At 42.2% G+C, this 285,911-nt stretch overlaps 12 protein-coding genes and 1 non-coding gene across 15 annotated transcripts; 6 read left to right on the top strand and 7 right to left on the bottom strand.

The window, feature by feature from the left end:
- Positions 1 to 2,760: 2,760 nt before the first annotated feature.
- On the top strand, positions 2,761 to 28,515 carry LOC116487806 (plasminogen-like). The gene is made up of 19 exons (XM_032185007.1): positions 2,761 to 2,809; positions 5,523 to 5,658; positions 8,077 to 8,183; positions 13,582 to 13,696; positions 14,532 to 14,671; positions 15,258 to 15,378; positions 15,506 to 15,624; positions 16,385 to 16,547; positions 17,140 to 17,270; positions 18,031 to 18,196; positions 19,039 to 19,205; positions 20,090 to 20,238; positions 22,125 to 22,218; positions 23,724 to 23,844; positions 24,693 to 24,767; positions 25,137 to 25,277; positions 25,997 to 26,103; positions 27,059 to 27,204; positions 28,354 to 28,515. The coding sequence occupies exons 1-19, from the start codon at positions 2,761 to 2,763 to the stop codon at positions 28,513 to 28,515; spliced, it is 2,409 nt and encodes an 802-aa protein (XP_032040898.1).
- An 827-nt stretch (positions 28,516 to 29,342) lies between these two features.
- SLC22A3 (solute carrier family 22 member 3) lies at positions 29,343 to 59,566 on the bottom strand. Its single transcript, XM_032185200.1, has 11 exons — positions 59,053 to 59,566; positions 49,797 to 49,900; positions 47,638 to 47,792; positions 45,132 to 45,297; positions 43,938 to 44,055; positions 38,638 to 38,735; positions 38,287 to 38,501; positions 35,262 to 35,370; positions 34,923 to 35,035; positions 33,557 to 33,656; positions 29,343 to 32,782 (listed from the first exon to the last, which is right to left on the bottom strand). The coding sequence occupies exons 1-11, from the start codon at positions 59,464 to 59,466 to the stop codon at positions 32,725 to 32,727; spliced, it is 1,650 nt and encodes a 549-aa protein (XP_032041091.1). The 5' UTR covers positions 59,467 to 59,566; the 3' UTR covers positions 29,343 to 32,724.
- Positions 59,567 to 75,962: 16,396 nt separating this feature from the next.
- Positions 75,963 to 88,693, top strand: LOC116487933 (solute carrier family 22 member 2-like). Its single transcript, XM_032185182.1, has 11 exons — positions 75,963 to 76,373; positions 77,697 to 77,800; positions 81,832 to 81,986; positions 82,891 to 83,059; positions 83,880 to 83,994; positions 84,556 to 84,662; positions 84,826 to 85,040; positions 86,643 to 86,751; positions 87,017 to 87,129; positions 87,675 to 87,774; positions 88,493 to 88,693. The coding sequence occupies exons 1-11, from the start codon at positions 75,963 to 75,965 to the stop codon at positions 88,557 to 88,559; spliced, it is 1,665 nt and encodes a 554-aa protein (XP_032041073.1). The 3' UTR covers positions 88,560 to 88,693.
- Positions 88,694 to 90,490: 1,797 nt separating this feature from the next.
- On the bottom strand, positions 90,491 to 105,317 carry LOC116487932 (solute carrier family 22 member 2-like). The gene is made up of 11 exons (XM_032185181.1): positions 103,132 to 105,317; positions 100,952 to 101,055; positions 99,690 to 99,844; positions 97,394 to 97,562; positions 96,297 to 96,411; positions 95,745 to 95,854; positions 95,413 to 95,627; positions 94,887 to 94,995; positions 93,710 to 93,822; positions 92,670 to 92,769; positions 90,491 to 92,367 (listed from the first exon to the last, which is right to left on the bottom strand). The coding sequence occupies exons 1-11, from the start codon at positions 103,540 to 103,542 to the stop codon at positions 92,301 to 92,303; spliced, it is 1,668 nt and encodes a 555-aa protein (XP_032041072.1). The 5' UTR covers positions 103,543 to 105,317; the 3' UTR covers positions 90,491 to 92,300.
- Positions 105,318 to 105,494: 177 nt separating this feature from the next.
- On the bottom strand, positions 105,495 to 158,821 carry IGF2R (insulin like growth factor 2 receptor). Its single transcript, XM_032185180.1, has 48 exons — positions 158,620 to 158,821; positions 152,425 to 152,558; positions 147,543 to 147,667; positions 145,791 to 145,889; positions 145,270 to 145,402; positions 143,965 to 144,085; positions 142,925 to 143,039; positions 141,301 to 141,463; positions 140,952 to 141,132; positions 140,074 to 140,177; positions 139,519 to 139,683; positions 139,056 to 139,196; positions 138,578 to 138,724; positions 137,558 to 137,689; positions 136,962 to 137,109; positions 135,549 to 135,726; positions 134,850 to 134,965; positions 134,285 to 134,447; positions 133,474 to 133,653; positions 132,469 to 132,570; positions 131,763 to 131,864; positions 130,935 to 131,109; positions 129,966 to 130,133; positions 129,290 to 129,433; positions 128,278 to 128,456; positions 127,854 to 127,941; positions 126,222 to 126,428; positions 125,711 to 125,841; positions 124,900 to 124,997; positions 124,284 to 124,420; positions 123,506 to 123,696; positions 122,743 to 122,869; positions 122,259 to 122,381; positions 121,135 to 121,397; positions 119,252 to 119,464; positions 118,165 to 118,314; positions 116,922 to 117,083; positions 116,218 to 116,425; positions 115,678 to 115,824; positions 114,991 to 115,225; positions 113,845 to 113,981; positions 112,764 to 112,878; positions 111,700 to 111,846; positions 110,124 to 110,308; positions 109,194 to 109,380; positions 107,940 to 108,104; positions 107,496 to 107,565; positions 105,495 to 107,098 (listed from the first exon to the last, which is right to left on the bottom strand). Exons 1-48 carry the CDS (start codon positions 158,751 to 158,753, stop codon positions 106,694 to 106,696), a joined length of 7,440 nt encoding a protein of 2,479 aa, XP_032041071.1. The 5' UTR covers positions 158,754 to 158,821; the 3' UTR covers positions 105,495 to 106,693.
- Positions 158,822 to 171,123: 12,302 nt separating this feature from the next.
- Positions 171,124 to 172,113, bottom strand: MAS1 (MAS1 proto-oncogene, G protein-coupled receptor). The gene has a single exon (XM_032185833.1). It carries the CDS (start codon positions 172,111 to 172,113, stop codon positions 171,124 to 171,126), a length of 990 nt encoding a protein of 329 aa, XP_032041724.1.
- Positions 172,114 to 195,049: 22,936 nt separating this feature from the next.
- PNLDC1 (PARN like, ribonuclease domain containing 1) lies at positions 195,050 to 207,609 on the bottom strand. 2 transcript variants are annotated; one of them, XM_032184943.1, is made up of 19 exons: positions 207,534 to 207,609; positions 207,022 to 207,079; positions 206,817 to 206,890; positions 205,872 to 205,905; positions 205,601 to 205,724; positions 204,837 to 204,925; positions 204,258 to 204,358; positions 203,122 to 203,201; positions 201,937 to 202,074; positions 200,911 to 200,980; positions 200,590 to 200,675; positions 200,336 to 200,391; positions 199,049 to 199,116; positions 198,236 to 198,289; positions 197,978 to 198,020; positions 197,324 to 197,429; positions 195,989 to 196,164; positions 195,718 to 195,816; positions 195,050 to 195,143 (listed from the first exon to the last, which is right to left on the bottom strand). In XM_032184943.1, exons 1-19 carry the CDS (start codon positions 207,607 to 207,609, stop codon positions 195,071 to 195,073), a joined length of 1,605 nt encoding a protein of 534 aa, XP_032040834.1. In that variant the 3' UTR covers positions 195,050 to 195,070. The 2 variants fall into 2 exon arrangements, with proteins under 2 accessions (XP_032040834.1, XP_032040835.1); XM_032184944.1 differs by lacking the exons at positions 195,050 to 195,143; positions 195,718 to 195,816 and having other exon boundaries at positions 196,013 to 196,164; positions 197,307 to 197,429.
- A 571-nt stretch (positions 207,610 to 208,180) lies between these two features.
- Positions 208,181 to 210,762, bottom strand: MRPL18 (mitochondrial ribosomal protein L18). Its single transcript, XM_032184801.1, has 4 exons — positions 210,597 to 210,762; positions 210,197 to 210,377; positions 208,631 to 208,865; positions 208,181 to 208,381 (listed from the first exon to the last, which is right to left on the bottom strand). The coding sequence occupies exons 1-4, from the start codon at positions 210,658 to 210,660 to the stop codon at positions 208,310 to 208,312; spliced, it is 552 nt and encodes a 183-aa protein (XP_032040692.1). The 5' UTR covers positions 210,661 to 210,762; the 3' UTR covers positions 208,181 to 208,309.
- Positions 210,763 to 211,097: 335 nt separating this feature from the next.
- On the top strand, positions 211,098 to 217,900 carry TCP1 (t-complex 1). Its single transcript, XM_032184038.1, has 12 exons — positions 211,098 to 211,231; positions 212,041 to 212,126; positions 212,733 to 212,861; positions 213,237 to 213,334; positions 213,639 to 213,749; positions 213,884 to 214,065; positions 214,265 to 214,391; positions 214,591 to 214,766; positions 215,469 to 215,592; positions 216,724 to 216,916; positions 217,204 to 217,367; positions 217,602 to 217,900. The coding sequence occupies exons 1-12, from the start codon at positions 211,159 to 211,161 to the stop codon at positions 217,813 to 217,815; spliced, it is 1,677 nt and encodes a 558-aa protein (XP_032039929.1). The 5' UTR covers positions 211,098 to 211,158; the 3' UTR covers positions 217,816 to 217,900.
- LOC116488384 lies at positions 211,536 to 211,671 on the top strand. Its single transcript, XR_004253172.1, has one exon. It is a non-coding gene; the product is annotated as a small nucleolar RNA SNORA29 (small nucleolar RNA).
- Positions 217,901 to 218,041: 141 nt separating the features above from the next.
- Positions 218,042 to 225,236, bottom strand: ACAT2 (acetyl-CoA acetyltransferase 2). Its single transcript, XM_032184039.1, has 9 exons — positions 225,150 to 225,236; positions 224,906 to 225,040; positions 223,907 to 224,088; positions 222,823 to 222,940; positions 221,852 to 221,995; positions 221,087 to 221,209; positions 220,698 to 220,852; positions 218,821 to 218,931; positions 218,042 to 218,314 (listed from the first exon to the last, which is right to left on the bottom strand). Exons 1-9 carry the CDS (start codon positions 225,196 to 225,198, stop codon positions 218,147 to 218,149), a joined length of 1,185 nt encoding a protein of 394 aa, XP_032039930.1. The 5' UTR covers positions 225,199 to 225,236; the 3' UTR covers positions 218,042 to 218,146.
- Positions 225,237 to 231,473: 6,237 nt separating this feature from the next.
- WTAP (WT1 associated protein) lies at positions 231,474 to 255,168 on the top strand. 2 transcript variants are annotated; one of them, XM_032184389.1, is made up of 8 exons: positions 231,474 to 231,643; positions 235,086 to 235,123; positions 235,218 to 235,273; positions 239,979 to 240,037; positions 241,801 to 241,928; positions 247,085 to 247,263; positions 251,967 to 252,121; positions 253,944 to 255,168. In XM_032184389.1, exons 2-8 carry the CDS (start codon positions 235,094 to 235,096, stop codon positions 254,525 to 254,527), a joined length of 1,191 nt encoding a protein of 396 aa, XP_032040280.1. In that variant the 5' UTR covers positions 231,474 to 231,643; positions 235,086 to 235,093; the 3' UTR covers positions 254,528 to 255,168. The 2 variants fall into 2 exon arrangements, 1 of the variants encoding a protein (XP_032040280.1); XR_004253085.1 differs by lacking the exon at positions 253,944 to 255,168 and having other exon boundaries at positions 231,486 to 231,643; positions 247,085 to 247,820; positions 251,967 to 252,027.
- A 3,862-nt stretch (positions 255,169 to 259,030) lies between these two features.
- Positions 259,031 to 266,882, top strand: SOD2 (superoxide dismutase 2). The gene is made up of 5 exons (XM_032185305.1): positions 259,031 to 259,101; positions 259,601 to 259,803; positions 264,147 to 264,263; positions 265,172 to 265,351; positions 266,357 to 266,882. Exons 1-5 carry the CDS (start codon positions 259,073 to 259,075, stop codon positions 266,500 to 266,502), a joined length of 675 nt encoding a protein of 224 aa, XP_032041196.1. The 5' UTR covers positions 259,031 to 259,072; the 3' UTR covers positions 266,503 to 266,882.
- Positions 266,883 to 285,911: the final 19,029 nt, after the last annotated feature.

The raw sequence follows: 285,911 nt of genomic DNA on the forward strand, positions 1-285,911 counted from the left end.
GCTACAAACCCGCAGACAATATGTGGGCCTTTAACATGAAGAAGGCTTACAAGAGAGTGCTTGCTTGCATGGTGCCTGAAAATGTTCCCAAACATATGGACTCCTGGATGGAGTGATGGATGGAGCAACACATCTTTGGCTACACGGAGTAGATCTTTCGGTTTTGAAAACTTTTAGAAAAAGCTTTTCTGACTACAATTCCTAAAACATCATGTTTATCAATGTTCTACAAACTCAGTTTAAAAGATTTTCAAATCCTCCCCCTTCTCCCAAATAAATTGTTGTTGTTGTTTTTTTGTTTGTAACTCAAGCAAACTGAGCCATGGACAGTATAAACAGCTTGCTCATGAGAACCACTAGTGTCACCACCAGCAAAGGGCAGACTTGGATACTTGGAGGGGTTGTCCTCCACCTGCAGCCTCATGTCAGGCCCAGATGATATATAACATGGTGTGTCAGGTACGGCACTCATCCCACAGGCACTTGCAACTCCCTATCCCTAGCCTCCCAAACTCTGCCTGCTCACAGAGGCAGCTGATCAACCTGACACTGAATCAGCCCCTGGCAGGAAAATGGGGACTGAGGATGGTCCCAAGGCCCTGCTGGGAGGGCCAGAAAGGAGGGGATCAACTCCAGTGTGCATAGGAGAAACAGCCACATCTAAGCCAAATATATAGCTCTGTTCTTACACTTTAACCACCAGATGGGCGCCGTAATGTGGCAACCCAGAGAATACCTCTGGAAATGCAGAATGCAGAGGAGTGGGGAAGAAGGCAGAGGCACTGGAGAGGGCAGGGCTGTTCTGAGGAGGAAGGAGAAAAGTGCAGCCAGAGAGCAACCATATCCCACCAAGGCATTGGGCCCATGCAGCAGCTCCAAGTGGCCAAACCAGACTGCACCAAGGCTGTGGGGCAGCACTGTGTCCACCAAAGGTGCCAGCTGCCCCCTCTGTGTGTGGCAGTGCAAATTCAGGAAGGTCATAGGCAAGCTAACAAGACATGAGGATAGGTGAGCACACACTGACTGGGCTGGGCCAAGATGGTAGAAGGGGCACCAGAGGTATGGAATGGGTGAGAGGAAACCAGGATCTGGAGTGAAAACAGAAAATGGGGTTAAGATTGTGAATATCATGTGGGACTAAATGAGCCTTCAGTAGCTCTCCAAAGCCTGTTTGCCACAAAGCTTACTTTGTGATACGCTCCTTCATTTCATCCTTCTTTCCCAATGATTAATTGTTCCTAAAACTGGTAACCCCGATCCCACATAATTGCAAAGCATCTAATTCCTCTCTATCACTCTCCAAGGGTTTTCCTCAGCTAGTCCAGCTCCCATCAGCTACTCTCTTGGGCCCATCTGCTTTGGTTCCCTGCTGGTCTCCCAAGATTCTACAGATAGCCTATGCTTTGCTGTATTTCACAAGTCACATTAAAATAACATCAAACATAGAAAAATAGATAACACAGTATTACAGCACCCTACACAAAACTACAAGCAGGACCAGCTCTGGAGTTTTCATAGAATGTGTAAAATAGCAGCTAATCTGGTACCCATTTGTAAAATAGCAGCTAATCTGGTACCCACACTACAGTTCTGCTCTCATATACATTTACTCCTTCATCCCTAACCTTATCCCAGACTCTCACTACAATGTGGGTTAGACTTAAAGTAGGTGCAAAAAGGTCATGGATAGGCTTGCTATTTTTTAGATACAGCACATGATTCTACGAACTTTTTGCCTTCACTTGCAAAAGTCTGAACTTCTTGGCCCAGTGGTGCACATTCAAGCCTGTTTTCCTCATCCAGCATCCCATCCTGCCTCAGGTGAGTCACTAGCATATTTGATACCACAAATTGTTTTGAAGCTCCAGCAGTGACCTAACATGCAAGAGAAGCCATTAAACAGTTCTGCATTGTAACTTTTCCAAGGCAAAGACCACTTGGGAAATGCAGAGGAGAGCTGATGTTGAAATCAGTGTAATAATGAACAAAGTCTGACACCCTCACTGGATGAGTTTATGCGTACAATATGAGGTTAAATGTCTGGGAAGGAAGAACACCAAATAGCTATCTGTGGGTCTTAAACATAAAGTTATGACATGCTAGGCATTGAACCAAAACGACCTCTAAGTCTTACAAAATAATAATAAAAAAAAAAAAACAAACACCACCACCAAAAAAAAAAATCTAAGAAACATAGGAGAGAATGAATTATTTGATTAAAAATTAATTAATTAATTAATTAAAGTTATATTAAACCATCTTTCAAGTTAATATTGTCTCAGTCTGATAATACCCTGAGATTACCCTGAGTGCTTACCCTGAGATTAAAATGAAGTTGGTCCTTACACACCAGTATAAGTGTGCATGGCTGAAATTACCAGTGGGACCCTAGTGTTAAGAAAAAAAAACAAGTTCTGCCTGGACAAACCATTTCCCATGCTTCCCAGTAACATTGTTCTTGACTATTCTCTAGCAAAGTGATACCAAACAATTTGAGAACAAAAACATGTCTCACAAAACAGGAAAGTGCCTTCACATTTCCCAGCATCCAATAATACAAATGTCTGAGCCTGATTTGGTAATATATCCAATTCAAGGTTGTTTGAACGTCCACTCCACAGTAAAGGGGGTCACAGCATGGGAGAATGATTAACTTAATCTGCCTGCCCTGTTTGTTTGATGCCGCCTCACTCCAGTGCAAGTCAATAAAACTTTGTGCACCGACACACACAACTACCAGCACCTTCCAGCTGGGCCAAAATGGGAATTAGCAAAGCTGCCTTGCTCTTTCTTCTTGTGCTCAGCTCGGGTAAGAGTCCTTTGCCTTCCACTTGCAAGGGGGAGATGGGGGCCAAATGCTTTCAAGCTCCATGTTGTGAAGACGGGTCCCCAAATCCATGTGCCACCACTTACCTGGATGAGGGTGGGTTTGGGGCTTACTGGCCAGCAAGAATTGCTGTTGAACAGAGTGAGAGCTGTGGTTGCTCTGGTTAGAGACATGAGAAGAGCAACAGCCTTGGTGTGTGCATGGGAACAAATGGCAAGCATTTGCCAACATTCCAAATGGCCAGAAATGGTGGTACCTTTGGCAAGGACATGTGTTTTTCATGTGTAATTGGAAAATATAAAAGGGGTCACAATTAGAAAAGTGTATGAATAGGTTTTAGCAACTAGAAATATTAGAGGCAAGTCCCAGCATTAAAAATTCTAGGTAATGTTTAATATTAAGAATAATCATCTTTAAATTCTAGTTTCTAAACTGAGTTTTTCAAAAACACCCTAAATCAAATCAAATACACCTCACAAATAAGTAAGAATTATATAAGGAGGTGGAAAATATAGGATTTTTACTTTTGTCTACAATACTCTATTTCTGCTTGCAAGTCTTTCATTGAATAGCTATAAATATTTGCATTTCTGAAAAAGGCAGTAATATGTCTTTGTTACACTGAAAAAATCCATAGACTTTGAGAAAGTGGTAGCAAGAAAATGTATCACATTTTTACTGTAGTTGCATGTAGTTTCATTGTTTTCTTAAAGTGTTATGCCCTTCCTAGCAAGTTATGACCCAATCAATATTGTTAAAAAATCAAATGCTATAAATATTATGATAATGTTATGCCAAAGAGTCAACAGAACAGAATTAAGGTTGCAAGGAGGCTACACCATAGAGGGAATTCTTCGATTCTTCACTTGAATCTCTTGATGTTGTGGAAAGCATTACAGCACCACTGTGACATTTTATTTTTTTAATCCAGGTTAATGTTTTCATTCACAATTGACTTAATCTAAATGTCATTTTTGTTTTGAAATATCTAGTGGAATCTGTGAGCCCTGTGCCTGTCATGTGAATTTTTATTGTATCCTTTTCCACTTTATCTTCATTTTATTTTTAACTATGCTTTTCTTTCATGCACAAACTGTCACCACTTAGGGCCACTCTGTCCCATAGCATACACACAGAAAAAAACATCTAGTAACCTCTCTGGATTTGCAGTGGTATGAGAGGAAGTATAGTCTAGCTCTTATATCCATGTTATCAACTCTACATTGTAGATGCAAATTTATCAGAAAGAGCAATACTCAACTGCAGGCACTCAGTTGAAGGAAATTAACTGTACCAGGACTCATGCCAGCCTGTTTCACACTACAGAAGAACGTTCCTTAGGGAAGGGTGAAGTAGTTGCCTGAAAGAAATTTCCTCAGTATCAAAGACATAACTAAATAGCCCTGCAAAGTCTCTTGATCAGAGGCTATAGGTCTGAGCTGAAGGAGGCTTCCTTCTCCCCATCCTGCTGCCATTGGGCAATGGCTCAGAAGGAAAAGGGTTAGAAGATGAAGAAAGAAGTTCCTCTTTTGCATGTCTGTCACTTATGAGGGGGAAGCCATGATTCGTAGCCTGTATGCCTTTTGTTCTGCAACTGTGTAAATCAGAACGCAGAACAGTGGACAGAGCAGGACGGGGGTATGCTGCAAAGACCATGGGCCAAATGCCTGTTTGGGGTTGAAACCATGCAGAATGGATAACTGCCAGAGCCAAATGTTTGTCAGTAGAATCATAGAATCATATGCTCATCCAATAAAGAAACTGTAAAAAAATCACAAGACTCCTGCAACTCCATGTCCCTGCAGCTGTGAGTCATGAAAGTCATAGTCTGGTCAACTATATCTAAGCATTCAGAAATTGCATAGCTGCAATAGGAAACAAACAAACAAACAATAACAACAACAACAACAACAGAAGCACTAAATGGCAAACTCCTTTACAAGAGGATTTTATTTGAGCATTTTTGGTGTTCATTGGTTCACACAAGACTACCTTTTAGTGTCACATATATGGATCACGCAGCTGTAGCTCAGAAGCTGTAAGATTAATTTATTTACCGGTTTATTGTCCTGTGTTCTTTCATTGCAATAGAGGGCAACATCTGCTACCTTAATAATTAGGTAAGATCAAATACAGACTTATTTTTTAAAAAATGATAAACTGAACATGACTACAGTGATAACACCAAAATGATGGCTCATTTCTTGCAAGAGAATTTTAACAGATATAAATATGGTGTGACTAATAAAACTGAAATGGTCCCATATGGGTAGAGATCAGCAACGGACAACAGTTTTTTTGAGTCCCACTTCTACACTTTCTCCAAAGTATGGACAATCAATATATTCTTTATGTCTCTGAAAACACACTACTTTTTTTCATTTTTCTTTGTTCTCTTCACTTTATACATTAGGTTTGTATTACGTTTAATGAGTTTTAGAATGACACAAAGCACTGTTCAAGCCACATCTCTGTCTTGCTTTCCACTGGGTTTTCAGTGACACCACCCTTTACCACACCATGCAAGAAAAGCCTTTTTAAATTAATTAATCAGCTAATGTCACCATTAACTGATTTCTTACTGTAACTAAATGATGATGTTGCTCATCAAGGTGACAAAGAATTTAACATGGAGGTTTGAAATTAATAATTTCTGCACTCACATTCTTACCTCTTTCTCTCTTTTTCCTTTTAGTGCAAGGAAGCATACTAGACAGCTATGTGAAAACAGAGGGAGCTTGGCTGCTTAACCCAAAAAAGCAGATTTATAAGACAAATACTATAGAAGAATGTGCGGAGCAGTGTGAAACTGAAACTAAATTCACTTGCAGGTAATTTCTGCTGGTTCCTATATATATGTTTCAGATGGTGGAAACATGCACATGTACAGATGATGGAGTAGTCTACTTTATCTATTGACTAAACTTTAGAAAAATATCCCAGGAACATGTTCTTCTGAGGTTTGTTGGAAAACCAGAAAGCATATAGAAAGTTAATGCCTGAGAGACATGGATGAAGACAGAGAACAATTAAGAAAATTATGTCAGATTTTTACTGGAAAATATTATTATCTCTTAATGTCTAGCTTCACATGCTGAAAACCAGCTTGACATAGTTTCATTAGGACTCTTACACTCCTTTTGCAGTAGAGTCATAAGTAATTGCTTGGAAATCTATGGTAGCAATAATCACATTGCTCATGTTCATTGCCTTACGTATTATCTTGAGGACATGTCCATTATTCTGAATTTTACATTTTTTGGACTTGGGTAACTTCTATTTACTGTGAGAAGGAGACAGGCATCTAAATCTAAGTCATTTTTCTGGCCAAGCACTCTCTCTGTATTTGCATTTAACAAGGCCCAGGGGATTAGGAAGGATGAAAGATGTTAACCAGTCTATACAACCAGCTTTTGCCCAGGATCCTGTCTTAGCAGAGCCTCTTGCTTTGAGCCTAAGGCTTCTGAGCCTTCCAGACCTCAGCTTCAGGAGCCCATTCATTTTATCTCAGCTGTAAAGAAGGCAACTGGAGTATTGAGGAGAGAAAACCGTGACTGCAGTGAGAGGCTGTCCTCCCATTTGAGGCAGGGAGGTTTTCTCTTCTAATCATCATGAGTAGATCTACCACTTCTGCAGGATATCTTTTTGAACTCAGAATATTGACTGTCTGCAGCGCTCTTTCCAGCACTTGGTTCTTTTTCAGGTTTTTATCAGGCAGGGATACCCTGGTGCTGACTGCTTTATGTATTTTATAACTTTGTGTTTTGAATCTGAAAAAGGTGAGGACCTGACAGTAAAAGGGAAAATGATGCTTATTTTAAAGAGATATAATAACCCTAAAGGATGACAGAGGTTTGCTGACAGCATAAAGTATCACTTACTCCCTTTGATCTGACTCCCCTCTCTGAAAACTACACAGAGAAAGTAAATCTTCAGTAGTACTTAGCCCAGGCAGGTAGGAATGAAGGCAGAGAGGATGAGAGTCTATGTTAAGATTATATATTCACAATTTGTAAGGAGTTATTGCTACCTTTTGGGCTCAATATCATTCCTTATCTTCTACCTCAGGTCCTTAGCCTCTACCTCAGGTCCATCACATGACAGTGGAGTGACTTTAGGATGTTTTGTCCTTGCATCCCTGATTAACTGTGAGATCTCTTAAGACCAGTAGAGAACAGGCTCTATCTGGCAGGGAAGAATCTGGGGGACGAAAGGTAGATGTTAAGCAGAATTTCAAGACCAGGCCAGCACAGTCATCTCAGTGCTTCAGACCAATGAATGTAGGCCAATACTTCTGCCTTAGCTGACTGTTGGACCATGCTTGTAAGATCCAACCATAATGTAAATTTAGCGTTACTAAGAGCTTGGTTTGGATCAGGGGGAAGAACTGAGTTCACTTTTGACCTAGAACAACCAGTACTTCTCAGAGAACTCACGGACTCAGCAGGAAGTTCAGATGTGATCACTCCTCTGGGAAGAGGCTGTGCGAACTGAGAAGTACAGGCACACCTGGACCATGCCGGTTGATCTCGGGGCTACAGAGCAGTTTTGTCATTGTTTAATTTCCTAGAGTAGACCTGCCTGCTTAATGCTATGTTTCTATTGCTCTTCATTGGTTCAGAAAAGTCAACAATAGAAATTACTTAGCCTCCCAAGAGTTTTCCTTGGATACAGTTGTAAAGGTTACACCACTAGTTTTGCAGACTTAACAGCCTTGACACTTACTGAACAAATAGCTGTGTTTTCCAAAGTGCTTACATTGCTTCAAGTAATGATGACCTAAAACATTTATCACAAGGTAATTTATGGTGTTGGTTTGTTGTGTTTCACCTGTTCCTTGGTAACTGCTGAATACTGTAGAATATTCCGCTTCTTGAATGAACACGAATATTTTTGAAACAAGGTCAAGGTCCTTTGTGCATGTATCCTCTTTGACATGTTCTCTGGCATTTCTGGCACATTATAAATGTTGGTGGGATTTTTTGTTTTGTTTTGTTTTACCCTAGGCATGATTTCGTCATATAGCTCCTTTTCAACCTGACTTTGATATGGAGACTCAGAAGTCAAATCACCACTGAAAATGGGAGCTGGGATACTAAATGATTTGTGAAACAGTGGCTGGATCTTAAATGTTGCTGAAATGCCATGCTTCCAAAATGATAACTGAATACTAGAAAGGGTGTTCAGGAAAATAATGCACACATTCAATTACTGTTTCTTACTTTGCTCTCTCCTCTTAATTTCAATAGGGCCTTCTTATTCACCAGTAAAGACCAACAGTGTTTAACATTGGCTGAGAACACCAAAACATCAGTGATATTCAGAAGAACAAATGCAGTTCTTTATGAAAAAAGACGTAAGTTTACATTTTGAAATTATTTCTCTGAGATATCCTTTTGAGTTAGACTAACATAGTGTTATTGTAGCTAGGACCACATCCTCACTGGGTCACACAAAGTGGGTAGATCAGCACTCATCTAATACCAGGTTTCTGGAACGTTGCTGGAAAAGCAAATGCCAGCTTTTTTTTTCCTAGATTAGTGCTCCAGCAACTTCCCTCTTCCCTAAATTCTGGGGATCCACAGGACACAAAAAAACACTGTTGCTCTGAGAACACAGATAGCTCTAGAAGTAAAGGAGGTGCATAAGGGTCCCTTCTCTCCTTTTAAACCTGCCACTAACCCATCTTCTCTGCCATTACCATCTTCTCTGTCTCTGCCAAGGGTACTAGGAGGAGCTACTTTTGTTGGCAATGATTTCTAAGACAGACCTTTGTCCAGTGGAAAACTGGCAGAAACTACCGAATAATTTCATATGCATCTCTAAAGTAATCATAGTTTACCTCAGGGGTACTCAAATCAATTTTATTTTGGTTTCATTTGTTCTCAGAATTATTCATGTGTATGATATAATTAATTGATGTGGTGGTATTTTGGATTCTCCTTTTGTATGTGTTTTGTTTTTGTTTTTGTTTTTGTTTGGGGGGAGGCAGTTTAGTCATAGATTTTTTTTTTTTTTTGTCTAAAGTTAATTTGATTTCCTATTCTATCTGGCAAATAGTAAGTCTACCTTTAAGAAATGGAACCTATCCAATTTTTAATCATCTCTTTAAGAAATCTATCACCTTATGCCACAGGCAGACAAATGATTGGGTTCTAAGACTATTTTTGACTTACATAATCAAGCACTGATCTCTTGCTATATAGAGGGAAGAAGGAATGTATTTCATTTTTAATGTAATGTAAGTTTTATTGTATCATTCCCTGACTTAATAATGCACCAAAAATAACCTTACCGATCAACCAGACGTGAGATAATCAGCTAACCTTTTAATAGAATCAGTGATGCCCTCTGTTAAATGACTTTGTCATCATTGCATTTCACCATTTTTCAATTTGTAACTTTTAAGAAAATATATTAATACATTTGAGAATGTTCAGAAATTGGAAACTCTAGTAGGTAACATAGATATGGCCTCCTTCAACAAAGAAAGGAAATGAACTGGTCTCTCAGGTGGTACAAATCATCCAGTGGTCTCAGAAAGACAGTTTCTTAGCAAAAGTCAAGACTCCCAATAATTAGACTGTAAATACCAGTTCGCTCCACAAAACTGCATTCTTACTCCTCTGTTGACTTGCAAAGCTCAAAAAATAAAGTAATGTTATGTGATTAGCTCACATAAGATTTTACACACTCATTTAATAACTTTATCTGGGTTGCAACTGAGCATCCAAATGAAATTTAATTCAGATATGGTGGATATAAGTTTTCACAGGAGGGTGGGAAAGCATTGGACCACATTGCCCAGAGAGGCTGTGGAGCCTCCACCCCTACAGGTATTGACTGCACAAAGCTCTCAGCAGCCTCATCCAGCTAAGAAGCTGAATGGAGGTTTGAGCCAAAACCTATGAGGGTCCTTCTCAGGCTAATATTTTACATATAAAAATACGCATCTGTGTATTTTTTCTTGTTTTTATAATCTTTGAGGAGATGTTTGATTTTTTCTCTGACATTAAGGTCAACTCATAATTCAGTTTTTGCTCAGGGAGAACTCCCAGAACTAGTATATTTAGAATATTTAGTAGAACTACTATAATTAAAAAAAATAGCAAATGTAATACTAAATTGCCTTTATTAACTCACTGCCTGGCTTGAAAATCTTTGATGTTTTAAATGGTCAGATTAATATAGGAATTATTTTTTCTGGCAGAGATTTATTTTTATCCATCTAAAATAAGTACTGATAAAGCTCTGATGCCCATAGACAGTTTCCCTTTTTGTATATATAATTGATAGATAATTTAATGTTTTGAACATAAGATGTTTTTATTATAGCCATAAACTGGTGGGAATTTCCCTGAACCATGATTACTAAACAATCTGCTGTAGTTGCTATTGTAGAATGAAAACAGAATGGATCTATCAGCAAGTAAGAAAATTCAAAAATCTAAACAAATGTCTTACTTTGAGATATTCTGTAGTGATTTTGTTTCAGTACTGTGATCAGAAGACTGTTATTCTGGCTTACCCTATCATTTTTGAGACATCATTTGGATTCACTGGCATTAGAACCTGGATGACAGTCCTGCAATATTCAGAGATAATCTGTTATGGTATCTTTCTGTGATAATAGGCATGGATTTTAGTTTCTTGAAAAAGAGAACAACCGCAGCAGTAGATATGTAAAAAAAAAAATGTAGTTTTACTGACCTGGAATGTCAAAAAAGTTGTTCTCTTTTCTGGTTTACGAGTTTTTGGTTACTGTTGGGGACATCTCCAAGATTCATACAAAGCATAATAAAGTCCTGACTATGCATATATATATGCATGTCTGTGTATATACACATAAGTACAGTAAAGCTGTAGGAAAAGCTGTGAAACATTCTTCTTTGGATAGTTTTGAGATATCAGACAGTATGTTTATGTAGCCCTTAGTGTGTATGTGTCAGATGGTTTCTCTGTTGCTCATCTCTTCATTCCAGAGGGTCTTAATTATGTGTCCATTCTAATGATAACATCATTTTAATCGGCTGTGATGGAACACAAAGGAAAATGTAGTTTATACCTAGGCAGACCATATCACTGTCCCTAGGACCTGCTTCCATCCAGGTACTTCAAGGAAATTCCTATCACATGCCCAGATATTTTTGCAATACGACTGCTGAAGCCTTTATTATTATTATTATTATTATTACTATTGTTATTGTTATTGTTATTATTAACATGTTTATATTAATAATAAATATATTAATATTTATTATAATAATAATGATAGTAGTAATAATAATGATAATAATATAAAAATAATCACAGAATTTACAGAATCATTTTTGCTATGGCATGTGGTATAGAACAGGAATTTGACCTTCTCTGGGTTATAGAAAGAGTAATTAAAAAAACTAGAATAAAATCTAGTGTTTGGGGATTGCTATGCACATACCTGTTTGTAAATAGTTAACCCAAGGGAACATGGGTTGAGTTTGGGGATCAAAGTTAGTTATTTGTCATCAGACAGAAAGAAACTTAAAGGTTATATAAACGGTCAAAAGTTTATGCAAACAGAAAGAGTCAGTGTTTGACTGATTCAATGTTCAGTTATTCAGGTTTTTAATGTTAATTTATTGCAAAACTGTTTGAGGGTTCCAAATGGCTTCCAGCTACAGTTTCTAGAATAAACTTGCCCATATATATACATTGAAGTGAAGATAGGCCTAAAGGTAGCCTCATAAATCTAGTTCTAAACTACCTGTCAGCCCACAGAAGATCTGGAACTATTTTCAGATTCAAGTGTCAGTTCTTTTCACTTTTGTTAAGGAAGATCAGTGTAAAATGACAGTCTTTCTGTAGGTGTATGCTAATCTTGTGCTTGTACATCAGCTTTGGTGTAAGAAATGATGAGAAAAGCTGTTGCAAAACCGGATCTCCACAAATATCTGATTTGGATGTTGCTTAAAGACACTGAGACAAGCCAGGTCACAACCTAAAAGAGAAGTTGCTTTATTGCAGCTAGAAGGGAGGAACTGGCTGATGAAACATACCCTGTGCATAATAAAATGTTGAATGGGGGGGAGATGTAAAGAATGCTGAAATTCCTGGGTGGGGAGGGGAAGAAAATAAAATGAAAAAAAATAATAGGTTGTTGTTTCAATTCAATCTATATTTTTAAAGTAAAAATGCTTTATGAAGCTTGTCTTAACCAAACAAATAAGTGGCTAACAAAAATTATTCATTTCATCTGCTAATAAACACAAAAGGTAATTTCACTAAGAAAGATTTAGGAATCTCATGGCCAGCATGTTTGGACTTTGGGGAAGTTGAGGTGGGGGGGTGGAGGGGAGGAAGGGTTATTGATAGATTTTACCATTTAACCTTTACTGGCTGTTTGAGAAGAGAACAAGGTTGACATCATTCTCAGTTCAGAGACAGTGAATGTGCAAGCCCTGAGACTGCACGAGTCTGCACTGTAGACCAGGCTTGAAACAGATACTTTCTACGATGCATTTTTTAATGCATTAATTTTAATGATGGGTTCTGCACAGAACACAGTTTGGAAAAATGGTGCACTAATCAGTGTTACGGAAAATTAATGAGAGTTTGAAGTTCTGCTTTGTTATGGGTGTCTGATATTTCTCACCCACTGTTTTGCATTTTTTCCCCATACTGTCATTGAGGATATTTTTTCTCTATAGACTGTGAGGCTTTTTGGGAAGTTTTCTTTCACGTTAGGTCTTGTTAACAGCATGACCCTGTCAACAGTTGCACTAATGCAGCTGTGCAGGTGCTGTGACAAAGCCTTGGGAAAAAAAGATGCAGTTGGGAGCCAGGAATACCTGAATTCAGTATTGCTGCTGAACCATGTCATGTAACCCACTGCTTTGGGCAGAGAATCTATTGAGTTTCCTGCTTCATTCTCCAAGCTGGAGGGCGTACTGCCTGGCAGTGACTCTCCCTAAATTGCAGAGGCAGAAGCTCCAAGGGAACTTGCAGACATCTAAGTTTGTTCTGCTGTGGCAGAGCCACCACTTGCATGCCAACTCTCATGTCACAGCAATCAGCTCTTTGCTTGGAAAGATGGCTGTTCAGACCCCCCAGGGAGATCTAAAAGGCTGCAGTGGATTTGTGGTTGGTCCCTCCTCCTTCCAGGAAAAAAGTGACAACCTTGTGGTTTCAGGTCTAATTTTATGTAAAGGTTAATAATTTAAAAGAATTTAATGTTTTCAAGGATACCAATGCAAACATCAGGCTCATGTCAACATTAATACTCCCCTTGACTATTATAATGACAGGGTTTCATTACTAATCCTTTCTCTACTTTTTCTTTTTTCTTTTCTTTTCTTTTCTTTTCTTTTCTTTTCTTTTCTTTTCTTTTCTTTTCTTTTCTTTTCTTTTCTTTTCTTTTCTTTTCTTTTCTTTTCTTTTCTTTTCTTTTCCTTTCTTCTCTTCTCTTCTCTTCTCTTCTCTTCTCTTCTCTTCTCTTCTCTTCTCTTCTCTTCTCTTCTCTTCTCTTCTCTTCTCTTCTCTTTTCAAGTGACTACTAAGTTTTGAAAGCTAAGGGTACAAAAACATGTATAATTTGCACTTTCAACCAACTACCTGTTTTATCTTGTATTTTATCTTGAATTTGAGCATAATATAACAAATTAATTAAATCTCATTTGTGACATGGTGAACTTTAATGAAAAAATTGATTCTGTATATGCTGAATTCCAATGGACATGTGATGATACTGATTAATTATGCATGTGTCATTTCAGTTTATCTTCTAGAATGCAAGGAGGGAAAAGGGGTGAATTACAGAGGAACAGAAGCCAAAACTCAGAAGGGTGTGCTGTGCCAGAAGTGGGCTGATAGTATACCCCATAAACCTAAGTATGGCCTTTTCATATTTGTATTTTCATGTTTTTCTGAAATGTTGCTAAGCCATTTATGTATGCTGAGTAGTCTTATAAGCAATGCATTTGGTGTTCAAGTTTTTATAAAATAATTTCCTACAATAATTTCCTTCTTTAATCTGAATTGGAACACAGACACCTGCGTAATTGGGGCTGCATGATCAAAGGGGAGTTTTTCAGTCTTGTCAGTTGCGTTTAATTTTGTAGTCATTACATGAGCAAAATGATAGACAGGAAAGCTGTTGGTTCTTCTGAAATAAGAATTTTTCATTAATCTCAGCAGAGCAATTTCTTCTCCTGGCTGAAGGTATAAAAAGAAACAGAATACATCATTCTATCAGTGAATCCATAGACAATCAACAAGGCAGTATTTATTGTTTTTAATGAAAAACAACCAACCAACCAGGTTTACTTAGCAACCACCTAGTGACATAGCATAGCATTCAGGTCAGAGAGAGCTCTCACATTTCAGCAAAGTACTTCTCATAGTATCTCCTGGGAATGTGTGCCAAAGGAGACTTTTCTCTGTGTATTAAAAAGTACCTTGGCTGAGCAAAAATTATTGGAAACTGGATAGCTGGAGCGAATGCAAGTATTAAAGACTTTTCTGGCTTTAAAAACAACAGATTTCCTGAATTCTACAGCTATGGCACTGGTAACCCTTCAGCTAAGGCACTCAGTAGCTGTTAGGAGACTTCTAATGAATGACATCTTCATAATGGTCATCTGATACAGATTTCATGTCTAGAGTCCTCAGATAAACAGTTGGGATATTTGTCTTATTCTCTAATCCCATTTTAATTCTTTTTCAGTTACACACCTGAAAAATACCCTAATGCAGGCCTGGAAGAAAATTACTGCAGAAACCCTGATAATGATGAAAAGGGACCCTGGTGTTACACAACAGATCCTAATACCAGATTTGATTACTGTAACATCCCAGAGTGTGAAGGTCAGGATATGTATACAAATTTTTACCCCTTTTTGGAAGATGTGTTCAAGACTGTGAAGTTATTCTCATACTTTTAATTTTAATTGATGATTTGTTCCATATTTGAGGTTAGTTCAGTTTTTAGTAAAGTTAGTAAAGTTTTTCAACAGCAACCACAAAGATATCAAAAGACTCCCAAAACAGCTATACAAATGATTTTTACTTAGGCAAAAGAATGGTATAAAAATATGTTCTTATATCTTAATCCTAGAATTGAACCACATGATGGTTACTAATGCAAAAGTCAACAAAACATGATAGAAGCAAGGCACAGATTTTCAATTATATCTCAGTCATTCTAATAATTCATCTATTTTAAGAACTATAGTCTGTAATGTATTTTTAAACAGAATACTCTAAAAGTAATCAATTAATTGAATTCAACTCACCTAGAAAATGTAGCTTTTACTTTGCAAAAAAAGGCTGACTTTCAGCCATGGGTTCTGATTAGACTCTTGATTGTCAAGTGAGGTGAGTGTGAATGTTTATGGATCAGTTCACAGGAATTTTCTGTTTCTCTTGTCTTCGTTCTGCCTTGTTCCTACAGTGGAGTGCATGCACTGCAGTGGAGAAAACTATCAAGGAGTAGTTGCAACAACAGCATCTGGACTTGAGTGCCAGCGCTGGGACTCCCAGCAACCTCACTCTCACGGATACCTCCCTGAAAAGTTAGTCAGACTCTGTGATGAGAAGTTTATCATCAAGGTGGCCTGAAGACCACTCTGCCCCAGACAGGCTAATTGATACAGCTAGCCATTAGTGACTTTATTTTTTTGTTGTTGTTTTCCTGTTCAGTTTTCCAGAGAAAAATCTGAAGATGAATTATTGCCGTAATCCTGATGGTGAACCCCGGCCCTGGTGTTTCACTACCAGCCCGAATAAACGCTGGGAATTTTGTAACATTCCTCGTTGCAGTGAGTCTGACTTACAGAGTTCTAGACACAAATACATCTAGACACCTTCTGTTCAGGGTGGTGTAAAGAGCTAGAACAAACAGAAGAGCCACGCCCCACCCTACCCCACAAAAAAGAGGAAAGAATAAGAAATACTGACTTTTAACTCAAAAGAAACAGGAAAGTAAGAAATAATAATAATAATAGAAAGAAATTACCTTGAAATGAGCCTCTGATAGCTCTTTTGAGTGTAAAGATTTCTGTCACAGATATTCCTTCTGTGTTCCCTTTTTGATGGTAGTTTAATTCTTTCTGATAAACTTCTATGTTTATTATGTTTGTTTGTTTTTCACTTCTGGTTCAATTTCCTTTTCCCGTGAAGGCCTGGCCTTGCCACCATACTGGTGGCTTCTCACCAGACATCATCCTTGTCGCCCCTAACTCTCACCAGTTAGTGTACACCTCTTTTATGTTTGCACTAACACCTGTATCTGATGTGCCACTTTCACCCCAGTTTTCTTCACAATATTACCATTTGCTCACTTTCCAGTCGTGTTCTGATGGGGCTGCTAACACTTTGTTGTGTTGTTTCCTGACTGCAGCTAAGGGACCATGTGGCTGCTTGTGAAAATGTTAAAATTAAAGACAAAGAAGATAAGAAAATATTTGTAGATATTTTCTGTACATTTTGGACTTCCCAAACATTTTGCTCTTTAAACCTTATCTGCCAGGAAAGCTATAAATCTGACCCAGTAAAACTCTGTGTTTAACTCTGCAATAGCAACACCCCCACCAGAACCTGCACCAGGACGTCAGTGCCTATCAGGAAGAGGAGAAGACTATCGAGGCACGATATCTGTTACTGAATCAGGAAATACCTGTCAGCACTGGAGCGCTCAGTCTCCTCACAGACATGCTCGCACTCCTGAAAACTATCCCTGCAAGTAAGTGAAACCTCTCCTGTATTCGCTGCCCATGAGAAGTATCAAGGCGCAGAATGACTTCATTTTTCTTCAACTGTGTTGCAGTCTTCAAGCTACACCAGTGCCAATCATCTTTTCAGTTGTTTTTTTCACACATTTTCCTATTTTTATTAACTTCTTGGTTTTGGGTAATAGCATGTCCTCTTCTGACTTTAAAGCTCTGTTTAATTATCTTTTTCCCTCTTCAGTTCATCTTTTTACTGTATTGTTGCTTGAGCAAGACTATGTAAAATAAGAAAGTAATTATTATGATACTTGCTTATGACTAGATACTTTCACTCTATGTTTCTTCTGCACTGTTCTTGGCCTCAAAGTATTACATGAAGCACAATCCTCAAATCATCTACTCATCCAGTAGGTGTCTGATTTAGCACATCCAAAACATCAGTGCATTGCAATTATTCATCTAGTAAAGGGCATCAGTAAATGCCTATAGCAGTTACCCAGACATAAATACAGCAGTAAACTGGACAGCAATATACATTCCCTCCTTGTTCATACCCTTTATCAGGCTTCCATGAGCGGCTTTTCTTAGCCACGTTTTCTGTTTCAGGAATTTAGAGGAAAACTACTGTAGAAACCCTGATGGTGAGAAGATGCCATGGTGTTACACCACCGACAGAACTGCTCGGTGGGAATACTGCAACATTCCCTCCTGTGATGGAGTAGAGCAAGACGCTGCTGGTAAGAACAATGGGAGACATCTGAAGTAGGGAAGTGTTGTTGAGTTTTATTGCAAAAAACCTTAGGTGGCCCTCTGCTGAGTTGTATCATTGTTATAACTCTCAGTAATGTTATCTAGTAGTTGAATTCCTGAGCCCGGTGCGGAGCCTGGGCTAGTATGTTCAGTCTGATGGAGAAGTGCAGAGAAAGTACTAAGCCACCTACTGACCCAACTTGGGAAAAATTACAGTAACAGAGGTATTTGTCTTTTACCGGAGGGTGGTTCACTCCACTTCTAAATTTTAAATGTTCTATGGAAAAATTAATTAGCTTTACATGCAAGTTCATTACAAATTGAGTTCAAAGCAAAACCTAAGGTAATTTATAACCACTGTACCTAAGCTTCATTAGAAGTAATCAAAATGATATTCTCCTTACAGAAAGTAGGCTTATTTCATGTGCAAGTGTGTGGTAGTCACAGACATTCCCCTAGTCTGCAGAAATCTTGATCCACGTGTGAATATTTTGATTGTTAGCTGAAATAAACATGCATGCGTGACAGTATAATTGATGTACAAGTGCTTTAAATCTAGCATATCATGAAATTTCACAAACATTTTAGTCTTTTTGATCTACAGTTTGAGAAAGATTTTGTTACAAGGAGCATGCTGTGGCAGTCAGTGAAGTATTCTGGCTTGCTGTCTTCTGTTGGCTTTCTGTGTTCACATATAAATGTCCAAGTATAAAGATTCAAGGGAAGCGTTTCTGTTATTCACTACAGCTGTTGATGGGCCTGAGCAAGCTCAAGTTACTGAGGAGTGCTATCGAGGCAATGGTGTGAGTTATCGTGGCACAACATCTTTCACTGTCACAGGAAAGAAATGTCAGGCCTGGAACTCAATGTCACCACACCGTCACAATAAAACGTCAGACCGGTTCCCAAATGCGTATGTGTATTTCCCATTTCCATGTTTCCTTCACGAATGACCACTCGTAATCATATTTTTGTTTTTAGCACCTTTAAACAACAGTGATTTTAAAGTTGGCAAAGGAGCATACTTGATAAAAATTCCTTCCTTTTTTTCTTTTTTTTTTTTTTTTTTTAATATGGAAAGATTATCTTTTAATATCATCTTGAAACAAAACACAGTTGTTACTATTATGCTTTAGACTGTTAACTGTTTCTATATTGCTTTTAAACAAATTAAAAATTTTCATAAACTTTTCCTTATACTGAAACAAACCATTTCTATACAATAGTTTATTCCTGAATTTAAGTTTTTGCTTCCTAGTCTTCACAGATGAGTGAATTTCTTATTCTTAACACTTAGTATTTATTTATTTTGAAATTTAAAAAGATATGTCTTCCTAAAATCTATTACTATATTTAGAAAAGCAAAAAGAATTAGAACTTTAATATACATATCTGCATTTACTTATATGGATTTATAAACAGTATTACACAGAATCACAGAATCACAGAATTTCTAGGTTGGAAGAGACCTCAAGATCATCGAGTCCAACCTCTGACCTAACACTTAGTAGTATATGCCTTCAACAGTGAATAAGTACTTGTCATAATTAAATTTTCTTTCATAATTAAATTTTAATTTCAAAATTATTTTCTTTTTTCTTGATTTCCTTATGCTGGAAATAAGATATCTGTTTGACATTGTACATGATAAAAGATATGCACTATCTCTGTTCCAGTCCTGCTTTCTTAAATATAATTTCAAGTTCTTCTCAGACCTGTGGCATGGATGGGCATATGATATGCTTGCATTTGTAGGGACCTCAGGCAGAATTATTGCAGAAACCCAGATGCTGATAGCCGGCCGTGGTGCTACACCACTGACCCAGGTGTGAGATGGGAGTACTGCAATCTGAAGAAGTGTGATGACAATTTACAAATCACTCTACCGAAACCTCCTCAGACAACTCTGGAACCAGATCCTGGTGAGAATAATTTCTGCTCCTCTCAGGAATAACAGAAAAAAAAGAAGTTGCTTTTTATGCAAAAGTCATAGAATTTAGTGAGAATGAAAGAGAATTCTAAATAATTACAGAATTTAATATAATAACTCATCCACTCTCATCACTTAATGAACTTTCTTGTAGAATTTTATAGGATAGTTTCTGTATTCAATTTTAGATTAATATAGGATCTTTCATCTGTGATATCAGGCAATATTGAAAACACAAGGAAACAAATGGCTGATAGTCTATACACTCTGGTGGGAGGTCTGCTAGCAGTGACAACAAATACGGAGGTCATGGCATTTTGCTGGAAACTGTTCCAAGAATATATTTTCCTGTGCCATATCTCCAGGGCTCCATTTCCTACCAGACGACAGCTGGCCTTTTGAATTCAGTTCAGATACAATTTTGTTGTATCCAGCTTTCTTTTTTTATTCTGTCCTGTTTTTCAGGTTGAAAAGTAGTAATTTTGAATGACTATGTATTACTGCCTTTTACGTACTGTAAAACATGGTGATGAACAGGTAGCAGTGCCTATAAGGAAAAGACTTCATGAGTGCATGGCCTTTGTGGTCCTGGCTTCTGGAGTCAGAAGGGGTCACCTGAATCTAAGCTTCTTTGATTTATAGCTTTCATAATCATGAAGAAAGCTTTTCAAATGCAAGCAAATTAAAATGTGACTGCTAGAGACCATTGACACTACCTTTTCCTCCTTTCCATGTACACATATTAAGTAGGACATATAAGTCCTAATAACATTTCTTCAAATTTATTTCTGCTACACCACCATCAAGAATGGATGTGGCCCAATAGCTCACAGCTGACAATCATAACAGTCATTTCCTTTTCCTTTTTCTTCACAGAATGCATTAATGGAAATGGTAAAGATTATCGTGGCACGGTAGCGAAAACTGCAAGGGGCAGGACTTGTCAAGATTGGAGGTCTCAGAGACCACACAGCCATGACTATTTCACTCCCTTGACTCATCCAGAAGCAGGCCTGGATAACAATGTAAGCAGCTGCTCATTTAATATTTGCTGTCATTGATCTTTTCCTCCTTTTCATGGCCCCTGAGCAAGCATTTCATGCCAGGTCTTTGTAAATTGATTTGTTTTCCTCAGTTCAATCCAAGAACCTGATCACATTAATTCATGCTGACATGATCAGTCTGTTCTTCATCGGAACGCACAGAGATCCCAGCAGCAACACCAAATGCTTTTGAAGCATAGTCAAAGGGCTTCAGATCAGCATTTGCTTCTCGCCACTGCTGAGGACTATCTGGAGTTGGTCTGTGGGCAGTACCTCTGCCTCCTCTGCCAAAAATATACACCAGGGTCATAGGTTTCAGTGTCAAGAGTGACAGGTGAGATGTGGGGGGTTCAGTGTTCAGTCCAAGTTCCTTGAGATATATACATGATGGTTTGCAGCCCTAAGCCTTTACTAATTCCCTCCCCCTACAAAGCCCTCCAACTTCTGCTGCAGCCCATCATGCAAGGATATAAATGCTTCTGACCCATTCTGTAACTCATTCTCCATCTCTAAACTTTATCTCTAGTCTTAACATGTGTACCCATTAAAAGATTTTATGTTTCCAGCTGTATGTTTCCAGCTTGTAACATCCCACATACATGCTTGTCCAGTTTGTGGCTAGCTGTGAATGTGACATAAAGAGCTTGCTTGATGCTGCCAGCTTGATTTTTTTTCCCAGGTACATGACTTTAGAGCTTGTTTTAGCCGTTTCTCTGATAGTGTCACATAGACTTTATTGAATTCCAGCTCAGACTGGGGGAATGCTCTATGAAAATCTGCTCACCATAACCTTTTGGCACTTGCATACAGTAATTAGTAGGGACTCTTGTAGAAGGGAAGCAATTACCCTCTCCTTTTTTCTAAGGCATGGGTTATAATTCAAGAGTATAGTTTCTTCTATAACTAGAAAAGTACCTGGTAGAATTTCTTAAATAAAGAGGAGACTACAATGGGAAATCAGAGTCCAGGAGCTCAAACTGTTTTCTTTTCTTGTTTCTAACTTCTGTGGGCAATGTGGCAGTCTGTCTCTGTCTATACCCCATCTCCCCTCCTGTCTGCATTACTTACCGAATGCTAGCTCTGGGCAGGGCACAGAGGGTGAAGATGTTCTGGAAGACCAGGACTGTGTTAAGCCTGTAGGAGTGAGATGCTATCTCAGGGCTGAGTGGTCTTGCTTTCTGTCTTTTAGGGTGGTCAATAAAGGCATGTGCAGATGGTGGGATTTGATTTGAGATGACACTGCCTAAATTCACATGCTTCCATGTGAGAGCTTGCAACTGTATGATGTATCTGCTGATGGAGATTAGTCAGCACAGCCTGTGAACCCTACACAGTAGGGTTCATCACAACAAAATTCAGCTAACCCAAAACCCTACGTGTGTGGGTGAACACTACACCCCTGCCCCTGGGACTCATAGGCAACACTAAGTTGAGCAAGATCACCTTACACAATACCTACTTACCCCACAATCATGAAAACAGAGTGGGTGTGAAAAGACCTCAGAGCTGACACTGCTGTTCCTGCTAACTACAATGGAAGTAGGAGTTGACAATTCAGTGCTTCAGAAAACCTCTAGGTCAAGATCTCCTACATTTCTTGAGAGGTCAGAAATCCAAGCTTGCTCTAGAGAAGCTTGCTGCCAGGAGACAGTTGAAGAGATTTTGTTTTTACTATCTTTTTTTAAACTCACACAGAAAACAGAAAAATTACACTTTTTTTTTTTTTTTTTAATGAAATAGAAACAATTTATCAGGAAGGAATTGAAATTTATTTCCCAAATTTAATTTGATTTTATTCTGAAACATGCATTAGATTTTTTTTTCTTCCTCTTCTTATTAATAGCTGGTATCTTCATTCTTTGTTACAGTATTGCAGGAATCCTGATGGAGATGTGAATGGACCTTGGTGCTACACAACAGACCCAAGAAAAGCCTGGGAGTACTGTGACATTCCCAAGTGCCGTAATTATTCCTTTAAAGACTAGTGTCTCTCTTTCTTATATGACCATCTTTTATGACCTCTGGAGAGCATTCAGTGATTAATCTGAAAGACTATTCTAAGACAGTGAAATAGCTTTAGAAAGATTAAGGCTTTGGGGAAGTAATGCTTGAAACTAGTGTCTGAATTCTTAAGAGTAGTGCTTACTCCTCAGAAACCCCAAGTAGAACACAAGATTTTCCTGGAGCACACTGAAGCCCATGGGGGTTTTGCCAGGTATTTCAAAATGTGGCTGTCCTGCAGAAATTGTCCCTGCTCCTGCTTGGTCACCTGGCACAACTGAGTCATAAGATGCGTGTGGCCAGGCTGAACAAGGAATACTCTTACCTCAGCAAAATTTTTGCATCCCCTGCTCATGTGACTCTGGTTCTGACCTGGATGTAAAACAGATTGTCCCTCTTCTGGCCCCCAGTATTTAACCAAATTCCCTTGTCTTGTTCATTATTAATAACGCAGTTCAGAACTCTGAATGAGGTGGTGTAAAAATGTAGATAGTCATAATGTTTTACGGCATTTTGATTTCAAATCCTTTCGTGTCCATCACAACAAAAGCCAGGCCAGGAAATAGTTCCCACTCAAAACAAGGGTGACTTTCTTGATGCTTTATCCTCTCAGCTGCAAGCAACAGAAAATATGCTTATATGTTTATGTACCTCTGATCAAGACCCCAAAACAGAACAAACAAGAATAAGATGCTCTATAATTTGCACATAGCGTAACTATGAAAGTACTACTGCCTTGAAAGTGTTGGGCTGGGACTTGTAGGGGAAAAAATGCATTTTCAAGCGATTATTGTCTTCATTTGAGGATCCAGTTTCTTTTTAAAGTACTTTTTTTTTTGTTGTTCACTTAAAAAGCAGAGGAAATATGCTTTTGCCTTCAGCTTCGTTATTTAGTTCCTTTTGCTGACAAAAACAAATCTATATGCCATGTTGTTAAGAGTCAGTTTTCCATGGCTAAATAAAATCTGCCATTTTTGAATAGTTCTGAGACATCTGAAGCCTGGCATAAGAGTGGACAGATTTTTTTTTTTCCACAGAGACAGGGATTGAATTTCATGTGCTGTACCACTAAGATTAGTTTGAATACAGCTGGCTCTGCAGCTTTTGCATTGCTGTCATTTGTAAGAATACATTTAAAGATGTTGGGAGAATTTATTTCTTCTTTCTCTTTTCTTCTTCCCTCCACTCCTTTTTTTTTTTTTTCCACCTCATTGGAGTTTTAATCGTGTATTTTGCTAAAAACCAAGAAGCATATGAGAAAAAAAATTACCAGACATTTTTAAGCGTGGCAGGTGAAGGTAACCTAACGAAACATAGATGGTATGTAGTATATAACTGCCTGCAGATCAAAACGTGAAGAGATAAGTATAAGAGGTTCAACTTCTAGTTTTCTGAGTGCAGAGTGAATACATATAGCAAATACTCCAAAGTTCCTCATAGGGAATTTTTTTTTTCTTATTCTGTAGCTCCTGCTCAGTATGAGTGTGGGAAATCCAAGGTCAAACAAAAGTTGTGTGCTCAAAGGATTGTTGCTGGGTGTATTTCACATCCACACTCCTGGCCCTGGCAAATCAGTCTCCGAACAAGGTATAGCCATTCACCATTACGCTAGACTTCACAATCAAGAAACTTTTGCATCTCACAGGATGTTACTGTACATGGTTGCAACACTCTAAGGGAAAACTTAATTTGCATTTAAAAACTGTAGAAGGCTTAAATGCCTCTAAACTAAAAGTTGAAAATAAACTTTATTAGGCTATTCATTTATTCTAAATTAGGTTGTTTAATAATCTTTTAGAAGGTAATTTAGATAACCCAGAATACTCTTATTTTATGACAAATACCTATAGAATAGGCACAATTGCTAATTTGAAAAATGCTGTTATTTCACTAAAAGGAAGAAAGAAGTTAAATCTGTTATTATGTCCTGCTGTAGAGTCAGTATCCTACAAGGAGAGGAAACAATTTAAATTAATAGCTACTACAGATCTTGTTTAGGAATCAAGGCCAGTTCCAAAGCTTTCTGACTAGGATCAGAGCTGGATAAAAGCCATGATCTCTAAAAAAGTATACATAAGTGCATAAAAAGTATACAAAGTGTGCATAAGGCTTTCCACTAATAAAAACACTGGTTAATAATAATAATAATAATAATAATAATAATAATAATAATAATAATAATAATAATAATAATAATAATAATAATAATAATAATAATAACAACAACAATAAAGCTGTTTTTGTAAAAATGTCTACACAACACTACTGTCCTTGTAAGAAATATTGTTCAAGGAAAGTTAAGTGTTTGATTCCTAATAAAAATGCAGAATAAGAGCTTCAGTTTGTAAAGGCTGTGCTAGAAGGGTTAACTGATGAACTGCAGTGATGTGCAATTGACTTGCCCACCTTAAACCTTAATTTCTGCTGTATTACAGTTTTGGCCTGCATTTCTGTGGGGGAACTCTGATAGACCCACAGTGGGTTCTTACTGCTGCTCACTGCCTAGAAAAGTAAGTATCCATCATAATCTGCATCAGAATTCTTAAATATGAGATAGAAAATAAGAGGAGAAACAAAATGGGCCTAATAACCAACCTGAGCTGTCTCTCTACTCAGTTTGCACATACAAGAATTGAGCCAAGGCTATTTGTCATTCATTAAAGCAGAGTTTTGACTGAAAAACAAGGAGTGAGAAGTGATAAATTTATCCAGCAAGGTTTGATTTTGTAGGCCATAATAAAGGATTACAAAACTAAGCTTATGCCAAAGCTGGCTTTACTTTTCTTCTTTTGATAGCAGAAGGTGCCCAACAGTGTCATAAGAGTTCTACTTCCTGGGTGTGCATTCATCAGCTCATTGTGTGCAATCATTTCCAATAGGTCATCACGGCCATCTGCATATAAAGTATATCTTGGATTACACAGAGAAAGAGCATTGGAGTCATCAGTGCAGAAAATAGATGTTGAGAAATTGTTCAAGGAACCGCACAGAGTGGACATTGCTCTACTAAAACTGAAGAGGTATCATTTCACCTGAAGTGTTCCTTCATTCTGACAGGACAGTTTTGGTGTGCCTCTATTTTGACTAAATAGTGATTGGTTGGGGATGTCGTTGAAATGTATATTTCTTTACATGCTGTGGCCCTCTCTTTGTTCCCTTTCTGCAGAAACTCCAGTGGAAAGCAGGGTGATTCAGTTGCAGGGCTTCAGAAAGGGAAGGGGCTGCTTTGGGAGGGGAGGATGACTAGGGATGGTGACACAGGCTGGCAATGTGCTTGGTGCCAGCCATTGTGAGGCAAGGTGAAGGCAGCAGAGTAGATGGAGGTTGTGCCTAGAAGAGCTTTCACTGTGCATCTCTCCCTACACACTTCTACTTTGGTAAGGTAATGAGGATTGAAAGCTGCAATGTTAATATGTGTGAACCCATACTTTTTCCATGATAGAGTGAGGGGATTTTTTCCAGTAGTTGTCCTCTGTGCAGGCAAGTAGTATGAACTTTTGATACAATACCTTTGGTTGGCCCTGCTTGCATATGTTTCCATTGGTATGAAACTCTCTCCAACATGCTGTTGGAGACAACACCACCACCAACAACAAAAAACATTTACCTGAAGCTTAGGATTTCAAGGGAAAAAAAAAAAGGCTGACTGTATAAAATCTCTTTAGAAAACTGAAGGTACTATGAAGGATAAATGCTTTAATGATTGCTCCTGAATGAGTGTTTTGTTTGTTTCTTTCAGCCCAGCAATCATCAATAATCATGTAATCCCAGTTTGCTTGCCTAAAGAAAATTCTGTGTTAGGAGGAAGAGAGGAGTGCTATGTGACAGGTTGGGGAGATACAAGAGGTGAGACAGAATTAACACACCCAAAAGCTCCATTTTTGGAGCTGGGTATAGACTTGTGTCCAAAATACATTCACTGTGTGCCAAAAACACTCAAAAAAGAGCTTGTAAGTGTCCATATTTTCCAACCTAGATGATTCTATAATTTTATGATGCTTCATCACAATTCATCAGGTACTGCTTTTCTTTCCAATGTCTCCTGATTTAGATTGTCCAAAATCACTCAGACTGATGTAAATTGAAACTCCCTAAACAAGTACTAAAAGAGGAGAAACAGACCTAAGGACATCAATTCTGTGATTCTGTGATATTTACTCATTTCTCAGTCCACTGTGCTTTTCCTCAAAGTGGTCTTTTACACATTCAGAAGGAAAGTTTTTCTAGATTTAGGCTATTTCTTAATCACATGAAGTCAGTTTGCTCATTCTCTCCAGTGATTTTTCTCCCAACCAGCCTTGTTCACAAGGCCTCACTCAAATATAAACATGCTCACATTTTCACACCTCCTACTTTGTCTTGTCTGAGAAGAGCATCTTATCTTCTCTGCCTCCTTGCTTCTGCCCGTCATGCCATTTTCAATTGCCTACTTCCTACCTGCTTTCTTCCACAGAGAGAAATTCTCAGATACTGACAAATAAAATGGCTTGGGAATGACTCCCCCAAATATTGTGGGTACTGAATCCATATGGATTTACTGTTGGAACAGTAAGGGCAAGCAGTGCAATGTGGATTTTGGTGGGTGGTAGAGGATTATAAGTGCCATGATGCTGATAACACTTACTGATTTTGGAATCACTCTATGTTATACATGAAAAGTACATGCATAGTGCACAAATGCTACACTTATTTTACTGCTTATTCCTATCACAATGTTGTTTTGCAGAGATGCTCACTTACCTTTGTCATTCATTGTGCTGTTTTTTATTATTATTTTAATATATATTGTTCATTTGCAAAGGAACTGGTGGTGATGGCTACTTAAAAGAAACTGGTTTCCCTGTAATTGAGAATAAAATATGCAACCGCCCTGAATTTTTGAATGGGAAAGTCAAAAGTCATGAACTGTGTGCTGGGAATATTCATGGAGGTACAGATAGCTGCCAGGTAAGAAATTCTATGAGTATCAGTTTTTATTGTAAATGTTTTCCGATCAGATAGTACGTTGCCTTCTGTTCCTTAGAGGCTTAAAATTAGCCTCAGGATGTTGCCACACCACCTGGTTTAAGGGCTGAAAAATGCATGTGGATTCTATTCTTTTTTTGCTCCTTCATATGCTGCTAGGAAGCACGGCAGGTAATTTTTCAGATACTTCTGAACTACAAAGCAAATGGAAATACATGGCAGCCTGAGCCAGGTGTATGGGAACCAGCCTGGAATGACTAATGGTCTGATGTTTTTCCAGACCACTTTGTTTGTCTCAGTTAGACTAGCTCCAATACTATAGCTAAGTTAACAATCCAAGTCATCCCAGTTAGCATTAAAGGATCAGTAGAGTGGAGTTTGCCATTTAGGCATACCAAAGGCCAAAGGAACAACGAGTTACCAAGCATCAATGCCTGTGCAAGTCACTCCATATGAAGCAATCTTCATGCTGAACTTTCCTTTTGCTGAAAAGGAAGAATATAGTTGGCAATTGCTCGTAATATCTCACAAGCAAAGCATGAAGGCTTCTCCGGAATTCTGTTTTGAAATTTAGTTCTTTGGTTTATTTAAATGCATGAAAAGGCTTAGAAATGCTTAACATACTGAATAAAACTGGAGACTTTTCTTCCCTGAAAAGGTAGAGATGACTCTGGAAAGAAGTCCAAAACCAGCAGATTGCCTGCCTCAGTAGGCAAGTCAACACCACTGCCAACACAGCACAGCTACCCTATTCACAAATACGGTGATGGTCAAGCAAGCCATTGAGGGATGTGCATTCACGTCTTAATAACTATGTCTTGAATGCATGCACTCACTTGGTCTCTGACCATGAAGCTGTAAACACCTCAGAGAAGAGACTGAGGAAGGAAGCACAGATTAACAGTTACTAAGGGCAGTAAGATTCCTGATGTTGACATTTATTTGACTAGAAGAGTTGACAAGAAGAGAGAACTTTACAGTATGTGTTAGAAAGCTCCTTTCTGGTTAAAGCTCCAGTGCTTTCTTTTAACATATGAAGACCTCTCATGCAAGAGATATTTCTGTGCCTCCTGTAAGAGTGCCACGCTTTGCACACTGGTCTTTCATTCTGTTCTTTCTCACTCTGTTTAGGGGGACAGTGGAGGACCTCTAGTCTGTCTGGACCAAGATAAATTTGTCCAACATGGAGTCACTTCTTGGGGCCTTGGCTGTGCCCAACCCATGAAACCTGGAGTTTATGTTCGAGTTTCTAATTATATTCCTTGGATTAGGAGTGTAATGGAAAACAACTGATACTGGGTATGGACTGCCCTCTCCTGGAAAGCAGTATGCACATTAGAAATTACAAGATTCCAAGTGCAATATTAAAGCTACAATCATTCATTTAAAAAACAAAAAACAAACAAACAAACAAACAAAAAAGTAAAATAAATATGATCATCCATTTAAAATTGATATAAGTTAATGTTTATTGCCAAGAAACCCAACTGATGGTGTGTTACCCTCCTTCTGTATATTCTGTGGTTTGCTATGTCTGACAATAGACCTACCCACCTTTGAAATACTTGTCAGAAAAACAACATCAACTGGAACTGGACACCTGCATTTCAATCTTATATGAGACTCTACAATGACTTTTTCTTGTTGTATTTCCCAAGATATTGTGTCTCAAACAAAGGAAAAAAGGAGAATACTTCTCATTTTCTATGAGTTGTTTCATCCTTTTACCAATTCAGGGACACAAAACAAAGAAGAAACTCACTGTATTTGTCTTTTATGCCTGTGAAGTTTTATTAGATATTTCTGATAGCATTAAATACATAGAACAGAAGAAAAAGAAGCAAACACAATTGGTTTGTATTTTCATATTTTTTATTGACATATAAATATGTGTCAGCAGAAGTACAAATGTTCCATCAGAGATATAAAACAGTGAATAAAAAAAAAACCCTGACCACAAAGTTAGCCCATAGTGAAGACAAAGAAATAGCTGATGTCAATCACTACAGCAAGTAATGACAATGCATGTAACATATTACAAACTTTCATTGTCCACAGTACCAGTCTTGTTTCACTAACTTTGTTTTACTGTATAATCGTTACTTGTATTTTTTTTTCTCTAAAAGAAAAGGAAGTACACAGGCTTGTGGTTACAGGAAATGAAATCTGTTCCCCTAGACCAACATCTCTTAAAATACAGCTACTTCTATGTGGTGCTATAATGGCAAATTTCTTCTTGATGTTTGAAAGAAAAGACCAGAAAAGACCCCCAAAATTCAATGCTGATCTGCTGAATATACATGTGCAGTTATACACACTAGGGGAAAAAGCTCTCCTGGTCTCTCTGCCAAGTAATGACAAATTTCTGAACCATGAAGCATTTCAGAAGTTACCTCTCTTTCCATTATGGGGATTTTATGTTTCATTTTACATTTTTTATTTTTTCTTTGTTCTTCATCTATTGTCTGTTTTCTGTCGTCCAAAAAGAGATTTTCCTCCCAAAACACATCATAAAAATAACTGATTTCAGTTGTCCAATAAGTTCCTGCTGTTTGTGAATCATGTCACCCTCCCTAGAAATGCATTCACATTTTCCATGGCTTCCCCCAAGAACAAGTGCCCATGGAGGAGATGGGCTGCATTCTAGCAGTTTTTTGTTTTGTTTTGTTGTTTTTTGTTTGTTTGTTTTTCTCCCGTAGACTGTAATGGGAGATTATATTCTGGCTAGAAATGTCCAGACATGCCTGAGAGGCTATACACAGCCCACCTAAATGATAACTCTTTAAAGCATGTAAATTGTGTAAATTGTGATCTTTTCCTTCTATGAGAGTGTCAATGACAATATATCACATATATATCACAATAGATCACATCATTCATTGAGCTTCTAGAATGAGGTGTCTATCACATGCAAGACAACTAAAGCTGGCAATGTTTGCCACTCACCCAAGGCTGTGTAACCCCATCATCACCTGGCCGTGCTAACAGGTTACTTTTCACAGCCTTCAAGGGGCAGCCCAAATTCACACAGACACAGAAGGATTCTCCATCTTACAAAATCTACCTGTTATGGGTAAGAGTTAGCACAGGAGCCATTACTGAATATAAACTTGTCCTGAATTTAGACCTCCTGTTGGCATTCATTGTTATTGTATTAAAGTCAGAACACATACACAGCCTTTTTTCTGATGTTCTCTACATAATTAATTCTTATAACATAAATAAATTTAATCTTCTGACACTGCCTCTAGTTAGTTTACATACAAGAATATTTTACTTGTATCCTCTTCCAAGCAATGTATGGTGCTATGCAAAACAAAGCACAATCCAAAAGGCCAGAAACAAGCCTTCACCCCTCTCACTTCTCAAGCACCTTTCAGTCATCTACAAACAGCAACAGCTGGCAAATAATATTGACATTAGTTCGTCAATGAATTATAGCTTTGAATGACCTTCACCGTTCTTCCCAGACTGCTGCAATGTCTACGAAACTGTATAAAAAATAAAAATTCACGAAGGAGAAGCATTAAAGGGAAAATGGAGGCTTAGCTCATCCAGCATCACATCTGAGCACCTCCCCATGCCTCCCAAGGGCCAGTGGGGTCTGGCTGGCTGCCAAGAAGCCAGGGCTGAGTTCTGTGCTCCCACCCCACACTGAGACACAGCAGCGGGTTTGCCCAGGGTTTGCACCAGGGCAGTGCAAACCCATGGCTTCCAGTTCAGGGCTGGTCTCTGCCAGACAGCCCTGGGGAGCTTACAGCTGCCACAGGATGATCACATTGGTGTAGGAGGAGTGTCCCCCCCACACCAGTAACTCCAATTTCAGGTCATATGCTAATCACCAATTTGCCAGATGTTATGACATATGCATTTAGTTTCATACCTTCCAATCACTCCTGACTTTTGCTAAGCATCCTTTTGACCTCCAGCTATGCCTCAGAGGAAATTAAGAATAGCCTTGAAAGACAGACTTTCATTGCTAACTATTCAAAGCATGCAAACTTTAATTTGAGATTACTAACATAGACCCTGTTTTCCTCCAGCATGGTTGGTGGTGTGGGCAGTTGCTGGGAAAAGGGAGGGAGAGCCAGGAACTGTTGAAATGTCTGCTATACTCCTCACCACAGGAAATCCCCATGCACAGCAGTCTTTTTGCGCTCTTAAGATGATAAGACTGCAGCAGTAGTCATTCAGCTGCACTGACCTTAATGTTAGCATCACTCATTTGTGTTATGAAGCCTTAAAACCCATTCCTATATTTGCCTATGCCAAATATTTTGTTCTGAGCTAATAAAGCCCTCTACAACAGCTCAATGTCTTTCTTTGGTTTAATTCTCCATTGTTAACAGTATATCATTTGGATGCCACTCTCACATCCTTCACCGTAAGGACACTGTATTGACTGTCTGGCTCTGGCCAGGACCCAACTCTTGGTGGAGAAGCTCACAGGGACCAAAACAAAGGCAGGTTGTGCCAGCTGTCTGCTTGCAGAGCCACAGATCCAAACACTTGCTACAGGTCAGCTTCAAACAACTGGGTCCAGTTAATACTTCCCTCCATAACCAAACTTGTCTTGTCCCTGCTCATTTTCCCAAGACAGCTAAACATCTCTGTCAGCATCCCAGATAACTTATCCCCAAGGCAGAAAGATGGCCAATGGTGTGAATAAGAGCAGCTCTGGGAGTCAGCTTGGCCCTTGTCAGAGTGAGGTGATTTGGTTTGCAGGAATGGACAGAGACTGTAGCTTAGAACATAAAAAAAAATAAAAATAAAAAAATCAGCATATCTGGCACATGAACCCCAACAGGGCCTGGAAGGAGGCAGCGGTGGGCAGCTGTATGATCTGACCTGCAGAGCTAATGCCTTGTCACAGCCACATAACAGGAGAGGAGGAAGAGGAGTGCTGCCACATTCAAGAAAGACCGTTAATGGGCAGGGCTTTTGTCACAGAGTGTCACTGGGAGATAGGAGCAGGCTGGGGTGAGGATCTCCTGGTCTCATCCCTCCTGACCTCAGAAAGGTCTGCCCTGACCAGCACCCTCCCTCACAAGACGTCTTCTCTTCTCTTCTCTGTCCAGATTCTCCAAGGGCGAAGAAGAATGGGCTCAAATACTCATCCTCCCTTCCCCAAAGTCATCCAGTTCTTACCATTTCCAATTGTCCTCACCCAAGGGTATATGCTAACAATAGAAATAAACAAATGGCTCAAATATACAAATAAATAAATAAGAGCTCACTGAGCTAGATAGTGCATCTTTTTAAGCAGATCTGTTCTACCTAAACCAAAGAATATTCCCTTTCTGGAAACAGCACTTAGAAAAAAAACAAATTTATTCCATATTTACAGAAAAATACGCTGCTTGTTCTGAATGTCATTACACTTAGAAGAAGAACATGCATTTTCATCCACACTCTGCAGCAAACTTCAAAGTGGCAGCAAAGTGCCAGAATAAATTCCCAGTGTGGGAACGTGGTTCTTTGTTCAATGCCATCCTTCAAAGATCAAATATAAGAGTTGGTGTCCCGATGTTTCCTTTTCTTGCCGCATTTACCATAAGGACTGAAGAAATGGAAGAGGAGGGGCGTAAAGGTGGAAGAAAAGAGAAAAGAGAGTTATAGTTGAAGATACAGTACTGGCACGTTTATTATCAGTGTAGAAAGTTTCCTTATTCTTTTGTTTGTGTATCAAAGTGGGGAAAAGTTGCTGATGCAGGATCCAAAACCACACTGTGAAACACTAATCTATGGCACTACCTCCTCAAGAAATCTACTGCCAGGCAAGCCAGTGTGTTCCCTGAAAGCCTGCAGCACAATGAAGAATCTCACTTGCAGTTTCCTAGGAGTGGGGAAACTATGTTTATATCTCTTCAGCTACAAATTCATCTTGTAGGTGACTTTTCAGTGGCTTCACAAACTGTGGAAAAGCTCCCATTATCAAAAGCCCTTCCTCACTTGATGCTTTGACTGAGGTGAGGGCTGGTTTTCCTGACCAGAGAGCTGCAGGCTATGTTTTGCAGCCTCTCCCTTGTACACTATCACTTTCTGTTTCCAGAAGTGCACAGGACAACTTCGTGCCCTTATGAGAATTTTTTCTGTATTTACAGGACCTGTCTCCATAATTTTGTTGTTGTTGTTTCTTGTTTTTTAACAACCTGACTTAGTGGTACTGAAAAAGAAAATTGAGGAAAATATCACCTGCTCATAGTATCATCCTGATTAGGGAATTTACTTTGACACTCAAAATACATCAATCATTTATGACAGATGACAAGGTTAGAGGAGGACACCCTAAGGAAACCTCACATGGGTAAAAGTAAGAAAATACATATCATACCTTGATAGCTGCTCTACATCCTCCACTGTCTCTGGTAAGGAGATTCCCTTTGTCTCTGGTAAAAGCATTACTAGGATCCCGCAGACAACTGCAAGAATACCTACAGTGGACACGGAAGAAACAAAAAAAGCAATAAAAAAGTATTATAGCAATTGTGTTAAAGCAATAAAAAAGTGTAAAAGTGTTAAAGCGATAAAAAAATGTTACTTTTCTTATTTTCAGGGTTTATCAGCTGAGGAAGGCTTACTCAGATTAAGATTAAAGTGAGATGTTTAAAGCGCAACATGTATTTCTGATTAATCCTGCTTGTAAAAGCACCTTCATGATAAATTACTTTAACCTATTAAAAAACAAACAAACAAAACAAAACAAAAGAAAACACCTGAGGGCTATGGGTTCATTTGCAGCCTGAATTACCCCAAAAGGGATCATTTAAAGATCAAAATTTTACGTCCTTCAACAGGTGCAGATAGTGTGATTAGATAATGTGAACACAGTATTTCTATAAATGTCTATTATTGGAATAATGGTAATTTTTTAATGTCTTTTTTTTTAATGTCTTTTGTTTTTCCATTTTTGTTTTAAAGCTAAATTTGTCATTATTACCATTAGCACCATTTTCCCTTCTTACTTTATTCTATCCCTTTTGCTTTTTTCCCAGCCACATGTACTTCCTTTAAGATGGGTTTATTTGCGGACTTCAGCTTCCTTGTTGGAAAAAATCTAATTTTTTTTTTTTTTTTTTTTTTTTGTTCCCGCAGACTAATTTCATAGGGCTCATTTCTCCAAAATTAAACTGAGGAAAAGAGTTTTAGAGGAAGAAGTTGTGGCTAATATAACATCCGGTCTTAACCGTATATACAAAACAGAAAAGCAAACCAACTAACCAAATCACAGAATCACAGAATCACAGAATTTCTAGGTTGGAAGAGACCTCAAGATCATCGAGTCCAACCTCTGACCTAACGCTAGCAGTCCCCACTAAACCATATCCCTAAGGAACAAATAAACAAACAAAAAACAACAAATATTTATTAAAGGACATCAACCTCCATTATCCAGAGATTGAGCTTATTTCTCTGCAATTACAGGACTTAGCTGCAATATTTCTCAGTCTCGAAACACCTCACATAATTTCTATGGTTTTTCAACCAAGTTACTGAAAGGGCCTGAGATCTTCCATCGTGTGCTGTGAAACCACCCATACCTCACCTATTTGCTGGTTAGGCTCTTTTGCTAGACATGAAGGTTGAGAGGGGCTGGCTTGAGTGGGAGATGAGGCCCATGCTACAATTTTGCCCTAAGAAAAAAGCTCAGCTAGGAGGAAAATATATTAACAAAAAGTGTATTTAAAGTCAATTCTTACTGAAAATAATTAGAGGTAGCTCCAACCAAACAGCTGCTAGTCGGAAAAGCAGGAATGGGGCTATGATCCCACCTAGGTCACACAAACTCGAGCACAGGGAAACACCAAAGTTTCTGGAAAAAAAAAAAAATAGTGCCAGATATTTGAGAGATGCTTAACAAACAGATGAGCAGCAGTTTGAGAAGCAGCATGTAGGATTAACTCCAAAATTATCTTGTCAGTATATGCCATCCACACTGATGAGCAGCTTGCTGTTCAGTAAGGAAACTCTGGAGAAAAGTGAGTTTTACTCAAAAGCAGTGAAATAGGTGAAAAGCTGAGGGAAAAGTTTCAACTTACCTCAGTATTGTTGGGTACAACTCGGAGTTCACAAGGTAGACAATTTCAAAAGCGATTGTGATGCCCAGCCTTCCCAGCGTGGCCACCGTGGTTTTGAGCCATGGGATATCTGTCCGTTCAAAAAGAAACCCTGGTGAGCCGTGCTTTACCAAACCCTGCGGCCTGCTGCCAGCCAGCTCTCACTTATAGGGATTTTACTCCGGTACCTGCACTGGTTGCAGCAGAACATTTCTCAGATATAGGGGCACAAGGAAAGCCTCTGCCCTGTTGTCTATGAAGTGCAGATCACAGTAAAACACAAGCAAGGGTGAGAAAACTATATTTAAAAAAAAAAAACAACAAAAAAAAAAAACTGTGATAGGTGGTGGAACAACTCCTCTCTGCCTGAGTGACCACGCACCCTCCTTGTCAGAGGCTGGTTATGAAGCTGAATGGATCACGGGTCTCCCTCAGCCATGCCATTTCTATTCTCCGGCTCCTAAAAGAATAAGCCCCAAGCCCTGTCAGCGAAAACTACAATGCAGGAACACTGAATCAGTGCAAGTCAGACTGAAAAACCACTGCTGTAGATATCAATCTATATTGACATTTATTGCTTTCCGACATCATGAGAGACTGCTTTGGAGAATCAGAAATAAATTCCAACCTTATGATTCAAGGGGTATAACACTGTTCTCCTTAGAGCAGGCCAACTACAATTCACTATTTGTTTAGCCATTGCACATTAGACACACTCCTAACGATGTTAATTTTGAGTACCCTTGCCATGTACCTCGTGAAGGCACAGCCAGCTCTGGGTCGCTCTGACCAGCTCTCCCTGCTCTGCTCAGTCTCTGCAATAGTCACATCTGCACCACAGGGCAGAGTCATCCTGCCTCACTGTATGCAACACTTCAGCAGTCCTCGTGCCCTATCTGGAGAGCTGGTGGCCTCTGGAAGAGAGCCACAAGGAACATAATAAGGACTGCTGCAATGCCCTTGCAAGAGGACAGTCTGCCATATGAAACAACCATGACAGGGCAGGCTGGGAGGTTAGTGAAACAGCAAGCCTGAGCCTGTCACGAAGGGGAGCTCTGCCACTGGAGAGGGCTCTGGTAGTGGCTGTGTTTTCTCATGACTCAAATAGGAGGAACAAGAAAACATTTCAGTTTGCTCTGAAGTGGAAAATGGATGCTTGGATGTTTTTCCCTTCCAAAACAATCAAACAAACCCCCCAACAAATTTCATCCCATGCTGCGAAACTGCCTTTGCCCTGAAAAGCTCTATTTTCAAACACTTGCAAGAAAAGCAAAGGCTGGAAAGAACAAAACAAATTCACATTGTCACCCTGGCACCCCTTCAGTCTGTTGGGCCCCTGAGGTGAGGGTGACGCACGTGTGGCTCTTCCCTCTGCCATGGGACTTGAACTGTGTGAGCACCCCAGGGTGACCAAGCCCTCATAAGTTGCCGCTTCATTTCACATCTGTGCAAACACTTCTCTTGAAAGCAGGACTTGGGACTCAGGTGTTCCATCTGTGATCTCCAGGACTGGGCCCTCTGTTTCTGAATTGCAGTGCCCCATGGTGGAGAGCAGGCAGGCACCCACTCATGGCCTGATGGCTTGTCAAAGAGGCTTGCAGCAGTGGGGACATAAGCGATCATGGGCAAAATCCATCAGCAGAGCAGAGCCAGCCAGCATTCACAGACTTCAGTGGTCTAGCTGATGAACTCAAATAAGTGAGGACAACACTGCATCATCCCAGGGTGCAGTCTCACAGTCACCAGTGCCAGCACCACAACAGAGTACTGACCTTCCTGCTCCATATCCCTGTCACATCATTTCTACTTCTACTGAAGCAATGAAGCTCCTCAAACATGCAATACAATTTTAAGTATTTTTGGAGAAAACCCTCTGAAGGAAGCTTAACTGAGAGGGAGGTGAACTAACACCCCTCTCTGAAGTATTTCATTTTGCACTCACTGCAAACCTGCCTGGTCTTGTCAACACGTCTTACCTTGAAGCGGCTCCCTGTGGCTCTTCTCAAGAAAAACTATTGTCCCATGATAAAATCTGGAGCTAAAACCTTTAAGGCTAGCCGGGATTGTCACTCGCTTTGATAGGAACATCCCTGGGAGGAATCAGCCTCTCTAATGCCAGTTTGGCTGCCAGTTCCTAGCTATACTGAGGCAAAGCACACTGACATGGTAACACAGGGTGCAGAGCACCTTCAAATGCTTCCCTGGGGATACACACTTGGTGGTACAATAAAACAGCTGCACAGGAGGGAAAACAATTTAAAGAAAAGAATGGAGTGCTGGGAAACCTTCAAGCAATATCAGACCCTTTGGTCATTCTTGAAATCAGTTAAGAGTGATGTAATTGAAAGTCATAGCTTTTCTCTACCCACTTCAGCATTGTCCAAAGCCCTGGGAGGGTGAGGGCAGGGAAGCTGTCCTTGTTGCCTGCTGCAGACCCTACACCCTGTTGTGGTTTGGATGGGGATGGAAGGGCTGGGGAGAATAAGGGTGGGCAGAGCACATTGCAGCCTGGCATTGCTGGGCCGCTGGAATGACCTGACAGTGCCAGGAGAGCCATGACATCAGGGGAAGGTCTTGAGAGGTTAGGCCATATTTTATTTTTCTAGGCATCATTTTATTTTTGAATGAGGAGACTCCAACAGTGCCTCAGCTAAATCACTGATTTCTTCCATTTTTAAGTGTCTTCCAAGTCAGGGAATGTATCTTCCTCTCGTGTTAGTATATTCTTCCCTTGCACACATCTTCAAAACAATATAGGGCCTTTATATACATATTTTCCATGACTACACCCATATGCTGCTCACTGCCCATCAGAGATCTGACCATTACATGTCCCAGGACAGTCTATAAGTAAATAAGGAATTGTTTCATGACTGTGGTGTTGCTTGAATCACCAGCCAGCTTGTACTTCTATCTACCACTTTGTGTGGCCTCCTGTCCTTGCTTAAGGGGTCAGAAAGAAGATATTGACCTAAAGATCTTGATGTTGGGAAGGGTTGGAAATTACCTTCTGGCAAGAAGGCAGTAATGAGACATGCAATTCCTGCCACAAAGTTGCTTATTGCGAAGGGAAGGCGCCGGCCAAAGCGATCAATTGTCACTAAAATTAGGAGAGCGGCAGGCAGCTCAACAGCTCCTGAAATGAAGAAGTCCAGGTAGAGGTTTCCTCCAACAATTCCTAGGCGCATGACAAGCCCTTGGTAGATCAGGGCACTTGTGAACCTAGACAGCAAAGGGAAAAAATACTGAGAGGCAAACAAATGACTGCAGGCAGCCAGAAAGACCCTAAAATTCACGAGGGGGTTATTCTTGATAACACCTCACCCTTGTAACAAGTAGCACTGAGGTGGGCACTCACCAGGCATACATCAGGATAAGCGTGTTTCTCCTCATCTGAGGAGTCCTCACCAGGTCCAGAAAGGAGGGATTGCTGACCTCTGCGTTGCTAACAGTGATCTGAGGAGAAAGGCAAGCAGCAAAGTCAGCTGTCAGATGTCAGGCAGGCACTGGAGCAGGGTTTCTAAGTAAATGCCGTGCTCAGCAGTATTTCAGTCAAGCAAGCAAAGGTGCTGATGACCTGGTTTGCTGCTTTTAGCACTCCAGAGGAGTGTGAAGTTATGGGAAATAGCTTACAGCTGAATACAGCTGCTGGCTTTCCTTCACAGCGACCATGCAAAAATTGGAAAGAAATCCCAAATCTTGACTAGAGAGTAGAAAAATGATTTCCTCAGAGTAAACTGAGAGAGGTTGACCTGGAATGCCTTGAAAGACAATAAATGGCTTTTGCAACGTCACAGTCACTTGGAGTAGAGAATGTCACAGGATGGCCAAAGCTATCGGGTTGTCAGAAAGCTGCTGGTAATACACCTGGGCACCAGGAAGTAAAGAGAAGTGTGAGAAAAATCAGATCTGTGAAGGCGCTTGGGTGATGCAAAACTTAACTGGTGAAATTCAGAGGAACTTAAAATATAAAAGCACTATGATGAGCAAGGCTTTTGCCCTGAAACAACTAAAAATCCCACAAAGTATGAATTAACAGTTCTCATATGCCTGAGAGGTACCGTAAATCTGTTCACAATTTCTCCAGTACAGACACAATGAGGCAGTCGGTGAAGTTATTAGCTAGAAGGTTTAACACTAACAGAATGGGCAGGGTTTCATGCAGCCTGTGATTATGTTTTGTAATTCATTACCATAGGATTTTGTGGAGCCAGAACACATCCATGGAGGCTGGCTCATCCAGCAGGTTTTAACCATGATGGGTCAAAGGGACACCCTGACCAAGGGGTTCCCCAAGCTGGCCAGCAACTGGGGGAACATACAAGGGGAAGAATCAGTCTACTCCTGTCAAAGATGTTGCCCTTAATTTGTTTCCCAATCATCTACTGTAGGTATTTACAACACATAATAATACTAAGACACATGCTGGCAGCCCTTTGGTTTGTACGTTCACTTTGCAGATGAGGAAGACAAGGAAGAGAAGGCATAGGTGGTTTTAGGCAGGGACCAATATGGGTCTGCCCAAGAACTGGCAGCCACAGCTGAGGTTTCCATCAGCTCTCAGAGAAGCTGTGGAAGACATGGGGTTAAAACTGATGCACCATTTTGAGGAGAACTCCAGGCAGCCTGGCTGCTGGGACTCCCAGATGTTGCCCCCTCTTGCGAGGAGCCTTAAGAAAGCAGATGGAGGAGCAAGCCCTTCTCTGCAACCAAAGCACTCGCTGCCCTGCACCCACACAAGGAGCCCAAGGACACAATCCCAGCCCATGGGGAGACAAGGTGAGAAGACATAGAGGTATGTGGGATCTCACACATCCATGATGAGGCAAGAGGCAAAGCCCAAGGCATTTGCCAAGGGGCTCCTCAGCTATGCCCACAGTTCTTCTGTGTTGTTCACATCAGAAGATAGCACAGAGAGATTTGGCTGGCTGAATTTAAGCATGACTTTTTCGTTACTAAGTGCCACAAAACTCGGACAACAAGTGGACAGAGAAATGCCACATTTGTTTGAACTTCCTTTCTACTCTGTCTTGCTTTTCTTCTGCAGCCAGAGCCAGAAGTTTTCTTCAAAGCACTGCCACTACTGTTGCATGCCAGAGCACTTTTAGGACAGGCTGATGTTGCCAGGTTTCTACACTGCTCTTGGACTCTCTCATAATATGGTTATAAAGCTTCCGTGACTTGTTTATAAGAGCAGGCTGCCAGCCATCATCTGTGCCTTTGTGCAAATATGGTTTTAGTCCTCCAAAGGACCGAAGATAAACTCAACATGGCTGTTACCATATATTTTTATGTCTTAATAAAGTCATAATAACCCCAAGCATGACTGAGCATTTTTTATACATGAAGAAAAAAATCACTGTGGAGTCAATGATTTGTTGGGAAGAAAATCCTCTTTTTGTTCCTTGAAGTCAAGGAGAGCTTTGCTATTCACATCACTGCAGCCAGGAATTCTAAGACAGAGCCCATGTTTCCAAGATACACTACCTGGAGACTCTGTAGAAAGTTTTGTAAATAACTTCCATGACATTTTTATGTCCCATCAAATTACATCTCGTTCTTTTCTGCAATAATTTTTAAAGGTTCCTAAAACACAGCACAGACACATAATTCTGCACAGGAGAGTACATGCATGCATATGTATAATATTTATGCATGGTCATTAATATATACTAGAAATATCTATGTGTGAAGGGAGATGGGTTCTTGATCCACAACTCTCTCAAGGAGCAGTCTTTACTCAGCTGGCCACAGCTCAGTCTGCTTTTGGACAGAGACCAAGAGATAATTACAAGCAACTAGAAAAAAAAAAAAAAAAAAAAAAAAAAAAAAAGTTTATAAAACACACACACACAAATAAAAAAAAGTTAATGAGTTCTGTACAGAGCTGAACTGTACCAGTGTTGTAACTCAGACAGCAAAATAAGGAAATGTTTATCTGTTTTTATACAGAGGTCATTTGTGGCTTCTGCATGCCAATAAAAACACAAGGCTCTTATGTCCAGAGCCATGCAAGGGAGCCAGCCAATGAAACTGTTCTAGAGGTACTGGAAAATCATAACCGAAATGCACTGAAGGATAACGTTTTTCTCTTCTCCCTGCCCCTCCACACCTGCACCTCTCTGCCTGAAATTCTGGAGCTGCAACATGAAAGAGCACTCTGACGTGACTTAAGGCAAGAAATACACTCGATCCCCCACTGACATGCTTCCTGGAGATTCTCTCTCTTCTCTGGGCACAGCACCAAGGATGACAGACATTGTGTATTGAAAAGGTCCTGGGAAGAGATCCAGCATGAATCTGGGTGTGTGGAGGTTAATCTGCTGCAGCTGTGAGGGGCTTAGGGACATGAGGTGGAACTCTTCTAAAAGAAATTAAATATGACTTTAAGCAATAAGTAGTGAAAGACACACATCTCCATTCTGACGTGAGGCTCAGAAAATGCTCATGTCTTGCGAGAGGCAGCAGGTGCAGGAGTGCAGGGCTGAACATGAAGGGAGAGCTGCAGCAGCACAAATTTCCCACTGAATTTCTTTGGCACCGGGTAATGCTGACCAGGACAGGGGAACCTCAGTGAACCTCTAGCCATTTCTTTCTCTTTAGCCAGTCTTTTCAGTTGTTTTTTCTCTCACTGATTTCAATCTGCAGTCCTCCAGTTGTGCCAGAAGCTACTCCGACGTGCCTAGCACAGATCACTCTGTTTTGTGGGACAGCTGGGGGTGATTTCCTGACCTTGTCTGGTACCACAGCGATGCCCATGTTCATAGGAGAAATGGCTCACTAATTTCTGGCCCAGCCTATTACTCCTTATCAAAGCTCCCTCTATCACAATGCTTCAATAATGTACAACAGTCTTATTCTTTATATCCCATTTCTTGGCTAAAGAAGTAATATATAACTTTTTCACTGACAACCCCTCCTCCCTATCATTAATTTTTGCCTGCTACCCTGAACCACACAACATTCAAAAAAAATTTATTTTTGAAGTTTTTGAACAGATCTCTGCTGATCTATCTAGTTTTGACTTTTGACTTTACAAAATCATCAGTCCAGATTCACCTACCTTAGGAAGTATAGCATAGGTCAGGGCCCAGCTTCTCTACAGAGTTTACTCTATGAAGTTTAACTTGCCAGAGCTGTTATTATCTGTCATTAACATACGCTTCATGAAGTGAAAATGTGATCTTACATTGGTATAAATAATCTAGCTATTTCTATAACACTTCTGTTGTTGTATATCTCTTCCTGTGTGCACTTCATGCAAAGTCTGTATTTATACCAAGAATGTTCTTGAATAAGCAGAACTGCTTAGTCTGAGTGTCTGATTTATGAAGCATGCTTCTTACCAGATAAATAAAATCCTGTGCATTTGGAAACAGATATCTGGTGTTTCAGGAAGAGAGTTCCAAACCTTATTGCTTGGGGTTCATCCAGAATTATATTCTAGGATTTTGGTGAAGCATTTCCACTTTTATTTATTTATTTATTTATTTATTTATTTATTTATTTATTTATTTATTTTGATAAGCTGGTCTAAATTCTCATTTTCTCCCTTGCTAAAGAAGAGCAATGGGAAAGAGCTAGGTAAGATATGAAGCTGTGGGAACCCAGGCTGCCAACTACCTGCTACAAAGCATACACATCATGATGGCCCTTCCTGACAGGGTAGGACACACCAGTCCTCTCTGAACACTGCCAACCCAAAGTCTTTTCCTTTAGACTAAGTGACACTCTAATTAAAAGTCACACATGGTAATTTTGTATATGTGTGAGAATGAATGTATATGCATATGCAAATATGTAGGCTACATGCATATGCTACTACTGTGTACTCATAGATGGCCATTTTCTGTAACTAGTTTCTTTTCAATATGAAAACAATTTCTGAAAGTGTTTAGCTAGTCACCTTCAGGCTAGCAGTCTGCCAGTGTTTTCCCTGTGATTCAATAATGATTTCAAACATTACTGTTAATAGCATTTAATCTCAAAACCTGTTTTTCTGGAGCAAAACCCCCATTCACATCTGTTATCATTAGTCCATGGGAAATATGTTCTAAGAGCCAGGCTATGCTACCCAACAAAGCGAGGCAAATGTTATAATGCATAAAAGTGTTATGTGAAATGCATCAGTCCTTTCAGCTTTGTCAAGACCACTTTTCAAAGGACTCTAATTCTAACATATAATTTCCTATTTTTAAACAGTGACAGTGCTTCCCATATTTTGAAATTTTCTGCATGTTTTCCCTAATAGGGATGGAAGCAAATTGATATTTAGAGTCGTGTTTTCTACATGATCTTCTGTTTGGGTTGTAGAAGAAAGGTCTAGCAAAGGAGCCAGGGAAGTGGATCCTTCCATCTCCACTCACTCTGTCAGTTTAAACTGTAGCTGCTAGTTTCACATATTTCCCACAGGTTTTTAAAATTAGGAGTGTTGCAAATGAAAGACTCAACTAACTGTTTTGCAAACTCCCTTTTTTAGCCTGTATCTTTCCACCCAATTTTCTTTTAACCCTCTTGTACATAACAATGTAGGTATGGGACTGAAAATCTTGTTCTGGTATGACACTACAAGAGTTTTGCCCACCACACAAATCAAACTGAACCTTCAAAAGATTAGGAAAGCTTAGAGAAAACACTAGCTCAGACAGATGACAGTACCTCTGAGTAATGTGGTGAGAGATATTTCCCATTGTGTTTTGCAATGTCATGCATGATTTTTAATGCCTTCTCTCCCTTTTTGCGTGTCAGGAGCCAACGTGGAGATTCAGGAACAAACCTGTAGGAACACAGAAGCTATTAACAGGGATTTCATCCATTACTACCTTAAGTAAAGAATATCCTTTGCCTTTTTCCCACCTTTATACCCAACACACTGATTTTTCAGTCTTGTGGGTAAGAAAGGAGAAAATAGAATGTATCAGTGCTCTGCAAAGTTGGAAAAGGGAGAAAACTTCTCAGGTGTAAAAGACTTCCATCCCTTGCTGTGTTCTTTATTTAGATACACATGGCCAGTGGATCAGGCATTTAACCCCATCTCAATTTCCACAGTGTACATCAAAAGTACACCAAAAGATAACCAAGAAAATGACAGGCTGTCTGTAGAATGGCAAGGAACTAGTGGAAGTCAACATCACCTACATGTAGTAACAAGAACAAGCAGACCAGGAAGCTTCTAGCTGTATCACTATAAGATAAATGCACATGTGCTCAAATATATACATACATGTATATATAAACTGAACCCAAAGCAAGACTACAGATCAGTGTTTCAGTCTGTGCTAGCCCACTGTTAAGATGGCGCACAGTTTAAAAGTGCCACAGCAATGACAGACAATGTTTGAAGAAGCAGTACAACGTACAAGAAGAGAATATGGGGCTTAGTTTCTTTGCATTCAGCCCACAGGATTGCTGCAGTCCCCTGGGATGGGTGGTCACCTGGGCATAGTGCTCTGCTTTCTATTACCCCTACTGCCCAAATTATGGGACCTACAGGGCAAGTTTGGACTGAGTACATAATTAGAAGTTAAGGTGGAAATAATGTCTGAAGGGAAAGCAGACAAGTTAAACTGATCTGGGCAAGTTAACAGAAACAGCCAGTCCTGGGCTAAGAAGCAGCAGAGCAGGGTTCTGGGAAGGACTGGCTGTGGCTGATGGCAGAGACAGACCCTGAGCAGAAAAAGAAAAGTGTGTGTCTGTGATTCACTAAAAAAACGTTTAGAAAGACAGAATCAACAGGTGTCTTCTTCCTAATTTACACCATCTTGCACACTAGAGACTTTGGACCACTGTGGGGGTCTCAAGGTGCTCAGGTAGCAATAGTAATAGCAACAAGAGCAATGACTGTAATGTTACCAGTAGTAGACCAGGAAAAGGAAGTTGGGCAGTGAAATGGCCAGCTGGATCCCCTGCCAAGTGGGAAGCAAGTAGGCAATGCCAGGGAGAATCATAATTCCCAGGGTGAAAAATATTTGTATGACGATCCCAATGATCCGCTGGGAAGAACCAACGATCTCTGTCACTGAGGAGATAGAAAGCCAAAATAAACAACACAGAAACAAACCTAACTCAGAAGAAGAATATTAGTGGTGGAACATAAGAAAAGATAATACTGTATCAACTCACAAATCTGTCTAGCCTAGCATCTTACATTCAGTTGTTTAAGTGTGTCACTGAAGTTGTCTAGGGCAAGCATGGGTGATACTTCTCCATCAACTCACTCACAGGTCTTCAGACACAGAAGTCTCTGACTGCATGTTAACTAATTAATTAAAAAGGGCCAGGACAGGGCTTGAGACTGCATCACGATCATGCTCAGTGGCAAATTCTTAGCACTCTCCCTGGCACTATTTTGGCCCATGCCCCAGAGAAGAGGATCCTGTGGCAGGGGCTGCACCCAACAGTTAATACGGGCAAGACTTCTGTCAGAAAAAAGTTTAGCCCTACCATGCTTATTTGCTCTGAGGGCTGAGGTACCAGCCCAAAGGCTTGTTTTATTTATGGCTGAAACTTTCCCTAAAGTCTGATGGTCTAATCTGAGTACTGCAAAATGAAGAAAGAAATGTTCCTTTCTTGTAAAACTTGACCCTGTCCAGGAAGTCAATGTCATGAAACATTTTGCTGGTTAGAGCTCTTAATAACATTGTAGGATAGGATCTCACTTTAAAATTAGACAATGTTCTTGAAAATGAAGGGGAAAGCAAATTCTGGCCCTTTCACCAGACTTTGGACCTGAGCTGCTCAGCAGTGAAACTTTGGCCAGAAAACTTAGGTGTTTCTGTCAGGGGCTTGGTGGAAGCATGTTTGTACCCATGTCCCCATGATGTCCCCAGGTCTCACTGTAACCCTTTATGTCTGGTTGCAATTCTGCTCTTGCTCACTGACTACATACAGACATGTTAAAATACTATCCCAGGCCTCACAGAGTACAGTGATGGTACACATTTTTGTGCTATATGATGATGCTTCCACTGTGTTTTGGAATATCACAGCAGATTATTGAAGGGCTGATCTTCCTTTTAAGTAAATCTGATGCATCATCTCAAGTAGGATACTTTCCTTGGTGCCATCTTATTTCATGTTCTGCAAAGGAGCTGGAAAGTCTCCCTTTTTGAACCTGGCAGTCAATCAAAATGCCATAAAAATACCCTTTTCTCATGAACAGTAAGCTTGTTATGAAGGAGCTTCATTGCTAAGCCATGACTATAACCTACTAAACAGTCTGGATCCCTGCTGTTTTGATGCTATTTATAAAAAAGCTCCCCTTCCTTCTCCCTTTTCAGGAGGTAATAATTTTAATGTGTACCCTGGTAGACAGTATGTCCAGCCTGGCACTGAGCAAAGCTTCCCAGCTAAAGGATGATGAACAGCCACCTAAGTGTCTGCCCTCCAAGCGTGGAAGAACAGTTAACTCCTCTGAGCATCTGTGGAAGATGCCCAGACTCTGACAAAGTGTCTGCCCTCCAAGCGTGGAAGAACAGTTAACTCCTCTGAGCATCTGTGGAAGATGCCCAGACTCTGACAAAGTTAACCGTGTCTGTATTTGCACATCCTGTTTGAATCTGGGCTTACTTCATGTATTTTGATCATCTCGGTGATCTTCTATGTAATTATTAATAATAATAATAAACTTTATATACACACATTCCACTCCTCCACCTCTTAATTGTTTGTTAATACTCTACCCCTCCCCACTGTCCATAGATTAGATAGCCATAAAATCTCTCAGATAACGTCAACAGAAGCATTGTATGGCTGCTGAATTGCCTACTACCAGCTGCACACAGCCATATTCAGGAGAGCAGAACCAAGACAGATCTGAAGGACGTGGCACTCCTGCTGGGCTGCCCTTGTGCATTACTTCTTCCTCACTCTTCCCCATTGGAATTCATGAGATCAGGCAGGCAAGTACATTGCTGCTCATATCTATCTCATATCTGTACTCAGCACTGAAAAGAGTTGCAGTCATTCCCAGAGGGCACTTCTGTATTAGTAAATGAGAAGACATTGCCAGGCAAGAAAACTACCTTGTTAGCTGCTAGAGGGGTCCCTGGCATGGTTTGGACTCAGGCCAGTGGCTGTTTCCCCAAATATTGAGTTCTGGCTTGAGCCCAGACCAAGGATCATGCCAAGTTACATTTTGTATACAGTCACACCTTGTCTTGCAGGATAGTGCATTAGAAGAACGGACATGAGTTATTCATCATCTGCTCCCCCCAGGGCCAATGCTTTTTCCAAGGAAAAATTATTATTAAGGGCAGACATAACTGACTCTTTGTCCTCCATCCCAGCTGTTCCTAGCCAGGGGAAAAAAAAAAAAAAAAAAAAAAAAAAAAAATTAAATGAAGATAATAGCTCTCACCAATCACATAGCATGTCATCCAGGTTCCCTTGGCAAATACGCCTTGGAGAAAACGGAAGATCAGAAATACAGTGAAGTTTGGCGAGAATGCTACTATGATTCCACATATCCCATCCCCAAGGCATGAGAGCAGGTAGATGAGGATTCTGCCATATCTGTTGAAGAAAATGAGAAGAAAGTGAAAATCATGATAGACGTAGAGATTTTTTCTTGTCATCTCATTTTAATGTTAGATCCCAAGGTGCCTTTTTGAGACCTGCCTGGTTCCAAATGGAGGCTGCCTGAAATTTTGTACTGTTTGCCCCAGGATATGAAACTCTTTTCACTGTGGTAGTTATCCCTGTCTTGACATCACTGATTTTAAAACTCATGATGCCCCTTTTATTTTAGAAAACAGTTTATATTTTTGTAGCTAAACTTTGGCCTATACGTTTTAGTTCATAATTTTGATACCACTGAAATGAGGGAAAAATTTGTCAGGGATTTCTACTTTCATAAATTAGTCTCCTAATCTTAAATACAGCCAGCTCTGTGAAAACAAGTCATTTTTTCTTTAGTTACTTTATCTGATTTTCCAGTGTTTTGTTTCAGGTTAAGACCACCTGTTTTTCACGTCTGCCTAACATTTTCAGGAATCTCATCTTCTAACAAACAGTGTCATAAGCAGGTGAGCTGAAGGTAAGCCAGAATCCGGGAAGAAGAAAAAAAAAAAAAAAAAAAAAAAAAAAAAAGAAAAAGACTTCCTGTTTCCTGCAATTGTATAGCAACTGTGTCCTTGGAACACAACTAGAATTTCCATCTTGATCTCTTCTGCCATTGTTATTGTTGCCGTTTTAAGAAGAAATTGTGAAAAATTGTGAAAACTGGTGTAGCTGTTTATCATATCAAAAAGTGTTAATAAGAATATGTTTGTTCGTTTTGTTCTAAAGGTTTTATGAGAAGAATTGATATGGGACAAAGATCAGGATATTTTCCATCAGGCCAATTTTGTTGAGTGCTGTCAAGGAGTGTCTAATGGTCTGGCTGCAGCACATTCCCTGATTGCTATCAGGGTACAATGGTCGTATTTGTACTGTAATTACATTATCATTAATACACAGGTACTCCTAGACATAATATCTTATTTTAATAATTAGCCATAATATCTCTCCATTTACACAGTCTTAAGGTACCAGTAATATAACTGCACAGCCAGACACTGTGCAGCGTTATCTAAAGTTTGCCAGTGCCATGGCACCTCTTCCACCTTCCCATATTACTTATTCCTATATCCCTTGGAAAACTCAAGTTTTCCTTAAAAGTATTTTTGTTTGGTAGTTTAAAATTTGTTATCTGAGACGACATTCTGGGTAATCCTATAAGCATCCCTTCTTACAAAGAAATCATACTTTAAGTTAGTATTATCATTACCACAAGTACCAAGGAAAAATAGAACAGTCAGATGGAATGTATTTTACAAAGAAATATGCTCTGCCAGTGAAATCATCAGTGGTGCTCTCAACCAACACATCGTTTGCCTGTCAGTAATGACCAACACAAAGCAGAAGCCAGGCTCCTTCTTTCGCTTTAAGAACAAGGTAGGGCTAGTGGAGGCATGAAGGCTCCCAGCTCTGGGGTGGGTTGCTGCCCAAGCCTGATCATCATCCATATATTTTCCTCAGCACTCATCCAGCCCTGACACAGCTAAGGACCGCATGGAGCCATGAATTCAATGGTCACTGTATGATTCCATCATAGGAAAGGAGAGTTACTGTACTGAGTTCACTCTTCCTCTCCTCAGGTAGCTGCTTTCTTCATCAGTGGTGCCTTTAAATGTCCTCCCATAAACACCAGTCCAGAAATCTCTTCTGAATGCCTCCTTTTCATTTCTGTGTCCTTCTGCCCTTCCCGGGTCCAGATGTGAACAGAGCACATTAGAAACCACAAAAAAAGGCTCTTTTCAGGACATTTTAAAGTCCAAGCATGATCAGGCAGCACCACTGTGTGAAGTTTCCAGCCCAAAAGGAAGTGAAGATTACTGGCTGGGTCTTGTTAACTCAGAATGGGGATATTCACCCAAAGTGAACTAAATCTCCAAAATGGTTAAACATGCTTACTGCAGGTTGCTACAAGTGACTTCATCTCCCAAAAACTGAAGGACAGCAGTGCTTCTACTTTACCTGTCTGCCGCATAGCCGAGGGTGAATGCACCAGCCAGAAACCCCAGATTAAGGATAGCCTGTGAGAGATCTAGCATCCAGGAGTGGCCGCACACAAGGTTATACTGTGGGAACAAGGGAGAGGCGTAAGTACTCCAGGTGGTTTATTCATCATCCCCAGAACAAGGTGTATAGAAACTGCATAGGGCCAAGCAGGAAGGGAAAGGATGGAAGGATGGGGACGGGGTTCACTGGAACTGGAGTTTTGATCACTGTGGATTCGCATATAGGAACTGGGTGGTTTGGTGCAATGGAGGGTTTTTGTTGTTGTCTAAGCTCCCCGAAGAGGATGCTGAGGGTATCTGACAAACGTTTCTCCTTCCCAACTGTTACCTCCCTCCTGTCTCCCTTTCTGGTCATCTCTGCTGTTTCAAATGTGTTTGTTCAACAAGTGCCGGTGGACCAGGGAAGTGCAGCAGCCTGAGCAGCTTCAGCACTCTTCAAGCCATTGTTATGATTGAGGGAAAGCTCTTCTTCGCCAAACGGATGCTGTATTTCATACATCATTTGTCCAGATAGGGAAAAAAATATTAGGGGAAAAAAATAAGGCAAAGCCACAACTTTGTTTAGTGCAGAATAAGGGTGCACAGCTATAACTAACAAAACCTGCAGCTTAATGAAATTGTTTAATTATTTCTCTTAGTGCCTCTTGGATAAAAGCAAAAACATGTGGCTACTGAGAAAACTGAAAGCAGATCTCAAGCAATTTGGACATATTAAATATGTGGTTTTTTTTGGTGTAGCTTTGCCTGACTTTTATATTCATTATACTGCAGTAGACATAACTTCACACACTTCTTACTTTTTAACACCACATTAGATTGGTGCGTGTTTGAAGAATTCATTAGCAGGACACATCAGGCACTCAGATTTAGGTTTCATTGAGCCTGAATCTGGCTTAGTTGTGGTGCCAAATGTAGTGTTTGCACTGTCACTGACAGTAACTATAACAGATTTTTGTTGTTAGTTATGATGATTTTACTGGAAGTCCAGGACGTGGGTTTGCTTGTGGGATTCTACTTTTCTTGAAGTCACAGATCTGGGAAATTTGTGACTGAGAACTGCAGCTTCCAGCTGGCTCTCACAACTGGCAGCAACCTGGGCCAAGGGAACCCACAGGTCCCTAGCCCGATGGATATCCCAGCCCCACCTACTGTTCACAAAGTCATGGCTTTGATGTCAGCCTCAGTGCTCTGGTGAGCCTGACTAGCCGCCTCTCAGCAAGTGAGGCAGTTAGCATTTGGCTTCCACTTCTGTAAATCTCAACCAGGGGCTGCAGAAAGTTCAGCTTCCTCTGGAAGGAATGAAACCTCTTCTCAGTTATCGTATTCAAGACCTATTGCAGTGCTTTCCTAAAATAGCCTAGACATAGAGCAGCACATTCAGACTTCAAACGCTGCTTAACCTCTTGCTTTTTTGAAACTATGTCAGTCGTGGCAAATCACACTAAGTGATGTGGCTTTGGAAAGCAGTTTGTTGATAAGAATAACCACTAAATTAAAGCAGCAATGCAATTGACTGTGACAGCACATGTTGGGACTCTCAGAGGAGCATCTGAGGCCACTTGCAAAGGTTACCAGAGGGTTAAAAGTTAGCAACAAGAAAGTGCTGGCTTCAAAAGTGTGCTGCTGAAGTGTAACGGGGAAGGAAATGACCACATGAAGAAGTAGGCAGAGAGGGCAAACAGGAAGAGTGGCTTCAGATGAACTCTAGGAAACCTCTCTAACCTAGCTGTACCAAGCCAGAAACCTCACAGGATGTGTGCCCAGCGTGGGACCCCCAGCCAGGGCCCATGCTGGCACTGCCATGTACACACCATAGGGACCATCTGGACAGCTGCTGGACTTGTACATGTGAAGATGTGTGTATATTGCCAAATCAGCAGTGTGTTGGCACAGCTCCTCTGGCCAGCTAGGCCTGCATTTCAAGCACAGCAATGTGTTTGAGCTGGCAGCTGAATGCTGCTGCTCAGCTGAGCTTCAGCACAATGCAGCCACTGCTCTCACAGGACTTCAGTCTGCACCTGTGTTCCAGCTCTGAACATGATTTCACATGAAACTTCGCACCCCTTTATTCTCCTTCCAGCAGACACCTGTGGAGTCAGCCTGGACGTGCCATTCCCTGAGAGAGGCAGAGAGGAGTCCTCACACATCTCTCCTGAGAATCCTCGGGAAAAACAGAGATCAAGCTCACGTCCTGTGGAGCCTCTCCTGAAGGCTAAGATCACTCCAGCACCGCACAAAGATCTTGTCAGCTCCTTGTCAGATTGAGACCTTGGAGAGAAATATCAGGCTGGGAAATTAGCAAAGAGGGCTGCATACAGGACTAGGTGTTAGAACCCTCACAGACTTGCCTGAATCAGAGAGCAAAAAGTCCTCTGACACTTCTGATTGCTCCTACAGAAGATGGTCATGAGAGAAGATTCCCCCTCATAAATCAAAACAGTCAAAGAGAAAGCAGGGAACCAATTAAGAGCATTACTGCCTTGCCAGAAACACCCACAAATGAGTGTGAGAACAAAATTAAAAACTTATGTAATAACAGAACCACTTAAGCTATGTCAAAATGAGATGATGTTTACGTGAACATCAAAATCAACAAATAAAAACATTGTGAAGCACTTAAAGTCTGTTGTTAATTTCAAGCCCAAAACTTCTAACACGTAAAAGCTGCGTTGGAAGCATGTACTTTTGATCCTTTTTCAAGGTATATTTTTAGTCTTTAAATAATTTGATCCCTCTTCACTATAAACAGGCAGTGAATAAGCAGTCATGAAAGAGGGTTGGAGAACACGTGCCAGAAATATACAGGGAAAAATGTGCTTACTGGAGAACACTCTTTCATCTCAACATTAGTCTCAGATGACTTAGGCAACAGCTGAAACCAGCCCTTGTCTAGCAACATAGTCAATTTTTTGAATATTCTGGGAAATAAGAAAATACGGGAAACTTCTAGGAAGCTATTTGATCTTTCTGAAGGGATTAGTGATGACACACTAACCTGTACCACCTTATTCAAGCTCACTCAGGACAACGCAGCAGAAAGGGAATGTCACCATATACTGCATTCAGTCCCCTTAGCTCTGTAGACTTGAAATTTAATTGCAAAAACATTTACTGCAGTGGAAAGGCAAAGGCAAAGGCTTTAGGTTATTTTCCCCTGCTTTGAAGCCTACTTGTTGGCATGTACAGCACTGGTTATGTCTAGAGCCTGTAGAAGCCTTGCCATCTCCTCATGGCAATCGTCAAGAGGTGAGCTAGCTCAGCCGGCCAGCCCAGCAAAGGGCATGTCTCCTTCTTCAGCACTGTCCTGCTCTCAGCTAGGTGCCTCACTGCACAAGTGCTCTCACCCAGCTCAGCACTGCCCACAGCTTGTCTCAGCATCCAGTGCTCTGGAGGCCTGAGCATTAACATGAAATCCCAGGGCACACTGCCCTGCAGTGTGACTGGAAGGAGTAACGCTGGTGCACTTTGCTGATCTCCAAAGCAGCAGAAAGCCACCTGAACCAGACCTCTCTGCGAGAAGGAAGAGGTTTTGCACTGGGCCTCTCTATTTCATTAGTGGAGCAATATTTATAAAAGGAGTGGGAAGTGGTTAGGATGAAACAGAAGAAACGCTCATACATGACTAATGACCGGGAAACATAGCAGCTGTGGCAACCTCTCATTTCCCCATAGTTCTAGCAGGAAGCAAACATTTTCCATTTCACTTTGACGTAAAGACTAACAGCAGATTTGCAATTCCTTATCTTTGAGAGGACTTATGCACTGAGATACTCCCAGAATACTTCAACACACCTCTGCCTGCAGAAATTCATTGCCTTAAATGACAACACGTTATTAAAAGCTCCTCAAACATTGCACCTTTGAGTAGGAGTTTGGAAGAGCTTTTATTGTCTGTCACAATTAAATTGCAAAATGATGGGTAAAACTCTTTATTCAATAAAGAGATCTATGGGGTCCATCAGTCCAATTCCAACAGCATGGGGAAAATCCACACCTGTTGAGTGGCATCCATACAAGTGGCCAAACAGAGGCTAGTTTATCTTCCCACTCCCAGTGACAAAGATTTTAGGACAATGTTCATTGTTAAAGGAAAACTTGGGAGATGCACGCAGTAGTTCATTTGTTGCTGAGCAACTTTTCTCCCACCTCTTCCATCCTCTGGGCAGTCAAATTGTTATCTTTTGTTATCATTGAGACTCCTAGGACATAAAGCCTTCTGTGTCGTTCCCTTTTCTCTACCCATGGCCAAAGTAAGTGGAGGTGGAGAAATGTATCATCTCCTAAACAAACAGCAGCTCTCCAAAACGCAATGAGAAATCTCAAGGCTCAAACCCTCAAGCAGCCTCAGATGGCTCAACTGCAGTGACAGAAACATGACTCCATGACGTAGCCCGTGCAGGGAACTGCTCCAGCCCCTCTCATACAGGGAAGTTTAGAGTTTCATAAGGAATTTAGCAATTCCTTCTCTCTCTGCTCATCTGTCTGCCCTTTTCCCCTTCCCTTCACTGCTTAATAGTAATCCCTCCGTGACAGTAGAAATAAGACAGGGTCCTGCTCTGCCAATGACAATTATCATACCAGATCAGCATGTGGAGGGTGAATTGTGGTCTTTATTGTGTCAGAGGAGGAGAGCAAAAGGACCAGCTGTGCTTTATCCACCCTGAGCAGCACTGCCACAGTATCCCCTGCTCTGAGGGACTGCAAGAACTCAGAGACAATCATTACTGCTCTGCTTGCAGGTTCCTCTGCAAATGTTGGCTGACCATCATTTTCTGAGACAGCTGGCAAGCAGAGAAGTGAGAAGATTTATTCACAGCAGGTGCAACAGGATATGTTTGGATGATCATTTGCCCACCTCAGACCTCACACTTCAGCAATAAGTCATTGCCAGGTGTCCAAATGACATCATCTGCAGCGTGGAGACTTGCTGCAGACAGGGCACGTTGTAATCAGTCCCTTCTGCTGAGCTTCTGCCAGCCGAGCTGCTAATAAGCCCCAACTATGCCAGCTGTGCTGGAGCTGCTGATGAGCACATAGACTTTCCTCATCCTATCTATCACCCGCCCCGCCAGAGGATCCAGCCTGCAGGTGTGACTGTAATTCATGCACATGCCTGCAGGAGTCATCGTCGCCAAAAAGTGCCTGAGTAAAATACCTACCACTTTTCAGACTCTTACCTTTCATAGAGTGCTCAATATTCCCTGCTAGGACTAAGGTGCACAGTGCCAAAGCCCAGCAGTATTAAAGGTCAATGACTCAGCACAGTTTCCTGGGGGAATTAGGCTTATTGACTTCTGTGTGTCCTGTGTACATGCGGCCTTTCACTGCAAGTCTTGTAGTGACAGGCTGGTTTTGGTCAAATGAGCTGCACTGAATGCCAAACAGTATGGCAGCCCACAAAGGTAGTAGACCTCAAAGGCAGTAGGGATGCTCCTCATCAACCTCCGTAAGGCTCACCTGGCCGGGGGTGGCAGGAAGGACCCTTCAGGTGTTACAGGGTTGGGGGGAGGAGGAGCTGGGCCGCTTGCTCACTGTCCCCAGCAGGGATGGCAGAGAGAATCGGAAAGGTAAACGTGCAATAATTCATGGGTTGAGAGGAGGGCAGTTCACCAGGTGAAGCAATAGCCAGGAACACAAACAAACCAAGCAAGAGATCCCCTCGCTGCTTCCCATCAGCAGGCAGGGGTTTGGCTGCTCCCAGGCCAGCAGGGCTCAGCATGCTGAGCGGCTCCTTCAGGGGGACAAACACCATAGTCCCAGTGTCCCCCCTTCCTCCTCCTTTGCCCCAGCTGAGCACGGTGCTTCATAACATGGGACACCCCTCTGGCCAGCCCAGGCTGTCCTGGCTGTGTCCCCCCAGTCCCTGGTGCACCCCCAGCCTCCTCGCTGGCCGGGCAGTGCCAGGAGCAGAAGAGTCCTGGGCTCTGTGTGAGCACGGCTCTGCAACAACTGAAACGTCAGGGTGTTATCACCGCTATTTTCATCAAAACCCCAAAACGTTGCATCATACCAGCCTCTACAAAGAAAATTAACTCTATCCCAGCCAAAACCAGGACACTGATACATGCAGTGACATCTCCTATCTTCATGGGGAGCTGCACCAGACCCCACCAAGTTAAATGGGAGCAGAGGGCCGACTAGGCTCAGTCTTCTGCTCAGACCCACCATCAGCAACAGCACCATACTGAAGGGATCTCTGCCAAGTTTCACACATAGCGTAGCCTTTGCTCATGCCTCAAAACTGCTAAACCATCCAATTTCCAGTTTGCTCAACTCTACTTCAGGCACTGCAGTGCCAGCAGGTGACTCCCACCCTGATCTGGGTGCAGAAGGACCTACTCTCAGGTTCCATATGACATCAGAGGATTTTAAGAGGGACACCTTAGAATCACTCTCTCTCCTGTCACTAGACTTAGCTAACTGGCTTTGCCAAGCACTGATCTTATAATAACTTCTTAATAGATTTTACTCTTCTCAAATGAGGAAGATGGAAAACCTTGGCACGCTCCCAGCACCCCACTGTACCCCAGCACTAGGACTCGGGGCTCCCACAGCCACAGGTGTCTCAGGTACTGCTCACAAAGCAGCAGGGGCTTTTTAATCAGCCTGTGTTCCCCCTTTTTCCTCTACTTCCTTCTGCTGACGGTATTGTAAGCACCTGCTGAGCAGATAGCCATCTAAAATGAGATAGCTGCTAGTGAGCAGCATCCTCTGGTTACACAGAAATCAGAGCAGTGACATCAGGTACTGCAATATCATTCATTTCACATCTCCTTATAAGTCAGTCCCTGCAGCCATAAGATCTAGCTTCTTTGGGGAGCTCAGGACTGCAATAGCTTGTGCTTTGGCTGTGACATGTGAAAAGTGACATCTTTTTCCAGTGAAGGTTTCACATGCCTGCAATTGCCCTCTGCCTCCCCTGCCATGCTGCAAATCCACACCAGAGCTGTGCTGGCCACAAGCCTGGAAGATCTCCTTTGGTATCCCCTCTTCTTTTTTTTTTTTTTTTTCCTCTCTCCCTGAACATGTGCTCTTCATGTAACTCATCCTTTCCTCTAATTTTCTCTCCTTGGTCACTTGCACTGTTAATTTCGACAGACACAAAGTGCCAGAAACCTTGAGATAGTTGAAAGAAACAGAAACATTTCTGCACACACATGGACAAAGTAATGCACTTGCAAGCAGACACGTAGGGAAAGAGAAGTTTGGTGATCTGATTAAGCAGAGCGCAGATCTGCATTAATAACGCATTATTAGATATCCAGTTCCTTTTAATAACTGATTTCAAAGCAACTGAACTGGGATGTGCATGCCACAAGTTTCCTTTTTACATAAAAGAACAGAGCCTCATGGAATGGAATTTATCTGGCAAATGTTGCACAACTGTAAATGAACCCAAGTGCCACAGGATGAGATGTCCCTGCCACCCCTGTCAGCCAGAGCCCCTCCAGGAGCAGCGGTGACACTGATGGGGGACCTGCTGCCCTGGTGCAGGGGACAGGCAGTCCCAACCTCACAGTCCAGTCCTTTCTGGCTTTGCCAACATGTCCCTTTGGGAGCAGAGGTGGGGAGCACTTCCCTGAGCATCCCCACATCTCTCCTCCCCTCCACATGGCCCTGGAGCGTCTCCTGGGACAAGGAGAGGGAGGTGCAGCTGGACAAAAGCCAGTGAACACTCAGCTTTCACTCCCATTCACTACAGCAACACAAGCAGTGGTTTCATTTTCTTTAAGCCGTACCCAGAGGCTCAGTGCTGCTGGGAAATTACAGCGACTACTAGATGCACCAACAGCTGCCATAAATATGGTGAGCACAACCCTTTGGGTGCAACTTACATGCTTTCAGCAAGGCTGAAAGGGGAAAAAAAATGAAAGAAAAAATGGAAAAAAAAAAAAAAGTAATCTCCTTATTTTTTGGTTTTTTAAGCTGTGACGGGAATGTCTAGCGCAGCTCACCCAGGTAAAAGACACCAGGACCTAAAACTCTCCTGTCCCCCAGCAGAGTCTCTGGCAGGCAGCAGCACAACCTCCTCACCACGTCCCCACCAGCATTTGCCCTCCCAGGTGCCAAAGTTTGACACAGGCTCCCCACGAGTCTCTTACAGCCCTCATTGCAGCCCAGATTTCGGCAGTGGCACACAAAAACTAGTGCAAGCACTTTGCTCCAGGGCCAGCCAGTTGCTCTTATTTATGCAAAGTCTGCTGAAAGCTGCCCAGATCAGGTGCAGTGCTTAGGGCACGGAGTTCCTGCTCTGAAGACCCTGCAAGATGCCAGCAGGGCTGTCCTGGCTGGATGTCCTGGGGACAGGCACTGCTTTCGGCTTGTGTTTGCTCAGGGCTTCATCTGCTGTGCCCGGCTGTGTGTTGTGGAGGGCATGGCTCTGGTGCAAGCACTGAGTTAAAAGCTAATGTGGAAGGCTCGTGAGACAGGCAGGAGCCAGAGCCCATGGCTGTGCTGACACATTTTGCAGAGCACCTGGATTGTTCCCGACCCAGCCCTTCGAAACACACTTCTGGTTTTTCAGCACCACACCGGTGACACAGTTACTGTCAGGATGACCTTAAAGCACACGCTGCTGGCGAGCAGACCATGCTCTGGAGCCACACCACAGCACAGCCACCGCCTGATTACAGCCTGCACTGGTTACCTCTTAGGTCAGCATCTTAGTGGCCTTTCTGTGCCTTATAAAAAGCAACCACTTCTGCCAGCGCCTACCACCAGTGGTAACAGGCAGCCTGCAGTACTCCGGGTGAGACATTTCAGGATAAGCAGAGCAATGGCTTGGGGCACAAGTGTGTGCTTTTCTTCTTCATAAAGCACACCCATCTCCACTGGTTCCTGTCAAACCTCAGAAGGGCAGCCAGCCACCAGTTTTCATTATTAGCCTCAGCTGCAAGGGCATCACTCTCTGTTTTAACCTGACGTCCCCCCAGTGACAGGGCGATCTCTGCGTGGGGCGTTTGGCTGGCAGAGCCACTGAGAGAGGCACCATGCGGCTCAGCTCACCTTTCCCTAGAAGCCTGACACTGACACTTGATCTTACTCATTCTCCCCGTCTGTCTGCGGCTTGGACCAGAGCACACCCGCTAAGAAAAAGCAGCAGCACCCGAAGCAGCGACCCTTCCCCACACCCTGCAGCAGCAGCCCCGCTCCCCTGCCTCTATCCTGCCCCGGGACGGAGGCACTGACAGGAGGACAGGGCTTCTCCTTACCTCGCTGACGATGGACGAGTGGGGCTGGTGGTACACCCAGCTGCCCTGGCAGGCTGTGAGCCGCGGGCTGCCCACGCTGACATTGGGATGGTGGGCGAGGGGGCTGGCACAGCTGGTGGAGGCATCCCAGGAGATGTCCAGCCGCTCACAGTGCCCGCTGGCTGAGCCGTTCACCAGGCGCAGGGGCAGCAGGGTGAAGTTCTGCTCCTCTTGGAGCGACCAGTTGCATCTTTCGCTTAATTCGTCTGCCCCGGGGATTCTGCACCAGTAGCTGCCTGGCGCCTTCCCCAGGAAAACCACGCTGGCAAACAGGAAGGAAAAAGTGACGCCGGTCTGGCAAAGGAGGAAAAAGACCCTTTTCTGAAACCGGCCGAATTCCCCGGCTTCCTTCAACACTTCATCGAACGAGGGCATGGTGCGAGGTGGCCCGACGTGCCCGGAGGGGTGGCAGGGCTCTCTCCCACGCCTGACGGTGGCTGCCGGCGCTGGCTCCCCACGGCCGTGTGCGTGTCCTCGGCACTCATGTGCACAGCCCCAGCACCACAAGCGGGGCCGTGGCGGGGCGAGGCAGCACCCACGGGTGCGCCCACGTCCCCGAGCACGCCCAGCCGGCCACTCACGGCGTGGAGCTCACAGGCAGCCCGCGAGCAGCGCGATTTAAAGTGCACGAGCATATTGAAGGAGAGGAGGGGCGTGCGTTTCCTTTTTATCCAGAATGTTAAACGGATCGTGTAATAAAACCTGTTAACTCCTTAGGGGTGGGTGAGGCACTAATGCCTGCTGCCACCCCAGCTGTGGTAAGTACACGGGCATGAGGGCAAAGCAGAGAGCTGAGTGGGAAGGAGGCCAGGGGCTGCTGCTGAAAGCAGCAGTGAGGGATGCAGCTTCTCTGCGGGGCAGCAGGGGCAGAAGGAAAGTTATCTCAACGTGAGCCATAAAGCCTTCCCTTCGGCAAGGAGAAGTGAGTACTGCGGCGATGTTTATTTACTTTTCCAGAGCTCTACTTCACCCCTCACCTCCTGCACAGATTTAATTCGCAAGTCTTTCCTTTGTACAGTGGAATTAAAGTGAGGCTCACAAACTATTCTGTCCAAAATACAGTTTTTTGGTGGCTTTTTTTTTTTTTTTTAATTTGGCTCTACCTATTAATAAAGGGCTTCTATATGACCTTGTTCATTTTATTTTCACAAAGTCTCCCAAATATTTAAAAGATCAGTTATGAGTTTCTCCTTCTGTCCTTCAGAATGAATGGAAAACTAATCTTGTGCTTTTCTGTTCTGCTGTTCTTTTTGAGTGAGGGGAGAAGGGAAGGGAAAGCCAAGGCTGGGGTTCATTCTGTGTGCTCATGGGCATGTCTTGTTGCCCTGAGTGAGATCAGTGGCAACAGCAGGTATTTTGCACTTTGCTCAGGATTTTAAGGTCCACAGCCCTTCTCTTCCCTTGCAGGAAGAAACACAGGGCCAGCACTGATGAAGAATGTCTCCAGAAAACCCTTGTCTCCTGTTCCCTGTAGCTTTGACCATGGATGTCTATGGCTTTGGGTAGAACTCAAATTTCCAGAACAGCCAGATCCTGTCTAAGGAAGGCTCTGATCACTGTACAGACTATCTGACATGGATTTTGTAACTGCCATGAAGACCAGTGCTGTGGTGTGAGCCTGCAAAGATGTGTGTTGCAGGGAGACAAGCTGCTGTGCTTGCATCAGAAAATGCTTTCAAGGGAATTTCTTTTGGCTCCTGGTTATGCTGTTTTGCAGTAATTGAACTTAGGGGTGATGAACACGTCACCTTTGGGTCCAGGTCTGTGTCTAACCAAAAGGGGCACAGTCTGATGGCTGGTTTTGAAAAGGAGGAGCTATTTTATCCCAGCTGGGCTAACTGAGGGCTGATCATGCTGGGATGTCAAAGGTGAGGTGGCTTATCCTGACAGCTCGCAGTGGCCAAGAAGGTTGTCTCTTCAGGGACCTCCACAAAGACAAACAAATGGGGACAGAGCCTGATGCAGGCATCAGCTCAGCCTGTGCACTACCCTCACAGCTCCGCTTGAGGGTGTATCTAACATCCATGGCTCCTCAAGCCTTCCCCAACAAAAAATGTGGCTTTTAACCCTCTCAGGTATGGGCTCAGCTCTGAACCACAAGGGCTGGTCCCCTGTCAGCCATGTAACAGCACAGCCACACTCAGCTTTTTACCTATTTAAGAAACCATCAGTTTCCAGTTAACCAGTGGAGCTAGACCAGAGACAGTCGAGGGAGAATTTGGTCCAACATTTAAACATTGCTTCTGGAGCTTCTTTATTTCCCCAAAGTACATACGGTCTAGTAGCTGGATCTCGAAATTTCATGGATCTCACCCATTATGCTCCAGTTATGCATAGCATGTGCACCACAGCCTGCCAGAAAACCTAGCAGCTGAGAGAAATCAGCACTAATGTCACAGCAGTGGAAATCTGGGAATGTTCATAACATTCCCCACTGTAATTTCTCCTGGTAGATGTGAAGGTTCATTCAGCAAAGTCAGTTCAACTGTCTGGTATACACAGTTTCAAAGTGACCTTAAGTTTGTAGTGTTCACTAGTGTTTTCATTTCTTGCTCCAAAAACAGCTTATCAGTATTTGCCACCATATCAATGTGCTGCAAGACTCTGGTTTGTGAAAGAAATTTAAATATCCCAGTGAGAGGTGCATGAGATTATGTATTACGGTTACTCTGCAGCAAGCAATTCCCATTTTTGCTGAGGCTTTCCTGGAACTTGAACTTTGCATGCTGCGAGAGATGAACACGTCTGAGAATGGAAAGATGATGGTTTGTATACAAAGCCTGCAACTGTAGCCTCTTGAAAAAAATGTTTTTGAGGATGGATCTTGAGGTCAAACCATAATTCTAAGCATTTTATCCTACGCATACAGTTAAAAAATATTCTCTTTGATACTGGGAGATAAGCAAGGGAAGAAATAGCTCAGGAAAACCTTGACTGGTGAAGAAGACAGAAGCAGTAAAAATAGATGAAGAGAAGTGAATAGAAAGAGGGAAGGGGAAGAGTGGAAAGGCAGCAAGCCAGGGAAAGAGTAGAGGCAGAAGGAGCCATGAAAGGGGAGCAGAGGAGAAAGAGATATAAAAGAACAACTAGATTACAAACATAAACATCTTTAGAGCTGTCTTAAAACCCTAAATGTCACAACTATTTCAAAAACAGAATGAAAACTGTGTAGTCTAAAGGAGGAGACACATACGTTCCCCGTCTACTCATGGCACTAGACTACTGTTTATACTAGCCTGGAGAGCTACCCCAATCAAACAAACCCTGGAAAGTTCCAGTTTTAGTGCAACACCCTGTATAATTGTTACCAGTACTTCAGAGAAACACTTAAAAACTTCAGTGTTCTTGTTTTGGACAACATAAGCAGTGAGGCAGTGACATCAATCAATTTGCAGACACCACCCTAGATTATAGCATTATTTCCTTGATAAAATTACACAGCAAAGCACGACCTAAGTTTTAATGTCCTACGGACATATGCCTCTTGATATATGAAAGAAGGCCTGGGAGCGAGACTGGACAGTCATCTACCACCATTCATGTTATGCGACTGCTTATGTGACTGCTGCTTCGTTTTGCACCAAATTTTTATCTCCCAGACAAGTTTACTACAGGCTAGACAGTCCTAAGCAGCAGGGGTGCAAACCAGTCTGTGTCACATCATCCTAGGGCCAGGAGACTGCCTACACCAGCCTTTCTTCAGCCCTCCATGCCAGGAGAAGGGGCTGCCTGTCTACTGGACCACAACCCTGCATTTCAGGGTTGTCTGAACCTCCACTATCTGGTGACCCCACTGCAGAGACCACCACACCTAACTGGGCAGTAGTAGCTCAAGGCATGTTGAGAAGATCTTAATGGCAAAGCTTGGTTCAAAGCAGAAGATGGCAGGACCCTTTTGTGTTCTTGTCCACTCACTTCACCTCCAAGAACTATCTGCATCCCATGGGTCTGGCTGTCCTGTACAGAAAGCATTTTTATGCCATGCTGAAATGCAAACTTTTCATCTCCTTCTTTTATCTCCCCATTCTTTCCCTTCAAGATTTCCTTTTTCTTTCCAAGAGGTGCAAATCTATTCAACGGAGTATGTCCTTTCCCAGGCCTCCAGGATCAGCTTAGCTATCTGCAGGCTAACTGTGAGACATGGGAAAGGTCAGCTCCAAACAACAGGGTTTCCACCTTTTGGCAATCCATGAAAGCAGTGCACAATGCACTATACTCCCCTCCCTCACTATTTCCATGGCCTTTAGGCTATTTTTACCATCTTGGTTCCAAGAACAAATATAAATAAATGTAGTTCTAGGAACTGTAGAGTACAACAACCAGGGGGATCTGTACTCATCACTAGGACAGCAGCTGAAACAGCAGAGAAAAATGGGGACATGGGGAGAAAAGGGAAAGCCCAAACATGATAGAAAAAACAGTGTGAAGGGAAAAGCAAAACAGAAGCGATGAGGAACACACGGGGGGAGCAGTAGTGACCACTACAGTGACAGGCTGTATTCCTGTCACTTTGGGCAAGTATAGACCAAATTTACAGCAGGGGAAGAAGACATCTTCTACCCCCCAGCCAGCACTCACTCCTACACCTGTAGCTTTTCCTCCTGCCACCCTGGTGCAGAGGGTGGGAGGCTGAAGGGTTTAGGTACCAAAGCTCCAGGGGAGCTCGTCCCTGCTGCTGGCAGTGACAAGGGCTGCCTCTCTGCTGCACGAGGCATGCCAGGGCAGCTGCACACTGTCCCTCTTTGCCTGCCAGAGAAGATCAGGTGCTGGGCGTCTGTGTGCCCATGGATAGTGTGCACCCATATCCCACTGGCTTTAATCCTACTCTTGTGAGGGAACAAAAAGCATCACAGCTTCCCTGTGACCAACAGAAGGAAGGACAGCCAGAGGAAAAGGGATTCCTGTGCATGCATTTTTACAGTCGGTAAGTGGCTTCCCTTGTCCTTTTCCACTTCACCCGGTCACTCTAGAGATCCGCAGAGAGGCTGCACTACCTTCCTGTTCAGATAAATATGCCATGATCACAGAGTACATTTGTCAGGACTCTTGACAATGACTTTGAATAACCGAGCATTTTGGTCACAAGACAAGACAGCCCAAGTTCAACAAAGACTAGTTTACACAATGGAATGTACAAGGAATTCTCCAGAGATGGGTGTAAAGGCCTGCTTAAAAAAAAAAAAAAAAAAAAAGTATCCTCCTGTTGTCAGACAGCTGTCAATCACAAACTTTTGTTCTCTCTCAGCTATCCCTGCCTCATCTGCTGCCTAGAAAGACGGGAAAATTACGTCATTTTTGCTTGTGTTTTTTGTTGTTGTTGCATACCCCTCCCTTCTGATTCTGTTTGCATCCAGTTTGGAAGCAAGTGTTTCTCAATACTAAGAAAGGGGCTGTGCGTGAAAGTTTCCAGCCCAGATTTGTGACAATAAAGGTTAAATATTTACATTACATCAAGGATGGTGTCAGTGTAATTTGGATTTCCAGGGCTGCCACTCAATAGCTGCCTGCTTCTCTAGCTGTTTTGGATGTGTAACTTCACACACACAAAAGCACAAAAACCCTGCAGAGTTTCTAGCATTAGTATTTTTAATATACTTCTGTACCATTTCTCAGTTTGCTGTTTTATCAAAAATTGTCAATGAACTTTTTTTTGGTGATCTTTCTATTGCATAATCTCTCTTTCCGAGAACACTTATGAACTTTGAAAACCACTCAGCTGGTGAGTGTAACGAGAAAGCTGACAGTCATACATTTCAGGGAAGGTAATAGAGCACTTCTCTAGAGATCACCACTGTTCATCTTATGGACAGCTTTATGTAGAAGAAGCATGACTCAGTGTAGAGAGTAACTGAGGTTCAAAATAACCAACAAATCTGAATATCTAGCTGATCAAAATCAACATGGGAGAATTAATATACACCTCATACTTATGAAAACTAACAAAACAAACAAAACAAAACAAAAGGCAAAAATACAAAAAAAAAAAAAAAAGAAAAGAAAAAAACAAACAAAACAAACGAAAACCATAGTCTTTGTTTCTGCCTTTTTCAGATACCTTTTTTTTTTATTTTTTTTTTTTAAAGCCATCACTAAGAAAGACCCAAGGTACAGCCCTGCAGAAAATACAAAAGGCTGCCTGAGCAGGGTAAGTTCAGAGCAGCAGCAGGGAGTCAGCGCACTCCATCAGCAAAAGTTGGAGTCATCCTGGAAGGATAGATGGGAACAAGTAATTCTTCAACACCTTCCTCTAATCTCTGTGTAGTTGTTTTTGGAAGCTCTTAGTGGTAACAATCTATTTATAGTTGACTTTGTTTTTGTAGTTTATCTCTCCTGTAACACAGTGTCCTTTGTCCTAACTGCAAAATACTAACCAGAAAGAATTCTGTACAGCTGGGTTCTCACCCCTTGCTTGATGAGCATGCTTTATTAATAGGAAGAGGGACCAAGCCACTTCCATCAGGCTGTTTAGCTGGGCATACACCCTCGCTCTTCGTGATCCAACACCTCGTGTGCTACTCAAAATGGGCATCTTTAGATGTGTGGACCTACCACAGGGTATTCCAATTACTCTGTACTTTCAGCTGTTTTAACACGTATTTGCTTTTAAATGTCAGTACATTTATTACACAGGATTTGTTTTATTTCCTTTCCCTAGTAAATGTTCCTGAGCGTACTGAAGAAAAAATACAAAGATGTAAATGAATAGTGTGGAGACCCAAAGCAAGGCTGATTCAACAAACATTAAAATTCAAGGCAGAAAAGGAACTGATTACATTGGTCTGAGATTCTGAAAAAACGAGCAAGCAGATGAGCTGAAACAAAGGGAGTTCAAGCTGAGTGTTTCTTAAAAGCTGCAGAATTCCCATCCATTTTCCTGTGAAAAAACCCTGCAGTGACTGGATGGAAACCTTAACACCTACGTCTTTGGAAGCTGGACCAGACAAAATAATACAGCTGGCAGAGGGAGTCTAGGGCTACCAAATGGTGAAGGGATACCAACAGCCATGGGCAAGGGATGGGACCATAGCTCCAGCCCAGCTCCATGTTGGCCAGTTGCAGTGGAATAGGGAAGCAGGGAAGGGCCCCTGTGAGGTGATGGAAACCCTGGGGCAGTGCCATCAGGGCACGTGGCCTTCCCTGGAGACAGGCCTTGAAGCCTACAGGGCAGCCACTACTTCCAGTCCTAACCATCTGCTCCTCTGCACTGAGATGAGGAGACAGGGATGGACCGCCTCAGTGAACACGCAGTTACTGGACTAACAGCCAGATCCCTCAAACTCAGATTTAGGAGACTCGCCCAAACTTGAACTTTATTTAAATGCAATTTAGATGATTAATTCATACAGCATTTTTAGCAGAATGATAGCTGAAGAAAAGCAGAAGGGGCTTACTTCAGTTTTGTTTGATAAATGAAAACAGCAGTGTTAGCACGATTTCCACATATACATCAGCACAGCTGCTGGCACCACCTTGATGGTGCCTACACCAGCCGAGCACAGGGGCTGTCAGAGCTCCTGCAGGTGCTCCTCCTCATCAGCAGCAGGACAGCAGCAACTTGAAGGAGTCGCTGACCTGGGTGGAAAGCACTGAGGTGTGCATGCCTTTGGCTGAGGTTTGGTGAGGTTTGGTGGCACCACACTGGTGGCCAGCGGTGGCAGCCAGTGGTGGCCAGACCAGACCCTGGCAAGGTGGCACAGGTGGCTCCCAGGGGCAGCCGGGGTGCTGGGAGAGAGGGGAGCTGCTGCTCCACAGGTGGCTGTCACTCCCGGGGGGGTTGTCAGTGCTGAAAATCAGCACCTGTGACTGCTAATGCAGAAGTAATGCTATCACCACCTCAAATGTCCTTAGGGATGTGGTTTTTCTCTGCACTCACTCAGCCCACATCACCGGCCACCCCCAGTGCCTGCTTAGGAAGCTTAGCTCATTTCCTTAGAGCTCCTTTAGCCTTTTAGTCACCTACAGTCTTTCCAGATATTCTTCAGCTTCTCGCTTGCTATCCAGCGGTTTTATTTAGCAGCTCTAGATGCATTTTTTTAAGATTTTTTTTCATAGAGTTCACTTTGCCTGGAAACCCCAAGATAACCACAGCAAGGCAGAAGTTTAAACAAAGTTCTTGTGTGCTATCATCTGACTTAAAAGCTTTTCTCTGAACACTTGCCTCCTGCAGTTATCTAAGAGCACATACAACTGTTACAGTAAGTTCTTGATAAGATCAAAGTTTGGGAGTCTGCAATGTATTTTTTCCCTGCTTGGTAGCTGTCAGATTTGTTCTGAACCAGGTGCATCTCTGTGCTGAGGTTTGCATACCCAGCTGCATCTACCCTGCCCAAATTCACTGAAGAAGATGATGTCTCCTACTTGGTCTGGTCCTTGATAGATGTATTTCTATCTGCTATTCCTATTATGTCTATAGAGTTCAATACAACAATGTTTTTCATGAATTTAAGCCACATGTATCCCAGACACCAGACGTGTCTGATGAGTATTTATGCACTGTTGGAAGCAATGGCAAACATGGAGACTCTCATCAGTATGGCTGCAAGGCTCCTATCACCGAGTAAAAATGATGCCAAACACTAAGCTGGCATGGGGTTGCTCAGCTGATAATGGTTCTCCCAGAAAGTACTGAAGAGACCTTCTGGCTGAGGTCCCTCAAGTTATGCTGTCATCCTGGGGCTGGCATTGAGACCCGTGTAAAAGCAGAAAGTTGGCACAGACCCTACATCATGTGCACTAATTCAACAGAGGACAAATGCCAAATGCCCAGGAGCAAATCAAGTCAGCACCGTGTGCTGTGTGACCTGGGACCCAGCGCTGATGTTACTGGTGTGCTCAGTTCTGCTGCAGGCCCCAGTGGAGGCATACATACCCTGAGGTCGGGTAGAAAAGTTGAGATCGTGGCATCTGCTGCTGCCACCAAGGAACAGCTGTAGTAATATATCGACATCACTGCAAGGTAGCTATAGGCTGCCTCCCCACCCACCCACCATCCGCCCCACACCCTAAGGATGTAGTAACACATTTATTATCACATATATCACTGTGAACAGTCAGTCACATGGATGCTCCCCACACTGTGACTCATTGCCTTGGCCACCCACTGCCAGTCTTACAGGCTCATGGAGATACATTGAGTTCAGGCTCCTAATTTCCTGGTGCACTCACAGTCCACCTGCTTTTGCATTTAATCCCCATGGGAATAGCCCAATAATTCAGAAAGTCATTGGGAACCTCTTGTAACAGATGGATGGCTTGCTCAATAGGACTGTCAGGGCACACATTTTACAAGGTCACTCAGTCCGAAATACCTTTCTGCAGAACAGTCTGTGCTCTGTAAAACCGTCTGTGCTGCCGGTTTTACCACCTCCGCCTGGGAAAGCCACCGTGAGCCCAGAGGGAGGTGGTGTTCGGATGTCAGTGCCTGCTGGCCACGGGCTGCTGTTTGACCACCACCAGCTCGGTAACACAAGATCCTCCCTGTGCACACACTGCTCCCATGCACTCACAGTGACACACCGTTTTTGCCATACATGTACTTGAATCTTCTGTGGCTCCTTTTGTGAATGCTTCCTGCACTTTGTCCTTGTTTTTATCTCTATTTGACTTGGAGGCCAAGCTTCCGCAGTCACTCAGCTAATGTGCTTGACTCGGCACCTCGGCTCCAGGCCACCAAGAGACTCTTCCACTGGGACCTCCCCTGCCCTCAGCTACCCAGGTCCTCTGAGCCCAAGAGCAGACCCAGTCCAGCCCCAGAATGGCCCCACTCTGGATTTATGGTTCACCTGTACAAAACCCCGCAAAATAGTTGTGATTTCCTAAGCCCTATTCCAAACAGTATGTTTGGCTTCAGTGCCGCCTGCTAGCAAGTTTCCTTGCCCTTCAACCTGGACAACCCCCAGTTCTCCAACCAGCCTCTTTAGTCTAGTAAAGTCTCACTGCAGTTACAGGAGTCTGGGGATATACTGAAGGAGGACTGTCTGCATTCATAATGGATCCAGCCCCATGACTATTGTCCCTTCTGGAGTTAAGCTACTGGCCATTGCTCCTTGGCAGCTTTCTTTATTCTTGCAGACCCAGTGGGATTGCACTTACCTTATCTCATTTGTAGTTGCAACTGGCCTTATGTCATCGGTGTGTTTTATTATCTCCCAGAAGTGCAGATGGATGTCCAAATGTTCGTGAAACCAAACTACAGGATATCAAACCCCAAAATCTTACAACTCAAGCTAAGATATGTAAATAAAATTAAAGAGCGGGAGCTCTCGTGTTTCCAGAAGGGAAGGCATGAGAACACCTACCATGAGAGGCAGGGTTGGATAGCCCCTTCCACAGGGGCAGCAACTCACTTGTACCCATACTGTGCCAGAGGCAGCAGACCAGAGTCGAGCACTAAACCTCACCTATAAAAGTGCCTTTTCTCAGCTACAAGAAGGTGGGGTTTACAAGCAATTTGAACAGAAGCAATAGCTTCATCTGCTACTTTATGGAAAGCCCTTTTAGGAGGACAAATACCAGAGCTAATAGCATCTGTGTTTGTAAACAAACACTGGCAGGCTACATCACAGCTGTGTGCATCTGATATTTACTTCCCCAAAGATTCAAGCTAGCAGAATGTATCTGAACTGCTTTTGCATCCAGAAAAATAAAATAAAATAAAATAAAATAAAATAAAATAAAATAAAATAAAATAAAATAAAATAAAATAAAATAAAATAAAATAAAATAAAATAAAATAAAATAAAATAAAATAATTAAACTCAGAGGCTGAAAAGTCTTTCGATACAGTCTTTCAGCCACCTTAGCAGCTGCTTTGTGATATGTCAAGAGCAAGGCTGCCAGAAATTCAGAAAATTGGGTCTCATAGTGCTATACTTTTCACTCCACTAGGGCCTGCAACAGCCCAGCACTCCAGGTAGCTATATATTTCTGCCTTGTAAATCCCAAGGGATTTCAGCTGAATGCCAAGGACAAGGCTTGCAGGCGCAGCCAGCGGTTGAGGCAGGGCATAGAAGTGAGTTAGGGTCTCCAAAGAGAACCAACTGGTCTTGAAGGACAGCAGCAGTCTCTCCCCATGCCCTCGTGTTCCTCTCTGTGTTCCCTGGGTCAGGGCGTGTTGCTCCAGTGATGATGCTGAGGCTGGTGGGTATGTGCCAGAGCAGAGCTCCAGAAGCAGGGGATGGGGGCTCACTGCCACTGGGATGCACTGGGAGCAGAGCCCCACGGTGGGAAGGACGCATCCCCGCTCTGATCTCTATGGGCAGGGCAGCCTTCCCCCCCCCCAGTTTGCTCCTGAGCTGGTGTGAGGTGCCTGGGGCACGTCCACACTTCACGTCACATTCTACAGCTGTAATACCCTGTCTGAGCAGAGACAAGTACATGATTAATATATGTATTGTAGGAACTAATTAGGCACTCACACACCCAAGAACTTACTACAAAACTAAATGCTTGCAATTGACTGTGTATTTAAGTCTTGCTCAACAGGGCCAGTTCTCAGCCCTTGTAGAAATGTATCCTTTGGCTCTCCTGACAGCAAACCCATTTGCTACATTGCCGCTGTTTGCTTTCTCCTATGTTTTTTCTCTTCACTTACAAATTCACATGCTTCCTTTGGGCTATACTTTGTCTGAAACCTATTTAATCCTCCTCTTCCTTCTTACAGGAAGGAGAGAAGGAATAAATGTGTTTAAATTACCCAGCAGTAATGACGCCCAGGCTGAGAACTGTGAGAAAGGTGCTGCCTCAGCATGCTGTGGACCAAAGGGTGCAATTACCCAGCAGATTGCCTCTGACAGTGCAAGTGGTGCAAGCTACCTTTGCCACCAGCAAAAACGTATGTTACGTTGCAGTCTCCCCAGGTTCACTCTATCCTCACTTGTTTATCAAGTTTCTTGTGTAGGATCTATTTTTGTAATATTTCCTGTAGTGTTTGCACTGCTCGTCTCATGACAAGTCCTGCTCCCTTTAGAGCAGGTGCCAGCAGTTCTCATACACAAGGGAAATAAAACTGAGATTTAGACTGCAAGCCCTTTGGGGAAGGGACTTGTAATTTCCAGCCATAAATGGATGCTCACCATGAGGCTGAAGCTCCAGGACCTGTGTCCTGTGGATGACAGGATGGGTTGAAACATGAGGATAACTGCAGACAGCCCATGCTCCAGGCATGTGCAGAAATTGTGTGACTAGATAGGCAGGTAGTTGTGAGGAAAAAAAAACAATCACACCATCTAAAGAAAAAACATGTATTTTTCCTCCAGTGCTAAGCACTCCCTCCAGACTCTGTACCAGTAGTTGCAGCGCTGTCTGGGCTCCTTCGCTCCCCTCAGTAACCTGTTATCACTGCCCCTCTTGATAAGAGTGGCTGCACACACCCCAGGTGCATTGCAGGATGACCTTGCCATCTCCTTGGTGAGTCAGGGCAAAGCAACAGGACCCCATGGCATGGGTTCACAATGCCCTAGGGCTGCTTCCCTCTCCCTGGGCAGCACAAGCATCCCTCCACCCAACCACAGGTGGCCCATGCACCCTAGTGCTGGTGGCAGAGTAGCTCAGGAGCATTCCCAACCCTGGCAAAAGCCATGCCCTTGCACAAGTGCACAAGTGCTACGTGCAGAGAGCAAACTCCAGCAACACGTCATGCTCCATGCTGCAGCAGATGACAAAGAGTGAGTACTGGGTGCTGAGTTGTCTTTGTCACTGGCAGAGCTACTCCCATGTTGCACAATACTAGGTGGTAATTAGTGTTCAATGAGGAAATGAGCTCAAGCTGTGACTTTTGGATCTAAAGGCAAATAATGAAAAGCTAGAGGAGTTTGCCAGATATAGTGTGATTATCATCTAAGAAAAATATGTTGTTAGTGCATGAGCCAACCGTAAGGTACACTTTGTTTCTCCAAGTTATAAAATATATTCTCATGGTGTAAATAAATACCAAGTGCAAACACGTGTTGCTTCTAATAACTTAAGCAGCCTAAAACAAAGTGTGTAGGCTCCCTCTATAGCCAGCTCCTAGCTTTTAGATACGTAGCTCCCACTGCTGGGTCTGAAAAATCGAGATCCCATCATGCCAGGAACTGGTGGACTACAGACTCCTGGGCAGCCCAAACTTGCTAAACCATTTTTGACACGCACCTTTCTCCCAGCAGGAGTCAGGCCAGGGCAGGTGCTGCCTGGATGCCCACAGTCAGTGTAACAGTGCAGCCCCACTGGTGAGTTCAGTGCTTCATGCCCTGGTTAATTTGCCAGACATGCCTGCATGTGTCAGCACCTCATCTGGATTAAATACATGCTGCTTGGTGCTCCAGCTGCTACTGATAGCTGTGGGTGCTGACCTCTGCTGTCAGCCACCACTGAGCCTCCTGTTAGACATCTGGATATAGATGTCTGGAGATACCTGGAGCGTCCTGGGCAACAGGCATGGACATCTAGCTCAGACCAGATGCCCAGCATTTGCATGGCTGAAGTTAGCTGAGGTGAAGCCCTGCTGAAAGCTGAAGCTATTTCATCACAAGGAGGACATTCTGCTTCTCTCCTCCTGATCCCAGCCTCCCTCTCCTGGCAGCTCCCAGCCGTGTGGTCCTGACCCTTCCCTTGCACTGACTCTGCCCCTTCTCAGCCCTTTGCTGAGCCCTGCAGGGCAAAACTGCAAGGACAGCAAGGATCAGCCTATGCCTAGTTCACGAGTCGGCTCCACTCATAGAGCACAGGGACCACAAGTGCCAGAACTGGGCATGGAAAAGGGATGGGGAGTGTTGGGGACCTTCACACCAACAGCTCAGACTGGCTCTCCCTGCCTCGTGTATCCGCACCCTAGCGCTCAGGCCGTGAACCCCAGCAGGAGTACAGCTCACCATTTGTTTGGAGGCTTGCAGCAACTCTCCAAGGCTTTCCTATGAATGTGGGATTTCCTCCTTAGGTCTATGGCAGCGTGTGATTGTGACACGCAACTGGTACCATGCCTATAGCTCACTGTTAAATGCTTACATCCTTGGTATACTCACAGGAAAGAGAGTTGTGATAAGGCCTACACATACAGCAAAATGCCTCACCAAAATCATTACTACCTGATGTGGATGACAGAGTGACTCACGAGAAGGAATTCAGTGCAGCAATGATTACTCATGCAAGACTTTTAGAACACCTCAGGAGACACCTCAGCGGAAATGTCCAGCGCACGTCTAGTAAATCATTTTAGCCTTGAAGACCTGAAAACTAAGCTCTCAGAAGAGCTAGCCTGTTATATCTCTCTGCCTTAGTTTCTTGGTCTTCAGGAGTAAGAAGATGCTTTCAGATCTTTGAAAGTCAGGACTACTGTTTGGTAGCAAAGTGTTATTTATACATGTATATGCTGTAATTATCAGTATGCATTATTATTATGGATAAATTAGACCTGCCTTGCATTTGTATCCATATTTTTTTAGAACATAATTTTAGCCTTTGCTTCATTTCCATTTCACCCAGCCCTGTGAGCATACCTCTAAAGCTCAGGAAGGTCAGAGTACAGGAACACTTAACACATCTTTTGGAAGGCTGATTGTAAAGCAGGCAAGGTAATGTTTCACTGCTTAAACTGAAGAGATTACTGATTATACACAGTAAAGTTGTCACAGCTGATGGTTCGTTTCATGGACCTGCCACTGCAGGGCAACATGGTTCTTCTGCTGGAGGCTCAGCCAGCCTTTGCTAGCAGAGCAGCTTGGGCTTTGTTCACCTTGCTCCTCTTGCTGATGTTACACATTGTGCATCAATAGAGCCCATATACAATCCTGTTTAGGTTCTTGGAATAAAGATGTCACCCTGACAAGCTATCATGCTGCCTCTGTTTACATGCACTCGTATCCAGCAGCAGAACTGCATGCATGCTTGCTCCCTGCTCCGATCCCCTCAAAACTGAAAGAGTCTGTCTGCAAAACACCTTAAAGTGACCAGACAGACAGACTCGAGTATTCTCAGGTGATGAGAGTGACATGCCATTATGTTGGCAGGATGAACCACTGAGGGTGTACTGAGGGAAAGTGCCGTAGCCACAGCATGCCCGCTCCATCCCCTCAGCCCTTGTCATACCAGCACAGACACTGACGGGCACACTGAGCCCCGCTGAGCTGCTGGGTGAATCCCCTGCAGATAGACAAGTCCAGGAGGATGGAACCATCCAGACTGAGCTGTGCCCTTGGCCAGGAAGCAAAGCTGAACCAAATGGCCTTTCTTCACAGAAACTACTTTCCAAAGTGGTCACTGAGGAACCAGCACATGAGGAAGGGTTAACGCAATGTTTGTTAGGGAAAACTACTCAGTTCCCCTAAGACTGGTGTCACTGTACACAGGAGAGAGTCTTGCTATGACATTCAAGGGCAGCTCAGATATCGATAACAAAATCTTCTGGATCCCATTAAATATCCGCAGCTACTCAGTAGCTTACTGGCAATACAAGAGAATGCCTAAGACATTTTCCCAGAGAAGGAACATCAATGTACCTTAAAAGTGGAGACACAACCTTCTGGCAGAAAAACTGGCATTGGACCCTGTAATTGTATCAGTCTTGTATCCTCCACTGTGAAACTACACTGGACAGAATCAGGAAAGGGAGTAAAGTGCATATCCAGGATGCTTTATGCGCTTCTTGCTGCAATTAATTAAGCTTTGGCTGACCCAAATTTTAGCTAAGAATGAACACGCCAGATACATGCACTGCTGAGTCGTGTGTGTGCAGGTGGGAGTAAGGTCTGAAGGATGCTTGTGCAGTGAGGTCCTGTCACTGACCTGGATCATTCACAAAGGGAATAGCCTGTTCCCTGCTTCTGATGTAAAACAGACTTGAACAGAGATAGCTGAACAGTTTCGTTGTAAACGGTCAAAGGTCTGCTCCTTTCTTAACGGTAAAAGATGTTTATTGCAAAGCAGCAGTCACTTTCATGATTCACGACAGTTCCTAGGTATGACTGTCATAGCAATTCAGCAGGGCTTGTTATTAATAGTCCTTTAAAATATCATATTACTTATCACTTCTGTTTTCCTCCAAAGTTCGTTTAGTTTTGTGCCTCGTAAATCTCAGGGAGGTCACTGAGTGTCCCTGGGAGAGGCATTAACTCTGTGACACCCACCTGCCCAGGGATTCCCTTCAGAAGCACTGAGCAAGCTGCAAAGTCATTTCATTTTGGCTGGAAAAGAGCGACAATAAAAACTCTCTTCAGAACATTTACAGGAAGAATTATTCTTTAAAAAGCCAAAGCCTTTGCCCACAGATGTTTTTGTTCAAATCCACACCTCTGATGCACTGAATCTTTTCCAGTTCCCCATCACTTCTTACATTACTTGACAAAAGCTAATTTTTACAGGGGAAGCAAATGGGGAACAACATGAAAGGACCTTATGTAACCGCAGTTATGGGAACACAATAGAAATCATCCCACACAGCAAAACAGACCAAAGATGCCTCCATTCCTTAAGCGCATGCTCAGGTCTTTCAGTTGCTCATATACAGAGGAGAGAATGACATTGCTTTAGAAATATTTATGATCTCTGTTAAATGGAAAACGCTGGACAAAGGAATCATTGCCTGCCCCATACTGTGCACTGACAGACTGTCAATGACTTGAAATGGCCATAATGTAGGACACCAACTCTTGTATTTCAAGCCTGCCACATACAAAATAAAGCAACAAAAGAAGGCCAAAACATGAGAACCAAAGTTTGTTTAGAAGGGGCATTTGAGAGACAAAGGTTGCAATGCATGGCTTGACGATTGACCATGTTCTTTAATTATTGGTTTGTGGGTTTTGAACAAACACTTCAGCAGTGATTTAAGCTCACAGCAAAGGCAAAAGCTGTGAAAAGCCACAGTTAGGTATTTTAATGAGCTGCAGAAGAGAAAGATGCCAACCCTGGATGACATTTTAGAGGAGATCGGCGAATTTGGCAGGTTCCAAAAGCAAACCTTTTTCGTCCTGTGTTTGCTCTCCGCCGCCTTCACTCCCATCTACGTGGGTGTCGTCTTCTTCGGGTTCACCCCCGAGCACCGCTGCTTCAGCCCCGGCGTGGCAGAGCTGAGCCAGCGCTGCGGCTGGAGCCTGGCGGAGCAGCTGAACCACACCGTGCCTGAGTGGGGTGGCCACGGGACCGCTTTTGGCAGCCGCTGCAGGAGGTATGATGTGGACTGGAACGCGACGGGCCTCAGCTGCACCGACCCCCTGGGCAGCCTCGTGGGCAACCGGAGCTCTGTCCCCCTCAGCCCCTGCCGGGACGGGTGGCTCTACGACTACCCGGGGACCTCGCTCGTCACTGAGGTAAGGCACGGCTCATCTGACATGATCACTCTTGTCTGCCTACCTTAAACTCACTCAGGTTAGAAAGAGGATGTGAAATAAGGTTTCCAAGCTGAATTCTGGTTACGCGTGATTTAGTATTTCCATAAATCGTAAAAATAAAGTTTTACTTTTATCCCACCAAATGGTGCAGATTGCTTCTGCAGGTTAAGAGGTGCACAGCAGCTGTGAACTTTGCTTCTCCAGAGCATCCTACATGCTGAACCTTGTTTTAAAAACAGGTGATTGTCCTGGAGGCTGCAATGTCTGAGTTCCTCCTCTTTGGAGGAATCATTGAGGTAAAAAAAAAAAAAAAAAAAAGCAGTACGATTCCTGTCTCCCAAAAGAAACCACTGCTGTAGAGAAGTTCTTCCCCTCTCCCTTGGGTGCGGGTTGGCAGCCTGCCAGTTGTAAATCAGAAGGAGGTTACAGAGCTCCCTTTCAGTGCAGTGAGAGTCAGTCAAAGCCTGGGCTTTTTGCTGGTGCTAGTGAGGAGTGGGACAGACATATTCTTGGCTCGCCCCGGCAGGGCTCATGGCAGCGTGCTTCAAGGTGCTGCAAAGCCACAAAAGAAAGACTCCAGCTGGCAGATCTCAGCTATGCGGGGGCCTCTTCCCCTGCCACACACAAGCCTTGATGAAGGTTCCAAAAAGGAGCTCAGGGATTTACTAAAGACTTCTCTTTGACCTTTATGAAAATTACATCTGGCCAACTGCCTGGCTTCTCCCAGCTGCTGCAACTCATTCATTTTGGCCAGGGCTGAGAAAACATCTCCTCACCCACAAGCAGTGTCACGCAAGGGCAGAGCAGAGCCACAGATGGAGCCTATAGTCCCTGTATACACAGACCTCCACTGGTCCGGCGGCAGCCCCACCACCTCTCATGCCCTGCACCGCTTCCACACAGTGCGATGATGCATGATTAGGAGCAGGCTTTGACATCCATGAAGGAAATGGTGCTGCAAGTGTCCTCCAGATTTCAAGCAGATGTGGGGGAGGAGAGGGTGGGATTTTTCTGAGCTTTTTCATTTGTTCGTTCAAAGAGTCTCTGCCTTTCTCACTCCCTTTATGTGTCATTGCATAATCATTTTCCAGGGTGTAACTTTTCTGCAAGTCTGGGATAATCTCTACAAGCCTTGCAGATGTTATTTATAAGAGATTAGATAGTTTCTTTTTCAGTTTTTTTTTTTGTTGTTGTTGTTTTCTTTTCATTTTTTTCCCATTGGTTTCTTTCCATTACCCATCCTTGACAAGCCATGGTTTGTGTTGAATATTCCCATTCTTCTAACTGCGCTTGCCCTTGCAGTTTAACCTGGTGTGCGAGGACTCCTGGAAGCTTGACCTCTTTCAGTCATGTGTAAATGCTGGATTTTTTATTGGCTCCATGGTCATCGGCTACATGGCAGACAGGTAGGTAGCGTGCAGGCAGGTGTAAGATGAACTGCTGCCTCTGGTTTTGTTTTCTGCATGTCACTGAATTACATGTATGATTCAAGGAGGAAATGAGTGCACGCAAAACTTGGTTCAAAAAGCTCACGTGTCATGTACAAAGGGGTGGATCGTGGTTCCTAAGCCCTTGATTTCAAAGGCTGTTGTGATCCAGGAATTCATGGAAATGTCATGGCGTTCACTCACCCAGTGGTTTGTGTGGAATTTGCATACTTAGGAGTGAAGAGATTTTGTTTTCTTTTCCAGTGGCAAACTGCAATGGGAGCTCAGAGTTTGAAATGAAATTGTAACTCCCACACCAAGATTTATTTGCCTATCTTGTAATAAATTTTTTTCACGTTAGTTTTAACACCATCCAGCTGGCCATAAATCAGATTTAAAATAGAAGTGGTTTTGTCAAATGCAGAAATAGAAATAGTTGTTCCTTCCTAAATTTTCTTTGATCCATCCTTTTCTCAGCTGGCTGTATATAATTGGGTCTAGATTTTATTACCCCTCACATTCTCTTTTCCGAGATAAATGTCATTGTGCCATATATCTGCTCACTTTTTGTTTTGTTTTGTTTTTAGGTTATACTCAAAACAAATTTTATGGTTTGTCACTGACCTTCCTGTTCTTCTTTGATGCATTTTTTAGCACAACAGTAAGAGAGACTGGAATTTGGAGAGGTGAAGGTAATGCGGGCTGAACAATGAGACAAAGGCTTCCTTCTCTAGCATTGCCAGTCCATCTTGCAGAAATGTTTTTGTGTTTTCTTTTTTCTTGAATTCTCAGAATTTATGAGAGTGCTGATGTCTACAGCCTTTCCTTCCATGCTGAGCTGGCCCCAAAATCAACTTTGCTGAACAGATATTGCCACAGATCCCTTCTTTTCACTTTTCTTCCTTCTCCAAGCAGAGAGGAAAACAACAGGAAGTTGCACCACTCTCACTCATAGCAGTTCTGTAGAGTGTCTCACAACAAGGATGGGACTGTGTGTCTTGCTGGTCCCACATCATGTTTTGTTGTATGCAAACACATCTTTGGTTAGGCCGTGAGCACCATTTTTGTGGAAAAAGCTGCTACCCCCATGCTGTCCCCTGACAGGGATGAACATGGTTATGAAGAAGCACATCTATGCATAGGTAGGACAGACCACTTTTCAGTCTGCAGAAAACCATTATCTTACTGTCTGTGAACCAGAGCACATTGAAAGCTTTATGCTTAAATAGATTTTTCATCAGAAGATCCTAATTTATCAAAATAACTCTTTCTGGCCACCTCTTGTGTGCTGCTACCCCTGTGGCAGAAAGCTTTCTCAGGTGAAACACATCATATGGTTGCAGAATTACCATAAAGACCCAATGTCCAGTCTTCAGGCCTGGGCTAGAGTCCGTTGTCTGATTTGAAGGGTAAAGGTTCACATTCTCAGGCTATTTTTTTGCTTTTCTTCACACATTTTGAAAAATATTGTTTTCTTTTTGCACCAAAAATTTGCAGTAAAACTACAATCTTCTCTGAAATCAAAGCTCTTGTTCTCTGTCCAGTTTTCCAGGCTTTCATACTTGAAAGTAGTCCATCCTTTTTCCCAGAACTGATGCTTTGATAATAAGGCACAGCTTATGGGAGTAAAGGACAAGATATGTAGCAGCCATTCTTCCAGGAATGATAGGACATGAAACAGCAGTAAGCAGATCCTGTGGCCATCAGAGGAGCTACTCTTTAAATTCCCTTTCCAGGACAGAGATGGACTAAGCAATAACATTAACTAGCGAAGGTGTTTCTTGGCAGCGTATAGCTATGTGAACCAATGGAAACCAGAAACCTCAATCCCATTTATATTCAATTTTATCTGAAATGCTTTTCTGTGTCAAAATGCTGAAGACTCTTTTTACCATGTCTTATTATCAGGCAAAAGTATGAGAAGACGAGTAGGATATTGTTGATGTTAAGATAATGCAAGTGCTGAGGAGGTTTCTGCCACTCTACTCATTGGCACTCTCTCCCAGTTCTCTGGGGTCCTAAATCAATACAAGCACCCAAGAGCTCAACAAAATCTCATACCCATAGAAAGTTATGCTTAGGGCAAAAACAACTCCAGAAGATTCCATTTTATTAGATGGAATGGGAAAGAGGCCCAAGTTTTGTGTTTGAAATGTCCATTCTTTCCTCATCAGAAATCAGGCATGCATATGGAGTGCTGTTTTTCCTGTGCTTTAGGTTGCTGCAACATGATATACTCAGGACAACTCCTGACAACATTTTAGGTACTTCAAAGGGAGGTTTCATCAGCTCTTCTCAAATCTGAACTATGCTTCTCCCAAAGGGATTAGACCTTCTCATTTGCTTCATCAGTCTCTGGGCACGCTTCCAGGCATGGGTGTCTTGGAAAGGGCACCCCTGTTTCCTGAGGCAGCTGCTGAGGTCAGTGCTAAGATGCAGCGTTTGCACATCTGTCATTCATTGCCAGGGCTCTGGGAAAAGGTCTTCTCAGGAGAGGGTTCTCTCGTGGTCTGATAAGGCTCTCTTGAGCCGGCTTTTAAGACAGAGTCAAAAATGTCTGTATGTCAGACAAAAGGAGAGAAGGAAAGTATGAGAGATTTGATCTGCCCATGTTATTGCGGAGAACTAAAGACATTTATTTTGGCTGGTATTTATTATCACGCTATTTTTGTCAGTGGACATTGACAAATTTAATGTTTTTTATAAATCATACTTCTAAGTGAGTATTTGTCTCTGTCTGCTAGAGAACAAATGCCTTCCCAGTGCTCTAGCAAGCTTGTTTCTTTTGGAAACAATCTATTCCTGACTATCTGTGAGTCACTGTGACACAGGGAATGACAAATAACAGGGATGTACAAGACCCCCTTCAAGAAAAGCTCAGCATGTAGCAAAGGTTATTGAGAAAATAAGTAAAGATAACAGTTATCAAACAATATACACATGAAAACTATTGCAGCTTTGAAAGATGGGCTGAAGAGCTACATCAGAGCATTTCTTGAACTCATTAACTAAGTCATTAACCAGAAATAAGTTATGAGCTGAAAAAAAAAAAAAAAAAAAAAAAAAAAAGGATGGGAAAAGTTCCCTGAACTTCCATTTCCATCAAGATGAAAAATGCTGTAAAGGGAAGAGTATATCCAGACCACTACTCAAAAAAAGGCGGGGAGAAGGGGGACAGGGACCATCTCCAGCTTCTTCACACCATTTGTTTTTCCATCCAGCCCTGCCTGCGTGGTGGGTGAGCAGGGGAGCCTGGCCAAAGCAGGTTGCACTTGCTTTCTGCCCAAGCACCACATGGACTGCTGGCATCCATCACCAGCCTGTGCAAACTAGAAGACTACCAGAGCTCAGGAATAATACAAAGCAAACTAAAACAAAGATGGTGGCTCCTACATGCTCCCATTCCTCCCACTGATGAGCATCGTGCTGTCATGAATTCTCACTTTCCAGTGCCTAGAAATGGTCCTGAAGCCCTCATGTGGTTGCTCCCCTTTTCAACCATATCTCTGAAGAGATACGGTCCCTGTCCTTTCTACTAAGTCTTGCTTCTGGACTGGACCACTCTGCACACCATCAGCTAGATACCAGTGCTCAGACTGCTGTGGCAATGACATTTCTAAGCAAGCACGGTGGCTGCTTGGTTGAGTGCCTCGCACCTGGGCTGTCCTCCACAGGTCTGTTCCCTGGGAGGGCCCAGTCAGGGTAAGGTAAACGAGAGGAAAGGGACAGGGAAGTGCCTTGGGAAGGGAAGGTCAGCTCCTTAAAAACATCACTGAGTAGATGAGAAAACAATAAATTACTGCTCAGGTCAGGACTTCAGGTGCTAGTAAGCCTTTACTCTCCTTGTACCTAAGAAACCACCTGGAACAAGAGCTGCCAGAAGAAAGCACTTGTTATTCCAACAAGTAATGAGGAATGCCATGAGGAATGCCTCTGCCGTTCAGCTGGGGTTTTGTGCAGCCACAAGATGAGCCTTTTTTCCCTTTATTTCTTCTTCTTTCCTTCTGCAGGTTTGGCCGCAAGCTGTGCCTCCTGATCACAGTCCTCATCAATTCAGTCTCAGGGGTTCTCGTGGCCTTTGCACCCAGCTACACGTGGGCGGTGGTCTTCCGTCTGGTCCAGGGACTGGTCAGCAAGGGGGGCTGGCTGACCGGCTACGTCCTGAGTTAGTTACAGCACCTCACAACTGCACCCTCCGGCCACGACCTCCCAGTTTAGCAGCAGGGCTCACCTCACCTTGGGCCCCCAGTATTTTAGGGATCTGTGCATAGCAAGAGCAGACAGGGACCGTGTGTTATTTACTGCCAAAAGCGGGTGTCTATGAGCCAAGCTGTGTTTTGTTTTGTGAGATGTCTGTCTGAGGATTTACAGGCCTGCAGACTTTGTTATCGAGCCTACTCATATTCCTGGAAAGCTTGCTTCAGCTCGTACATATATGAGTAATAACTGGGAGGTGGCCATAGAAACTAGGGAGTGTTCGTACCTGAAGAGTCACATGTCAAAATGGAGAACAAAGTCTAGAGACAAGAACTGGAAATGCTGCAGAGATACCCACGTTTCCAGGAAAGGCAGCAGCAGCAGTGCTGTTGTTGAGAGACAACATTCATGTTTCACAGATGTTGTGCCAAAATGGCTTTTGCTGCAGCCCAGCGGGGTGAGGCGGGGGCACGGGGCTGCCAGCAGGCGTTCCCAGATAGTCCTCAGCCAGGAGGGGAGGGAGGGAGAAGGCTGTCTTTGGACATGTTATGGGTGAGCCCTGACACCCCTGGAGGCAGGGACAAAGTCCCCAGCTGGACGGTGGAGGCTTCATGGGCAGCCCCAGCTGTGGCAACCTCCAAACAGTGCAAACCATACTTCCTCAGACCATACTTACTCAGAGCAGTGGCAAAGACCAGCTCCTGTGCCAAACTCACAGCCCATACCACATCCTGCTGTGTTTTACCTTCCATATCCATACCCCCACACCAAGCCGCAGGGGCTCCTCATTGTGCAGCCAGTGGCAGCTCCATTTCCCCAGCTCCCCAGCCCCACGCATTTCCCCTGTGTTTCACGTAACATTATTTTTGCAGCTGCAGAATTTGTTGGCTTAAGCTTCCGGAAGACCGTGGGCGTTATCTACCAGCTGGCCTTCACCGTGGGGCTGCTCATCTTCACTGCTGTGGCCTACGTGCTCCAGCACTGGAGGTGGCTTCAGCTCGCCGTCACCCTGCCCAATTTCCTCTTCCTACTATACTATTGGTAAGTGTTGCAGCTCCCAGCAACCCCAAGCCAAGCAGATAAAAGATGGAGAATGCACCTGGAAGCTGAAGCTGCTTTGCAGAGGACCGTTGCCTTTGGTAGGACTTCCAAGACTAGATCTGGCATTTTTTGGTCGTTCTGTTCACCCTGCCCAGGGGTTTAGCATGAGCCACCTGAGAGCAAGGGACTACCTGCAACACACAGTAATGTGTCTGTGTTTGGAGGCCTTGCCACCCATCACAAAATAAGAATTCATCAGCTTTCGAAAAGTACTTCTAGGTACTGTGAAAAGTGGGATCTTTTAATCATTAATTAAATTTGCTTTGTCTTTAACACCATCTAGTTAATTATTTGTAAAAAAAAAAAAAAAAGTCAATTTTCCCTAGAAAGTATCAGAACCAGATTGAGGAACAGATTTGGTTTAATTATTTTTTCTAAAGTTTATTTTTAACATGGAAGAGCTTAAGGATCAGTTTTGCAGATGTTGTTTTAGCACCTACAGGCTGCGAGTCATTTCTAAAACATATCACACAATCTATCTTAGAGGAATGTTTCCAAACTGTCACAAACTGGTCTTAACATTAAAAAAATAATAATAATAATTAGAAAAAAAAAAAATCAGGCCATGTCATCATCCAAGTGGAGCCCAAATCAGAATACAATCACTGACAGCCACAAATACCATTGAATTCAAGACTGCTCACAGGTATTCAACATACCATAGGATCCTAGCATGAGAAATTCAGTTCCATTTTCATTTTACTTCTAACAGAAAAAATGCATTTTCCTGCCTCATGGATGTCATTCTTATGTGTTGCAGGTGTCTGTCTGAGTCCCCCAGGTGGCTGATAACTCAGAAGCAAAATGATAAAGCCATGGAAGTTATTAAGCGCATTGCCAAGGGAAATAAGAAGCAGCTACCTCTCTCGTTCCAGGTGACTGCACTGTGTTTGCTGAAAGCAAACATGTATGCAAAGCTCAGGACTAACAGTGTTCTGAGTTTAAGATTGCTTAGGGCTTAGAGCAGGGAGCAGCTCAGTGACCAGAAGGACAGCAGATCCCTAAAGTAAAACAAGTTCTTCTCTTTGACTGCCAAGGACCCTAACAGAGCATGTTTGAGAGAAGAGGCTTGCAAAAGTAGCCAGCAGGCAAGGAACGTTCTTCCTCTAATTAGTACCAATCAACACACTGTAAACTCTCCCAGTCTCATGACTGAACAGTACAAGACATCCTCATTCATTGTTGTTTAAATTCCTGCTTCATGCCATGCGACAGCCTCATACATGTGGCTGCACGGACATGAGGACTGTCTACATAAATATTCATGTTTCCTTTCCCTAAAACACTTTGGGGAAGTTAATTTCCCTTCAGTTTCATAACTGACAAATCAAACCCCTCATTTTCCCATTAATCTAGAGGAAAATATCCTTGCAGTGGTCACCACCCTCTCCCCTGCCCACTCTAATCTCTTATCCTTCTCTTGCTTGTGTTCCCAGTATCTCAAATCTGAGGATGACGATGGAGAAAAGCTGAAACCTTCATTTCTAGACCTGGTCAGGACACCTCAGATAAGAAAGCATACATGCATTTTGATGTACAGTTGGTAAGGAAATGGATTTGCAGCCCAGATGGAGGTATATTCAGTGCCTTAAATTGGCATCATTGATTTAAGCCTGTTTTGCTCCTGACCAGCTGCAAATCTGAGTTCTTTGCACAAACCCTCTCCCAAAGAGTTGGTCTTCAACCGTACCCTGTTCTCTGCCTAGGTTCATGAGCTCCGTCCTGTACCAGGGGCTCATCATGCACATGGGAATAGCCAGTGGGAACATCTACCTGGATTTCCTCTATTCTGCCCTTGTTGAGTTCCCAGCTGCCTTCATCCTCTTGCTGACAGTGGATCGCATCGGCCGTCGCTACCCGTGGGCTGTAGCAAATGTGCTGACGGGTGGTGCCTGCCTTGTTACAGCTTTAGTCCCAGACAGTGAGTCGTTCAGACCTCCTTGGTCAATGAGTTCTCTCCCTATCTCCTTATTATTTCTCTGGAAACAGAAAGCAATCTTTGTGAACCTACACCATGTCAGTGTTGTGATCCAGCGAAGACAAATACTGTAAAAGCTCATGTATGTCCCAGCACCACCATTTACACCAGCTAATGAGAGGCATGAGAAAAGAAATGAACGTTTCCAAAATGGCATCAAATCAGATAGCAAGTCTGCAGGTGCTAGACCCAAGGCATGCCATGTTAAGTCTACGATTTTTGTCTACCTTGCAAAAGCTAGACAAAAAAAGCTAATTTGGATTTAAATGCACAGTTCTGGGTGTTCAACCCCAAATCCCTGTTTTCTGCTTCTAACAAGGAAAAATGTAGGGGTGCACACACATACTTAGACACTATCTGGATACAGTAAGTGCTTTCTGCAGTGCTGCTGCCATCAGTGTAGGATGTTGAGCAACCACGGTGACAGGCACTTGGTGTGTATTCAGCTGGGCATTCTCTGCAAGGAGAATGTGTCCCTCGAGGGCAACTGAAAGAAACATCTTTTCTTTCTCTTTATGGAGTATAATTAGGCTGAAACCACAGAAGTTACAGTTCACGGAAGGACAAGGACAAAAACCACAAAGTGTTATGGAAAAATGTCACAGGCAAAAAAAAAGCAATGCATTCAGACAGTAGACACTTTAACAAGTGGCTAGGGACTGCGGAGGCACAGACGGGTCCGATGTGCTTGGCTGGGGTGGAAGCCCACAGCTGCTGCCCATAGCTGCAGTCAATGCCAATCACATGGAGCAGCAGCCAGTGGTATGGCTCTAGAGAGGGTCTGAGGAAGGGGTTAGCAGCAGCTATCAACTGGTTAAATGCTGCCCAGGGCTGGGTGCATCCCTCAGCTGGGTAGATGAGGGAGAAACTCAGTGCTGCATATGTACTATTTGCTGAAATGGCCGAAAACACAACCTAAGGTCAGGTTGGGATCAAAGAACCCGTGGAGAACACAGCAGTGTCCTGGACTGACACCCAGTGCAGGGCTGGGATACTCATTTGTTGGCAGCAGGCATTTGTATATCCAGGTGTGAAAGCAATTGAGAGCACACACCAAGAGAGGGGGACAGCACAAGCTTGTCCCTGTCTGAAAGCCATGAGAAGTCTCTGTGCAGAAGTACAGAGTATCTTGCAAATTAACCGATATCAATGTTAATTTCAAAGATTTCAATGTTTCAATTAAAAAAAAAAAAAAGAAAAAAAAAAAAAGAAAAGAAAAAGCAGCTGTGCTCTGTTTAGTTTTATTGCAAGCAGGAAAGGGTGGCTTTGTATAAGCTTTTGGTTAATACTCTGGACTAACCAAATTACTTTGTATTATTGACATCTCATCTCTTTGACAGTTTTAAATCCCAGTTATTTGCTTGAATCACAAGACAATCATGTTATTTCTTTAATGAATGAAACAGAACACAATCACGTGCTGTCTTCATGACATTTCATACCACTATAATTACTTTTTTCTAAAATTAAATCTTTAATGCTATTTTAAGTTAAGAAAGAATGCAGTTTTATATTCCAACGTAAATGTGCATAATATCTTTCCAGCTCTTTATTGGCTTAAAATGACCGCAGCTTGCCTGGGCAGGATGGGGATTACCATGTGCTATGAAATGGTTTGCTTGGTAAACCCTGAGCTGTATCCCACTTTTCTCAGGTAAGTGCACCATCTTCTGTTAGGGACTAAAAGCAGCAGGAGTTCCCATGTATCCACTTGAGTCTACTGTAAAGACCTCAGAAATGCCTACAGTGGAAAAAGAAGAATCCTGGGAGCTTAAGGATCAGCTTTACAGATCATCTGTCAAATGACAGAAGCATCATTTAAAATTAAAACTCACAAGAAAGCTGTGCAAAACCAGCCCTATACTAGGGGAGAGATGTTAATGAGCTTTAGCCCAAAGCCTTGTCTGCATCCTTTCCAGGAACCTGGGGGTGCTGGCCTGCTCGTCCATGTGCGACCTCGGTGGGATCATAACACCCTTCATCGTGTACAGATTTGCAGAGCTCTGGCACGAGCTGCCCCTGGTTGTCTTTGGTAAGAGCTACAAGGCCTGTTGGTTTGCCACAGCCTAGATCAGTGAGTCTGAAATCCTATTTCCCTCCTGTAAAACAAGCGTCGAGTAAAATGCACACACACCTGTGTGTATATAGATGCATATCAGACATGGCAGGGTCAAAAACTAAACAGAAGGCAAAATGGGCTGGGAGGGCTGGTAGTAACATTTCTTTCATGTCTGAATTAGCTAAAAGTAGGGATGGCAGCTAGCTAGTGTCACCCCCATCCCATGACAGCTGAACAAGCGGAGCCAAAAGCTGTTTCCTACACGCAAAGCGAGGGAGAAGGGAGGCAGACTGCCTGTGGACCTATGGGCCAGGGTGGCTTTCCAGGCCTCCAGTGCCCCTCAGAGGTGACTGCAATTACTCTGAAAAATAAGCATCACTTAAACAAAAATCAAGTGTTATTACCACTCTGAGGAGCCCTCGTTCAATCACTGGGGCAGCTGTGTCTAAATGAGAATTAATTAGCAACTTAGAAGTTGCACTGCCCTTGCAACTCCTGCCCTTGCTCTGTCTCTGCAGCTGTGATCGCTTTCATCGGAGGTGGCTTGGTTCTGCTCCTACCTGAGACCAAGGGAAAAACTCTGCCTGAGACCCTTGAAGATGCTGAAAACATGCACAGGTACGACATGGAGCACAGGCCCAATGGGGTAGGGCAGCTCTCTTTCGCATCAGCAAGGCCTGGGAAGAAAAACTGTCTTGTCACTATCTTCACCAGGCTGCCTTGGTGCTTCACTGCCAGTACAGAGAGACTGGGAGAGGGAAGGGAGCAAAGAGGATGGAGGCAGATGGATGGAGAAAAATATGCGGGGCAGGAATTGAAGAAGCTGGAAAGGGAGCAGCTAAAAGTGGTTCCTCCAAGCAGGGAAAGGCCACAGAGGGCCATGGAGATGCTAAATCCTGGGCAGAGCTCAGGAGCCCTGAGTTGGGGGGTCTATAGGACCTGGCCAGAAAGGGATGGCAATGCGGCACAGGGTAGGACAAGAAGAGGCTGTCTCTAGAAGAAGTTGGTAAGTCCACACATACAGCTATACAACCAGACATTACTTCAGAAAGCACCTAAAATAACAGCTCTTACAGTAGGAAATGCCAAAGTTACTAATGCAACCATTGATATGATTTTCAGACAGCCATGCAGCTGCAGCAAGGCCACAGAAGATCTCCAAATTACTTTTTTTTTCCTGCTCTCTTTGAAACAATCTGACCTCATCTGAAAAACTGCCCGTGATGAGATAACCATTACGTTTAGTTTTCAGCGAATGCGAGCATATGGATTGCTTAGTGGATCACACTCTTTGCCACCCAGAGCTTCACATGTCTTTTCCTTATTTCTTCTGCAGGCAAAAGAGAAGAAAAGAAAATACGATTTATCTCCAAGTTCTGACTTCAAAAGCCACTCCCAAGTAAAAAGGACCCACTTTGCCCCAGACCTGCCTTTGCCTGGGCAGAGGGGCAGCAGAACAGCCCTCACCTAGCACTGAGGGAAGAGCTGCACAAACACAGCCAGCTCTTCCCTGGCTTGCTCGTGCACTGCCAGCGGCCAGAGCTGCTCCCAAGCTGCACGTCAGCTCCTGGATTTCTACTTCAGCCCTTCATGGGCCATCCTTCCCTGAATTTCTCTGCCTTCTGAGTACTTTAATGTTTCTGGTGTTCCTGGTTATCCAGTAGCAGTGACTCTTACGACTTGGGCAGGACTATCATGAACTATTTTATTATTTTTAATTATAGCAAACAAAACAAAAAATCAGACCTTTGGGCTGCTCAATTGCCGCTCATTTCTGTAGCAAGCAGGAGTGTATTTGTTCTCCCAACCCCCCCAAACACATTTCATCTGATTTTACATGAAAGAAAGCATGCAGACAGTAGCTGATTTACTGCCACACTTCCCCTACACTCCTGAAAACCTTGGTACTACTTGTCTAAGTCTCCTGATGCTCAGCAGATTCAGCTCCAGCCACCCTGCAGCGAGCACCTCTGCAGAGCATGCTCATGGAGCCTGGGGGCATTCAGCAGCATCTCTTCCTGCCCATGTGATCCCTCCTCTTCTGGAGATCTAAATACAAAAATTATAAACACTTATAAGTCCAGACTGGCTTTTAAGTCCAGAACTTGACTGTTAGACAAGCTGGAAAATTAAAAGCAAGGCAAAGAGGAGCTGCAGGCAGCAGAGCCTTAGGACATGGCTCAGGCCTAAGGGGAAGATGAGCCACGAAGGGTCTGGCTTTCTAAGCAGATCTCCACGAATAACATGCTGGAAAATCACTGCTGTAGGGCTTAAAGTTGAAGATGCTCTCTGTAGTCCTTAGGATCCCCTTGCAATGTGGTTCACATTATGTTCAGCAGCTTGTGTATATTCTGTGGAGTTGGGTTTGTCTCCTAACCAGCCCCAGCTCTGGGAAGAGGTGTCATTTATTCACATTTTTTTACTAATACACTAAATGAAATGTGACAAGTGTATACAGTAGGGATTGGACTGGAGCAAGCTCAAGCACAATCTAGCACACTTACAGTTTTGATCACACTATAACAGGAGCTGGAAATGACATAAGCTTTTCATTGACCCATGAATTGGCAGAAAATCACAGGACACACACAAGACCACCTTGACGAAGCAACCACATTAAGATTATAGCTTGCAGACAATAACCCTTAATGAGTTTGATAGACTACAGAGGCTGTGGCCATGTTTGAAAGGATACAATTAGCAGTGAAGTCTCCAAATTGCAGCTATGCCAGCACTGGGATGTTTGGATGCTGGTGCTGAAAGCAAGAGCAGAGGACAAGAGGAGTGCTTAGGGACTGCTGCCCTAGACCACATCCGCAGTCAGGCTGTCTCTCAGACAATGCCAGGGAGAATACCAGCAACTTTTTGTCCAGCAGTTATGAATTAAACAGCAATTCTTTCCAAAACTCGGCTACTGTAGGCTCACGGGTAGCCTGAAAATGGAGACATTATGTTCTTCCCAGGCACAGTCTCCTTGTGCTGCAGTTTTTCAGTGGTTCCTAGGCTGCAGGTACAGCCGTGGCACAGAGCTGGGCCCAGCTGCTGCTACAGGGAACAGGAGCTGGCACAGTGCTGCTTTACCGATGATGCCACCAAGAGCAAAGGGCCCTTATAACTTTCAGGTGGCTGCAGAAGCGAAGGCACGCCAGCACCTGCCACCTCCGCAGCTCCTGCTGCAGCAGCAGGGTAGTGCTTATGGAGACACACACCTCTGTGATATGTCAGGGTTTTGAGACTCAGCTTCTGGAGTTCTCCATTTATTCATCCCAGCATTTGTTTTACTTCCTGCCTCTTCCTCCCTGCCCCCCATCCCACCCCACCCCCCTTTTTCTTTCTGTAAAGTTTTCATCAGGTTTCAAAGTGATGTACCACAACAAAAACAGATGTTCTGCCAGCTTTCTTCCAGGAAAGAGATAAGTCATCACAAAATCACAGCAGGGGAGCAGCTCCACGGGACACATACAATTGCATCCCCACGGGCCCTCTTGCCAGTCTCAGGACCAGATTTGTTTCTTGCTGACCCCAAAGCAAACATGAGTTTTGCAACAGCTTAGGCTGAAGTCATCTGAGGGCCCTGCTTCGCTGGACAACATGCTGCCCTGCCTTAGAGGCCCTCACAGCAAGGCTGAACATTAACTGATGCTAGGGCCAGAAAGCAACCCCAGGGCAACTGCACACTGCCCGTGGGAGTCCAGCAACATTTTGCTCAGCTGATCAGTGGCAGAAGTATTTTGTGGAACACATACAGCATCCTCACTGGCTTCCAGTTTTTCCCAACAGTGCTAGGGATCAGCCAAACAGTGAAGGGGAGCCACAGTACTTCATGCCCCTTCTCCTCTGCAACCACAGGACTGTTAGGGTTGCTCAGTAGTATGGAAAAGAAAAAGCAGAACATGAACAGGAAGGATGGGCAGGGGATACACTACTGCCACCAACAGCAGAGAGGAGCAGGAGGCACAGAAACAGGCAGACCCCATTTCTGGTGCAACTGCAAATCGTGAGAGGTGCTGGACAGGCCCTAGTAGATCTAACTTTGCCGCTAATGCTCCCTGTGGCACAGGAGCACTGGCCAAATCCCAGTTCAGAAGCCCTGCCCTAAGCCTGGGCCCCACTCACTCCAGAGATACAGCTCTGTGCTGGCACAAGCCAACCCTAATAAAATTATTAGGTGGAGCAGGACACTGTCAGGCCCTGAGCTCGCTGACAGCTATATCATTCCCAACTCCACACCCCCAGCTGGGCTCAACAGAATATTATTAATAAAGTTCCATATGTCTGTGTGCACACATTTACAATGACATGGAGATTTAAGAAAACAGCATCATACCAAGAAGTATAGAGCCTGTGGAGATACTAACAAGAAAATGTAGTGGCTACACTTAGTAATGAGAAAGACCCCTAGTTCTTTACAAGTGCAGTAGCCTTTCTTGCATGCACCTTCTTCATGCCCACACCCATTCTTGTAAGCTTCGGGATAGCCAGCAAAATCCACAGTCAGGACAACTGTACACTCACATGGGCGTGCATGAACACCATAACACATACGGGATAGCAGAAAGGTCTGTGCAAAGTGGTTGATTGTTCTAACAGGATTATATGAGATTTGTAGTCACCTCAGTTCCATGACAGAGGTAATGGTAACATAACTCTTATGCTGTCCCTGTATACAACAAAACAAAGTCAGATTTCATGGGGACTTACAGAGTTCTGTTGGGAAACCTCCATCCTCAAATTAAGACCTGCTCTCATGTTTAGGTCCCACTTGAGTGAACATTTTCCAGCCCTAAAACATTAATATTATAGCATACAGAGAGGGAAGCAGCTATGCAGTCATAGGGACAACCTGATCAGAAAACATTGTAAGCAAAGGATAGGCAGACCAAAAAAAAAGAGGGATGGGTGAGCAACCCCAGCACTGGAGGCTTTCAAGCTGCTCTTGGACGGGGTGCCAGATAATCTCATCTAGGCTCCCGTGAAATGTTGGACCTGATGATCTTTCGAGATCCCTTCCAGCCTGTGTTGTTCTGTGATTCTATGAAGAAAAGGAAAGGAGGCAAGACAAAAGGGTATTCATTCCAGTTTGCTTGTCCGTGCCAGCAAAAGTCCGTGCCCTAAAGCAGACTGCCCAGAAGGTTGTACCATCTTCAGTCACGTGCTACTTCTGATGTCTGGACATGGAGATAGATCTTTTTGTCCTTTGGAGCACTTTGCCTGCAAGAACAGCAAGATATAAGCAGCTAACCAGGAATTAATACTTTCAGCAAGCACCTGACTTCAAAATTCCTCTTTTGCCCTACCTCTTCCCCTGAGAAGATAAGCAGTTTGTCCTCAGATGCAGAGAAGAGTGGTAAAAGAGTCCAAAACCAGTCTAGTCTTAGTCTGGGAATTAGCAAGCAAATTCACGAAAGCATAGGAGACAACCAAGTAAGCCCCGTGCTTTCCCAAGGAGCTCTAGCTGGGGATTTTGTACAATTTCAAGTGAAAGTGGTCAATAGTCCACCACCATAACTCACCTGTGAAAGTTTTCAACATCTTCAACAGTCTCAGGCAAAACTCTTCCTTTAGTTTCAGGCAGGAGCAACACCAATCCACCCGCAATTAAACCAAGAACAGCTTCAAAGCAAAGATGCACAAAGAGCTTGTTAACATATACTAATTTATATGCATATAAATTAGCATATAACTCACTTTCCACTGCCTGGCACAAAGGACTCTTAAACAGCATTTTATTCCATTCTTTAGAGAGGTACTCATCAAGGCTTGATATGCAAGACAAGCATACCATCTCTGGAGGACCTGGCAGCCAAGCAGACATGGTAATGGACCAAAGTTTGGTTGTGAGTTATGCACTGACCTAGGGCACTGAAAACTGGACAGACAGCTGTAAAAAGGGAAGAACCCTTTTTAGTCTGAGCATAAGCCAGAAAATGTATGCTATTTACGTAATTAGATTTAGAAAATACTTATTAACTCCTGCACAATGTGTTTAATTTTCCTGTTTATTTTTTTTCACTGCTGATTTCATTTACCCACTTTGCACATTTGGTGTTCCTGTTTTGAACCTACTAAGCACCCTCCTAAATATGCTGTCAATTAAAAACTGCATACTGCCATTCAAGACATTTTTCTATAAATAGCACGCTGATCTAAAGATTCAGAGAAGAGTCACAGACCTCGACCTGAAAGTTCAGGTCTGAGAAAATACACCTCACAGAAGAGCAGTAATTTGTCAGATTTGAACCCATCAAAACAAAACCCCATTTAGGCTCATTAAAATGTTAGAACATTTCTCAGCTTTTCACCATCTGTCAAATCTGTATTCACCTCCAGGTTCTTTTAAAATGCAAGGAACAGTAATAAAAGCAAAGGAGATGTTGAATGCACTGACAAGTTCCAGGCTGCTACCAACAGAAGGTTACACCACACACGGATGGGGAAGGTGTTTCTGCTGAAACTGGAGCAAAATGCCTCAGCTGCTTTTCCCTCCCTCTGCAAGCTAGGCCCCACTGCTGCCCCCCAGGAGCAGCTGGCAAGGAGGTAAGGCAGCACTTACTGAAGACCACCAGAGGCAGCTCGTGCCAGATTTCCACCAGCCTGTAGACAATAAACGGGACGACAATTCCACCAACATCACACAAGGCGGAGCAGACCATCACCCCGAGATTCCTGGTTTGACAGCACAGGGATCAGGTTAGCAAGTACTGCAGGTGGAAGAGGACAGACCACGACTGCCTTTGCACAGAGCACATGGCTCTGCAAACCACTAAACATCAAGATACTTTGCAAAGTAGTTTTTAGTATCTAAAGTATCTAGTTTTCTATTGGTGGGCACATCCAAAAATTGTTTAGACCTAAACACCTAAAGAATAAAAAGCATAGCAAATAGGAACAGGAGAATATACCTGCATTTTCACAGAGGTGTGAGCAAATTCCGAAGGTTAAACAAAAGAGAATCAGGCCCAAAGTATCCAAGGAGAGTCTCCAGATACAGTAAAAAGAAAATCATAGCTTCAGTATCTCTTGGGAGACTTAGTACAAGGGGTATCAAATTATGCTTCTGTTTGTTACACACCATTAATAAAATCTTAAAATTTATCTTCCATTATGTTGATTATGGATAGAGAAATAAGATTTTCATATGTTGTGTAACTTCATGTAATGAGTTTCTCTCCAGTGAAAAAAGGATGTGTAAAAATCATCTGTTCAGTACTGACATCTTCCCTGCATGCTATGGTCTATGGTCATGGGCAAGAAGAAAACTTTGAAGGATTAGCATCCAAGCTTTAGTTACCTGCAGTGGATATATCTACATCTGAACTACGCACCCTGCAGCCCACTTACAAGTAAGGAAAATTCCAGTCTTTGGGTCAAGGGCTTGCGTGAATGTACATTCTCCATAGCAGCAGCCACTCTGGACAGATCCCTTTTCATGTTATTTTCATTCAAATGTGATACAAATCTCAGCACAACATGGGCCTTCAGATCCCCCACCCATCCTGGTTGTCCCCACTTTTACCTTTATTTCATCCACATGAGTTTCCACCTGCCTTGAAGCACATTTGTTTCTTCATCAGCTTACCTTTTAAAGCACCTTACTTGTGCTCCCACCTGCTTTGTGATCAGCACTACCTGCATAGTTCTGAGGATTATTTCATTTAGTATAACACAAAATACACATTGGCTTCAACATTTCCTGGCCATACGGCCCACTGGGAGAAGGATGCACCTACCTGATGTATGTTGGATATAGTTCAGTGTTTACAAAACAAACCATTTCAAAAGCCATTGTGATTCCCATTCTCCCAAGGCAAGCAGCAATCAGTTTTAGCCAATATATGTCTGCAGAGAAAATTCATTCATTTAATGTATTTAACTTATCCCAGTGATTTAGGATTCAGTTGACACAGCAGTGCTATTTTAGCTGGACCTCTGATCTCATATCACAATGTTTTTAAGGAGCCTTCTTTCACATGTAAATCAGGAAATGGAAAGTCATCACTGCATGAGCTGTACCACAGGGAAGCTTAGAAAGCAGCACAGGGGACCCAGGTGCTTTGAAATTTAGTATTAGCCGTGCTACAAAACTGTCTCATTTCACTTCTGCAGAGTGAGGAGCACTACTAAAAGTGAGGAGGCAGCACGCACTGATGGATGCATGTGTTTCAGGGCTGGAAGGGGAGGGAGAGGCAGGTGCTGTCCCCAGGAGGCAGTGCTGAGATGGGAAGCCACCACGTGGCTTCACCCAGGTGGACTTACCTGCTGGGATCAGTGCTGTGACAAGGCAGGCAGCCCCAGCCACCAGGTTTGCTGCAGCCCAGGGGTAACGCCGCCCAACACGGTCAATGGTGATGATGATGATGAAGGCAGCTGGGAACTCAACAAGAGCAGAATAGAGGAAATCCAGGTAGATGTTCCCACCAGCTAGACCCATGTGCATGATGAGCCCCTGGTAGAGGACGGAGCTCGTGAACCTAGGCAGAGGAGAGTGTCCCAGCTTTGTTAGTCAGTCAGAAAGACTACAGTCTATGTCCTGCTGGAGCATTCACGACCAGAGCTTCAAAAACAACTCACCAACATTATCTTCTTACCAGTTGTACATTAAAATTAGTGTGTTTTTTCTCATCTGTGGTGTCCTGACAAGGTCAATTAGTGAAGGACTCTGCTTTCCGCCCTCATCATCATCTTCAAATTTAATATCCTGCGGAAGAGCCAGCACAGTGTTCATAGGAGTTGAATGCTCCCTGCTCTCCTAGGAAAGTGCCTGGGACATGTCCTGACACTACAACTATTCACAGCATGCAACAGTCCCAGAAGGGTGTGCTGGTCACCTCTTCCCATGCAGCAGGCCGTGTCTGGGCAGGGTTCCCTCAAACTTCCCCAAAGGTTCTCTATGGGTCCATGCCTTCAAATGTTTCCCATCATACATGTATTTCCACAGGAAAACTCAGTTTGCTGCTTAAACAGTGTTAAGACAGTTGTGCCATCCCACCTCCACCATTAGTGTGAGAGAGCTTACCACCTCCCTGACCGCAGGGCCAGGTTTTCCAATATTCAAAGTACAATGAACTTCTACTGGAAGGAACAGATGGAAGGGACCATCATGGTTCTTGCTTACATGCATAAGCAGTCCCTGAACTTACCTCAAAATGGGAAGGCATCTTTTTCCGATTTTTTTTAGCTATATCGCTGATAATTTTCTTAGCTTCGTCATTTTTTCCTTGAGATATCATCCACCTGGGAGACTCTGGGAGGAACCTACAATGTGAGTGAGTGGATGCTATTACACCAAAACATAAAGCACCCACAGCATTCCCACAAATGGAGACTGTAGGGAGAATATTTTGGTTGATTAGAAAGAGTTGGTTTCCTCCCAGCCAGGAAAAACAGTATATCCCCCTGTTGAAATACACGTAGGAAGAGGAGCAGTTGTTGCAGTGTCTTTGATCAGAGATGTGGTTACTAAAGAGAAATTGCAGCAGGGCTTTGAGTGAGAGTATTGCCAAAATTTTATTCAGCCTTCTGACAGAAAACTGGCACCTTCTAAAGAGCCATTGTCCAGCTGGGCCATCACAGGATAAGAAAAAATGAACAAGCTAAAACTGGTCTACCAATTCACACACGCCAAAAAAAAAAAAAAAAAAAAAAAAAGAAAGGAATAGAAAAACAAGTCTTTTACTACTAAGCCTAATAACTCAACCCAGACAACCTATAACCAAAATTCTCAAAAACTGAAAAATATTACTCAAAAAGTTAGGAGATATACAAAATAAAGATGGACCCATGCTCCTTCCTTCAGTTGGACCACAAAAGCTGTTTTTTCTCATAAAAAAAAAAAAAGTAAATAACATGTTACAAATATGTACCTCTTTCAGTATAGGATCTTTATTACCACATTTTCAGTATAGGATCTACTTAATTGCCAAGGCATTTCTTTTCCTTTATGAAAAGGTTATCATACCAGACCATTCTCCTCCAGTGCATTTCACATTGGTGTTTAAAAAGAAACATTGGTGTGTAAAAAGACACAGAAACCAGGTGCAGCACACAGGTAAGATGCAGTGAAGTGCCAGCTGCTGAGGGATCCTATTCCCCACCCCTTGTTGCTGTGTGCCTCCTCTTTGCATTAGGAGACACACATCCAAAAAGCAGTGCCAAATCTCCCTCGATCTCAAATCCTGGGAGCTGAGAGAAACTGTTTTTTGAGTCACGGGCAGAGGTGCAAGGAAAGCAGGCTTACCAGTGGAAGAGCAGGAAGAAGCAGCTGGGCAGGGTGACCGTGAGCTGCAGCCACCGCCAGTGAGGGATGGCATAAGCAATGGCATCGAACACCAGGAGCCCAACGGAGAAGGCTGTCTGGTAGAGAATCCCCACCGTCCTCCTGTACTGTGGCCCGACGACTTCGGTCACTGAAAACAGACAGGGACTGACAGCTCCACCACCACGCAGAGCACGAGTTGCTTGCTCAGCAGCATCCACAGGAAACAAAAGCTTCCCCAGCACCTTGAAGACACCCTGAAGAAGTCCTCCTGGTAATCCTGGGCTTCCTGGCATGAAACCTCGGGACTAAAGTACCCCAGTGCTTGCTGAGGAAGGTGTGCTTTCCTGCCAGACTACCAGAAAACCCTGTTCCTGCTCTCACACTGACCTGAGGCATCCAAGCATTGTCCTCTGGCATGGAAATCCCTGAATAATTCATACAGCCCTCAAAATGCACTGAGGAATTTTGTTGCAAAACCCGGGGCTAATATACATAATGCCTCATAATGCCAATAATACCCAATAATGAAGCAGACTTCATTAGTTTCCCAAGTGCACCTTTTCAGCCTCCAAGCACATGAATGTCTGTGCACAGGATGGCATAGAGCTTCATCCATTTGCACTTTGCAACCACACATCACCAGGTAGGTTGAGTCTTGCTAATGCAAAGCTAAGAGTAATTATTCCAGCAGAAAGGCATAAACATACTCATTTTTGCATCCAGTCACATCATTTCAAGAAAGCAAACAAATTAGAGAAAGAACAAAGCAGTTATTCAGCAACTCAAGGAAGCCCTTGGTTTGGGGATGATGGATTAGCTAATTCTGCTTGGCCAAATGATGAGCAGAGAACGATTCCTCAGGCTCTGTAAAACTGAGCCATAAGCAGCTGCAGGGTAGACAAATATCAAATATCCCAGGAGAGCATGACAAGGAGGCTGTTCTGCTCTTGTACCCTTCTCTGGGCACTCAGAATCAGCCATCTTTACAGAGAGGAGACAAGTTTAGATGGGCTTTGGGGTTGATTCTACCATGCCTTCTCTCATGAGAGAATTTCAAGGAGAAACAGAAGCAGCAAGATATAATTGAGGGGGGAAATATCAAGATGGGGCATGTAGTCATCCTGAGAGGGATTTTACACTCTAAAATGGCATGAAGTTCCCCAGAGGTGATGAAGGTTTTATTTGTGCCAGGAAAGTATTTAAGACACCAGGTGAGTATCTAGAACACCCTCGGGAAGAAACAACCACATCTTGGCAGAGGATGGTCCAGACCGTGGGCTAGATGTTATTATTTCAAACATCCAGGTAACTGCATCAGCACAACACCTCTGCTAAAAAGAATTCACAGATGTTTTGGGTGTTGACATTTATGCTTTAGCTACAGTTAACCGAATCACTTGGAGATAGCCAGTATAGTCACTAGCCATAATAATCTAGATAAATCTCAACTGGCCAGCTTTTACAATGTTTAATCTGCTGCTTCAGTGATTGCTTGGTGTGGTTTTACGTCTTTTTGTTTGTTTCAGAGTTTTATTTTGACATGAGCCTGAACTCCACAACAGAGAAGCTCCAGGCAGCTCCACCATCATTGGGTGACATTGGTAGTAGGGCAATGGTTGGACCAGATGATCCTGAAGGTCTCTTCCAACCCTAATGATTCTGTGATTCTATGCTGTGAGGAACACCAGCGCAGCTTGGCTCTGACCATTGCTTTGAAATCCCCTGGTTTGGCTTCACTCAACCAAGTGCATAGATATCCAAACAGCTCATCTTTTCCTCAGCAAGTACATGCTGTTCTCCAGTTATTTTTAGGCTGTAAAGCCTGTTTGCCCTTTAATGTTCTTTGTGTCATAACAACGCCTCCAGACTTCCCTACCCTCCTGCCTACTTCTTCAATGTCCTCTTCTGTCCTTACCCCGTCTGAGACTGGGCTGCAGAGGGTTGGCTGCTGTCAGACCTGGGGCCAACTTCTTCCTCAGCCAGCACTCGCAGGAAGCAGGGTCTGATCTGCAACAGGGAGCTGACCCACAGGGAAAAGCCTACCTGGAGGTGACAGCCTTAATGTACCACCACTCGCTTAATCTTGGAATGCTACTGTCATATGGGAGAAGTAACACTGCTCTAAAGAATACCAAGAAGACAGAGGGGAAACACACCCATGATGCCTGCTTGCATATATGATTTCAAAAAGACACAAGAGGCATTTTTAAAAGGCTTTTTTTTTTTTCTTAATCTTTTGCAGCCCATCTATCTCAAGGAGAAGGTCCGAGCTCACCTAGGATGTATCCCGCAGTCCAGCAGCCCTTGCTGACCAGCCCTTGCAGGAAGCGGAAAATCACTATCCACAGGTAGGAGGGCACAAAGACCAGGAGGATGCCGCAGACCACGTTTGCAAGAATTGTAGTTAAGAGGCAAAATTTACGGCCAAACCTGGATTGGAAGATAGTACGTGTACAACAAAACACTAGTCATGAGAACAGACATAAGATACAAGCTTTGTGCATTTTTGAAATAAAAAAAAGATCAAACACTTTGCTATACAAGGGCTAGGCACATACCAACTTTTATTTTTAGGCCATTACTCACTTATTTGCTTTTTGAATCCCTGAAAAATTACTGTGCCAATTGTTCTGCAATTACACAAAAGCTTTCAGGCTTCTCAGAGGAAGAAAAATTTCCCAAATGAGAGCAGCAATAGTCCCATATTCACAGATGTTTGGATTGTGGGTGTTTTCTCTGAATTTCAGAGCAATCCATTTATTGGTCTGTTATATGTAATAGAGTGAAAAATATGCACAGATTTATGATTCTGGTTTGTCTGTATACACCAGGGTAGCAGATTTATGTACCAATAACTTGATCCCAAAAATTGAGTGTACAGACCTTGCTGTGAGTGGGCTGCATTTCACAGCTGGAGACACACACATCCTCCTCTACTAAGAGTCTCCAGGCAGGAGGGGAACAAGGGAGAAAAAAGGACCTTCAAATATTAGCGTTTGCTTCTTAACCCCAGCTGCCTGGGCAAGGACAATTCAATGACATCTCTGCTGGTTCTGAAGGGGCTGTTAAAGATGCCAGAACCCAGGGATTTCCAAAGCAGCTGTACCCATCTGGCGATCTCTGTGTCTACTATATCAAAGTCTCTCAAATGGAAACATGATGTTTCCAAGCTGTAGCCACACTGAGCATGACAGATGAAGGGATAGCTCCAAATCAGCATCTTCTGGCTTCTGTTAACATGCCCAGGACTCCCATGTGGCACAGCAGGGAGGTCTGGGGGCACCATCCTAGAAGAGCTTGCAAACTCTGCAGGACTCACAGAGCAGGAGAGATTTGTGCAAGCTACCCGGGATGATTTGTTCACCTAAGACAGAGTACTCGCTTCTGATAACGTGACTGAACACAGTGGTTGACCTTCCTTTGAAGAGAGAACAACAGGTGATACCAGTTGCACAACCTTTTTCTGCCTTTACCTAAGGTTAGCTGCTGAACCCTGATAAGGGAGGCCAGAGGGTTTTGCTGCTGTCCCACACATACCTGTCTGCTATGTAGCCAATGTTTACGGAGCCAATAAAGAAGCCAGCATTCACAGATGATTGAAAGAGGTCTAACTTCCAGGAGTCCTCGCACACCAGGTTAAACTGAAAGAACGACCACAGTTAGAAGCCAGACAGTGAAACTAGGTTGCTCACATTCACAAGCCTCGTTTGCTTCATTTAAAGATTTAAACTTGTTTCTGGATTGATGCTGATTTCATCAGCACCCAGGAACCCTACTGACTTAAGTTTCAACACTGAAAACAAGATCAAGCCCTTGGGCAATTCCCTGGTATTTACCTAGTCGCGGTTCATCTCTCAATACTGAAAAGAATGTAACCCAGTTATTGCCAAGTTGATCAAATATCAAGCTAATCAAATCAGCATGGACTTGTTGATCACCCTGGGCATTTTAAACAGATTTTTAGGGGCTGATGGTTAACACATACAAGCAGTTCCAGTTGCCTCATAACCTTGTATGCCATAGCAGCCCCTGGGTGAGGACTAAGGTAAAGGCTTCACAAAGAAGTATTGCAGGTGCTTGCAGAAGCCTGCCTTGGCCCACTTCCCATGGAGCCCCGGCAGCACTGCTCCAGAGGAACTCGGGATGAGGTACACCACATCTGTCCCCAAGGCCATGGCATTCTTGTTATGCTCTGGCCTTTTGCTCACCTAAACCCCCCTACAGCCTAACATGTCTGGAGATCAGGCACTCTGCATCCATGGTCAAGCTTTACCACATGGTTAACCTGAAAATATTTGCCATCTAACCTTCCCAGCCTACTAGTAGCTGGGTTTATTTAACCAATGCATTTTCAACCAATATATACTTCTTCCTGATACTCTGCGAGGGTGCCTGTGAGGATATTCTTCCATGGGGGGGTAATTTTATTTTTTTATTTTTTTTTTCCTTTGAGCAAAGTAACATGCTTTGCTCTGTGATATCTTCTTCCTTGCTTAGCTGCCAGGCAAGGGATAACACAGCCTGATAGCCTTAATGGAAGCTCTCAGACAGAAACAAGATACATTGCCAAAATGAACCCTGAGGCACACGACATCTGCCAGCTATCCTGTGAAGGAAGTGACCCAAGGCCTAGCCCTGCACCACCTTCAGAAGAAAAAGGAAGACAACTTTCACTGAGCACGACTGTACAAATCCAGTCAGGCTGTAAGTTCTTTGATGTTGGATAGTCTCAAAACATGACAGGCCATCCGGAGCAGAGGCTTTGCTCAAGCCTTTTGCTGTGAAGATGTTGAGGTGCTGCCTTGAAGGGTGACCAGGACTTTCCACAACAAAATCCATCTGGAAAGATTTGGTTACTTATCTTCTCACCTTAATGTCCTGCAATCCATACATTGTGGAAAGAAATATCCTTACATTACACCCTCTGTTACGGACTACAAATAGGGAATTTACTACAACAAAAATTACCTGCTCTTACATTTGTTAAGAAGTAACAACAAATTTAAGAGATAACAGAAGTCATTTTCTTTCCCTAAGATGAAATCAAATTCACCATCCCAGATTTTTATTTTCATTTTTTTAAAAGGCTAAAGTCCCTAAAAACCTAAAACACTCTAAATAGCTTAAATACCATTTTCACATCTGTTCTGAGAACACAAAACAGCCATTGGTTTTTCTGCGGTTTGTTCCAGAATTAAACTGTTTACTTGCGGGAGGCAGTTACTTTTCCCCACCCATAGTCAGTCATTTAATCATATTTGAAACAAACTAAGATTTGTTTGTTTTAAACAAAAGAAGTCAAAACCTTCAAATCTGGGCGGATATCGCAGAAAGCATGTGTGGTTTCTGGAAGGCACCGTCCCAGACGGACGGTTTTGTTTGGAGTGTTACAGGTTCTTGATTTCTAAAACAGTGTTTACACACTTCCACCAATAGGACTTCTCATGCAATGGGAGTTTCAATCCAGACTGGACTTTATCTACCTAGGGATTTATTTGCTCCACAGCTGGAGATATAAACCTCCTGAGCAGACCAAGGCAACACTTTGCAGCAAGGACAGAGCGAAGACTATTTGCAAAGCATTCAGAGTAAGTTCAGAGATGGAGACGATCCCCTCTTACAGGTAATTGCACTTTGATACAACATCGGCTACATCAACCATCTCCCACACCATAACATCTGTAATAGCACAAGGTAAGATGGACATAGGTTTTTACCTCAGTGACGAGCGAGGTCCCCGGGTAGTCGTAGAGCCACCCGTCCCGGCAGGGGCTGAGGGGGACAGAGCTCCGGTTGCCCGCGAGGCTGCCCAGGGGGTCGGTGCAGCTGAGGCCCGTCGCGTTCCAGTCCACATCATACCTCCTGCAGCGGCTGCCGAAAGCGGTCCCGTGGCCGCCCCACTCAGGCACGGTGTGGTTCAGCTGCTCCGCCAGGCTCCAGCCGCAGCGCTGGCTCAGCTCTGCCACGCCGGGGCTGAAGCAGCGGTGCTCGGGGGTGAACCCGAAGAAGACGACACCCACGTAGATGGGAGTGAAGGCGGCGGAGAGCAAACACAGGATGAAAAAGGTTTGCTTTTGGAACCTGTTAAATTCACCCACCTGCTCCAAAATATCATCAAATGTTGGCATTTTGGCATCAAAACCACCTCAAAACTTCATCTGTCCTCTCTGCAACACTGATATACTTAGTTGGCAGCGAAGCTATTTAAGTAACGAAAACATTTGACCAAAAGTCAAGACTAACTCCATAAATTATTAAACGACATGTTGCAAGCTTTATTTTTGAAGGTTTCATTTGAAATCAGACCTTAATTCACCCAGGCAGAACTTGCATTTAACTCCTCATCAGAGCATGTTTTTCCCCACCCCGAACAGCTAAATAAATACAGTACTCCAGCTGTTACATTGTGTGTATTTGCTGTGTTTTCTTTTACTTTTAAAATTAACCACTAATAGTTGTTTCAGTCTTCATTGAAGACTAATACCGCAAAAAACAAGCTTAGGCAGCTTTTCTGACAGAGGGGTAGAAAGAGAACCAGCTCCTCTCTGGCCCAGCAGGCCCACAGCAGCCACCCACCGACCCCCGGCACAATTACAGCCCAGCCAGCTGTGAGGAGGGCTCTGTGGCCCCGCACTCCCTGCTCACAGCTCTACCTTCTCTTGCCAGGCAGAAGCACTGAAGCAAGGAACAAGACCTCCGTTCCTGCAGTGACCTGCAGCAGCGCTACCCCACGCCCAGCACCCCGCGGCCACCACTAGCCCATGGTGGACTTTCACCTCCCCGGCTGCAGTGCTTCAGCGTGGAGCCAGAGCTGGGACAAGCGTGCAGCACCCAGCATGCTCATAGCAGGAGGTAGTCATGCTCACAGGGGCAGTCAGTGAGGCCAAGGAAACAGAAATCAAAGCCTGCCTGGAAAATGGGTGTAGTTGAAAACTGTTAGACCATTCCTTAAAAAAAACACACCCTAGAATACCTCACACTGCTTCTTTCCTAGCAGCTCTGTTTGAACAGTTGGTAGTGATGTACACTTGTTCCACATACAAAAACAGATCCCAACTGGTATTTTTCCCTTCTTCTGATCTCTCTCATCCTTCCCAGTGCAGGCAGGAGTCATGCAGCACTTGTCTTGTAAGCAGAGACACAGCAATAAAGAGCACTGCACCAGCAGGGGAGATGCTCCCCTTAGGGAGTCATGCTGTTGACCAGCAGAGTTCAGCCTCTAACCCACAGCCATTACTGCCGTAGACTTGTATGTTATGAAAATGGCAGGACCAGAGGAGTACACTTCCCTCTTTATGTATGAAAAGCATATTTTGCAGGAAAAATAGTTCAAGGGAGTTAGTCATGCGTACAGCAATGAACATGAGATTTAGTCTACTTACAACTGCTTAGATAAGAAGTGGGCAACAGCCCCAAGGCTCACCAGTTGTTGCTGTCAGCTTCGTATTAGAAAATGTCATCAATACACTACCTGGGATGCTTATCCAGCAGTACCTGTTCTACATAGGTTTTATTATGCACAGTAAACATGAAGCAACCATTTGGTTGTCATATACCAAGGCATTTCATGCAGCAGTTTGCAGACCGAACAACTGTAAAATGCAAGCCTTAAAGACTTGGGGAAGGGAAGCAATAATAGTCAATATCCATTCAGGGAACTCCTCCAGTGATAATTGGCAGTATTAAAAAATACACTTTGGCAAGCCTTATTTCCCCAGAGTATACTAATGCCAACTATGAAAAAGGCTGCATTTGTTTTAACAATGATGAGATGCAGCTTTAGCCAAACTGTTTTTAGACTTCACTGGGTGAAATGCAAGAGGAAAAATTATGAGTCTGAGAAAAACTGTACTGGGGAGTACCTATATATTTTTTTTGATCTTTATGATCAAACATTGAGTGATGTGATTATTAGCTATGACAGCAGAAAAGGATATCCCCAAGCTGATGACCAGTATTAGACCAGCATAAGAAAGATTCCAGACTTGAGATGTGGGGATTTGGAATACCCACGTCATATCTTTTATTGAAATTGCTGAATACTTCATATTACACTATTTTGATTCAAAATGGAGGTTTGTTTTTTTTTTATAAAAAGAAACCATTGCTGAAACTGAATAAGCCAGCCAGAATGAGCAATGAAGAGTTTCAAAAAAATTCAGACCAACACATGTATTTGTAAAATTTTTTGAAACCCTATCATTGCCCATAAATTAAACACCTGGAAAAGAGCAAAACTGCTAGAAGAAATTTGACTTCCATTAATTGCCAGCAACACTGCAAATCAATGACCACGGCCAGGACCTCAGCCTAAGATCTAGCTCTTACACTATCAGAAAAGACTAGCCCAATTCTTTTCTTGTAATGAATGCCAGAGAGGTATCATGCAGACCAGGGCTCCTCTGGTTGTTGGGCTTTTTGGGTGATGACAAACTGGGCAGTGCAAGCTGTATTCTAACAATTCTGCCTCTGACCTTGAAAACTCTTGTTCTGTGCAGTCAGTCTAGTTCAGCCATGATCTAGGAAAAAAAAAAATCTTTGGATGCTTGTCAGCTGCTGCTCTGGCAAATACTGATGAAGTCAGTCATATGACCAGTACCTAGAAAATATCATGCAAAGAACAGCAACCATTCCAGGCTAAAGCTATACAGAATTGTACCTTTCAGTCAATACCTTTGAACCAATGATCTGTTTAAATTAGAACGAATACTCAAATTTACAGGATAAATTAGACCAGTTCTAAAATTTACATCAAATCATCCCAACACAGAAAAGTTATATTTTTCCTTGTCTTACAATGGATGAACCCATAGAAGGGTGAACCCATAGAATAATACCCTGCCGGCAGGAAGAACACGTTGCTATAAGCAAACCTGAGTAGTGAGGATCAATAAATACAAGGAGTTAATAAAATGCTAGTAGTCAGATAACTTGAATCTCAGGAGCCAGGGACTTAATTCAGCTTTAATCTTGTCCTTTGAAAGGTTCCTTTTTAAGCAAGCATTTAATGTCTATGCTGAGGCTTAAAAAAGTTGTCCTGGCTAGAGAGAGTCAACATAACTCAGCTAACTGGATGCTAGACATCCAGTCATTACTGAACAGATCATTGTAAACAACCAAGACATCTTTCCATCTTTCTCTTCTTCCCTTTTCAATGGTTTCTTGTTAAAGGCAAAATTCAGAAAAATCTTTCAGGCTGAAGTCCTCATATTTGGTTGGAAGTGTTGTCCCATTTTATATATAATCTCTCTATATATATTTGATTAGGCACAAAAGGAATTAAACATTCAACAAGTCCTCATCACTATCATCATGAAATGATGCTGTATTTGTAGAGTTCTGTGCCTGCTGTTGACCTGACTTGGCTTTTGTTTTCCTTTCCCTTCCCCCATTCAGCAAGTAAGCTTTGTCATCACTGCCAAAGCTCGGTGGCTTCTTTTGTGGGTGCTTGCTTTTGTCTAGTCCTCTTCCTGTCTGAATCTTTACATCTGGAATGGTTAACACTTCATCCTCACTGTCCAAATCATCCACACGGAGAGATGTAAAAGCTTCAGATGTAACGGACTTGGTAGTAACATGACCGTTCTCCTGCACTCCTTTTGCTGTTCTTTGATTTGGTGCTGCGATTTCCTCCATAAGCCACTCTGTTTCATTCTCATTAGCTTCTTCTTCTTCACTGTTTATCTGCAGGAAAAAAGATGTCCATATAGCACTCTAGACTCTTCTACATACATTGATCTCCCCAGTTCTCATACCCACTCCACACATCCTTGGGTTTAATTTAGACTGAGATAGTTATCAGCACACTCTTGCAGTATTACTATTGCTTTACTGTGTCTGAGGCATACTCTCTTCTGGCAGATTTGTTATTCGGCTATTTACAGACTGTTCATTTCCTCAGCTGTTCTAAAATGGTAAAGGTTCCCATCTTACAATATAAATGTAGACAGTTTTCCTGAAGCCACATGCATTTGTTTCCATTCACTGAAGGAACTGGAAATTAAAGGTTTTTATCTATTTATTAGAGTTTCACATTAAAATTTGACAAGAAACAAAACCTTTGGTTTTGCTACTGTGTTACCTTTGTGTATTTGTAGGAAACGCCTGATGTTCTTCTGCAGCAGTTTGTTATCTTGTTCACAACAGTCTCCCTAAAGAGAAGGAAGAACACTGCATTAGGAAGACTATATTCTCCTCAATAGCCCTTGCATTTCAGTGGATTTCTATCAAAGCATTTTACCAAGCAAGCTGCAAGCTGTCGTGTAGCAACATTTGACCCTAAACCATTCTAATTACTACAGCATCATGGACTGAATATTACATCTTCCCCCCTTTAGCACAGCTTCAAGGTGGATATAGACCAGAGGTGTTTTAGTCTCAAAAAAAAAAAAAGTGGTCTTAAAAAAAGGAAGAGGTCTTAAAGTTTTTTTTAGTCTTAAAAAAAAAAAAAAAAAAACCTTCCCCTTCACTGAGGAAGCTAAATTGTCCTACCAAAAGTTTTCAGAGCCTCCCAACCATTTCTTACCTTCTTTCTTTTTTGTAGAACAGCAAGATTATCAGGCATGCAGTGAGAACAACCAGAAGGACACTCAGCACAGCACCAACAGCCTGACTTCTCCTTGAAAGACCTTTATGTACTTGGGCTTCCTGATCAGATTGGCCCTCACGGCTTCCTGGAACACTGTTTGACCTAATAACAAATTGGGAAGAAAAGGAAGACTAAGATCTACTGACAAATTGCATCAAACTAGATTAGGAACAGATTTAAATTAAAAAATACTATACTAGCCTGTCAGAATTCATAAAGAATGGAATTTAGGGGATTTTATTCTAGTTACTGAAAAAACAAAGATAGGTACTATGCCTACATTCTGGTGTGCTTTTAAGCAGTACATAAAACTAAGATAACAGTCAAGACTAAAGTGTGCAATTACTAAAGTGTGTGATTAGACACCAGATCTTAGACAGCAGCAGCTATCCACTCACATAATTAAACCTGCACCTGAGCAAGCTGTAGAAGCTACAGCAATTATTTGCTGCATCTGACAGTGGCACTGCACAGACAAACTGCCTTAACAGATAATCCCCTGCTTACACCAGAATGAACAGTTCCCCCGTGCTTTTAAGCTAGCACCTACAAAATTACAGTCCTAGAATTATTTCATTCTTTGCAGCAAGGCTGCCTGAAGAGTCAAGAATGCAGGTAAGCACTGAGATGCATCATTTTGCTTTTAAACCACTGCCTGTCACCTCATTACTCCTTTCTGGACCTGTAAAATGAAGAGTTCAATTCTGTAGAATAAGGAGATCAATTCACTGCAGAAATACATCATTATTTCTATGACATATGATTTTTTACTCTAGCCTGAAGAAGTAGGCAGATAGTTTTTGCTCTGGCTTTCAATTTTTCTAGGCAATAAGGCACGGAAAACAAAAATCCAAATACTCATTACTCCTCTCAGTAATGTGAAACAGCATGTTCTCAGCTACAGTAAGTTTTACTTAATGGGAAGAACAGTAATAAATCCTACCATACCTCTCCATTATTTCCACTGCAAACAGGAAGCTTGTAGATCCAGATCAATTTGACTGCTAAATAAATGTTTGCCATACACCAAACATTACACACGTGGACACTAGTTCCATTTACTCATAAGTCTATTTTTTTTTTTTTTTTTTAAGCTTGTCCCCCACCTCCCCACCCTATTACTTTGTCAAGTAACAACAAATAAGCCTTTAGCTGAGAAGGGTTACTTTAAGAAAACAGTTAACTACTCACATTAGTGGACACACAGCAGATGTGTACCAGGTAAATAAATACTGACAATCTGCTGTTTCGTGAAGAAATTCAGGGATGCCTTCCTTTACATGTGAACTGCAGTGGAAGAAAATTGTTGAGGAGACAAACTTTGATTTATCTTTACCACATCTGGAGTCCGATGAAAATATGACATCCAAGTCATCATCTAAAACAAGAAGAACACCTTATTTTAGCACTTCCTTGAAAACAGCCAGGAGAACTATACCCTAAGAAGTTGTGTGTTTGCATCTGCACTCCCGCATGTATTTGTTCTGCAGTAAACGCTCACATTTTGCAGCACCTGCAGGTGAGCTTATACTTTCATATAGCTCATTCCACCCAGTTGCTGTGGAATAGTGAGCTAAACTCTTTACAGGGAAAAGCAGCTAGGTGGAACAGCACAAGCAGAGGAAAACAGGAAACCTAGTCTCATCTTATATTGTTTTTACTGAAATCTTTCAGCAAGCATCAAGCCCAAAATCTACTGCTAAGGCCACATTTACAACTGGCCTCACATAATAGGAAGAAGCAGCCTAAATTATAAGAATCAGAGAATAGTTGGAAGGAACCTTAAAAGAACACCTAGTTCCAACCCCCTGCAAAAGGTAGCAACACCTCCCACTAGAACAGGTTGCTCAAAGCAGCACCCAAACCAGCCTTGAACACTTCCAGGGATGGGGAATCCACAGCTTCTCCAGGCAACCTGCTCTAGTACCTCATCATCCTCATGGCAAAGAATTTCTTCCAAGTACCTAATGTAAATTTACCCTCTTTTAGTTTAAGACTAGGAAGAGAGACTCTGGACAACTTTACAGAAATGGTTTAACACAGATGTCATGGAAAAAGAACTATTTAATGAAACAATTCAAATGAAGATCAAGCAATTACAGCTAGCAAGCAAGTACTTACCCTCAACGTAATATTTAGCTTTTTTGGCAAATCCAATTCTCCGAAAACGACGCTCATTAGTTTTAACCTGACAGATGTTAGCTTCAGAGCACTCTGGGAAGCTTGAGTTTGTTATACCAGAAAGCTGAATTTCATATACATATTTATCTCCGTTTGTCCGTATGTCACCAGAAGCTGTGTACAACCTGAGGAGACAGAGGGCAGGTCTATACTAAGTCTAAACTCAGACTTAAGTAATTTCCAAGACTTAAGACTGGCAACAGCAGTACCTGTTACCTCAAGCAGATTCCAAATCAAGTTGGAGTGATAGATTCATCAGACAGAAGAGACACAGGGCAGAGGCTTCCTCCTTCAGTATTACAACCGAGTATTATATTCAGCATAAAGCCTTGTAAGAATGCACCAAAACCAAACTCTTCTAGTTATACTGTCCTCAATGGGAGCATGAGCACTTAAACTGAATACAGAAGTATGATTCAGCAGCTCTCACACTGCTAGCATACTGGCCATGAAATCCATATTGAGTGTTCTGTAGTTATGATAAATAGCCTGTCTTAGCTTTTGTGAGTTAAGCTTTTGCGAGTTAAGTAGTTGCCCTCCTGGCAAAAGCATCTACCCAAGTGCTATCCAACTACCACTTACAGTCATATCCCTCCTTGCCGCTGGCAAAACTAAAAATGCTTTGAGACTCTGAGTTATTTGTTCTAGCCACCTGCTTGAAGACTGAGCTTGATCAAATGTGACTTGACTAATCTCTCATTACACCAAGTTTCTCATTTCACATCCTGACCTCTTCTACTCTCTCATCCAGGAATGTTTGATTTTACCTGATAACATTATAAGCACAGAGAAACATGAATGCACAGCAGGTCTATTCAAAACGCATTTGCTCAGTTACACCAATCTTGTGCTCTTCAATGCACACTACTGAATTGTGCCTTGCAGGCAGAGTTTATTCTTCCCATAACACTACTACAGACAGGTTTCCTTCCATAACACTAGAATTGATGTTAAATGTAGTTATTTATAGGAGTTCCTGGAGCAGAATTATGTGCAATGTTAGTAGAGTGTAACTGCCTTTCCCTGCCTGTCCAGAGTTTGGTCATGCTTGAACATTCCTCCAGAGCTGTACTGCTTCGCTTCTAAGGTTACTAAAGCATGGGTTCTGGCTTGCATATGGATCTACTGAGCAGGAAGAAAGGTGTTTTGAAAAGAGTCAAAGAGTACTGTAGATGAAAATCAGGATCTCTGAGAATGATCCAGTGTCTACATATTATGGAAAAGAACAACAACTCATAATAAAGAACTCTACCATCAAAATGGTGTATGTGCAGACTTTAGATTAGTCTTGAATACCCCAAGACATGCTCAAAGCTTTAAACCCAGCTGTAGGCTGTAGTAGCAACCAGACCTTTAGTTCAGCCACTGGTACAAGGCTGTCAGCAAATTCCCACTTAACAGCTAGGAATTCTTAAGGCAAATTGGAACATTATACCAAGCTTTTTTCTTGCAGTAGAGGTCTACAGAACTATATTTTTATTTTATTTATTATTTTTGTTTTTGGTCTTCAACTTACTTGTAATAAACATCCCCTAGAGAAAAGTTTTTCCCTGTTGTAGGATTAATTACTGTTCCATTCACTACTTCCACCTCCTGTGGCTTCACAGCACAAGCTGCACGTGTGTCCCAAGCGATGTAGTAAATACAGTTTTCTTCATCAATCCTGCCAAACAACAGATAACTGATTATTCCAGGAAAGAGTAACAAGCACTTAATATCTTGAGTAAGAGAAGACACAGCAATTTGCTCATGTATGGGAATCTCCTGCTTAAGCAACATGCAGAGAGTAAGCTAGAATAATAAGCACTAAAAAAAACTACCTGAGTTCTATTGATCTTATCTGAATTAAGAGACTGCAGTCACCTGACTTCACTTAAACTCCCTGCTTCAAGAGTTCTAGAACTCACACAGTACATCACAGGGTTTTATTTAAATACTGTAGCTAACTAACATGCGAGTTTGCTCTTGGCAGCTTTACTGCTCTGCACTTTATCTGGCTGGGACAAGAAATATAAGCTAGTCAGATTTTGCTGCCTACTTCTTTGACTCAGGCACAGCCTCTTGTTCAGTTTCTTTATTCTACAGCCAATGTACAGTCAACCAAAACAAGACTGCAAAAAGCCATCAAGCTTTTTTAGTACTTGTGATCATGCACATATAACTCAGTCTAGACAGCATGTAGTTAGATAATCTGTACTGAAAGATTTAGTATGGTTAAGTAATGGAGTAAAAACATGTTTTATTATCTAAATTGCTTATCTACAGTAAGTGTTATCTACTAAATAGATCTGGAGCAAAGTTACTAAGAGCAGTTATACTACAACTGACAACATAACAGCATCCCAGCCTAATTCAGGAGTGGAATGCCTAGATTTTTGCCCAGGCAATTTAAGATACACAGAATACAGCTATTTATGAAAGTGAACAAGTACAGAAGCTTCAGGAGATCCATGTCTTACAAATACAGACCAAGATTACTCTAGGGACTGTCCAACAGAATAGAGGGTCACTGTCCTGAGTTATTAGAGGTCCAACAGAAATCATGAAGATCAGTCAGTAGTATGCTAATTTGTTACTCACCTCTGCAGCACAGGCACGCCAACTGTTTTTGCGCATTTCAGTACTATAACTGTTGTTACTTTCTTGTTTTTCCTGCATTCCTGCCCACTGGAATAACTAATATACACTATATTACCTAGAAGAGAAATAGCAATTCAAGGGTTTTGTAAGCAACTGACAAATTTCCTTTGTTCATTCTCCAGACTTCATTACTTTAGACTAACTTCTAGGTCCCTCCACCCCACAGACCATTTACCAGTTACAGTACTTGTGTGATTTGAGGCTTTCACAATGATCATTTAAAAGTCACTCCTCCAACACTTCTGCATTCACATAGTACCTTATGTTCAGGTTGCCAGCATGGGTATAATTAACATTTATATTTAATGTCCTTTTTGACATATTAAGAGCAAGTAAACAGCTTATAAGCAAACTCAGGCAGTTAACAGATGCAGTACTTCCTTTTTTTGTAGCTGGTTGGAAGACTTCATTTTCAGAAACTTAACAGCAATTTTAAAAAGATTCTTTATTTAAATTGAAATCTTTGAATAAAGTTGGGATTTTTACTCCTTTTCTCAGGAGAGAAGCCACTTAGTCATCTCTCACATGCTGCTCTAATTGGAAGCGTTAGCAGACAAAGGACAAGTTTTTCAAAACAGGATGAACCAAAAAATAATTCTCCCCTCCCACAGTCAGAGGTTGAAAGGTACCTCCGGAGGTCATCTTATCCAACTCCCTGTTTAACAGGGTCCCCTACAGTCACATCCTTGAGACCATGTCCAGACTGTTTTGAAAGGAGAGAGACTGCACAGACTCCATGCGACCTGTGCCAGTGCTCAGTCATCCTCACAGAAAGTGTTTCCTGATGTTCAGACAATTCACCTGTTACAGCTTTAATGACAGCACTGCTTATTTGCTTTCATGTTTTCTCATGGCCTAAACACCACTTTTAATTTTGTGTTGTTCTCTTTAAACAGAAAAAAAAAAATGAGGACACATTGGCAAAAGTATCTCAAGGTTGAATAGAATCCTTTAAGAGCCATTACAGCTAGGTTGTCCGATTTAGTTCTCTCAGCTCTTTAGGAACAAAAGTTAATTATACCTGTCACATTCAGCTTCTGTGTATGAACAAGCCCAAGAACTTCAACATCTCCATTGTTGCTTTTCCTACAAATACTGGCTCTTTCAGGGCAGCCTGTGGGTCCTTCATGCACCCTCTGACAGAGATTCAAATAGTACCTAAACAAAAAACACGGCAGGAAAAAAAACTTCTTTAGGCTCAACTGTTAAGATGAAATATAAGCTTTGTAAACTCTTTGCAAGGAGCTAGCCACATTGAAAGATCAAATACTCAAGCTAGCTGAAGGAACAAAACACATTAACACTTAGCAGGTTACTCTTAGTTATCATTTTAGAGTAAACGACTGTACAGAGAAACTGATTACCAGATCAGTTCACTAGTTAGTTTTGACTCAAGTCAAAAGTAGAAATTTGAACCAAGACAAGGAATACCCAAGTTTTCTCTCAGCTATAGAGCTTGTAGCGCTCTCAGTTTAAGGCTCTTCAAAGTTATACCAGTTCAGTTTTATAAGAATAAAAGAACTAGGAGCATTACAGTTTTGTTAGGGTTTTGTTAACCTACAGTTTACTGTAATTTTAGAATTAGATGCAAATTTTTGAATTAGATTCTCTTATCCTTGCCAGTTCAACTTCTTTGTTAACCAAGTGGGTCAGACTGAAAAGATTGATGACTTCCTGACATTTACATTTTTTTAGGTTGATACTGGCAAATTTTTTCTGCCCTGTCTTTATGGAGATAAAGCCCTTCTTGAACTTTAGACAACATGTGCTTGAGTTAATAGAGAACAAACGAAACATTAAGTTTTCTTTTTTATCAACATAACTAAGAATTAGAAAATGGCATTTAAGCTACAAAATTACTTTAAGATAATTTAAGCAGAAAGCCTTTAGAAAGCTTTTGTATTAGATTTATTCATTCTTTAAATAGATACCAATAAAGGGAAATGGTGATGACGAAGAACATAATTATTCATCCTGTTCAGATAAAATAGGTCCCTTTGTGCCTTTTTTTTTCCCCCCAAGGTCTACATACAGCATTAAGCATCTGCAGCTTTAAGATGCTGTCAGAAATTTAAACAACCCTGAACATGGACCTGAACAGAAGTACTATGCCATATTATAACTTCAGTTACACTGAGCAGCAGGCTGCTCCCTGTTCATTACTCACGAGTTTCCATTGTGGAAGAAGATCCATGAGCCCGTCAGAGAAGACAGCATTCTCAAGTCGTAAGTCTTGTGTTTCTCAACAAACTTGCACTCCATCTTCTTCGGAGGACAAACAGCCTGTGTCTTCCATTCAAACGTCACAGCACAGCCCAGCATCTCACTCATAAGGTATGGCCTCCCACTGCCAGCATTTTCATCACATACGAAAATAATGGTAGACTCCCTTCTTGCAGTTGCTATAAGAAGGGAGGTTGGAAGAAAATCATTTTGTAAGAGGCTTCCAGACATGTATGGATTTTAGTGTAGCAATTTAGAGGTATGAGAAATTTTAATCAGGTATTGTTTCAGAGAGAAGCAGCATAAATGCTTTACCTAGCAACCTCCTTCCCTAGGTTAACTTCCCATGCAATTTTTTCAGGAAGTTGTACAACTCCTCCCTCCAAGATGAGGGATGTCCATCAAGGCAGTCAGCACTTGAACATATGGTTTTGAATCACCATGATATCTAAAGGCATGAACTTGACTTTTAATTCACTTAAGTAAAATCAGGTTTGTTCTATAGATTCTTTATCTTGCTTACTCCCACCCCTTTCATTACATTACATCAGAGGTCTTCGGCCCAGCCCGATAATGACCAACTCACACTGTTAATTCAGAGCCTTATATATTAGATATAAAAAGTTCTTACCGTTAATACAATATCCCCACTTTCCATCTCCCTGGTAGTCTGCAGTTGTAGCACACCACGGCCTCTTTTTTTCTTCCATAATACATTCCTCATAACTCTTCCCTTTGTACTTGAAGGGGAACACACAGAGCTCTCCCTTTTCAGTCACTGAAAAAGAAAGGTATGCTCTCTGAACAACATACAGTGAAAAAGCAGGCATATCCAGATCCAGGACCATATCCAAAGCCTGCACATCAACACCATTCAAGAAGAGTCACGTGCAGAGGCAGACAACAGATACTGAAACACCGAGTCAAAATCCAATTAGAAAACTCAGATGTAGCATACAATTAGCTATGGTCACCTCTACAGAAAAATTGCGCTCTCTTCCAAAAGAGAAGCATTGATGTTGCAGGTGAGTATGGTGCACATGACTGAAAACCATGTTTCTGCTATGGCATGCAAAATACATGTTCCTTCCCTCCCTTAGCAACAAAGCTGAGATTTAAGGGTAAGAAAGCCAACAACTCTTTATGTAAATAGGCTCTGCTGCAGTCTCACCTGGAGGGCACCGATCACCCCCTGTATACTGCAAGATGACTGTTTCATCCTGGCGGCTATAGTCCATTTTCATTTCTTTTAGGCTTCCAAAGGATGACACACCACTTTCAGATGTCAGACACACTGCTCCATCTTTGCATTTTCCCTGGTACACATCTGCTGCCTTACTGCATACACTAACATGGTAACTTTGGGATCCAGAAAGTACCTGTGTGGACACCCAGAAACAAGGCTTTAAAGGCTGGACTAGATGATTAGGTCTTTTCTAACATAAAAGATTCCATGATTCTAAGGCTGCCTCTTGAAGCCTGCAAGTCAATACTTATAGAGAACAATAGGAGTGCTTTATAAACTGCGTCTCATGCAGTCCTTGCATAATGCAGATAACTAATCTTGCAAGTTTGGCCTTCATTTATGCAGCAAAGCTGCAGGTAAGTACATCCATGGGGCCAAGGACACTGCACGTTCAGCAGACATGTCTTCGTGTTCAAGGCCAAATCAAGATTCCCTTCAGTGAAAAGTTCTCCTTCCTTCCCAACAGTAGATTCATGAACTTCCCCCTCAAAAGCATTGAAAGGCAATGCTCTAATGTTACTCCCTCTGTCAAAAAGGCAAACCACCGACACTGACCACAGCTGCAGCATGCACTTCAGTCTCTTCTCACATTCCAGGAAGTTTAGAAGAGCCTTCTGAGAAGACTTTACCTCAAATGATCTTCCAGAAAGGCTTGTCAGGTTAAAAGTATAGTGTAATTGTTCGTCAGTCACAGAGCAGCCCAAAGTTTTCACTTGATCAGGGCACACAACTGGAGTTTCCCACTCAAACACAAAACTGCAGTCAAGTTTCCGTATCATCTTTGGCCTGCCCTGTTACCAAAAACCACAAAAAAAGAAGAAGATTAGGTTTAATTGTGGAAAATTTGTTGTTTTCTGCATTAATCTCTTCCCTCCAGCAGTTCACCTCAATTATTACTGACTAGGTTTTACAGACCGTAGGACAAACTCCATACCTTAATATTGCAACTAGTACCAAAAAACCCGTAGGTGAAGAACTTTCTACCTACCTACAGAAAACAAATAGTAATTGAAGCAGGCAAGTTTTCTTATTATAATTAAGATCAAGATTTTGATGTTCACCTTGGTTGCAAGCAGGAAAAGAAATGTGAAGCTTTTGTTTCTCCACATCAGAAAACATTACAAAAATTAACAAAGTTGAGGTATGGACAGAATGCTGGTTCCTTTGTCATCCTATTTTAAATCAAAGTAGTAGTATGGCTTGTGTAGTACTCAGAGCCACCTAGGATTTCAGTTCATCTCCCATCTTGACGGAAAATTGATGGGATGGAAAACAGTTCCACTAAATACCTTTAACAAGATCTGGTGTGTCACATATACCCAAGTGCTTCTTTGCTGTTTTTGTTAAGTATTCAAAAAAAGTCATGGAATGTTAAATTTATAGCATCATGCAGCTTCAATTGTTCGGGTGTCAATGAAAAATCAAAACTTGCATTCAGATGCTATGTTTAAGTTGTAACCACTTCTCTAATCATATACATCACAGGTGAAGTATTTCATAATAGCTTTACAAAAAGTTACACTGATTCTTGTTTTAGCTTATGGTACAAGTTCAATCTTTTGGACCCAGACAAAGTACAATAGAACATTAAGCCTAATGCCAACAATAAGTTATCAGTACATTACTTCAGTGGAATCTGATCCTTGAAACCATCACAACTTGATACTTTCAAGCCTAAAGTTCACGCTCTATGAAATTTTGCCTAGTTTAGAACACAAATACTAAGCATATTCCTTCCTCGACTATATGAAACAAGACCATCCTTACACGCTGGAAACAAACAATTGATTTAGCTCTAAGCAAAGTTAATACTTGTTACTCCCCACTTCTCATTGCACTCCAATATCAACATAAATTTAACAGATGTCTTACCAGACCGGTTCCTTGGCTGCAATGAAATACAATGAGAGAAGTATAGTTCAATTTGTTGTTTATCTGACAAGGAGTAGTGCTGGTGTAAGTGATGTAAACCTCATTTACTGCCTCTTTTAGCTTGGGAGGTTCAGTAACACGACCAATATCCTACACAAGAAAAAACATAGTAAGACAAAAGTAACAAATCTAGATTTCAGATCAACTCAGATTTAGATTAGTTCAGAGATTCATCTGTTTAGCTGACATAGGAGCACAATTCCTATGCACTTTTGAAAACTTCATTCTTTAAGTAAAGAACAGTTAACTAGATTTCAGTCCTAACAAAGCAAGTTGCACAGCTCAAAACACCCTTTAGCTAAGCTTGACAAAAGCCATAAAAGCCAGGAAGATTCTGCATCTTAAGGGTGGATTCTTTTTTAAAAATCATTGTGCCAAAAATGCCAACACTTGAAAAACTGTGTAGTATTAGCAAAGAGTAAGTTCCCTAGATCAGTGTGGAAGTTCATGAAAAACCATCACAACTTTTTGTTTGCGAGCTATAGAAGATGCACATAAAGCCTTAGATGCAAGAGCCTCCAGAAAGTCTCTTAAGGACATATAACACTGACAAGTTGCCCAATATCCTGTCGCAGTCTTGTTAAGACTGTGCAGCTGTCAAGTTCTTAGAAATACTAAACATGTTTCAGAGCATGCTAGGACACATCCTCCTTCATATTGCAAACAGGCTATCATAGAATCAACTGCACTATTTCTGCACCACTGAATAGCAGACTAAGAGACATTCTGCTTCCCAGCCTCAGTGCTTGGCATGCAGCTATACACAGAAATTCTCTGTAGTAGTTGTTCATACTCATCAGGGCATGGAATCTCTCTACACTCAAAAAATCATTGGAGCTCAGAATAAGTAAACACTGTTTCACAGGAAAAGCAAAGAAAGGGAATTTTGTAGAGTACATTTTAATTCTGTAGTCCATTTATTTATCCCATTGCCAAGCCTATTGCTCAAATCAGGTCTCTAGTCAGGGATACTGTTATAAACTAGCAAGGAAATGCATGTTCCCATGATTTCAGGCATAATACTTACTATTGCTGGTCCACTAACAGGAACCATACAAACAGCTGCTCCAGGTGGACAATTAACATCTTTGATAGGATTGAGAGGCTCACAAATATTGATGTAGAAGTCTGGAGAAACTTCTGTTACATCTTCATCGACAAACGCCTCGTAATACCCAGTGCGATGTATCAAAGGGGACAGGTCAATAACAGAACTGCCATTCAATACTGAGCACCTCACCTATGAGAAAGCACATTTTGTTTTTTATTCTTTTGTTTAACTTATTGATAATCATCCTCTCCTTCACAGAGAGAAATGTAGCTACGTTCAAAAGTTCAAAGTTTTATTGAAGTAAGGCAGCATTTATGACAACTTCTGCTTAGTTATAGATACTAAGTGCCTACAAGCTACATATGAAAAAAGTCAAGCTCTTAAATATTTATAGAATTGAATCCACATGAAAATAACATCAGAACAAACCTCTGGAATGCAGCCTCCAACACACAGTCACTACAGTGATCAGTGGATCCTACACTTCCTTCCTATTCAATGTTGTGGGGAAGATGAGGACCACTTCCAATAAAAAGCTTGGTTGTAACAACGTAAAGTTACTGCACTGCAACCTCGTGGCTTGAGCACTGCTTGAAACGGGGTCTGAGGAAACTTTTTACATGCATAAGCTCACTGACACTTGAAATCTGGGGAGTCTATTCATGTTCAACATACTGGTAGTTTTGTTAGTTTCTGTTTTCATTTCATTTCAGTAGAGACCATTATTGTTACCTAGCCATTACCACTCTGAAACAAACTAGGGTCACTATGGATACACTGAAAAGTGATCAGAAACACACAAGTGATAACTGATCAAAGTTAATACTTTAGAAAACAATGATTTCTATGTTTGTTTGTTTTTTTAATCTGAGCATGTATTGTACATACTACTGGAGAGGAAATCAGAGCTGCATGCTGCACAACTCCTACAAGAGACTGGAAGTGGGTACATGACATTTTCCTTCAGTGAAAAGAGCCGGAAAAGCATTTCTCTAAATGATGGTGAGACCTATAATAAAACTGAGGTGGTCATGGGAGGTGGGAACAACTTGTCAGAGAATGATGGTCACACTAGGAAGTATTCAAAGTAACAAGAAGGATTAAACATTCATAAGATGTAATGTTCAGGTGTTAAAGAGACCTTAATTCACCCTCTGGCTCAGGGAACAAAACCATTCAACCTTCTATTCCTATTACTGGCTTTCATTATGTGCACCTGTTACCAGCAACAGTTTAGCTAAAACTAGCTATAGTAAGAATAGCTCAAGGTATTGTCTGGAACACCAGTTCATCCAGAGTTGACCAAATCAAGTTATCACAACTTGTGCTACAAAGCAAAGGCAGATCCTTTGTTCAGTGTTTATCAGATAGCGTGAGAAAAAACTCACAACTCTTTGCTTCTCACAATTGTCATTGCACTTAACAGAACTGATCAGACTCGCCTAACCTTTAGTCCCTTGCACAGAAGAAGACTAGCCCCAGGCACAGCAATGCCATCCCATCCTCAACTCAGCCTGATTTATTGGCCTATTCAGTTGGAGAATCTTAACAATTACTTCCTAAGAAGCTGCCTATGGCTTTTTTCAGCTGTACAGAAAAGCAGCTAAGTATATTCCAGAGAGGTTGATCTAAAGTGTTAAAAGTTTTAACGTACTCACCATGTTAACAAGTTTGCCAACTACTGTTCTTCACTGCTGAACATACCAATAAAAAGTCTTTCAGAATTTCTACATGAAATTCACTTCTGGACTAGAGGAAGAGACTTTACTCTCAAGGGATTTAAAGCATACACTATTATGCATAACCTCCCCCCAGAAATTTAGTCCCACAGAAGTGTTCTGCATGGAAGTGATTCTTACCTCTTCTTCACAAGCCAAGGACGTATGCCAAGAGAAGTAACTAGTGCACGTCTGCTCATCAAAAGACAGAAAAACAGGCTGGCTGTCATCTCCAGCATCAGACTTGCACACAAAGCTAAAATAGCTTTTATGCTTCAGTTGAGGGTCTGCAGGGCAAGGATCTCCACCTTCATAAACAAGCTTCAACACTTGATCTTCATAAGTTAAAGTTTTACTTAATTTTCCAGCATTAATTGGTTTTGGACCACCAATGATGCAGACAGCTACGGTAAAAAAGTGAACAAAGCAGATGAAGTCTGATGCAACTGCCTTTCAAACCTGTACTGCACCTCTACCTTACTGATCAGCACGTAGCTTAAGATTCTAGCCTTATTCCAATTTCCATAGGAAAGGCTTTTTCACACTATCTGGAATTACCACTAAACTGAGCTGCACTGAAACAAACTAAATATTGTTTTTGTTAACTTATTAACCAGTAGAATGTAGTATAACTATATACATTTGAGAATAGCTTTTGATTACTTCTCTGAAAATCCAAGGTATTTACCCAGAAATATCACCTTGACTATACATAATTTCATTAAGGTGCCTGCCTGTAAGAATCCTAAAATACAAGTTAAACTGCTAGTGGTATTTCAGAAGCACCCAAAAAACAGAAATCTAGAAAGGGGGCTGGCAAGATTTTGAAGCATGGACACAAGGCTGAATGGAGATGCATTATGTCAATGCAGCAATCGCCACACAGCAGTCAGTGCTCTCAGTTCATTCTAGCTGAAAGCTAATATTCTTTCTTTTCACAACAGCCAAAACATTTAGCATCAGCATCTACAGTCTTGCCCTCATCACCAAAACGATACCCATCCTTACAGACACAAGGGCACAGTCTGGAAGTAAACCCATTTAAGGTTTAAAATGGAATTTGATAGAACCACATTTGATTTCTTAGAACAGTTTCTGTATCTCTTCCTAAGCAATTCAGATACAATTGTTCTCTTTAGTCCTTCCACGGTTCCAGTAAAACTTGCCACTTGCAATTTACCACAAACCTGGGCATAAGTAGTTGTTTTTTTTTCCAGGTACACCATAGTCAGCAAATACAGAAACAACAGGGATGAAATGCTTACCAGCTCCATTAGCACATGAACTTTTAGCTTCAGCACAAACATTCAGCTCAATTCTTCTGTTATGTGAATCACTGATTATATAACCAGACTCTCGCTTCAGTGATGTCAAATCAAAGAGGTGACCTATAGGGAAAACAGGGTGTAATTTAATCCATTTGCAGATTCAAAGTTACAACATTTCTTTGTATTAAAAGCTTTGAGCAACTTTCTTTAGTTGGAAGGTCAACTAGCACCTACTTGCCCGCTAGGTTAGAAGACAGTTACAATTCGTACCAAAAATTGGAAGCAAAACTACTTTCAGAACAGATATATAGCAAACTTGTTACAGATCTTTGCCAAAGAACATTGTAGTACAAGATATTTCTACCCACCACCAGTAAGCTTGTTAGTCACTACCCTTTTCTAATAAATCCCTTGAGAACAAACAGTAATGCTGCTTCCAGAAGTCTTTTCCACCTACAAAGTTCTTGGGCTTTCTCCTTACCTGTAGCAGGATTTGTTACCCGGCAGTCATTTTGCACGTTGCTTTTAAGAGGACACGCAGCAGCAGTGAACCATAAGAAGCTATATTCACAATCTTCAATGGCCATTATAAGTTCTGGTTTTGACTCCTAAACACAAAACACTAACAGTTAACTTGTAATTCAAGTGATATTGTAAGATTTCATGCCACAGGCTTATTCCTGAAGCCTCTAGCTGAGCTCGTGTCAAATACCAGTCCTAAGAATTAACCCATTCTGGAGCAGTGAATAAGCCCAAGACTACAGTATTTAACTGTAACTATCTCATATACACAGGACAGTCCAAAATCATCACCTGTAGCAATAAAACTGATGAGAATAGAGCTAAAGGCAGTCTAGCCACACAACAGAAAATCCAAAACACTACAATGAAATTCCTCAAGTGAGTATTTAATGGCTAGGCACACGGAGGTGCAACCAAGCACTGGCTACTGGCACTGCCCTATGTTTCCTACCCCACAATATGCTCACCTTCAACGTACAGACAACTTGAAGGTATTAGAGATGATAAAAACAGTTAGACTGTACAAAATGATCTCTTAAGAACTGCTCATCACCTAAAGGTCAAGCACTACTTCATAGTCTACTCATAAGGCTCATAGGGCTACCTCCCAACCAGCTGCAGAAGACTAGGGAATAGTTAAGAACTGTCCCACCATCCTTCACACAGATGCAGTGGTACTAACTCATGGAAATGCAAAGCCCTGCCAGGAGAAGCCCACTTACTATTCTGCTTTCATCACATTTGAGGCGCAATATTGTTGTTTTCTTGCGAATTTTATCTGGGCACTGATCCCCATTAATGTATTTCAGAACAGAAATGCCATTTTCCCACCGGGGTCCATCAGCCACTTCTCCAAGGCTTACACATTTTGCATCCTCCACAACAGAGGCAGCAGCATCAGAAGGACAGGAACCTGTACAGATGAATACACTGCATTATTACTCCAGAAGTTGCTAAGACTGGCTTGCCTAGAATAAAACTCCATTTTCAGTTATGTCATGGCTGTTCTACCCCTAAACAAATGCCCAATCACACTCACAACCACCCGCCTTCTCCCCAGTCACAAGTAGCAGCAGCCACCTCACTTCACACAGGAAAGCAGTGGCAGCTAGCACTGGGGAAGCGGACTTCTACTCATAGTGAAAGGCTAGAGCCTGATGCCTGGTCTTCCACTCCACCATGTGGAACTAGGCTCAGAAGATGCCACGGAAAAAGTCTTAAATTAACAACCTACTCCAGACTATTTTAATCTCCAGGAGCTATGTAAGACTTTGTGTAAGAACAGAAGAGCTGGAGTGCTGATATGACCTGCAAGCAGAGCTCATGGACCAAACATGTGGAAATAAAGCCCAAAAACTAGCCTTCCCTCTCACGCCACAGTGACACCACTGTCTCCACATAATTGGCTTTTATGATCTTTTACTCTGAAGAGCCAGCAGTACTGTCCTACCATTTGCCTCCTCTATCTGTAGCTAGAATATATTTTTATTTAGCTCTTACGTGCAGCACCGTATGGTACTAGGGACTTGCAGACATTAATATAGTATTTCTGTGTAGAAGCAGATAAAGCAATTGCCTCCCAATTCTCTCTATGCCGTGTCAGAGATGAAAAGTCATAGAAGTTTCCTTCATCATCCCTGTAAGATAAAGAATTTAAATTTAGCATTTAAAAGAAGTAATTCCAGTAACTTCAAAATTGTCATTTACAATAAGCTTCATCTTAATAATTCTACAATCAGAGCCTCTTGCTAGAAAAGAACTCTGATCCAGACTCATTGGTCCCCAAAAGCTTCAAATTCAGTACAGAGATATCACTGCATCAGCAACTGGCTGCGTACATAGCCTACAGCCAATGCAAGAGTATTTCTGACTTCACTGGAGCACACAAGTTTAATGCATGGCAAGCACAAATGGAGGGTTGCAGCAGGTTGTTCCATCTTAGGGTAGAAACTTACCCTGACTCCACATGTTAAGGACAATTGCCTGTGAGTTTTATTTGACCACACTTATCAAGTATTACTACAATAACTAAAGAGGCAGTATTGCAGAGTTACAGTAGGCTGTACTCATTTCTGCCATCACACAGACCCATCTTACATTTGTGGAATCAACTTACTTGTAGGAACACTCAGTGGATTTAACAGGTGGGCAGGCATACTGTGTATGCCATTCAAACATGTAGGTGCAATCTGGAGTTTCCTTCAAAAATACAGGCTGAAAGAAAAAAAGGAATTTACTTTCTCCAATTTAAATATAGGAACTACCAAAAGGTCTCAGTCAGCTTCAAGAAGGTCCAGCAACTTGTATTAGCACAGTATCTTAGAGACATACTGTGCCTCTGATCTGAACAGTATGGCCTGAAAAGCTCAAAGCACAGTTTCTCTCAAACCGAAGTTTATCCACATGCACACTTTTGATTAAACAGCAACCGTTAGGAGCTACTGCCATCTTCCGTGACATGAGGAAGGAAAAGAGCCAAAGGTAAACCTAAGCACCATTCTTTGTGAATAGGAAGGTGAGCACAAGAACAGTGAGAACTATTAAAAATTGCAAGTAACCAAGTAACTTTGGTCTGGCCATATACTACATGATTTTCTACAGATTCATTATCCTATATTTTATTTCTCACTAAGGGACTGCTCTTATTTCTGTGCAAGTTTCCCAGCCTCTTGAAGGGCTTTGCTAGTAGCAGGCATCTCCTAAATGAACAGCATGCTCTAACTTTCCTGGGGAATAAGGAAGATACCTTCCATAAATAGGATTGTTTTTAAACCTATTGGGAGCTTTATGTCTCCTCTATAACCTACAAGTGATTCAAGCAGTCCCTGAAGGAAGCTAATTCATGTTCTTCACCTTACCCTGCAACACATTAAGATGACAGCAACTCTGGAAGACAGTATATACACAGGAATTGTTTTGCAACTAACCTCTGATGTAGTCTTGTCACAATAGAATAATATGGCAGTTGATCGTTCATATATTTTATGACATTTTTCTCCACTAGTGTAATTAATCGTTATTAAACCATTTTTGAAAGTCAGTTTCTCTGTAAGCAGGCCTAAAAGCGAAGAGTTGAGAAAATTAAACAGTTAATCCAGTAAATACACATTATTTCAGTCATGCATGTGACAACCAGGTTACACAGCAATAACAGGCACAATAAAATAAGCATTGATATAAAGACCTAGGACTTCCTCTAAAACACACGACTTAGTTATTTAGTGAATACTGTTTGTGTGGTAGCGTTGAGCTCACTCCCAGTTGTGTGACAAGATAACTATAGACATAAGATTTTATTTGCACATGAAGTATAACTGGTAGGGTATTTTATCTCATAAAACTTGAGATTAACCAGGGTGTAACAAAAGCTACTATGTGATAAATTAATAGATCTTGCTACTCTTTCCACTTTAAGTTTCTTCTGATCAAGTGCCATACCTGCTACTTTTCTGAAAGTACTGTCCATCTTCTTTACTTGACACGATGACACGCCCCGAGCCCCTGGCTTGCAGCTTTCTGTTATTTCTCCACAAACTCTGAAGTAGTAGTCATACTCCTCTGTACTCACTTTTATGTCTTTATTGGAAAGTGGCTTCAAATTATAAACATGACCATACCTCGGATCTTTCACCTGGCAATTCTCTCCTTTAAAGGAAAGTTAAGGATTAAAATACAATCTTGTATCTGTGAGCCATACCAAATACATTTAGACAGCTAAGGCCTCCTGGCACAAATAAGGCCACAAAAGCTAAGTAGCTAGCACTCCATGGGAATGACACTACAGAACCATTTAAATCCAGCTAATCAGGCTGTCTTGAGAAGTCACTACGACCTAGAACGATAAAACTAATGCACAAATACAATTTATATATAAAAAAACTAACGAAGACATAAGAGCTACACTGTACTTCAAAAATTACATCAGGCTGGCCTGACAGGCTCTTCCTTCAGCAAGGCTGAAGGTTAAGGACAGAACCAGAGATACTAGAAGTCCAGCACTTGCTCAATTATCTGGAAAGAACAGTGAGGTCACAAGGCTGAAGCAAAAGCTGTCCTAGATATCCGTCTTCCATCTCTCTGTAACAGTTACCAAGTCTGCAGAGTTAGGTTATAACTGATATAGGAATTGTTAGCTAGAGCTTAAAGCCACACAGAGTCAATGGAGAAAAGGTTTGAGAAACATCTGGTTTCATGGGTTTAATCAGCTGAGAAGCACCTGTAACATTACTGCTGATTAAGCCCTCAGGTTTGAAGTGAGGCTTGGCTTTGAAAATTTTGAAAAGATCAGATCATATCACATGATTACTGTGCTTTCCTCAATCCCCTAACAAGCTGATACCAAGACGAATGACAAGGAAGAGGGAACTGATACAAAACCACAACTCTCGTCAACAGCATGCTGCACTGTACTTGTGTGCTACAGAGCAGCAGCTTGATAAGCATTCTTCTTGTAGCCTTGTACCACATGAGATGACTGACAGTGTCAACTAGGTTGAGTACAGATGCAACAGATACTTTACAGGAAGTCTGATATTTCAGAAGGTATTATCTACATTCACAAGGTCTTATCTACAAGCTGCAAAACAAAGCTCTTAAGAGCAGAGAAGATACCTGCACACTCAGTTTCCTACCAACTGAATATCAGAACTAGAGCCTGTGATTCCTTCTTGCATGTCCTGAAGTCAACTGTAAACTGATACTCTCTCCTCTGGTGTCTCCACCATTGCCTAGTGAGAGTCAAGTTCACAATAAAATTTCTAGTTTTTGGTGGGGAACAAGAAAATATTTGACAGGCACAGGATCAACCACACTTCCATGAAATCTGACACTTACCAATATTTGCAAGACTAACAAGTTTCATTGTGATTTAACAAGGTAGCACCATGATTTGACCAGAAAGTATTTTTCCTGTTAGATTGGGAATCTTTGCTAGACTAAGTCTCTGAATAGATTTCCCTCGACAAGCCAGCATCTTTTACAGAAAGACTTGCAGGGCAAGAAACAAATGTAGCTTCACTAGGTATTCACTTCTTGTACAGATTTGATACTTGAAAGCTTAACTACATGTACCTTCTGCTTTGTGAACAGGGCAGGCCGCCAAGGTTCTCCAAACAAATACAAACTCACAGTTGTTTTCTTGCTCAAACACTGGGGAACCCTACAAGAAAAAAAAAAAAAGCCATGTGAAGGAGATCTACTAGAAACTACATTGCAAGTCCCAAAACATACATGAAAAATCCCTTTTCAATGGGGTTGCACAATCTAAGGTCTCTTACCAAATTTCTGTACCCATTTTGAACAAAGCTGTCTGCAATACAGTTCACTGTTGTGTTCAAAGGGCTCAGGAAAGCAGTTGAAAGGAAAGACAAGTGAAATGCCTATATACAAGATACTGTCGTTCTAAATGAATCAGTCTATTCCAAAAGAAGAGAAACTGTTTATGGTGTAAGTCAAGGCTCTTAAATCTGTAATAGCTACTAGCACAGAAAATTACCGTTGTCTGATCGCACTGAAAGATTATACGTGTAGAATAATGTTGCTTATCTTTGCACATATCACCATTCAAGTAAATAATGCTTAGTGACCCATCAGTAGCAGCCTGTGGATTTATCTGAATGACTCCAAGGTTCTTGCTTGTATCAGCATATTTCACACAGGATCCTATGGCTCCACCTACAGGAAAACACCAGAAAAACATGTTTTAGTTCAAAGCTTCGTGAACAAGTTATCTATTGTAAGACAACATAATGAAATAGCTTGAAGAGAGCTTTGAGCGTTCAGCACAGTTCAAACTCCTGAAGCACAACACAGCAGACACATTTTCATAAGTTGGGAGACACTGTGTGCCTAGAGGCTTTGAGGAAGAGAACAAGTCACAGTTCTACATTCTCTGAAATCTTTAAAACTGTATTAATCTGTCCTTATAGACTCAGAAGGCTAGAGCAACAAGTTTAAATCATACTGTCTAGAAAGGCAGTAAGACACGCATGGCATAAGCTCCTCATTCAGACTTCATTCAGTTAAGAAGCATCAACATTTAACTTGCCTTTTAAAAAAAAAAAGTCCAGATACTTGCTAATACTCCCCCACAACAGTTTTCCCCAATTGCTTTTCCACACATCTCAACGCAAGAGTCCTGATTAGCATTAAGACTGCTCTCAGTTTGAGAATATCTGCAATACTTCATCTTAGACATTGGAACAGGCTGTCCAGGGAGGTGGTGGAATCACCATCCCGGGGAGTGTTCAAGGAAAGGTTGGACCTGGTGTTTAGGGACATGGTTTAGGGGGTGACATTGGTCGTAGAGGTACGGTTGGACTAGATGATCTTGGAGGTCTTTTCCAATTTTAATGATTCTATGATTATACCCCTGTGAGGTATGTGAAGTTCAGCAACTGAACAGGCAGGATTGAAGAAATTGTATTAAAATAACAAGGGTTATCATTCTGCATGCAAGGTCTGGCACCAGAAATCAGAACTTAAGAAATGCTTGCCATTTGGCTTACCAGGGCATCCAGGCACAGAGGGCAAAGGTTTGCAAACATTCAAGAAAAATGTACGCTTCTTCGCATTCTTGGAAGTATCTATAGCAACCCACGGTTCACTCTCTTTGCTCAAGTCACTTAAGTCATATTCATTACCAGCAGCATCTGGAAGAGATGTGGTACATACAGTAAACTGGAAGACCTGCTAGACAGTTGCAGTATAGTACCAGGTTTCAAATGATATGTTTCACTGATGAACACACATAATTCAAGGTATTTTTCAGAATCACATTAGACATCCACTGAGACAAGATACTGTTCGCATAGAGATAGAGCTATACAAGATTAAAACCCAATTCTCTTGATAATCGGTTTAGCTACCACAAGCAACTATTCCACAATTCACAGGTGGATTTTTCTACAAGCAATACAAATTTAACCTGCTTTCTTCAGAGTTAGACTGAAGTTGCATTTACTTTCCATATTAGCTTTTCATCTGTTTTTATAAGTTAAACCTGCTTTAAACAACCCATTTCCTCTCCCTCTCTACAACATATCTGAAGACCTCAGGCCTCAAACTTCTTCAGACCAGGCATCCTTAAGTTATCCCAAAGCCCTACTCCATAGAAGCTTGTGGTGTTCAGTTAATCCTTCCAAGAGTTGTTGAACAAAGCCCACCTGAATCCCATGTACTTACCTGTAACCTGACAATCTACAGGAGCAGGAGCACAGGCCAGAGCTGTGTGAAACTCAAAAAAAGTATCATGGATGTTCAGTACGCTGTTTATCTCTTCACGCACAAACTTAAGCTCTCCAGGATATGAATCATTACAAATGAAAGTCACCGTGAAAGTGTCTGATGTCCCTGTAAAACAGAGTTATCTGCTGCTGGTTTACTCAAGAATATTTAAGTTGAAGTTCAAGCTAACACTTGACTTCAACATTTTCTAACCACTTCTTCTGTTCAGGCAAACACTACATTCTGTTTATATGCTTCTTGAACATTAAGAAGTATAAGCCTTCTTTAGAGACCTGTGCTAAAGTGCTTAGCAGTCTCAAGCAGCTTTCCAAATGGGAGACAAATAGCATTACCACATCTCAAAGAGCAGAATTACATTCACTTGTCTGACATATGAGAAGAAACAAAAACCCGCAAGACATCAAATCAGTTATACCAGCAACCCCTACATTGCATCACACAAAAGGTGGGGTTTTATTTAGGTTGTGTAATAACTTGAAAACAAGTATTGATACTTTCTGAGTAGCACACATTAAGTTGTTCAGTTTTCCTTTCCACAGCCCATGATTACAATTAAGTGGAGGGGAGTATTTGTCTTCATTGTATCCTACAGTAATCAGAAAGGTAGAAGCTCTAGCAGTGAAATACACAATGGCTCAATCACTTGTTTTGGTATGTGTTATACAATGAAAAATCATCATGGCTATGAAAATGAGAAAATATGAGATATCACCACAACAATTTGTACAGACAACCAACGCAATGGAACCATTATCATTTTCATGATTTGATCTCTTCCTAGTTTTAATATGAACTAGCCTGTTTAAGTGATTAACATCAAACACAGGTGGTTTTACGACGTGAACAGACAGGGAATGAAGACCATTTACAGAACATTAATACATTGTCACAACTTCCTGAACTCACCTGATTCCACACGAAGAGGACCTCTGTAGGTAAGAGTTAGAACTCCCTCACTAGACAGATAAAGAGTTTTGTCCAATTCCACCATCCTCACTGATGTCAGATTTTCTGCTTCACATCCAGCAGCTTGTTTTCCATTGATTTCACCACAATCTGGCATGGGCCCACAAATGTTTAGCTAGAAGTTTTAAAAACCATGAGTGTACACAGCATTAACCACATCAGAAAAATTAGACCTATTTACTTATTTACATATAAGTGAGTTTTACTTTTTAAAGCCTGATTTCAAACATCACAAAATGTCTTTCACTTCCACACTGCAAGACAACCAACTACACAGGAACAGCATCTTGACTCTTCAGTTTACATGGTCCACAAGTTCTCCCCACTGGAAGTACAGGATGTGGTTTAACAACCGAAAAACAACTATGGTACTATCTGTAGATACCCTAGAACTAATGAGATAGGCAAGCCAAATTAAGAGCACTGATATGGATAGATTAAATCCATTTCTAGGCTTTCACTATCCATTTTTAACACTAGCAGATAATCTCATAATTATACAATGAAGTCCATAATTAGTCTATGCATAGCCTTGTGGTGCCACTACAATGAGACTGATTTTTAGCTTTGCTATATAATGTCTATGCTTTTAAGACTATTTGAAACGATGAAGCAAGTTACCTTCTATTTTTTTCTCAAGTACAATACTTTTTTTGTCAAGTCTAATCTCATAAAATACTGTACAAGAGCTCCATTTCACTAATCTTGACCAGAAGAAATACAACAGCAATATCCATAAGCAACAAGTTGTACAGTCAGAATTCTTACCAAGAATTTTTTCCCAATTCCTGTTGCCATATAGCCTTTTCCTGAAGCTAATGGTTGAAGATTGAATAAAAAGCCACTGTTTGGATCTCGCACAGAGCAGGTCTACAAGAGAAAAATTACAACATTATTCTCTCACTCTGCATTTCTGGTGTTTAAGTTCTACTTCTAGCTTGCTTAAAGAGTCGAAGTAGAAATTTACAGGATATACCTATCCTGTCTAGGAAGCAGCAACTTAATTTGGACAACTAGAGTACAGCTCTGGCAGTAGCAACACTTCAATTCTTTCACACAGTTGTCCACTGACAGTCATATCAAGATATCGAAGTGTAGTTCAACAGGTGTCATGTATCAGGTTAGCTAAGAGCAAAGAAATTTTAATTGGAGGATACTTCTACTCTAATGTGATCACTTTAAGACCTGTAAACGAGAAGCAATTGAGTAGCCCAGTTTAAAGAAGTGAGCCTCATTTGATGATCTGTACACAAACAATGACAACAGAAGTCCTTACGTATACATTCAACTTTACTAGCAAACTCATAAGGGAATGAAACATCCAATGCCATAGCAAGCCATTCTTCCTTGAGTGCACACTGTACCACTTTGGCCAAAAGTTACATACTTCACAAACGCATCAAGACAACAGACATCACATGCCAGAAAAATAGCACATGATGACCATGAACACATTTGTCTCATTCTTTCTCACCTGAGAATCATCTTTTGTTTCCTTAATTGGACAAGCAGCTTCAGTTTCCCATAAGAACGTGACTACACATTCCTGAATAGATATAAACCGTGGGCTGCTACTCTGGAAACAGATAACAGAGAAGAGACCAGAATCAAGGCAAATGTAATGGCCAACACCTTCCCATGTTTGAGATTCTGCTTTAAAATTGCGATGTTCTAAAAGATTTCACTACAAAAGCACAGAATTCCCAACCCAGTTTCCTCACTCCTTTTTATTTTGAAAGTCAGGAGAATTGAGTCTGATATACAAATATTCAAATGCAGTTCAAAACTGAACCCAGACACATATCACACCTTTCTTCAGTCTAAGTTTTGGAGAGTTTGGGGTATAAGGTACAGTACACTAAAAAAAATGAAGTACCACAAAACACTGTCAGCTGAGGCAACTGCAATAATAATTACTTGATTCATTTCAGTGCTTTCAGGCAAAAACAAAACAGTTTGTAACTGCATCACGTCCCAGATTTTTACCATATGTCCTGGGGAGAAGAGCAAGTGAGGGAAATAAGACTTGCAGATTCACAAGCTATCATGAAAAAGTTTAGGCAAGCTTCAGTGGTTCCCCCTCAGTCTAAAATTCAGCAAAAGTTTTACAGAATTAAGAATGCATCTAGAATCAAGCTACGGAGATGCAAAACCTCAGCCTGAAGATGCACTTTACAGTGTTCTTCCTCTTAAGGGGATCTGCAATGTCTGCATGTGTAACTCCAATCTTCAGTCAACTCCTCATGCACTTTTTCATGCTAATTGAACTAGCCTGAAGCATCAATTTCCACTAGGGTTATTAGTTGTTAGCTATTTATTACTTATGATAAAATACTGAATCTCATATACACGTTTTTCTGGCAGCTAATTTAAAATAGAGATGTAAAAACAAAGTTAAGACCCCAAGAAGTCTGTTATCATTAAACACTTGATGGAAAGCCTCCTATGATAGAACAACTGAATGATCATTTGTCCTTACCAGAGTGCCCCTGGAACAGACAAAGTGGATGGTTGTGGTATAAGTTGTCATCTTTCCATCAGCATTGATGCACACAGAGCCATTTGAATAGGTTAAAAGAATGTGACCAGGTCTTTCAACTACTAATTCTTTGCTGGCAACACCAAGATTGCTAATAGAGGTGGCTTCATAGTAAGAATCCTAGAAATACAGAAAACTGTCAGCAACTTCAAATTCAAGTGCATTGTTACAGAAATATCCAACAAGATGGTACCTACCACAATAACCTTATATACAGAAGACTACCTTGAGTTTTGAATGCGACTGAGAGGTCTAGAGATTCCTCCATATTTCTCCCCCACTCTATATTTAAGATACACATTTAACCACCAGGAAGTTTTACTTTACAATAAGGTGCCTAGAGTGCCTCAAAAATCATCCCCATCTCACCAGCTACACAGCTCAGGAGTTTAGGGAGGCCTACACCTCATATGCAATAACTACAATTTAATTTGTGCAGCTCTTTAAAACAGTATGTAGAAGGCCCCAGTCATTCTTAGAGCAGGCATTACTTATCTGTCATGCTTAGGAAAGTTTAAAAAAAACACTAGCAGAAGTTGAGAGTGGGAACCTTGTAAAAATTAAAGCTTTGGTGTTTCAAGAGGCTGGTAGAAGTCTGCCATACTGCAGTGACTATGCCAGCACTAAGGATGCACAGGATACCATTGTATGCTGCACTAAGGGGCCAAAACTCACGTGCTCATCTTGTACTCCCCTTTAACTCAATCACTTCAGCAAATCAGCTCTGAGCTGGGACAAAAACACTACTCACATGATCGTGTCGATATTCCATCTGACACACAGATGCTCGTCGGTCACATCCTGGAACAGCAAGCAGTGGTCGACAGACATTTATGTAGTACTTTTTGCGCTCACTTGGTCTTGAATTATCCATGGCATACCAGTTTCCACCTCTCTTCTCAGATTTTGCTAAACTGCGTGGGAGGAAAAAGTTCATGCTGGGATTCACATGTTATTCATAGATTCCCTCTAGCTTTGTTAAGTTTCAAGAAAGGAACTGCAAGGCATTTCAGTTTGCATTTCATGTAACTTTTTCCCCTCATTTTTAAGTGTCACAAAAAATTACTCCTAGGAAAGCAGAAAACAGTCAAAGCAAGTTAAGCAAAGCCAACCCAAGAAGTCAACTTACATCTCAGGAGGCGTCAATATACCAGATTGAAATATCTCCGTTTCAAGATACTTGCATTTAAGACTGTCAGAAGAGATGACTTTTCTAGTGCATTTTATGCATGAAACCGGTGTCATCCAGAGTTAAACAATCAGCTAGCACACTGAACTAAAATAGCCAAGTTCACACAAAGACTGCGTTACTTTACCTCGACAAGTCATATTGGTCCATGGTGTTGGGATCAGTCACAATACATTCCAAGGGCAGTTCAGGACAAGCATACTCTGTGTACCACCTGAAGTTGTAGGTATATTTATCTTCTACCTAGAAAGACAGCAGAATAAGTCAAGGGAGGCTTTCAAACAGACTACTGTGTAAAGCAACACTACTCCTTTGTATATTAGGTTTATTTCCCCCTGGGTCTTGGGATGCACTTTCTCAGACTGATTAGTACAGGTCGGTCCATTTTCACATTGATCTTGCCATTATTTCCCTACTGTAACACCAAAAGCACTTGCAAAAACAACCATAGCAACATAACTACTGTTGGCTGAGTTACAGGGCACAGTCCTAGCACTTCAGATCTCTGGCCAAGAAACATGGCTTTTTTTTCCCCCCGATTTGAAATACAAGAGGATCAAAAGCACTAGTAATTATATGGCCCAGAAACTAGAGAATAGAGAATAGTGAGGTGAGAACCTTGATGCAGGTCAACAGTTTACTACTGTTCAGTATAGGCAAGATGAGTACAGGCTGATATACCAAGAAAAATACCTGTTTTGTTGAGCAGTCTGCTTTATAGATATGGTTATTTCCATCCACAAATCTCTGCTGTACCAGCCTAGCAGTGATTATTTGCATGTTTTACAGATGCAGAGAGTTCCCTTCTTCATATGTAACTTCTTACCTGATATTCAGGCTGACCTACTCCAGCCTGACGGTCACACAGGAAAGTTATGAGAGTAGATCGCTGTGTTTTCTTCTCATCGTTATATGGTGTACCATTTTTGTAGGTCAACTGAATCAGACCATCGTAATATGAAAGTTTGGAATTAGGCAGACCAAGACTCCAAAACTGCTTCTCACTAGAAAAGAAAAACAGGCTCTGAGACTGTGCAAAATTCAGATGTAGTTATCTTAAAGAAAAGTCAACCAAACAGTAGGCACACAGGTATGTTTATAGAATACTCTGTAATAAGACAGAAGGATTCAGCAAGATTGAGTATACAAGTTCAAAAACTAAGATAAAAACGACTACCAAAAACAAACAAACCAAGAACAGGTGTCCTTCTTTGGGAAGCAAATGAAGTTATACCTTACTTAGGTACCTAGAATACTAATGCTCCATTCTCTAGAACAGTAACAGAAAAGAATGGGCTTCAAACTGCAGACACCCTAACACCAAGCTCATGCTGGTTTCATGCAACCATGTGAGGATGGCAAAGATCTAGGACTCCACAACAACAAGTCTTCTCACTTAAGAAAACTGCCTTTATATGCTCTTAGCTCAGGATCAGCTTTGGTCTAGGAGAGTTTCTTTACTCTGACTTCATGTCAGACTAGCTCTGTCAGACCTAGTCTAACCACCTTTCCCCACACAGGTACAGCAAACTCTCCTTAACTGGAGAATACCCCAAGATCAAGCAAAGTGCACTGCACCACATCTCTAGCAATAGGCTGACCTGGAATCTGAAGTGTTGCACAGATACTACACCTTAGACGTGGCTGGTAGAAGATAGAACAATGCTGCTTACAGAGTAGTTGTGCACATTGGGACTGTGCCTGCATTTTTACCGATGGAAACATGCTGCTACACCCAAGTTCTGGGCTCTGCCTCACATAAGGCAGCTGCTACTCAGCCTTAGGACCTTGGCTAACCTAGGCAGTAGTTGTTCTTTACAGCAAACACTCTTGAAACCCAGCTGACTTGAATTCAAAGTGCAAGTTGGCTTAATACAGCTGGAGCAGTCAATACACAGCTTAAAACCCCTCTGGGAACACTCACAGAAAAAATATCCTGAATTGAACGGGGCCCACAAGGATCATCAAGTCCAACTGGCTGCACACATGACCACCCCAAAAAAATCATACCGTATGTCTGAAGGCGGAGCAATGGACAGTCTCAAAAGCTAATTGCAGGCAAGATCACATATACTTCACTTGAAATAGTTGGCAGCATAATTACTACACTGACACTTATTTTACATGCAAGTTACCTGAATCTACTACAGGTAGTAATTACTTTACATGCAAATTGGTCACTGTTAGATAACATCACACAACAGGAGATCTATTACAAGCAACAGAACTAGCAACTTACCTTTGTGTTACTTGGCATGCTGCTGATGGTGTGTGACACAATTCGACTGGCACACTGCCACAGATATTTATGTAGAACAAATATTGTGAAGTATTAACTAAGTGGTACCCGTTTTTCTTGACCAGTGGTGATAAATCAAAAGAGAAGCCTAACAGGGAAGGAATAAAATTTCATTCAGCCTAAGATTCAGTCACAGTTTTTCCCGTCATCTCTCAAATTTTGATTCTACCAGCCATACGGCTAGTTATTATACAGACACGTTCCCCTAAACGTATCTCCCCTTCCATGTAATTGTTCCAGAAACATGGAAATTCAGACACAATGGAAGCATGTGCTTTCTTATAGATGAATTTACTACAGTCAAGTACAAGTTACACCTATTTCCCCACACACACACACTAGGAAGAGCATTAAGCTCACACTGGTCTCATTTTAACATGTGCATATACTTCAGAACTCTGTGCTCCACTGTTTTAGATGCTTAGACTTAGAACAAGTTCACTTTGATTTTGCACATAAAGAGGACTTAATGCTCAATGCCATGGCAGAAGTCCTATCCTTGAGGACCCTTCAGTTTGGCCAACATAAACACGTACCTGCCTGAGCATCAGAGACTTGACAGTTATCTCCTTCAGTTTTAGACAGGACACATGCAGCAGCAGTATACCAGTCAAAAGCATATGAACATTCACCTTCAGACATCAAGATTGGAGCGCTTTCTAGATCACCTGGTATTGAAAGAGCAACATGTTAAACAATACTCAGTACAGTCAGGCTGCCAAAATTATTACCCTAAGCCTACAAACACTGACTTCTCCCCAAAAGGGGACCAGAAGTAATGAAGTACCTCTCCTGTGAAAATAAGGACCACAATCAACAATTCCTTACGCTAGTTCTTTGCATCCTTCTCCCCATGTTTAGCCAAGAGGTGAGGATGTACTGCTCAGTCTGTTCCCAAGAACTCTCTCACTCCAAAAACATTTCTTTTGATATGCAAGCTGGGAGCTTGGCTATAAAGCAACAGGTTTATCAGAACTAGTGCATGACCTGATCTGAACAGTCAACACGCAAAGGATTTAGCTTCCTCAAGCTGAGGTGCAAGAATCCAAGATCTCTATTTCCCTGGAAGAAGTTATACTAGTGGGCTATTATAGGGAGATGAAAGTTAACAGCTTCTGCAAGTGTTCCTGCTTACTGTAAAATGCAAGCAGTTCAGAGAAAACTTATTGAAAAAGGTTAACGTAAATGAATACATGTATGGTTCAGAACCAGTCTTTTCTATCAAGACAATCTAGAGGTAGAAAGTGCTTTCTAGAGCTTGCAAGTGTTCACAACGCTTTAGTCACTTAAACTTACCTTCATCTTGTTTGAAAATCTCAGCTCAAGAGATTATTAAGTGGTCTTGAATATTCAAAGAGCACTTTTATAAAAACATGAACAGAGATAGATACCTGCAGTTAAATTGCTGTCATCCTAGCAAACAATAGTCCTTCAACTTTTGCATACAAGAAAATGAAAAACAAAGACAAATACTGACTTAGCACTCACGCCTGGGAATATGAAGTGATCTCCATTTTTTAACTGGATTAAAGAAAAAAAGGTGTGGATATTCTTACCTGGTCTGCATATAAGAGTGATGACAGTTTTGATTTTTTTGTTAACACCACAGCTGTCTCCATTTGAATAGATAAGTTGAATATTTTCTCCAACCTTTTTAGGCGAAGAAACAAATGTTCCAAGATTCCTGCTCTTGTTTTGTTTATCTGCAAGGAGAGCAAAGGCATCACTTTTTTCCCCTAGAAAGTTTACTCTAGGGAGAGAATATTAACTAGCCAAATGGAAAGTCATAAGAAAGCATGCCATTACAAGTTGGTTTTCAACCTTCCCTAGACCGTTCTACAAGCCATGGAGGAAAGTGTAATACCATTCAGCTGTTAGGAAAGTATACTGCTATCATGTCTTTTGAGGTCTTTAGCAGCACAAGGGAATTATGCTCCTAACTTCCATTTCCTCAAATAACAGAAGGCATCCAGTGCAGACCTTTTGCATTTACAAAGAAAGAAACACCAAGCCTTCAGAGATTTAAAGACTCACCTACAGAGCAAATAGCAGCAGTATCTGGGCAGAGAGAAGCTCCTCCTCTCTTCAGCACTTTATGGCAGATGTTGATGTAATAATGTTTCCTTCCTGCCTCTGAAAGGCTACTGTCAACAGCTTCCCAGTTCTGGGCTGAATCTGAAATACAGACAGTCACTAAGAACAAGTCAGCTAGCTTTATCATTCCAGCCTCTCGATTCCAAAACACCATACATCACAGAAATACAGAGTCCCTTAAGACAACAATAACCAAGACAGTCACAGATACAGCTACTTTCCTAACGCGATTATTTCTTTTGAGAGGATGGAACTGGGTGCCAGTACCCCAGAAAAATACCAAGAAAAGTGACAGCCAAATTGCGTTCTGCTAAGGAATTGCAATGACATTAGAAATGGCACGTAAATTCAGAACAGAAGTTTCAGAACAAAAGTAACTGAAAGTGAGCTTTCACTGCCATACCTGAACTGCGGATCAGAGGTGACAAATCATAGTGTTTTCTCTTATCAGAAACTCTGCAAAGGAGATCTTCTCTTTCTTTAACACACGCGTATTTTGTATCCCAAGTGAAAAAATAGGTGCAGTCCACTTCGCCAGTAAACACTGGAGTCCCTCTACCATCATTACCTTAATATTGAAGATGAATACACAGATTAGGTTTCCAGTAGGAAGAGAAAAAAAGCAAGACATATTCAAGAACTCAACGCAACAAGCAAGGAAGACAGAAAAACCACAACTCCTGTGCAGCAAAAGGATTTATTTTGTTGTTAAACTGTTGACTAAGAAAAACAGGTATTTTCATGCCTCAAAATTCTTTATCACCAGTGCTAATTTAACATATCAGTGCTACTACGGTGTACAAAACAATCCTGCAAGCTACAGAAATTAGTGCTTACTCTAGCAATATTTAGTTCTTGTGTTAAATGTGGCTCAAAGCATGCATTCCTTTGAGCATAAGGTCTACCTGCAAGCACAGAAGTCAAACTCTGAGCAGTCACCACAGCTGATTATACTCACCTGCGGTTTCATTGCACTCAAAGTTTATGACTGTCATTCTCTCAAAGCCGGAACTACATGCATCCCCATTCGGATAAATTAAAGTGAGATCCCCATCAGAATATCTGAGTGAAAAGTCAGTTTTAGATAGAAATGTGATCAGGCAATAACACAGTGTTCTCCTCATAACAGAAGCCATATTTTATTCTACTTTGTTTTCTTTTTTTTAAACTTAATCACCTCACTCAAGAGGGAAGACAGATGCTTGTTCAACATTAATACTGATATTTCTACTTCAACAAAGGCTTCCAGCCTCAGTGGAACATTTCTTCATATTACTTTATTTCATGGCTATTTTTGCAGGTGGAAGAAGCCATACCCCCTGGACGACTGCTCTTCCATGTCTGCCATATGCATACATACAGAATGAAAGATCCTACCTAAGCAAAGAACCTCTTTGCTACTGTCCCAGTATGGGAACCCTCAGGTTCTTAAACACACACTAATTCCTGAACTCAAGTAATCTTGAGTATGATTAATGCGTGATTAATTCTTGCAAATGAGCTAAAGCTAAAACATCCAGCCCTGATGCCACACTGCATGCAAAACTCAAGAAGGGCAAGATGCAGTACAGCAGTCTGCAGTTCCGACAAAGTTGGTGAAAGTTTCCTTCCTTTGTAGGCATTGGCCCCTACCAATCCCATTTGCTCCTGTTTGCTAATGCCATCTTGGCATACTGTTAATGTTTTCCTACACAACACCAAGCACAAATGCTTGCATTTTGTATCCAATATTGCTTACAAGACAAATAAGGGTGTCAAAGTAGGAAACAAAGAACAATCATCATTCAGATAACTTAGCACAGCTAAAGAGCCTGGAAATATTTTTAATATACATACCTTAGGGTCTGGTTCTCAAATCTTCCTGCCACTTTTTGTTGGTTATTCATAGATTTTACTTGGCAAGATGAAGTGTATCCCGTGCTGTCCTTGCAGTTACCTGCACTAGTTTTCCCACATACATTCAAGTAATAGTAATACTCATCTTTGTCATCTTTGGCTAAATACGGTGTGACATAATCTGAATAAATAAAAAAAAAAGTGTTATAGCAGAACAGACAAAGTCTACCAAAAACTACTTGTCAGGTATGACCCAAATATCTAGATAGGATATTATTCCCAGTCTCCAAACACAGAAACAAAACTGATTAGTAGCACCACAGACTCAAAATAAAAATAGTGAGCTTACCTGGAAGTTGAGTAAGTGGTCTCAAGTCAATGGAGATATCATGTTGCTCATTAGTCAGAAGACAGCTCTTACTCTCCAGGTAATCCCTGTGACAGGCATACTCAGTAACCCACTCAATTTCATACCGGCAATTTGTTTTTGCAGTGAGTCTGGGACCTGCACTCTGATACAGAAGTAATCAGGATTAAAATTACAAGTGTAGAGATGTACTTGAAATGGAATCTGTCAGTTTTGTCACATTTGTTTCAGGTGAGTAATGAGCAGCTTCACCTGTAATAAATTGCTTATGATCTGCAAACACCATCTCTGGCTATTCAGATATTGAGAATAGAATAAAACAGCTCTTACTGATTATGTGGCAAACTACTAGAAGTCTAAAAAGAAGTAAATCACCAGCCATTAGCAGAGGATTAGAAGTAAAGTATATTTTAAAAAGCATTTTTTATTTTACATGTTGGCGAAAGAGAACATGGAGGTCAAATTGCTGAGCACAGCTTGGATTGCGTTTGCCTCTGGGGATTCCTCAAAAAAGGGAACAGATGAAGTATTCTCTGAAGGCAAAGCAGCCTCTTAGCACTGTACATTTTAGCAACTTTAACTTCCCTCAGTCCAAATCAGGATAAGAGGTAGTATTTGACAATTCTTTAGCCAACACTTTCACTGGATGGTGTTTTTTTTTTCTGTAGAGAAATATTTTTGCACCTCTTGAAGAGGAACATTTAGAAGCTCACTGATTCACAAACTAAAACAGGTAGATACACAGGTAAATATCATGGAAGTTACAGGCACAGTTAACATTAGCAATACCATTCATATTATGTGTGTGCATAGTTATGCTGATGTATTACAAAGTGACATCAGAGGACACCCTATGTCACCCAGTCATGAGAATGATGTACGGTACCTATCTAGGTCATAGGAGGGACAAAACATTAAATCAAACTTAGCCTGACAAGAGTTCCTCCTTTGCCAGCCCACAGCCAAAAGCGTTGCAACATGAAGCAGTAGAGCACTAGCAATATCCACACTGATCCAATTTAAGGAATGCAGGTTACTGAAATTACCTGGCATCACAAGCAGTAATTACCATACTGCATTGAAGTTGACTCAAACAGTGTCCTGCAAAAATTGATTTGCTGCTTAACAGTACAAACTTTAAGGTTAAAGGAGTTAGCCTGCTTAGCAAGTGACAAACTTTTGCCAAGCAGTGACACTATTTTTTTTTTCCCTGAGGAAGGCCAGAATAAGAAACAAGTAACAGAAAACTATAAGCATGCCCAAGCCTGACTGGTGAAAAAACCTTCATCAACCAAGTCCTGTGCCAAGGACTAACACTGTTTTAAGAGTCCCATTCAGACAAAAATGTTTAACCTACAAAAGGATAACTAAATTCACCAAAATAACGGAAGAATATAACCCTGGGAAAATTTTATTCAAGTTCTTGTTTTAAGTTTTAGAAGACAGTTTTTTGAATAGTATTTACTTTGAATATGCCGCACTCCTGAAAAGCCACAAAACAGCAGAATTTTTCTGTTCGCTTTAGTTGTCAATTAAAATGACAGATAATGCACACAGAAGTTAGAAGACCGACCATTTAACATACACACTAGAACAGCAAAGTTACCTGTTCTCCTCTCTTTGATGGGCAAACAAAAGTGATTGTCACTGCTGGATTATGGCCTAGGCAGAAGTCTGGCTTTTCATCATCAGTGTATAGTCTCTCATAACTCAGTACCAGCCTAGAAAGAAAAAAGAAGCCAAAAATACACTTCAGACACAACACACTGCACAGAAGCATACTGCTGGAGAGACCTCTCTTTTACAGGATACAAAGTAGTCCCATTCCTGGAAGTTGCTGTTTATGGATGCGTTTATTCCTTTCATTTTACAGTTTTCTAAATAACTCTTAAAGACAGGAGTCAGAATCTTGAAGGTTGGAAAAGACCTCCAAGATCATCTGGTCCAACCACCACCCTACCACCAATGTCACCCACCAAACCACGTCCCTAAGCACCACATCCAACCTTAAACACCCCCAGGGACGGTGACTCCACCACCTCCCTGGGCAACCCGTCCCAGTGCCTGACTGCTCCTTCTGAGCATAAAAAAAAAAAGCAGGAAACAAAACAGAGAGCATCAAGGAAACAGTTTCTCCTAGCCCCCGCTCTTCTGCCACCACCAGAAACAATAAACCTCGCATTGCCTATCTGTTTCTTGTATTAAGAACCCATTCATACAAAACTACAGAAGGGCAACATCTGGCCCTATTCTCAATTTAAAGCACTCCTGGGCAGTAGAGAGAGCCAAACAAAGTGAGTCAAAACACAGAGCCAACACATTTACCCTTCAAGCCCTGAGACATTAAACAGATGGAATTAAAAATCATTCTTTTGCTTGGAGGCAGAGAATACTAATTAACCCTGGCTTCCAAGAAATTTGCAATTTTGTAAAGAGCCTCTGACAAGGAAGAAAATTTGCTGTGCTATGGCAGTACAATGGGATGTCTGCAAAAAGACTCTACCCTCCCACTATTCAAAAAAAATAATCTCTGCCAATGCTTCAAAATTGAACTCATGCTGATGGCAACACAGGTCTTCTAGAAGTTAATAAGACTACTTCTTCCAGCCTAGTTGACTGAGAAGCACCACCAGAAATATGAAGTACCTGTCTTGGTCATGACGCTTCAGCTGTTCCTTTGGACGGCCAACATCATATGCATGACCTTCGTGTATCAAGCAAGCCGCGCTGCCAGCAGGGCAGTTGCTGGCCTCTCCACCTGAGCTTCCTGTTAAAGAACATAGCAAACAAAATTCAATTTTTAAGCCCAGCTCTGCACGGAGTACTCCGTGATTTCATTCGTGACTTACTTGCTATACATTGCTTCACCCTTTTTTTAAAATATCTTTAAAATGGGTAACAAAGAATGTGTAACTGGCAAGACAAAACCTGAAGTACTTATGTACAAGGAGAAGCTCGTGCTGTCCCATTTTTTCTTTGCTGAAATTAGTTTCTGGTAGCTAGTACAGCAGTTGGATATAGATATATATATATATATATATATATATATACACACACACACACACATATATATATACATATATATATATATGGCTCAAGAATTTCTAGAAGTATTTTAACTAATTTTTCCCCCCACGACAGTGAAACAGTACTAAGGGACAGAAAGCCCTAACTGTCAGGAAAGGGCTTCTTCCTCCTTTGATTCTTATCTTATCCAAAGCTGTCAGCAAAAAGCTTCAGACTAATAGTTCTTCTGGATTTGTTTTTAAAAGAACAGACCTGCCACTGTAAGTAGAAGTTCTAGTTTAGTTGTCCACTAAACATGGGCACACAAAAAATAACTGCATGGCTTAAAAAAAAATCAGTGCAAGAATACAACTAAGCATTTTCAATAAGATTCAAAGAAATGATTTTGCTATTTTAATTCCTTATCTATATGGCTGGCTCCCAACTGACATCACATTGATAGCTATGCATCATTACTTATCAAAGCACCTAAACACTTTCAAATTCATTTTGGGACAGACTTGTAACAAAGCAACAGCCTGAATGGGAGCCCAAAGCAACCAATAAATTCAGAGCACAAATGAATGTATTCAGAGTTTATTAAAATTTAACATTTATTAAAACATGTGCTATGAACTATCTTGGTCCTATCTGGCAGTAAACATGAACAGCTAAAAGACTTGATTGAGTGGAAGAGCTTAAGTAAACTTCTCTAACAGTCCTTGCCCTTCCAGTAGGCAAATATCTCTGAACAGCTCAACAGTTAAGAGAAGAAAACTTGGCTTCACAAAAAGCAGCCTTCAAATCATCAGAAATAGTTTGAAACAATAGTGAAAATCCTAAACCACCAGTCTTCAGTCATGGGACAACCTCAACTGGGGCACTAGAAGAATCATACTGCTAGGAATTTATACTCTGACAGGTGATACAAGCTTGTGTCCACACCTAAGTCCCTGCAGATGTTTATAAACAAGGAATCATCATCATCAGAATCATCCACCAAGTAGTGTCCTGAAATCTTGATGAGAGGATTTAAGTCATGTTTCTTCAAATCTTCATCAAATACATAGCAAGGCACCTAAAAGAAAATACATACAATGCAGGCCAATGAAGTTGGGAGAAGTTAGAAACAGGCATTTATAAAAACAATTTAATACATGAAAAAGTCTTTTACTTCTGGAAACTCAAGTACTTTCAGATAGACTTAAAGCTAGATACACTGGATAAAAGAAGGCACCAGAACTTAGCATATTCTGCTCCAGCTCTTACAGTTTTACTATAAACCATACAGATCTTAAGGGGTTGAAGAACTACCAAAAATTCTCAGCTCCACCAGCTGTTTTATAAGCATGTGAAGAAGTCTGGCCTATGGAGGTTGTTAGGATTTGTTTGGGGTAGGAGGGTTGGAAAAGTAAGATCACCAGATCTGTGAAAATAAATTTCTATATGTATAGTACATGGATTACCTCTTTCACAGGTTTAAACAAGTCTTTCTTGCAAGCAACAAAGGTCCTCCACTCAAAATAGTGCACACACTCTGTTGCTGTTACAAATTCAGGCGTACCCTATTTAAAGGAGAAAGTCATTTTAAGAACAGGCTTCAGTTTTATTTTGTATCTACAGACAGAAATAAGTTAATTTAAGAGATTAAGAAGAGAATACAGAACATCAGATCAAAGCCATACAATTTCTTAATAGCACCTAAATAGCATGACTGTTGTTTGTGCCTTTTATCAGATTTGTTGGTAAACTCATGAAGATGCAGGATGCCAAATCCTTCTCACTCTGCATATGCAAGTTCTCTAATTACCGTGTGCCAATCCTAATATGCAAAAATTGTACTACATCTTTTAGAAGCATTTACTTATGCCAACTGATATTGGCAGAAGTACCAGGCACATCTAGTTACTAAAAATGAAAAGACCAATATCTGTGTGTGTAAAGAGACAAACAGCAAGACAATGCATCGTTTACCCGTTCCCTATCTTTCATCCCACAAAGTCTGATTAGCAAGTTATTCAGCTATACGGAAAGGATACCTCTGAAGCCAGCTACTTTTTTTTTTTTTATAGGCTCACATCAAACATTTGCACCTATTTCAGGACAAAGCTTCTACCATAGTTTAGAGCTTGATGCTCAAGTAAATGCCTCTGCTTATAGAAGGAAAATGAGATTTTTTTGCATACTGTCCCTTCATCACCTCAGCTAGAAATGCTTTAGCCTATTCAAACAGATACCCTCCTCCATTTAACCCTGCAAAAAGTGCTTGAGACAAGTTGTTCCAGACACTATTACAAAATCTTTTTGCTAGGTCACATGAAAATAGGTGTTACAACTACACTAACTAGAAGAGGTTTAAAGGTGGTTATGATCTGGTGATATATCTGGAGCTGAGGAACTATTTTTAATTGCTTACAGAATCATCTGCTAAAACAGCACAGAGGAAGCCTTTAAACCTCTCTGCTGCACTGGCACCGTGTTTGAATTGGGTACGCTTCCAAAAGAGGGTGTGCAATGGTGTTACCTGTGCCAACAGCAGCCCTGATACATATTTATCTCTGATACACAAACTTATCAGTCTGTACAGAATACCAAGCTGGGGTATCAGTTAAGCGTTTAGAAGGTGCAACTCCAAAAGCACATGGATATGAACTGCATACACACACTTTTCAGGCATCTCCGTCCACACTTTAGGCAGATACCCACAAACAACTGCACCCCCAGAAGCCCAGCTAGATGCACAAGCACTCTAAGCTCAACTATGTGCAGACAAAATCTAAAGCTTACTGATGTCATCTATGCTGACTTGCACCAGATATCAGCCTTGTTCTTCAGGACTGTTTTATTAAACAGCCACTCTAGGTCCACAGCTCAGACAGAGCCAGTATTGAAACAACAACTTTCAGTTACAGCACCCAGTTGACCAATTCCTCCATATCACGCTATTAAAATACTACAGAAAAACACGAAGATACAAGTGAAAACATTAAAGACCCAGAAGAGCCTGCGATCAGACCTAAACAGCAGATCTGCAATTATTTTCTAACTTGATTGAATTCTGAATGCTCCTTTGGATCACATCCTTAATTTGGTACCAAAATGTAACTTAGGCTAAGAAGCTTGTTAATTACTACATCCACTAGTACAGCAAGTCTCTCTAAAAAGTTAAAAGTACACACTTTACCCATTGAAGATAAGAATAAGCGATTTAGACTTACCAGTGTTTTCCCACACAAGAAGTTAATGTTGCTTTGAATTTGGTGCTGACTGTCTTTCTCTGGGCACTTAGCTGTAGTGTTGAGTTCCAGAAGAGTTTTAGAAGCTCTTTGCAAGTTTAGATCACCTAATATTTGGAAAAAGAAAAGAGGGGGAGGGGTTACAGTACTGTGCTTTTGTGGAAGCTCAACACAAAGGCTCTAAGTTCAAGCACTGAACAGCACAAGACATACCAGTCCACCTGAGAACAGTCTGAACAGAGTACAGCTGCAGACTTCCCTTGCAGTTCTCGTGATCTAAAGTCCAGATCCAAGTTAAGACTGTATTTGATCTCTCTAATCACACATCTACTTCCTCAAGGCTTTGTAAGCAAACACCATTACGAGCTAGCTGCAAGTACCACAACTCACTCCTTCCTCCCACTGGCTTCAATTTATCAGCTTCTTAGCCTGTCTTTTAAACAGATCGTGTCAGAGAGTGTACTTAATGGGAACTCCATCAGTGCCTGGGTACATCTGCAGTACTGGCATTATCTCCTGCTAAACCCAACGCAGAAGCACTACATCCATGCACGTCCTCCTACAGCTCTCATCCCCTTTAGCACAGCCTGCATGCTGCAAGAGGGCTGGGGTCAGTGAAGCTTCACTGCACATCCCTTTTTCTCCAACACCTGACAGAAAGGGAAAGGGTGAAGCATGTTTCAAGTTGTGGTAAGCGCCAGCTCAAGCTCAGGAATGTTCCCGTTCAAACCCATTTGGTTAGCATTAAGCAAAGTCCTCCACGCTGCCCATTTTTACTAGGTAGATTTTAGCGCTGCAATAAGTTTGGGCTGAACTGCAGAGAACACTATAAAATGCCAATATTAACTGGCTTCCCTCCTTATTTTTTTTGTTGATGTCTGCACTAGAGATAAAGTCAAATCTGTAATCACTGCAGATAGCAGCTTTGCATCTAGGTCACATATGAGCCCAGCCACATTTCCCCGCCTGTTAACTCCTCAATCAGGACAGAACAAACTACACCGCACCCAATCTGGGGTAATACAGTTCTGAGAGCAAAAGCAGCAGATGTAAATGAACTGGGCAGGAAGAGGATACAAGAAGCTCAAAAACAGTCAAGGCAATGTTCTGTAGCAACACCTTCCCAACCACTGTTACCAGCTGCCAGGGCTTTCCCTAATGACATTCTTTGGCATCTTTCCATGCTGATTGCCCAGCACTGTTTTCCAGTCCTGTCCCGCACATTAACTGCTTTGAACTGTAGCAGGAGAAAGCTGCTATAGCCACCAAGCTTGCAGGTAAAACTGAAACAGTGACAGGCAGAACAAGACCTTGACAGCTAGCCCTAAGTACCATAAGAACTGCCCATCAGTGCTGCACGTGATCACATCACGCTAACTCTGTTACAAGAAGCCCCATCAAGATGCTAATACCTAAGCAGGCATTCACAGCACCCCTCTGTATATCAGCGTAACAAGAGGGACAGAATTCAGTAGCCACCTGCCTTTTCAAGGGAAGGTAAGATTGGAGACTTGCCAGCCCAGAAGGGCAGCATAGACCAAACCTGCTCATACACATGTGCACAGGGATTTGTGCCAGGCTGAGAGCCTGACACAGTGATGCATGTTACCACCATGCAGTTCTGTACCAGCTTTCATGCACATGAAAGCTGTCTGAGATCCCTGCCTTTTGCATTTCTTGACACTTACCAAAACATGGCCTTCATGTTTTTAGGACTATGAGCACTGATGCTGACAGAAGCATCACGTAGCCCTCTTATAAACATTAAGAGATGCACACTACTCTGAGAGCAAGATTTCTACTCATTACAACATCCCTTAGAAGATGCTGTCAGTGTCTTCTCTTCTTCACTAGGAGACCTGGTAGGAAGGAAGCCAGAATAACTTTCTAGTCAAAAGAGGTGCATATGGTAACGACACGCACAAGTTATTGAACTCTGTATAAATGTGTATGGTTTCAAGCCTCAGTTTAGCCAAGAACTTACAGCAGCAGCCTCTGAGGACCTAACTTAGCCCTCTGTAAGCATCAGCTTTCTCTCAGTTCTGAGAACACATTAATTACATTGCTCTAAAGGCCTTGTTAGTTGACTCCAGTTTCCTCAGTTAAAGTGATGTTCAAGAAAAAAACAAGCAAAGCCAGTACATCTTGTTTAACCCAGGACAACACGCATGCTCTCTCCCCTCCCTCGTGCATGCTTAAAAGCTACTTTAGGAACTTACAAAGATCTTAGCAAGAAACCCTTCAGTAACACACTGTGAGCAGGGTTGGGAGTAGTCTTACAAGCCACCCCCTCACACTGTCAGCTTCCCATGGATGTCCTTCCCAAGTACCAGTTCTGCAGCAACCTTCCCTACAACAGGCTCCCTCTCCAATCACATTTCTCCATGACTTTTGAGATGCATTCTCTGCTTAAAGTAACACCGCAAGCCAGCTTCTACAGGTCAGAAGAGTTAGCAGTTAAACTTCATTTTACACGGTTGTAGTAGACCAGTATTAATGACACTATTCACAACACTTTTTACGCATTTGTTCCTTCATCTTTTAGGCTGCTCGGAAGGAGAATGTCTTCCCTGATTGCCTTTTAATCAGTCACCCAAGAGAAAGGGGGCATTTAGGTGGCAGCTATCATTTCATGTCCAGCCTGTTGCAGCTGAAAAACTTCATGTTTCACCACTCAGGTTAACACAGTTACAACTAACAGTAGAAATATTGCTGTAACAGCAGTCCAACTAGGTAGAACATCAGTCACTACGTATGACACCAAATTAAAAAGGTACCAGGTCATTTCTATCCTCTGACGTTTAAGAACTATGCATTCTGCCTACACCCTAAAAGCTGCTCAGGTCAACCAATAAAGCTGAAAAGCATTTTCTAGGAGAGGCCTCTGGGATCTCAACGCGACACTAGATGTCCCGCAAACACAGTTAGCATTTGCCACAAGGCTTCCCTTGCATACAGTTTGATTACAGTCACAGATCATACAGGTCCTGCTCCCACCAAAGTTGAGTTGATTTTATTGCTCCCTATAGCTGTTACCTCTTGCATAGCAAATATTTAAGAGCAAAACTGTTGTTTGCAGTCAAAACTCCTCTTTGCAAGGTAGAAATCTGATTAAGCCCGTACTAGACCAAAGTTTACCACTTAGCAAAGTTTATCAGCTGACTTTTTGCTCTTCCTTTCCCTAAGTCAAAACCCTTCAGCTGCACTCAGCACAGGCATGCAAGTAATCTCATAACAGCCGGATTGCTTTAAGACAGGCACATGGCTTAAGCTGCCTTGGCTGCTAACCTACAATGGGAGTCTACATCCAGGTAGACATGGATTCAAGGATTGTTCTTCTCTTGCTAGAAGTGCCTTCGATTGACAAACAAGCAGCTTAATAATACATCAGCATGACCTCAACTCAGTCTGACAGTGCTGAAGTCCCAGTACAACCAAGACAATGCTAAAACAGTTGCTCACGTGCTACTTCATTTTGCATCCACATGCAACTGAAAACTCAAGAGGTCAGATCCACCTCAGCAGGAAATAAACCTTACACGTTTTGGGAACAAAAATCAGCAGCAGTGACAAGTGGTCTAGAAAGATGTCGTGCTCCTCAGAGTAGAGGACACCACAAAACGCAACTGCACTTTGAACTTTGGTGCATCAACCAGCCATTCCAGAAAACTCGTGCATAGATATACTGCACTGCTTTAAAGAAGTACAGCCACAAATTGAGGAACACTTCTACTCATCACCCAGTGATTTGAAGTCAGGGTCACAACAGCATGAAAACCACTGATTGACCACAGCCTGAAACCAAAGCATCTCTACAGCTAAGGGAGAGGGGTGGGTAAAAGGGAGGCTGACTAGATGCTGCTCATCTGCACACAGGTGAGAATCTTTTTCCTCACCATCTTCCAGCAATTCAAGCTCAAACACTTCCTGAAGACTCATAGCTTCTCATAAAAGCTGTCTGCCGACAGAAAGCACAATTGACAAACACAGCCAAATTCAGACATCAGATCTGCAGCAACCAGGATTCAATCTGAGAAGATACTAACCTTCAGAAAGCTAGCACATCGTTCTGTTTTAAGGAGCAGCCAGCCATGAGAAAACCTCTTTACTGGTATCTGTATGCTACTGCTTCAGTTGCTGAGGTAAAGAAGGAACCTCAAAAGTGAAAAGCATCCATGCAAATCAGTACACAAGTACAGTTTAGACCGTGGGCTGCTTTGAACCAGAAAAAACATGTAAAGCATGTGGCCAGGAATATACCAGTTTCATACTTAGATCAGCCCCCTCAAGTCCACCACTCCTTCGGATACCAAGGATGCCTCAGAACTACTGAAGCAGCCACCAGATTTGACACATGGAACTGAAAACAGGATTGTGCATCATTAACTTCCTTTGGGTAACAACTTAAAGATATCCCAAAAGCTAAGCAATACAAGACCGCATTACAGAATGTCACCTAACCCTGGTGAAAGAGCTAATTTAACATCAGGCTAGGCTGCGATACAGTTTAGATCCCTAACTCAAGCTTTTCCTATGTCTGGTATCGAGCTTCAAATGAGGATACACACCAGATAGGATACAACCTACCACAGGTAGTTATTTCTACTTGGGATAGTGCTGCATAGTTTCCCGCTGTAGATTTTTATTAACTAGATAGATGAGGAGATAAACTTCACTGTCCTGTCAAGTAATCATCTGAAATCACAGTTTCTCAAATTTACATAGTAAACCTACAACAGAATGAAGTGCTAAACTGTTCTAAGAAAAATCTTTACTAATACAAAGAAGCTTGGAAAAATAGTTATAAGACCATCCATTAACTTGGCTCTGGATTACATAGAAGGAAAGACGCTTGTTTACTTACCTACTGACGTATAATTCTTCTTATTGATGTCATATGCACAGACTGCACTCGTCCTCCCACACTCTTCAACACCAACACAGAAGTTTATTTTATAAAGTACATGTCTGTCTGCATCAATTGCTTCCCATGTATAACTGAAAAGAAAAAAGCACCTGGGTTAGTTCTGTGCTGCCATCCTCTAGGCCCCAGTCCCTGAAGCAACCAGGTTGCAAAGTTAAGCACACCACTACACCAAGTTGCTTGTTTGTGTTCTGTATCAGTATCAGAAATAGTTGTTACTGTGTCAGGGCCAAGAACAAAACAGAGATGCTTCTCTAGTACCTAAATATTTCCCACATTTCTTGCAGTACCCAACCAACCCCTCTCCCTCCCTGAAATCCCTGAGAAGGGTACTCTGAGCAGGTACATCACAGGTGGTGAACCCTTCTCCTTGAGAGCCTGACCAATTTGTCAAATCCCTTAGGCCAGCTGCACACCACTGCCTTTCAGCAATACCCAACAACAGTGTAAAATCCTCAAGCGTAAGCAGACTGGAGCAGCAGGCCACGTCCTGAACACCAGCAGCAAATCCATCTAGCTACAAGGGAAAATCTGGGTCTGAGATTCTTACAGCACTCAGACAGAAAGATGCAAACAATGCTTCCCTGGACTATCTGCACCTCTACGCACTTTTATATAGAACTCCACATTCCAGGGACAGCTTCTGAAGGGTGACGTCAGAAGCTGAAAAGCAAGCAGAGCTATCCACGAGGGACAAAAAGGGATCGTGACAGATAGCTACAGCCATGTCAGAAAACCAGCCGAGTAAAATCTGATAAAGGAGCATGACACTCTAGATAACACAGTGGGGAGTAAGTCAGAGCAAGAAAACAAAACCAAAAAATGTACTGCACTTCTGAGGCTGAATAAGTCCTAGCTTCCCTCATCACAAGCACCGAGACGATGGTGCGGATGTGATGAGCTGCATGACACCGCATTGCTCACTTTGGAGCCGCGCCCGGGTCAGCTGGTTTTGGTCAGGAGCTCTCCAGACAGGCTGGCCTACTAGCAGGAAGCACCATCCAGGCGCTGTTAGAGGCCCAGCTCAGCAGACATGCACCGTCGGCTTGGCTCTGAGCTCTCCCAGTTCTGGCAGGAGCGCGCATCCTCTGGATTGAGCTGATTTCTGCAGTGTAAGAGATCCCCCAGCTTTCCCCCTCCATCTGAAACAGCAACTTCAGTGGGATTTGATGCAGACTCGTGCCATCGGAAAAACAAAGGCAATAGAGCAACTTCCTAGGCATTCCTGATATTTACAATTCACCTAAGGTTTAATGAATCTGACCCAAAGAAGCATTTGCCTTCATCTACAGATTAGTCCCAAGCCCATCAAGGAGGCTCAGCTCCCCTCTCTCAGCTATCAAAAGATGAGAAGTTGACCAGAAGCTTCACCCCGAGGGTTTGGCTGCCTCCACCTCGACCTGTAGGCGCTACCTCACTCGGCACTGCCATAACCCAGCCCCCCCAGGAGGAGAACCCACCACTCTCCTGCCACTTCAGAAGCCCAATTCTTAGACAAGGATGGGGCAACAGCAGCTCAGCTCCTGTATTCTGATTTTTTTGAATCCTCTAAGAGCTCCTCTGAAATCCAGTGAATCTCATCTCTAATCAAAGAGCCAGCAGTAGAATAACACACAATTTTTCCATGCAATTGCTGAGTAGAGGCCTCTTGGCTTCCCTGTGCTACAGCAGCCTTAATTTCAATCTGCTGGTGGCTGGAACAAGTCAGGGACAAATACAAGAGCTCCCTCTGCAAACTGAAAATCATCATCTTATTACAGGAAGAGAAAGCTCAGAAAAACCCCAACATACCAGGTACTGAGTCATACCTGAAACACCAGTGAAACTATTTTTTAATCAGATCAAGGATCAGATTCAAGGATTGTGTCTCAATCCTAAACAAACGCTTGCCATTGTTCTTTCCTAGTACACAGAGTTGATATTTTACAATCATACTGATTAGCTCAGAAGTGGACCATCTCTGTGCAGGAAGATGATGCCAATTAAGTTATAGTAGAGAAAAAACAGGAAGGTAAGAAAACCTGACAAGGAAATCACACAGAATAAGTTGGAAGAACCTGACCTCAAGGGCTCTGAAAACATAAATTAAGACTAAAATCATTTTTTCCTCCATCAGAAAATGTGTTTCAATCAAAACACAACTGTAAGAGGAAGTCCTGGAAATTCCACGTTCTGCTGAAAAACTCCCAAAGGCTCCAGTGCTCTTTTTGACTTGTTTCAGCAGATTACAAAAGAGGCAAAGAATGACATTTTTTGATCAAGCTGGAGTGTTCTTCAACACCCACAGAGAATTTGGAAACTAAAGCTTGTTTGTGAACCAACAAGAATCCGAGTCCTTCATACAACAGAATTATCAATATATTAGAGATTAGTTCCTTGCTTTCCCAGTTCCTTGTTATGAAACAGAGGACATCAACACCTTAAAGTCCTCTCACCCACGTACGAGAAGCAGAAGAGAAACAAGATGAGAATGCTTACAGAACTGCAACAGAACAGCTGCTGAAGTCAGCCTCTCTCCGGCCTGTCATAGACCCCTACACAAGGAAGTCAGAGGGATTTTTCTAAACAATCCAGGGCAAGTAAGCATGGAATTTCTTGTTTCATCATGTTCCAAACCACACCTTCAATGGCACACACAAATGAAAGCCTACCCTGGTTGCAGAGCACAGTTATTTCAGGAAAGCTGAAGGGCCTTTTCTTTAAAAGAACGGGGATGGAAGGAGATCTGTTCATTGCACTGCCCAAACACACCAGAGCTGAACAGGAGGTTGGATGTAGTCTGAGCAGCTGTTCTCAACTACCAGCTGCAAAATGCACATCCACAGCAAAAGAAAGAATTATTTATTTCACAAGTAAAGCTCCTGACATGCAATGAATGCCCAGGGATAGGATCTCACTGCAGCCCCACGGCATGTGCTCTACTTTCCGATGCTTACAAACTGATCTCTGCCATCAGGGAAACAGTCTGTCTGCAATCACTTGGCCACAAACTGATCTCTGCCATCAGCTAAACACAGTCTGTCTGCAATCACTTGGCCACGCCAGCTGCAGCTGAGCCACGTGAGCTGCCTTCCTCCAGCTGCTCAGCAGACACCTCCTGCCAGCAGTTACTCCTCCTGCTTGGCCCCTTACCTGGTCCAACCAAGGTCATGCAGCTAGCAAAGAGCTGCCATCTGAGGTTCTTAGGATATCCCAAATTAATTCTAAGGGAGCTGTTACAGCAGCAGCTCTGACAAGCAATAGACTTGGTTATAGGGGTGGAGAGTGCATGAGCATTAACCTCACTGCCTGCTCCGGGCTGCAGCTAGAGCCAAAGCAGCAAGAACAACCTGAGGAGAAAAAAAATACCTGGTCATTTCCAAAGCATCGCTTCTTGACAGGCTGCAAACTCAGCTTGTGCTCCGCCACAAGAAGAACCAGAAAAGCCTCCAGTGCCACCACTCCCCGAGGCATCCCCAGCTCCTGCAGACCCCCAGGAGAGAGGAGCAAAGCCACATGCTCGTGCCTCACACCACCCAGGCAGCCACTTCTGCTGCCATTCAAGAGCTGTGAACAAAGGCAGTTCAGAAGTATCCGCCTTGACATTAGTTGCAAAATAGCTAGTTCTGCTGAAATTACATGACAGCACCTGTTTCCAGATAGCCCACAGTTGGTTTTATCTCACAGTTACAGGCCTGAAACAGATCCACCTCCACCTTGCAGGGGAAGTTCCCCTCTTCTTTGCCTTCCCCTTCCCCGTTGCTTATTTCTGGCCTCTGCTTGCGACACAGGCTGGATGCAAGAACTGCTCTGCCCCTGAATTGCCTCAGCACAAACAACAGGTGCATGCTCAAGTGCACAGGGAGGAGAGGAGCCAGCCCCAGGCCTGGCTCACTGGGAACAGGAGGCAGCAGAAGGCAGGGAGGATCCCCTGCTGGAGGCAGCACCAATCCAGGCTACAGCCGACAGTTGTGCAAGCAGTGTCCAAACACGTACTTGGATTGGACTTGCCCGCAGGTCAGTCTTTCCAGCTACCTACCTTTATGTCCTTGCTTCAGTGTCTTAAAGAAAGTTAAAATACTTTCTAGCAAACCCTAAGCTCAATAAAGGGCTTGGCATTTTTTGACAAAGCAAAGAAGCAAAAAAGGTAGCATGAAAAGGGAGAGGAGCATCAGTGAGTTTAGTTTACCTTGGGAATGAGCAGCTCCAGTGTTGAAATCAGCAGCTTGCAGAAAGGCCGGCAGCTCGCATGCACCATTTAACCCGAACCACAAGCCGCTTTGGGGTTTGAATGGTAGCGAACCACCCCCAAATGCAACGAAGCATGGGACAGCTACCGCCACCATTTTCATAAGCACCCTCAGCTTCCTGGTTCTCAAACCCCATGAGATGCCTGCTAGGAAGGCACACCCCCACCCCAACAGCTACAGGGCATTGATAGGAAGAGGCATTGCTACAGGGCATTGCTCTCGAGGGAGGCACTGCTGGCTCCCTTTGCTGAAGGGGCCCGACAGCCAGACCGCCCAGCACAGAGGTGAGAAACCTACAACAGTGGGACTGGAAAGCTGATCCCTCAGTCACTGTGCACCCATACAGCCTCGTGCCCAGCACCTCCTCAGTATGAAAACATTGCAGAGGCGAGACTGAAACCAGAAGACTTCTGCGAGCAGGTTCAACCAGCGCGATCACAAGCTCACAGGCTTGGGAACAGTTTCCAGGATGATGATTTGCAATCAGCTTAGATGCAGAACTTCCCACAGAAATCACCATTAGATGTGGCTAACATTTTAGCATAAACATGCACAGAGCAGGTTTGTTTCTGTATCAAAGAAAGCTCTCCCTAGAAGAAAACCACAGCTTGAACGGCACAACATACAAAGCTGCTGCCGTACTTCAAGAGCTGAGAGAACACTTACTGTGTACCCCTACTCATGCTTAGCTCCTCTCTGCTTTACCTGTCACCTTTTCCGATCGTCACACACGGCACATGTCTTCAGGCAAGTTCTCTGACAGGCACATCATGCGTAACAGCCTTACAGTTACACCACATGCCCTTCAGCTTTCGATCCTTGCATGCACTTTGACATTTCACCTTCTGCGATACGGTCTAAACCACATCTACTACATCACATCACAGAACGTGTGAGAAAGGGAAGAGCAATGCGAGGTTCAGACATGCAAGAGCTATAGGAAGCCAATGTGCTGAGAAGTCACACTGAGGCCATTGCAGTGGCAAATTCCCAGGCCTATGAAGCAACCATGGACATATGCAAATAAGTCCAGTAACGAGTTATTTATGACATCTCCCATTTAAGTCTGTCGAAGCACTTAATAGAGCTGAGCAAGTTCACCTACAGGTCATCTCCCTGTGCTCGGGGCATGCCTTTTCTCTGAGGCTACGCCAAATGCTAAACCCAAGGCTTCTAACAGCACCAGAGCACACTGTGGTTCCACGACAAGTGCTGAAAGGAGCAAACATACTGCTCTGGTCATTCTCACTACTAGCTTCATCTATCCAACCAGGTCCTCTGTATTCTTTCCCAGGTGCTCACATTGCAGCAATCCTGGAGGCGCCTCAGCAGAGAAGATAAACACAGCTAATTGCAAGTCACATGGCCGCACGGCCAGCTTCAGGAGCACGCAAGAACAATAGCAAAAGCGTGACGACACCAGGCACTGCAAGCCACCACATTCCACAAAGTTTCAGAAAAAGCAACGCAGGTCTGTCCTTCCTCCCCCAGACTGCCCAAGCCTGCCTGCAGTACGGCTACCAGAAGCAGGCAAAGAAACCCACTCGAAGCTCAAGCAGCCTCACACTTCAGTTACTGCGGACAGAAGTTGTGATAGCTTTCTTCCCCACTGCAAGCGGGCCTTCCCCACCTGGGTGCCGACCTGCTCTTATTTACTTACAGGCAGCACAGCACCTGCCCCCCTCCGCAGCGCTCTCCCTCCTGGCCCAGCTCTTGGCACTGGCACGGCGGGGCAGGGCAGGGCTGCTGCAGCCCGCAGAGGCCCGGGCACGGGCCGGGGCCGGCCCCGGGGGCAGCCCCCAGCCACAGCGGCCCCGCTCCCCGGGCCTCAGCCCGCCCGCGGCCGGGACTCACGGACACGGACACGGACACGGACAGACAGCGGCGGCGCCCCCCCGCCACCCACCTGCACAGCTCCCGGTAGGCGTCGCCGAGCACCGGGGGGGGCCCAGCACCGGCTCCCCGCGGCAGGAGGAGGCCGAGGAGCGGCGGCAGCAGCAGGGCGAGGCCGAGGCCGAGGCCGAGGCCGGGCAGCGCCATGGGCTCGGCTCCGCTCCGCTCCCCTCCGGGCTGCGCTCGCCGCGGCCCTGCCGACGCGGCCCCGGCACGTCAGGCGGCGCCTCCTCACGTGACCGCCGCCCGCACGTGACGGCGGCGGGAGGGGCGCGCGCCACGTGACGCGCGCCCGCCCCGCCCTCTCCCCTCCCGCCCGCCGCGGTAACGGCCGAGGCGGCCGTTGGGGGGGTAACGGCCGCTCTGGGTAACGGGCGGTAGCGGCCAATGCCCAAGTGCTGAGGGGGGATGGTGGCGGGGCTGCTGCCAGCGATTTCGCTGGAGCACTGGGCTGTTTTCCTGTCCCATCCCCTGTCATCCAAGAGAACACGACAGCGTGAAGATCTGCCTCTGTGGCAGACCTGGTCCCAAGCTGCTCCCTGTGTTTTTTTATACCCATATTGCTCCAACCTGACCCGTGCCCCTCCTTCCCCCCAGTCACACGCTCCGCTTCCCTCCTTCCCAGCAGCGCCGCAGGGCAGCCTGGGGGCTCAGATGCTGGTCAGGGTGAGACCCACCGTGCCCTCTGGGCTGCTCTGGGTTCGTTTCCAGCCCTGCCATGGCCCGAGCTGCCGCACAAACACCGGCAGCGGCTCAGGGCGAGGAAGCCCGAGGAAGGCGTAGCACCAGCGTCAGCTTTTTGAGCTGCAGTGAAATGCCACCCTAGGAGACCCAGCCAGAAGTTAGAGCCCAGCTCTAGCCCACCGCTCACCGCTGCCTCGCATGGCCTCAGCCCCGGGTTTCCTCCTGTCTGCTGGCACAAGGTGGTTCAACGCTATTCAGCTCAGAAGTTCAGCCCAACAGAACAATAACCTGTGGGGAAAATAAACAAACAAACACACAAACATATTAGTTTTCTGCTGGCTCAGCAATAGTAGCAGCTTAGTGAAAGGATGAATCCTGTACGAAGGCAAACAAGTGAGAGGAGAGAGGAGGAAGAGGAGGAGGGATGAATGAAAAGGATTGGCTAAGTGCCATTACCCGTTCCAGTTTTGTATCACTGCATGACAGATCCTTGCCAACCCATGAAGTTTTGTTTCAGCCTTCAATGGATTCCTTAAAGATCCAAATCTGTTTACCCAAGAATCCCAGATGTCTGTTTTTTAAATTCTAGCCTATATAGTTCAAGGACAAGCCTAATGGCATGTACTCAAAGGCTCAGGGGGAAAAAAAAAAAAAAAAAGTAGACAAAAAGGTATACTGAGTCTATTATTTCGGTGAATTTTTTTAATTTTGTTGTTCTGCTAGCTGTACCAACATCACTCACTCTATACAGAGCAAATCCATTAATCCATTAGACTTAACAGTAAATTCCAGTAAATTCCATCTCTTTTCTAAGTTGCATTAAAACTGTATTAACCACAAAGTTCACTGCAGGCATTAGTGCTAATCAAGCTTTATTCCTGAAATGATCTTTTTGTATGTTTAAACACGAGAGTGACTCCACTGAAGACAATGAGACTACTCACCTTGCTGACATTAGGAATGTGAATAAAGGTCTGCAGTGTCAGGGCCCATGAACAGTTCGTGTCAGTTATCTGATAAGAGCTAGTTCTAAGTTGTTTGCTGATAAAGGAAAGAAGAAGGTTACAAGCAAGTTGCATTCTTCATTCTGCATACTGCTTTGTATGCGCTGACCGCTGTATTTGCACAAGGCTCAGAGATTTCAGAGCAGTGTCTTTGCATACAGAGAAAAGCATGTGAAAAGCTACCTAGCAGGGAGGAAAGAAGTTGAAAAGGCAGAAGACAGTCCTAGTTCTTCCCATTTTTTTCTCCAAAGGGGAAAAAAAAAAAAAAAAAAAAAAAAAAAAGGAACCGTACTAATACATATGCATTCATCAACCCCTAACTAGAAAGGGAAAAAACAATGTTCTCTAATTTGCAGTATTAATACATAAGCATTCATCAACCTCAACCTAGTAATGAATCAAAGTTGCCGCACAGCAAGGGTGGCTGTGGAGCTGCTTAAACACTGAAATATAATTGTAAATACAAATTTATACAAAACTCTTTAACATAAATTTTAAAAGTAAAAGATTTTTCAGGGGTGAGAAATCTCACATGCAGATTCTAAGCCTGCAAACTTTTCAATTTTCTATATATTTTCCTTAACTTTTATAACCCAGGGATTCCAGCAGTTCTCAAGACCCATGGGATTTCTCCCATGCTTAAAGCTAAGTGCATGCATAAGCATTTGCGGGAGCTGTGTGTCAGTCATTTCTATACCCTAAACTATGTTTTGCCAATACAGCATGGCAGGACTGTTTCATTCTGAATATCTTCTATAAATAATAATTTACCAGCCATGCTTAATGATATTGGCATCCCAGCTTGTCGGGTGCTGTGGAGCAGTGTTAAAATATTGTGGAATGTAATCTCATAATCTTACCTTTTCCTCGGGAGTGGCTCGGCACGATGACTGATAGTTAAGTTGCAGTACATCCTAACGATGTGAAACTCTTACAGAAGCTTTGTAGTTGCAGATGGTTTTCAGTAGACAGGGTTTCATGAATCAGAGATGAATAAACAGGTACTCTAGGATTCTTCCTTGCATCTTGCCTGGTCTCAGATGTCGGAGTCATTTCATGTTCTGATTCACACTCTTGCTTCATGTGGCCAGTATCGGCTGCGAGGTACAGGCTGCCTCAGAGGCAGCTCGCCTCTACTCTTACCGTCTCAGTTCCCTTTAAGACTCGTATCTGATCTCTCTGCCTTTTCAATAAATAGGAACAAAAACTCTTTGAGAATCCAGAGCTGTTTTTACTTTTGATTCTGGGAAGTTCTTTCTCCAGTGAGATTTGGACAGTTTATTTCCAGCTGTCTGTATAATAAAATAATTATTTTTATACTATGTGAAAACTATTCCTAAGATTCTTGCACGGAGCTATGCCGTTCTACAGAAAGCACAGTGGCACTGCTCATCTCTTTTTTCCATTTCTCTTGCTCTCTACACCTAAACTTTTGTCTTTCTAATCTTATACCTACTGTCAATATGCCCTTGTTCTATTTTGCGGCTCACTGGATCTTTCACCACCCATCTAATTCTTTCCCTTCCTTTCCCATTCTGCTTCTGCTCTTCCCCGGTCCTTTCTCTTTAGCTTTTTCCAAAAGCAAGCCCTTGATGAGCTTTACCTCCTGATTTGTTATGATGAGTTAGCCTGCTTTACAGCATTTCAAATAAGACTGCTGAGAGGAGGAAAACAGTGTTTGATGACCTTGTTTTGCAGACATAGGTTTAGGCTTCCCAATGCAGTTACAGAGATAATTAATGACATTTCCTAATCTAGCTGATATTGTTCAATGAAACTGTGAAAGGATATCAACTTTGGTCTAAACACGTTGACTTTATCTGAAATCTTTGTCATGCTGGGAAAGTTCTTACACGGTGTACTCAGCGTGAGCTCTGTTTTGTGCTGCGCCTTGGAAGACAGCCCCTGTCAGGGCCGTTCCTGAGTCACTGCCTGAGCAAGTCTGCATCAGCGCTTTGGTATATCTCCATCTCTTTTCTTCACATCCTTGGTCTAGATTTTGAGGACTATGGCTCTTGACTATTTGTTCTTGGGCCAGAATATTGATATTTCTTTAAGGATCTGAATTACCAGCTAGGGCCTAGGTTACTCAGTGGACATTCACCAAGTAGGGCAAGAACTGTAAAATACAAACCACTTCACCAGAGTTAACCAATGGTACTTTCACTGGTAGAAATTTCACTCACTCGAGTCTTAGATATCAGAGGAGCATAGTCTGATTTCTCTGCTATTTCTCTTCCATTTGGAGCATCTACAAGAAACTTAGTATCAGTGATTTAACCTCAAAGCACCTTACAAAAGCAACAAATGTAGAGTGAAAAACTGTTCAGTGTTTTAAACATTATTGCCCAGTCCAGTGATTTAACTTCTGGGCACTTTGACATCAGTGGAGCTCTTCACACTGTGGCCTGTTCTTCTCCCACAGGCTTTGGTCTCTGTGGTCTCCTGTGGACGGTCGTGTTGGAGCTAACCACCACCTTTGGTACTGTGACCTGTGCCGGTACCAGACAAGTGTGCAACACTCCCCTGCTCTTGCTGAGCTCACCCTGTTCTCAGAGCACATTCTTACAGATGAGCAGATATAAATGTGGTGGTAGCAAACAGCCCCCAGTTGCAAGGTAGGCTCAGGGAAGAAAAACATCCCCCCATGCATTTGTTATTTCAGAATTATTTGCCTCTTTCCCCCTTCTGACTTACATTTCTCAGTTATCTCCGAGACTCCTCCTTTTCCTATCTGTTGTCATTAATCATGCACTCTAAATATATCACCATCTCTTTTTAAATATGATCCTCTATTATGTTTTGCTCTCCTGTGACATGATTTTTCCATTCACTTTTTCACTTCTGGAGATGAACTGTTGCTCTTTCCTGCATGTGGGACCTCATCTATAATAAATATTTCTCCATGTAATTTGCAGCTCAGCACAGAAAGATGTGATAATGGAAACTCATGGATGCTCCCTCATCTGAAATAGCTAGAAATTGCATCTGATGTGCCTGAAATCAGTAGTAGTTCCTCTGCTATGAGAAATGTTAGCTAGTACAAAGGTTTATAAAGACCACTTGCCTTGGCAAAAAACTGTGGGTATCTGTTGTGGAGCTGAAGTGAACAAATGAAACTTCTTACACCTGGAAGACATACTACCCCATGGTGTTGTATTTTTGTCCTGAGACAGTGACAGAGATAATAAGCAACTTTCCTTTCTCTAATTCAGGAGCTATTTCATCTATTTCATTAGTACTATGTATGACAATAGACTGTCATCTGCTCCATCTTAATTGTAATGAGGTAGCTGATAAATGTCTTTTTTGCTTCATTTTTCCCGGCCCTGTGTGGTGTGACTTTTTTTCACTTGTAATTGAAGGACGTTGAAACGGAAATGCCATCTCCATCAAAACACTCAGGAATTAACAGATATCATACACAGCAGGGAAACGACTGAATCAATTTTGTTTAAAGGATGACAGCTCAACCTAAATTTTCTTTCTTCATGTTCCTCTCAGGGGAAAGAATCTATGCAAGACATTGCTTGCATAATGTGCTATTTGTGGAGGACTAAAATATGTGGTATAATTTATTCAGTTGATTTTTCTTCCCCCTGTCTTGCTAGCATGTATTTGTATATTATGCCCATATATACACGTTCATTTTCATAGCCACATTCGTAAATATGCCCATGCTTGTATTAAATGTCTTACAGACGTGCATTTTATTTCCATTATATTTTTACGTAAAATATTTTAAGGCATCTGAAGCAGAAGAATAAGAAATAAGGTTACACGTAAACTCATTTAGAAGAAAAGCACCATTCCACTGTTTAACAATTGGTACCACATTTCTCTGTATGTTTTATATTCACAAGTATCTGAAGTAAACAGTGTAGAAGAAAGCAGATATCAATAGCAACGTATGTATGAAGGCACAGTTAAGCCATAACAGGATTAATGCCAAATAACAATATTGTTTAAATGGTTCAATTAAAAATAATAATAATAGATTGCACCTGTAGATCATAAGACAAATAGGACATATCCAGAGTAAGTGCAGTTTTTAATCTAATATGTCCACCTAAGTCAGTGGAAGTAATGACATTTTCCTTAACTATTTTTCAATTAGAAACTGATCCAAGAGGAAAAGAAACAGAAGACATGTAAATATTATAGTGAACATGCTAAGAAATATGCATTGCATCTGTATGTGATGACAACACACGACAACAGTCTTGAGCAGTTTTCCAGCATTTTCTCATTTACTGACATGAAATCTAAAGATATGACAAGTGTTATCATGGGGAAGGAAATCTTACAGATCCACCTAACTGAAGTGAACAAAAATTGTGGGTGGAAAATTTACCAGTGCTAAATATTGGTATTTCCAGACAGCTGTTTCCTTAGCAGCTGAAATAAAGTAATATTAGGAAATACTGTGTATGATGTCCCCAAAACAGGATAGATGGTTTGTGCCACACAAGACAGAAAATAGCTTCTTTCTGTATATTTACATTCCTCTTCACAGTGCTGTGATGTGCACCTGAGCCTTACAGCACGTGCTCTGAAACAGGCGTTGTTAAGCTTTCTGACATAACTAGCACTAGCTGGACTTGAAGCCTTCAGCAAAACTGCTTGGAGGGCTTTTCTGCACTTCCATTCTTGTTCGACACAAAGTAATAAATGAGGGGCCTGACACTGTGTTGGATGATGGACAGTGGTGTGGAAAGCTCTTTTTCAATCCATCTGGCCAAGTTGAGGAAAGTAATGGCTGTAGTTGCTCTGAATAGATGAGGTGGGAAGCATCAGAGCTCAGCAGAATTTGGCAAGCCTTACGCTATAATCAAACTGGGGGAAGTATGACTGAAGTACACAGTAGAAAATTCAGGATGGATACAAAGCTGAGAGATGAATGGCATATATTTTGCTTGTAACTAACCAAAGACTTAAAAGCACAGCACTGTAGGCTTAAAGTCTTCTGCTGTAGTGATTAAAGTAGGGAAACGCCCCAGGACAGCATGCACAGCAGCTGAACGCTCCTCTGAGAGGAGGTGTCATACCCAGACTGGGAAAAATAGAGATAAACATTTCTCAGTGCTGAAAGCTGCCAAGAAGCACAGGCCAGTGCTGTGCTCAGAAAGATCTGTGCTAATGGGTAAATGAACCAAGAGGGAGCTCATAACAAAGGAAATGGTTGGCAGAGCTGTGTTTACAGAGGACCTCAGTCACGCCAGGGTTAGCAATAGAGGCATTGTGCATTGATCAGGTGCTGGTCTGACTGGCTTGGCCTGGCCACTGGCTATGGCAGAGGTCCCTTCCATCGCCTTGCCCAGGGAAAAAGTTATCAGAATTAGACACCTGCCCCCTCAAAAATAATAATGAAAAATGTTTTTACATGTTTGTTTTCACAAGAGTCATTTCTCTTCACTGTAGTATGTAGCAGTACATTCAGTGAGCTCAGAGTTTGTGTTCGTCTGAAAATTTCCCTTGCAGGAGAGATGGTTTTCCCCTAAAAATAACAAAATAAGCTATATCTCACAGACATATGTTACTCTTTCAGACAAAAAATAAATCCAGACAGACCAAAGACAGCATGGAACATAAAACATCCTCCTCTGATGTGTATAAGCAATTTTTTTTTTCTTTTGGGATAGAACAGTGACTCCAGGGTGCTCAGTCCATTTTCTGCTCATAGCTGTTAGAGCTTTTTCTTCTCACTGTGGACACTTTATACATGAAAATGCTTGCTTCTATAAATATTTTGATATAATTATTCTTTGTCTTAACCATCTCTTACCATTTATTATTAATATTTATTTGCTAGAATATCAATTTGTCATATTTGGCAATTTGGTCTGTATTTAGCATAAAGTAAATACTTAATGGGGGTAAATAAATACATTATTTAAAATAATTCCTAGTCCAGATTAAATCACTTCTCTCTCTTCCCTACCCACTAACCCTCTGTGGCAAACAGATCTCTCTCTCTCGGGTGAAATACTCAAACAGGATTCCACACCTTTGCACCATCAGCTTCTTCACCTGCTGGGATGACAGCGATGACCCATTGATTTTAAGAAGAAATAAATCTATGAGAAAAAAAAAAAAAAGAGAATGTGCAAAGCTTTTAACCAGTTTCAGAGCTGGTTTTATTAAAGGGTTCATGTACTGTTCTTTTTGCAAATTGGCGAGCTAAGGCAATATGATTTATAAATGACTTTTTTAGTGTCACTCAGTAAGCCATGGACACAAGTGGAAAAATAATAGTTTCCTGAGCCCTAGTTCAGCAAGTCAACCTACTGAATCAGACTTCAGGTAGCTAGAGTTTCCTTTATTACCATTATCTATATTTCAAAGCTGCCTTTGCTATCTTCTTTCCAGTTCCTCAAGGAAAATGAATTCCTTGTGATAGACATTAGAGCAGCGAAGTGACAAGGCTTTGTAACACCAGGTTATTTCACAGAACATACCTGTGAAGTCAGTGAACCTCACATTTGGGTCTTTCCTTCCTTGTTACAGTGAATTCCAGATCGTGCCTTCTACTGACACTAGCAAAGGCAGCAGCCTCACCACCATTGGGTCACAGCTGGGAGGTGGTTTGTGTACACCTCAATACGGCACACAAATATTGGGCTGCAGGAGCAGTCTGAGGGCCGTGCAGGAACTATGGATACTAACAGGTCTAGGAAGCGGCAGCTCAAAACAACCAAAAGGAGGATATTTTTCAGAAAGCATTTAGTTAGGCTGTGAAACAGAATATTGAAGATATCAAAAGCTTGTATGGCCTCCAGTGGAGTGGATGTATTTGTTCAAGAGAAATCCATTGAGGGTTGCAAACTACAAAGTCTTCTAGACCATGAGGTCTGAGACGAAAACTGTCGAAGGCTGGGAGAGGATGAGAAGAAAGCATGATGATTTATGTTTCTTCTCCTCTGTGCACATCTGCTTGTGACCACTGCTGGAGATAGGATTTGAGGCCAGATGGACACTGCCACACTCCCTCCCTTCTCCTGTCCTACCTTCCCTGTTTCTGAAACAAATGAAGCAAGGATTTTGTATTTACTATGTACCAGCATCAGGTCCAGTCTGTACATTTGATAAGGCATGACTCCAGTTTGAAAAAAAAAAAAAAAAAGTAATAATAGAGTTAAAAATTGAACGATTATATGCAAGGCCAAAGTATTAGAACCACACAGGCTATCTCATCTTTGTTGTACTTCTTCTCTGAATTCAGTTTTGCAACTACAGTGCTTTGCTTTGAATGCAGATCATAGTGCTCCATCTTTTAGGTTGCTGAGTCCACTGGAATAGCAAAAATAATTCCGTGTGGACATCACATAAGCAACCAGACAACTGAATGAAAACCAAACAGGCCTTCCCATTGCACAGGTAGCTAGAAGTTCAGAGTAGTGGATTTTAATAAATGATTTCTATGTGCAGCTAGGAAGAGGAGCATCGAACCACACACATTACAGGCAGCATATTGTGGCAGCTACACACATGGGCATGCACACAGACACATACAGACAATCCCTTGCTGATTTTGTGCTTTTCCTTGATGTAGGTGCCATCCAAGAATACCCTCTGCTGACCAGTATCACCACTGCAACCTCCACAGGCTACTGCTTGAAGTGAAGGAGAGACTGAAAGCACCAGCCAGCAGCTGTCTTTTCTTCAGGAAACCCAGTGGTGCAGTGGGCACACAGCTGGGTCTCCCCCATAGCCCATGGGGATGCCAAAGAGGTCCACACCCCCCCACAAGGACCAGAGCACACAGCACAGGTCTGGCACAACAGACAACAGGCTGCGGGTATTTGCAGGTCAGGAAAGCAGAGCAAGGAAAGAAATGCAGAATGCAGCAGATCCCTGTAAATGGATCACCCTCACCCTGAGATTAACCAAGTGGGAGGACTTGGGAAGAAACCTCTCCCAGGTGCATACCCTGCCAAGCATCACAAGCTGCTGGAGGACAAAATCACCTGTGACATTAGTGGAGATCTCTCTAGGATATTTTGGATGACTCTGTAGTTTAACTGTCCCTCCCATCCTCCCCATAGAAAGTGACCTGAGGCTTTATAATGGGAAATGCTGTGCACTTGTAGATTATTCTCATGCTAGGAAAGGGAGCAAGGTGGGATTTTTCTCTACATCATCAATCAGTACAACTGGGAAGTAATTCAGCTTCTCTAAGAGGATTTCCCAGAATAAGAAAATAAGAAGATTTTGTAATCCTTATTTTACATGCAGGAATGTGAGGGACAGAAAGATTAGATGCCGAGTATGCATCAAAGTAGAACCCACATCTCTGGACTTCACCCACAAGACAAACTTTCCTGTTCTGCACCACTGCAAAGTGTTTATTAACACCTCCTGACACTGCACAGGGCTATTTCACACTCTCCCACAGACACAAATAATTTTTGAAAAGTCACACTGGTGGAGAATCACTTTCTTGTTGTGCAACAAATGACATGTCACATTCTCCATGTTGATTTTTTAATGGTGGAATAATGTGCTTATAAGTTTCCCTTGTACTGCAGCCTGTCTGCACAGGCAAGAGTCATCAGTTGCTGTGATAAAGAAGAAAGAACATCCCTAAGATATTTTTATCTGTGGAATGGGTAACATTAATCATTTTTCAGCTGCTAGCTCTTCATCCTTATTCATACTTCTGGATGTTCATCTCATGATTAATGTTAATTTTGTCTGCTCTGTACGCTGATCTGTGGACATTTGTCCAAATTCTGAAATGTTTGGTGGCGTAGACAGACACAGGTGAAATGGGGTAGGAAGTCAAACACCCCAGAGTACCTTGTGCAGCTTACGAGCACCCATATTGCCCTTTCAGATCTACTGACTTAGCTGCATGCATAGTGACCTTTAAGTCAGACCTGTCATAGTAAACAAGGTATGGTTAAGCACAATGACATGTCTTGGCTCACCTGAATCACTTTGAGAGCTCTGGGTTACGTGTGGACAGCAGACCCCATCCAGCAGCAGGTGCACGCACACACTGCCATGCGTATGTGGACACCACACACACACATTTCCACTGCCCCCAGGGTGCCCACAGACCTACTTGCCATGTCCTGCAACCACCTCTGGCAATGGGAAGCTGCTCTGCTGACGTGTCATTCCAGCAGTTTGGTAGATCAGTACCCAAAGAGAGGAGCAGGCTGCACTCTTCTACTACCTAAATCTACAGAGGAGGCAAGCCTGGGACTGCAGCCTCAAAAAGAAGATCTTGGACAAGCAGAGGGGCTGTCACAGGGGAGGGTTTAATGGAGTGAGGGAACTGGAAAGATAATAGAGGTAACCTTTTCCTTTCCCCGAGTCTTTTCTGCAATGACACACTGCAACACTTTAACGTAAGGAAAAAGGGGAATGTGCGTAGAAGAAATATTTATCCTTCTGAGAGCTCTTCTCTATGTTAATTCCCATCCAATCCTAGGCCTTAACCTACCATCTTCCTTATTCCAGGGCTGGCAATCTTTCAACGAAGGAAGGGTAGGTTGTATTTTTCTTTCCCCAGTCAGCTATTAATTGTGCCAGTGGAAACTTGGCGGGAGGCTGAAGATGCTGCCGCTGCCCATGGCAGGAGCTTTCCGTTCCTGCTGGATTTGGAGCCCCGTGGGGGCTAGAGGCAAATGTGTCTCCCAGACGTCTCTGAAAGTGCCAAGACTCTCCTTACTCTGTGTCTGTTTGATAAATGTGACCTAGTCCCATCCTTTCCTTGCTGTTGTCTTCCTCTGCTCTCTGCAGCTTTGCTCTAAGTGGGCAAGCGGCCCTAGGAATTACACTTAGCAACATACCAGCACAGGTGCCCTGCCATACAGGAGGCAGTCAGCTGGAATGGTTTTGCTGAGGTATAGCTCCAGTCATACATTGCTTGAGGCACCTCTCTTTCTTTCCTCCTGAGCAAAGCTGATATTATAAAACTGAGTTCACAAGGGTAATACGTATTCTCCAGAGAACAGCTGAATACTGAAGACACGACTGGGACTGCAGGTGTTGGGATGACTTTCTCATAGACCCCTTGAATAACTAAGCCTACGGGAACACTGCCGTTTTGGAATAGGCCAGTCCCACCCTTCACAATTAGGGCAAAAACCCTGTGTGTGTTGACAACATCCATATGTTGCCAGCTTCTCCTGTGTGTCAGGTACCAAACTATCCAAGGAACCAGAGGATGATGATGCCACTGGGAATCATGCAGCATATACTTTGAGAGCAGACTCTGAAGTAGCCCCTTAACCACAGAACTTGATCATTAGCATATACTTGCATGTCTTGCTAGACCAAAGCCGTGCTATATGTTTGTGGGTATGTATGGGGACCATATGTGGATTTCTTCCTCTGCTCCCCGTGGGGAGCAGCTCTTTTGTGAACTTGAACAAGCTGGAAACAGCTGTAATAGATCCCAGTATGTAACGTAAATCCTGTGTTTAGTGGGTTTGACTTTTAAAAATGCGAATACACACAGGCCCTGATGACTTCAATAGCATTTATGGGTGCTCAGTGATTTTATAAATGTCACACTATTTATAACATATTTGTGTCCTTTTTTTATATTCTCTGTTGGCCTGTCTCTTTTCCACTGTGGTATCCTTGACTGACATAGTCACATCAAGATGTAGCATGTGTTTGAATAATTAAGAAAATACAAATAAAAGTTATCTTTATTCTAGTCCATATTTTTCCATTACTCAACCACCGAAGATAACAGTACCATTTCACTACTTCCCTTTACATTCTATGGAAGAAAAATGCTCTTAGTTTTGCAGTGGTTTATTAAATCTTGCAAGTCCGATTATTTGCCCCCAGAACTTCCCCCCTAAGCCTCAGAAAATCGTTTCAGCGATATCCAAACTCATGCCAACTTCCTGGCTTCTCGGCCGCAACCCATCTGCGAGTGCTCTGCTAAGAACCACTTTGAGACTCTCCTTGAACCTCTTCTTCTTGCTGCTTCCTACAAAGAAGTAAACAAGGGGGTTGATGCTACTGTTAACGGTGGAGAGAACAATGGTGACATGGTTCTGCTGGCTGAGCAAAGATGACCAGTGGTGGTAATTGAGAAGATACAACAGCCTCATAGGCATGGCAAAGATGAGGAAGACAATGACTGTGGCCACAATGATGATGTAGAGCTTTGATGAGTGAGGTCTCAGGGAGTTACGATGAATCCTGATAACCAAGATCAGGCTGGACAGAATCATTAGAGGAATGAAGATCATGAACGTCAGGATCCATGTGAAGATGAGCATTGCTTGGCAATGGTTGGCTTCATCAAACTGTTCTTTTGTTGAATCATCTTTGCATGTTAAATACTCGGCTATTGTCATCAGAAAAGACAGAGTCCACAGAATTGCGCACACAATTGCTGACTGGTGCTGTGACCGGTGGCATCGGTACCAGATGGGGTAAACAATAGACAGACACCTCTCAATACTGATGGCTGTCAGGAGATAGAGACCAGTATTATATCCAAGAAGGAAGACAATAGACAGTGTGGTGGTTACATAGTAGTAAAAACCATATGCGAATCCAAAACCAGCAATGTACTCAATTGACAGAATAAATGTACAAAACAGTAAGGAGATGTCAGCAATGGACAGGTGTGTGATGTACGCAGTGAATGGGTTTCTTTTGATCTGGAAGCAGAGGCACCAGAGGACAATTCCATTTTCACAAAAACCCAGGAAGGAGATGATCATAATTACCCAAAGTGGGGTCAATATCTCCCAGACCCTTTCCTGTGTAGAAATGTTTCTGTGCATTGAGATGTTCTCTGTGCCTTCGCTGGGATGAAACGTTATGTTTGACTCATCCATGGGGAAAGCTCAAGTTTGGATAGCACAGCTCTTCCTTCTGCAAATATGTATAAAAATATACTGTGAATATTGTGTGCTCCTCCCCTCCCCTTGTTCTTTCTACCTTGTGGACCCTGGTTTTCTGGTCATACCTGAAAGTCTTAGCAAAAGGAAAACCATCTTTGATATACTAATGCTAGCTGAAACCCAGCTGGAACTATTCTCAGCAAGTATTAAAGATTGCTAAGCCCATCATGCTAGGAGAAATACTGAGCTTTCTTCTCTGTGAGCTTCAGCATGTGGATGCTAAACCACAGCTAAAGAGATGCCCTTGAAGAGCTCTTGGACAAGCAACCTTTCTATCACATTGTGAAGTTTCTTGATGTAGTGGTCAGAGGTTTTATTGGTGTTTCTTAGCACAGCACTAGATTGTTCCCGGACAGGGCTATTAAGCTCCCTTTGAAGCTAATGGCATTCATTTGAAGTTACACATATGTATTTCAAGTGAATTTGGCTCATACGTTTTTGTGTACCACAAAATTTTGTGTATGAAAAAATTTGTATTAATACCTTTTCCAGGAAGGTTTTAATCAAATAAGTAAAATTAATACGCAGTTACTCATCACTCTATTCCCTCCAGGTGTGGAGGTAGAGGGTATACAAAATGCCACTGTTTGAGACAGTTGTATTTGACCAGCTTTAATTGTAAAAAGTATGCAACCATACAGTCATAGAATATCCCAAGTTGGAAGGGACCCACAAGGATTATCGAGTCCAACTCACTATACCAAATTTAACCATGTTTAAACACACTGATTCCACTTAACAAAACTGCAAATATCCTGCAAACAATTACAAATCCAACCCATCACAAAGTGAAATAGTTGTTCAGGTTCCCTGTCATTGTTATAATGTTTATAACAGCTGTTTTGGATGAAGTTTTCCTTTTCTATGTCTCTTTTTACCCCATAAGAGAGAATAAGCAGCACTGGCTTCAGACTATTTTCATTGTTATGTAGGAATATGTCATGCCTGCTTCCCTGTTAGTTTCCTACCTGCCCCAATCAGGTTCTGGGCACTTGCTGATTCAGTGGTGTTAACAGGGACTAACTACTGGAAATAAGCTTGTCCAGCTGCCTTGGCTCATCTGTATATACAGCCCTGGTGGTTAACATGCCATGCTGGGAATTTACCTATATCCTCAAGCAGTCAAGAACATCAAATGCTAGGGGAAGAAGTTTTACTGGGGTTAACTTTTGCAGTGAATACTTAAACAGAGTTGTTGACCCCAATCATAAATTTTCACTCATGAGCCATGGCTTTCCTGTGTTCACTTGCATCTTTTTAAGAAAAGGTATCACATCCTAAAAAAGAGCGTTCAGTAAATAATCTGGGGAGCCTCAGGGCTTGCCGGCATTTAAATCCGCACAAAAATGGTAATGATGATCTCACCTGTATGTTGACTGTGCCACCGTCTGATACTCAGTCGGAGGGAACAAACAACATAGCTGGAAATGTGGTAGAGAAGTGAGTGTGAGTGCAACGGGTAAGTGAAGTGACTGGAGTGAGTGGGAAGAGTCCCAAAAGCAGTGCTCTGGAAACGCTACAGAGGGAGGGTGCTCAAAAGCTGTGCTGCTGGAAATGTAGTAAAACTTCATAGGAGAAAAGGAGAGGAGAATATCTATATACTTCAAGGGTTAGAGGAAATAGAAAAAGGAAAAAAAAAAAAAATATATGAAAAGACCCAAGTCTCTGCCTCTGAAGAGTAAAATGAAGAGGAAAAAGTTCTGGACTTACTAAGGTCATTCCCACATGAAAGCATTCAGAGATGAGCATGGAAAAAATCTTCTTCCAGATACATCCATGGTGAGTTCAGATTTCCCTGAAGTTGTTGAAGAACGTCCTTGAAGAAGCTGAAGGTTACCTTCTCCAACCATTTGCCTTCGGTGAGAGGGAGAGCAAATAACCACTTTGACCATGGCTCCCTCAAAAATAAGTGTGCAGTTGTCCCATTGCTCAAAATGACTGAGGCATGCCAAGCAAAGGGCCCCAGGCTCTTCATCTGAGGCTGTGCTTCAAATGGCATCACTCAGTATCTGGCAAGTCATCTGTCTGAGAGCCTGGGAGTTAACTATTGTGGGAACTGAATGGCAGTACATGGAAAGTTGTCCTGAGCTCCTACAATACCAAGAGGCACAGTTTAAATAAACAAACATGAAGTGAGCAGGAAATCTATTTGGGGATAATAAAAACTGAAGGAAAAATGTCATTTTAGAACTTCACCAAACATCATCTAAAACAATGCAAGTTGATTTGTGTATTTGTTTTATATTGCTTTTTAGTATAAGAAGGAGAGAAAGTGAGAAAGAGAGAGGGAGAGGGAGAGGGAGAGGGTGAGGGTGAGAGAGGGAAGGAAGGAAGGAAGGAAGGAAGGAAGGAAGGAAGGAAGGAAGGAAGGAAGGAAGGAAGGAAGGAAGGAAGGAAGGAAGGAAGGAAGGAAGGAAGGAAGGAAGGAAGGAAAACCAATCCACAGAGAAAAGAAAATAAGCTAGTCCTTTGAGTTAGTCTCATATATACATTACTCTTGGTAAAAGTCATACCCTGAGATTATTCTAAAATAAAAAATAAAAAGGAAAAAGTAATATGAAGCTAAAGTCTGTTCTTGAGATTTAAACAGTCTCCCCTGAAAAGTTCAAATAAGCCTAGGAGCAGATAAAAGTCCCTTGAGGATGTCCCCTGCTTTTGCCCCAAGTATTAGGTTGTTTTTATATTCAGATATTAGCAGAACAAACATTCTTAGCCAAAAAAGGAGAGAGTTTTCTTGGTCTTCTCCTTTAGATGTTTCACTAAAACTACCAAATCCCCAAATGGGAAAAGCTACTAACTAACATGAGAAATAAATGACCCCAAAGGGAGGGTCAAAATAAAGTTAGGAAAGAAACAGACTGAAGTGAAAACAACTTCTAATTGCTTTTGGTTGGTTTAAGTTGCAATCTACCTTACATTCAACAGCTATAGCACCAAAAATTTCAAGGTGCCTCCAGAAAAGAAAAAAAACAAACTTGTTCCCAACCCATAAAATGAGACATGTATGTGAGCAACGAGAATGATCATTGTAGGAATGCATTAGTATTTCAAGAGTGAGCAGCTACCTGTGTCCGTGGTCTATTCAGTCTTCTGTGAAAACGCATTCCAAGACCAGGAATGCCCTAGCATCCATCCCTCCACTGGGGCCAGTGGTTTCTGGTAACTTTCATACGCACACAGTAAACATACAGTTCCTTCAAGACTGGTACCAATAGTCATCCTCAACATGGCCAGGGCAGCAGTGTGAAACCTGATCTAGAGGGGAAGAGATCACAAACGTAACCTGCCCTGCTGACCTCAGGAGCAACGGGAGGATTGAATAGGGCAGGGGGACCCTGTGCCTGCTAACTGATGGAGTATTCACATCAGGTGCTGCCAAGAGTTGGAGTGGTTACTTCTGAATCAGTTTAACTATTCAGATATTGAAGAAGGGGAGTGTGATAACAAGACCTGGAACCCCAATGGATCTTGGAACTAGAAATGAGTATCAACAATAAAGTCATGATTGCCAATACAGGCATTCCATTAATTTAAGTCTAAACTGGTTATAGAGCAAGATATGGCATGAATGATAATTTATCTCAAAACTTTTCAATTAGATGCTGACTTGGTGGGACAGAGCAGCCTTGCCATAGGTGTAAATTGAATGTACACTTTCAAATATCCTGCATGTACATAGCTGGCAGCATTGCTTTTTTATTGTTTTGCTTTGAGCCTTTGAATAATTTCATGTTCTTGTGTCTTTGGTTACTGGAAGGAGAAGGCAAAGTTCTTTTCAAGAACTTGAAATTCTTTCATTAATAATAATAATAATAATAATGATGATGATGATGATGATGATGATGATGATAACAACAATGTAGGACAAAATTAGGAGCAGTAAACCAAATTAGAGGGTTTTATGGGGCTGATACAGGTGCTAGTATATAAAGCAGCCTCCATATGGCTTGGAGTCAGCTCTCCTAATTACATACTTGCACGAACCATGTAAAAACTCTAAGGGATGAGCTTTGCCAGCGCCTTCAGGTGGTACATTTTTTTCTGATGGTCATTCAGTCAATAGGCACTGTCAGACAGTCTCGTCCAGCCTTCAAAGTGTGGCAGCAACTTCTTCCTCTTCTCCTCAGCAAGTCTTCAGAGCAGAGAGAGAACTAGGGATAGACAGGCCTGAAAATAATGTGCAGAGCTCTGTGAATCTCTGGAAAATAAGTGTGATATTTGGTTCATGACAGCATTGCCTAGGCTGGTGGCAGGCTAGTGGAAGTGTTTAGCTCAAATATTTAAATTCAGTGGCTGACTTTCCCCTGAACATGGAAGGATCAGGAAATAGTCCTGCTCAAGGCTTGAGCTGAACCTTCTTTTTTTCCCAGCAGCACAGCATAGGGCAGCATGCCAGTTGTAGCTGTTTTAGCTGAGTGCTGCCTGGGCACACTTCTGCCAGTGGGGCAGGACAGCTCCAGGCTGACACCACTTGTGCAACCCCACAACCAGAGGTGAAATCAGCCAGCTGGGATTGGAAGCTGGATGGTTGCACTCATGTGATAGCAGGTGGTGGAGTTCATCACCTTGGGTGCATTACACATGATGTTCGGGATCTGAGCTTGTGCCTCTGCATCCCGCCAGTGCTGGTGAGGAAGCAGGCAGAGGGGAATTGCAGGGAGTTTCCCACATCAGAGAAGGGTAAGGAGGTGCAGGAGAGTAGGACAAAGTGAGGAGCTCTTAGTGGTGCTGTGAGCTTGAAAGAAACTAATGAAAATGAACAAGGTTTCCTATTGCCCAATTTATTTATTTATTTATTTATTTATTTATTTATTTATTTATTTATTTATTTATTGGGAAGGGGAAAGGAAAAATATTAAACATACTTTTAAAGTTGTGAAAAGGTATTGTTGGACAAAGAAAGCAAGGCATATCTCTACTAAAACCCTCAGTAATTTACCTCTCAAAGAATCTTTGTGACGCGTTTCTGATCTGTTGGTTTAGAAGAAGAGTTCTTTGTAAGAGGAAATACGTTCCTGCTCTCCACCAGACTCTTACCAAGCCACACAGAGAGGGAACTTGGGCATCCCTTCTCTTTTTCTCTCTGACCTTAATAAAGTACAAACCAGCTGTCTCCTTTCTTCTCAAACCAGGCTCACTCCCTTCTGTAATCTACTGCAGGTTGCTCTTTGCCTGTGTCAATCTTTGGTCACTATCAGTCAGTCCCCTGCAAAGCCTCAACAACATTTTGTTCCCTATTTCCCTCTTCAGAAGAAATCCACACGATCCTTTCACAAAAGCTTGCTAATTCAGCTAGCTCCTATCTTTAGATATCTCCTATCCTACACTGAATGTGAGGAGCCTCCTTGCAGCAGGCCTGGGTTTTAAAGGCTGCACAAGCCTCTCTGTAGACCTACCCTTCAGTGCTAAAGTACATAGTGGTGGCAGGTCTTGTTGTGGAGAGGGTAGAGTCTGTCCACAACAGAAATCATGCCTTTGCTAAAATCAAGTCACAATTTTGCTAAAATTGTCCAGTCACTGGTGGCCCAAATGCTAACACCAAGCCCAGCATCATGACACATAAGGGAAAATACACTGCACCTGCCTGCTGACAGCCCCTCCAGCTACCAAGCATGAGGGCCACTGCTGCCACGTAGCGTGAGGAGTTACAGGAAACACTTTGTGATAACCTCTGGGGAGACAATGCTATAAGAAAGCTAGTAATAGCCTGGCATATATGAGTGACTAGTATGGGCAGCTTAGACCACTTCAGCTTCAGTTGTGCAAAGCAGAAGTTACAGGATTAGAAAATATCTGAGACACATGAGAGATGAGTCAGAGCTTTCCATGATAAAAGGTTGGAAGAAGTATTCTGAGTGCCAAGCAACCAATAAACTGAGCTTTTACTTTGTTTAGGTTGAGACAAGATGGTCGTGCCCAGTGACCTTATATAGACAAAGACATTTTGTATTACTGGTCAAAATATTGAACAAATGCCCTGGTGTCCTGGTGCTCTGTCATTCAACCTGCATTGATTCTGGAGGTTCTCTTCTAAAGATGTTCAAAGCTTTCTTGAAACAGAAGTGCTGATCAGACTGAGTTAAGAGAAGTGCCTGCCCTAGTAATAAAGAGCGCCCTGAAATAATCTTTACTCCTGATTGCACTAATCTGTTTGTCTTTTTTCTCCTACCCTTCTTTTTATTTTTATTTTGTATCACATAGTCAACACGTACATGTATTTCCAACCTACCACAGAATTAGCCATTATTCTTTATTTGCTCTCTGCATTTCAGGAATAGGTGGTTAGGTAAAACCCTTAGTACCCATTACTGTAAATATTCAGTGCCTTAGTCTGGATTCACTGAACACCCACGATTTTTCAGCTGTAGTCTGGTGGTCCACCTATATCCCTGAACTCTGCTCCTACTCACAAAAGAAATAGCTCTTGTACTGAAAAATTATTAAAAGAGATGGTAACTGCTGTATGGAGGTGTCAGCACTTCAAAAAATCAACACAGATGAAGCATTGACAGACTTTTCTGAACACCATTTAGACTCAACCAGGACAGGTCTGTGATTCCTCAGGGCAACATCTTTGCAAGTCATCTAATGGCATGCTTGCAAATGTTATTACTGTGTATGGACATTAATTATGTAATAAGCTGCAAAAAAATGGACCTTAGTAGTGGCATGACTGGAAGAGCTTTATGTTATACGATGCTGGGATTTAATAAAGCAATTCCTGTCTCATCTGTGAAAATAGTCTAAAAGTCCATGGATTAATTTCCCAATCACAATACTTTAAAATCAACATTTCATTGTGGATATCCCATTATGGTTATATTGCATAGAAAATGTAACCCAGTTTTCTTATGTCTCATTTCTTCTTTACCAGATGGAATTCCCCACAATTCACCATGGAATGGGGTTTTGTAATACAGCTCTCTTTTCTCTTCCTGGTTGAGAGCCTGACTGATAGACACAAAATGAAGCACAATGCACCAAAACATCACTTCAGAAGTAAAATACTTTTTTCTACTTCAGGATTTTTCACAAAATCTTGAACTTTTGAAAAGGAGAAAAGCTTCAGTAGCCAAACATTTTTATATTAGTAATTTTTTAATTATTATTTTTAAGCGGCTTCTGATACTGACCTCTTTTCAAAGACAAAATATAGACTCAATTAGTATTTTCAAGCTCATCCAGTAAAACAAGCTCATGCAGTAGGTTTACTACATAAAGCCAGAAGGTTACTAAATGAAAACGCTGAATCAACTCTCTCTTCTAACAAGGGTATGTCCTTAGAGTAGATCTAGAATCCTAAAATATCAAAAAGCCATTATAATTTTTGCAAAATATTTATAAAGCATTGCAAGTGTACAAAACAATAGTTCTGAGGGCAGACACCATGGGACCTATGTTTACTTTGTGCCAGACTTCTTTATCAAAATTTCTCCTCTACAAAATGGTAGTAATATGGCAGCACTGGGAGGATAGCTTAAAGTTTGTGAGGTGTTTCACTAGCACAGTAATATACATGTAAATATAAAAAATACAAGGAATTCACCTACTATTTCAACCTTACTAATGTAATAATGAAGTTTGATTCTATTACAATAAAATCAAGTGGTCTTGGCTTTTTTGCTTATATTTCCACCTTTTCCAACTTTCTCCCCTATAGGATTGCAGGCTCAGGGTTTCTGGCTCCCACAGTGATGTGGTGGCACATCTTGTCAAAGCTTCAGCAGCATCATCAATCGGCTGTGTCATCAGCTTACTTACAGAAACAGGATTGACTTATCCTCTTCTATTCATAGATTAGTTTGGTAACAGAATTTGCTCTGCAGAGTTGAGATAACACAAAATATGTTAGGTAATGGACATCAACAAACTCAACTGAAGCTGGAAATAAAGATACTAAAGTTCTGCATTTTTTAAAAACATCACTTCTTCCTGCATTAAAACCTCAGGTTCATTCTTCCTCTGAGGTGGAGAGGCTAAAGACACCACAGCAGTCTCCCTCCCTATAATAGGGATTTCCAGCAACTAAAAAGTGATGAGACTCGCTTGAACTATTTTAAAATCTGAGTCTTTTGTTAATAACAATTATTTTCCTCAGAAGTATGTACTCCAAGTACTGTCGTTGCCTCTGTTTCTTGCTGAACACATGTACTAGGACTACATTTTTAATTCCTTGGCATGCTTTCCCTTTATCTTTCTATGTCAAGGACACACAGTGTTCTTTCCCCAAGAATGATGCCAGAATTTTTTGTTTGTCTCTTGGCCATGCAATACATGACACCAACCACAATGGGGCCAGCTGCAGGAAGGGGCTCAGGGCATAACCCAGGTGGGCACCAATTTCTCTGTGTGCAGCCCACAGTGTGACAGAGCAGAGCTGAGTTGGCTGTGCAGCTGAGAGCCAGGGTAGCACCGAAATGTCTGGATTGCCACCAGCCCCCTCACTGACACTGTCCCAGTAAAAATTACAGGGTATAGCCCCAGAAAGGATGCTGCACTTTTTACTGGTCACAAGGCACTTTGGTTAAAAAGCTAGAAGGCTGGCAACTCTCTATCATCCTGCCTGTTTCTCTGTCTCACTGACCTATATTTCTTTCTCCCAGTCTGTGGCCTAATCATCTAATACTCTGTTGTGGTTTACACACACCCATGTTCCCACTGATAGGAATATACATTCTCATTTAGGAACAGAGTTCGCAAGCATGACTCAAGGCACACTTAACAACAGATTGAGTTTTCTCCACCTATGTTGTCAAGCAGATTGTTCTGCTGTGGTACAAAGAGATCAGACCCTGATCTAAGATACTCCCTTGGTGCCTAATATCGATTGACTGAAGGAGACAACGAGGTATCAGTCACACAGCTAGACGGGGCCTCCTCATCAAGGGACTGTGCGGATGGGTGAACTTCTGAAGCTGGTGCTACAGCAGCCACCCTGTGCAGTGGTGGTGAGGGAGGCTGTGGCAAGGACCCATGCTCAATGACCCTCTCCCTGCCACAGAGAGCTGGTGAGATGGTCTGTGTGTGTGACAGGGAACTCTGGCTAGCTGCCTCAAGAGTCACACAAGGCCCCGTGCCAGGCGGACAAGGCAGTGGGGCTCATCTCTTCCTGTGGTGGACAAGTCCTCAGAGCCCATGTCTCCTGCACGATGTCCTCTGTTTTGATGGCTGCCTTGTGACAGAGGAGGTGATACAGGAGAGTGCTGTAATCACATGTAAATGTGCATGTGTTGTTCCTGTCACCTGTGATAGTCTCCATGTGTATCTATTACTGTGGTTTTGGCAAAGATAAGCTACAGGACAGAATTTGCTGGCCCAACAGGGAATGAGACCCTGGCTGCTTGATGCTTTCTCACCAGCTTGGTGATCCCAGCTAACTAGTTTTACAGGGGGTTCTTGCATCTTCTGAGCTACTTGAGAAGCTGGTAAGCATACCTGAGTGTGGGATCAGGGTGGAGCCTCTGCACACAATGACTTTGTATGGTGTACAAACCACTAACTCTTCTAAAAGGCAAGCTGAGTTCAGCATGGTGTAAGCACATGTTTTAAATCACATCACCTAAATTCACGCATATGTTCAGGCACTTTGTTCAATCAAGGCTTTAATGTTTCAGTTTTCACATTTTCATCAGCTGGCAAGAGACATCTGAGAGGGTGGCACTGTCTGTCCCATACCACCAAATGTAAACCTTCCTCTTGATGATGATAAATGACATGTGCAGGTTTCCTGAAGACATGTTGTGCCAGGTAAAACAAGGCCAGGCTTTTCAAGCATTCAGCCCATTGTGTCAGTGGTGAAACAGACTTCCCCAGTGGAAATGTGATTGTGTAAGCCTAATTATACCTTCTGGCTTCAGAGAACAAGCCTTTATTTCAATGCAACATTAAAATAAAGGAGGCACATGCCCTGCCCTAATTCACAGCCAAGAGCACTCTCAACTACAAGTAACCTGCACTATCTTTGAGTGACAGTACTCTCTTTTTCACTTGTTACTCACACATCTCAAAAACGTTCATGTATCACAAGCAGATCAGCCTCTTGTATCACTCTCAGACATGCATGTTGTAACACCACAAGGCAAATTGTGTGTTTCTGTTTTGAAAAGCCTTTCTTTCCATAGAAAATGTTGCATAAGAATCAAAATTCTCCTGGAACAGGCACAGGTGGCCCCTCCCTTCTAGGGTCATTTCTTTCTCATATGCCAAAGCCAAGCTGTTTCTCATATGAGGATTTGGAAACACTTCTGGGGCAAGGAGGGAAACCATTTCCTTTTTGAGTCTCTGCCCTAGTCCGTTCTACTCTTGGATAACTTCACAAGCTGATAGATGTAGAAGCCAGAGATGCCCTCCTGGGGCTATGCAGAGGCCTGGGCTGCCAAATCTTCCCTTTGACGGATGATTTGAAAACAAACAGACCCTAAAATAGTATTTCTGCCATTGCATTGGCTTCAAACTTTCAGCCCTGTGTTGATTACACCAGGCAAAATGGGCAGAATATACAGTGCTAAAATGACAGTTGTCTCCTTTGTCCACCATTTTACTCCTATGTCCACAGCTACTGCTTCTTCTTCTTCATCTTCTTCATCTTCTTCTTCTTCTTCTTCTTCTTCTTCTTCTTCTTCTTCTTCTTCTTCTTCTTCTTCTTCTTCTTCTCTTTTCTTCTCCATTTTACCTCTTTCTTGACTTTTTGCTCTGTCCGTGCTCTCAAAAACTTTGTGCTACAGTTCTTTCCAAATGTTAACTTCCTTCTTCTGACCACTTGAATTGCTAGACAAGGCTTGAAAGACTGGGAAAACAAATAGGGAAGAATGAGGGAAAGGAAAAAAAAGAAAGAAAGAAAGAAATATAAAAGAACAATGGGGAGGGAAAGAAAAAAAAAAAAACAACACCTTTTTTTTTCTGAGGAAAAAAGTCATATGCCATCTCCTTTACCTCAGTGCAGCCAGAACCTTAAAAGCATGCTGGTGTTATTCAAGAGAAATTAAGTTATTTTCAAGGTGTATCTTCAACATAATAATTACTGCAGCAGCCAGCACAGCAAAGGCTGTTGGTGTTCCTCTAGCCCTGCTCAGGTGCAGTGAGGTTCCACCACCAAGCAGTCCTCAGCAAAACCATAACCTCTTGGAGAGCCAGTAGGGCCTGAGAATAAATCAGCTTCTTGCTTTCCAAATGTAGCAGCCAGGCTCCGTGAATGTTTTCTGTAATGAGTGCATTGGGTAAACTCTGACAAGTAGTTTCTAAGGTGATTATGAGAGAATTTTCCTCAGTACTGACCAAAATCAGGTGCTTGCCTCCTGGCAGTGACCAAGGAGACGTTGTGTCACGCATCTGGACTCTCAGGATCTGCTTACTCAGTGACATCCATATGCATGGCCAGTTCTCCTTCTTTCTTCCTTAGGCAACCTCAAGCAAAATTGTGAGAAGATGGCTTGTCTGATCCTGCTCGCATTGAAATCTCCAGCAAGCTTGCCCCTCAGCTTGGCTGGGAACAGAGCCTTTTGTTCTGTAAAATGGAGAAAGACTGCTCAGAATGCACATTTTTTTCTTCCAGCTTGGAAATGACACGGTCACTTTTGACAAACGTTATCTAAAAGTGTCAGAGCACATTACCCTGGCTGACAACTTTCTCTCATCTCTAATGTGATATAGCGTCTAGGCTGGAAACTGAACCAACTGTCAGAGGAGCACTGTTTTGGGACAAGCTGGGAGAAGAATGGGCATAAAATCCTGACCACCTTAAGGAGGGTGTATGATGAGCTTGAACATGGGGTTTATGATATAATAAGAAATTGGACTTTGAAATATAAAAGATCCCTTCTGGTCCTTGTTCCCAATTACTTCAACACATTAGTGTTCTCACCCCAGTTTAGTGGAAAAAAAATAATATATATATATATATATATATATATATTCTCCTTTTTATCTGTTCCAGAGAGAAGTCTCTGCTCTTGGAAACTCCACATTCAAGTACTGTATCTGTAGCACTGGTAAAGATCTGCTTATTTAATTTTCAGCTGGTTCATGGGTATGTCCGGGACTTTCCATTCCTGTAAGACCAGCGCAGCCTTCAGTGTCCCGTGTGTTTAATTTTGCATGTCTTACAAGAAGGAGAGTTGTCTGAGGAAGAAAAGGACCATCTCCTGTCACTGCCTGGAGACCAGAGCTGCCTTAAGCTTTTGCAAAAACACATGTACGCCTTTCTGCCCTCAGTTCCACTTCAAGGGAGATGAAAAAGCACGTGAGGCTTCCGGGAAACCCACATCCTGCCTCTGCAGGGACAGCAGGTGTGGGCATTACGAGCATATAGCATAAGCTATAGCAAATGCCTCCTACCCACTTCGCCTACAAAAAGAAAACTAATTTGAATCGTAATACTGGTTTGTTTATGGTTTTAAATCAATGACATCAAATACTCATTTTTTCAGAGTCTTTTTAGTTAATGGAGTATACAAAGAAGTATTTAAGCAGTCTAAAGGGTTCTTTCTGTTTCATTCAAAATTCGGAGATCAAATGCACCAAAATAAAGATTTAATCTCACACTTAATAAATCTTTTTCTTTTCTTTTGTCAGTTTACATAGTGTCATTTTTAAAGACTGATGGCTGACTTTTACTTGTATTTATTTACTTTAAGAACTCCCTGTGGGCTGTCTGAATGCAGACTGATGGTGGTGCTTCCCCGTTGATGACAGGAGATAACCCAGGACGTCCTGGGAAAGCTGGTGATGACGGAGCTGTGTAGTTTCCTCTCATCAGGCATATTGAGACACAGCGACTGCTCCTGAAGGAGATAAATGTCATATAGCAATACAGCTGACTGGACTTTATGTCATGGCACCACCTCAGGTCCAGGCAGAAACAGAAATGTCCTGCTTTCTGCTTTGTGACCGAAAGAAACAAGCATTTTTTAGGATTTGCTTAAAAGGGCCATTGTTATCTTTGCCTCTGCCTTCTGCAGCCATGCTGATATCCCAGAGCTTGTCACTGGCCTGATCTTCATTTTCTCACACAACCTGTCTCTTAGACATAGATTTTCCCTCTGCAGAAATACTCTCTCATTGGGTTGGTGCAGAGCTTTCCTGTCTTTTCTATCCTGGAGACAGGGAACAGCCTCTCAGACACTCAGAATTTCCAGAGCTTCTCCTCTGCTGCCTTCTCCTGGCTGGGGTCCAGGGAGGACAGTCCCACTTGCTTGACTGAATTCATTTTTTTCCACCACAGTCACAGCATGTGATGCTGATGCTGTATTTCAAGCACCTTATGTTTCCTCATTTTCTCTGTCTTACTCTTGTCCAGTGTCAGCCAGCTGCCCTAGTCCAGAACAACTACCAACAAAGCCTCCAGCACAGTGTCACAACCCTCAGGATGCTCTCAGCCAGCCCCCAGCCTCCTGTATTACCACTATTTCTCCAAAACTGATGCAGGGGCATGGCAATGCCTCTTGGACAGGCACCAGCAACAGAAAAAGCCCATCCAATTGCTTCAGCAGAGGACACCGGAGAAAGGGATGTGCAGGCATTCTTCACGGCCTGACAAGGCAGGGCCAAAGCACTGGTTTTCAGAGGGAAAATATTCAGTCCTCATTTCCCTCACAACTTTTATCCTGTAACACTACCGTTACTGCTACTGGTGCTACATCTGACTGAAGTGTGTGCTCTACAGGTCAGGCAAGCAAATCCCACAGGAGAAAATAACAGGAGTGTGGGCAGAGCCCAGGCTGAGTTGCCCAGGTGCTGGCACAGGAACTGTGCTCTCCCTGGGCTTGTTTCCCTCCATCAGCTCCAGGGCAGGCCTGGGTGAGTTAGGCTTTGAGCACTCCACCTGAAGAGCAAGCGTAGGTGAGATGCACTGAGGTCTGCCCAACTTATTTAGGAGCAGCACTTACTTGAAATGGAAAATATGGGAGGACCACACAGTGCAGAGCCCTGTGTGTGCAAAGGAAAGGCAACTGAAGAGACGTGACCAGAGGGAGGAAGGTGCCTTGTTTGCTTCCACAATGCCTCTTTGTATAAACACACATGGCATTGAAAGGCATTTGCAAAGCAAAGCAGCTCCGTGAACACAAGTTTTCTTCTTTCCTCATCAAGACTTAGTTCTGCTCACTTTGTAAATATTTTCAGTTATTTTAATTAGCACCAAAGTGCAACAATTCTTGCAGAAATTGCCTTCTTCCAAGTAAATCTTTTCTCCCTTTTCCTTGTAATAGGGATGAAAATAATTCAGTGAGCACAAGCCTGTGAAGAAGATGAACTTGCACAGGTCTATTTTAATTTCTATTGAATATTTAGAGCTGAAATCAGCACACCCAGAACTGAAGGAATCATTGCTGCACCCCAGCTAGATCCTTGGAGACAAATTACAACAAAGAAGTTCATAACTTTCATGGAAAATGTAGGTCTCAATCCTGCAAAGCAATGAATGTTATCAGCTGTTATTACCATAAAAGCAGTAAAAGATGTCTGCTGCTTTGTAGAATCTGTTTTGTATTACAGTGTTTGTTTGTAGGGTTTGGGTTGTTGTTTGGTTTTTGTTGTTCGTTTGTTTTTTTGTTTTTCAGTTCTATATAAATATGAGCAAAATACATTAGATAACAAATAGTGCAAGATCAAATGAGACTGTGAGTTATGTATTTATATATGTGTATGTTTATGTGTTAACACAATTCATTAATTGCCATTTTAACAAAGAGGGACACAAATTATTTTGATTTCTGCCTTTGTGTGCTCTAAAAAATCCACAAACTTTTAGGTTACATAAACATGACTTTAGCAAGCTGTTGTGATTTTTTTTTCATTGGTGACAGTTATGATTTTGTCTGTTTGATTTCTATTAATAGTACTTACTAGCTGACCAAACACCTTATAATACAGATAATTTGCTAACATTTTGACATTTGCTGGATCCACAAGAGAAGAAGTATGCTTCATTGCTTCAGGGTTCTGGGTTATTAATGCCCATGCACATAAGTAAGGTCAGTAGGTCCACACAGTACTTATTTTTTTCTAGTTAATTCTTTGCAAGCACTGCTATTTAAATGAGAATATCTGCTGTGCCACCAGCTGAATACTGTCAATTTAGACATTTGCACAATTTTCAGAATTTCACTTTAACCTTAGAAGCAGTCCTCTCTAATGAGTAACTTTCTCCCTGCAAGAAATTATTTTTACTTTCCCTCTCTCCTATCTGAAATGAGATCTTTGCAACCCAGCTGTAATGGAGAACTGAGAATCACTCAGTAAAATATCTGTAATAGAATATGCAGAACAAAAATGCATATCAGCTTCTGACTCTAGGGTGTTCAATAAACCTGTCTCTCCTTTGGTGAAGTGATTTAATTAAAGTAACGTTCAGAGACTCTCTCTTTTCTGTTCCTAATATGTGGGACTCATGAGAAATTAAGTTCTTTGCAGTCACTCTGAATTATAATACCTAGGAAGGTAAAAATTACTTGATTAGATGCTGATATGTTTCCGTCAGTTGCAGTAATGCAAACTGATGGCAGAACATGCCCCTCCTGCTGAGAGAAAACAGCACGTGCTTCAAGTGACACCATGGCACAGTAAAACACCACGTTGTCCCCGCTAGCAAATGACCAGCAAGGCTGAACAAGATCAAGTCACATGGTTTAGAAGACAGCACATTATTTCTGAAGGCAGCCTTTGCCAATTTAGTGCTTCCCAGCACCATGTTGGGATTAGGTGGGTACGGTAACATCCTCTGGTTTCTTTGCTTCGAGATGAAGAGGAGGAAATGTGCTGCACATGTCTTAAATATGGTCATCATTGATTTTGTCTTTCCCTTCAGATGCCTTGTTAGATACAGGCTGGCACTAACAGACCTGCGGTCACCTGTTCAGAGAAGTTCCTCAGCTATCTCCATGCTGGGTATCATTTTCTCCACTGGGGACAACACCAGGCTCTTTCCCTTGACAGCCATCAGCACAGAGCAGTGCCCAAGCATCCTGTTCCCCTTACAGTGCCAGCACAGGTGGCCTGAGCCTCTCCTGCCTGATCAGCAGGATGAGGCATTCCACTACGTGAAGGACTCACAAGCCCTGCTCTCAGGGCTCTGGAATAAGCAATGCAATCATTATCTCCATTTCCAACATAAATTTGCCTAATTTTACACACACACACACGGTTCTCTCCAGTCTGATCTTGTTCATCACTGTCCAAAAGAGGTCTCTGCAGCAGAGGCCTCATATGACGCTTTTCATCACCATCACTGTCACTGTGATGGTATTCCTCATCTTTGCTGTGCCTGTCAGACTCACAGGCATTTTGAAATGCGGGACTCCTAAATCAGTGTCATTTAGACATTTATAAAGATTAGATTTCTAAAGTCACTAAGTGAGGTTGCCCAGAAAGATTTGTGAGTCTTCAGTGCAAGCAGATGTGAAGGATCTCTGCCTCATTCTGTGGGCTGGAGCAGTGCTGTGGGTGCACTCTGCCAGCAGCACCTCCCTAGGAGGGAGAGGCAGGATAGGTCCCCAGTGGTGCCTTTGGACTCAGTGGGGGCAAAGTGCTGGTGCAAAGCCCATTCCAGGTGGCAAAGGCTCTGGAGGATAACCATAGGGAGAATCCACCCACACGCACAAACCAGAAAGACATGTTCCAAAGCATGGACCACAGAAACTGAGGATGGTGCCCAGCAGGAGGGTGGGAAGGAAGGGAACCAGCAGGACAGAAGCACTGCTCCTTGCTGCAGGCCACCAGCTCCTCTCCCGGACTGCTCCAGCCCTCTTGCCTGTATCTGCTGAAAGGGCTGGGCGAGCTTCGTGCTGCTGAGTGTTGTTAGCCTGAAGCAAATTAGAGGGTGAACTTGCAAAAACCCAAGAGAAACAGTGACCTTCAATGAGGAGGAAGTGATGTGTAGGTGAGGCCACCCAGTTTCACCCCAAAGGTCAGCAGTAGCTAACCCCTTCACATCACCTCAGGTTGCTGCCTTCCTCTCCAAATCCTGCTTCTTCTCCCTGCCCCTCTCCCCTGCTGAGAAGAGGCAAAGCCAATCTCTCTCCTGCACGCACTGACCCTGGCAGCTGGTGGGAGCCAACAACTGGGAGGAAAGGGTGGGACCAGGGTCCTCCTGTACGCTTGCTTTTGCCTGCAGTGAGGCATGTGCCTTGGCATGTGTGTCACCAATTTGTGACCATTGCTGTAGCACAAATACTGTTAATAGAAATAGCCCACGGGCAAGCTTGTTCTGCCTGGGAACTGCCTGAAGCAAGGGGATGGAGCAGTGCCTCGCGCTGCAGCAGCCCTGCCTCCTGCTCCGTGCGGTGTCCCTCATCACAGTGACCGAGCAGCCACCGACAGAAGAGATTTGTTCCTCCAGGTGCCTCTTCCAGAGTGACAGCACTGGAAGCACAAAGGTAAAGAAGACTGATGACAGGTACCTATGGGATTAGGGAAGAGCTCCAGCTGCCTCTCTGTCCCCCATCACCACACTCTTCTGTCGTGCCAAGTCATGGTAGATGCAGGATGTTCATCAATGCAAGCTGAGATGCATGAACATCCCCCCTTCATGGGGATGCCTCCGGCTGCAGACAGCCCCCAGGCACCCCTGGCTCAGCCGCCAGCCCCAGCCCAGCCCCTGGAGCCCAGCACGTCTCCTGTGGCACTAGTTCCCATGACCCAGCAGCCCTATGGAACAATTACATCAAGCTGCTCCGCTACCGCATCCCAGGGGAGGGGGCAAATTTCGAGCACTGCAGGCGGCTGTGGAGCTTGTGGGTTTGCAAATCCTCTTCTTTGTGTAGGAACAGCCACGCCTGCTGTGTGTGTTATGCACAGGACAAATCAGTTCTGGTGGGTGAGTGAACATAGCCTGTTTGGCTATGCTGGCTGCAAGCAGTTTGTTAAATAATGAGAAATTTTATAGCCAGCACGACCTTCAGTAATAGAAAACCGGAGGCAAAGCAGAAGTTTCTAGCAGCATCTTTTAGAGAGAACATGCCACAGCTGTGTCTAGTATCACTAGTATCACTTTGTTCCAAGTCTTAGGGAACAAATAAAATATTCTGTATCAGTTGAAAGTACAGAATGAGAGTTGCTGATCATTCTTCAGCAGTTTTCACTGCTTAGAAACCCAGATGAACCTCAAGGGTGTTAGTAGGTGGGACCAGGTCCAGACTTAGAATTACTTCAGGATTTCTTCAATTTGTGTATGTCTTGGGTGGCATTAAACAACTTATTTTCATGTTTTAAATAGCCTGTTTTCCTCCTTTTATTTTTTTTTTTTTTTTTTTTTGTAACCTGGATGTGTTTTGCAGGACATCATACATTTCTCCTGTATAGTAACCATTACCCATTGTAGATTTTCACCCCATAGATGTTTTAAAAACAAGCCTTATAGCACTGGAATTGATTTTGTTTGTTTGTTTGTTTTTACCAAGTGAGTTGCTGCTGCTATTTTCTTTTAAAATCTGTCTGGAGAGGACCTTATACAGGTTTCTCTATGATACCTGTATATATACACTCCAGAAATAGCAAGTCCACCATCAAACACTGGTGCTTGAATGGCAGCCAGGGGCATTCCTGCATGTGGTGCTCCTGCCTGAAGGCCAGCAGCTTCTGCCCAGATACCCCTCGGGGTTGGGACTGCTCCACGCTCTGTACCCGAAGGTGAGCCTGAAAGTGCTCACACAGCACTTGGAGTACTGGTTTTGTTAAAACCAGTTTAAACCACAAATCAGAGCAAGGCAGGTGCAGCAAGAGAAAACCTGCATGAGCTCCACGAGACACTCAGCATAAGCTCTCCCTCCTCCCCCAGGCATCTCTGCAGTACGATTCTTCACCGCTTTTCATGGACTCCTGCCTTGAAACAAAGTCACAGCCCCCACAGAAGAAAATCTTTCTTTCTGTCAACCCTGCCTGCCTGTGCTCTCCTTCCAGTCTTCATCTTTGCTGAGACCCCTTTCTGCCTGCCCTGGCCTGTGTCCCACAGCCTCCCTCATTCACCTTCTGCCCCATCGATCCCCATGTCTCTGGGGCAGCAGGCAGCAGCCTCCCTCCCTCCTCACTGCTCACTCACAGGCATTTTGACTGAATACATAGGACTCAGACACCCTCACCAGGACAACTCTCTGCCAGCACTCACTGGGTATGTGTGGCCTAGCCCCGGTTATGGCTCTGACGGCAGCCACATCTGCTGCCAGATGCTGGAACCCGCCTCAGGACACCTCCAGCTGGGTCAGCGTGACTCAGGAGTAATTATTGTTATTGCAGGGCAAACCAAGAGATACAGAGAGTCGTGCTCTTCCCAGAGTGGCTGGTCTGCTTTCTCCTTCAGACACTTGCCTTACAGGGGACCTGACCAACACGTTTCCCTTCCAGGAAGGGAGCACTCCCTTCTGTCATGCCCTTTAGTTAAGCAGAACTGATGTTGGAACAAGTATGTCCGCAGCATTTGATCCACTGCCCCCTCAATGAGTCTTCTGGAGAATGGAGACTACAGGAGATGGTGGACTATCAGGAAAAAGGAAGATCAAATCAGAAAATCAGAGTCAAACCTGGCACTCCACATGACATGTTAACAGAACAGTTGCACAGAAAGATTTTCTCATGTTGTCTGACAAGCCCAAAGGCATACAGAAATTTCCTCAGTTGTTTGATCAGCATACAAAGTTCAGACTCAGCTGTGATGCTGCAGCACAGCCAGAGCACCCCTGACTTGTTGGGCTACATAGCATCAAGAGGGTGAGTGACACTGGCGCTTAGTATGGTGCTGTTCCTCTTGATTCTTCCAGCAAGGTATCCGTAACCTTGCTCTTCCAATATGCAGCAAGGTTTTCAGCTACAGTGTATTTTGATTGAATGCATAACATTACTAAGAAATATTAATTCACACCACTATGAAACAGAGGGATATATAAAGCTTTCTTCTATACAAAAACTATACATTGACTTTAACCAAGAAGTAAATTCTGCTCTCCTCCAATGCCAGTAACTGGAGTATTGCCACTGAAGCCATGAGCAGATTGTTGTTTAAAAAAAAATAGTGATAGTTTGGACTCTTACATTTATGGCACCATAGACTTTTTGCATAATTGAAGTGTTTTGGTGTTTGTTTCTTTTTTTTTCAAAGCTAATGGCAATGATAAAATTCCTCAACAAAGGTCTGGCAGGATGGTATTTCTTTTAACGTAAAGCAGTGCTGAGCTCCTCTGCTGCAAGACTTCTGTTGTTGGTGTTCTGCAGCAGGAGATGCCCTGAGAGGTTACCTGCCAGGGGCAGAGAGGTTAACTCAGAAAATAGGCATCTAATCATGAAGATTTAAAAAAAATATATATATAAAAAATCAAATTGTTCTTAGAAGTAGATACATTCTGACCTGCAATTCTACACTGCAGGGTAAGATATTTAAGAGGGACCTTTACCATTGTTTCAGTGAGGGTTGGAATTATTCTTTCCAACCTTACAGGCTGAATTCAGTGCAACTTCCTAACAGTGCTGAGAAGCAAGTGTACAACAACTGCTGCTGGGGACTTTTTTGCTGCTGGGTTTTGTCACTGACTTCAGGAGGCAGGTTTGACTTCTGAGCTGCCAGCCCTCACAGCTACCCAGCAACTTTGGCATGCACCTCCTCAAGGCTGGAGTTACAAGGCAGGTTGCAGCACCTTGAGCTGGTTTTATAAGACTCTGAAGTTCTTCCCCCTCCTTGCAGAAGGCGTGTAGGAGTGGGTGTAACCAGAACTACTTTTGATACTTCCAACTTGGATTAGTAACAGTTCCCTAGTCTGGAGCAAAATCAACAGCTGAGGTCAGAATGGCCATATTGGCATGTTCAGGGAGATGTCGTCTTGATCTAAAGCTGCTCAGAACTTGTAAATCTGTTCACACAGATAAGAGCTGCTGCTCTGATTTGTCAGACTAGCCCCCAGCTAACCTATTTCACGAGAGCACGCATGATTGTTATCTTTAAAATGCTCTCAGAAGTGAGTGACCCTAGGTTATTACACACTGGCAACTTGTGATTGCAAATTCTCCCGAGGCAATCAGAAACCTGCTCATATTTCTTCTTCTTGTATACAATCTGAATGCAAACTTAGCTGACTTAAAGGAATATCTAGTAGATCTAGAGCAATTTTATTTATAAGTTCTCTCTCCCAGCTCTAATGCAGGAAACCCAAGTCTTGGTTCAGTACAGTATTTGGCTTTGTGAGGTATGTCTGTGCCTTGGACAGGGAGAAGGCATGGTCAGATCTATGGGCTGTTCCTGAAAAAGGGGTGAAAGGACCTCTGCTTTCTGCCAAAGAGAAGCATGTTTCTTTAGAGGATAAACTACTGCCATAGTACTGCCATGAGCCAATTCAGTATTTGTCTGTTTGTCATTTGGAAAAGAAAATGGGAGAAAGGAAGCAAAAAGTTAAAGGCAGAACAAATGATTTATTTTTTCCTGAAATCAAAGTGCATGCTCTCTTAGAAGCAGCAGTGTTCCTCAAAGGTAACAGCACCTATAGTCTTGTGATCCCTAGTTTGTAAAGATTAGATGCAAGGGAGGCTGCATCTCCCCATATTTAGATAGCTAACCAAATAGGGGGCCCATAGACCAAGGGTATCGTTTCCTAGCTCACATCCCAAGATGTGTTTTTATAGGAAAATGAATGGCACTACATGTAATTCTTAGTGTAAACTTTCCCCATTCTACACAACACAGACCGTCTGCACATGAGGTCTATAGGGATGAAGACAAAAAGAACCTTACTTACACTGGCGTTTAAAGGAACATTGTGACAGAAAAGAAAACCCCATCACTGAAGGGGTTACAAAAAAAAAAAAAAAAAAAAACAAAACTCTGCTCCTATGCAGACAAATAACTGACTTATCTTATGAAACGAGAGGCACAAACCACAAGCTGTGCAGAACTCACGAACCACATCTGAAGACACAGTGCCCTACAGAGCAGCAACGCAGCTAACTGTTAGCAGCAGGGTGCACGTGATCTTCACACACACTGCAATCCTGTGTTGTTGCTTTAAGGTCCTCTGCAGCAATTCCCATTTTAGAGTATAATAAAGGCAGATTCTACTTATTGTATGACCATAAGCCCCCTTAAATTTTATGGTGACTAACGAAATCTAGGGACCATGATTTAGAAATCATGGATGGGCAGATTGGTTTTAAGAAGGATATCTGTAAGAAATATTTCTGAAGATGGCAGTCCCTGGACTGCTAAATACTCTAGCTATATTGTAGAAATTGATCTCAGTTTCTCAGAGCGCGATGTCTCATCATATTTTCAGATAAAGGAGCCCTCACATGCTGTGCACTAGAAGCAAACAAATAACATGCCAACTCGCCTGACCTGTGCATATTCTACAAATTGCAAGCTGACAAATTCCACTTATCTGCGACTATCTTCAGATCCACTACCACTGAACTGCACAACAGTCACAGCACTGAAAATTATTTTCCATTCCCCACAATCCTTCATGAACTTCAAGAGTGGTTTCTCCATCAGCTCTGCCCATTTTTGTTTGGTAAACAGTGACATTTCCCCTGCTTTACAATTGAAGTTAAAAATAGTCTTTCATTTCATAACTTCCAGAACTTCAGCACGAATGTGTTTTATGCAGCAACAAAAGCACTAAGAACAAACCAAGGTTATGAATAGCTGTGAAGAACCACTAGAACAAAGTATATTAGTCATCAAAAGAACCACCTCTACCTCTTCAGGAGGGGGCTATGCTTTGAACAGATTACAAAATAATACAAACCAGAAACCAACACATCCTCTTCAAAAGCTCATTTCCAAGAAATAAATTTAAAACACTTTTTTTTTTATATATATATATACTTTATTGAATGAAGGGAAAATGAAACAAAACAGAACAAGCATTCAAAAAAAAAAAAAAAATCGGTGTTCCTCATGTCTCAGCTGAAAGAGAGTCGTTTACGATGAACAGCAAGGACGTCCTCCGAGTACAAAGGCCAAGAGAGACCACAGTGCCACAATACCAGACACTCTAAAGGACAAGAATGATAAAACATTGTTAAGGCTACTTATATTCAGGTCTGAATTTTGTTCTTATTAAAAACTGAGATTCTTTTTCTAACTGTGTCAGGCCAGAAATTCACTATTCATTAGCACTGCTGCCTCTCCTTCCAGAGGGATGCATTTCGAATTTGGAATTCTCCCCTGCTACTGAGCTTTCAACTCTGCTCCAGAAAAACCCACAGCCCTCCCACACCTGGGAGACTCTGCCTCTCTCTCCTTGAGCTTATTGGAGCTAGCACTGCAGCTCATCAAGGTAATCCTCTGTCTGTTATGATGGCACATGGTTTTGTGCTCTCCATGGTGAAATGTTCTTGGGTTAACTTAGATCTGGTTAATCAAGATCTCGTTTGAAGTCCTGCTGCCCAGGGATTAAAGATCACAAGTAGCAATCCAGCAGTCAGCATGGGAACCTCTTTCTCAACTCCCCGATCTCTAGAAGGACACAGAAAGAGCAGCACACTGCTTCTGTGACAGGGCCCCAGCACTATGAACAGGATGTCCTTCCCTCCCTCCTCCCCATTCATGTGATTTTCATAACTCACTGCAACAAGCAGTTCACACGTGGAGAGTGCCTCCAGTGGCGATAGACAGAGATCTGCAGATGAGGGTGGTGTTTATAATTGCGGAGAACAAGCCTGACACTGTAATGAAAGCAGATGTCATTAACCATGACTTGCAGGCTGCTTACAGCATCCCACAGATCAGGACAGAAATCTCTTTATCTAAGAGCTGTCATAACAGAGAGAGAGGAGGATGAAAACTTGGATCAAAGAGGATCAAGGGACAGAAAGGTAGGATTTTCCAGTCACTTACTGCTTAAATTTGTTGGAGAGTAAAATGAACTGGTTCTCTGATAGCCTTCTGACATCAAAGCGACAAAGAGCTTTTAACTCCTGGTAAATCTGCCTTTCATTCATCTGTGGCCAGCCTCGGACACGGACAACCAAGGGAGGGGGATGGTGGCTGGGTACATCTTCCCCAGAAAAATTCTGGAAAATATGCAATGTTGAGACATATCTGAGTTCAGGAATAGTACAGAACTATAGAACTACAACAGAATCAGGAAACGTGACAAAAATAGGACAGCATACTGCACAACTGTTGGTGCAAGGTTACTTTTCTTTTGTCCCAGTATTTTTCTAAACTGGAGTCATAAAGGCAAACTATTGCTACATAGAAAAACAGAGAAACAGCAAGCTCTTCTACAGAGCACAGTGTTAGGACAGTGTAAAGTGACTAATGCCATCCTGTAAGGTAACAATATTAATACAATGAGGCAGCAAAACTGCTTGGCAGGAAGGGACCTGGGGGTATTGGTTGACAGCCATCTGAACATGAGCCAGCAGTGTGCTCAGGTAGCCAAGAAAGCCAACAGCATCCTGGCTTGTATCTAGTGTGGCCAGCAGGGCTAGGGAACTGATTGTCCCCCTGTACTCGGCTCTGGTGAGGCCATACCTTGAGTACTGCGTTCAGTTTTGGGTCCCTCACTGCAAGAAGGACATCGAGGAGCACATCCAAAGAAGCACAACAAAGCTGATGTAGGATCCAGAGAACAAAGCTCACAAGGAGCAGCCGAGGGAGCTGGGCTTATTTAGCCTACAGAAAAGGAGGCTCAGGGAAACCTTATCACACTCTACAGCTACCTCAAAGTAGCTGTAGCAAGGTAGGGGGTTAGTCTCTTCTCCCAGGCAACAAGTGATAGAATGAGAGGAAATGGTCTCAAGTTGCACCAGGGAAGGTTTAGGTTTGATATTAGGAAAAATTTCTTCACTGAAAGCATTGTGAGGCACTGGGACAGGCTGCCCAGGGAAGCGGTTGAGTCAGCATCCCTGGAAGTATTTAAAAGACATGTAGATGTGGTGCTTAGGGACATGGTCTAGTGGCAGACTTGGCAATGCTAGGTTAATGGTTGGACTTGATGATCTTGGAAGTCTTTTCCAACCTAAATGGTTCTATGATTCTGTTTCATGAGGCAGAATTTCAACTCATTTGCCATTTTGAAAGGTCATTTGTGTCACTTGCATGGAGACAACTTCTCCCAAGGTGGGCCCAGGCACTGGTGGATTTTTGTCCTCTAATGAAGTCATCAGCTAGGCTATGGACCTACGTACCCCACAGAGTGGTTACAGACCTGCAATTCATACGCACAATGCTTGAGGCACCACCTCGGATGAAATTCACCTTGTTCAGGTACTCAGCTAACGCAGTGAGATACTGAGAGAAAGAAGGATCAGCCTCCGCTGTATCACTACATCTGAAAACAAAAAGGAACAATGTTTTGTCTCTCCAGCACTGCAGTGCCACACAAGGTCTCTGGAACACAGAGCCCCCAGATTAGTGAGGGAATAGGTATTCCAAGGCTTGGCTTCTGCAGAAGATACCAAAAAGCTGCAAGCAGGGGGAAGGGATTTGAACAGGAACTTAACTGGCTGAAGTCACTGAATCACACAGTTTTCAAAAATGGAAAGTAATGGAAAATGATTTGACCCTTACCCAAGTGAACTGAACTTGAGAGAGCTTGTTCGAGGATAAAGGATTCACTATGCCATTTCCCAACCTCTGAGCCATTTCATGGCCCCTGATTACATTTTTCAAAATGTCAGCTTTGACATAAATCTACTACTTTCAGATTTATAAAATAACAATCTAATTAGAACAATGACATTTTCAATAACACTTTCTGTTATCCAAAAGGAAGGTCAGACTGAAAAACACAAAGTCAGCCAGAGCAAACTCAGGACTGTTTTCTGTAAGACTCATCTGTGTAACAAGACTTTTGATAAACACGTAAACACCACTCACTTTGTCACTCTGCGTAGTAGCAAATGAGCTGACTTCAGAAGAACTAGAAGGAGAAACAACGATACTTTAGATCAAAGATATAAGAACATAACTAAATAAATGGAACTACAGAAAGTAAAAAACTCAAAGTGCAGGTAAGTTACTAAGAATAAGACTGTGTATAAATAAATATTACTTAGCATGGAGTAAACAGAGCAGGAAATGAATCGCCAAGCCCCAATAAAAAAAAGTTCAAGAAGCGTTTGAGAAGCATTTTACCTGAACCACAGAGAAATGCATCATAGCCTGCCTCATGAGGGGATTTCTTCTCAGCTGTAAGTGTCCAACAAAATTAAAAAGAAATAAAAGCCTCCATCACACTGTGGAAACTGCTTGGCTACAGAATCCTAATTTTTTTTTTCCCCCATCCCCCTCAGCAGTTTCTCTCCTTCCCTTAAAGCCTTTACACCCAATAGCAGGTCTACAATTCTACAAGGCATTTTAAAACACAGCCAACAAAAAGGCAGCAGTTATACCAACAGCTGAAGAGCTTAGTAAGATGCACATAAAAAATAAAATGAACATTCATGAAAACCTAAAAGGAATTGTGTTTTATGCTACTGATGGCATGGGAACTGCTTCGAAACACAGAAGGCCATGGGCTACAGGACACCAGGACAGGCAGGAAAGGTCTGCGAGCTACCTAGCTCAGCTGTTTTCTGGGACCTACCTGCCACTAGCTCCCTCTTCTAGGATCGCTGCTTCCCACCTCCCCTTGCCCAAGGGCTGCTGACTCTTCACTGCACCAAGTTGGGCTCAGTTCAGCCCATCTGAGTGCAAATGCCATTTATGCCAGCAGCGTGGTGTAAACCTTTGTGTCCTGCCCTGCCTTACCCCCAGCAGCTACCAGGGAGGAGAGGAACATGCAACTTTCTGCAAGCCCAGGCCTTGGGCCAGGACTGACACACATCAGAAGCCCTGTGTGAATTCAGCAGTCCTACCAACATTCACTCGCACTTTCCATGTGGACATCCACACAATAAAACAAACCCTTTTAGCTACCCAACTTTGAAGATGTGCTTAAAAACATACCGTATCGTGAACAGTCACTTGCGAGAGTAATCACTGGGCCCGTTGGATCTGTGGGGTTTAGGTTGTTGCTGAAGACAAATGGATGTGTGAGATTTTTGTCTCTAACATACCAAGGAAGGACAAGACAAGTTATATGCCAGGCTTTCCTGTTCTCTAGTGACCCGTGGCTTCATTTCAGAAAAAACTATTGAACAGTTTAAAAGGAACTTTGGTAGTATCCTATTAAAGGCTGAGATTCTTTGCTGAACACTAACAGTTTTCCTGAAAACTAACTCCTAAAAACTACCTCAGTCTCCTCCCACAGCCAAACTTTCTAAGCAGCAACCTGCTCTAATTGTAAATAAAAATGCGAACTAAACTAAAAAAAAAAAAAAAAAAAAAAAAAAAAAATGGACAACTTCAAGAACTTCAAGGAGAGAGGTGGTTTAGATGGCTCTGTTTGAGTGCTATTTGAATGGGGGACAGATTAAATAGATACCTATGGAGTGACTGAAATAAAAGAAAAAAGAAAAAAAAACACCAAAACTCTGAGAATCTGCAGTCTGAAAATGCTACAAAACAAGGAACAGTGCTGTTTTTATAAGCTCTAATTTGGCATCTACTTCTTGGGAGTAGGGGTGAGGGGAAGAGGAAATTTTGCTTTTTCTTACCAAGTGTTTGATACACACGCAAAAACAACATATCCAAAGAACAAGCGTAGAAAACCACATCATGGTTAAGCTCATGAAATAGGGTATCTACTGAGGCTCCACTTGATCACTGTGTTTAATTAGAGCTTTGAGCTGAGTGCTAATAGCCCTTTCCTGGGAGCTTGCATTTGAAATTAGGGTATTTTTTCACTGAGAATTTAAACTTATTCATTTCATAGCATGCCATAGCCTTACACGCAATTTTACATTTGTGTGTTGCTTATCTGCAAGCTAACCCTGAGACCAATAAAATGAAGGTGGAAAGCCCCTTTCAAAGCTCTAAAGCCCTGCTTGGTATTCAGGAACGTAGGGGTCACTACAACCACATAACTAACATGAAACATTTCAGTTACATGGTATAGACTAGAATACATTTTATGGACTCTAGGCCCATAAAGCTCTGATGTGAGCAGTGACTTTTAGAATACTTCACTCGACAATAATTTTATAAGAAAGATGAGAAAACATTTTGCTCTTAAATTTAGAAAGACAAGTAACCAGCTGGAAAATATCTGGGAGAAGGGAAATAATGAATATACAAAGTATCTTTCCCAAGAAAATTAAGTGATAGCAGAAGCTTCTATAGCCCACCACTGACCTGCACAGGACCTCATACACCTCCAAAAGAGTAGATACTCGAGGAAATCGATGATTCTGTAAAAGAAGAACGTGTTAGAAAACCGCATGAGCTCCTTTGCTGGTACTGCTGTTTCATTAAATGAGACCTCAGGTCAGAGTGTCTCATGGCAACACTTAGAACTAGTCACAGCTCTGTAACCACTCAGGAAAGTCTTTCACCCAGCAGAGAAAATACAAGCTCTAATGCCACACAGAAGCACCATCACATCTTACCCTCCAGATGGATTTTGTTACAGTCTTGGTGTCTATGAGGACAGGGAACAGGTTGTGAATATTCCTTTTAAACTCCTCATAGCTTTCTGAAAGCAAAATGCATGGATAAAAACGTTATGAAACTGAGGAAAAGCCAACTGTATTTCACCTGAGGAATGATGCCCTGTTCCAGCAGTTGGAGTGCAGAAGAGGTGACTAGCACCAAGCACTGCAGGGCTACCTGCTGGGGTGCTGAATGCCCACTGTGCTCAGCCTCCCGTCCCTGCTGCAAAGGCAGCTGCCTGGGGCACAGACAGGGACAGCCGACACGTACAGCATTACCTGGAAGGGGTTTGTAGAACTTGTCATGAAGATGACAGAGGTCCATGAACATGTTATGTCCCACCAGTGGCTGTTGGAAGAACATAACAGCCTGTTGGAGCAGCTTTCTGCATAAGGACTCAGATGTAACCCACCTCAGACCTGCTCAACAGCTGTAATTCTTTCCCCCCATGGACAGCATCCACATGCACTCACACAGAAGTCATTCAGGTTGCAAAGGCCACTGCAGGACTAGTGCTTTCGGGAAATCAGACTTGTGGACTGTCTGAAGAGGGTATTTTTGAATAGTATCCTATTTTGTATAGATCTAAGAAACTATGAGCTAGATTCTCAGTTCAGCTGAACAGTGCTAGCATCTTTCAACGATCACATTTATAGGCCTAACCAGAAGGGGAAGGACAGCTTTCAGGCCTAAACTCTTCTGAAGCTGAAATTCATTCAGTGACCTGCATACAGAACATGAGAATTGCCATATACAATCACATTGACAGCCTACATGGCCCAGTAAACAGGTCTGCCACATGCTGAAAAGCACAGTATCTTGCCCCAGAGGCAAGAATCTGCTCAGCTTTCTTAGACGGTGACTCATGCTGTGTAACGCAAGGATTTTCAGCGTTGCAGACTCCGCTTTTTCTCAAATAGTTTAAAAAACACATTGCAGAATGGCTTCTGACTCACTCTCCTCAGCCTCATTTGGTCTGCAGGATTAACAGAAGCGTAACACAGGGAAATCCAGCATTTGGATCAATAACGCTGAGCATGCTTTGGGAGAGGAACCTGGTCAGTAAGATCATGTTGTGTTTAACACACATTTTTTCTAACCACGACTGCAGTCTAAGAATTCATCTCAGTTTTTCTGACAGATAAACAGGATGATCACACTGAATGAACTGAGTCACTCAAACTACTTCTTTATCTTTTATCTCTACATCCAGTGTAGTAAATTAATTTTTCATCTCTCTCTCTTTTTTTTTTTTTTTTTTTTTTTTTTTTTTTTTTTAAAGAGTAGAGACAGGGGGTTTTCACCTTTTTAGCTTTAACAAGTATCTGGAAAAGGTTGGTGAAGCCCCGGGCAGACGTGAGAATCAGCTCCTTCCGGCAGTAGTCATAAGAAGAGTTTTCCAGAAGCCGGCGCTGTTGCGGACTCACTTTTTTCACCATTACCTGAAAAGAACAGATGTTGGATACCTCAGCCTCCCACACTAGCTGTATGTGCATTGCTTACTGGGGTTCAGTAATGCTGAGGACTCATGTTCAGCTTCCAGGCTATGAAGAACAGACACTCCTGGGACCTCAAAACGGCCTCACTTCTCTTCCCTACTGAGATCAGTGCTCCAGTAATAAAAAAAATAAGTCCTGTTCTAATGGTGTCTCATTAATGCTTCTCTTCTTAATGGGATAGTTCCTACCACAGATATTTTGGACCACAAATAAACATAATTCAGTTTAACTTTATGCCAATATTGTAAGCTTGTGGCACTGAAAAACAGAAGAAAAGAGCAATCACACAAACTGAATCCTCAAAGGCTGTGCTGCAGGTGAGTGGGATGAGTAAATCTGTCACTCTGCTGACATTTGTTATCAAGCCAAAAGAGTACTAATGTAAAAAAATATATATTTTTGTAATCTATATCTAAGCAACTGACTGTTAAGACCCATGCCATGTTTTGAGAGCTCCCCAGCCTTAAGTTTAATTCAGAAAATACTGCACCAAATATTAAAAAAAAAAAAAAAAAAAAAAAAAAAAAAATGAAAAAGGCATACCCCACTATAACAAGCCATATTAAGAGTGAAAGTAATCAAAGCAACTATATGGCAAAATGTCAGCAAATGAAAAAAAAAAAAAAAACACCACTTAAAAAAAAAAGCTAAAACTGCACATTCTTGGGAAGGTATTGAAAGAGTTATCTGTCAAAGTCTAAAGACAGGAAGAAAGTCCCTGCAGAACCCCTCCAAGGACAAGTACTTCCACAGCTCAATGTATTTTGTGGCTACAGGTGAAACAGAAACCAAAAGTTATTCAATTTTGTAATATGCCAAGGAAAGGGATCCAAAATCAGCACTGCCCAGTACATTCTTTTGTTTTGTTTTCTCCTCCTGGACCCCCTATCATGAAAAGTACAAGCAACATTTTGGTGCCTCTACGAGAACACCAGTTCTGTCTATCTAGATGGAAATCCCCTCTTCAAAAGGTCCAAGTTTCCAGCTCACCTCACCATCTTCAAGAGGCTGCGTCCAAACATCCTGGAGAGCTTGTCTCAGAACCAGCTGAACTTCAAGCATGTGAGAGCCTAAGGCAGAAAAGAAATAGTGACAATTTCAGAGGGGCAGAGAAGCCTATTTGGAAAACACTTTTTCTAGACAGAAGGACTGACCAGATTTTTCTCCTCCACTGTACAAAAAATAGGCCTGAATGTATGATTTTGGTACATTCCTATTCACGTCATGACAGCAAAAAAAAAAAAAAAGTCACAGTGAGAATTTCAGTCAAATAAGCCTTTGTGAGGACACAGAGGAAAGCAAAAGACCAACTGAAAACAAGAAGAGGGAGAAAGGTAACTATGAGCGCTCTGAGAAAGACTGGCTGTGTTTGTGAAAGGTGTCAGAGCAACACACTCAGAAGCCAAGCACAGATGAGAGGTGGCTGATAACAAATTAACCTGTTGTTTTATGAACAGCATGCTAAAGGACACTTTAATCAGTCTCATTGCTTAAATAAATTAAGTTTCATTATCATATCTACTACAGCAGGTGTAGTAAATATGAAACTGAGCACACTCTACCCTCTGTATTTCACACTCTTGGACTGGACTGAGGGGAACAAAAAAAAAAAAAAAAGTATCAGAGTCCTTCCTAACCTTTTCCTGTGTTTCACCCCCTGATCTGGAGGATTAAGGTTTGGTCTCCATGAACAAACCTACAAATTAGCCCCTGCTATGATTCCATGTACTTCTTCTCCCCCAAAATAGCACAGAGACTTCTCAGCTTGCAAACAAGCCCAAAGTTCTCCTGATTCAGATCACCTACAAATTCTCCACTTACTATTCTGAAGAAGCACAAAATAGAACCCAGTTACTACAAAACAAGCTCTCCTCATCCCAGCACCTCCACCACAGGAAGACCCAACGCCACAATAGCGCAGAAAAGCAGAGCTCAGAGACGAATTCCTGACAAGAATGGAGGCAGAGGCAGAGGGCTGTAAAGGCAGGATGGGCACGTGTGCTTTCATTCTTAAGAGACTTGTTTAAGAGAACAGGCAGCAAAGGACACCAGCAGCCACAGATGTTCAGCAGTGATGAAGCCACTCAGAGCCTGTCAGCACCCAAGGGAAGCGCCCTGTTCCATACCGCTCAGATCCTTCAGAGTCATGGTCTCCCCTTCCTCTGCTGCTACTATCCACCTGGTCACTTCATCAATAGCCTTCTTCATCACATCCCTGCCCACAGCACTAAAGCAGGATCAGGGAAAAAGAGGGAGAGAAATTATATTTTTGTTTGTTCATTTTATAGCTGAGACTCATGCCTTGCTGTAGGAATGCAGAAGTATTTCCCAAATATCCAGCCAACTCTCCAGGTTGTACCCTGTGATATTTTGCATCTAAACATCAGGAAGCGTGTTTCTGTACTGTGTGGGTGACTCCCCTTGGAGATCCTCCAAAGCCACCTGGACGTGGGCCTGGGCAAGCAGCTCTGGGTGGCCCTGCTTGAGGAGGGGGTTGGACCAGGTAGCCTCCAGAAGCCCCTGCCAACCTCAGTGAGCCTATGGTTCTGTGATCTCAGTCCGCCTCTGGGCAGACCACAGCATGCAGGAAGAACTGGCAGCAAGGCATCCAGATCAACATTTTACTGATTTACAAAACGTGATCTGGGTGAAGGAGAGCTGTCAACAGCATTAGTACAGGAGCCACCCCTCTGAGTAACGCTCACCTGCAGACTCTCCAGCTGCCCTCTGAGAGATGCTGGCTCAGGCTCTCCTCCTGTACCTCGTTCATGTACGGGATTCCACCTTTCAGGAACTGAAGGGAGAAAAACGGTTAGTTAATCTCCCCTGGACTTTCTTGCACCAAATTAAAGAATAGCAGGTTAGTCAGTTCCAAAACTGACATGTATTTAGGAAGTGCTGGTGATTCTCATTCTCAAAATATCTTCTCCAAAAACATTAACTGTAGGTAATCCAAGATGTATTTGTTCATAAAGGAAGATACTTTTTTTTTTTTTTTTTTTTTGCTCTGCTTTTACCTTTCCTTTACTGAGATTCTTCAAACATCAAGATACCAACATATGATGCGACCTATCCAAAATTGCTAAACAGTGCTCTTATTTAACAGCCTCAGTTTATGGGAAGCATGGCAATGCATAAGGTACAGGTACACTGAGACTCCTCCACCTTCATGGAAAGTTAAAAACTCCCACTGGGCTCTGTTTAGTGACTTCTAAGCTCAAAAGAGTTGTGTTTTCATCTTTGGGGATAGGGGAATTTGTCTTAGGCTGACAAATATGTGGATATTGCCTCTCAGGCCCTTCAGAAAACCAGTGCTCACTCTCCCTCCTAATGAACCACACAATAGATTCATACATCAGGAAGAAGCTGCCTACCCCAAGAACGTATCATTTAGAGATATTAATCATAGTTTCTCCTAGAATTGCACAGACCTCCTCTGCTCTAGATTCCTGGCATAGAGACTACATACCTTATTAAAGTCAAAGCCGTAATGAGACAGGAATTGAATGCTAGATGCAGAGAGGGTGAATTCAACATCCGTAACTCCCAACGTTGACGGAAAGAGAAAAAAGTTGTATAAATGCACCACATACCTAAAATGAAAAGAAAAAATCTCTAGAAGATGATTACAAGAAATGACACAGCCCTTCCCAAGAGATTTCTGCATAAAAGCTCAACCACGCTGCCTTCGTTTTAACAGAAAAGCCCAAGTCTACGTGGAAAGGATGCTTTTTACTTACTTGTTTGAATTTTCTTTTGTGAATATTGCCAGCCCTGCAAGAAAGAGAGACCTGAACTGAAATAGTGATGTTGGGCTGATGTCTACAATACCATGAAAATGAAATCAGTGATGTGAGAGATCCCTGAAGGAGTGTGTTTCTCATTTACTAACACCACACTGCAACCTTTACACAAACTGCCAGGCCACTCCTTAGCTCCCTGACAGCCCTAAAAGCTCTTCAGTGCTCAGTTAAGCAAGAAGACAGGTCTGGTTAAGCAGTAAATAGACTGAGCAAGGGGTGAGAAGAGGGGAGTCAGTGACAAAAGTCTCCAACTACGCACACGTAGACCAGTGGGTCCAGCTTCACTACAAAAGCATGTATAAGGAGCTGGGTATTTAGGTCCTCATTTTCCTATTAATCCTTAAAAAACACATTAAGATCTTACGTAGATTAAGTGTTTGAAGAATATTTAAAACACTTCCCGAGTTTCACTCCTAACCTTTAACTGGTTCTTAAGAAAATTTTCAGTAGCCCTCCACCAGTGCTCCCTTCTCTTGTTGACTTTTTTTTCCCTCCATTTTAGGAACATCAGAAATACCACCCTTTGTTTTTCTCTCTCACAGTCCCCTTACACATACATCGTATCAGCTGTCAACGACAGCCTTGAATTGGAGCTGCTATCACTTAGTTCTTGCTTGCACCCTTGTTTTTTATAGCTCTGTATTTGTACCTGGGATATTTAAATATGAATAGCTTTAGATCAGTAAGAAGCATATGGCCCACCTGACTTTAAATTATTTACAGTATTAAAAAGCTGCTAGTAGAAACATCAGAAAAGAACCAAACCAACCAACCTACCATTGCCAACAAATGACTCTGTGAACAGAATCCACAGGTAGGGCTTCAAGGGCTCAGCAGCCAGCAAGGGGGCCCTGGTGGGACTGCTCCCTGCGGAGCACTTACCGAGCTGGGTGACTGTGAAGTGCTGCACGCTCTGCCTGACCTTCAGGTACCGCTCGGCGGGGGAATCAAACAGGCTACCAAAACAAAATCCAAAGCACGGGGTGAGGGAAGGGGAAGGAAAGTGAGAACTGTGGCAATGCACAGGTTGGCTTTCACAGAGCCTGAACAGCAATTCTTCCTCGCGATTCAAGTCCAGCAGCTTTACCTGGGCTGGTTATTTTGTAGGACAGTCGAGTGTAAGCCAGTGAACTCCATATCAAGGCCTGTTAGAAAGAATACCAAAACAAAGCAAAATAAACAAAATACAAGGCGTGCATTCCGCCAGCACCTGGCCAAGGATCTCTGAAGGACCTCTCTTCACCACAACCTCTTTGTTAAACCCAACAGCAGGTCCAGAAGAAAAAAAGGGATGAACTGTTGCAAGAGCAAACCCTCTCACTCCCTGAAGAAGGGCAGCACCCTCACTGCCTGCATGTAACACAGTGAGTGTGAGCAGCATCCTGCTTTCTCCCCTTCCCTCGGGGGTCATTCCAAAGCAAAGGCTGCTTTAATGCCTCCCTCTGCATGTCCCCACTTGCCTTCCAACAGCCTCCAAGGCTCTCATTCCGAAAAGCGCAAAAACACCCCCACATGCCCATGGGGCTCGCTCTCAGCCAGCACCAGCAGCTTGCTGCCCCGAGCAGCCTACAGCTGCGACAGGGGGGCCCCGGCGCTCACCCAGGAAGGCGGCGTTGCGGACCCGGTCCCGCAGGGCGGGCAGGAGCCGCCCGAAGCCCGCAGCCCCCACGTCCATCGCCCCCGGGACCCCAAGACCCCGGGACACGGCCCCGCTCCGCCCCGTCCCCCCAGCGCCTGCGCGCCTGCCCCGGGGCTGAACGGGAAGAGGGAAACGGGCTGCGATATAGGGGCGGGTCGCGACACCCGACACAGCTGGGGGACGGGGAGGGGCGAGGGGCAGCGGGCATCTTGCACCTACAGCGTGCACCTCCGCACCGAGACCTGGGAAGGGTTGCAAGAAGGCTGCAAAGATGAGTTAGGGGAATGCAAACTTATGTGTTGTTTTTTGTTTTTGTGTGTTTACTGAGTTTAGCATGTAACTTTGTGACCACAGTAAATGCTCACCTGATGGCCATCTGCTAAATTACACTGCCAGCATACAAGGGTCAAATACCTAACAAATACCTTCCCAGTGTTCAGGTTGAAACAACACAAATGAAATAATGAAAATTTGTTGAAAAATTATTGATTTACAAAATAAAATCTGGTATTTGAGTGACCAGCAGTAAGGCTGAACCATGAGAACAGTTTAGCCTAGCCTTAGAAGAAAGGCATTGATAGTTTTGGAATCAAGAATACGACACAAATCCATTTAAAAATGTTTTATTAGTAGATACTGCGGTCCAGCTTCTTCCATTTCTGGACCTTCACTGTGCCTGTACACACCAAAAGAAGTGATTTTTTTTCCTTGGAAAGTTTTCCAGATGATCTCCATCTTACAGATAAATTCTTCGTGGCTCTTGCAGAACAACACCGCCCTCTTTCATAGCTTTTTCAAACTCTTGAATCTTGTTGAAAAGAGAGAGAGATGTGAATAAATACAGAGAAAAGCAGTCAGGATCAAATACCTGTGGTGGGTCAGAGGCTAACAGCCTCACTGAAGCACAATGCCATGAATTGGAGCTCGTCAGGGTTACCATTTTGAATGTTACAAGAAGGGACAGTCAAGCCACAAAAGAAAATTAATAGTGAGAAGAGTAAATCAATGCTTAAAAAGGTAAAAAAGTCAAAACAAGTATAAGGAGATGGGTACTTGCCGAGTCACAATGACGTTCCCAGGGAATAACAGCTTTAAAGTTCACAAAGTTGATTCCTGCTTCCAAGCAGCGCTGTGCCATTACACGGCCGAGGTTCTTGCACGCCGTTACCCCCTTGGGGCTGTACAGGTGTCTCTTTATAGCCCACTCTCGAGTAGAGGCAGACACTACAACATCTCCGTTACAGCGCTCAACGAAGGCCTCTACGTAATGCTGCGTCCGCTCCAGCCGTAATCTGGGTGAAGGAAAGAAGCGACATGGGAGATGACGTCCTTTCCAGGTCTACAAAGAGAACACACTGAAATTCTTAAGTTACTTGCTTTGTGAAATAAAATTGGATGCAATAGAATTGTTATTATATTAACAATTTCTTAATATCGCTTTTTTATCTTTTTTTTTTTTTTTACTTCATTAAGATATAAAACAGGAATCATGTTACCAATTGAACCGAGGGAAATTCCAAGAGTGACTCCTGAGCAATTACGTGCACAGCCTGACACTCCTTCACACCACCAGCACTCACACCGAAACCAAGCACTGTGTGCCCGTACAGGGTAGCATTGGTGCTTGTGCAGGCAAACTGCTCCAGTCAAAAAATAACGTTAGGTTTGTCATATAGTCTCTTAAAGTCTAACGTTCTGATTTTGAATCCCCAGCTGGAAGCGTAGTTATTTTCAACTGATTCAATAACCCAAAAAGTGCATGAAGTTCAACAAGGCCAAGTGCCGGGTCCTGCACCTGGGGCGCAATAACCCCAAGCAGAGCTACAGGCTGGGAGAGGAATGGTTGGAGAGCTGCCAGGCAGAGAAGGACCTGGGAGTGATGGTGGATAGTCGGCTGAATATGAGCCAGCAGTGTGCTCAGGTGGCCAAGAAGGCCAACGGCATCCTGGCTTGTATTAGGAACAGTGTGACCAGCAGGGCTAGGGAGGTGATCGTCCCCCTGTACTCAGCTCTGGTGAGGCCGCACCTCGAGTACTGTGTTCAGTTTTGGGCCCCTCGCTACAAGAAGGACATCGAGGTGCTTGAGCGGGTGCAGAGAAGGGCGACGAAGCTGGTGAGGGGCCTGGAGAACAAGTCCTACGAGGAGCGGCTGAGGGAGCTGGGCTTGTTCAGCCTGGAGAAGAGGAGGCTCAGGGGCGACCTTATCGCTCTCTATAGGTACCTCAAGGGAGGCTGTAGCGAGGTGGGGGTTGGCCTGTTCTCCCACGTGCCTGGTGACAGGACGAGGGGGAATGGGCTTAAGTTGAGCCAGGGGAGTTTTAGGTTAAATGTTAGGAAGAACTTCTTCACTGAAAGGGTTGTGAGGCATTGGTACAGGCTGCCCAGGGAAGTGGTGGAGTCACCATCCCTGGAAGTCTTCAAAAGACGTTTAGATGTAGAGCTTAGGGATATGGTTTAGTGGGGACTGCTAGCGTTAGGTCGGAGATTGGACTCGATGATCTTGAGGTCTCTTCCAACCTAGAAATTCTGTGATTCTGTGATTTCATTGGGATTTCACACGGTGCTTTTTTTAATTGTTATTTCTTTTGGAGTCTTTGCTCCTGCTAGCGATCTCCGGCCTCACCTGTGCCAGAACTCCCGCCTGGGCCACGTCGTCTTCCAGCCCCTCTCCTTCCTAGCGAGGGCCAGCTGCTCCAGGTTCCGAGGGTTCCTGTTGGTGAAGTCCGGGGCAACAACATCATTGTCGCTCGTGTCCGCCGCGGGCTCTGCTTTGACACTCGCTGTAGTCGCTGCAGAACGAAAACCTTGAGGAACATTAAAAAAAAAAAAAAAAAAAGTAGGTATAGCACAAATAGTAGAACAAATATGATACAAAATGATCAGTGCTCAGCCTCATTCTCTGACATGCGAAGTGGATTGTAAACTACAAGTTAAAGGCACGTGACTTTTCAGCCGTGTTTTAAGACCCACACATAACACAAACCCGAGCACACGCACAAAGGGCGCAGAAGGGCCGAGCTTACCCGCCCCGCGTGCCGGGAGCCTGCCAGCCGCCAGCAGCAGGCAACAGCGGCCGCTCAGCGCCATGGGGCCGCGCTCCGCTCCTTTCCTTTCCCTTCTCCCCCGCTCAGGGGCGCCTGGGTACCGCCATCTTGGGTGCGGCCGGCACCTGCCCCGGAAGCCCACCGGGAGCACTTCCGCCCGCGCTTGGTGACGTCACGCGGGGCTGCACCTCCCCCCCCGGCGGCCGTAACCCTGCCCCGGAGGGGAGGGGCTGCGAGCAGCCAGCGCGCATGCGCGAGCGCCCCGCCCCGCCCCTCATCTTCTAGAAGGTCCTGGAAGCCCCCCCCGCCCCGCCCGCCGCCCGCCGCCTTTGTTCCACCGCGCGACCCAATCGCGGCTCGAGGCTGCGCCGCGCCGCGCCCTGCGATTGGCCAGGCGGGGCGTGGCCCCGCCCCTCCGCCTGGAGTGCCCGCCGCGGGGGGGGGGGTTCCCGTCGTGCCCCGCGGCCCGGCGGCCATTCCGCGGCTGGGCGCGCCCGGTGCAGGCTGTGCCCGCTGCAGGCCGGCACTGCACGGCGCGGACATGGCGGCCATGGATGGGCCCCTGGCGGTCTTCGGCGAGCGCACCAGCGGCGACAGCATCCGCACGCAGAACGGTAACGGCCGCCGCAAGCGCCGTGTGGGGAGCAGAGCGGCGAGGAGCCGCGGGGGGGCGGCCTGGCGCGGCCGCCATGTGCTCCGGCGGGCCCGCTGCGGGCCCTCAGGGCCTGTATCATTGCCATAGTCGTTACATTCTGATGCCGTACTCAGGACGTTTAAAATCAAAGTTGCGCTAATCTATAACTGGTAATGGTGATTTTGGCGATACAGGGGTGGTTCCTTTCAAAAGCTGCTGCTGCCCTAAAAGGAAACAAATTCCTGCATCGTCTGAAGTTCAGAGTGAGGGTCTACGTGCGAACTCTTCCCATTATACTACCACTTTTTCAATTTCCAGATGAAGTGGCTATGCTTGTGGGATAGAGAAAAAAATGCCACGGTCTGAAGGAAAAGGTTGATTGTATCTTTTTCCTATATGAAGCTGGCAGAACATCGTTTAAACAAGGCGCTATGTTAGCAGGTCATAATTCGGGGACTAAAGATCACTCACTTTTAACGTAAAATGTTTAGTTAAAGAGTAACGATTTTGTTTTAGTCATAGACCTAACTGAGGCTAAAAGACTTGTTATTAGTTGTTATATGACGGTACCATTCGTCTGTGTCTGCTTTGATACACGCTCCTCTATTTGCATTTGGTACTTCTAACGGCAGGAAGCCATCTTGCAGCTTAGCCAGGCTAAAACATAATTCTAAATAAGGTCACTTTAGCTTAAAAAAAAGTCTCTGAAAACACAGGTTCTTGGCACATCTTCTGTAAACCTGAATCATCAGAAAGTTTTTTTGTTTTTGTTTTCTTTCCCTTGTACAGTTACTGCTGCATCTGCTATTGCCAACATTGTGAAAAGTTCTCTTGGGCCAGTTGGTCTGGATAAGATGCTGGTGGATGATATTGGGGTAAGCGAGCTTTCTTGAATTGTGAAGTGCCAAAATGATTTGTATTATTAATTGCTTCCAGCTAGTGCGTTTTACCCGTCTGATTGATAATGCACGTACCTGTTCAGATTTTGTGTGTTGCTGAGAGGGAGTGAGAGCAGAATTTGGGGAGGATTGAGCATGCTTGCTATCAGGTGTTTCATACTGTGTCGCTTTTGTCATAGCACAGTTGTCTCCTTTCCCCATGTAAATTTTTGTCACCACTTAAGCATTGGTTGGAATAAGGGAATGAATAGCACCACTAGTCAGGCCTCATGGTGGTCTTGACTTGTTTATCCTGATCTCTACGTTGTAAGAAACAACATAAAAACAAATTTAAATAACTGTAGCAATTTTAAAATAATAATCCATATTTTGCATTTACACTTAAAACAAATTAAGGAAACTTTAACTACAGACTGCAGTAACCAACTATGATATTAGAAGCTATTCGCTACTCTATTTTTTTATAAATTATTTTATGGGTGGTTGCAAAGAATTATTACTCTTCTTCATATTTACAATGAAAGACATCAGTAAAAGCCATAGACGTGTACTTTGTATTAACGTTTGCTTTCTGAAAACCAGGATGTGACCATTACTAATGATGGTGCAACCATTCTGAAACTGCTGGAAGTGGAACATCCTGCTGCAAAAGTGCTTTGTGAGCTGGCTGACCTACAGGACAAAGAAGTTGGTGATGGGACAACCTCAGTGGTATGTGAAGGGTTTTACAGACAGATACACGAAAAGGCAGTGTTTCATGGTGACAGTGCAGCTTTTGATTCATCTGTTATGAATCTTGATGCAGTGTGGATTAAGTATGCAGAATGAAGAAATCTGCAGATGTCTGAATAAGAGTTTTCTTGCAGTAGGTTACATAGTAGCTAAGGTGGGGGGGGTGTTTGTTTGTGTGGAGAGATACCGGTGCCCATACATGTCTGGGGCTCTGGAGTGGAAGTCACTGCAGTTTTTTCATCTTTTTTTTTTTTTTTCCATTTCCTGAAAGCCAGTGATTCTGATTTCAAATACAATGAGTAGTTGTTTTGTTAATATGGGATATCCGTGTTTGATATTTTTATTTTCAAACAGGTAATCATTGCTGCAGAACTTCTAAAAAATGCAGATGAACTAGTCAAACAGAAAATTCATCCTACCTCCATTATTGGTGGATACAGACTTGCTTGCAAGTAAGAAACTGATACAATTGAAGTATTTTGCCTTTTCAAGGTATAATAACTGCATGCTTTTTGTTTATTTCTGTATTTATGACTGCATTAATATAGATTTCTTAGGTGCCAAGTAGATACATTTATTGTTTTTGTTGTAGTTTTAATTTGGAACTCATATAGCATTACATAAAATTGTCATCTTTAATGTTCTAGAAGGCGAATTTACTTAGTTCCTATGTTCACATTTGGAAGGTTGAGAAATGTGAGACTTTTTTCTTCTGTGGGAGTGGCATTCTTCACCAGTGTTTGTCTTATTCTGCAGGGAAGCAGTTCGCTACATCAATGAAAATCTTACTATTAACACGGACGAACTGGGCAGGGAATGCCTAATTAATGCTGCTAAAACATCAATGTCCTCTAAGATTATAGGAATGTATCCTTTAAATACATTTTCTTCTGTGCTTCTAAGCATAGCACTTCCGTAGTGTGTTCTGCTTTTTCTCCCTCCTTTCCTTAAGCATAATATTAGTTTTCAGCTTTGGTTTTAACCTTAACTGAGCACTTCAGTGATGGTGATTTCTTTGCCAATATGGTGGTGGATGCTGCAATGGCAGTTAAATACACAGACCAGAAGGGTCAGGCTCGGTATCCAATCAACTCAGTTAACGTTTTGAAGGCACACGGTCGCAGCCAAAAAGAGAGCATTCTCGTGAATGGCTATGCTCTGAACTGCGTGGTAGGCTCACAAGGTAAGAACATGCTATGTTTTATAAAGCTTTTGTGTGAACTCTCGCCTCTTAGTCTTTTTGCATGGATCCTGACTGAGTGTGTAAGTTCTAAAACTTGGGGTTGCAAAAACGAAAGCATTAAATTTTGTTCTTGAATGCTAAATTGAGGATCTGCTGACCTGGTTTGACATCCTTTTTTTTGTGTACTCCCTCTTCTCAGGTATGACCAAGAGAATAGTTAATGCAAAGATCGCGTGCCTTGACTTCAGCCTGCAGAAAGCAAAAATGAAGCTTGGTGTGCAGGTTGTTATCTCAGACCCTGAGAAGCTGGACCAGATCAGACAGAGGTTTGTGGAAGCTTGACTGACTGAGCCAGCGGGGTTTTGTAGGCTTGTTTGGTCTCTTCAGTTGGGGTGGCTTGATGTAATTTTCACTGAAGGCAAGAGGCAAAAACGTTTTAAATGTTAACATCTCCCAAATATACTGAATAGTAATTGTAAAAGTCTTTTCCAACTTCGATAACTTCTATAACTTCTCTCCTTGCAGAGAATCAGATATTACAAAAGAAAGAATCCAGAAGATCTTGGCCACTGGTGCTAATGTTATTCTCACCACTGGAGGTATTGATGACATGTGTCTGAAATACTTCGTTGATGCTGGTGCCATGGCAGTACGAAGAGTTGTAAAAAAGGATCTTAAGCGGATTGCTAAGGCATCAGGGGGTATGTGTATATGGATTTATTTTTACATAAAAACTGCTGTTAAGGTATTAGGAACTGATTTTCAAAATACAGCTTGTTAACATGCAGGCCATGCAAGTAGAGGATGAGTAGAGCTGAGACACTCCTGTTAGTTTTTAACTTTACTGTTGCTTTTAAGTAAGTGCTCTGTCAGAGTATTTGAGTACTGTAGGAGTTGACTGCTGAGAATTTACAGTGGGTGGAAAAAATGTTGCCTGGCACTGGAAAAATTTTCTTCTGCAAGTGGAAACCAGAATCAGTTATTCTTTAGAGGTCTTTGTTAAGCATACCTGCAAAAGTAAACTCACTGTTTAGAGAGTTATTTTTGTGTTATGTACTTAGGATGGGTAGGAATTCTTCATTTGTCTTAAATATTTTAAATACATACTGAAAATCTGTTCCCGCGCAGATGTTATCTGTCAAGCTTGAAATTTGCGGGAAAGCATTTTCATTGTGGTAAAGCACAGGAAGTTGTACTAGTTGTGGAAAAGTGGTATGAAAATGCAGTAAAACCAGTAATGTTGATTATAAGCTGGAGAATATTGAATTTGCTAACTGAGAATTAATGAATCTGCGTATTCTGCTTTTTTGTTTGATTTTTTTCTTACTGTATGTCATTTCTGGGAAGCTTGCAAAGAATGTGTTGGAACTGAATGCTAATTTCACCTTTTTGTTTTGTTAAAGCAACTGTATGTTCAACCCTTGCAAACCTTGAAGGCGAGGAGAGTTTTGAGGCATTAATGCTGGGACAGGCGGAAGAGGTGATTCAAGAGCGAATCTGTGATGATGAGCTGATCTTAATCAAGAAGTAAGGACCCCTTTTAAAATAGTTCTGTGTATGTTTGAGATAAAAATCTCCTTTATTTGCTTCCATGCTAAGTCAGCGGTATGAGTAGTTACGTGCATAGGAAAGAGCATACAAGTCCACTGCAAATTAGAGGTGAAAGTATGAGTATTTGAACACACCTGCTGGGGCTGGACAACTGTCTCATCAACCATAATGTATCAGACAGATTGCTAGATAGGCTTTACTGAAAATTCTGCTGGTAAACAAAAAAAAAAAAAAAAAAAAAAAAACACTCTAAAATGTATGCTAAAATCTAATGAAATTACTGGGGACATTACAGGATTCACATTGTGTTCCTTTAGCTAACTGTTAGCAGCGTAGTCACACTGGGTTCCCTTTACAGGCAGCGAAGGGTAGTAGGTACTGGCTGAGTCATTTCATCTAATTAAGGAGGTACAAGCTGAATCTCCTCCTTCATAATGGAAAGCGGTGTTTATTTGCACTGGTTGCATTGATTCAGTCATCCGGGTGGTAGTAGCAAATGGAGTACAGTTAAAAGGCTGTTAGTTAAGTTGTTCTTTGGTAGGAGGAGCAAAAGCTGTTAAAAACCTGAGCAAACTCCTGATCCGTGGGGTATTCTCCCTGCAAGTTTTAGCACGCTGCTGCTGTCAGCTACCAGAAGACTTGAGAATTGTAGTTTCTTTCAGAAGAACATACTTGTATAATAACTTCTCCACTGCTTCTGGTCTCCCTTACATGATTGCTCATGCTGTATCACTCCTGTGCTTTTCCTCCCATTCCACACCTGTCCTGAGACTGAAGACACTAAATTGATGAAGTTTTATATTTTTCCTGGTATTTAAATATATTCTCCAATATGATGTAAAAATATCTTCTCTGTCATACTTTTCTCAAGTATCTTTGAAAGTCTAAAACTCTAATCAGGCTCTTACATTTTAGAATTTAAAATAAATACTGACTTCCTCTGGATGTATGTATCCTCTGAGGAAGTGTAACGTTCTTAAGATACTTCTTTCCAATGTTGGAAACCTGTGGGTCCACTGAACTGTTCTTAAAAGAGTTTTTAGCAAGAAAAGTTTTAATTCATGTTCTGTTCAACAGAACTGACTTCTGACTCCTTTTTTTCCATAGTACAAAGGCTCGTACTTCAGCATCAATTATTTTACGAGGTGCTAACGACTTCATGTGTGATGAAATGGAACGGTCTATACATGATGCTCTCTGCGTGGTTAAGAGGGTGTTGGAGTCCAAGTCTGTAGTTCCAGGTGGGGGTGCTGTAGAGGCAGCCCTTTCCATATACCTTGAAAATTACGCAACCAGTATGGTAAGTCTTGCACAGAGAAGTAACAATTTCACTGGGACAGTGTGGATTCTCAAGTGTTTTTCTTCTACCAGAAGTCAGTTTCATGATTTGTGGAAATATAATTATCTTACAGAATTGTAAGATGCTCTTTTTAAGGGGGGGGGTATAATTACTCTCTCTGATAATTAAACTACGTTTTTTTTGGCCTAAATATGTTTTGTTTCTGAAACCTCGTACATACTATTGAAACCAGTTATTCTTCATCTAGTGGTGCAGCAGTTGTTTTTTAAACTAATTTCTCTTTATAGGGATCACGTGAACAACTTGCAATAGCAGAATTTGCAAGATCCCTCTTAATAATTCCAAATACATTGGCAGTAAATGCTGCTCAAGATGCGACAGATCTTGTGGCGAAGTTAAGAGCATTCCATAATGAGGCTCAAGTTAACCCTGATCGCAAAAACCTGAAATGGCAAGTATCAATCAGAAGGTTTCACAGTGAAATGTGTTGGTGACTTGAGTGTAAAAGTGTTGTGCTGGCTTACCGAGGCTGGATTTGCATCTGAAAAAGGTGTGGGTTAACTTTGAAACCTTCCCCCTCTGTCCTTCTGTACTGTGTGTCATTAACACCTAGAATTAAATAAGATGCTCCAAACTTACTTTTACCTGTACTACCTCTCCTTCTAACAATAATTTTTCTTTCTAGGATTGGTCTCGACTTGGTCAATGGAAAACCTCGCGATAACAAACAAGCTGGTGTCTTCGAGCCAACCATGGTTAAAACTAAGAGCCTGAAGTTTGCAACAGAAGCTGCAATTACTATTCTTAGAATTGATGATCTTATCAAACTGCACCCCGAAACCAAAGAAGACAGAGGGTGCTACGAGGATGCAGTTCATTCTGGAGCACTTGAAGAATAACTTAGGTTTTATTTATGTTTGTCTAAATTACACTTCCCACTCTTGTACGTACAATGTTAATAAAACAAGTGGTTGAATGCTGCTATTTTTTTGTGAACAAATTAATTTCCAGCAATAAGAGGGATGTTGGTCCTTTTGGGCTCTGTGTTTAAAAAAAAACGAGCACCTGTAGTTGCCATTAATACTAAGTGTCAAAGCTATGACATTAATGAGTAGCAGAAAGCAGTTGAATTAAGTTTCTTTAATTTTTCAGGAAAATTAAAAAAGTAAGCTGCAGGACACATTTATTAGTAAATTCTTTCAAAGCCAGTCGGCACACTACAGCTTATATTCATCTCTCAACGCACATAGCTATTCCCATTCCTCCTCCTATACAGAGAGCAGCAATACCACGCTTTCCACCTGTTCTTTCCAGTGCATGTAGAAGAGTAACAAGGATGCGACAACCCGAGGCACCAAGAGGGTGGCCAAGAGCAATGGCTCCACCTTGGATGTTGACCTGAGGGGGTAAGAAAAGACAATATGGAAGATCAAGTCATTTAACTTTGCTGAAATTCAACTACTGGGTATAGTTCCTGCATGTGAATAAGCCCGAATCCTTTACAAACACTTCAAGGAAAACTAGATCAGGGTCTGTAAAAGCTGTTAAAAGTGACAGTCTTTCCCAAAGGGGCCCATCTCATCATCCACCTTTACTCTCTAGTGCAGTGAATTTAGGAACTGGAGAGTAATGTCTATGTTTTTTGCCATCTATAGAAGAAAAGGGCAAATTCCCTTCCAGGAACAAGTTTAAACAGGCTAATAACTATGCTCAAGCAGTAACCTACATTTGCATAAAAATCTGCTGTAGTAAAGCTACAGGCTTGTTCTGTTAAACAATTTGCCTGCTAGCAAAGCAAGCCCACAGCTGAGTAGCTTAAGGAAATGCCTGTTGTGGTTCCCATCATTTTTGCCTACTCGGAATGCACTCCAGCTGCACAGAACTACCTTAAATACATTCTTTACCTTTTCTGGGTTTACTTTCAATTCTTTTGCTATTGCAACAGATAGTGATGCAAAGGCTTCATTGATTTCAAACAAGTCAACTTGGTCCAGAGTCCATCCAGCTTTGTCAATCTGGTAGAACAAAACAGAGGCTTTTACTACCTTTTAGGTTTTCCTCAGCACCCAATGCAGCTGTTCACAAGACACGTCACATGATACAAACCCACCATTTCTAAGAAGTCAATGGAAAAAAGGATGTTTTCCTATAGCCATGGTTGATAACTTTTGACAACAAGCATAATTTCATGGTGTCTGCAAGAGTACAACATGCTAAAATGTGCTGGCTGCTTTTATAATATCAAGGTTAATTTTTTACACCTATCGGTGCTGCTAAAATTCCAGGGAGTCAAACTGCACGTGGTGCCCTTAACAAGTAAAGTTTTCAAAACTAGGTTTTAACTGATTAAAAGCAAGTACAGGAAGTAGTGAAGTGACCAGTAGTCATAGGTGGAGTGGAATTGCTCCAGTCCCTCCTGCGTTTATTTGGAAGCTGTCTTCCATAGTGTTATTTTAGAAGACAATGTGGCTAATGTTTTCACATGAGAAACTTCCACAATTGCCTGCTTAGGTACAGGCTTCGGCATGTTTTTGCTTCCACTCAGTTTCTAACAACAATATGAAAAAGTATCTAAGCTTTATTATGTCGCAACAGTAAAATGCATGGTCTAGTCAATCTCTCTAGAAACTGTTATGAAATTCTGAAGCAATTGACTGAGGAGGGTGTGAAGCATGTGATAACGTGCATACAGAGTTCATATTAAGTGAACTTTTTCAGAATACCTATAAAATTTTAGGTAGTGCTAGTTACTGCATGTTTATTCCCCAATTTAAACTAGAAACGTGTGTTTTACGTACAAAAATGAACGTTTACGGTATTGATTTAGAAGAACAGTTTGAGGTTAGATTAGGAAAAGCTTCAGCTTTATGATTCCAGTTTTCACATTAAAAGCCACAGGTTGGGTGACCACATTTGGTTTCTACATTGCTGAGACATTTCAGAGATGAACAAAGTATGAGGTCTACATGGTACAAATAAAACTACGAAGGAATACTAAAGCAAATTGATCCCTGTCATAAAAGAGCTCTTTTCACACAGCTTCATAGCAGTTTCAGCAAATCACCTGGAGCTGCCATAGGCTACTTCTGTATTAGCAAGCAATGTGGCACCATAGGAGCTGCTCATAATAGTTGCACTCCAGGTATTTTAGTTGGAAATCTCGTCATGTGGACTGGATGCAGTAGATCAGTGCATGCAGTAACAGTATGAGCACGGTGGTTGTGGTTCTGGAGTGCACCTTGTTTCATCTGAAAGGAATTGAGCTTGTATGTGCCAACTGTTTTGCATGGCAAACCAAAACACACAGGGCACCGCCACAGATGCTCACGCTGACCCTTCTCACTCTCACATTGCAAATACAATTAGGCAATGATATGAAACTTAACCTCACCAGACACAGAACCAGAATCAGATGGTGGTAGGACCAAATCACCCCCAAATTTGGTTAGTACACACTTCCACTAAGCTTGATCTTTAGGCCCCTATGTTATTTGAGGCCTTCTATAGATTTGACCAGTGTATTTTCTGAACTCTATTCTTACACCTATAAAAGCTTTTTCAGTGAGTAGGTACTGGCCTGGTAGCACAAGAAATCTAATATACTCTCCATTATTTTAAGTCTTGTTTTCACTTACTTCCTTTTTTTCTACTAAGTTTTCCCTATAATCTAGAAAAACAAGATATGGCCAGAAAACAAAGAGAGACTACAAAAGTTTTTTTTTGTTTGTTATTTTTGTTTGTTTGTTTTAAATAATGGATACATAGAAAAACAATTACTTACAGCTTTCCTTATTGCTGAAATGGGCCCTACTCCCATTATGGATGGATCTATGCCTGTCTGAGCCCAGGACACGATCCGAGCCAAAGGCATAAGACCTCTCCTAGCAGCTTCTGATTTCTTCATTAGAATTACAACTGCAGCTCCGTCATTTATACCTGTGGAATGACAAACAACTGCTATGCATTTGCTGGGTAACCGCCATCAAATATTGCTGTTATTGTCCAAATACTTGTATTGCTTCACAGAAAGCAAGCAAAGACAAACAAGCTCCTCCACAGCTATATTTTATGAGTTACACCTGTGTTGTCAGACATGCTGTTGCTTCCTTTAAGGTGTACTCAGCGGAAACATCCAGCTTTTCCATTCTGGTTTTAGCCTGACTGACCCACCTGAAGCATTAGCAGCTGTTACCGTCCCAGTTCCATCTGTCAGAAAACAGGGCTTTAACTTTGCCATTGTTTCCAGGTTGCTCCCATGCCGAGGGTGTTCGTCTGTTTTCACTTCTATGGGACCTGCAAAATGGAGCGTTAAACTCACCAAGTGTCTAACCACACGCTTGTCTAGAACAGAAAGCTGCCACAACCAACCAGCTGGTAAGGAATCTATGCCACGTTCCTTTTACCAACAAGCCATTCTGACTGAGCCCAATCGGTGTGAATTAATGCTCCCTCCAGCAGCTTCTAGCAGAACAGACAGCGGGGTTTTCTGAAACACTAACAAATACAATACTGTCTAGTTGAACTAAAGCAGATCTTGTTCTTACTCTCCATAGGAAAACAGCTTCTCGTCTAAGCTGAATGCTATCTTCCAAGTGGTAGTTGTAGGAATGTCGTTGGAATTGGTAGTTAAATGACATGAAACCTAAACTGGTCTCAGGAAAGCCCTCCACTAGTTCAAAGGCCTAATGCCAGAACTTTTCCCACAGGATCTATTCAATGCGAGCACAGAACAACTGATGTGTGACTTCTTGAAAAATTCAGGTTTTGCATCCATGAGGGCTATTTAAAGAAGAACCACTGGAAATTGAAAAAGAGAGAACAGCTTACAGAACAGCTTACACAACAGGCTGCATAACTGGGAAAGCACTGATTATAGGAGTCGTAGTAGCAAACAAATTTCTATTTAAAATTGGCTCATTATCCATTCACACCTACCTTTTTTAGAAGGTACAAGAACAGGAACAATTTCTTTTGTAAAATAGCCAGCTTTCTGCGCTGCCTCTGCTCTGTTTTGTGACTGTACAGCAAACTGGTCCTGTTCCCCTCTGCTAATTTGCCACTGATTGGCCACATTTTCAGCTGAAACGAGAACACAACGCAAATTAACAAAAATAACTGCTGAAATTGAAAGTACAAAGGTAGTCATTAATGTTTGCTGTAGCAAGCAGCTAAGCTCATTGAATAGTTTTCATTCTGATTTCTTGTTTTGTTTGCTCACGATCCTCCAGTAGATTTTGGTTTAAGGGTGAACATTTCTATATACAATTTCCTTCCAGATGATATATCAAATTCAACACAAACGTCAACAAGCTTTTCTATTTGCTTTTCTGAATTGTGATGCTCAGACCTCCCAACATCTATTTCAGAGGAGAGAACAATTCTGAAGTTACTGTTTCATAAGCAGGAAGTGAAAAAGCAGTTGGGTGCCTGTGTCACTGAGGATGCAATAACCTGAGGACATGGAACCATGTGCATCCACACTACACTTTATGTAACTCCTTCCCATCATAAATCCGTGCTGCTGAATGCTTCAGTTACAGATGGAATTAATTTGGTTACTTTTCCTGAAATTAATTTAAATTGCTCAGATGCATGAGATGCAGTGAGACAAGGTACAAAGAGGCCCAAGCCAGAGAGTTCAAAAACCTATTTTTCCAGGTCAACACTTTGTTAGCTCAGTTAGAGGAAGAGGGGAAAAAAAAAAAAAAAAAAGTAGTTTTTACACACAAAGCAGAAAATGCCTTCAACACCTTTCAAAATTAGGGCTTACTCTCTTTTTCATGACTACAACTTAAGGATGGCCTGAAACATCTTATTTGACAATTCAGATTTCTGAAATTTACTCACAGTGAGTTCTTCCTCCCTTCACAGTTAACCATGTCATTTTCATGACTGCCACCACTTACCTGTTATACCCATGTGATACTGATAAAATGCATCTGTGAGGCCATCGCGGATTATACTGTCCTGCAATGAAGCCTCTCCCATTTTCACCCCAGCTCGCATGTGAATTACATGAGGAGCCTGCAAGAAGTATTTCAAAAGGAGTTAAGTCTTTCATATCCGTGGTACACAATACAGCCAAGACAGCTGCACAGCCAGAGACAGATCCCCACCTTGGGGCTGCAGGTAGCAATCCCAGATCCCAGCTCACCTTTCTCTCTTGCAGCCCTGCTCACACACATACCGCTCCTGCCCCAAACACCCTAATTCCTTTTTTCACACTGCAGTATAGAATGAGCATCATGGTAAGGGGAAAATTAGGGTCCTTGGCCAGTCAAAACATGAGTTTCCCCATCTGCCTGATCTGTCTCTCCCTCCAGGGTCTGACAGCTGGCACACTCTTTGGCCTCCGCATTTCCCAGGCAGCAGCTCACCAAGCAGCAAACATTTTCTCTGCACGGGTAGAATTAAATGGTTCTGTGGGGCGATGCAGCCCATGGGTCCATCCAAACAGTTCCCACTGCACTACCAGGGAACACCACCATCACCCTCGGCACTGACAGACAGTGAGCCCTGGCAGAAGACCCCACCCTTGCCTGGCATCAGACCATTTGCTCAGTACCAACCCATGACACAGCCTTGGGCTGAAAACCCTGAAATGGAAGCGCTCTGCTTCCTTTCCAAGATCTAATTACTGAACAATTAGTCTGCAAGAGAATAACATTTCCAGTTATTCATTCTTTGGGCCTCTTGCAGCACAAAAGCAACCCTCGCTATTGCCAGCTGTCTCAAGCAAATAATTCATCACTAGAGGGCTAGATGGGAATTAAAATGGGATTTTTGATGTGTGTTTGCAATGGCACCTTTTAAGTAGCTACAGTATCATTAAAAAAAAGCTACAAAAGACCATTTTTGGATGTGTAAATTAATTTCCAAGGGCAGAGACTGCCTCCAAAGCACTAGCCTTGAAATACATGGTTTCAACATAACTTGATTGCTGTTTGTTCCCTGTAAGCCAGAAAGCGAGAGTGCAATCTTTTGCTTTACCTTGCTCATACTTTCCATGCCTCCTGCGACCACAATGCTGGACTCCTCCGTCATTATGGACTGCGCACCCAGACATACCGCTTTCAAGCCAGACCCACAGATCATCTGGCAGCTCCATGCAGGCACGGAGTAAGGGATTCCTGCACCAACACTCGCCTGCCGAACAGGGTTCTGCCCAGCACCTGCAAGAACACACAGCGGTTTTCCTTGTCCACTCTCTGAAAGCAAAGGCAGGCCTTGTCACTTTCTGTGACAGGTACCCAATTCCACCAACATTTAGGGCTTGTTCCTGTTTTTAGTTGGTAGACAAGGAAGTTCCCAGCAGCTCAGTTACCTCTCTCATTTATACAGATGGTAAGACCAGTGACTTCAGCCACGTGCTACTCGTATTTTTTTTTTATTTGCAACTCTGCTTTTGACTGCTGGTGAGATGAAACAGCATTTATTCAATTTCAGATTGGCACTAACCTGTTGCACATGTATAAGATATGAGTTCATTTAAACTGCTGCTAGCTGAAGGGCTTATTTTTGATGTCTTCTGTACACTGTGAATAGACATCCTTCCCCTTTGGTTCCCCTGGAAACCAAAAGCGCATTTGTGCAAATGAAAGCTTCCATTCATTCTCGCTCGCAATCTGCTGCAGAGAGAGAATGGGCGCACTATATTCAAAGGCAAAGTTCTTCATCTACACCTCCCCAGGCCAGAGCGAAGCCAGCTCTTTTGTATGTAAAGGCAGAGATAAGGAGAGCACAGAGCCAGATTCGCATAAACCCGAATCAGCTTTAAATATGACAGCGCTTCCTTTACTTTCCTCCTCACTGTTTAGCAGAGGGTCTGCCCTGTGGCTCTGATCAAACATTACCCTGGACGAAGCACAGGGCCGTGTCAAAGCAAACAATTCCCTGCACCCACATTTCCACGAAATCCCTCCATTTGCGCGTAGCGAGCAGCAGGCAGCCCCTAGAGCCCCCCCCCCCCCCCCCCGCTCGCGGCCCTACCTGCGGCCAGCACCTGGCCCAGGACCACCTCCGACACCTCCTCGGGGGCCAGCCCTGCCCGCCGCAGCGCCTCGCGGATGGCGGCGGCGCCCAGCTCGTGTGCGGGCAGCGCGGACAGGGCGCCGTTGAAGGAGCCTGGAGGAGACACAGAGAGGGACGGGGGGGAGGAAGAAGGGGAGCGGTCACCGCCCGCACGCAGCCCCGGGCACACCGCGCGGGAGGCTGGGCGCTGGGGGCCGCTCACCCACGGCGGTCCTGACGGCCGACACCAACACCACGGGGTCCGCGCTCATGGCTGAGCCGAGCCGAGCTGAGCCGAGCCGAGCGAGGCCGGGAGCGGAGCCGGAGCCGGAGCTGAAGCCGGAGCCTGGGGAGCGGGGCCGGGTTCGGGTCCGCCCCTCGCGTGGTGCCGGCGCCGCCCCTCGCGTGGTGCAGGCGGGGCCGGGCCGCGGGCGGGGCGGGAGCCGCTGAGGGGAGAAAGGGCCCCGAGGGACCCCCCAGCCCCGGCGGTGCCGCAGCGTGCAGCCCTACTTTTAGGGCTTTTGGGAAGAAGCGAGGGGCGAATTGCGGCCTCGCGTGGCAAGTGCTGTGTGATGATGGGTGTGCGCCACGGGGTGTGCAGCGCCAGCGCGCCTGAGCTCGCTGTGTGGAAACACCGAGTGTAAAACCAAGGCAGCGCCCAAGCTGGACCCGCATCAGGCTCCAATCTTCCCTTGTAATGTAAAAACCTACACAGGAAAATAGCACAGCTTTGGAAAGCAAGACCGTTAACCTAGGTTTCACCATTACAACAACATCACTGGCATAAGTGAAACAAAAAAAGACATCTCAGATGTCTTCAGGAGCAGAAATCTCTGGTTAATCCTGTGGGCAGCCAAATCCTTCGGCGGACTAATCCACTAGTCGCCTCAGGATGCACTGAACAGCAACAGGCGTGCGCCACGGCTTGTCTTTAACAAGGCTGCGTGGCCAGGGCAGCTGGTAATGCCAACAGGGACCTCAGAGTAAACCTGGGTGACAAAACCACGTCTGGAGTCTTTCCACAAGACTCATCAGTAAGCAATTAGTAGATCTACCGTACAAGCAAAACCCACAAATACGTGATTTTAAGCTATAAAAAGCGGTTGTTTTAGAGGAACATCACACAGTTCCTGGGCAACCTTCTGCGACTGGAAGTGCTCTGCACCACCTCAAAACTCAGCAGAGACTGATTCACGCAGATGTACGGAGGCAGCACCAAGTAACCTAGTTTATCAGCTGTCCCGTATACCAACACGTCATTCTTAATGCAATATTTGACCGATTACAATTTGAAGTCATCAGTGCAAATACAAAATCAATAATGTAAGAAGAGCCCAGAATAACATTAAATGTCAGCAGGTGTGCAAAGTCCAAAAATGATAATACCTCTAAAGTAGCTCTTACACACAGGATTCCCTTTTATTTAAACCTTTACAAATATCAGCATTAATCTCTCCATACTTGATCTTTAATCTGCTAACAGACGGAAAGAGTTTGAATTTGAAGAGGGCCTTGTGAATTCATGACAGCTCAGGCCAATGAGCTGACTTGCTGCTATTTTGTTCTCAACCACAAGCAGCTGAACTGTTTTCCAGCTCAAGAGGAGTGGGAGACCAACCTGTAATGTTGGGCCAGCCTGAAATGACAGAATCAAACGAGTTTTATCCAGGTACTTTTGTCTGACTTTTGTTATACTGTTTAATTCTGCTTGGACAGTGTCCAGGAGGAGATCCAAATGCATAGCAGGAATGTGTAAAGGAGCAAAACAACAGCAATTGCACAAGACAAATAATGAGGAAACTTGTATGGTACAGATCAAAGTTAAGTTATTTAAACATACTAGAAAATGACTAAACATTAGTAGGCAGCTGTGCTTTGAATTCAGTGCAGTTAATGAGCAGGATAATAACCAATAGCAAACTACTGCCCAATGCTGGTACATTTTCACATTTCTTGGAAATCTCGGCTCTGGGAAATTCAGTCAGTAAAAATTAGGACATCAGTTTGGAACAATGAACTTCACCCACTATCATTCAAAAAGTAAGGCTATGTTGCACAAAGTTTATGCGTTATCTTCCCATTATCACAATGAAATAGGCTTGTGCCTTGTGTAAAATATTCACAGATTTGTGCATTTTCATTTGGTAATGGTAGCTCAGTTTTATTAGGAATAGGCTAAAACTTAGAGCAGTCCAGTGTACTGATGTACTGATGTACTCTTCTGCTAAAAAATGTTTTCTAAATTCAGCCTGTCCAGATATCAGTGTTGTTACCAACATATGAAAACTTTGCTCTTTCTACCATAAATCTGACATTTGGTTGGTCAATATTTATAGCAATACTTTTGTTGGGTATGTGAGTTAAAAAAAAAAAAAAAAAAAGCCAGATCTTTGACAAAATAAACAAATAAATAAATAAATAATTTAAATTCATAAATCTTGACAAGAAGATAGAAAAATCTCATCATACTTAGTAATTCTGGGGCCCATAGTTCTCACCTGAATGCTTTTCAGAGGCATTCACCCTTCAGATGCATGTTTTCCATGCTTAGTCTGTATTTGAAATTACTTTTATTCTTGCTAGGGAATATGAATTGTTCTTTGGTTGGTTTAAGCAAAAAGCAAGGTTTTTGTTTGTTGACAAAAGGTGAAGTCGTATTTTTTACTCCTTAAAAAGTTAACTCAGGTACCAAAACAGGTTAGCTTGACAATTAGCATCATTTCAAGAAAATTAGAACCTTTTTCATTTGGGGGAGATCTGAGAAAGCTTTTTCTTCTCTCCACATTCTTTAACATTGTGCCAGGATAATACAGGGCATTCAGGCTTGCTGAACACCTTTAGCACCTCAAGAGTCTTTCTCAGGTCTAGGAAGAGCATTCGTTCTTTTCCCAGGTTTTCTCACTAGGCTACTGATGCTCAGTTGTCTACAGATGGGTTCAGCAGACAAAATACACCTCAAAGAACAGGCTGTTTTCCTAATGAAGATGAGATTTACGTTATCTAACATTCCTAAACCTCAAATTCCCTCTGGATTAATCGGGTCCTTGGAAATCAAGTTCCCGATAAGTAAAAAAAAATGTTTTGGCCGTGTTAAGAGCCATCTGTGTTTTCCTTGCAACTGTGTTTGTCAGGGAAAGCTCATAATCTAATCAATACTTAATAATAATAATAACAACGTTCCCTTCCTCTCAGACAGAAAAAACTTTGTGATATTAAAACCATTGTAACTTTTATATGGCTTAAACATAGGTATAGTAGATACCTGGCTTTATATCCTTAGTAAATATATACAAATCATTGCTCCAAATGCAAGCATGCAGTATTTATCAAGCATCGCAAACCCAAATTTAATTTGAGTCACCATTTGGTTGTAATTGTAGATTCATTGATTCATTGCCTTTTAGGGGATGTCTTCAGGAGACCATCTGCAATTTACTTACCAGTGTGGTCAGCCCTACCCCAAATTCTCCCCCAAATCCTTGTATTGTATTTAGGAACTCACAGGTGTGCAGTGGCATCACAAGTGCTGCAGTCCTGGAGACTGTTGCTGTCAAATTGACTCCATGGACAGTAGAGTTTTAAAATCAGCTGTATAACAACGTACATGCTTTCATGAGATCTTATATGTAAATCATAAAAAATTACCATTAATTAAAAGGGAAGGCTCTCTAAAGAAATTCTTATTACCTCTTGCTATAGAAATAGAAGAAAAATACATTGCAATTCCAGTAAGATCCTTAGAAATCTCTTATCAGGGGACATAAAGGAAGTATTAAGGCTGCATTCTAGGATGCATAAAGCTTTTGCAAGGGAGGGAGAGTTCATGGAATTCAAATTTGGGGTTTTTAGCGTCTAAATCTCTACCTGCTAATTACCTGAAGTACCTCTCCATATCACTTTTTTTTTTTTTTTTCACAGTGCAGCAATCCATGTGTTTTATTTTTCCACCACATCTGTAGGCTTACTGCAACATTTTCTAGTGCCCCTTAAGAGCTCATGCTCTGCTCCTGCAGCAGGCATACCACCGTTTTGCCTTCCTCCATCTTATGTCCTTACAGGTCAAGGACAAACCTTTGAGGAGCTGATTAGCATTCCTTTCATTTGTTATTTTAAGTTTGCTTAAAATGCTAAGAAATGTATGTAACAGCATTCCAAACTATTTTATTTCTTCCTTTTTTTTTTTTTCCCCACCTTTTTCCCCCCTCCTATTTCTTAGCTTTGTTGACCTGCAGACTATCACTGCCATCTCTTGCAGTTTATTTAATGAGTCTTTTATAAATCTTTTTTTGATGCGATGCAGGAATACTGAAGCGCTCTGCCTTGGTCTCAGATGGGCCAGAGTTGCCCTGCATCTATCTATCTGTCCATCCATCCATCTATCAGTCTGTCCATGCAGGGTGCAGCACTGGAGGGACACAAGCATGGGAGAGGGTGAGGCAGCCCAGGTGAAGGCATGCAGAGAACAGATGGAAAACTTAGCCATGAATATGCAACGAACAGCTTCCTTCTAACTTTAGAAGTGTCTTAATTGTTGCTTTGTTCCACTTGGTGCCATTGTCAAAGCAAAAGGTGAAAAATTCAGACCTGAGCAGGTAAAAACAATGTCAAGCCTCAAGCTTTCTAGAAGGAAAATAATTAAGTGAATGAACTACATGCTGGCATTCAAGGAACCCAGAATGAAACTAGAGGAGCCAATATGAACAGATTTAAAACAAAAATGGATTCTACTTTTATTAATATCCACTGAGCAGGCCTGGTAGGTAAGAATGGGCCAGAAAGAAGGCAGCACGTTATGTGCCATTACAAGGGGGTCAGTTTAATGCCAAATGATGTTCTTGTGCAGTCATTTTTCCTCTTACTTTAATCAACTTTTCCATCAAAGCCAAATGTAGGAGAGTCAGCATTAATTTAAAACACAGTTCAGGTGTGTCATAGGTCACAGGGAAGAGATGCAAACACAATATGCTTCATGAAATGGTTAATTTCACCTTAAACATTTCCTGCATTTAATTACAGAAAGCTGTACTGTACACATTGATATTGGTTCCTATTTAATCTTAACATTATCTATATTGTGCTGCTTTATGAGTTTTGCTTTCTCATTGGTATTTTCATCTGAGGACAAACAATGCTGCTAGGAGTTATCTTGGTACCATAAAAAAAAAATTACTCCAGTTACCATACCGTAAATGCAAGCCAGTGCAGGTGTTAGTATATTTATTCCCGTAGCACTGAACAAAGTCCCAATATGCTTTACGTGCATTTTTAGCATTGCAGTGTTTAGATTTGTACATGAGGACAAGTCAATTCACTATGTTAATGTTCACGTTAAGGACTATTATAGAACTGTAAGACCTCTCCCAGGCTGCCACATCCTGTGATTGCTTTATCTGTGAATCAGTATCTTAAACGTTTAAAGCAAACACCTGCAAGGGATTTGTGTGAGGAAACTGGGGGCAGAAGCAGAAAACCCCAAAGAGCAATCACGGTTTATATTTCCTCAGTTTAAACAATGAAATAAGGCTTTGAAAGAATTAACTCAAGCCTTCTGTTCTTGTGGTCACTATTCACATGATCTGTACTTTTTTTTTTTTTTTTTTTTTTGAGTAGCTATGATAAATCTCTTTACATGTGCCTTGGGTTTCAAGATGTTTCAGTTGTTCACCGAAAAAAAAATGTTTATATAGATGTAAATGTGGGGGGATATGAATGCTGGAATCTTTTCTATGGTGAATATATTGCTTTTGCTACCAGTAGCACAGCCAAGAGGGCTGATTCTGAGAGCATTTTCACAGAAAATCAGTGAGTTATAACCAGCCACACCTGTGTGACCCAGCTGGCAGCCTCACTTCAGAGTACAGAAGCCGTAACACTTCGCTGGCAGCGAGGGAACGCGTTTACTTGGTGTAAGGGCACTGCGGAGCAGAATCATGAATTCCGCTTTAAAGCAGCGGCTCCGTGCTACTAAGGGGAACAAGGTGCCTTTATTATCCTCCTGTAACCCTACAATTTTATTTCTGTGGAGGCAGGAGCGCTCAGTTTGCTGTTTTTTGCGGCACACCGAGGACAGCAGCGAGCTGTGTGCGCAGCGCGGCGCCCCAACTCGCCTCCCGCGGCTCCCTCACCCAGAGGGCGCCGCTCCCGCCGCCCGTATCCTTCCGCCCGGCCCATGCTGCCCCGCGCCCGGGCGGCCGTTTAACCGTCAGCTTTCAAACCAACGCCCCAACGGGCGAAGAAACGGCAGCGGCGGGCAGGCGGTCGGGGGTGCGGGGGCTCCCCGGTGACCGCCCCCCAGCACCGATCACCGAGGCCGCGGGGCCTTGGCCGGGCGGTGCGCTGCGGTGCCGTGTGCGCGCGCAGCCGCCGCGCGGGGCGGGGCGGGGCGGGCGGGCGCTCATTTCCTCCGCGGCCGCCATTTTGTAGCGCAGAGCCCCCGCGAAGAAAGAGCGGGCGGGAGCGGCGCGCGGGGCCGCGCGGCCGGCAGGAGGACGGGGAGGGGGGCGCGGGGCGGCGGCGGCGGCCACCACAACCACCACAGCCACCGGCACCACCACCACCACCGGCAGCAGCAGCAGCAACGGCGGCGGCCACCCCCGGCCTCCGGAGCCCCGCGGGAGCCGGCGGCGCGGCGCGGCGGCGTTTCGCCCTCGATGTGACGGGCGCGGCCCGTGCAGCTGCCGTGCCGGGAGAGCGGCGCCTCCGCACCGCGGGCCGCAGGTGAGTGCCCGGCCCCGCCGCTCCGCTCCGCTCCCCCCCGGGGGGGGCTCCGAGCCCTACGGCTCCGTCCCTCGCCCGGCCGGGGGGAGGAGCGGCAGGCCGTAGAGCCATTTTGTGCCAGGCCCCGCCGCCTCGCCGCGGCCTCCTCCCGCCGGGCCCGGCCGCGGCCTTCCCCGGGGAGAGGGGAGCGGGGGCGGCCCGCGAGGGACCGGGAGCGGGGCTGGGGGGCGGCGGGGCCCGGCCGAGGCCTGCGGCTGCGCCTGGCGCGGGGCCGGGGCGCAGAAGGCGAAGGCGGGGCCGGGCCCGCAGCGCGGCTGCTGGGGGTGCAGTCAGCACGGGCCGGGGGGTCGGGGCGGGGTGGGGCCGCCGTGTGCGTGTGTGTTTTTATTTTTTTGGGAGCAGTTGGTTCAGGTGTAAGTAGTAAACCAACACTTCACATACACCTAATATTTAAGTACTTAAATTTTTACCTCTTCCTATTTATATCCTGTATTTCCCACACACCCCACCGAAAGGCATACCCGCTACCAGAGCTTACAAAACTAGAACGCGCTTTCTTTATTTAGTCTCTGTATTTGAATTGCAATAAAAACCCAAGACTCGATGAAATTCTGCAAAAGATCTGTTAGTACCCATGACAACGTCAAGCATGGAATATAGTTTCATGTTGTTCGTTGCTAGGAGCAGATGTAGGAGTGGTGTGTAACAGCTTACATTTCTCAAAAATCAGGTGCTTAATGAGGGTAGTACGGTTAAGCTGTTCATTATATAAATCATGGAAAAGCAGGCTGTGTGGGAACAGTGTTTTCATCGGTTCCTGTTAGTGTAGAAAAGAGCACTTTGTCATGCTCTTGCAAAATCTGAACTGCGTAGCAGACGGATCATCTCTCTTTCAGGGGGCAGATGAATGATGAAAAGCATCTCGCTGCACAGCTCTTGAAAAGTTACAGCATTAAATTCAAAGAGCGAACACTTTAGTTGTCATGTTATTGTCTGTAGTTTCTAAATGTATCTGCTAAAGAACAGAAAGAACTAAGGCAAATCATTGATAACTGACTGATATAACCAACCTGATGCTCCTAATGCTGCCAGAGAACACTGAGCACAATGGTGGAAACAACCTAGAGCAGTAATAAATCCCGAAGGTTTTTGTAAGTCTCTGTATGTCCTCAAACTTGCATGGGAGTAGGGAGGTGAAATTCACGCATACGGAAAGAATACTATTCTTTATCCATACATGTGATCAGCCTAAATTTTCTAAAGTAACTTGTTGAATACATGTACTTATAGTAAGCTTTTTAGTGGTGGTATTTTTCTTTTCTAGTTCTATTGCTACAAGGGAAGAGAAGTGACAGTAAGACTAACTTCTGTAATACTGTGGCCTGTAACTTCTGTCTTCATCACTTCTGTTAAAGGATCTTATCTGAAAGCAAGAGAGGGCGTTTGTAAAGAGGTTTGTGTAGCCTGGTCTGATGCTGTTGTGGAGGATTGAGTGCTGCAATCGTGTGCTGGGTATGGAGATGCAAGGTAGCCCAGCCTTAGATGGAGCATCAGACTTAAATTTTTTTCAATCACAATTGTGGCAATGCTCAAGTGTTTATAGTTATATGCTGCGGCAGGGTTCATGAGCCAAGTGATTGGGCAAACTCACCTTTTTTGGTATTTGTGTGCTTCTGTTCCTTTTTGAAGGAACATGCAAATAATGGCATCAGCTATGCATGATTTAATTGATGCTAACTGTAGTTCTGGGAAACGTACAAAAATAATGTTTGTTGCTGTGAAGGACCTGATTCCAACTGAAGTCTTCAAGGCTACTTCCAAACACTTAAAAAATTTTAGAATCTTTATTCCTTAAGAAAAGTATAATGGGTGAGGTAGGCAACCTAAATGTAGGGGACCCCAGCATTCTCCTTGAGCTATTCCATCTTAGTGTGAATGAGTTCAGCACAAGGAGGTTTGTGTTAGTAGCCTCTTGCGCGTACAGGAGGTGAAACAGGGGCTGCATCCAGAAGTTAAAGCAAAATGACTGAGCAACTACTGTGGGAGGAGAGGACTTCTTACACTGGGGAAGCGATTCAGTGTCTGCTGAAGTACAGGAACAGGAAGCTGCCACTCATCAGCGAGATGCTTCTGCTGCATGCTTTTAGAAACTTCCCCACGTATTCTGATGTCAGCTTTTATTTTATGGAGGGCTTGGAATCTGTTTCAGCTGTGCACTGTATGTGGTGTGTTGTTTTTTTAACGATATTCTTACTTGGTGGAATACTGCGTATTTGACAGTGGTTAGCATAGGTTGAAGGGAGTATGCTTCATTTGGCATGTATCTGTCTTATGGGCAGTGGCAGGGCTCTTAGCTCTTGCACAAAGTATCTTAGGTACACTAAAAAAGGCAACCAATGAATTGATTTAACTTTTGCAAGTCTTTGAGAAGTTTTTTTTTTTTTTTTTACTAAAGTTTTTTTTTTTTTTTTTTGTGAAGCTAAGTGTTGGCTACCAAGGAGTTGGCCATGCCCTTTTTCTGGTACATATCTATTGCAGCAATTTTACAAGTCTGTCAAATCCTCAATATTTTCAGTTTTTTGTTGGCATATTGCAAAGGTGCATGCCTCTAGTAAGCTTGACTTCACTGTGAAATATGGGCTTGTAATGCTGTGTGTTTATGATCTTTTTGGGTTTAATATTTAATGTTATCAGTGATAAAAAGTATGTATCCATTAGAGGTAAGGAAGTATGTCCAGTAAGTCAAGGAAGCGTGAACAGTTAGCATAACACAATACAATCCTGTTACAGTGCATATACACAAGAGGAGTTGAATTTGATGATGTACCCAAGTCATTTATTTGACACACTACCCGTACTGAGAAGGTAAAGGGTTTTAAGTTAACTGCTTAATACTTCCTATTTATCAGAATCTTAAAAATGAGTATTTAAAAGAACTTGTTACTTTGGTATAGTCCAAATATTAGTGGTAGCGTTCTCAAATCATTAGCTTTATTCCAAAGAAGTATTAAAATAGCAGCATAAATTGCTTTTACCACTTCTGTGTTATGCTCTGCCTTGTAAAAGGCAATGGTAAATAGTTATGGGCACATAGGAAATGCCAGTCCCTTGATCTAAACAAATAAGGGCAAAGTTGGGTAGGTTGCCCTTAATTAAATAGGAAAAATTGATTACTGATAGGCTTTTTAGACACTAAAGAAAGTCTTCTTGGTTAACTTTTAGGGAAAAAAATAGTCTGACTTTATATCTAGATTACAGTGGTGTAGGTGTCATAGTACTGTATTGTATGCTGACTATGCATGGTGGGGAACCAGTATTTTACTAGTCTTATACCCCAAACAGATGAAATTAAGACTGGAAATGCAAATGTCTTACTTGCTGAGTATTTCACATCCAGTAGTAACTACACTAAATGAAACTCCTTTTCTTTCCCTCCCTTCAGAGTTCACAATGACGAATGAAGAACCTCTCCCGAAGAAGGTATGTTTAAAAATACTTCTGTGACACTCCTTTCCCCCCCACCCCCCATTTTTATGACAGCTTGATAAATTGTGCTTCTCCTTTTGCTCCACAGGTTCGCCTTAGTGAAGCAGATTTTAAGGTTTTGCCTAGAGATGAGCTTATCCTAAGGTATAGTGACAGAGTTCTTGTTTTGCAATGCTTTAGCAAACTCTTGAAGATGTCACCTCACTGCCATTGTTTTTAACGCTCTTGTTCTGGAGACCTGTTTAGCCGCCTTGTGATACATTTTCTGTAAGATTTTCATAGTCTGAAATGTTTTCATTTATAGTTTGGGGGGAAGCACTTTCTGTAGAAAGAAAATCCTGAGCAGTATTTTCTAATCCATGAGTAGGAGTTATTTTTTTCTTTATTTGTGACTTTAAAAGACAAGGTTGCTTACATTCCTTGCTAGATAGCAAGTTACTTTTAAACATCACAAAAATGTCAACTGCTTACTCCTACTGTGTTTTCGGTTTTCTTGGTGCATTTAGTTGTCTTTTCAGCATGTTCAGATGCTAACAATAAAATGTTAAAAATGAGATTTTCCCCTAGAGCTTGCTTAAAGAAGAGCCTGGTTATATTTTTTACTTTACAGAAAGTCAAGGGCCACCAGGGAAAATGGAATAGGTGATTCTGTGATAAAGACGGCTTTTTTTTTTTTTTTTTTTAAAAAAAAAAAAAAAAAAAGCAAGAGAGAGACCAAAGCTTCAGTTTTACAGGATTTATATACCTGAATTTCCTGATTGATTAAGAAGGAACTAAGAAAAGTAGGCATCTGCAGGTCATTTGTTTATCTGCTTAAAATAGTTTGTACATTTGAGTAAACTTTAGCTCTTGGCTCTTGGTACATTGTAAATTATTTGCATTTATTACAGTCTCTCCAGTTGGTTACATACTGTCATCTCATAAATGAGTTAGACTTAAACTGTAGAAACGTGAGGATACAAGAAGTGTAACACTTTGTTTGATCAGCTAGTCCCTCTTTTGGGGAAACTCTCCTAGCTACTACTGGAGTGACATTTTTTTCCAGTGGGATCAATATAGTCATTCTTCATATGTTTCTAACTGGCCTCAGGCTTCATCTGCTCAAATACCTGCTTTTTGGGTAGTAAAGAATAAGGTTTTCAAATAGTAGGAAAATGCTTCTTTGATGTTAGGTGATTTTGGTCTTAGGAACCTTTTATAGAAGTTTTCATATTCAAGATTGTCTTAGGGGAGTAGCAGACTTGAAAGCCTCCAAAGCTATGCTCAAAATTTCTATCAAAGCATAGCTTGTGTGGTTTGAATCCTGATTGTATGAAGAAAAAAAAAGTTTTCCAACTGTAACCAGTTTGCGTATTGCAATGGTTACTTTCTGCCCTAGAAGAGATGGATTTCTAGGGTTTAATAAAGGGAGAATGCGGCAGAATCTGCCCGAGGAGGTAAAGTCTGACAGCAGCTAAACTGAATTAATGAAGAGAAAGGAGGGAATTTGCTGGTGACAGCTGTGTTGCTATTGTCTTCCTCTTAGTGTAAACAAAGCAACTTCTGTTCTTAAAAAGGTCTCCTTACTGGTTTAAGGACAGTAGCTGTCTGTACTTACGTGCCACTTTGGCCATGTTTCATTTGTTAGTACTCAGCAGTGTTAAGAACACTTCTTTCTCTTTCATTTGAGTACATAACTAAATGATGTATACTATGTTTGCTTTTCTTTATGACTTCATGTGAAACTGGTAATTACTGTGCTAACTGCTAACTTCTTTTGTAGGTTGGAATAAGATATCACATTATAGTGTATATTTTAATCAGAAGCACCTCTACTACTTTCAGACATAGAAAGAAAAACCTGTGTTGACCACCAGTATATCATCTTAAAATAAGAGTTGGAATTTGTCTTTTGGTCAGTGTGTTGGCAGGACAAATCCTTCTAAGATACTGGTGTGTCATCTGTGGTTTTGGTATTATATGCATCATCATCCCTGTGCAATTTGCACTGGTTGAATACTTACATGTGCAAGGTGCTGTTTCTGTCAGTTCCTGTGCATTGAGTCAGAACTTCATTGTTCTTTTCCACAAAGCACATAGCAAAAGTGAACAAACTTCCATTGACAAAGTGAGCAGGACAAACAGGAAACCTTTCAGTCTAGCCTTCTGGGGATTTCGTTGTCTTATTTGTGGTGATGGGCTCATCTGCTCTCTTCTCCTTCTCTTTAATGCAGTAGGTAGCTAGAAGCTACACTGTCATTTTGTGGAGGAGGAGTCGCCAAGGACCTATAGCTAAAAAACTGTTTCAGTGTTCCCCTGATGGTTTATCCTAGTGGTTAGTATGTAAAATATTGAAGTACTTCTATTTACACAAGCGGTTCTGATGAAATACAGTGCTTTTACTGACTTCCAACCAGCATGGACATACAGCCAATGACTTCTGGAATGGCTGAGGTGCAATGCTGCCTTCAGGAATGTTCTCAAGAAACTGTCTTGTCAATATATTTTGTAAATATTTGGACTTAAAAAAAAATAATAAAAAAATCTTGGTGATTACCGAGATGAATATACATCAGATGTTTCTGTAGTCAAAGAATTACAACTACAAGTTGGGTTGAAAGGGAATCGGTCCCCCTTCACTAAGGGCCTATCTATATATCTGCTTATTTTTTGAAGCTTAAGTTACTTATAGGAATGATCTATCTGATTTATGTGGATGTTCTTAAAATTCATTTTTTGTTTTGATGCTTTTAGCTTCATAGATTGTTTTAATGGTTTTTAAAAAATGTAGCATGAAACAAGCCTGCTTCTGGTTTTTGTCTTTGTTGCTAGCTGTTTTGCCTGCAGTGAGTCAAAAACATTGCTAGAAGAGAAAATTATTCCTGAGATCTTTTGTAGTTGTACCAAAATCATTGAGACCATGCTTGTGTATGAAATTGAAGCTGCTGTGATAAGAAAAACTTCAATTTTTAAAATTTGTGGCTTGATTGTTGGAGGACTTCTCTGTGCCAGTATGGTGCTCAGAAGTTTGTTCTGTACAGTTTCTTAAATGTGAAAACTGTAGCAGTTCATTTCCAAGCACAAGGTTTTGTGCATTTTTACAAAACCAAGTAATCTTGTCTGAGGAGTCACCTTTCTAGAGGAGTAGGTAGGCACATGACTTGTAAATCCATGACATGGTCTAATGAGCTCTGTGTTTTCTCTTCCAGGAATTCAGCCCTTGCTTAAATACTAAGACTCACTGAGAGGTGACCTAGAATTATTAGAGTTAATACCTCTGACTTACTTGGTCACCACAGGCCACATGTTTTCTTTCTGATGGTGGTCTGTTCCATCTGCATAACTTGTGTTTCAGCGTTTCAGTTCACTCACTCTTTGTATAGCTTCTGTTACCAATCAAGAGGTCACAGTTCTGAGAGAACTATTATTTTCAGGCTGGGGGACATAACTCAGAAGTTAATCGTTCAGCTATATTTGAAGACCAGCTTTTTTACTCTCATGTAATTCTTTCAAGACAAATACAGGTTCTTTTCAGACTTGCTATTTAGTAGACTGTTTCAGTTGCACTTCTTGAGGGTTGACATAGTTAATGTTGAACTTCAAGTGGTCAAATTATGAAACCTTTGTTTCTAACTATATTTGTTTTCAGAGCAGAGAGATGCTGAATTTAAGGATTAAGTGGGAACACCGGTGCTCTCCTACAGAGCTTTGAAAGAGTTAATTCATGCTGATTTCTTCTTCAGCTGAAGAGAGAAAATTTTCATGTTGCCAGAAAGAAGAGACCATGTGCTTGCTTTTGTTTTTCACACTGATGTGATCTCACTTGCTGTTATAGACCAGATGTTTTGCAGGCCCTTTACTGGGCTGCTTGAGTTCACTGTAACATCAAAAATAATCTAGGTGTTATAGTTTTGTTTGAGGTGGTATTGTTTTAGGTTAGGGAGGTTAGTGCAGTTAAGATGGGTCTGGCACAGAATAGGTGTGGAGGGAAAGAGTAAGTTGAGAGGGAGGGAATAGAAACCATCCCTTTCTGTAGTATCTAATAACTAAGTTATTAGATCAATTTATTTCATCTTCTGGTATTGTACTGTAGTGAGGTATACACAGTTAGGAGTACTTCTTTTAGAACACCACCTCCAAAACAGGAAAACCCTAATGAACACCACCATCACCACCTCCCCCCCCCCCCCCCCCCCCCCCCCCCCCCAAAAAAAAAAAAAAAAAAAAAAAAAAAAACCCACCCACAACCCATCCTGTGAATTTTGTTGGCAAGGCATGTCATGGTTACCTTTACTCAGGACTTTATTTGCTACTGATTTGATGGTTTGTACTAAATGCAATGCTGTTTTTTAAGTGTGAGGTTTTTCTGGATGGATCATTTAATAACTCTTTTAAGGCATGCTATTTAAACGGATAGCTGGGCAGTAAATATTACCAGCGTGGTCTTGGTTTAAATGAGCTGGAGTAACTAACAGACTGCAAGTTACACTGTTGTGATATGCTTCTGTTTGCATTGCTGCTCGCCTGGTAACAGATGTGTTGTCCTTGTGTTATGGTTTCTGTTAGAATTTTGTTTTTATCTGCTTTGAGAACGAGAGGCATCTTAGGTACTTAGCTCAGATAACTAAGTCTTGGATTCTAATATTTGACATATTACAAGAATTTTTTAAGTTGTAAATTTTGGGTGGTAATGGACAGCTGTATTTTTATCCTTTTGAGTTGCGAAGTGGATTTTTTTCTGTAATACTTTTTACCAAGTTACGTATCTCTTAATGTTTTCTGATTGTGATACAAATATACTCTGTTTAGGAATGAAATGTCTTGATTTAATAAACTAATCGTCAGGAAAATCTTTTTCTTTCTGCAATAGGTGGAAACAGTATGAAGCATACGTGCAAGCTTTGGAGGGCAAGTACACAGATCTTAATTGTAAGTTTGTAAAGTTTCAAAATGGTATTAGTTACCTGAATGATTGTATAAAGCAGAGTGGTCAAGTAGTGTTTGTAATTTCTGACAGTTCTAGAAAGAGATACTCTATTGTCACATTATTATTAAAAATAACAGTAATATTTCCTTAGGAATAGACAGTCATGATATTTGTCAGAAAAATGCCTGTTTCTCCTGGTGTAAGCTTTGCAGTTTTCCGAGCCATCTGTTTTCTTTGCAGATCTTGCATGGCTTCTAAATTCTGTTACTGAATCTATGGGACCATCTGTACCTGGACTGCTAGGAAAAAAACAAAAACCCAGAGCACAACCCCACAAATACATGTATTTTCAGGATTTGTGCAATAGGGAGAAAAAGCTTTTGTCTACCAAAATACTTAGAATGTTTGTCCTTTCAGTATTTCCACAGGATTGTAAATCACGTGGGAGGGGAGATGGTGTTTGTAGAGTTAAAGGTGTAAAATTAATATCCAATTGATTTTTTTTTTTTATCTCATTTGGGAAGTTGAATTAGCTATTTGAATGTCAGTTTTAGGTAGTCTTAAAACTTTGGTCTACTTCAGTATTTCAAAAAGAGAGAATATGAGAAAACATCAGCATACTCTTATTTAAGAGTCTGAATACATTCTGGAAGTGACTGGATCACCAGTCCTAAGTCATGCAAAAGTAGCATCAGCAGCTAGAAGCTCTCCTGATTTCTATTCACCTTGTCAGTCAAAATACCCAGAGTCTTGGTGGCAGTGATAGCGCTGCTTTTGAAGGTTTTTTCTGCCAGTCCAGGCAGATGTTCCTTGTTACCTCTGTTACATCCTTCATCTATTGCCATCTCTCATCTGAGTTTTGGAGAGACTAAAGTACAGCAAATGTAAGCAGTTGATTTCATCTCAGGGTAAAAATGTCCTAATGTAGATAGATTTTTTTTAACATTCCCAGTTTCTTAATTTTAGAAACTCAAATGCATAACCAGCATTAGTAATCAGTATTATTGGATTATCTGCAACAAAAAATAGAAGTAATTGTCCTGAAGTGAGTTGTGATGTTCTTAGTTCATACTTGAAGTACATAATTCTTGAGTAGTTCTAAAAAACAAAACAAAACAAAAAAAACCAACAACCTCACAACTTAATTATTCCAACTTCCTATTATTTTATTTCTGATAGAGTGAATGTATTGTTTGTACCAGGCTGTTTGCACGTTCCCAGTAGAATAATTTGGCCTTCTCTCATATTTCATATATAAACTTCTGTAAATGTTCATGGATCAGAACTCTTATAGCTGTGACAAAACTGCCATTTCTGAAGTTTTCCAGTGTCATTCTTACTGTTTACTCTGAGTGCTGAGATCGCTTTGAGAATTGACTGCTAATAGCACTGTTTTATGCACTGTGAATGTGTTGTAGATAACAAGACATTTCCATCTTACCTCAATTTCAGACTGCAAGTAGTAGTGGTGAAGGACAGAGTGGTTGGTTAAATAAGCACTTTAAAAGTTAATTCTTGTATAAGCATAGAAACTTTTTCAGAAGTTTAGTTTTAAGTCTTAAGGAAGGATTAGAAAGACATATTCAAAATCAAGCTTTGTCAAGCTTTTCTAATACTTTATCTTTTAATCTGTGCTAATTACAGTCATACTTACTTAGCTCTTCTGTTTTTGAGTTTGGTTTTTATGTTTTTGTAGCTGTCTTTAGGCTTAAACTGTTCATGGGAGGATGCTATCAAATGTACTTTGTTTTATTAATTCTATTAGCTAATGATGTGACGGGATTGAGAGAATCTGAAGAGAAGTTGAAACAGCAACAGCAAGAATCTGCCCGAAGAGAAAATATTCTGGTCATGAGGCTGGCAACTAAAGAACAGGAGATGCAAGAGTGTACTGTAAGTATTTAGAGAGGATAAGGGTTAGCTTAGACTGTTACAGGAATATCTGCTCTTAAGAGTAACCATGTGCTACATTTTTCATACATCTACAGCATTCCAGTTCCTGTGCTTTAAAAATGGTAGGACACTTAATCTTTCACTCAATCAGTGAAGATAATTTCTTAAAGTTTTTTTTTTAATATCGGTTATTTTGGTTGATTTTTCAGCAGCAGCTGTGCTTGGAAAGGTATTGCAATGCTTGCTCTATAGCATTTAGGAGCTGTGCTTCTTTACCAGAAATCTTACTTCGAACTATCACTGAGTGCAGGAACATACTGAAACCTTAGGATAAGATGTGGTATACTGAATTTTATTTAAGAGTTTTTATACTGGTCTGTATGCTGTATTTGGATAGCTAGCTTCTGCATCCTTTTGGTTAGGTAGGGAAAAAAGCTACTGATATGATAGGAAAAGAGTTGCTGACTTTCTTGGAGGGAATCCTTTTGAACTTTGTCAGCCTGCTTTGTAGGGTTTCTGATGTTCTTTGCCCTGAATGTCTTTGTTGTTTCTCTCTCCTTTATTTCTGTGGGTTTTCTGAGGCTTTCTGTTTAGTTTTGATTCCTTGAAACAGCCTGTTGCCAATCTGGGGCTTCTGTTTTTGGATCATCTTTTTAACATCGTTTCCACCTGCTTCTTTAACTGGCAGTTTCTGAGAGAAGATTGTAGTAAGTTTCTTACTGATGGTTTGTGAAACATGTTCTTGAGAGCTTCTCTTATGAAGATTATAGGCTCTGTGCAACAGCAGTAATAAGTTTTGTTGCTTTTTGTTATTTTCCTCTTCTAGCCTTTCTTTCTTTTTTGCTGTAGGTGTCCAGAGCTGTCAGGTATAGCAGTGTAAGGCTTAAATCTGTACGCGTTATTTTCACTGCTCCTAAGACTACTGTAAGATGACATTAGTCCATAGTAAGTACTGGTATGAAAACAAAACTTGCTCTGCAGTGGTTTAAAAATAAAAATCACAACCACTGAGGTTGGAAGGGACTTGAAGGTATTGTCTAGACCAAGCTACCTGCTCAGAGCAGGGTCAGCTGGAGTAGGTTACAGAGGGCTGCCCAGCCATGTTTGCAGTGTCTCCTAGAATGGAGACTACAGTCTCTCTGGACAACCTGTGCCATTGTTCAACCACCCTCACAGTATAAAGCGTTTTCTTATGTTTAAATGGAATTTCTTGTATTTCAATTTGTGCCCATTGCCTTCTGTCCTTTCAGTGGGCACCACTGAGAAGAGCCTGGCTCCGCCTTCTTTACCCCCCCCATCAGGTATTTATGCACATTGGTAAGATCCCCCTCAGCCTTTCCTTCTCCAGGTTGAGCGGTCCCAGCTCTGTCAGCCTCTGCTGCTTTGCCAGATGCTCTAAGCCCTTAATTGCTTTCATGACCCTTCTTCATTGGCCTCACCCTAATATGCCCATGTCTCTCTTGTACTGGGGAGCCCAGAACTGGACCCAGTGCTCCAGGTGTGTCTCACCAGTGCTGAGTAGAGAGGAAGGATCACCTCCCTCCACTTGCTATCAGCACTCTTAATGCAGCCCAGGGGTGAACATCACCCAGTTCAAAGACATTTTGGAGGAATTCTTGGCTTGTATTGTTAGATACTATTGTTCCAATGAAAGAACAGCAGAAAAATAAATCCTGTTGTGTAAACTGCAAAGCTAAACTAAAAGTTGTTAAATGATTTCATAAATGAACAAAAACTAGTCACCATATGATAAATCTGGTATGTCAAATAACATGTCCATAAGATAATTTTAGCATAGTTAATCATGTTTTAAGATCAGTGTTTACGTGTTAGATATACCAGTGACACTGAGTTATTTACATTAGCCTTGTTTTCTATCACATCTTAATTAAAAAGGCAGCTTCTATGGTGTCAAGTTGCTTAAAAATGCATATAATAAAAATACATATACTTTAAAATACATTTTGCATTATTCTTAATGCATTAGTGGGACACGAATGTGACAAGCTTGTAAGTATAAAACGAGCCTTGTGAATTTTAAATGGATGAAAATGCAAAAATGCAATACCACATTCAAATAACAGTAGTTGACAGGTGTGGGTGCTTTTGCTGATTACCAGTGTGTAAAACAATTCACTAGTTAAAATATACTAGTCCTGTTTTAAATAGGGTGTAATGGATTGTCTTGGTTGCTGTTCTAATTTGTGCCCTTCTTTTTAAAAGACAAAACACAGCAAAATCCACTTAACTCATAAAAGTTACCAGTCTTCTTGTTCTTAAAGACCTGAAGGTATGTATGTCAGGGCAGTTCTGATTCTGTTCCATTCTTTTGTAGGAACAAGCAAGTATGTACTCAACTACCATCATCCTCTATTGGGCTCTGCTCAATCTAGCTGCAGAGTACCTGGGTTTCTTTTGAGCTAGGAGCTTACAGAGTCTGGTGTTGCAAACTTCCTTTGCATAGCTCGTGGCTAGCTCAAGGGCTCATTTGCAGTTTGAGTTGAATAACTCAAGTGCCCCATTGTCAGCAACAGCCTTATTCTACCTTCCCCATAGCAAGAACAACTCCCCATCTGATCCTCTCCCCCAAACCCCACCCAAGAGAGGCTGCTGTCCTTAAGGATGCACAGGCAAGGTGTTGACTGCTGTCTCTACACGGAGCTTTACTTCTAGCAGGGGTGGTGGTTGCTAATTCAAGGACAGGCTCTGAAGCTACTGCTTAACTACTGTAGTGGACAGGTATTTGGAAATACTTGATCCTCAGAGTTTTTCCATGGAACTGGGACCAATAATGAACGGAAGCTTCCCGTGGATGCATTTGGACTGTGGTACTGAGATAGTAATTACTCTCCATAACTTCTTGTGGTTTAGGTTACAACTCTTGTTGTTTTTCTACATTATTGAGTTCCTTCCTTTCTACTCCTACTCCTTTCTAATCCTTTCTTATAAGAAGGATTTAAATCTGTGCTTACTTAGATTGCTTGCACTTCTTAAGCATCTGTTTTCTGTTTGAGTTCTTGATATCAGACGGTCTGTTCTGTGTCAATATCTTTGGACAACCTTGGCTGAAAGGCGTCAGCTGTTCTCAAGACCGTGAGAAGCAGAGGTGTTGAAGGCACTTGCCTGTCTTAACAACAAAAAATCCACCCAAACAAAAACCTGCACAGCGTGCTGTCCTATCTAGAATACTTCATTACTTTCTTGCCTTGGGTTTAGAGCAAGCAAAGATAATACAAAGGTTACAGGCTTTTGAAAAGTATAAGGAAGTGTCTGCTTTTATGTTTGGAAACATGAACAGCCGATAGGTGTTTCGAGTGTTAGAGCAAGAGTGTCTTGGAGTCTGGCAGTGGCCATGACTATTCCTGTATATGTAGCTCTAGCCTGAGGTTGAGCTGCTGGGCCTGTCTGTATGAGCGCAGATACCTGTTAAACAAGGGGTTTCACTCTCTGCTAGTGCTAGCCCTCACAAAGAACAGCAGGCTGTTGAAATACTTCTGTTAGTGCAAACATCAGAAACTTCAGTGGGTATAACAGTAAATTAAATAAATAACTTCTTACTCAATGAGTATCACTGTACATTTGTTGAGATTAAAGTCCTGTAGGGATAAAATGCTATCCAAGAAATGGATAATCTTACTTTGGGCTTCTGTTTTTTAAGTAATACTTGTGTGGGTGGGTTCTTGAGTGCTGTATTTCTTGAAAGCATTTTTTACATAGTGCTTTGCTCCCTTTCTGTTTCTTTCTGGACACAGACTACTATGTTTAAAGTTACATTGAAAAAATGCGATGATTGTTCCAAATATATTTCGGTAATACTAAATGAATGTGAAGTAAATTTGAAATATATTAGACGTTTCAATAACTTTGAAGATCACATATTTGAAATAAAATTCAAGAATTGTTGCTATTTGTTAAATACATTAACGAGTTCTTCCTAAATCACTAAGTGGCTGAGATTGCTACTGCACATTTTTTAAATAAATAAAGATGCTTGTACTTATATTTTCTTTTCACTATTGCTGAGTGAAAGATTCGATAAACAGTAGCTGTGTATACAGTGAAATGGTTAAACTGACTGCTTTTGACTGTGCTGCTTGTTTGAAGTAAAGCAAAGTGCTGGGGGAGACTTTCCCTTAGTTTTGCTGGTGATGGCTTGTACTATTCATTGAATTTGTTGCTGTCAGTCTGGTCACAAGATTTGTTGGCAGCAGAAGGCAAAGCCTTTGACCTTGAATTAATGTTTCTTTTTTCATCTTGTGTAACTTTGTTTACATCTTGGTGACAAATGTGTAATAAAAGGAACATAATAAATTGAATTTCAGAATGAACACTGTCAGTGCAGGCTGTTGTGATTTTTACTTATTAGCTGGGTTCGAAACATGGACTAGTAGTCTGTGCACTGTTGTGTAGTAGTCAGTTTTAAGATTGCCTGTTGTGATGAGACAAAAATTTGAGGTGCTTTCAAAAAAATTAATCCTGTTCAAGTATATTGAAAATTTTACTAATGAATGCTGATTTTAAAAGACAATCTCGTAGTTACTCCTGAAACTTCTATGACTATTTGCAAGATTTTGCTTATTGCAAGTGAATCAAATCAACTAAAATGTGGTTAATTGATATTTTTAAGGAAAAAAAAAAGATGCAAACTTGCATTATAAGCAATTCCTTTTTTTTCTGTAAATGAGGTAAAAACTTTTTTTATAGATGCTTAAAAATGCTATCAACAGTAACTTTAATGAAAATTAATACTGAAACATAAAAGTTATATGGGAATTAGTCATCTGTTTTAAGCAGGCAACTCTTTGTATATTTTTCCCTCAAAAGACTGCAGGCAGTTTTGAAAGGGAGGGCGAATTACAATGTTCCAGTCATTTTTTGGGTGAAGGTAAACTTACATGTACAAAACAAATCAGAACGTTTAAAAAAAAATAATAAATTGCCTTGAAAGTAGCCTTGGCAGGGAGGTTGGACGACATGCATATTGATAGAACCCAGATGGGCAAAAGTGATTTTTATCCTCCCCTTTTCAAGTTAGGACATGTTCTTACAACGTTCTTCATGTCACCTTCAGAATAACTACTTGTAATTGTATCTGAATGACTATAAAATTGTATTGAATGATGTACAAATAAATATTTTTTTCTTATTTTGTGCAGAATCAGATTCAGTACCTCAAGCAAGTCCAGCAGCCTAGTGTTGCCCAACTGCGATCAACAATGGTGGACCCAGCCATCAACTTGTTTTTCCTAAAAATGAAAGGTGAACTGGAACAGACTAAAGACAAACTGGAACAAGCCCAAAATGAACTGAGTGCCTGGAAATTTACGCCTGATAGGTAAACAAAACAAATACTCCCCAGTCAAGACTTCCCTGACAGTCCCACTACGAGAATGCTATGGTGGGACAGCCAAGTACTCGTTTCCACACCAAGACTCAGACGTTTTGAGGCAAAAGCCACATTCTTATACTGTCCAGCTTGTAATGCTTAATGTAAAACTTACCAGATGAACCTTGTGTTTCAGCTTTTTTCTCCCCCTTTGCTTCAGAGGCCTGACGGCGTCGGACTATTCTGAAGAAATGGCCATCTCCGAAAAAAAATCTTTTCTAGAACATGTAGACATTTGCAAAATTGTTCTATTTGAAGAAAATAGAGGGAAAAACAGAAGTCTTAAGTCTGTGGCACACTGTGTCTACAGACAGTTTGGAGGAGAGAGAACCTAGAGATTATAAATCATGAATTGAACATGTAAAATTCCCGTAAAATGTAGAAATGGAATATGCTTCGCTCTTAACCTTGAGCCTAGTGACTTATAGACACTGTAAGTCAGTTTTGCCAATAAGACTGTGGACTTCCTGCTTGTTCACTGAACTGCTGGGTCAAAACTCAATGAGGTGAATTTTGCATTAAAGAGTTTACTTGCTAAACAGTTCTGAATAGCCATGAGCGCTATTTGATATCACGTCAGTGGTAGTGTATACATTTGACTGTTAAGCATCTGGGCTCCGTAGCACTTGACGGAGCCTTAAGTCAATGTTGCTAAACAATAAACTGTTCTCTGGATGGTTGGTAATGCTGTGGACGCCTCAAAATTAGGACTGTACAAGAATGTACGCTCTATCTAATTGCAGGTTTAAAGTTGTTGGAAGCAGTATATATTTGATCACAACTAGCATGTGTAAGAAAAACTAGTTGTGATAAGTATTTCACTGCATGTTTTCATGCAGAAATGAGAATTTTTTGATCTTCTATATTAAGAACTGATCTCAAGTGCTCAATACAGAAGGCACACAATGGCAACTGTTTTCAGTGTTGGTGGGGTGTTTTTATTCCTTTGTACACCTGTTTTTTTTGTATTGCACTTCTATATAAAATGTGCCTTGAAATAGTTGTAACATATAGTTCAAGGAACACTACTGGTTATACTGTTGTATTGTGAAACTCCTGGGATGAACGAGAATTGAACAGATTGTTATTTCTGCATTGTCTCGTTCTCTGAAGAAAAAAAGACACTATTTTAACAAGCCACAAAAACTTAAATGCATGCATTTTCCTTGGTGGAATCAGTGAAGGAACCTTTGCTACTCTATTGATGCCTCTGTTCTTGTCCCAAGTTACTTGTAAGAGTAGCAATTGGGGACAGCTGGGAGTGCATGTCTGAGGTGTGTAAAGTGAAATGCAGATTTGGTATAGCATTTGTGTATTTTTTTTTTTATCTTAGCGAATTGAGTTCTAGTAAACTAAGGTTTTGGTTTTTCTAATCAGTTGGGCAATATTTTATGATTCCGTCTAATTCTAGAAAATTCAGTTTTAAATGAAAAAGATCCAGCTGTCACAGAAGGTGATGTATTCTGTTTGAACGATTTCTACTAAAATGGCACTACATATTTTTAACTTAGAAGTATCTCAACTGTTTGTGCTTTAGATGATTAACATGGGATTGAAGAGTAGTGTACTTATGCAGATTTATTTTTTTGCATGAGTAATGATTTAACACCAAAAGAAAAGCCTTCAGAAAAACTTTCTTTTAAAAAGTGATACATCTGGAATGATTTTGCTATAGCAGTATCTAAGGTTTTAATGATCTAGCATCAAAACAGAGGTAAGACTTGCATTAATGAATTGTTAATTGTGTTGCCAAGCCATTTGTAAAGCTCACTATAATGTGCGGATAGAGGCATGCCGTGCAGATTGCTTGTTTTACTTGGAGTTCAAAAATTATTTAAATATCTCTAGATAGAGGCTGGTTGGTTTCCTCAAGTTCTCAGGCTTTAATTGTGTGTTTACAACTGAGACGCAACTTACTACCAATTTCCTTCAAGCAAAAGTATTCAAAGGACTTTGTCACTTCTGTAGCTACAATATACTTCCATATGCATCATATAATTTGAAGTCACACTGGTGTGAATGTGGAGAACTCATACATGCAGTAGCTGGAGTAGAGAAAATTAAGTTTTATTTCCTGGTAAAGAATTGAGGCTATTTTCATTACTGGTTCTGATTTTTATTTTTTCTGGAAAGGTAAAGATATGATGATTCATGTGAAGTGTTCATAGTATTTTCATTCTTTGCCCTCCTTAGCCCCACACTTTGTTTTAATTGTCCATCCTTGTATGCAACTAGTCTTGTTTCATGTCACCTGACCTAGTTCTTGAAAGAGCTGATGCTCCTATTCAAATCCCTCACTGATGTTCTTGAGGTAACATGTTGACTGCACCCTTAACCACTGTTAGTTCTGGACCTTACCCATAGGTAAGGGTGTGCAATATAATCGCCAAATGCGTGGAGGAAGAAATAAAAGGGTATATAATCAAAGGAATGGCTGTACTAAGCCATTTTAACCACTTTTATACATACAATGTATGTTTGGATTAAGAATTAGTAGAAATGCCATTTGCAAAAAGCCTAGTTGTCTTCTGAAACCTAACCATTTAATTCTTACAGGTTTTGCTGCATGTATGTTCAAATGGGTTTGTGAAAACTATGCAAAATTTAGTTTTAAAGTTAATAGGAATTACTTTAATAGCTACTGGATTTGATATTCTTGCATGTGTTGTGTTTTATGTAAATTGCAAGGGGAATTTATTTGGTGCAATACTAGTTTAGAACATCTGGAAAAGAGATGGAAAGAAACAGCATTATAGGTAACTATGCAAATTTATATACAGGTAATAAATATTTTACATTTTGGCAGGAGCTAACGTGAAAGAATTAATGGGATTTTAAAATTGTCCCATTTCCAAGTACCTGGTACTTCATAATTCTGCAGTTTACATTGTTTTGTGAAGGAGAGCAATGTTACGTGTCTTCAGCACTTTGAACTTACTTAACTTGTAGTGATGAATATAGTTACAGGAGTCTGCAAATGCCTGGAAATCATTGCATGTCTGCCTAAAAGCTTTTGGATTATGTCACATTGGTCAGTCTCCAAAGCGGTCCTGTTTTACACAGAATGAACATCTGTCAGAAAACTTGCATCTTAAGTGTGTTACTTGGATTGTATTAGGTCAACACAATTTAAACTTCAAGGACCTGGCATTGGACATCACATCAAGAAAGAAAACAGGTTGCTGCCTTTAGCAGAGTTACAGGCTTCCAGGACTTTACACAGCCAAATTCCTTCTGGAGCAGCCCATCTGAAAGATTTGGGAGAGCCAATTGGAAAATGCTTACTGAGGCAGTCTTGGCAGAGCTTAAAAATTGTTTAAGGCTTGAATGCTTAAAAGGTAGTCAATAAGGGAAATTACGATTTTAAATTTTTTACATTGCTTGGGTGTATTGGTTGCAGGAGAGAACCATGGCTGTGAATCACAATAGCAGAAATTTCCTACTCTACGTTCTTAATCCTCAATTTCTGTCTATTTTTTGTCACTTAAAAATCTTAAAAATTAAATGACTACCTTGGTCTTAAAAAAAAAAAAAAAAAAAAAAAAGTCCTGCCATTGAATTCACAACAAACCTGTTTAAGTTCTTGGTTTTTTTTTTTTTTTTGACAGAGCCTACGCTTCTGTAGAAAGACAGCTTCATTATGTTGCTCGGCCTTATAAAAGAACTGTTTGTGGTTGCTATTCTGACTTTGGCAGACAGTCATGAAGGACTTGAATTCTTAACCATATTATAGAGTCAGCCATATTGCCTATATATTAATTTGCATATTACTTCCTATAATGCTTCAAAATGCAAATTTATTCATGAAGATTAAAGATGTGATGTTACCTATTTAGCAGAAGAAATCTTGCCAGTTCAAAACACTTTTTTCAGCCCATTTGTTTCAGGAACTGGATATTCTAAAACATTACCCATGATCTGAATCTGTCATCCTGAGTAGAGTATCATGTATTCCTTAATTTCCTGCCAATTTACTTTGTCTCCATGATGCAAGATGTGCTTAGCGAAAGCTGGCTATAGGAATCTTGAAAGGAACTCTGTGCGCTTCTGTCAAATACATAAATGGAGTTGAAAACTATGCATCTCATTCTTTAAACAAGAGCACCTGGACAACATTCAAATGAATGTCTTAGCCTCACAAAGAAGAAACGGATGTCACTATAAAAAATGAACGTAAGGTTTATATTTCCCCCCAAACAACCTTCTTCTATTAGTAAGTTCTGCTAGCATGATAAAGGAAGAAGGTTTGTGTTCATAATTAGATTTACAAGTTTTTATGCAGTACTTAATCTTTTCAATTACAAGGCACATCTTTAATCAAATATTTAACTCCATTAAGAAATAGCACATGCAAGATTTTGCAACTGATAATCCAGATGTTGGTATCAAAAAAAAGAACATATGCTTATTCGTATTTGCAGTAATAAAACTTGCCTTCCACTTTATGGGACAGCGACAGAAGATCAACTGACATTGGAACAGCATGTGGTAACTATAGGGAGACTTTCTGCTATGACAATTATGTTGAGGCATAATGTTCCTTGAATTGTGACATGCAGAAATTGCATCTCCTTCTTGTCTGTAATTGTGATTGAGGAAGATTACTGAAGGTTTTGTATTCATTTTGTGATAGATGGCTCTTTCCTTTGCAGCCAAACAGGCAAAAAGTTAATGGCGAAGTGTCGAATGCTTATCCAGGAGAATCAAGAGCTTGGAAGGCAGCTGTCCCAAGGACGTATTGCACAGCTTGAGGCAGAGTTGGCTTTACAGAAGAAATATAGTGAGGAACTTAAAAGCAGTCAGGATGGTAAGGGATTTTTTTAAGAAAATGGAAGTTGCCTTGCACTTCTGCTAGCTTAATGTTCTAATGATATGGGTACTGTAAAATTTTTGCCAGAATTAAAGGGCAGTATCAAGTAAAATACGAGCATTGTAAGTCTTCACTGGTAGCCTTAATTTAAAAAAAAAAAAAAAAAAAAAGACAATATAAACTTAACTTTGGGGTGCCGGTGGGATTTGCAGCTCCAGTAATTCAAGGTTTGAATATGGAGCTGCTGGGTTTTGTTCTTTAGGTCTCCCTGTTTAATAGGGAATGTTAAGGTAAGCATGCAATGAAAACAATGCTTCTTTTTAACTCTGACACATTTTGGAATTATGTGAAGAAGGAAAAAAACACTTTAACAAACACTTTAACAATATGTGAGAATAATAGAAATGCATTTTTTGATGAGTTAACCGGATGAACTAAAATGTCCCATCGTGTTCACTGTCCAAATTCTACAGCATTATGAACTTAAATTGAAATTATCCATAAACTCTGACCTCTTGCGTAACTTAAATGGAGGGGAAAATGCAAATTAAAACTTCAGTTGAGAGTTCAGCATAGAATCAGTGTTCTTTGAGGTGTTCTTTTGGTTGAAGGTTACACAACACGTTATCTGATTATTACACTAAATCTTGAGGCAAGCTATTTAGATGTTACAATGTTAACCTGGAGATGTTTGTTTCACGACTGATGCCTCAAATAGCATTGACTTGATTTGGCATTTGTCTGAGTAACATTCTGTATGTTTAAGGATAAATATTTTTCTGTAGATCATATTTTTGTGAGAAAATAACAGGATGAAGTGATAGATAATAAGGAAAATTCTTAAGGTAAATGATTCTGTAATTATGTTGGAGTAGTTAACCTTTTGCCTTTCAACTACTCTTTAGATAATAGTTATTTTAATGCACTAAGATGATCAAATTCATAACTGGAACAAATACAGGCATTCTTTAAGGATTTTTGCTCTTGAGTGTAGCTTAGTAAGATAAGCTTCAGAATTGAAATATGTTCTTAGCCTCTAGTGCTTCTTCTCTATATGAATGAAGGCTATGGCAATCTTACAGTACAAGTTTTCCTAGCTATTTTTTTGCCCATAGCAGTGAGAGCACTTCAGGTTTCTGATTTTTTACGTTAATCAATTTGCATGTTATTTGCTCTATTGTGTCAGTGATGCAGTTGAATGCAAGACTCGGTGTTCCTTTTTCAGGACAAATTTGTTCTGCTCCAACATGCACTCCCAATTGTGAAAGATTTTTCTTTGTACGTAACAATTCCACAGGGTGTTTCAGTGTTTTTGTTGATAGAAGTGTCAACAGAAGTCTACCCTATTTGTGTCCCATTAAATAGGATTAGAAGTGGTAAGAGTTGAAATTTCCTTGAAATGTGACTACAATCTTCTGTTGTATAGGCTTTTGTAATCATTCAGATCTATTAGATAGTGATTTAGTTTGTGGTCACTTTTACAGTATTTCTGCTAAGATTTTACACTTCAGGTAAGTAGGTATGTTAGAATTCAACTGCAAAGCATTAATTGTTGGAATTGAGCTGCTTTCCAGACACCCTCTTTCTTGTCCAGAAATTTTCTTCTCATACATTCTAAGTTGTAGTATGAAAAGTATGCAGGTGCCAGTTCCGCATTTCCTCCTTCAGAGGCAGAGTATCAAAAATGGTGCATATCTGACGGCTGAAAAAGTTGAAAAAATTCAGCATAACGTGTTGTTACTGCGTTGTGATTGTCTTGATGATTCAAGCTGCATAACGGTTATTAAGTATTTGCAACAAATGTGTTTTCTTTATATAGAGTTGAATGACTTCATCATCCAGCTTGATGAGGAGGTAGAGGGTATGCAGAGTACCATTCTAGTTCTTCAGCAGCAGTTGAAGGAGACTCGCCAGCAGTTGGCGCAGTACCAGCAGCAGCAGTCCCAGGCCTCCAACCCAGGTACCAGCAGGACTCCATCTTCTGAGCCTACAGACCAGGGAGAGGCTGTGGGTAAAGACTGCAGCCGCCTGGCTAACGGACCAAGCAATGGTAGCTCCTCCCATCAGCGGACGTCTGGGCCTGGATTTTATAGGGAGGGTAGCAGCACAGAAGATGACTTCCCGGCTTCTCCAGGGAATGGTAATAAGCTGTCCAACCACTCTGAAGATAGAACTGGTAGAGGAGGTGGTAGCTACATAAACCAACTCAGTACTGGGTATGAAAGTGTAGACTCTCCCACTGGCAGTGAAAACTCTCTCACTCACCACTCAAATGACACAGACTCCAATCATGATCCTCAAGAGGAGAAAACAGTGAGCATGAAAGGTAACAGAACTGTGGGTTCTCGTCATGTCCAGAATGGTTTGGACTCCAGTGTAAATGTGCAGGGTTCAGTTTTGTAACATTTTTCTGCAACATTTTTATACAGTGTCATTTAAATTGGGAGAGGATACTGTCCAGAAGCCGTTTAAATTAGTGCATACTTGTCACAATTTTTGCCTTTTTGTGGGTTTCTTTTTGCTTCAATACCTCTGCCACTTTGGAAATTTTAACAGTTAATTACGTTGAATGTTGCTAAAAAGACGTTTGTGTAGCTCAAGTTATTTTTATATGAGTTAATGTGAAGTTGAAATGGAAATTATTTCCATAAAGTATAACATAAATGATGTCTGTACAAATCTGTGTATATCTAGAACCTGTGCTGTGTAAGGGCATTCTTACTCATACTGTTATACTCGCACCACCTTCGAGATTTGTCATAATAGCTGTGGGTTTATGACTGCCAAGTTTGCCCAGTACAGTAGTTTTATCACTAAAAGATGGACTTACTGAAGGAGTCCCGTAGTAGTTTCAGTGTTAATTACAGTTTTTCCCACCATACATCTGTGCATTTTCTCCTTAGGTGACCGAATGTTTATGGATTGTGTGCATAGTTACTCAGTTTTTAAGAACTGTTGTATCCTGTTTATGCATATTGCTCTGTGACTCCAATATTATCTTACCTGTACTGACCAAACCTAAATAAAAACTTTTAATAATGTAATTTCCTCATGGTTCTGCATTGGCTTACCTGACTTATTTGTATGGAGTGTGTTTACAGTACTTGCTTCTCATTGACTCTGTTCCTGTGCCAACCCCACTTGATACAGTTTATACCAAGTACCCGTGGTTATAGGTTTGTGTGCTATCGTGTTTCAGGCCAGCCTTTTAGTGCTTATTCTACAGGTTTTCTTATTTACAGATTTAAAAAAAAAAAAGTTAATAAAAGCGAATCTTTGGAGTTGGAACCTGGCTCTTAAAAAAAAAAAAAAAAGACTAGGAGGTATCCTACAGGTAAATACACAAATTATGACACTTTAAGAAGGTAGTAATTCAGCATTTTTTTAAAAAGACAACTCCTTTTTTTAAATAGCTTATGTGAGGGAAAGTTCAGTGAGCTGACTTTAAGTTCAGAAATTTAAATATATACTTTTATTGTTCAGTAGCAGTGAATTATGAATTGCTTGGAACCTGACCTTCAGGTGATTTTTTTGTCTGCTAGTTTTGTGATGGTAACAATAAGAGGCAAGGGAAAAGTCCTGGCTTTTTTAGCATTGTTAAAGGGAAAATAGAAGTATTCAGCAGCATACTTTTAGGCAGACTTAACTCAGTTTCAACATTTTCCTACCTGAGAATCTTGCCATTACCAAACAACTAATGCAATTCTTTCACATATAATCACTAGAATAATAGTAAATAGCTTATAGCTTTGTAATTCACTGTGGAACAGCAAAACTTGACTGAAAGTAGTTTATCTTCAAAGTTATAGGAGACGCTTGGAAATGCTATCGCTGTAGTTTAAACTAAATAAATTCCTAGGTTGTAGAAGGGTTCCCATGCTATATGAGAACTAGCATCAGCAATACTGTGGTCCAAGATAAATGATTATAATTAAAATACTGTTAGTCGCTGTCACATGTGTTGGAAACAAATTAGTCTAGGTACTGCTGCTACTTTAAATTCATAGGGCTCAGTTAAAGATGCTGAAATAACTTAGTCTCACTGGAAGCATAAAGTCCATTTGCAATATGTGGTGGTTTTGGGGAACATTACATTAGCTCTTATTGCCTGAAAAATAGTACTTACTGGGCAGTTGGGCATGTAGAAGAGAAGTGACAACATCTACCCAAAAAAAAAAAAAAAACCTACTAACATCTGGTGCCCAAAGTAATTTCTGGTTTACAAAAAGAATCCTACATTTTTAGTTGCTGGTGATTCATATTTAGTTTTAGTGCTTTATCACTTGAGTATCTGTAGTGCGTGTGTATATATTCCAGTTATTTGTGGTGGAGTATAATTCTTTTAAAACTTTTTTTAAGTTTAAAATGATGGTAATGGACAATAGCAATGACTATCTGATAATACGAATGGTAAAAAGCCTTATGATGAAATCGGTGGTTCAAATCTGAAGTGTGAAAGCAACTCATTTTAAGAAGATGGCATCTAGTGTAACGGATTAGAAAGATGCAAAATGTTTGGAGTTGCACTAACTGCTATTAGTTGTGCTGTTAAGGTCTTTATTAAAAGTATGTCTTTCAGGCAAAGACAACTTGCCACTTAATGCTGTCTAAAGAGCATGTCTTAAAACCTCATGAAGATTTGAATTTTCTCAAGGGTGAGTGATTTTTAAATAGTTAAAAATGAAGTTTAGCTAAATAGCTTAAAAATACAAAACGGGTACAGACTAAAAGTTTACTTAACTTTTAGGAAAATAATTGTAAGGTAAGATAAGCTATTTCCTTTGTCATTCTCTACTTAGAGAGTATCTGCTAAATAAGTAGGCTGGGGTGTTTGAATTATTTTCTAAATGAAAGCAACCCAGCAATTAGTTCAGTTAATAAAAAAATGCATCTTATAATTGGCTTGCTTTCTTGCAGTACTTGCAGCAAAGCAGTAGTGAAATACAGTATAATAATGCACACAAATGCTAAACCACAGTAATGTTCATGTTCTCGGCTGTCAGTAAATTCATACAGCCTCTATTAAGGCATTTAATCATCCTGGAGATGATAGTTCATGGATTTACTTCAATATTCAGGAAAGTTTTGTTTACAAATCTGTAGACTTCAAACAATTCATCTTTTATCTGTTGATAAAGTAGTTATTTTTTCTGCTCAGATATCCAGAGTACAGCTGGCTGATAGGTTAAAAAGAGGAAACTTGCATGGTTTTCTGAGGTCCTTTAAAAGGGTGTGGAGGGGCAACTACTGTACTTTGCGTCACAATATTTGGATTCACAATATGGATTTCTGTGGATTTACTGGCAAATTCCAAGATGAGGTAAGTTACTTTAATCAAGGTTGTTCACACTTAACCCCACTGATTTTTTTTTATGCCAGTAAATTTGGGTTCTTTAAGATCTCTGGATACATGCACTTTTTTAAAAAGACAAAACTCAAAAGACTGAGAGCTTTGTGGTAGCAAAGATATTTTCCCATATAGTTTACATTTAATCTAGTATTTGTCTTTATCTTGTAGAATGCTTCATAATGAAGAGCTTTTCTCACTGGCCTTACAGGAGAACTAATTTTTCATGTTTCTTTGAACTCTTTTTCACTAACTATTCAGTACTGATTATTTTATCTGATGGAGTTAAGGTACACAAATGAAGCACTCTGATGTGTGTTAAGGGCCGCTGAACTGACGCTGAGAAACAGGTGTTGGGAAACAAGAAACTCAGAAAAGTGAGAAAAAAATGGAATGGATCAAAAAAGTAAGTAGATGAAATAGTTGAAAAGGTGTTTTTAAGTGCCCTCCTTGTTCCCAGAGGTTAGGATCCTAATGGCAACTAGTATTTCATGGGAGTGTGGAGCTGCTTGCAAGCTCTGGTACAGGCTGCTGCTCTGCCTCTGCTTTCAGTACTGAGGCCTGGGATTTTAAGGTGGTAATGTCCTCCACTGTATGCATAGACATAGCTGGGATCAAGTGACAAATGAAGAAAAATACTTTAAATAAATTCTTTGAGGAAATCCTTTGTCTCATTTCTATGGGTTTCCTTTAAAAGCACAGAGGGCATGTCTGTTTAACAGGTACTTATTTAGCCCACCTTTGCTGAATTATGTGGCACTAAGAATAGTAGTCTGTATGTGTCAAATTGTCAGAGATTTATGCAGTTTGCAAAGTGGACAAAATGTGATTATAAATGGGGAAAATGCATGCAGACTCCTGAGGTCAGAAGGAACTGCAGTGTAGTCTGGTCCCATGTATTCGGTGGGCCTGTTCTGCTGCTGAGCCGTATCCCAGATGGTTCTTCAAGGCTTAACTGCCTGTTGGTTTCTCCCAGACAGTACTGTGTGCATCACAGCTCTTCTCCACAAGTAAGGTTTACACACAGTCAATGTTCAGGCTCTTTTTTAAAGAGGAGGAGGTCAGCTCTCTAGACTTATTTTATGGAACCTTTTTTCACCCATTTCTAGAATTTCTGCTTCCTAGTGGAGCACTGCGCCGAGTGGTCTCACCAGTGTTTGGAAAGGTGATCTTGCTTTCCTATTATTTTCCTGCTTAAAATTAACCTTTGAAACTTCTAGTGACTGATCTACTTATTTTACTGTGTTCACATTGACATATTACGTAAATGTTTTTTCTCCCCTCAAGAATCAGTTTGAAGCACGCTGTACATAAAAGGTAATATGCGAACAATTTATCTCGATCAGTCAAGGGTTTTCAACTGATCACCAGTGCAATTGAGAAGTATTGTTTTTAATGTCCTGTTAGTCTTTGTTAACCGCTGACTTCACAAATAAGAGTCCTAAGGTTATGGCTACCAATTTTTAACTGCAAAAACCACAGGGCGGGTTTGCCTAGGACCAGGTGCTGCCGAGCCCTCAGGCCCAGCCCCTCCGCCGCCTCCCCGGGCGCCTCCCCCGGCCGTGAGGCGGTGCCAGTCGCGCTGCTGCCCGCCCGCCGCCATGTTGTGCCGCCTCGCCTGGCCGGGCCGGTGAGAGCCGGGGGGGAGGCAGCGCCGTGCCGGCCGCTGGGCTGCGGCGCTGGGGGCGGCCGGGCAGCCCCCGGCTGCCGTGGCCGAGCCGCGGGAGGGCGGGGAGGAGGCGGCGGAGGGCTCGTCCCCTGCGCTCCGCTCTCCCCCCGCCATTTCGGGGGGCTGCTGGCGGTGGTCCCGCCCTGCCGGGGGCTGCGTCGCCCGGCTCGGGGCTGCCGGCTCGGCACGGCGCTGCCCCTGCCTGGCCGCGGGGTTTTGTCCCTTCTGCACGCCAAGGTCAAGGCGGAGGGGCCCCGCGGCCGCCCTTCCTCCCGGCCCTGCAGCGTTTCCTCGTGTCTCGTTACAGCGCGGGGTGCTTTAATCTGCAAAACGGGAGCTCAGCTTCTTTATCGAAGACAGCACCTTGCGTGTTACAGCAGCAGATCATAACGGTCACTTCAGCCTGCTGAAGCGTTAAAACACCGAGTAACGCTGCTTCCTTCTGCCTTTTCTCTTCCAGAAGCGGGGCCAAGCTGGTAGCCCCCCTGGGGTGCCTGGTGTCCAGGCAGAAGCACACCCTCCCGGACCTGCCCTACGACTATGGCGCTCTGGAGCCCCACATCAACGCCGAGATCATGCAGCTGCACCACAGCAAGCACCACGCCGCATATGTCAACAACCTGAATGTGGCGGAGGAGAAGTACAAGGAGGCGCTGGCAAAAGGTTTGTGTCCGCAGTCAGCAGATGAGATGGAAGCTAGCTTAAGTAGATGATACGAAGAAAAAAAAAAAGACAACTTTCTTCTACAGGAAATAGTTTCTTTACATTTTTTTGGATTGTGTATTTCAACCTTGCATTTTTTCCTTTTATTTTGTAATAAAGTAAAATGTTACTAAGAGCAGGTTTGTGGTAGGCTTCAGTGTTGCTAGGGTTAGCCAAAAGCCCAAGTTCCACCCTCTGTAGTACTGTAAAATATGGGGAAACTGTGTTGACTGTGGTGGATTTAGTCCGTGTTTACACTAGTAACTGGAACCAAAGCGCCAATAGGAAGTTGCAGTCATTTTACTGAATAAATACTTTGTAATGAAAGCTTAGCAATAAAATTATGTAAAATATATAGAACATGTGCACTTCGATGGTTCACGCATCAGGTGCTTTGCTGATTGTTGTGAAGTAATCTTAGTCCCGTACAAGTGGATGTAAGGCGAATGTCTATGTGATACCCAGTGAGGAGAGCTGAAATTTGTTGTCAGTATGCCACTGGGTCAAATTAAGGGGTCATGTAGCTCGTGCCAATGTGAGGAACTGAAATACATAGCATGACATAAGGGATTTTTTTTGTGTTAATATTTCAAATTGAATCTTGAGATACACTGGCTTTTGTGAAAACTTCAAAGTTGTTTTAGCCAAACTACAGTGAAAACACATGAAATGCTTTTTAAAAGACTAATTTCAGTCTTTAAGTTGGACTAATGAGAATGTGTGAAATATATGTATATATCCTTTTAAGGAGGCGGAATATATTTTTTCTGTAGTAATGATCTTTCTAAAGAGCTTCAGTTTATGTCTAAAAGGTGATGAATTTATAGACTCACTTATGCCTTGTTGCTGAGTGGCTCCATAGTGTAATTTTGTTTGGGCTTAGATGAAACTGTGAAAATTGTCCATGTCTGAGTAATCTTGAGCCCTGTACCCCTGAGAAGTACCAGTGTGCTTGAATATAGGATGTTAATTACTTGTGAAAGTTTAGAGATTTTCAAGTGGCTATGTAAGACCAAAAATAACTTGTGCCATTTAAATTCTAATGAGATTTGATTAAGAATCATGCAATCAAGATTGCTGCTTTGTCCTGCCAGTGGTGGATCCAGGAAAATTGTCTAGCAGAGATTAATTAGTGCAACTAAGGAGGGAAACAAAACTATAAGAAATCAGTATATCTACTGCTGATGTTGCTCGTGCTGTGTAACGACTAAGGCTTCAGCCACTAGTGAAGACAGAATTTCTGGTTGGCAGAAACATCTGCAGTGTCCTGGATCCTCTAAGGTATTTAAAAAAAAAAAAAAAATACTATCAGTTGATAGGCTCTCATCACTTGGTCTTGGTGATAGTGTTTCTAGAGGTAGAATTTAATCTTTCCGTAACGATTTTGCTGCCTGTATTTTGCAATGCATTATGGTTGTCATGCACATCAAAGCCAGACAAATATTTGCTTACACTGTTTTTGTGTGTGTGTTTTGGGTTGGCTTTTTTACTTCAGTGATAGCACAGTATGCAGTGTGTGGGATTTTGACCCTCGTTAGAAAGACTGGGAAGACCAGGCTTTAGGAAAGGGCAGAGTCTGAACTGCCACCTAATTCTGTCAGTACTGTCCTTCTTTCCCCATACTTAAAAATTGAGCCTGGCCAAAACTTTCTGCACAGCATTTCACTGTTCGGTTAGACGTAAATTTATTCACTATATCACATCTATCTCTGTCACATCTATTTGCTATCTCTTCTGGATAACAGAACCTTGGCAATGGCTTCTGTTCAGCAATAGGAGATGAACTAATCTTTTTAGATCATCTTTAACATGTTGTTAACCTATCTGTAGCTGTTTAGACAACTCAAAAGCTTTCTTGAGTGGATTCCATTTGCTTGTGTTGTCAGTTCTTCTGAAAATGAGTATGCACCTCTGTGACAGGATCCAGCATGGGAAGTAATAACTTTATTCCAGAAAGCTTTCAGCATAATCTGGTTCTGATTACTGGTCCATCAAAACATGCAGGATTTTGCCAATTGAAGGATATAACCTTGAAACTTATTTTCATTGAAAACTTATGCCTACTAGAATTTCCCATTCTTTTCTGACAGTTGACCTATGGTGCTTTACTTGGCTTCTGTATGAAGGAAAGGAGTGACTCTTAGCAGCAGACTGAGAAGCTGAGCTGACAAGTCTCTTGAGCACCACCTCTGAGCTGTCTGTCTTGGTTTACTGAATTGTCCTGTGGTTTACTGAGTTGTCCTCAACAACTTCTGGGTTGAGGAGTGCAATAGGCTGGAGGGGGCACTGTATACAAGTAGGTTTCAAGATAAGTTGCAGTAACGTACAGGCAAGTTACTTTTGTCCATCATCTTTTCCAGTGCCAAGTTCAGCAGGACGGTTTTGCCAGCAACCAAACACTGTGTTTTAGGGGCAGCAATCAAATGCTGTCTCAGCTTCACAGTGGTCATGCTTCTGCTAAGGCATGGTATCATAAACAATAACGGTGTTTAAAATGTCCTGAGTTATTTTTGGATTCCTGGCTTGTGATATTGTGGATATGTTTCTGGATTAACTTAAAGGCATGCAGAATTCAAGGAAAATGCTTCAAGATGCTGTTTGACGGGATATGAGAGACGTCGCATCCTTCATTTGATACCTGAATGCAGAAATAGTGTTTGCACTGGCTGCGTTGGATGCTTTATTCCATTCCTGCCCCTGTCTGGTTTTGTTGCTCTGGGTATGGTTATAACTGGAGACGCAGATGCCACATGTTAGTTACACTTTTTTTTTTTTTTTTAACTTGCAGATATTTTTCTGAATAAGAAAAAAAATCTATATTGCACTTGAAAGTGAATTCCTGCAGGAACAAATTATTCTTAAGAAAAGTTTGTAGGAAACTGTTTAGTTTTTGCATCTTAAGGAAAGTCTTTACAATAACAATGATCATTTCCAGCAAAAATTAAGCCGAAGGTGTGTGGTTGAGCATTACTGTAATCTATTGTAACAAAGGATTGAATTCTGTATTTTGGGGAGATTTGTGAGACATCGTGGAACTGAGCAGCTTCATCCAGATACTTTATTTGTATGAGACTTACCAAGGTCATTGTGGTTTCTTAAGGGTATGGAACTTGGAATCCTAAATTCAAACCTTAGTGACAGGTGTGCTGCTGCTTTGTGACTCGTCTTCACGTCTGTCCTAGGATGACTCATTTATTCCTATAGGAGGACTTATGCCACTTGTTCCTGAAAGTGAGGGGGGGAAACAGCTGCCTGCACTGGTGCCTGATTTGAGAATGTACTGGAATGGTGGAAAAAGCTTCAAAAACTTTTGCAATGTTTCAGTTATTTTAAAAGGCAAAATAACAGTCAAAACACTCATGTTAAAGTGGTGCAACACGATTCTAAAACGTAAGGCACTAGTGAATGCTTTAAGGAATATGACATGTTTTGGAGGGGGAGGAGGGATGGACAAGGTTGTCTGACCTTGGGTGGTATGAGCGTTATGTGCAGGCCTGGAAACGAGGGTTAGCATTACATGTGCACTGCTTAGATGTGCTGCGGATGCTTCTAGATGGACTCCTGGTCTTTGTTTTTCTCTTGAAATTAAAGCCTGCCTGGACTGGGGAGTTCACCTATATTAGACAGCGGTATTTGGAGGACAGGTTTCAGATAAACAATTCTTCATGTTGAATAAAATGTCCTGGGTCATCACATCTCTTCCAAAAACAATCAATCAAAACAGCCTCCACCCCCCAAAAAAAAGAAATGAAAAATTGGAGGGAGAGGAACATTGTGGTTTATGTGCTGACTGTAATCAGCAGCTTTTTCTGGAGCACAAACTGTTCACCCTGTTCAAGGTGTTTAAGAAGTTTAAAAATTCACAGTGGGCAAGTCAATGACTTAAAGGGTGAATAGTGTTCTTTTCTAAAACTGGTGGTACTGAGCAATTTACAAGTGTGAAGTCCTTAACACATTCTGGCTCTACTGGTTGCTTTATTTAGCTGTAGAATGGCAGTAGATACTTCAGTACTGTACGTGTAACATGAGCTGCCTGAGAGGTGCAATATTGGCAGGTCACACGTAGTTATAGGACAAGTAAAAGATGAGAAATACTTAATGCAGTTTGCCAGTGGCTATCTAAAATCTGAGTAGCAGTCACAACGCCCCTTACCTTTTTTGTAGATACGCTACGGGCTAATAAGAGTTGAAAGATGTTGGGTATCAGTGGAGGCCTAGTGGCAATTTAGTGTTTACTGTGGTGGTGATGTTTTTGTGATGTTTTTATTTGTCTACTTACTTATTTTTATCTTCTGCATCCTTAGGTGATGTTACAGCTCAGGTGTCGCTTCAGCCTGCACTGAAGTTCAATGGTGGGGGTCATATCAATCACACCATCTTCTGGACAAATCTTTCGCCTAATGGAGGAGGAGAGCCTAAAGGTTTGTTGTGATGGTTTATTGAGTCAGTTTTAAATGACCAGCAGAACTGATGATCTTTTGTCTCTTTGGAATAGTCTATATCTTTATTTTTTTCTGAATTTGCCTTTCTATGCGACAATTACCACAGTTCTGAGGAAGTCAGGGCCTTTTCAAAGCAAGGTAAAAATTCAAAAAGCTAGTTCTGTGCTCAGTGTATTTAATTTCTAAAACTGATTACGTGTACATTGCAAAATACTTGGCTATTGCTGTATATGTCCTTTCTATCTTCATAAGAGAAAATAGCTATCCAGAGCTGTGGTAATTAAGTTCATGTACATGTACTCAGCTTTCACAGAAAGAGAAGAAATGTGCTACAGACCACCCAGCCTAGTGACTGGATTTATGCTCCATTTTCAAGTAGGGATAGTTTAACAGTTAAAACCTCAAGGAAGAAATCCCTTTGGGAGGATAGAGGAATGATAATCTCCAAGTGACCTGCAATTAAAGGTAACGGCCCTATAATAAAGATCTCACAAAAGCTGTTGTGGTCGACTTGAAAGTTTTTGAATGAAGTGTTTATGCCCGTCTGTAGACTGGTGGGATTCAGGTGCATAAGATTTTGAAGCTGAAATTTCCGCTAGTAGCTCAGCAGTTCTGTCCGTTTCTGATGGAGCTTTTTTCGGGTGGCATTCTCAGGAAAAATGCTTTAAAGCTTTGCCTTTGTCTATTTCTGTCTGCTTGCTCTCTTAAGCAGGTTGGGACAGAATTGTTAACTAACAATGCATCTATTTTGTCTAGACAGTTCCTTTTCTCAGAGCCGAACTGCTTCTGCCTCTTTCCTTCTGTTTTCAGGCAATACATGGAAGTTAAGAAGTACCTGACATACTGTGACATTTCTGTGGTTTTTTTTTTTTTTTTTTTTTTTAAAGGAGAACTGATGGAAGCCATCAAACGTGACTTTGGTTCCTTCGCAAACTTCAAGGAGAAGCTAACAGCTGTATCAGTTGGTGTTCAAGGATCAGGCTGGGGGTGGCTTGGCTATAACAAAGAGCAAGGGCGCCTACAGATAGCAGCTTGTGCGAATCAAGACCCTTTGCAAGGAACAACAGGTCAGGTTTTTTTCCTTCCCCTCCACTTTTTGTAGATTTCAGAGGCAAATGTGTGAGATGGGAGAGGGATTTTTTAGACATGAAGAAAAATAGCTGGATAAATCAGTTCACTTCTAGCAGAAGTCAAAAACAGTTGCAGTTTATAAAACAGCATTTGTAAACCAGGACTTAGAAATTCTGTGGAGAGCAATAGGGCTTACAGTCTGTCTAATCAAAAAAAGGGAGATAGATAGCACATACTGTGGAAGTGCTGTCTCACACAGTAATTTCAGTTCAGGCTCCTTTGGACTGTTTCTGAGTAACTGGAGTCGCTTGCCTGTAAGAGCATTGGGAAAAATAATTCTGTTACGTTTAGATTGTTTTCTCTGACAGGAACTATTTACAGAACCCTAGGTATAGGCCAAGCAACAGGAGAGGGAAAGATGCATGTAACACCTCTTGTCTTGAAACAGGCTACTAGGTTTAAGATGGAAGGCTTATAGTGTGCTTCCTTACTATTGGTAGATAGTGATGAATGTCAATTAAATAAGTTATTATTATAGTAATAATAATTATTATAATAAAATAACACTTAAAATGGTCTGTGCACTGCTTATCAGTGGTAAAAAAAAAAAAAAAAAAAAGAAAAAGTATTGAAACAAACAGTGGTAAAGTGGGTAAATATTGCCCCTTCTCTCAGTGAAAACTCTCCACTAAAAACCTCAACTAGAAAAATGTTTTAGTATAAAAGCAAGGAAAGTAATGAAACAGTAACTTGTGATTAAAACAGTGGAAACAAATATTGGTATGGCAAGAGATTCTTTTGTGGTGGTGTATTTCAGGAAGATACTTGTGTTCTTATACATGTAAAAAAAAACCTGTAAACTTATTAAAAAAAAAAAAAAGACCTCAGCTGGTTTCAATTCTGTCTTTCTACAGTTGAAGAACTTGGGTAATAGCAAAATAAAACTTTACATGTGAAGCATTTTTTCATAGACTTAAAGTTTTTATCCTTCTTTTCTACAGGTCTTATTCCTTTGCTAGGAATCGACGTATGGGAACATGCCTATTACCTTCAGTATAAAAATGTTCGACCTGATTATTTGAAAGCCATCTGGAATGTGATCAACTGGGAGAACGTATCTTCAAGATATGCATCATGCAAAAAGTAGAGTGGAATTCTTGCACAGACTACTGAAATGGCACCACTTCTACTTCGGTATCACTCTGGTAGTAGTATCTGTGGCTTACAAATGAATAGCTCTACTGCAGAAAACACTTAGCTCATCCGACAAAAACATTTCATAATCAAGCAAAGTGTCTGCTTGTCTAATCCTGTGGAAGGTATTCCTTAGATTTTTGAAGCTTTAAATTGTTGTGCAACAAAGGGAGACACTTGAAATAATCTTTTCCATTGCATATAAAAACATAGCTCGCCTTGCTGAAGCTTAATGAAGTAATGGATTTCTTTGTTGCACTTAAATACCTAAGTGGAAGCACACACTTTATGTTACTATATGTTACTATGAACAAATAAAAGAATCTTCTGTAATTGTGTGTAACAGACTCATTTTTGGTAGCAGCTGGTCCAGTTACTTGCTTTGAAAAGGGCTGGGGAAGAGAAGCACCTTCTGTAATTTATTGTATTAAAGGCTCTGCAACTTTCTGAGAGATCAGGAAGACAGGAAAAACAAAACAGGCATCGCTGTGCCTGCCTGACTTGATGGTCTTCAGTTATCCCTGCCTTTCCTGGATTTCTTGTCTGAGATCTTCATGTGTTGTAGCAATGTATTAGCTTTTGAAGTGTTACCTTGGGCAGAAGATGGCAGTACTGGGACAGACTCAATTGTAGTTCTTACAGGAATGACGGTATGTGGTACTCATTTCATACTGGTTAAATATATTCTATATATTCATCCTTTAGCTTTAGGGCCTGATTATGTGCCTCAGTCAAGTCTAAACTGCCCACAGCTGTGTTCCTGAAGCAGTAGTAACAGGTTGAACTTCAGGCTTGAGACGGGAATGAAGTGCTGCCTGGTATACGGGAGCATGCCCGAGAGGTCCTGAGAGGCACGAGGAAGGGTTAGTGGGTTTTGGTTGCTCTGCTAGTTCTGTTGCACATTCTTCAGACAGGATGCTGCTGGATGTATGAAGTACTTTGTGCCTAAGTTTTCTTTGAGGGTTCCCAGAGTGCTCCTTTAAGTTCAGGATCGATTCTCAGAGAAACAAGGAAGAGGCTTGCATTGCCATGGTACTAGGCTGCTATTTTGAAGTATCAAGTGGGATTAAGGGGAGAAGTGTTTTTAAAAAAGAAATGCCTTTTATTAGGTGATGGAGGGAGATAAATTGCCACTACCATAGGAACAGTCTTTAACCAAAACTGTGACTAGTCAGATACTGTGTGTTGCACAGGATGGCTTATTTTTACATTTAAAATATATTTTTTTAATTTTCATACTTGGGGATCTTCTGTAGACCTAATTCTCATCTCAGATATGCAGCTTGAGCTGCTGCTGCTTAACTCTGGATTGCCTTATATCTTGTTTAAAACATACACTGACATAGTTCTTGATATCTTGCTATCATGGTTTACTTCTGATAATGTGTGAGGAGTGATGAAGGAAAGTACCTCTACTGATAATCAGTCTGGCAGCTTTGACTTCAGTTAAAAAGAAAAAAAAAAAAAGACTACCAAAGGGTTCATGCTCTTGCTCTCCCAAATCCGAAAGTCTGGATAGCCGGTGTGGAAGTCTATCATGAGGTACGCTCAGCTTTTCCTATGAAACCTTGGTCTTCAGGAGTAAAGACTAGCATCAAATGCATTTTTCCTCCAGTAGGACTTTCTGGCAGAAGGAATTGTACTTCCCAGGGGACACTTCTAATTAAGCAAAGCAAAATCTTTGCTGTAATTATTTACTGGGCTGAGAAGTTCATTTTGAGATCCATCTTGCTACCTTAATGGTGCAGCTTCTTTGTTTCCTTCTAAGCATTTCAGAATGCTTAAAATCTTGATAAAATGCATCATGTAGCCCATAGTATTCCTGATGCCAGACCACTGAAGCAAATCCTTTTTAAGGACTTAATTAGTTATGGAATTGACTAATATTGCTGACAATTATTAGGGGGAGAAAGGAATGGTATTTACAGTACCTTGTAAGTCCTGTGTAGGTGTAAATCAGTAGCTAGCTACAGATACGAAGCTTAATTAGGCAAGTTCATTGCTGAATGCATTGGTACATAAAATTTATGCTCATGCTGTTTTATTTGTGGTTGTATTTTGTTTATTCTGCTGTTGGGTTGGCATCTGGATTAGTAAAGGCTAATACTTTGATTTTAGTTGTTGGGTTCAGTTTATTGAGGCCCAGCTTCACAGAATTTGTCGGGTCAAGCTTATTGATAAGGTGGATTGAGTGGGGTAGAGAGAGAAGCAGGGGCATTTAGATTTCTAGAGGAGGAACAGGGACTTAGATAAGAAGAGAATCCTCTCTTTCTCACTTCCCAGAAGTATCTTCAAAGTATATAGGAGGCATATTGTGTTTGCCATGGAGTCTGCCTGAAGATGGAAGAAACAGCAGATTATTTTCTTCTTTCCTTATATGAGACTACATGATGTGCTGAAACACCATGTAGCAAAGAGATCCTCTTTAAAGACAAGTGAATGCTGAGGCAAGGCTTTGTTGAGTGCTGTAGCGCCTGTCTTGGGCATCATCTCAGTACTGCTTGCTCTTAAAGAACAGAGATGGATGCGGTCTGGGAGGGAATGCTTAAGCCGAGGAGGAAGTCTACATTAACTTCAGACCATGAGGAGGCAAACCATGGAGATCTCAAGCAGGCCCAGCTCTTGCTCAAGCTTTGAAGCCCAGCGCAAGGCTTGGTTTCTGCTGTGCAACAAGTTAAGAAGCTTTGCTAGCTTTCAGTCAGCTGGTGAGCTTGTCCTGATGCCTTCAAGTCTGAAAGCAGAAAGTCCAAATGGAATATGAAAGTTTACAAAATGTTGAGGCAAACGTTAAAAACACTGAAGCAATGAAAATGATTCAATGCATATTTCACTAGACAGTTATAAAGTACTTTTTTTTGTTCATTTGGGGTGTGTGTGTCTTTTGAAAGAAGAAAGGGCTTGGTTAAGCTATCTTAACTCCACGCTTCTGTGAAATCTGGAAGAAGTCTTGGTGTTTATGCCACTAGACCTGAAGTACATGCTTGTAATTTCTGAGTCTGCTAGCAAGGCTGGTGACTGTCAGGGCAGAAGTGCATAAACCTCGTACTGATCTGTTGGTGTTCAGACCCAGCAGTTTGCATTGCAGAAATTGCTTCAGAGGTGGGCAGGTCTGTCTCTCCCCACGTGGGCTAAGAAGCAGGTAAACGATTACAGCTGGCCTCAAATGCCATGTCTGAGCGGACAAGTCCAAGACACGTTACCCAAAATGTAACCTACCTGCAGTTTGTTCTACCTGGAGCTTTCTGGCCCTAACCATGAAAATAGTGTCTGTGTGTAAAGTTGGCTCTAGCACGAACTGTGCAGGATCTCTCACCAGTGAGCATGACATACATTATTTACAGACTTTATCTATAGTTCAGTTAGCACTGAAATTAGGAGTCTTTACCTGGGCCAGACAGAGGAATTGCAAAACTATGCCCACAGTCCCTCTGAGCCTCGCTGTTGTTGGTCCTTGTTTAACTGTGCTCCTTATGAAGGTGCTGTGTGTGTATACACAGTGAAATTGTGTTTAGGTCACAGTATGTTAAAAGAAGAACTTGGAAACGTAAAGCAGGAAAAATATTGCAGCACCTAGCCCAAACCCTCTTGGAAATGCTCATGTACTATGAGTAGAAGGACAAAGTGCGTCAGGGTGATGTGATAGAAAGTGCTTATAGGTGGCAAAGCTGCTGCACTGGAAGCTTGGTTTGCAGACTAGGAATGGATTTCAGTGACTGAACTTTTCAGCAATGGGTGCAATGGGATCTCAAAGGGCAGTACACTGCTGGGACATGCAAGTGAACACTTTATATTTTTTTAGAAGAAAAAATATATAAAAAATTAATATATATATTTTTTCTTTTATATTTTTTTCTTGTAAGAAGGCACCTAATGCTGGTTGCAAAGCACATGCTTATCCCTGAACTAGAAAAGGCTGGGGCAGGTTAAGGCCAGCCGAACCAGGCTCTTGCAGTCCCTTTGTTGCCTCTCCCCGAGGCGGGCAGTGCGCGCTGATGCTGTTGGCAGTTCTGGAGATCCCGGCGGGTGGCGCCTTCATCCTGCCCTTGGGACAGGAGGGATCTGCACATGTGCACATTGCAGAGCAGTACTGCGTGAAAATAGATAAAAGGTGTTCTATTTTTTTCTCCCCCAGATTCTACTTTCCACCTCACGTTTATTTCACCTTCATCTAGAGCAAGTCTTTTTTCAAAAAAAGAAAGCTAAATGCCAAACCACTCCAGAAAATGCCACCTGTGACTCAGCCTGCGAGCTGGTAGGCTCCTGCAATAGACGTAGTAAAAACTACATACAGAAGACTCAGTTGTCTTTTTGTTTTGCATTCAAGATTTTTTTTCTCTATTACAGCAAAACAGGTTTAAAACGTGGCCATGCCTTCCTGCTAACATTTTACATTCCTACTGCTGCAACCTCTCAGAAGTTAATCATTACGCTAGCACAATGCAAAAGACTTCTGGTTGTATTCATGCCTAATGCTCAGCAGACAAAATACTGGTAAGTTTATAGGCTTAGGCTGCCTTTTCCTTGAAATGCTTTCTGCTTAATGTTGAAAAGTAATGCCTTTAGATTTCATCATAGCTTCTATTGCCCCTTTGATTTGAAAAACCAAGCTGCTTTGGGCATCCATGGTAGGTGTGTGTGTTTGCAGGGCTGGAGCCACTCCTGTCCCGGAGAACCAGAGCTGTACTTTTCCCACTAGAGGGGGGTATGTATCTGCTCTATTGTCAGTAGGATTTCAGAGCTGAATTTCCAAGAGGCAGGTGAAGAAGCAGTTCGTGTGCTCAGGCTGCGCAGGAAGGTAACTATTTGGGCTGCTGCTTCCACTTTCTAAATAATTGGGGTAACCTCTGTCACTGAAGCTACCTGTCAGCAGTATGTGGGAGGAGACAATGCTGTAGAGAAGACAACTTGTTTTGATAAATATAGGCAGATATGTGTCTTGCTGTAAGTAAGGCATCCAGAGGCTAGAGGAAGGTACTCCTAGTTAAAATAAAGATGTTCTGGCAGCCTCATCAGTCTCTAGCTATGTCTGTGTAGGGACATGCATTGTCCACGGCACCCTGAGTAGTCTAAAACCCAGACATTTAGCAGCAGGTGACAAAGTCTTTTACGTTGCTGTAATTAAGACAAGGCTGCAAAGAGTACCCCACAGACTACCTGAGGCACTGAGGTTAGAGTTGTGCTGCCTTGTAGGGCAATTGCTGGCCTGAAGAAACTCCAGATTTTCACTGGATCAACTTACCTGAAGAGATGGATGAACAAATTAGCACAGGGGCAAGTGAGCACACCTGCTGCCTAGGTGTCTTGGGACCCGCCAGAGCTGCTGGTGTCCCCACGTAGCCTTGCAGTAGCATTGGAGCAGGGCTCGGACAGACCTGTCCTGCTGCAGCATTTTCAAGCATCCCTCTGGATTGGTAGCAAGTCCCTGCCAGGCAGAGCTCCCTGCAGCAAAGCACTTGGGAAGCCTTGTCACAGGGGCCATGTGAAATGACTGGCAGACCCTTAGTGGTGGACTCCTCTTGCACATAAACTTCCAGAAGAAATGACAGCTTCCTCAAGTTGGATCTGAAGGCTTTAATTTCTCTAAAACTCCAGGGAAACCAGCAAAAATTACTGGTTATTGCACTTGGCAATTGCAGACAGGTTGGAGGCTTCCAGGAACTGACTTCCTCTGCGTGGATTAGGAAAAGCGGACATTTTGAAAAGCCCAGGTCTGTTTCAGTTGAACTACAGTTCCTTTTTTTTTTTTTTTTAATGTTAATTAATTAATTAATTTGTGGGGAGGAGCCAAGTCTCTACCTTCCTGGCTTCTCCTGACCTCAGCTGAGCCCTTGTTGAGCACTGCCTCCTTTAGGGTGAGCTCTGTGGTGCTTCTGTGCCTCGTAGCTGTGCTCATTCCCACCTGCTGCTCCATAGCACGTGTGTTAAAGGCTTGTCCCTTAAGGCTACTGGAAACAGGATGTAGCTATAAAGAGTCTGAGCTAGAAGCAAGTAGCATGGTAACTGAGTACACAGAATTCACAGGATTTAACAGAAATCATAAGATTCATAGGATCCTAGAAGCACAGAATGGTTTGGGTTGGAAGGGACCTTAAAGACCATCTAATTTCAACCTCACTGCCATGGGCAGGGACATCTCCCGCTAGACCAGGTTGCTCAAAGCCCCATCCAGCCTGGCCAGTTACTATTATCAGTAAGTTTGCAACACTGGCAGTCGTGGAAGACAGTATTGCACAGGAATTCCAGTTTTCTGTTTGTATGTTTGATTGGTTTGTTTGTTTTTAGAGAAAGTTAAAAGTTTTCACATTATTACCACAGAGCTTGTCATTGGGACTGTGGAACGCAGACATGTCTTGGAGGTCTGGAAACCAGAAGGTACAGAGAAGAACCAGCTGTTAATTTCAGTGTCGTGGTTCTGAAGGTAATCCTGCAGTTCTGAGAAAGGTTAATTTGTCCCATCCCAGCACTTGGCCTTGGTGGGAACGGGTAACACTGCAACCTCTGCTACGCCTCTAGAAATTCTGACCTGAGGCAGGGAAAAGTAAGGGCTTCCAGTCTGCAGGAATTCTGAGTTTTGGCTGTGGTCAGTACTGGCCAGAACCAGAAAGTTGTCAGTATTTCCAGGAACCCAGGAGCTCCCCAGGCCCCGCAGCTGCAGAGGAAGGCTGCCGTTCCTGCCTGCCACAGCAGCTGGGGTGGGCTTCGAGCCTCAGCCTTCTCCAAGGGTCATCCAAGCAGAACAAAGTGTCTGGGGCTCACCAAGGCAGCGACTAGGAAAGCTCTCCATCTCCCACTGTATCTATGTGCATCTGTGTTTGACTAAATGCTTCACTGGGGTATTTCCAGCCACGCTCAGCCCTCATGCAGAATTCTGTCGAGTAAGAGCTGTAGGAAGGAGGGGAAATGCAGCCTTTCAAAGGGTGCATCACTGGGCTTCATCATCCCATAGGAGATGCACACAGATAGCTAGCCTGCCCCTCTGGTTAATCAGTGCGTGCTACTTGGGTCCTGTGAGTGTTTTAGTTCATTTCCCAAGCTGCTGAGAGGAACTTGAGGTACGTCAGAAACAGCATACTCTTCTTCCATCTGGGTTCCCCTGCCTCTACTTCAGGATTTCAGACTATTCCAAAAGACCTTGGGTTTGACTGCAGTAAGCCATATCGGTGTTTTCAAGGAAGAAATGCTTGTGAGTTCATGCCTATTTACTGTTTTGACAAAAGAATAAGGATCACAAAACTGAAACTCTCACCTGGATTGTTTGGGGGGATGGAGGAGTATTATTCTGGAGAGCTAAGTGTGGGCTTGGTGTCTGTTTGCATAACTAAATGAGATAGGAACCGTAAACTGGAATTAGCCTGTCTGAGTGTAAAAAGCTCCAGCAGGAATTTTTCCCTTGTCTTCATGGGATCCAGGTCAGTTAAAAGCAGTTCAAAGCCAGAAGTGCTGCTTTTCTGTATTAGCTAGCTGGGAATTGGAGTTCTTCCTGGATTTTATCTTCAGTGTAAGTTGCAGCAGTTAAGCGATTGTTGTTGTCCATCTGCTGGTACTCACTGCTGGTCCAACTGCGTTCTCTCCAGCTGTTATGAGACTGTGGATGTACAGAGTATGTGGCTGGCAAAGCCATGCTTTTCATGGGGCAAAGTACAGATTATTAATTGGAATTTAATATATTTGTTCCGAATGTGGTTGTCTGGCATAGGCTCTGTGGGACAGATAGAGGCGTGGGCTGGTGATGAGGCTTCAGTCCCAAATCTGGTCCACGAAAGTAACATCTGCATCTACTCGTCTTGGGGCTGGGTTTTTCTCCAGTGAGCTCTGATTTCAGCCTTGTTAGAAAGAAGTGTGCTTCCATGGCTGTGGTGAGGTATACCAGGAGCTAGCTCGTGTTGGGATGTGGGAGCATCCCATCATAGCCCGCTTTCCTTTGCCTGAGCCCTTTGCATCAGCAGCTGGCACGTCACAACAGTACAGTGATCTCCCTGCTGTATGTGTTATTCCAAACCACGCAGGGCTCACTGTAGGTTTTGAGAGCAAAGCTCTCCTTGGCCAGCAAGGAATCTGACCCCAAGTCCTTGGAGCCAGCTGCAGGGAGATGCCGTGGGCTGGATCCCAGGGCAGGTCCCAGCGTGGAGGCAACGATGCAGAGAAGTGCTTGTCTGGCTGCTGCTCGCCTGGAACTTCTTCCAGGCTCTGATCTGGACCCGACATCCAAAAATCCCAGCCATCCCGTCCAATTATGGATCCTCGGGGATTACAGATTTGAAGGGGCTGACGTGTTTGTGCCTAAATATGCAAATGTGATCATGAGCTTATCTCTGTGTGTGCCGTTCTGTTAACCTCTTCTGGGTGTTTGGGGGAAAAATGGCAGAAATATCAGCTGATTACGCTCAGTCAGGGAACCCAACATCTGGCTGCCAGCCTCAGGAGGCTGTGTAATCCCTGCTCATGTGCTTTCCATGCTTTAGTCCCCTGCTGTGACTGAGCGCTGGCGTGGATCTCACCCCTTGTGGCAGAGCGTGAGCTGATGTGTTGGAAAGACAGAAGGTGTCCACCACTGGGCCTTGTTTACATGTAAGTGCTGCCAGATTAATCCAAATGGCAGTGTGTGTGTACAGTTCTTGTATTGCTTCATTGCTCAAGCCTTGGCATTAGGAAGCTGTTGCTTGGGCTGGAACTGCTCTGAGAATTACCCATGTGTGTTGTGTATTGCTGGGCCTGCACTGTCAACGTCACAAAAAACAAAGGCCAGTGGGTATATTACAGGGCAGGACAAGCAAGATCTCCACCCTCGACTTGAGGCATTTTCAGCTGGTGCTCTGGTTATAAATAATTTTCTGTTAGCCACTAAATTGATTTCAGAAAAAAAAAAAGAAAGTGTTTTGTTTTCCTCCTTCCTCAGCGAAATGAGACTTTGTGCCTTCTCCCCATGAGTTATTCTGGGATGAATGAAGAAGGGTGAGATGACAGCACCATTCATGCAAGAAGGGAGGAGGTGGGTGCTGCAGCTTTTTCTCTGCTCTCTGGGTAGGCAGTTAGGATGGTCCTCAAAAAATGCAGGAGAGCAGCACTGAATTCTTCCTCTGCTGAAGTGGGCCTGAATGTCCATCTCCCACCAGAGACTCCTGCCTGGCCATTCCAAGAACATTTTGAAGGTGATGAATTCTTAGTTTCCATGGACAAAATTATTTCAATGTGCATTAACAGAGGCAGTCACACAGATGTGACCCTCTCCAGCCCATGCCTGAGCTACTCACTGAAAAAGGAGGCTCTGGATTTCCAAAAAACATGGCAGGCAGTATCCTGACTGCTTGAGGGGAGCCACCTGCCCACACACACCATGGTTTCATTCCACTATTCTAACTCCGTATCTCCTTTCTAGCTCCAATCACTTGGTGACACTGGATGAATGGGCAAGACGTTTTAAATCAGTCAACACCCTGTATTCAGTAAATGAGTTATTTGCTTCCCCAAGTCTTGCCCAGAGCATTTTCCAGCTCCATGAAACTATTTTCTATTGGCTTGAAAGAGGAGCAGGAATCAAGTTCGTTTGTTGATTCAGTCAGAGAATGTTTAGCAGCAACTAAACAAGAACTCTGGTTTACTGATTTTCATCATGATCAAATTTAGACTTCATCTACAGATACTTAGGCTTCAGAGTGGATTTTTTTTCTTCCCTCCCTCCCAAATAATTTACAATGAATTAATTCGTCTCATGTCAGAAGGACCTATATTGGTGGCAGTTGGCACTGACATTAGGTTTATGCTAACTTGAGCGCAAAGTTATATATAGCACTGAGTAGGAATCAGCAATGTGAAAAATAAGAGAAAAAGAAGAAGAAATTCCCTGTAACACTTCAGATCAAAAAGGAAAGAACTATTGGAAGGTCACAGCATCCGTATTCGGTGTTAATTTTTGCAGGGAAAAACAAGGACTATAGGCCAAAAATTGAAATAAGTTTTTGTTTGTTTGTTCGCTTTTTTTTTTTTTTTTTAAAGCAACATAACCTCATTTTCTCTCGGGGAAATGACTGAGGTTTGTCCTTCACCTGGACCAGGAAAACAAATGCAGTGGAAGAGGCAGAGAGAGGAGAGATCTTTTTGTTTTGGCCTTTTGTACTAATTAGTATGTTATTCTTGACAGCGATGAAAAACTTGTAGAAATTTACTGGAAAATACAACAACAACAATCCAAGAAATCAGATAAAAAGGATATTACTGGGAAACTACAAAAGAAAATAAGTGCTTGTAGAAAGACAACTGTTTGGTCATCTATTAGTAATAATTATTGGCGGTAGATTCAAAGCTGCCCACAGAAGTTAGTATTGCCATCATCCACCCAAAACAACCCATCCACCTCCACCACCAACCATCCGCTTGACATCATATCAGTCAACTTTTCAGCTTACAGTCAAGAATTATCCAGAATGCCTCAGCCTTACTACTGGCATTAATCTCCAAGAAAGACACAGGAAATAAAAAGTCACACCAATGTCTTCCCATAGGAAGGGTGCAGGATGGCTGCAACCATTTTGGTGAAGCCTTGCAGATACAACAGAGCTGCCCTTCCATGGCAGCTTTCAGGGTTGAAGGGTTGAGTTCATCGCATGGTGATTCATCACCATGAATCAGGTGGAGCAAAGCAGCTGGATGACTCTACTAAGCCAATGGCTATTAAGAAATTATCTACATAGGGAGGAGCACTTGCAGCAGAAGATAGTATTTATTTCCATAAGAACAAAATCATCCTTTTTATGTTGATTTCTTGGCCATGTGGCAGAACAGAGAAGGGAACAGACAGTGGTAATCCCTGGGTACTTCTTGCACTCTCTAGAACTGTGTGGATGATGCTGTGCAAGTTCAAAAATCAAGTTTTGAACAAAATTTTTTTTCATCTTTTTCCCCAGGAACTCATTATTATTGTTCATGGTGTGCTGTCAACTCAAATACATGGAAAAAGCAAGTGCTGTCAACCTTAGGGTTGCCTAGAAAGGTTGTATAATCCTTGGAGATCTTCAGAAGCCATCTGGACATGGTTCTGGGCAGCCTGCTCCAGGTGTCCCTGCTTGAGCACCAGATGACCTCCAGAGGCCCTTGCAACCTCAGCCACTCTGCAATTTCACAATACCATGCTTCATCCATCATTCAAGGTGGCCAAAAATAGAGACAAAGTTGACTGTAAAAGTGTTCTTGTCAGCAGGACAAGGTCTGTCACTGGAAGTATGCCAACCTGGTATAGAACGGAAGTGGTGCCTGATACAGCTGGCAAATAATCACACGGTACAGGTGAAAAAACAGTGTGATGTAGGAAACAATGAGAAGATTGCCCTAAAATGTATATTCTGCTAAATGAAACCATTGCTTCATATGTTGTCTTTTCTTTGCAAAATTTTTTGTTTTGCTGAGGGTCATGTGATATTTTTCTTCAAATTTGTCATGTCACCTTTGTTCTCTGAACTTGGTTTTGAGTTTCAAGCTTTGTGTGGATCCCGTTTATAATGAACAATCAATAAACTTTGGTTTCGAACTAATCCAAGCAACACATTTCTAGCTTTGCCTGCTTACAGTTCAAAAATAAGCTGGCCAAGAAAATTTGCTGAAGCAAGAGGAGTTTTTGATAAAACATTCAGGAAACAAGTGAATTTGGGATGTCAGTTTGTAGGGATCTAAATTCTGAATGAGTACTTTTGAAAAATATGTCTGATCTATATATAGTTGGAGAAAGCATAAACATCTTGAGAAATGTTTTGTATTTTTACATTGGAATTTGAAAGAGACCTTGGGGGCCCCAACCAACATGACTCCAGTCTGTGAATGTCTGATGGGTAATGCTGGATTAGAACAGCTATGAGCAGATGGGCTATGTGCTCTTCTTGCACTAGAATTTAACAGATTATCGTTAAGAAAGTTTCTGGAAAAAAAAAAAAAAAAAAAAAAAAAAAGCCTAAACAATTACTGCTGGTGTCTAGAAGGTCACTGCCAGAACCTTTGGCCTAAGATGAAATTTATATCAAAATAAGACTCTGTATAAGTAGGGCCCAGAGACCATTGGCTTTGTGTAGGACAGACAAGTCTGTCTGCTTGTGTTCCCTAAGGCGCAGCCATAAATATCACTGTAGTAATGAGAGCTCACAGAAAAATCTGAGACAGTTCTTGCTCCGAGGGATGTTGCTGCAGAAGAAGTTTGAATAGCACTGTGTTCTCTGTTAATGAGATGTTGTGCATCTTACTCTTTTGAGATTGCCTAGCTAATACATTGGCTACGTCTGAGATATTTTTGCACATATGGACAAAAATTCAGAGCCAGTGCCTAGAAAGTTGTGCATGAATATATTCCCAAGAGGTGAATGGGTGATGCTGGCAAAATACTGCTATATTGCATGCAAGTAAATACTATTATTCTGAAGATATCTGTAGTTACAGCTGTAGAAAAACTAACTGTGTGTTTGGATGTAATCAATCATGCCATGGCCAAGTTTATGAAGGAATTAATATGAAATGGATGATCTCTATATCTCTTTGTGTTTAAAACCAGTAAATTTCATATATTTTCATTTCCTTTCTCAATTCCCACTTCATTGGCTTTACACTTTTTGTCTTTTTCCCTGATGAGAATTTTTCTCTCTCCCTTCTGAAGCTGAGGGCTTTGATCCAGTCCTTGCCTCCCTCTTATTAATTTGCGTAATCCCACAGAGCAGTAGGATGCCTGTGGCTCGTCGGAGCCTCTGTGCCGAGGTGGATGGAACAACTGGATTTTGCAAGATCAACTAATCCCATATGATACACGAGCTCCTCAAAGAGTAGACACAAGCTCTGTTCTCAAAACAGCAAAAACTAATCCCCATTTAAATCACACTGATGTAATATATATTTTTTTCCAGGGGATTCAGGTTGCCAAGAAGATGGTGTATATTTGGTGAGCAGTGAATTTTTCTGGGAAAAAAAATAATTCAGGTGTTTCACATGCCAGTTTCATGTTCCCATGCTTTAGTTTATTTAACTGAGCTGCCAAAGGCATGTCCTGTATGGTCTCTTACACATTGCATGGACATGAACACCAACCAATGATGAGATTTTTCTTGATGCTGATCTGTGAACCCACTCCAGTTTTCGGATATGTCTTTGTGGTCATCAGCCCGGTACTTTGGGCTCTCCTTGTCCTGCCTTCCCCGGTATTGTGTGCGGAGGGTGAAAGCATCCACTAGTGTTGCTTCATACTCTCCTGTTTACCTACCACAGCGTCCCATTAGCTCTCCAGAGAATCTCAGGCTGTTGTTTTCTGGAGAAAGGATGCTAAGAATAGGGAGAGCACAAAAGTAGTTCTTTGTGATCATGGCATAACTTCAGAAAAGGCTGCAATGAGAAGCCTGAAGTGAAAAGTGCACCCTTTGAAACTACAAACATAATACCAAGGAAAAGTCCCCATAGCAGCAGAGGGATGGGTGGCATGTTTTTTCTTCTCTATGGTGAGCTAAGTGCATTGCTGCTCGGAGGAGAGGTGTATCCCATGAAAATATGGCCCTCCTTTCACTGCAGAGCATGGAGCCTGCTCTGCAAGGGGGCAGGACGGGGCTCTTGTCGTGTGCTGTACAGTCTGTAAGCCAAGTCTTTTCTTTGGACCTATAGGGAAGTCAGAGGCACTGCTGTTCCAGCTGATGACTGAATATAAGTCTATGGAGGAGAAGTGGCCTGCTCTCATGCAAGGTGGGCTCCATCCTGAGAGACCTTCTGCAGACCTGGGAGGGTGTCCTTGCAGCAGGTGACTTTTCTCACTGGTCCCTGGGAGTAAATCTGCCCTCTTACATGTGGCTGTGCCATCCTTTTTTGTAGCCTTCCAGGCTACTTTCTCCCCCAGCTTCTGTTGACTTGGTAATCATTAAATCAGGATAACCCTGGCCAACTATGTCCTTTAAGGACAATACTCATTGTTAAATTATCTTTTTGGCCAACATTTTCTCAGGGACTACACATCTTTTCTTTGATAAACAGGAAAAAAATGCAAAAATCAAAGAAATGAATCAAAATGGAAAGCCAGCAAGTGTAAACCTAAATCTCTGCAAAGACATGGTTTTCACTAACAAGCATTGTGTGAAGAGCTGAAATTCCTTTTTTTTTTTTTTTTTTGTAGTAGCAAGAAAGTCGACTGATGAATCCAAACTGAAAAGGAAATAAAATCACACTCCCATCCGAATTGCCAAGTGAGCGCACAATAGCTGCATTTATTTTATTAGCCTTCTGACCTTTCCCTTCTCTGGTGAGGTTTCTTTTTCCTATTAGCATTATTAGGATGTCTACTGAGATGGCAACAAAACAAACATTGTTATTGTTGGCTAATTCCCCTCCTCTCATCACGCAGGGAGCGCAGACACAGCGGCCGTGAGCAGACACTGGCCTTGCACCTCCTGCTCGCACCCCATGTACATGACACCAGGTACCAGCAGGAGCACCACCACGTGGAGGACACTGCATCTGTTCTTGGAAGGCACCTCAAGTCATGCTTGACTTGGAGCCTGGGACTCGACTTCTTTGCCTCCAGTGGGGGAGTGTTATTTGGTTTGATACCCTTCATGTATTTTTTGCACAGATAAGGTCTTTTTTTGCAGCTGCACCACAACACCGCTTTCTCTGGAGATGATTAACTCTAGACCTTGTGGGGATGGCTTGATATTTCCTGTTCCCATTATTCCTAGGGAAGACTGGTCTGCTACAAAGTGCTGCGGCTACTGGACAGATGGTGTGATGATTGTGGCAGCACTTGCCCAAAGCCCTGTGCGGGTTGTGTGTCCTTAATTTACCGATCAGCGTAACAGACTGCTCGGCATCAGTGGAGCTGGGTGTTTCAAAGCTCTTTACCAAGAAATAGGGGCCGGCTGTCACACTGCCATGGAGCAGGACTAGGGAATTTTTGGACTTATATGGAAGTCTGAGGAAACTTCAGAAATAATTCTGGAATGTGCCCAGCAGACTGCATGGTAACAGAGGAGCTGGCTGAGGAATTTATAGCTGTGGAGAGAAAATAATCATATTTTTCTAAAGAAATTTTGATCCAGGGAAGGGAAAAAACAACTCAGAAGGCTAGCAGAGAATCTGTTGATTATTTTTGCCTTGGTGGGTAACTTATCTGGGACCTATGTCCATAAATCACAGTAATAACACATGCACAGATGAAACTACCAGCAGCATTTAAGCTGAATTTGGGGTGAGGATCTCACAAGCTTTCCAGAATGCCAGGGCTGCAGTGCCATGTTGTTCTAATATCAATCACTTCCAGGAGATAAGCTTGCATATAACCCACAATCTGCGGTTTCAGGAGGGCCAAGCCATTTAGGAATAGCTAAATTGCTAGTTTTCGAGCTTAAGTGGCAAGACGATAAATATGACCTGTTTGCTGTTAACTTTGGGAAAGTGCAGCCAATTTTTCTTTAGTTTAAACTAAGGGAAAAAACACATTAAATCTTCTCATGCTGGCATTCCAAGTCTTTGCAGAACAGTGACACACCATTTCAGAATTTAAGGGGGTGGCTGAATCAGTTGCTCCTATACATTTACTCTGTGTAATTACTTTGTTCTATTAATTAATTTGCCTATATTATTTTACCACTCAGAAACCTCAGTTACTTGCCATGATCCACAGTATTAGACACTCTTAAGCACATACCACCATCAAAGAAACACAACTTACTCTCTTTCTGTGGTTAGCTGGGTGCTGGGAAAATTGTTTGCAGAAGCTGTGCATGTTGCAGCACAGGAGGTGCCTTTCAGGTGTTGTGTCCACCTGGCAAAGAGGTGTCTGGAAGCACCCACGACACCCAGATGCGTGCTGCACTTGTCTTTAGGAAGGGAGTGGGAAGTTACTGACTCCTGGGGGAGCAAATGCTCTGCCCATCTTCTGCTTGAGATGTGCAGAACTGCAGAGACCACATTGCTCCTCTGGACCCGTGGTACAAAGGGTTAAGCCAGGACTCAGGTGGGAATGAACTTCTTGGAGTTTGTGTTGAGAGGTGCTTTAGGATTGCCTCTCCAGAGCTATTGCTCAGAGGGACACAATGGTTAAGAAATGATGAAGAACCTGTTCAGCTGTTTTTCCTTTCTTTTTCATACCCCTGAAGGAGGTGCTCAGTGCAGCCTGCCAAGGGGGTAGTTTCCAGGCTCTGCATTTGTCCCACATCTGTGTAGTGCCAGCAGGGCTGGAGTCCTGGCTCATTATCGAGGCACACCTCAGTACAAAAATATAGGTGTGAACAAGTAAATATCATCTTCTACTTAAGCCTCCTAAGCGTTACTTCCACATTATTAGGAGCCGTGCTTTCCCGTGCAAAGATGTTCTTGCAACATCCCAGATAAAAGACAGAGAAGATTAATGAGACAGATGTTGACCTGTTTCCAACGCCTAGGTTAGACCCAGGCAATAACTTTAGTTACACTGATTTGATCGATTTTATCCACGGAGCATGCCAAGAATGTATGTACTATTATGCATTGAGGAGATGCATGCTCCATAAGCTCTGAAGCCTTGATTGGCTGCCCTAGAAATATTTCTAAATGAGTGTTGCAAAACATTGTGTGATTTTTAAAGTGGTCATTGGCCTCTTACTATTTTTTGAGCAGGAAGAGTCAGGAGAATAACAGAGTCAAAGAAATTCCAACCTGATGGATTCATGGCAGCACGTTTAATAACAGTGAAGCAAATAGTGCAAATTATCCTAATGAACCCTTCCAGTTTAATAGCTGGGCTACCTCTGTATTTTTCAAATAACTGAGGTTATAAAGTTTTCTGCTGCTTGACAAGATTGTTTTTTGTTGTCAGTTTATGTTACGTTTTATTGAGTCAATGTGGTGGTTTCCTGCCAGTTGCATTTCATGTTTTACAGACAAGTCATCTCTATAGGGTACTGTTATAAAATATTTTATAACGTCTCATGTCTATTTGCAAACCACAAACAGCCTCTCTGGTAAAACAAAATGCATTCAATTATCTTAGCTTTTACTAATTTCACTTTTCCCTGAAAAGCCCCTTCAGTTGTGGAGAGCACAGCTGCAGAGGAGGAAGCCAAGAGCAGCCCAGAGAGAAAACATCAGTGCTGGCGGGGGCTGAAGAAGAGGGCCACGCTGGTCCCAAAAACCCTGCCTGTGGGGCAGGAGAAGAGCAGGACTCATGGCCCTGGGAGAGCTCTGGCTGTGGCCAAGCCTGTCCCACAGCACTGGGGGTCCAGGGTGGGCGAAGCTGTCCCACCCTCAGGTGACAAGGGCACGTGTGGAGGGTGACAGTAGCACCCTGGCTTGCTCTTTGGGATCTGCCCAGAAGGCTTTTAGTGCTCTCCTTTCTTGAGGACAAGGGTGGAAGGAAGGGTTGGCCTTATCCTCGGGGTATGTAGTGCTTGTAGGGTCGGGAGGCTGCTGAATATCAAACAATGGACAGGGTTGTCTTCAGTCTGGAGCTCCATTTGGGATACCATCGGTCTTTACCAACTTCTGCACTCTCCTTTAATAGAAGCCAGCTGCTCTAATAATGTGTTTTGAAGGTTCGAAATCCCCAGTAAGTTCTTCGCAATATGTTTTCCATATGATTTTGTTTTAAATCCTGACTACAGCCTTGTGGCCAAAAGGCTTTCTCATCTCTGCAAGCATGTGGATGTAAAATAAACCCTGCAAGGTAAACGCTCTGAGTTGTGTGCAAGGTTGAATCATTATGTTGGAAGCAGGGACAGACAAATGGAAAGAACAATTTTGAGCACATTCTGTCACTGCAAGGTGCAAAGTATGTGCTGGGTACAGTTCCTATTTATACTTGTATCCCAAAACACTCCAAAATCCAAGCTGAAGCTTGCTCTTCTCAGTGCAGTGGAACAAAGTGGTCATCCCACACTGGGCCCGGGTGCCTCGAAGGCTTCTACTTACTCCAGCAGACTTTCCAGGGATGAGCTGACTCTTCCCCTTCTCTGAAGTGTGGATCTGAGGCATTGGTGCTGAGTGTCAATGCTACGGTATTTGGCCCCCAAAGACAAGAGAGGTGCTTGCTGTCACCCTGGTGGCACATAGGGTCTAGCAATACACCACCTCTGTATATTTTTCTCAAAAAATAATTGTAATTTCTGTCCACAGCAGCAGCAGCTTCATGGTGATGAGTAAAACATCTCCAAGGAGCTGCAAGGAAGGCCTGTTTTGCATGCAAAATGCCAGGGATTAGTTAACACCCTGTATTTTAGCTGGTGTAACTGGAGATTGCAGGTGTAGGCTGCTGTGGGTTGAGCACTGATTTTTTTTAAATCTATTGAAAAGAAAAATTGATTTAAGCAAAGCTAAAATAAAGTATTTCAATACTGTTTTTTTGTTTTTTGTTTTTTTTTTGGTGCAAAAACTCCAGTTGGCTCCACCTTTTTTTTTGTCTTTTTCTTTTATTTTTTTCTTCCCCTAGAGGCTGTACCACTCACTCTTTCATTTCCGACTCCTCTATGTCTGCTGCAATGAACTGGGTCGTGTTTATTCCCTGGACCCTGGCTGTGTTTAACGCCGATGGCTGCGGATGCTGAACAAAGGGGCAGGGTACCGGGAAGTGCTGGTGGGCTGGAGGCAGCCTTTGTGGTTGTTGCTCCTCCTTTCTCTCTCCTTTCGGATGGGGGGATGGCTTTGTGCAGCCTGAACTCCCCGTTAGCTTGGTTGGTGTGTTTTGCTTTGGCTGAGTGCTGCTGTATTTTGAAGAGGCACATAAATGGAAAACAGAAAAGGCAGTGATTGGTGAGACAATACCAACAAATAGCCACACTGGCTGAGCTTGCTACAAAATTCACCTACAGGAATATAAGAGCCACTGAGTGGGGCAGAAGAGAGGTTCACCCAGCCCAGCTGATACTGGAAGCTGGGGAATCTTGCAAGACTGGGGCACATGTGAAGGGATGCTTTCCCCTCCTCCTGCAACTGTGTCTGGGCCAGGAGTGCCTTTGTTTTTATTAGCTCTTGATGTGTTTCTGGTTCATGATCTTGTAGAATTGTCCCTCAAACCCAAGTAGACTTTCACACCTCCAGCATCTTGTGCCAAGCGTATATGGGGTGCAAAGATGCTAATGCTGGGTTCCTCGTGACATGAATAACAATAGAGCAGTGAGACCCTGAGAGCTATTCAGTCTTCTTGCAGAGATTTTTTATAACAAGATGCTCCAAATGACCTGAGATGAAATATTTAGTATTGTAGATATAATGTATACCAGGCCTCTGATACACTGTGTCTGCAGCTATGTCTGCCTCCTAAGGTCCAAATATACCCAAAGAGCCAAAGCTCCTGTTGTAGTGATTCACAGCGTGTTTCTGTGTGGTGATTTTCCCATCTGGCCTCCTTTATTCACAGCAGCAGCTCTTCTCTTCCAAGATCCT

This window comes from Aythya fuligula, chromosome 3 (genome assembly GCF_009819795.1).
Source record: "Aythya fuligula isolate bAytFul2 chromosome 3, bAytFul2.pri, whole genome shotgun sequence".
Lineage (NCBI taxonomy): Eukaryota > Metazoa > Chordata > Aves > Anseriformes > Anatidae > Aythya > Aythya fuligula.

Bases quoted from the DNA above. Each gene is read 5' to 3' on its own strand.
- LOC116487806 (XM_032185007.1), top strand. From the start codon at position 2,761: ATGGGAATTAGCAAAGCTGCCTTGCTCTTTCTTCTTGTGCTCAGCTCG. The intron at 8,184-13,581 runs GTAAGTTTACAT...GTGTCATTTCAG, and splicing joins AGTTCTTTATGAAAAAAGAC to TTTATCTTCTAGAATGCAAG. The intron at 16,548-17,139 runs GTAAGTGAAACC...TTTCTGTTTCAG, and splicing joins CCTGAAAACTATCCCTGCAA to GAATTTAGAGGAAAACTACT.
- SLC22A3 (XM_032185200.1), bottom strand. From the start codon at position 59,466: ATGCCCTCGTTCGATGAAGTGTTGAAGGAAGCCGGGGAATTCGGCCGG. The intron at 38,502-38,637 runs GTGAGTGCCCAC...TTTGCTGTCTAG, and splicing joins CTTATCCTGATGTATGCCTG to GTTCACAAGTGCCCTGATCT. The intron at 32,783-33,556 runs GTATGATATGTA...CCATTTCTTCAG, and splicing joins GATGTAGAGCAGCTATCAAG to TCCTTATGGTAAATGCGGCA.
- LOC116487933 (XM_032185182.1), top strand. From the start codon at position 75,963: ATGCCAACCCTGGATGACATTTTAGAGGAGATCGGCGAATTTGGCAGG. The intron at 81,987-82,890 runs GTTAGTTACAGC...TTATTTTTGCAG, and splicing joins GCTGACCGGCTACGTCCTGA to CTGCAGAATTTGTTGGCTTA. The intron at 84,663-84,825 runs GTAAGGAAATGG...TTCTCTGCCTAG, and splicing joins TGCATTTTGATGTACAGTTG to GTTCATGAGCTCCGTCCTGT.
- LOC116487932 (XM_032185181.1), bottom strand. From the start codon at position 103,542: ATGCCAACATTTGATGATATTTTGGAGCAGGTGGGTGAATTTAACAGG. The intron at 101,056-103,131 runs GTAAAAACCTAT...TCGTTCTTTCAG, and splicing joins GGACCTCGCTCGTCACTGAG to TTTAACCTGGTGTGCGAGGA. The intron at 92,368-92,669 runs GTGAGTTATGGT...CTGTTCTTGCAG, and splicing joins GATGTTGAAAACTTTCACAG to GCAAAGTGCTCCAAAGGACA.
- IGF2R (XM_032185180.1), bottom strand. From the start codon at position 158,753: ATGGCGCTGCCCGGCCTCGGCCTCGGCCTCGGCCTCGCCCTGCTGCTG. The intron at 126,429-127,853 runs GTACATGTAGTT...TTTCCTTTAAAG, and splicing joins CCCTGTTCACAAAGCAGAAG to GAGAGAATTGCCAGGTGAAA. The intron at 124,998-125,710 runs GTTAGTTGCAAA...TTTTTCTTTCAG, and splicing joins GTGACAAGACTACATCAGAG to CCTGTATTTTTGAAGGAAAC.
- MAS1 (XM_032185833.1), bottom strand. From the start codon at position 172,113: ATGGATGAGTCAAACATAACGTTTCATCCCAGCGAAGGCACAGAGAAC.
- PNLDC1 (XM_032184943.1), bottom strand. From the start codon at position 207,609: ATGGACGTGGGGGCTGCGGGCTTCGGGCGGCTCCTGCCCGCCCTGCGG. The intron at 205,725-205,871 runs GTAAGTAAAAAG...TTTTCATTTTAG, and splicing joins ACAAAAGAAAATTCAAACAA to GTATGTGGTGCATTTATACA. The intron at 200,981-201,936 runs GTGAAAACCCCC...TTCTTCCAACAG, and splicing joins TACTTGTTAAAGCTAAAAAG to CCACTGGTGGGACATAACAT.
- MRPL18 (XM_032184801.1), bottom strand. From the start codon at position 210,660: ATGGCGCTGAGCGGCCGCTGTTGCCTGCTGCTGGCGGCTGGCAGGCTC. The intron at 210,378-210,596 runs GTAAGCTCGGCC...ATGTTCCTCAAG, and splicing joins GCTCCCGGCACGCGGGGCGG to GTTTTCGTTCTGCAGCGACT. The intron at 208,866-210,196 runs GTGAGGCCGGAG...TCCTTCACCCAG, and splicing joins AGGCGGGAGTTCTGGCACAG to ATTACGGCTGGAGCGGACGC.
- TCP1 (XM_032184038.1), top strand. From the start codon at position 211,159: ATGGCGGCCATGGATGGGCCCCTGGCGGTCTTCGGCGAGCGCACCAGC. The intron at 211,232-212,040 runs GTAACGGCCGCC...TCCCTTGTACAG, and splicing joins CAGCATCCGCACGCAGAACG to TTACTGCTGCATCTGCTATT. The intron at 213,335-213,638 runs GTAAGAAACTGA...CTTATTCTGCAG, and splicing joins GGATACAGACTTGCTTGCAA to GGAAGCAGTTCGCTACATCA.
- ACAT2 (XM_032184039.1), bottom strand. From the start codon at position 225,198: ATGAGCGCGGACCCCGTGGTGTTGGTGTCGGCCGTCAGGACCGCCGTG. The intron at 222,941-223,906 runs GTAAAGCAAAAG...TACTTCTTGCAG, and splicing joins GCATGGAAAGTATGAGCAAG to GCTCCTCATGTAATTCACAT. The intron at 218,932-220,697 runs GTAAGTAATTGT...TTGTTCTACCAG, and splicing joins TTTCAGCAATAAGGAAAGCT to ATTGACAAAGCTGGATGGAC.
- WTAP (XM_032184389.1), top strand. From the start codon at position 235,094: ATGACGAATGAAGAACCTCTCCCGAAGAAG. The intron at 235,124-235,217 runs GTATGTTTAAAA...TTTGCTCCACAG, and splicing joins AAGAACCTCTCCCGAAGAAG to GTTCGCCTTAGTGAAGCAGA. The intron at 240,038-241,800 runs GTAAGTTTGTAA...TAATTCTATTAG, and splicing joins CAAGTACACAGATCTTAATT to CTAATGATGTGACGGGATTG.
- SOD2 (XM_032185305.1), top strand. From the start codon at position 259,073: ATGTTGTGCCGCCTCGCCTGGCCGGGCCG. The intron at 259,804-264,146 runs GTTTGTGTCCGC...CTGCATCCTTAG, and splicing joins CAAGGAGGCGCTGGCAAAAG to GTGATGTTACAGCTCAGGTG. The intron at 265,352-266,356 runs GTCAGGTTTTTT...TCTTTTCTACAG, and splicing joins CCCTTTGCAAGGAACAACAG to GTCTTATTCCTTTGCTAGGA.